Here is a 232,220-nt window from a genome sequence, read left to right as displayed (position 1 = left end):
AAGAAAGTAGCAGGCAGATGAATTCAATCAAATCAATGACAAGATTCAATAGATTATTGTGGTTAAATCAGTGGTTCTGGATTTCTATCTCCCGGCTCTTTGGTGTTTGTTCATTTAAAACCGAAGGGACAGTCAGCGATGATGTAAAGATCACTTTGTTACAGGATGTGAGGATGCGCCTCATGTCCAGGTCTAGTTAAATTGGGTGGTGTCACAAAATTGGGTGGTGTCACAAAATGCAGATGATGCTGTCCTTATGCACCGGGTCTAAAAACACACACAACTTTGAATTTACATGGATCAATCCACATATAGACGAGTAGTTGAGGAAAAGTTTCAGGTGTTTGTCTGCGTCTGAACCGATCTCATCTCTGCCCGGTGACCAACGCCACGGTGTGTAACAGGTACAGTGATTGTAAATGTTGCTCTGACGGAATGTGTTTTTATTGACTTGAACGTTAAATGTTTCTTTTGAGTTAAATGCACGGGTTCATGAAACTAAATCTTAAGATAAGAGAAAGAAAATCCTTCAAAAGGGAAATTTGCTGTGTTGCAGCTGCAATAAGGAGAAATCTAAGAGAAATGGGCGTCAATAAAAAGTAATTAATAAGTAAAAATGCAATATGAATTTGGATCTGGATAATAACTATAATGCAATTCCTGCCAACGCTCTGGTCATCCGCCTCCTGCTGTTCAAACCTGGCATCTGCTGCACCTCCGAGATCTTCACCCTCCAGCTGGCCATATTCGACTTGTTATTCTGCTTTATAATCCTCTCTGAGTACATCCGGTTCTTGTGGCTTCCATCAGTGGAGTCGGCCAACTTCGTGGCTTGGAGTTTGAGTCAAGCCGGAGGGCCGCTCCTGCTCTGCCTCCTGAGTCTGGACAGCTACATCGCGGTCTGCCACCCGCTGGTCTTCCTCCGGCTCAAGGTTCCCAGGCTGAGGCTGTCCATGTGCTTCGTGGTGAACGTGGTCACAGCTCTCTCTTGCCTGCTGATGAAATACTCCAGACCCCTGCGGTGGAAGGTGATCATGGTGCTCCTGTGTTGTGTCATCGCGATCATCTCCACCTGCAGCGTGCTGATTCTCAGGTCCCTCCGCCAGACAGGGCCCGGCGGGAATGAGCTCCACCCTATGAAGAAGCGCGCGTTCAAGATAGTGCTCACCTCCTTTGTGCTGGTCATCGTCCACTACTCCCCCTCGTTCTGTGAATACCTGCTGAGGGCGTGTCTTCCCAGTCTGCTGGGTCCCTACTCAGCCCTCACCAGTGTGACCTACACAGTTCTGTCTCTGAGCAGCGTGGCTCAGCCACTGTGTTATCTGAAGCGAACCAAGAAGTTGCCGTGTCGCCGCGGCTCTGCTGCCGAGAAGAAGACAGTCACCACGGCTTTGAGACACTTGTGAACCACAGAGACATATTCAATATTCACTTTAATTCTTTGCAGCGTTTAGATCATATGCCACCTGCAAACGATGAGTTCTGACTGAGGTCATCAAGTTAGAGACGTCTTACGTTATTTTGAAAGATGCAACATATATTTTTAGGTTCTTTATGAAACTGTCGCAGGAAGAATTAGAAAAAAAGTTTCCCGCCAGATTCGAGATAATTAATGGGAGATGTGGTTTTGTCATGGAGCAAGGGGGCGTTAGCGTTGGCCGAGGTTTGTAGCATTTTCATCAGCGTTTGTTTGTTTGTTAGTTAGTTGGCAGGATTACGTTATATCTATGTAACTGATTTGATTGAATTTGTGTAGATGGGTGGGGCTTTACTTTCCGTTTCATTTATAATTTCTACTAAAAGAACTTGGCATGTTTCTGATTGTTCGGCCTTGGTGGAGGTATGAGATCTTCTTTTTACATTATTAAGAAATGTGCAACAGTCATAATCTACTACATTGCGTTTGTGTTCGTGAATCTGTTTCTGTAATGAGCATGTGCAGGATTGTAAAACATAACTTTTAAAAACAATAAATGCAATAACAAACTTTACATATGTTTCAATGTTTTTAGTTAATAAATCATACAAACATCCCAGTTTGTCGTATCAAATAAGATTTGTAGTCAAATAGAGAACAAGTCAGGCAGTAGCTGAAAAACGATAAAGTTAAATTTAAAGAGAGAAAACTATTGTTAGAAAAGTAAATGAATCATTCCAGTGACTTTTTGGATTTCTATGAACATCAGATGTGTAAATATAAAAAAAGATGACGGTAATTGATTCTGATAAACACTTTGTTCTCTGTGTTGTCCATATGGCTTTAAACACAAAGGTCCCACAGTTCTCATTCTGTGTTCGGGGACCAGACACAGCATCATGACTGAAGAGGCTGTTCAACAGCTGAAAACACATGAAAATACATGAAATGATGTGTTGAACAAAACACATTCAATATGATTTTCATCTCAACAGCCAATTAACTCAATTCAGTGTCAAATAAAAGTGTCTCTGAATCATAATTCATGGTTACACATAATCAAAACATCTAGAAACTGTTTGGAAATACAAACACCAGTTTAGACACGAAATGCAATGTATGATAATTATGAATTCATGTTACCAGCACATATTATATCAATGTTTTGTCCAGTAAAGTTTCATCCTCGCCAAAGTATTCTCAGTTTATTAGGAACACCTCGTAACTCTACTGAGGGTCGTGATGTCTGTGTTGAGACAGATTCTGAGGTGTGGAACAGAGAGTACAGTGTTATTAAACTGCATTAAAATAAGTGTACCTAATAAACTGCCAATTAAGTGTTTATAAAATACCATAACTAACACATAACTCCTGATACTGGGGTGTAGCTCTGCTTTGTCTTGATCCAAATCATCACTCTCTCTCTCTACTGTTTCTGTTTTTCTACATCGACTCATCTAAATTTGAATTATGGAAATCAGAGAGACAGAGAGATCCTGGATTTGACCTGGAATAACAACAACTATCAAATACACCAAACAAAACATACATGAACATGAAATGGTTGTGATCCTGAAGTACGCGCTGCTAAGTGCAGTTTTGTCATTGTAGTCATTGAGCGAAGGAGATTTTCAACGTGTAAACTTTAACGATTATACACTCAAATAATAATCAAACTGAATTCTTGATCCGAACACATGAATTCAGAAACAATATATTTAATTTTACAAATAAATAACACTTTTCTCTCCTGGCTGCGTCGCTCACTCGAAACTAAAAGTTTCACGTACAAGGAAGAAGAAACGCTGACGTCACAGAGTCAACGTGACTCCGCTCGAAGACGTTTAGAAAATTAGGTTTTCAAGTATTCAAGTACCAGCAGTAAATCACTGAGCTGAAACTCACACGGAAAACGGAGAAGGTAAAAGTTTTAAGCTGCTTATTTGACCTTTCGTAGGAATATTACATTAAATTTAACTTACAAGTAACATTCGGCGCTGCCTCGTGTTTACAGGACGTTTAGTCACAACATCAGCGACACTCAGAAGAACGTGAGGTCAAAAAGAATCAGACAACATGGGATTTACACCCATGACTTGGAACTATTGACCTTTGACCTGCACTGATTAATTATATAGTTGATAAACAAAAGCACATTAATCAACTCAAAACTTGAGATTGAATACTTTTCTTTACGTACACAACAGTAAACTAAATAACTTTTGCATTTCTGACTGTTGGTCCAACATAATAAATAAATCTGAAGATGTCAATGATGGGATGTGGGGAAATTTAAATTGCATTTCCACAATTTTTGGACATTTAATAGACTGAAGATCCATTCATTAATCAAAACAGAAAACAATTGTTATTATTTTGTTATTCAAGTCACTTCCTCATAAAGGTGGGAGAAGCTCTGAGGTGCAAACATTAGTTCACAACGAGTAAAAGTCAGTGACTGAATAACTCTTTTGTTAACGTACCACTGAGGACTGTGTAACATCCAGCTGCTCCACTGCACTTTGTAAAGAAACGTGTTTTTCTCCTGTGCGATTGTGAAGCACGAAATATCTGATCAATAGCAAATAATAATTAATAACACATAAGAGTTAAAAACATCATTTTGTGGGTACGTTCATGAGTCTGACAGCATAAAGCTCCCGAAGGGTTTTACTAGGTAGATATTTGTTTTTTTAGAAATATAATCAACACGTCATTATGTACATTTGTGTGCGCTTCAACTTTTGCATAAAAACTATTTGTCACTTCCACATTAAGGAGTTTCAAACCACAACAAACCTGTCGACACGCAGAAGCTCCATTCATCAGCATCAGACACGTTTCAGTAGCATAAGCATGGATTTGACTTTCTGTTCTAAAAACGACATTTCCAAAGTCCTTCCTGATTTGTTTTAATGAGACACGGTGCTGCAGCCAGCGGGTCTCACGTGGAGGACGCCATCTTCCCGTGGACGCGGAACCGGTACAGACACGTGTACTCAACGTGTCCCCAGTTACTGAGCACACGAAGCTCCACAAACCTGTAGACCTCCTCACTGGGCTTCTGGTGCCGGAGCACAGGAGAGAAGAGGAGGAGGGAGAGATGGAGGGAGGGAGAGAGAGAGAGAGAGAGAGAGAGAAGGAGGAAAGATGTTAAATTAAAGGGTGAAAGAGACATCATAGTGGTTTCTGACATTCAAACAGTTTTCATCTATATCATCAGTTTCTGGTCTAAATTTGTTACATAGAACAGGAAGTAGTTAGGTCATGTTTGACTTTATGTAAATATGGTGTCTTTGTCTATTTAAGGTTCTTTCACATCTTCCTTGTTTGGACCAAACTTTTCACTGAAGCTTTAACCTAATTTTCAGGTGTGAAAAGTTCCTCAGACCAAAGGAACCAAATGTGGTCCGACCAGAAGAAGAGGTCTGAGTCCAAATCAAAGATGAGGACGTTTATTTAGCTGGTGGTAATAATATCATGATTTCACAGTGTCAACAAAATTAATAAAGGACACAGCTTCATTTATTTTCTCCATTCAAAAAGACCACAAAACCAACCACATTTTTAAAGACATAATCCTTGGCTCAGACTTCCAGGTGTAAAAGCTTCTCTAGATGTGATAGTGTGAACTCACCAGCAGCTGAAACGTCTGTGTTGACTCTCCTTCCTCATCGTAGGTGAAAGTCCCCAACAGGGTTCCTTCCTCGGTGTCGTCTGTCGCTCCCTGGGAGACAAAGTACAGACTCACTCAGTTCTCCACTTGAGGTTGAGTCACAGAACATCCGCCGGGCCTCGAACAACGAACGACAACAAGCTACTCACGTAGACTTCAAAGTCTTTGGGGGCGGAGTCGATGCGGCCGGTGGGGGAGTTACAGCGCGGGAGGTGGTCCAGTGTCACATGGGTGATCCTCACAGGGTGAGACAGAGAGATGACTAGAATCCCCTGGACGCCGTGAAACGCCCAACACCTCCCCGGGAGCAGCACCGGGTTACCCTGTGGAGGGAGGGAGGGAGGGAGGGAAGTCAAAGTAAGTTCCAGGTGAAAGCAGAAGTTGAAACGTGAACACAGAAGATTCAAAGGAAACAGAGAGGTGAGGTTTGATTGGACCTGAATAACAGTGCGTGGGCTTTCGGACGGATACCACAGGGGGAAACCGAACAGGGTCACACACGCTGAGCGGATTCGATAGGTCTCCGAACACCTGGTGCTGATCACGCTGGCACCTACACACAGACACACAAAGCAGAGACAGGTCGTTAGTATGAATGCTGAATTATCTGTGAAGAAGTATCGTGACCGAGACGTGGAGATGTTCCCGACCTTGAGTTTCCAGGGCGAAGTCGGCCATTTTGTCGGCCATGGGACGTCCAGGGTCAGCGTCGCCTCCTTTGTTCCCAAGTCTGAGGACGTCCTGCTCCTGAGACACAGTCACACACAGAACATCAGAAACATCTAGAGCCCATTAGCAGTCCCGGAGCCTTAGATCTCGATGCAGAGTCTCTCTCCACCCACCTTGATGCGGTCGGTGAGCCACCTCTCCATGGCCTGCTGCAGCTCTGGGGTCAGATGGTCCTGGACGGGGGCAGCGGTGATTGAAGGGGCTGGAGGAGGCGCGAGCTGGATGGAGGACAACTCCTGGGAGAGCTACAAGAAAGAGGCCGTCACATCTTAGTGTCACCACCTCAAGGAAACATGGCAGGAGGTTGGAATTCTGCGCACATCTCTAGTAGCACTGTTACCTTGGAGTTCTCAGCTTCCACAGCTTGGATCCTGAGGCTGAGGCCGGCAGCAGCAGACCGACTGTCCGTCTGATACTCCACCATCTTCCTGCCCAGGCCGGCGACTTCCTGCTTCAGACGCAGCCGAGTGTCCGAGTCCTCAGCGTCGAGACCGGCTTTGATACCCTGCATGTCCCGGTTCAACCGCTCCTTCATCTGAGAGAGGAAGATGTCACACCAAAATGTGAGTGGTTCTTCTCTGACTGATACCACGTCCTTTCATGGTCAAACACAGATGAAGACACAACCTCCTTTGCAGACGTAATAACATCATGCAAAAATCAGTGTGTTCTCCCTCATCACCACTGGATGTCGCTGTGGTACATCTTAATTCTAACCTTGTACACTTTGACCTCACCAGGTGAAGACGTCCCACTGCCCACACAGCAAAGAATAAATGAACTAGACACAGACAGATTGTCTCACCTGGGAGAAAAGCTGCTCCTGCTTCAGCAGCAGCTCTGCCTGCAAACACACAAAATGAAGTTAAGTACCAGAATTTACCCTTTTTCTTTTCCTAGAAATCCACAGAGAATCGATTGAGTCTCTATCTATCTATGTGTTCATTGGTAAAGTTTGAAAAGTGAAAACACATTAACTGATGATCTGCTTCTTACCAAAAGATTCTGCATCTTGGCTTCTACAGCAGCAGAAACAGCAGCTGGATCCTGGAGGAACAAGAAGACACTGAACTTTCATCCCAAATGAACACTTTGTCATAAGGAACTCGAGTTCTTTACAGTTGTTCTCCAGAACTTTGCGCTGCGTTATGATTTTACAGACAGCCACACAAAATGAGTGACATGCAGGTGAGTCCTACCACCACAGGTGCATGAGGCATGGTGCTGGGTTGAGGAGCAGCAGGAGCAGGAGCAGGAAGAGAAGGAGCAGTGGCAGTGATAACAGGTCGACTCTCTGGTTTAGTCGGTGACAGGGTCTTTGTGACACTCATGCGGGAGATGAACGAGGTCAACAAGGGGAAGAGGAACCAAAGACCTGGAGGGAACATGAGGCACCGGGCCTTGAGAACAGTCCTGAGGAACATCAGCCACCTCATTCAATCACACTGGGGTGGGGGTGCAGAGGAGGTCAAAACACATAATGCCACCTGTGCAAAACAACTTCCTGGGGAACTACTACTAATCTATGATGTCTTCAGTTAAAATTATTGTTTGGAATTTCATTCATCGCCCAACAAAATCATTTTAAAAACCCTGGTGAAATGCATATGTCACTTACACAGAAGCAGGAGGAGGAGGAGGAGGAGGAGGAGGAGAAACAGAACACAAGCCTTCCTCACGCGAGGGGTGAACAAAGTGTTTGCTGTGGGGACAAGAAGAAAATGTTGAATTACAGGGATTTTAATAATCTGGAGCTGAGACTTGTGCTACGGCTGTGAACACACAATGAGACAGCTGTACGTATGCAGACACGTGGCAGCGTGACCACCAGTCGACTTATGGAAACCAGTAGAACAATGTGTACATTAACGTGCACATGGAGGAAACACTGAGACAAACCTCCAGCGGTCAGATCCTTGACTTTGGACTGAGCTGCGACGGCCGTCAATGAGGCCGAGTCTGCAAAGAAAGAAACGAGTCAATGAGGTTATTATTCTATCGTCAGGTCAGACACATCAAAAACACATCATCACATGTTCGTACTCACCCATCAGACTAGAGAAGGCACTAATGATCCGGGTCCTGTATCCAGGAGGGGGAGCCCCACTCGTTCTAACGGAGCTGCTGGGGGCCACGAGGGGCCTCTTGTAAATACCCTCTGAGGACGAGTAGCCCGAGCTGTCCACTGCGCTCTGACCCAGCTCCTTGTGGTGGGGCCTCAGGTGTAATCCTGGCCTGGTGGAGCTGTAATGTCCTGCGTACACGCTCTTCTCTGGATGCACAGAGGGGCAGAATACGGGGGTCTGACTCCGGGATGATGACGGGGTCAGGGCAGGCCGAGGGGTCGCTGCAGGGAAGACGTAGGGCTCCGTCCTCATGACCACCGGGGGCTGGATGCTCGAGGGAGAAGGACTCGGGCCTGAGAGACGAGGACCAGGAGAAAGAAAAGCTTTGAATAAATGTGTTTTTATTCAATTGTGCAGCTTGTGGGTCGTTAGTGATTGTGATGCCAGCTATTTAACTGGATCGACTGAAAGAAATATAAAATCTATGTTATAAAACTTATGTTCACTTTATCTTTACGTTTTAACATTAGTCTCATTTTGAAAATGATTCTCATTCACGTTGAACTGGTCACAACCAGTAAAGGTAATTTATACAGCCAGACATAAATGGGACAGGTGGACACATGATATTTCTGGACAGGCCTTTTTTGAAAGACCCAATCCAAATATCATTCAAGCTATTATTACTATCTTTTCTTTATTTTTGACAGGTAATGATCTCGACTTTACTCTGAAGCAGAGGGGAAGTTGTAATTTGGTTTTTACCATCACACTGGTCTGCAGTGGTGGGCGACTCGCGGCTGGGTGAACTGGCATTGCTATTGGCTCTGCTGGAGGTACGAGGGCTGGCCTTGCGGGTGCCTGCCTTCTTCTTGAAAACCCTTGGACAAGAAAACACACAAAAAATAATGATTCAGATGACCTTAACATTACAGTTCGTAAACAAGACCGACTGAACCCAAGCTGGAGACATACACACACACAGACACACACAACGAGTTAATTACTTGACAGGGTTTTCCCGGTAGGATATGTTTGTCACGCTGCTTGAGTCCGACTCCTCGTCTGAGTTGTAGTAGCCGCCAGACAACAGGCGAGAACTCCTACGAGACATGACTGAGAGACACAGAGAGAAACACAAGACGATAATAAATGCACGCTCAACACATTTTCACTAAAGATGGTTTCTGTCATTTCAGGTTGTTGTCACCACACTGATGTATGCACATTTTCTTGTGTCTCCTTGGTTTGGTTTTAATTAAATATCTAATGCTATAAAGCAGAGATCTTCAACAGGGGGTTCGCGACCCCTAGGGGGTCCGCGGAGGTACTGCAGGGGGGTCGCAACATTTTTGGTTGATTAGACAATTTTTTTTTTTTCAACCAATTTTTTCACCACTAATTTAAATGTCTTTAAATAGACATTAACATGAATCCTACATATTGTAGCGAATGGATAAATGGAGGCAGAAGACGTTGTCGTTCAGTCAGCAATGCACACACTTCAGCTCCTATACCATGCATGTCTAAAATAAAAACATGAATATAGGAACCTGTGTATTATTTAAATAGCTTAGTATTGAATGCACAGTAACAGGGTAGCTATGTTTATACATGGCACTAGGCCCAGTTTAATATAAAACACAATTTTTATGCAATATATATAGTAGGGGGTCCCTGCTTCATCTCTCCATCAGATTGGGGGTCCTTGACCTGAAAAACATTGAAGACCTCTGCTATAAAGCAGTGTCAGTATTAGCAGCAGTGCAAAGTGGTACCAGTTAAAAGGAGTAGTAGTAGACGATGCAGTGATATCAGTGATACTAACAGTTTAAGTTTCTGACAGATGCTCTCTCGGTTAATCTGTAATCCAGACTAATCTACAGGAGGCGTCCTGCCGCTCCGGCACTCACTGACACCCACAGAGCAGAAATTAAAGAAACAACTAGAAGCATCTGAAGCTTACAGAATGAAGAGAGAGACATTCAGAGAACAGACGTATCGTAAACACTAGCAGATTGAAATCACACAGATTAATGCAGCGAACCGTAACTGAGCCACTTAAAAGAGAAGAATAATCTGGAGGTAATATCACCGTTACACAGACGAGAGCAGAGACAACCTCATTCTCTAACTTCCTGCTGGCGTCTGTTAGAAAAGAACCAGTTTAACTTTTCAGACATGCTGCCATCACAAAGGTTACGTAACGGGCGTCTTAATCTGAGCGATCCGATTGGTCACTGGTGTGTTCTTAGGGGGCGCGGGTCATTAGCATAAACCACAGCTCAGGAGTTTAACTACTTGTGTTGATGTTTCATGTGCATCTCTGTTTGTTTTAGGTTTTAACTATAGGGAAATCTGTGAAGGCATCATTTATTTTTGAAATAAGTAACAGACTAGAGCTTATAAAGCCTCCAAGATCTGCTTTACCCCGAAAGGTGCTTGTATCTAATCCATGTTCATATAACTACTTCACTGCTGTAAACAAGTTGTACAAGTAACGACTCATTTGAATCCAAGCTCTTGTCTACACAACACACACAACCTTTGTTTAACAAATGATCTCCAATCATGCAAGAAAACAGAAAACGAACTACAAACGCTCAACCAAGAATGCCGTGCCTGTAGGTGGCGATAAAGACGACCTTGTTGATCCATCAAATACCAACGTATAGTGGTCCAACCAATAATGTGTGGTGATGCAAAATTTAGCTGCAAATTTGTAATCAGGATTTGTACAACGTCGTCGTTGTTGTTGTTGTTTCTACACTTTGGAAAGTGCTTATAACAAAAAAAAGCTGTTATAGTGTCGACAACGAGGCTCAACCGCAGAGGAGGTGAGATGAAGACGCAGCAAACTGAAGAGCAGCCACATGTGTTGGCTGACATGACACCTTGAGGGAGCATATATATATCCATCATCAGGAAGTTGTTTTTACATCATAGCAAAGAGTTACGGGACAAATCGATTATGTAATTAACACCAAGATGACAAAATCTATTCTATAAGAAACCTCTGTAAAAGATTCCTCTCTGGGATCCCGTCTCGTAACTTTACAGTAAATCCAGTGCCCTGCTGTGCAACATGAACAAGTTAAATCTTAGAGGAACTAACCTGGTGAAGTTTGAGTTATAGTCTCACTATAGATCAGCCGAGAATAGGTATAAGAGGAGTGAAGCGAATAACTCAAGCTGCTGAAAAGAGCGGCAGCAGAAGACAGAAAGGGGAAGCTGTGGTCGAGTGGCCTCGGCAGATAGAGACAGGAAGTCACTGTGACATCAGATATACACATTCTCTGAAGAGGCAGTAGAGATGTGTGCTCATCATTCTCAATGTCGCTATATTAAACGTCAGCATATTATTCTTTACTTTTGTCTTCTAACCATAATGTTTTTATATATTGATGTTTCAAATTTTTTAATCAAAGGCTGATGACGTAAATTAAATTTTGCACTTTTGCATTTGCATATTCACACTTGCAACCTGAGGAGATTTTCAATACAGCTCATGGTAGAATTTGCTTAAATCACTCTGATAATATACGGAGCCGATGATGCTCGTTGACCACAGATTCAGCTGCTTGAGTTTCATCAGCAAATTGAAATAGCAGGGAATAGAACATATGAAACTAAGAATAACGAGATAATAAACCTCCTGCTGGGGCCAACGCTCGTCCTCTGAAACCACAGGTACATCCGCTAGATCCAAAAAAAGATTCTACACTGACTCATAAATTTCGGTCCCTAAATATCACAAATTCTTGACGTTAAGATTCATGTATTTCCCCCAAAAAACGTGTTTATCTTGTCTAACACAAAACAAGCAGCACCAGGGGTCACAGATATTTCTCCTCTGTCACTGCACACACAGACTTTCTTCCCTTTCACACAGTTACAGTCACATTTCTTACCTCGACGCCATCAACAGGCTTTAGCTCAGAGTCTAGAGAACCGAGCAGTTTGTACTTTAATTCCCTCCAATCCTCCCGTCCACGATAAATGGCATCTGAGAGCCGCCCCCCCCACCTCAGTCGAGCACAGAGCTGTTTCTCCTGCTTCGTTTTCGTTCATCCAAATGCTGTAGAAATACACCACATTCTTCTATAACCATGCCCTGTTCGTTTCTAATCCTACTATCCACTTAATCAACGATTATAATTACATGATAGAATTTAAATTCTTGAGAGATCATCATAATTCTTACAATTTCAGTTTTAGGAGCCTTTGTATTTCCGCTGAAGGCTCAGAAAACCATGTTTTGTTTTGGTTAATGTGCGACTGCATGACTCCCCCTTGTCCCGGAGGGGGGTGTGACCGAGCCATGAATAGGCAAATCTCAACAAGCTGTGAATACTGCCAAACAGATAAGAACAGAGAACCTGTGGGAATCACGTGCACGAAGAGACAACAGCTGTTTATTCAGCGCAGGAAGCTCGGAGCCTATGAAGACTCATCTGAGCCGGGTGACGTTACAGCTTCACTTCCAGTGATTCCAGTGGAAGAATGAGCCAAACTCACCAAACTTCACCATAAAGAGCCGCAGCACAGGAGCAGATCCTACTGAACACCAGCATGATGCCCCTGTGATCCTCATCAACTACACTGGCACAAAGTAGAGTCACTCATACCAAGGACCAACAGTCCCGAATTTAAATTAGATCTGCAACAACTCAAAAGCTTTTTATTCAAACTAGTTTAAATCCCACAGAGTGTTTTTTTGTGTATTCCTGTTGACAAACAAACAGACCAACAAACCAACAAAGAAACAAATGGACAGGGGTGAAAACACAAATACAAGTGAACTTCTTTTGGGCATAAGACAGTAATACAGGATGGACTCACTCTGGGGACTTAAAATCAATTCAGAACAGCAGATACACAACCACACACACACACACACACACAAATGCATATGTGTACAAGCATATGTGAACTAGCTAATAGTGATGATTAGTTCCAGTCCGACTTAATCTTCCAGTTATGCTAGATTGATATTTTGTTCTGTAATTGACTCAAACAATTCATCATATCAAAACAGTAGCTGAGCATCTTTCTGTCAATCAATTAATCAATCAGCTGATTGGCTATTGAGCCCAACAGTGAACGAGCAGTGATCTTAACTGGATCAGAATCTGAGGTTAGCAGAGATCTGGGTGTAGTGGTGATGTTTGCTTGGGGCTGGGCCGGGCGGGGCATGACCACAGACAGTGGCAGGGCACATGACCACAGACAGTGGCAGGGCACAGACAAAGAGAGAACATGACACGGGAGGATGAGAGAAGTAATGAGAGAAAAGAGCTGGAGCAGACAGATTGTGAACAAAGACAAAGGAAAGGTGGAGAAATCCCACAACAAAGATGAAAACCTGACTGGTGGACACAAAGGGATGAAACGACAAAGAGGAGATGAACATGTGTGTGTGGCAAAGAGGAGATGAATGTGTGTGTGTGAAACCGCAGGAGGGAAAAATGTGTAACACGCTGTTGTGCGTTGAAGAGCCAGCGATGGAGTTTGTGGAAAAAGTGCAGGAATGAGAAGCTGTGGTGAAAAGAAGAAGGAAGGAGAGAGGGTAAAGAAAGGAATGCAGAGAATTGGTGTTCATCAAACCACAGCGCACTGGCAACCAGTTTGATTCCGTGGCTAACTTTAGGCCGGAGCCAGTGAAACGTGACGCAGACATACGGAGCAGATGAGTCATCGAGCTTCACCCAAATTACCCCATCGCCTTGAGAGTGGAAGGAAAGACAACCAGTCTGGCTGCAGTCATTTAAACCGAGCAGCTACTTACTGAGGTCTGTTTGTGTTTACATGAACCAGATGTTTGCATTTCATCTTTCTATTCCTCTTTATTTCTTCACCACCATTTACAGTAGTGTGCAGCTGTAAGCCTGAGTTAAGAGTTCCTCAAAACTAATTTTACAACCTTCCCCTTATTGCTTGTAGATGTTTTAAATCTGCATTTACATTACTGTAATATTTGAGTCTTAGTCTTATGGAGTAGCTAATCTCTAAGCTAATTTCTGTTCACATAAGTTCTTGTACCAGCTATGATATTTAGTTATTTATGTAATATGTCATTTTTATAATCTTTACAAGACACAACAAGACTGCACATCAAAGTAACTTCCTCGTATTGCAGCAGCTCCAAATTCTATATGTTTGGTTAATACTTGTGTTCGGTTACTATATATATTCTATTCATAATAAAGTTTATGTTTAATGTAAAATATACATTTATTTGCAAGTGCTTGACTATTTTGTTAATCCCTAATATTGGTATAGTTCTCTGCCCCCCCCCCCCCCCCCCCACAAAAAAAACTTACTCTAAACAGAAATTATAGTCAGTTAACTTAACTGACTATAACTGTTATATATATCTATTCCTCATTTCCTCACACTGTACATGTTCTTCTTGTTTTTACACTGTTTATATTAGTTTTTACTATTTTTTTTACTCTTTCTGCTTTAATATTGCAAATTTCCGCATTGTGGGACTTATAAGGGATTTTATTATCTTAACTTATCTTAAATCTTAATCACTCCCAAGTTGTGTCCGAAGTTACTTTTCATTCCAGGAGAGTAAAACATGATTTAGAAGATGTTTGTTACATTTGTGTTCCAAAGGAAACGTGTAAAATATGAATAATGATTAAGTATGAAAAGTTCTTAGAGAGGATTTGACGCAATACAACATTGAACGATGCTGATTGGTCCGTGAACGCAGCAGCAGCAGGAGCATCATCCCGAAGTGACCGAGAAGAAACAGCAACTGGACCAGAACTCTGCTCTTCAGATGTTTCCAGATGTTTTCAGATCTTTCCAGAAGATAACAAACAGCCCAGAGTCCATTTTGAACCGGGACCTGATCTCAGAGTGTGGAACTCACCTCGTCCTGTCGCTGTGAGTTCACAAACTGTCCCGAATCCTCGACTTCTCCACCGGGAGTCCTTCACTCGAACATGTCCGACCACGTGCCGGAACGGAACCAGCTGGGTCAGGGGTCAGAACCGGTCGCAGCGGGGAGCCGCGGAACCTGACAGCGGGTCCGGGGGACTCGAACACACGGACGGTTGTTGTGACAGCGTCAACGGTTCAACCGCTACTGATGCTGGCAGCAGGAAGACAGACAGTTTCCGGTTGTGGTTTACAAAATAAAAGGCTTCTCACGTCCTAGTTCTCGAGATTAAAAAACCCCACAACGGTAACGTTTAAAGTGGATTTCCGGGTATAGATGTTCAAGATGCTATTATAAACCTTATCTATATGTTAAGGATTCGTATTTTTATTATTATACGTTCCTCTTTTGGGAATTTGTGTGTATTTTAGTCTTTTTTGTATTTTAATCTGAAAAAAACTGTCATCATTGAGTGTAGTACATTTTTTTCCTACTGTTGCTCCATAAATTAATATCATAAATATTATTAAGTATAATTATTGTGGTATATATATATATAAATCACTTTCTAAATTGAAATTACATTTTCAGACTTTAAGGTAAATATGTCTATGTCCATGTTCTTCTATAAATAGGTTGTATTTGTGTTAATTTTGTATCCATGGTTATTAATAACAAAGTCTATAGTCGAACTGTAAAATGTTTATTACATTTATTTATTGTAGGATGTTAAAGTTTTTTTTAAACAATATATAAATATATTTCTAATTTTTTTATTTGCATGTTTATAAAGAGTAATTATCAAGACTAGTAAAATACTTTAAAATCTTCATTTCCTTTTTGTTTCTTTTTTTTCCCCAGTATATTGTTTTTGGTCCACGTCCATAGAAATGATGTTGCACACTCACACTCAAACTGTTTCCGGTCTGTTCCTAAAGGTGCCAGACACAGGATCTGACAGGAATGAAACATACGCGCGCCCCCTGCTGGTGGTGGTATGCAGTGTGGCCTCTGTTTGGCTGCATTTAGAACTTCTGACACACAGCGGAGCCAAATAACTGTTCATGTTCCTCCCTGCATCCATGCAATATTATTCACCTGCTATAAGATGACGCATGTGGCTTCTCTCATAGCTTTATATCACTATATATGTTTTTTTATTTTGCAATGAACTCTACCTGATGTGTTTTATTGTGTGTTTACCTTTGAATCATTAAAGCTAAACAATAGGATGACCTCTGTGTGTATTGTGGGATGTAAAGCAGTTTAAAGGGGCCACATTTATTGCAGCTGTATTACTCTTCATTAGTTCTACAGATACATTAAAGCAATGTGCTGATTAACTGTTTCTCCCCCAAAAATCCACTATTCATAAAACCTTTTAATGTATTTTGATCCACCGGGTTAATAAATGCGATATCACCAGTAGCAGGTGATGCAGACAGTCAAGGTGAAAACCTCGGGGGCAGATTTTTTGGGAAAATCGCTCCTTCCGTTGTATTCGTCACACACCAGAGACTGAAACCGCCCAAAAGCAGAACAAAATGCTTTTAAGGGAAACCCTGGGGGCTTGGGTTCTCTTCGCCGTGTTTCAAAGTAGCTCAAAATAAACCCAATCTGACCTTATCACTGGGCAGACGAGGTCCAAGCCGAGGGAGGGCGGAGGAGGAGGGAGAGCTATTTACTCCACAGGTCGTTTTCAGGGGGTGAGCCGCTCAGAAATGCGGCTGGTATGTCCGGATTGTTCTGTATTTGATAAATAATTTCAGAAGAAGACTATCGGCAGCACAGGCAGGGCCCCTGACCCCCGAGCTGCACCGACACAATATGTGTGTGTCTGTGTGTATTGTGCATGAGCATGCGGTTTTGTGCGTGTGTATTTACGCCTGTTGAACCCATTGTCTCAGGGTCTGTTATCATTATGCAGCAGTTTCCTCCGGCTGGGGCGAGGGGGAGAGACAGAGGGGGGGGGGGGGGGGGGGGGAGAGAGAGACGGGAATACACTCAATTATCAGTTTCTCAACAATGAAGAGTCGACAAGCTCATCACTCCCGAGGACGACTTTCATCACAACACTTTTTATGAGCTCTCATGTCGGGCATGTCCCTCCTCTCCTCAACACAACACACACACACACACACACACACACACAGGCAGTCTCCCACCCTGCTTATCTACCAAGCTGATGCCCCAGACACAACCTCATTACATAAACAAACAGCTGACATCATGGTCGCACACAAACACACACACGCACACACAAACACACATACACATACACACACAGATTGTGTCCCCATGACTTCAGAGGACATTACAGTGACTTACATTCACTTCATCAAGACTTGCTCTAACATTAACCACAGTTCCCAGTTGCCCAACACTAACCATTAAACCTAACTCCAACGATAACCTAAACCTTGACCTCACCTTAAAACATGTCATCCCCTTAACATTTAATGACACACACACACACAAACACACAAACGCACACACACAACTACTCTAAGCTTTTCCCGTTTCTGGTCTGAAGTCACTGGGTTGGAATGTGATCAAAACAGTTAGAGTGTTTGTATGTGACGGAGAGTGTGATGTCCGGGGGGGGGGGGGGGGGGGACTATGGGCGAACACCCACAGTGAGAGATGTGGAGGGTAAGAGATAGTAAAATATCTAATCACACGTACACACACACACTTACAGATAACACACAGACACACACATTGACTGTATGAGTCATCACCAGCGATCTCTTAACGAGGTGTAGGAGGCAGCACATAGTGAATCCACCAGTCACACACTGAATGTACACACTCTACACACTGTACACACTGTACTGCAGCTGTGTAGATTGTATTTACACATGATACAGTTTTATTTACACTGCAAGGCTGACAAGAGCCGGACGTGTTTGTTTTGTTCCTGGATGAACGTGACGGGTCACTGAGCTGACAGGCTGCGTGAATACAGCCTGTTTAAAAAGAGATACTGCAATATCTTGTCTGAGCTGGCAGATTAATTATATAAGCGATTAATATGAGTTAAATCCCATTTATTACAATCCACATTAATGGGTTTGATATGGCTCATTCCCACCGCCACCAGTGTACAATCAGGTGAGGGGGGGAGTTTGTAGGAGGCCAGACATCACGTATAAGCTCTGCTGCTGAAAGCAACAAAGTTCTGGTTTTACGACACATAGACACAACTCTCTCTGTTTTTCCAGGTTGACATCATCTACGTGTGTCTTGTCTCCACTGAGATATTTGAATTCTTCCAGTTAAGTGTCCGTCACATTTTCCGAACATTCTCCCGCTCTATTCTCACACGGGCAGGAAAGGTTTCGTAAAAAATGTCGGGAGCAACTGACAAAAGAATTGCACATTAAATTAAAACACACATATTGTTCGTCTATTGTGGCCAGATGTTATAAAACCCCTCCCGTGTGCAGAGACAGGTGAACCCTGCCACCTGACCTCAGCCCCGGTGTGAGCGTGTCGTGTGCTGCACTGTTTCCCTCCGCTCCATTTATTCTGGGTCACATTCACTAAATATTTCATGGCCCGAGTCTGGTGAAGAGCTCAAATTTAGATGGTTAAAACTGGGACGGGATCCAGAGGCATCTATCAGCCGACCTGTGACCACCATTAGAGAACTGGGAACATGAAACTGAGTCATCCTGGGGATTCCAACCATTTCCAACCATTAGCTTTACCGCTCGGGTCACAGGGTGAGCTGTTATTATCCATCACAGCCCAACCTTCTCTTAATTTAATTATTTAATTGGCTTATTTATTTATTGCTGAGTTTAACCAAGTATTATTCAGAGTGCATCGTTTTAAAAGGGAGGACACGAAGATCCAACAACATGAAGTTGTTTGTGAGGAGTCCACCAGACACAGAACAGCGTTTCCATTCATCTGTTTACAGCACGTGATGAATTCAAGTTCGATATTCAGCATCAGTCTCCATCAACTCCTGAGGGAAATATCTAATAAATGCTCCACTATGTTCCCCAGCTGGTTTTGGACTCTGTGTTCCCCAGGGTGCGGAATAAGAAGCATCTTATTCTGATCTTTTAAATAACTAAACACTGTGTGGGTCGTTAAAGCCATCAGCTAAAAGACACTGAAATCAAAAGACAGGCATTGTTGCTTTAATCATTAGCTCAGAAAGGCACCAGCTTCTTTTCCCGTTTGATAACAATCACCATAAAACTTAGCACTTATCTGAACAAGGTTGCAAAGTGCTTTATGACACACATGGGAACAAAAGAAACACAGAACCAAACAAAAATAATAAAGATAACAAAAGATAAAAGAAAATATTACTCTTTGTCATCCCTCAGATGTTTGTTATTCTTCCAGTTCCCGTATTAGAAACGTCGTCCACTCGCTCGCTGTGAATTCTCTTGCTGTTTTCTCACAAATTAGGTTTTTATAACGTCAAACATCCATTTAAAACCAAAACATACCAAAAATGAAAAAACAAATATACATCACTGGGATACGAGCTAAGTAAAATGCCAATGTTTATGTGTATTTTTACTTTTTATACTGCCAATGTCCCCTTTGCTTATATTTGAGGAGACACAGTTTATAGTTTATACTGGGTCCCAGGTGTCTCTTACCGTAACACCTCTCCCATCAGTCTGTGACTCACCTTGATGACATCACCTTGATGACATCACTGCAGTGAGGTCAGCGTCCTGCCCGGTGCACAGGGGCCGAGCGGATTAGAGCCGTGGTACGCTGCTGTCACACCGGTCTCAGGGCGGCTTAGGCTCGACCTCGCGGGTCCGCTCCGTGTGGCTCAGCAGATTAGAACGTGTGCCACGCCGCCGGTGATGTCATGAAGTTTAGCCCTGCACATGACCTATATGAGGTGTCCTCAGTGCGTCCTCTGCAGGATGCACGGCTTCAGTTCACAACTAATGGAAAACTGTGTGTGTGTCGTTACTCCAGATTTCAACGTTAATACGATGAACACAAATTAAATGATGGAACATTGTTTGCAGTTTCAGAATTGAGGGATTTGAATGAAGTCCTGTTTCTACAAAACACAGATTTTGGTGCCTTATTCTGTTTACAGGTCAAATAATCATCACTGCACATGTGAAGTTAACATTAGACTCAACTCTGGTGACAACTCTCTCTCTACATGGCTCTGGCAGCAGTAGCTTTAGCCCGCTGTTCTCTAGTAGCTATATCAAACTCCAGGGGAGACAATTGATGACGAGTTTGGAGTTTGGAGTATTTTTCCTGTTTTAATCTCTTAAATTGTTGCAGTGGGTTTATGTACAGGCTTTTGCACTCATTCACATTTATATATTTAAGTTCAGTTACTGTAAACGGTTAAATTTCATCTTCCAATTTGCCTTAGGAATCACCTCCAGCATTGTTTAGGCCCCGGTGCCATTTAAAAAGTATTGATTTAACTCCTCTGGTATCTGAAAAATCCCTAACAATGACAGTCCATATTAATAATGCCAATTATACAGCAATAACATAACAGAGACTAATATACATCTGTGATATTTAATGTTATAGTTACATAAAATCAGAGCCTCCATAGACAGTAAGTGACGTTTGAGAAGGTTTATACCCTTGTGTCACATCACATTTTGAGATTATGTTTAAGTTTACTTTCTGACTCAATGTTATTGTGTTGTATGCTCACATATTTCTGTTGTTCAACTTGTAAATCCACTTGGTCCAGTCTGTTTCATAACAACACAACACACACAACTGTAGACTCCAGCTGCTACACATGAGTACACAATGCTAAGCCCCCTGGTGGATCTTAATAGAATTCATTTGATTTGCCTGAGTGACTTTGCTGTGCTCAGGGAAGTTAAAGAAAAGAAATAATAGCACACACTTTCCAGAGTCACTTTTCCAATGAGTCAACGCCTTTAATGACTGTTCCTCAGAAGAATAATGAAGGTGATTAAATAAAACGCTGCGTTCTTCCCTTTCGAGAACAACATGATGCGGAAAGTGCTTGTTATGGACGGAATCTCCATCCTGTTGATTCCATCAGGCACATTCCCAAAACGACACAGGTCGCACTCTGTCATCTTTCCTGCAGGAAAACAGATCTGAAGGTGGAAATGCCCCTCGGCTTTCTCATGAAACTCATTCAGGGGCGTTCCTTGGAAAAATAATAAAAAAAAACAGAAGAAGGCAGCTGCTCCTATGGAACTTATCAGCAAGTCTCTGTATTTGGCCAATCAGGGAAACTCCACCGGCTCTGTGTGATAACCATCACGCAGATGAAGGGTCGCAACACATGAGGTCAGAGGTCGCCTTTGAAGAAATACACAACACACTTATCCTTGAGTCTGTTTCTGAGTGTTTCCCTGGATTTGAATGTTTTTGCGAAAGAGCAAGTTTTAACTCTCTCTTGACTTAACTGGTCCGTGCACTGGTTTGCAGATGGAGTCTGAGATAGAGCTGTGGGCCTCTGTTCAAGGTCAAGTGCTTCTGAAGGATGAGATCACCACGGCCACCCGACTGGATGATGCTTGTTTGTGCTAAAAATATAGAATAAAGATAGAAATACACACATGCTCCTTTGGGGAAGTGATGTGTTTTCTTATCTATAAAGCTTCCTCTCGTTCTTTGTGTGTGTGTGTTTGTGTGTTTGTGTGTTTTGTGTGTGTGTGTGTGTGTGTGTGTGTGTGTGCCTTGAGTTTTAGACCTTTGGAGCATTTTGGTCGGCCCTCACTTTCTCCCACATCTTCAAAGATCTTGTGGAGCTGGTGGTCATTGGTTAGTTTGTGGTTGAGGGGAAAGTTTCGGATCAGAGAGTTAGTTGTGGTGGACGAGGTTGAGGTTTTTGGAACCGCATTATGTCAGTGTTTAAAAATGTGTCAGCATATAAATTTGTTTTTGTGTGAGTCTGTGTGTGTGTGTGTGTGTGTGTGTGTGTGGCACGGGGTAAGTCCCTGTCAGATTTTGTCACTTATTAACCAAAGCCTTCCTGCAGTCTCACCGGCGGGGAATTCTTTATCAGTGACATCACAGGTAGTGGACAGAGAGAGAGAGAGGGAGAGACAGAGGGACGGAGGGACGGTTCCTTAAAAGGACAAACTGTGTTGTTTTGTTGCTTTCAGTCGTTCAACATCATCTCATCACTTCCTCAGATTGTCCCGTGGATGAGTCGACCGGCTCCGGAGAGTCGGTCGCCTCAGGGAGAAGAAGGAACCTCCTCAGAGTTCTATCTTTACCGAGTGAGTGGGAGAAAAGGATGTTTTTCAAGCTTCCCTCACAATCCACTGATAGTTCGGATTTAAGCTTAAATCCTAAATATACACCGCAGCCTTGTCACAGGGAAATCTGTTTGCAGCTGATAATGTTAGAATGGAATATACAAAGAGCAACTGGCCATTTTCTGGGTTACTCGGGTCAAATGAAGCTGCAGAAGAAGAGCTCTGATCAGTGGTGATGGAATCCTGACACCCGGGTGTACGTGCTCATGTCTTCTTCTTCTTCTTCATTCTAACGTCTAGACGCTGACGCTGCACCTTTTCCGGGTGCGATGCTGTGACGCTCATCCAACTTCTTCTTCAGCTTCACGTGGGACAAAGCTCCGTACATCACTTCGGTGCAGAAGAGGTTTAATGAGTCAGTTTGGTTTGACAATAACTTTTTTCGAGTTCTGAGAGACAAGCTTTTATATTTTTCCTGTCTTTAAATTGAGGTGTGAACCCAAAGGCTGTAAATAAATGTTGTCCAAAAATGGCAAAATATCCCACACATGGATTCTGGAAATTTATGCTTTTGATGTAATTTGGAAAAATGAAAGTTAACGTGCACTTTGGCTTTTTGGTTTGGTCCATGTCCCAACTGCTAACACGGAGGAGGCCTTGCTCTCTGTTTATTGTGCAAGTTTGACTTAGTTTTAGTGGTTGTTGTGTATAATTTGGTTCAAATACACATTTAAATAACAAGCCGTATGAGTGAGAACTGTCTCTGTGTTTGTCGACAGTTGTTCTGAAAGTCGTAATAAATCGTATAATTTCTCCGACTGTAAAAAACGTGAATCACCGCAGACGCACCACAACAAGATTGTTAGAGTCTATAAATAGCACGAGGGCTGTGTAGTGTGTAACGATGGAAACGACCACATCAAGAGACGTACACACAGACACATGACAGAGAACAGTGGGTCGTAAATGATTCGACAACACGCAGGGATAATGGGACGTGTTATCTTCTGTGGATTTCATTCATCAGACAATCTGACTAAGAGACAAATTATCCTTTCACAGTAATTACCAATTCCTCAGCCTTGTCTGATGAAACCACAGCTTCTGCCGCCGGCCGCCGGGCAGCGCTGGAGCGGCTGCAGGATTCGGTGCCTTGCTTAACGGCAGCTTCTCTCAGGACAGACTCCGGCTTCCTCTTCTAAGCCTTCCATGAGATGTGAACCATCAACATTCCTGTGACGTGTTCCAACCTCAAACTTTCCAACACTTCTCCTTTGTATGTGTGGGTTTCTCGAGTGTGTGCATGTAAAACCGTGGGTGTGAGTCTGAGCATCTCTCACCTGGCGGGAGCTGCAGACACCACACACCTTCTCCTCCTCTGCTCCTCACCTCCTCACCTCCTCGGGGGAGTCTCCCTCTGAGCTCACGTCTGGAGCTCTGCCCGCAGCCTGTCTGAACCCGATCAGCCCGGCAACACTCTTTGTTTTCTCTTACTGGACTGTGCACGACAGCAGCATCTCCCATTTAATATTCAATAACTTTTAGTTTGTGAGCGTTTAGCCCGGAGGGACAATTTTCCTGTCACCCTAGCTCCTTTGTTTATTTAAGAATAACGGGTGAAGAGTTTGTGAGTAAAGATGGACGATGAGACAACTTGCTCAATGCTCACTTGCAATTGTTTATGGGATGTCTAGTTCCTTCACTATCAAAATACTTATAGTTTTGCCTTTTAAAGTTTGTTTTTGCTCTGAATTAAATGTGTTATGGTCACAATTCATCTCACAACTGTTTGGACTGATTTCACGTTTAAAACTCTTTTTATAAGGATTTTCTTAAATGTCAGTGGAGAAGATGAATGAGAAATGAACCCTGACCCATTAAATCCCAAAGTCTCTTCACTTAATAGAATCCCTGCATCATTTGCTACGTCCCGATAAAGTGATTTTACCGACAACTTGTGAAACAGCTATATTGGGCTAATGCGATTTGTTGTCGACTTATTGATTGAGCACATTGAGTGTGTGTGAGTGTGTTGAAACTCTGGGTCAGAATGTAAAATGTCTGGCTGAGGCCTGAAACCAGGATCCACCCAGAGAGCCTCACGCAGGTCTTATCAATGGAGCCATTGATACATGAAAGGCCAGGACGGGTGGAGCGAGTGTGTGAGAGAGCACGAGTGTCTGAGTGCGTCGGAGTGAGTGTGTGTCTGAGCGTTCGAGGGGGGGGGGAGAGATTTACGAGAACAAATCCGCCAGATGTAGAGTGTGAAGCTGACTTCAGACAATCCGTGTTTACCCAGATCACGACCTGCAGACATTCGACTTCAACTTCCCTCTGCAAGTGTTCATGTTCTCCAAGTATGGGTTTGCATTGACCCACTGGAACAAACAGGAAACTGGCTGTGTGTAGATGCAGCATCACACATGTTGCTGGAGGACGGACACTGAGTTCATCACAGGATGAGAAGAAGTTCCAAACACTCTTGATTGAGCTTTAATTGGAGAATCAAATCTGCAATTAATGAGGAAAAATTACAAATTACACCAATTTATGTGCAATTTCAAGAACTGATGAACCAAACAAAACTAGGTCCCCTACAAGTAAAGTTTCTCTAAAGCACATTTATTTTGTAGGAAATGTAAAAAATGGCTGGAACATTATTTACTGAATGAAAGAAGGGATCCACGCCCTGTTAAAGCCCATGAGAAGAATTGTAACTTGTGAATATGGGCTATACAAGTAAAATTTGAGTGATTGATTGATTGATTGATTGATTGATTGATTGATTGATTGATTGATTGATTGATTGATATTCCTATATATTTATATATATATATATATATATTTCTGCTGTTTTTATAATATATATACAGTTTATATTTTGTTGTACTATCCTCTCCAGCACAAAATCTCTTTAATACTGGATACTGACACAATCACATCATTACATTCCATAACTGTATCTGTATATATGCTCTCCGTATGTGATGTATGTTATTTATGTATACATGTCAGTGATGTGTTAAGTGTACAAGCTACTGGATGATCTGAATTTCCCTCGGGATTAATAAAGTATCCATCTATCTATCTATCTACAATAATTAAAGCTGGTCAACAAACACATTTTGGTTGAGGCCAAGTAAATGTCACTTCCCTTAACATGAAGAGAAAAGGGGAAGTTTTTCAACGATTTCATCAATATGTAATGAAACGGAAATAAGAAAAATGATTTACTTATTTAGGAAGTACTGATTTCCCACTCCGTCCGTCCAGAGAGATGTGGAGTTTAGGTTAATCGGTGACCGAATTACTGAGTCCTGGCTGTGTCCTCCTGTGACCCCCAAGGGAGACGCAAGTTTTACAATTTGATTACATTTCAAAAGTAATATTTCAAAGTAAATATGACAAAAGTAAGTGAACATTGTGACAAAAATATGTTTTACACAATACAAAGGTTGTTCCACCATCTAATCCTTTAATTACCAACAGAAACATGAACGACAAGACAGATCCAATACTCTCTCCTCTCCTCCTCCTCTCCTCCTCCTCTCCTCTCCTCCCCTCCTGGCCCGTCCGTCACCTCCTCATATCTGCCTCATCTGGTTTCCCCTTCATTCGGTGTTTGTCTGTGCTCAGTCTTCCACAGTGAGCTGGTGTTGGAGCAGCTGCCTCTGTTTTGATTTTCACTTGTTGCTCTGTGTTTTCAGCGCTACCTGAACTGTGGCTCACACTCAGTGTTCATCCGGCGAGACACACACACACACACACACACACACACACACACCGACACACGCACACACACGATAAAAGAGTCTGACTCTGCATCAAACAGCAGCGACTTTGTCCACCACAGTAAATGACATCAACTTCTATTAAAGCCTTTATTCACAACATGAGAGGTAAGATGACACTTTAATGACATAATGAAAATTACACTGAGCATTAGGCTGCAGCCACAGAAACATGTGACATCAAAGTTCAATCACATATTTACATAAAATAATCTTTCTTTTGGTCTTTCTTTCTTTCTCATGTCTCCTTGTCTATAACTATGCACTATTACTATGGTCGTTCATTATTATGGCTTATAAAACCATGATTAAACTGGGTGGTATTGGTTTAAATTACGAAATTATTTATGATAATATTAGATAGAAGAAGTAGTGCAAGAGTAAATGTAGTTAAAATTAAAATTAGAGCAGGAACAGTATCCAAAATCAATAAATTCAACAATAACAGTGTACACAATATTAATAATAATACATGAGATAAATACTTGTGACTCAAATAAAAAGTCAAACCACTTCATAGAGCTCATTTACAGCAGAGTGAGTGTTTGGTGATTTGATTGTGTGAACACAGTTTGACTGTTTACACCTTCGAGCCTCAGATTAAAAACTATGAAAAATTACGACATCCTTTTCTAAAAACAGTTTTCACTCTAATTTAAAACGGATTACTTATTACTGTGCTGAAGGATCATGGGATGCGTGGATGGAGTGATGCAGGCAGAAGTCAGGGATCAGGCAAAGTGAAGGATTTCCAGACGTGTCGATATTCATCCCCTGGAGGGAAGAAAAAAACAGAAGGAGATTATCCAGATTGTTGCGTAATCTCGGTGTGTGTGTGTGTGTGTGTCTGTGTGCGTCTGTGTGCGTGTTGAGCAGACAGCACAATTAGTCACTCACTGAGTCGTGCCCTCGGGCTGCGAGCAGACACACACACACACACACACATCAGGCGGGCAGCTGCACAACGTTTCACTGAGGAACACGACCGGTGATGAAAGAGCCCGGTGTCACTTTTTCAACTTTGGTTTAATGGGTTTAATGGGTTTCTTGGATTTTCCCTTTTTCTCTCCCTCCCTCTCTCCTTGTCCCCTTTTTCCTTGTCTCTCATTCCCTTCGTTGTGCCCCTGTCTCCTTCCGTCACCTTTCTCTTTTCACCTTCATTCGTTCTTTTACCTGCTCCCTCTTTCTTTTGTCCTCCTTTAATCTTTCAATATAAACTTTGTTTCCTCGCTCCTTGTCTTTTCTAGCGCTCAATCTCTGTATCCTCCCCTCCCTTGTTCCTGGATCTTCCTCTGTCCTCCTTTCCTTCCTTTATCTCCTTCTGTCTTATTCACTCAGTCCTTCCTCTCACCTTCTCTGATCTTTTCCTTCGTTCTTCCATCTCCAATCCCCAAACCAGTCATGTTTCCTAACCTCTATAATCTAATTTAAGTAGCCAGACCCATGATGTCATTCTTTTTCTCCATCTGTTTTTCCAGCGTCTCTCTATCCCTCTCTTTTTCACTCATTAACTTCTCCGGGGATTAGGTGGTGATGTCAGTGCACTTGATTCTCTCTGTTTCTTCCATTGTCTCAGTGCCGTAAATCCCCTCGATCTGTATCTGTGAGGCTGGAATTGTCTTTTCCATAATGTGAACTACAATAGAAGTGTGTGTGTGTGTGTGTGTGGGTGTGTGTGTGTGTGTTCAACAGTAGTCATTAAACACTCAACAAAAAGGGACCAGTGAGTCAACAAGGGAGATTTTTTAGGTCGACTGTTGGTCATGTGCCAAATGAATAAAAGCAAATTCATCTTTAGCAAAAGTCATAAAGTCAGATTTTCTATTTCTCGACATCTCTCTTATCTCTCTCTCTCTCTCTCTCTCTCTCTCTCTCTCTCTCTCTCTCTCTCTCTCTCACGCACACACACACAAAGTTCAAATGGAGCATCAACTTCTCAGCATTAGTTTTAGCCAACAAATTGATTTTACAGACACATAGGAGGTCACTGTGACCCTTGAACTTTGACCTTTTACAACTAAAATGGGATCATTTCATCTTTCACTCCAAATGAACATCTTGACCAGATTGTGAGAAATTCCCTTCAGGCGTTCTTGAGATATCATGTTCAGAAGAAAGGGATGGATTGATGGATGAACAACCTGAAAATATAATGAAGAGGCAAAAACAACCCAAAATTTCTACCGGATTTAAAAAAAGTAAATGTATTAATTTAAATGTGTGTGTTTGTGGATGTTTGTGTGTACCAATCTGATAATGACACACACTCACCCACACCCACACATCCTATACAGCTTCTTGATCTACGTGGGCTCGTATGAAGATCAGAATTGCCATTATTAACGGATTCAGAAGATTAGCACACACCTGCATGGCAGTACATTAGAGAGCTCTCAGATTGGTGTGTGTGTGTGTGTGTGTGTGTGTGTTTAAATGTGTGTATTAATGCGCATCACACACTAAACCATCTTGAAAGGCAGCGGGATGAAAGGAACTTTGGCCATTTGAACCTTTTTAACTTCCAGCTTCCTGTTGTTACTCTGCTCCCACTGATCACTTCCTTCATGAAGGACAAAGCAGCAGAGGACACTGATACTCTATTCCCTCGGATGGTTCAGGGGTTCATCAGCTGGTGTGAAGTCTCTCCGACGTACAGACCAGTGTAAACAGGAAACAGTGGAAGTGACAGAAACGTGGACGATGAGAGAGAATCCAACGGCGAGCACAGTCAGAAAACATCATATAAATAGTTTTCTTAATTGTAGTGAAATAAATATAAAGTAAGATAAAAACACAGAAGGTCATATTCCATTTTTATAAACTGTGGTTGGTTGTCAACACAGAGCTGCCATAATTACATCATCCCTTGGTATATGTCTAAAGTTGCACGACATGACAGCTCCCCCGGTGGCTGGCTGTGGTACAGGTCATAAACCCCACCTCCTCCATGTTAGTGGATGTGACAAACTAAATGTACATTTTTCCATAGAAATGTTTGATTGAGAATGACTCGTGACTGGTCGAGAGCGTGGGGCTCAATCAGGACGACAGCGTTTGTGTCCAGAATATTTTAGCTTCATTTCTGGACAGGACGTGGAAGTTGAGACGCTTCACTCATATTTAAAATTTGAGATATTCAAATAAATCAAATCGGAAATCGTTTGACTCGTTTTTGTGTAATTCTGCAAACTAACAAACAAACAACCTTCTCTGTAACAAACATGTGCACAAAGAAATGATGTAGAAATGCAAACACACACACTGACACGCCCCCTCCTCTTCTTCAGGATTGACATATATAAGTTTGTATATAGTTTCTGGCAGGTGTACACACACACACACGCATACACAAGAAGCAGCACCCACACGGGAGTATTAATATCAAAGAAAAGTAATGAGCGTGCAGGAAGTCCTGTAGATCAGATATTGTTTGTGGAGGCAGAAACCCGATGCCCTTATTACCTTATCACAAGCTGCAGGAACAGGTTGGCCTGTCGCTGTGTGTGCATGTTGCCTGGTTAGACTTTAAGAGAGAAGGTGCATTCCAGAAATAGTTTGAGCTCACAGTCATTTTCTCCTTCAGTCTCTCTCTCTCTCTCTCTCTCTCTCTCTCTCTCTCTCTTTCCTCTTACATCTATCATTAACCCCCTCACCTGCCTTCCAGTTCTGACCCATTTTTTTTCTCCTCCCCTCTTTCTCTGGGAGTAGTGAGACGTCTGATCCTGTCACGCTGCCCAGAGCGTCAGAACATTTCCGATCTCCTGCATTTAGTTTGTAAAACTCTCCATAAACCCGTGAGATTCCTCTTCATGATATAAGGGGGAAGTTCTCTTGATATTAATAGACAGTAATCTCATAATAATCCCAAAATGAAAAAGGTGTTTGAAGCTGTGATCAACGGATGTGTTGCATGAGACTGAAGTGACTCACCTCAGTCTGGGGTCGAACATCCTGTCATTCCAGACACACCCAGAGTCTGTGAGTGAAGAACTGTAGGTTGAATCCAGATCAGCTTACTGCTCTTCATCATCAAACCAATGTGCAGCTCCAAGGAGGCGTATTGCTTTCACTTAAGTGAACACCAGACAAAATTATTTAAAACATTTAGTTTTTTACTGTTTTTTATTATATTTTATTCATCTGCAGTTTTACAATGGTCTACCAGAGCAGAGAAGAAACGTGTGCAGGTTTCATGGTTTTGATTTAATGTCCAACGATATAAGTCCTCGAGATTAATTTCATCAAGATCCATAAATGATTCTCTGAGAAATCAACTGATATATTGAGAAAACGTCAGATCTCTCACGATGACAAAGAAAATGAAAAAAGAAAAATCCCGGATTCACCTCCGAATGTGATGGTTTCTTCCTCGGGTCATATGCAGAAAAACAAACGTAAACAAATTTTATTTTTACTTTTTATTTGAAGCAAATCTCCGAACCCTATTTGTTCTGGATAATAAAAACACACAGAAATGATTTCCAGTGTAAAACGACCGACGCGTAGACAACATACTTCAGCCGCTTTTCAAAATGCTAGTGTTTACCCAGTCTGAGCTGCTTCCAGGACAAGGACCCTGACTATGTGGGGGTCATACACAGCCAGTGTGGAGCCGACTGTGTGTGAATGGACGAATGTGTCCTGAAGTTCATATTCCTCCTGCGCTGACGCATTTCCTCTTTCTCCACGTCTCCGTACAGACTTTTCTTAGCTGCTCGGTGAAAACCACAACTGTGCAAATTTACACAGAAAAACCACCAGAACTTCCCCACATGGTAAATTTAGGGAAGTGGCTCTCCGTCGAGCGTGTGTGATGTGTGCGTTAGCGTCTGGCGTACGTGCCGTCTGAGCCCCGGCTGTGTGCACACGCACCCTCACACCAGCTTGTGCTTTTTCTGTGACATTGATGAAGCTTTGTTCCCAAATTAAGAGCTCGGGTCCTCGTGGGTTTTTGGTCTGTTTGCCCCCACGCTGGGGAAATAACCTCGACTGGAAAGAGCAGCGGTGAAGCTCACTGGAAGTCGTTCATCTCGGAATAGGAGATGGGAAACACAGGTGCATGGAGGTGTCTCAGTAAATTCAGATTTCTCACTCTGCAGCCGTGAAGCTGCAGGAGAATAAGAAGCAGGCAGAAGTCTGATTGCTACAGGACTCCTCGGGTCGGTCCTCTCTTCCCTTCTAATGCAGAGATCTTCCTCTCTCTCTTTCACCACATCCCTAGAACAACATTGACTCTTGCTTTTTGGTTGAGATGTTCTACAGCACACCGATGTAATCTAAATATGAAGAACTGCAATGCACGTTTGCACAAGCGCTGTCTTTGTTCCATGACCAAATTTAATGTGAGGTTATACATCAAATGTGTGGTTTCAAAACCGGTTTTCTAATGTATAATTATTACCTCCGCGTATTTGCATCAGTTTTCTGGGTTTGTTTGGAGGAGTCTGTAATAATTACCAGGGTAAAAGCCATCAGGAAGCAATTTGAACATTTCAAGATAGAAAATCCAATGATTCATGGATCTAGAAGAAAGGGAACTGATTTCTATGACTGATTGAATTTAAGGGGAACCTCCGGGCCTTGGCCAACGCTTGCTCTCTACTTAGCATCACTATGAGGCTTGAAAAGGAGGAACTGCCGCAGCTGAAATCTGTAAATCTATTAAATATAATATCTTGTTGTATCATGCATCATCCTCGCCATATTCTGGTTCAAGGGAAGTTTCAAACCTGAGCAGGGAATTTGCCCCCGAGGGCGGCAGAGCGGCAGAGGGACACGGTGAATGAGGTGCTTCCCCGTCTCAAGGCCCTCATTTGTTTTTACAACGGAAAATTCTGTCAAAGTTTCACAGCTCGAATTTTTCAAACAACTTAGATCAACACTGCTCGTCACTGAAAAGAAAAGTCTCATTCATTTCTGTATGTTTCTCGTCTTTAAAATGTTTAATTGGTCACTTGAACATCCTCTGCAAGCCACTTTAAATTATTATACATTTATACTCTTATGCCTTGTTTCCAATCAGAAGTGTATTAATTCTCCATAATCTCTATTCCAGTAAATTCAGTCACTTGACATGGAATTGTATAATCAAATATAAAACTTGTTCAATCAATTTAACACATTGCAAATTCAATAAGGTTATTTTGGTAAAAGATCAAATCAATCAAAGTTAAATAATTGTGTGAGAGTATATTGATCAACATTCGTTCACAACCAAAATTTAAAGAAATGATTTGAACCGGATATTCTACCAAAACCTTGTGGTTAAAAAAAAAAAAAAAAAAACATATGAAAGGGACAGAAAACAAAATGTGAACATGAGGCGTTAGGTGAGTTGGCTGACGTCAGATGGTCGTGATGATGATGCTAATCAGAATCTGGGTTTTAGCCAAAACAACTTGGTCAAAGTAGACAAATCCGTCCTTCAGCGGTTTCATGCAGGGCTGAGACACAGCATGAGCCCCCCCCACACATACACCTTCCTTAAGTAGCCACTAAAAAACTATTTTCCACTTAGTAACTAATATATTTATTGAAAAACTGCTCAGTATTTACGGATAAACAAATAAGCAAATCTATTTAGAATATTACGACTTAATTCTCGTAATATTTAAACATTATTTTAATATCGCATGATTCTTATAGTCCTCAATCCTCAACCCCCCACACAGGAAGTCTTTGTTAGTCTGTTTTTAAGTATTTCTGAGTTGCTTTTTGTATTCATGAATCAAGCTGTGCCGTACTCCCCCCCCCCCCCACCCCCCCCCACCCCGCTATAGGCACATGTCAGCAACACAGCGAACATGTTAGGAAAGTGCACGAAGGGGCTTTTTGATGTGTGACACCGAGACCTTATAGAAGACCTATGGAAAAGACTCTGTGGCCTGGATGTGAAAGGATCACAGGGCGATGAACAATGTGAGGATTGAGCGTGGCTGAGAGGGAGGGGGAGGAAGAGGAAGAAAAAAGGGAGTGAGGAAGAGGAGGAGTGTGCGAAGCTTCCAACCCCAGAGGGCAAACCTCACCAAGCTTCAGAAGACTTTTTCTTTCTTGGAAGGTGGAGGAAGGCAAACCTCCAACAGCGATACAAGTGGAAATTCCCACTAATTTGACAAACCACTGCTCAGATCAAAGTGTGTGTGTGTGTGTGTGTGTCAGGACAGTGCTACACCTGTGAACACCTCGAGTGCTTCTGGAGGAAATTAAATGATGACACCATGAACTCAAACACTGTTTATGTTCATGTTAATATTAAAACATGTTGCAGCCGGCTCTAGTTCTGAATTCATAGTCGAACAGTTTCACAGTTTTGTGTTTTAAATTGAGCTTGACTATAAATTCATGGTATGTTTCATCATGTTTTCATGTTTATATTAAACATCTTATTGGATGTGTGTTGTACTATATCATGTCATATTTGACCAAAACACATTCTAGTCGTATGTGACATATTCTCTGTGTTCTACTTTTACAGATTCTTATTTGGCTAATTTTTATTTATTGCATTACAATGCACATATTTTTTTTACAGACTTTTAATTATATACCTTTGCCTATACTTTGTATTTCTATGTATTATTATAGTGTTGGTGTATATTTTGTATCATGGCTGGAGTGACCATGAGGAAAACTTGAAAAATCTGAAATCCCGATTATTGGCATAAGGAATATTGATCCACTAATATCTCTCTCAGCCTTGATGACATTTTGTCAAATTCAAATAGTTGAAAAAAAATGCATTTAACACTTCTCTTGACTGTGATGTTACACACAAAAAATGTACAATTGTGTCGTAGCATGTCCCATCTGCTAACATGGAGGAAGCGAACCAGCCACCAGGGGGCGATCAAGATATTTTGGCGTCAACTTCAGGGAGCCGTCTGTCTAAACCGTTTGTTATTCTTTACTCATTATAAAATTATGTTTCTCTGATTCTTTTTGTCTCAGTAAAAGTTGTTCTGCCCTCGTATAAGGACAGTGAAGCTTCCCCTCATTAACCAGACTGCGGGTCATTAACACCACACTGCGACTCCCCCATGCAAACAGAGCGACAGGAGGAGCAGCACGTTTCCCCTGCAGCTCCTCCTGCTGCTCTGTTTGTCTCAGTGTGTGTAGAGCTGTGACACGATGACTGGCACCGGATCTGTTACGGTAAACTCAGTCGTTATTGATTCGTGACACACGAACACCAACAACAACAGAGTGATGATAGTGGTGTTCTGGTTTGTGAGCCGTAGTTACTCAGCCACTAATGTGTGACAGCTCCTTTAACTCAGTCATGACACATTTTAATAGAGAAACTTAATGTGGTGAAAAGTCAACCACACACAGTTACGCACATAGACACACACACACACACACAGTATTGGTACTGAGCCATAAATAAACAACCATTATATTCTTATTATCATATTTATTTTGTTTTTGTTTTTTTAACATCGTGAAATTAAATTGTTTTCTTTCATTCCCAATAATTGTTTAAATGCCAGAGTTGTTAGAGCTCATAAAAATGAGCGGACATATTTAAAGTGAGATGACTTTCCTGTTGTAAGGGGGTATAGCTCAGTGGTAGAGCATTTGACTGCAGATCAAGAGGTCCCCAGTTCAACTCTGGTTGCCCCCTACAACTCCAAACTTAAAATGATTGTACAGTTGCGATCCATGTATTAAATAATTACTGAATGTCTACATGGGTAATCCCACTATGAAAGTCAATTGACCCTTTAACTTTAGAGGACCTTTCCTTTTTGTGTCTGTCCTGTTTGTCCTCCTTTCAAACTCAACGGCAACTGAAAGGTTTCACTTTCTTGCCTGTGCTGCATGTTGCATGGAACAGAGAAAGAAATGCTGCTGCACAGTGTTCCCCAGGTGTGAAAAACAATAAGATATGATCTACAAGTGACACTGCTAGAAAAACAGGGGGTATAGCTCAGTGGTAGAGCATTTGACTGCAGATCAAGAGGTCCCCAGTTCAAATCTAGGTGCCCCCTTCAATTTAGTATTTCTCAATTCAAAGTGATAGTACTGTTCAACCCCACTTCTGTATGGAGGACCATACATGACTTAAATAAAAAAAAAAAAAAAAATCCAGAAATATATAAATAAAAAAGGAAATAAATAAATTAATACAGAAATAAATAAATATGTTAATACCAAAAGAAATGTCTTAAATATATTTTAACATTTATTTTTTCCCTGATACATTTCCTTTTCATTTGCAGTGTCCTTATGCTAATGAGAAAGGCGGGCCTAACCGCAGTCTCATGCAGGATTGGTCACAGGAGTGTAATGATCCAGCCCTACTACTTCTGCCTCTCAATGCTGACTGGTGTCCAGTAGCTGTTTGCAGCGTTGAGCCAGTTCACACTTAAAATGAACTAGTTCCAGTTCAGATGGTGAGTTAAGGTTATTTTTTATTGGGATGATTTAGGTGTCAGTAGTCCTGACTGTAAGCGTCACGTCTCGTTTTCTACTGAGCACAAGGAGCGAGCCGAGAGGAGAAGGAGGAAACAGAAACTCCAGTTGGTACAAACCACCTGCAGCTTCTGCTCAGATCATGAAGCCGCTGATCTCTGAGCAGATGTGACCAGAGAAACTCTGTGTTTCCACTGTTCTACAAAGTCACTAACTGGCTGTTTCACGGTGAAGAGCTCAAGTCTCAGTTACTGCCTGTGTCTCTGAGAGAGTGTGTGGCACAGCGCAGGGGCTGGAAACCAACTTGTCAGAGTCACACGACAGAAGAAAGTCTCACGGGGACCATAAACTATGTTACTGTGGTCATCCACCTCAGTTCAAACTCAACAATTATGAGCACATTACAAAGAAAAGAATCATTGTTTCCTGTTGTCACTAAGATATAAGTTGAGATCTCCTTATATGTTACAGATAGATTATTTGTTGTAAGGGGGTATAGCTCAGTGGTAGAGCATTTGACTGCAGATCAAGAGGTCCGCAGTTCAAATCTGGGTGCCCCCTATGACTCAGAGGTCCTCAATTCTAGTGATACTAACGTCCACCTTCCCAAGGGCTGTTACCTTCTAAAGTACACTTTTTCAATGCAAGGGTTTGTTTGTCTGTAGGTACAGAGCTGAGTTTGTCTTTATAAAGAGGAGTAATATGATGTTTTTATGAAGAATTCAGCCACTAAAATGGACTGATCACTTTATCATGCCATAAGATGTGACGTATCAGAGACTGGGCTACAGACACAGGGGGTATAGCTCAGTGGTAGAGCATTTGACTGCAGATCAAGAGGTCCCCAGTTCAACTCTGGGTGCCCCCTACAACTCCAAACTTAAAATGATTGTACAGTTACACTCAAGTACTGAATTTCTACAATGGCTAATCCCACTATGAAAGTCAATTTACCCCATAACATTAGAGGACCTTTTGTTTCTGTCCTGTTTGTCCTCCTTTCAAACTCAACGGCAACTGAAAGGTTTTCACTGTCTTGCCTGTGCTGCATGTTGTATGGTACAGAGAAAGAAATGCTGTTGCACAGTGTTCCCCAGGTGTGAAAAACAATAAGATATGATCTATAAGTGGCACTGTTTGAAAAACAGGGGGTATAGCTCAGTGGTAGAGCATTTGACTGCAGATCAAGAGGTCCTCAGTTCAAATCTGGGTGCCCCCTCTATATTGTTTGCTATATATCTCTTACAAAAACTACATTTGCAGATAGACATGAGCATTACAAAAGTTGGTTAACTGACAACAATGAGGTAAATGACTATTTTCCCGTTTGCCACTACTGTTGTGTCAGGACTGTGAAGGAAATCAAATTGTCAGAGGCACACAGCAGTAGAAAGTGTCATTCGCACCATAAACTATGTTACTGTGGTCATCCACCTCAGTTCAAACTCAACAATTATGTGCACATTACAAAGAAAAGAATCATTGTTTCTGGATGGAGGACCATACATGACTTAAGTATAAATACAGGAAAAATAAAGAAATGAAAAAGGAAATTAATTAGTTAATACAGAAATAAATAAATACGTTAATAACAACAGAAATTTCTAAATAAATGTCTCAACGCTGCGAACAGCTACTGGACACCAGTCAGCATTGAGAGGCAGAAGTAGTAGGGCTGGATCCTTTCACTCCTGTGACCAATCCTGCTCGAGACTGACGTTAGGCACACTGTTCTCATTAGCATAAGGACACAGAAATCGTAAAAAATAAATTGCTCAGGGAATAAATAATTGTGCAAATATATGTAAGACATTTATTTAGACATTTCTTTTGTCATTAAGGTATTTATTTATTTCTGTATTAATTAATTAAGTTCCTTTTTTATTTATTTATGTATTTATTTATACATTTATTTATCTATACTTAAGCCAAGTATGGTCCTCCATAGTCTCCAGTCTATAAAAACAATGTCAGAAGTGGGATTTGAACCCACGCCTCCATTTGGAGACCAGAAGTCCCTTTGGCCAGGAAGGAGTCAACCCTTGAGTCTGGCGCCTTAGACCACTCGGCCATCCTGACAGGGCACAAAGCGTTTCTGAAGTTAATTTCATAAGAAGGCAACATTTCACATATTTGCAAAGTTCATACATTTGCCTGGAAGATCATCTGCTCATGAAAATCCAGGTACAAACCCTGATTCATAAAGTTCTCCATGTTGTCCCTAAATCTCACAGGAGAACTTGTCGGGTTCTGTTGTTACTGACACAGTCTGACAATCACTGAACTAGACTGAGTTAGTTGATTGGACTGTTAGTTGTTTGGACCATGTGTTTTCAGGACTTCACTTCTCAACTAAACCTGGAGGTAAAAGATTTGTCAGAAGTGGGATTTGAACCCACGCCTCCATTCGGAGACCAGAAATCCCTTTGACCAGGAAGGAGTCAATCCTTGAGTCTGGCGCCTTAGACCGCTCGGCCATCCTGACATGCTGGAGTGTCATGACCGTGCTGGAAACCAACTTGTCAGAGGCACAGGACAGAAGAAATTGTCACGGGGACCATAAACTATGTTACTGTGGTCATCCACCTCAGTTCAAACTCAACAATTATGTGCACATTACAAAGAAAAGAATCATTGTTTCCTGTTGTCACTAAGATATAAGTTGAGATCTCCTTATATGTTACAGATAGATTATTTGTTGTAAGGGGGTATAGCTCAGTGGTAGAGCATTTGACTGCAGATCAAGAGGTCCCCAGTTCAACTCTGGGTGCCCCCTACAACTCCAAACTTAAAATGATTGTACAGTTGCACTCAAGTACTGAATTTCTAAAATGGCTAATCCCACTATGAAAGTGAATTTACCCTATAACATTAGAGGACCTTTTGTTTCTGTCCTGTTTGTCCTCCTTTCAAACTCAACGGCAACTGAAAGGTTTTCACTGTCTTGCCTGTGCTGCATGTTGTATGGTACAGAGAAAGAAATGCTGTTGCACAGTGTTCCCCAGGTGTGAAAAACAATAAGATATGATCTATAAGTGGCACTGTTTGAAAAACAGGGGGTATAGCTCAGTGGTAGAGCATTTGACTGCAGATCAAGAGGTCCTCAGTTCAAATCTGGGTGCCCCCTCTATATTGTTTGCTATATATCTCTTACAAAAACTACATTTGCAGATAGACATGAGCATTACAAAAGTTGGTTAACTGACAACAATGAGGAAAATGACTATTTTCCCGTTTGCCACTACTGTTGTGTCAGGACTGTGAAGGAAATCAAATTGTCAGAGGCACACAGCAGTAGAAAGTGTCATTTGCACCATAAACTATGTTACTGTGGTCATCCACCTCAGTTCAAACTCAACAATTATGTGCACATTACAAAGAAAAGAATCATTGTTTCTGGATGGAGGACCATACATGACTTAAGTATAAATACAGGAAAAATAAAGAAATGAAAAAGGAAATTAATTAGTTAATACAGAAATAAATAAATACGTTAATAACAACAGAAATTTCTAAATAAATGTCTCAACGCTGCGAACAGCTACTGGACACCAGTCAGCATTGAGAGGCAGAAGTAGTAGGGCTGGATCCTTTCACTCCTGTGACCAATCCTGCTCGAGACTGACGTTAGGCACACTGTTCTCATTAGCATAAGGACACAGAAATCGTAAAAAATAAATTGCTCAGGGAATAAATAATTGTGCAAATATATTTAAGACATTTATTTAGCCATTTCTTTTGTCATTAAGGTATTTATTCATTTCTGTATTAATTAATTAAGATCCTTTTTTATTTATTTATGTATTTATTTATACATTTATTTATTTATACTTAAGCCAAGTATGGTCCTCCATAGTCTCCAGTCTATAAAACCAATGTCAGAATTGGGATTTGAACCCACGCCTCCATTTGGAGACCAGAAGTCCCTTTGGCCAGGAAGGAGTCAACCCTTGAGTCTGGCGCCTTAGACCACTCGGCCATCCTGACAGGGCACAAAGCGATTTCTGAAGTTAATTTCAATAAGAAGGCAACATTTCACATATTTGCAAAGTTCATACATTTGCCTGGAAGATCATCTGCTCATGAAAATCCAGGTACAAACCCTGATTCATAAAGTTCTCCATGTTGTCCCTAAATCTCACAGGAGAACTTGTCGGGTTCTGTTGTTACTGACACAGTCTGACAATCACTGAACTAGACTGAGTTAGTTGATTGGACTGTTAGTTGTTTGGACCATGTGTTTTCAGGACTTCACTTCTCAACTAAACCTGGAGGTAAAAGAATTGTCAGAAGTGGGATTTGAACCCACGCCTCCATTCGGAGACCAGAAATCCCTTTGACCAGGAAGGAGTCAGTCCTTGAGTCTGGCGCCTTAGACCGCTCGGCCATCCTGACATGCTGGAGTGTCATGACCGTGCTGGAAACCAACTTGTCAGAGGCACAGGACAGAAGAAATTGTCACAGGGACCATAAACTATGTTACTGTGGTCATCCACCTCAGTTCAAACTCATCAATTATGAGCACATTACAAAGAAAAGAATCATTGTTTCCTGTTGTCACTAAGATATAAGTTGAGATCTCCTTATATGTTACAGATAGATTATTTGTTGTAAGGGGGTATAGCTCAGTGGTAGAGCATTTGACTGCAGATCAAGAGGTCCCCAGTTCAACTCTGGGTGCCCCCTACAACTCCAAACTTAAAATGATTGTACAGTTGCACTCAAGTACTGAATTTCTACAATGGCTAATCCCACTATGAAAGTCAATTTACCCTATAACATTAGAGGACCTTTTGTTTCTGTCCTGTTTGTCCTCCTTTCAAACTCAACGGCAACTGAAAGGTTTTCACTGTCTTGCCTGTGCTGCATGTTGTATGGTACAGAGAAAGAAATGCTGTTGCACAGTGTTCCCCAGGTGTGAAAAACAATAAGATATGATCTATAAGTGGCACTGTTTGAAAAACAGGGGGTATAGCTCAGTGGTAGAGCATTTGACTGCAGATCAAGAGGTCCTCAGTTCAAATCTGGGTGCCCCCTCTATATTGTTTGCTATATATCTCTTACAAAAACTACATTTGCAGATAGACATGAGCATTACAAAAGTTGCTTAACTGACAACAATGAGGTAAATGACTATTTTCCCGTTTGCCACTACTGTTGTGTCAGGACTGTGAAGGAAATCAAATTGTCAGAGGCACACAGCAGTAGAAAGTGTCATTCGCACCATAAACTATGTTACTGTGGTCATCCACCTCAGTTCAAACTCAACAATTATGTGCACATTACAAAGAAAAGAATCATTGTTTCTGGATGGAGGACCATACATGACTTAAGTATAAATACAGGAAAAATAAAGAAATGAAAAAGGAAATTAATTAGTTAATACAGAAATAAATAAATACGTTAATAACAACAGAAATTTCTAAATAAATGTCTCAACGCTGCGAACAGCTACTGGACACCAGTCAGCATTGAGAGGCAGAAGTAGTAGGGCTGGATCCTTTCACTCCTGTGACCAATCCTGCTCGAGACTGACGTTAGGCACACTGTTCTCATTAGCATAAGGACACAGAAATCGTAAAAAATAAATTGCTCAGGGAATAAATAATTGTGCAAATATATTTAAGACATTTATTTAGCCATTTCTTTTGTCATTAAGGTATTTATTCATTTCTGTATTAATTAATTAAGATCCTCTTTTATTTATTTATGTATTTATTTATACATTTATTTATTTATACTTAAGCCAAGTATGGTCCTCCATAGTCTCCAGTCTATAAAACCAATGTCAGAAGTGGGATTTGAACCCACGCCTCCATTTGGAGACCAGAAGTCCCTTTGGCCAGGAAGGAGTCAACCCTTGAGTCTGGCGCCTTAGACCACTCGGCCATCCTGACAGGGCACAAAGCGATTTCTGAAGTTAATTTCAATAAGAAGGCAACATTTCACATATTTGCAAAGTTCATACATTTGCCTGGAAGATCATCTGCTCATGAAAATCCAGGTACAAACCCTGATTCATAAAGTTCTCCATGTTGTCCCTAAATCTCACAGGAGAACTTGTCGGGTTCTGTTGTTACTGACACAGTCTGACAATCACTGAACTAGACTGAGTTAGTTGATTGGACTGTTAGTTGTTTGGACCATGTGTTTTCAGGACTTCACTTCTCAACTAAACCTGGAGGTAAAAGAATTGTCAGAAGTGGGATTTGAACCCACGCCTCCATTCGGAGACCAGAAATCCCTTTGACCAGGAAGGAGTCAGTCCTTGAGTCTGGCGCCTTAGACCGCTCGGCCATCCTGACATGCTGGAGTGTCATGACCGTGCTGGAAACCAACTTGTCAGAGGCACAGGACAGAAGAAATTGTCACGGGGACCATAAACTATGTTACTGTGGTCATCCACCTCAGTTCAAACTCAACAATTATGAGCACATTACAAAGAAAAGAATCATTGTTTCCTGTTGTCACTAAGATATAAGTTGAGATCTCCTTATATGTTACAGATAGATTATTTGTTGTAAGGGGGTATAGCTCAGTGGTAGAGCATTTGACTGCAGATCAAGAGGTCCCCAGTTCAACTCTGGGTGCCCCCTACAACTCCAAACTTAAAATGATTGTACAGTTGCTCTCAAGTACTGAATTTCTAAAATGGCTAATCCCACTATGAAGGTCAATTTACCCTATAACATTAGAGGACCTTTTGTTTCTGTCCTGTTTGTCCTCCTTTCAAACTCAACGGCAACTGAAAGGTTTTCACTGTCTTGCCTGTGCTGCATGTTGTATGGTACAGAGAAAGAAATGCTGTTGCACAGTGTTCCCCAGGTGTGAAAAACAATAAGATATGATCTATAAGTGGCACTGTTTGAAAAACAGGGGGTATAGCTCAGTGGTAGAGCATTTGACTGCAGATCAAGAGGTCCTCAGTTCAAATCTGGGTGCCCCCTCTATATTGTTTGCTATATATCTCTTACAAAAACTACATTTGCAGATAGACATGAGCATTACAAAAGTTGGTTAACTGACAACAATGAGGTAAATGACTATTTTCCCGTTTGCCACTACTGTTGTGTCAGGACTGTGAAGGAAATCAAATTGTCAGAGGCACACAGCAGTAGAAAGTGTCATTCGCACCATAAACTATGTTACTGTGGTCATCCACCTCAGTTCAAACTCAACAATTATGTGCACATTACAAAGAAAAGAATCATTGTTTCTGGATGGAGGACCATACATGACTTAAGTATAAATACAGGAAAAATAAAGAAATGAAAAAGGAAATTAATTAGTTAATACAGAAATAAATAAATACGTTAATAACAACAGAAATTTCTAAATAAATGTCTCAACGCTGCGAACAGCTACTGGACACCAGTCAGCATTGAGAGGCAGAAGTAGTAGGGCTGGATCCTTTCACTCCTGTGACCAATCCTGCTCGAGACTGACGTTAGGCACACTGTTCTCATTAGCATAAGGACACAGAAATCGTAAAAAATAAATTGCTCAGGGAATAAATAATTGTGCAAATATATTTAAGACATTTATTTAGCCATTTCTTTTGTCATTAAGGTATTTATTCATTTCTGTATTAATTAATTAAGATCCTTTTTTATTTATTTATGTATTTATTTATACATTTATTTATTTATACTTAAGCCAAGTATGGTCCTCCATAGTCTCCAGTCTATAAAACCAATGTCAGAAGTGGGATTTGAACCCACGCCTCCATTTGGAGACCAGAAGTCCCTTTGGCCAGGAAGGAGTCAACCCTTGAGTCTGGCGCCTTAGACCACTCGGCCATCCTGACAGGGCACAAAGCGATTTCTGAAGTTAATTTCAATAAGAAGGCAACATTTCACATATTTGCAAAGTTCATACATTTGCCTGGAAGATCATCTGCTCATGAAAATCCAGGTACAAACCCTGATTCATAAAGTTCTCCATGTTGTCCCTAAATCTCACAGGAGAACTTGTCGGGTTCTGTTGTTACTGACAAAGTCTGACAATCACTGAACTAGACTGAGTTAGTTGATTGGACTGTTAGTTGTTTGGACCATGTGTTTTCAGGACTTCACTTCTCAACTAAACCTGGAGGTAAAAGAATTGTCAGAAGTGGGATTTGAACCCACGCCTCCATTCGGAGACCAGAAATCCCTTTGACCAGGAAGGAGTCAGTCCTTGAGTCTGGCGCCTTAGACCGCTCGGCCATCCTGACATGCTGGAGTGTCATGACCGTGCTGGAAACCAACTTGTCAGAGGCACAGGACAGAAGAAATTGTCACGGGGACCATAAACTATGTTACTGTGGTCATCCACCTCAGTTCAAACTCAACAATTATGAGCACATTACAAAGAAAAGAATCATTGTTTCCTGTTGTCACTAAGATATAAGTTGAGATCTCCTTATATGTTACTGATAGATTATTTGTTGTAAGGGGGTATAGCTCAGTGGTAGAGCATTTGACTGCAGATCAAGAGGTCCCCAGTTCAACTCTGGGTGCCCCCTACAACTCCAAACTTAAAATGATTGTACAGTTGCACTCAAGTACTGAATTTCTAAAATGGCTAATCCCACTATGAAAGTCAATTTACCCTATAACATTAGAGGAGCTTTTGTTTCTGTCCTGTTTGTCCTCCTTTCAAACTCAACGGCAACTGAAAGGTTTTCACTGTCTTGCCTGTGCTGCATGTTGTATGGTACAGAGAAAGAAATGCTGTTGCACAGTGTTCCCCAGGTGTGAAAAACAATAAGATATGATCTATAAGTGGCACTGTTTGAAAAACAGGGGGTATAGCTCAGTGGTAGAGCATTTGACTGCAGATCAAGAGGTCCTCAGTTCAAATCTGGGTGCCCCCTCTATATTGTTTGCTATATATCTCTTACAAAAACTACATTTGCAGATAGACATGAGCATTACAAAAGTTGGTTAACTGACAACAATGAGGTAAATGACTATTCTCCCGTTTGCCACTACTGTTGTGTCAGGACTGTGAAGGAAATCAAATTGTCAGAGGCACACAGCAGTAGAAAGTGTCATTCGCACCATAAACTATGTTACTGTGGTCATCCACCTCAGTTCAAACTCAACAATTATGTGCACATTACAAAGAAAAGAATCATTGTTTCTGGATGGAGGACCATACATGACTTAAGTATAAATACAGGAAAAACAAAGAAATGAAAAAGGAAATTAATTAGTTAATACGGAGGAGCGAAGGAGCATAAGGACACAGAAATCGTAAAAAATAAATAGCTCAGGGAATAAATAATTGTGCAAATATATTTAAGACATTTATTCAGACATTTATGTTGTCATTAAGGTATTTATTTATTTCTGTATTAATTAATTAAGTTCCTTTTTTATTGATTTATGTATTTATTTATACATTTATTTATTTATACTTAAGCCAAGTATGGTCCTCCATAGTCTCCAGTCTATAAAACCAATGTCAGAAGTGGGATTTGAACCCACACCTCCATTTGGACATGCTGGAGTGTCATGACCGTGCTGGAAACCAACTTGTCAGAGGCACAGGACAGAAGAAATTGTCACGGGGACCATAAACTATGTTACTGTGGTCATCCACCTCAGTTCAAACTCAACAATTATGTGCACATTACAAAGAAAAGAATCATTGTTTCCTGTTGTCACTAAGATATAAGTTGAGATCTCCTTATATGTTACAGATAGATTATTTGTTGTAAGGGGGTATAGCTCAGTGGTAGAGCATTTGACTGCAGATCAAGAGGTCCCCAGTTCAACTCTGGGTGCCCCCTACAACTCCAAACTTAAAATGATTGTACATCTGCACTCAAGTACTGAATTTCTACAATGGTTAAACCCGCTATGAAAGTCAATTGACCCTATAACATTAGAGGACCTTTTGTTTCTGTCCTGTTTGTACTCCTTTCAAACTCAACGGCAACTGAAAGGTTTTCACTGTCTTGCCTGTGCGGCATGTTGTATGGTACAGAGAAAGAAATGCTGTTGCACAGTGTTCCCCAGGTGTGAAAAACAATAAGATATGATCTATAAGTGACAGTGTTCGAGAAACAGGTGGTATAGCTCAGTGGTAGAGCATTTGACTGCAGATCAAGAGGTCCCCAGTTCAACTCTGGGTGCCCCCTACAACTCCAAACTTAAAATGATTGTACATCTGCACTCAAGTACTGAATTTCTACAATGGTTAATCCCGCTATGAAAGTCAATTGACCCTATAACATTAGAGGACCTTTTGTTTCTGTCCTGTTTGTACTCCTTTCAAACTCAACGGCAACTGAAAGGTTTTCACTGTCTTGCCTGTGCGGCATGTTGTATGGTACAGAGAAAGAAATGCTGTTGCACAGTGTTCCCCAGGTGTGAAAAACAATAAGATATGATCTATAAGTGACAGTGTTCGAGAAACAGGGGGTATAGCTCAGTGGTAGAGCATTTGACTGCAGATCAAGAGGTCCTCAGTTCAAATCTGGGTGCCCCCTATGACTCAGAGGTCCTCGATTCTAGTGATTCTAACGTCCATCTCACATGGGCCGTTACCTTCTAAAGGACATTTTTTCAATGCAAGGGTTTGTTTGTCTGTAGGTACAGAGATGAGTTTGTCTTTATAAAGAGGAGTAATATGATGTTTTTATGAAGAGTTCAGCCACGAAAATGGACCGATCACTTTATCATGCCATAAGATGTGACGTATCAGAGACTGGGCTACAGACACAGGGGGTATAACTCAGTGGTAGAGCATTTGACTGCAGATCAAGAGGTCCCCAGTTCAAGTCTGGGTGCCCCCTACAACTCCAAACTTGAAATGATTGTACATTTGCACTCAAGTACTGAATTTCTACAATGGTTAATCCCGCTATGAAAGTCAATTGACCCTATAACATAAGAGGACTTTTTGTTTCTGTCCTGTTTGTCCTCCTTTCAAACTCAACGGCAACTGAAAGGTTTTCACTGTCTTGCCTGTGCTGCATGTTGTATGGTACAGAGAAAGAAATGCTGTTGCACAATGTTCCCCAGGTGTGAAAAACAATAAGATATCATCTACAAATGATGGCGTTCGAAAAGCAGGGAGTATAGCTCAGTGGTAGAGCATTTGACTGCAGATCAAGAGGTCCTCAGTTCAAATCTGGATCCCCCCTGTAGTGGTAATGGACTGTTCTGTGGTTCTTGTGTAAGTTAATGTCTTCCTGACTGTGGCTGAGGTGTGATTTTGTGTCGTGTGCTGACAGGCTGGATGTGGAGGAGTATCAGAACACCAGCCTGTGCTCTCACTCATCTCTTCCTGTTTAAATGAGCAGTGGTGGTCAGTGTTTCACGCTGACGGAGCCTGGTGACAGCCGAGTTCCACAGCTGCTCCGCGCTCGCCGCCTCATTGTGCTGTTTGTATATTTAGCTGCTCTCTTCCACTTCCTCCGCTGTTGACGCTGGGAAAGCACAAAACAGCACCGCCGCCATTCCGCCCTCTCAGCGTCCTCCCCCCTCTCTTCCTCCCTCCATCTCCCCTCGTTTGCTCGCCGTCTCTTCAAAGCCTTCTTTGAGAAAGAAACTCGGAGGTGATTCACAGAGCCACAAACAATACCGATGGGCAGCCTTGGTTTTCCGGGTCACTCTTACAGTTTTGATTGACCCCAGTTACAGTACAATATGAGGCTGAAAATGGAATCTGAGCCTGTAATGTCTAAATCGGGACCTGGGAGGGAAACACCAGCAAATATGAGTCATACTCATGAGTTGGCATCATATTTTTACTTGGACTTAAGTATTAATGGTTCCACTGGGATTATTCCTTTGTGTTCTTCAGGGAGCTGTTAAACTCATTTTCCCAAGGATCACATTAACTGTTGGATCTCACAGTGTGTGCAATATACAGGTACACAAAGACTCAAACAAAGACTGTACAATATGTATGTACAGCTACTTTATGATGATCTATTGGTGACCATGTTACATGTAAAGGGGGTATAGCTCAGTGGTAGAGCATTTGACTGCAGATCAAGAGGTCCTCAGTTCAAATCTGGGTGCCCCCTCTATATTGTTTGCTTTACATCAACATTTGCAGATATACATGAACATGTCAATAATGATAAACATGTGGCCATTAACTCTTTTTTCCCATTTCCACTGCTGGTGTGTTATCACTGTGCTGGAAACCAATGTGTCAGAGGCACACAGCAGTAGAAAGTGTCATGGGGACCGGAAATAATGTTACTGTGGTTATCCACGTCCCTTCAAATTTAAAAATGATGTGCTCATTACAAAGAAAACACATGGTTGTTGCCTTTTATAACGAAGATGTAACAATACTGAACTATGCTCATGTGTTTCAGAAGGATAGTGCTTGAACAGGGGATATAGCTCAGTGGTAGAGCATTTGACTGCTGATCAAGAGGTCCCCATTTCAAATCTGGTTGCTCTCTCTCTGTTGTTTGCTTTACATCAACATTTGCAGAGGAACATGAGCATTTCAAGTACTGGTAAACCTGCAAAAACAAGGCAATTCACTCTTTTCCCGTTGCCACTCATATTGTTTTACTGTTGGGACCGAGCCGGAAACCAACGTGTCAGAAGCAGGAATTACAAACACACAATGGAAGAAGGTATCATAGGGACCAGAAATAATGTTAATGTGGTTATCCACCTCAGTTCAAACACAACAATGGCTCATTACAAAGCAAAGAATCATTCTTGCCTGTTGTTACCAAGATTTAAGAAATACTGAGCTATGATCATGTGTTTCAGAAGCTTTTTTATGCGCAGGGGGTATAGCTCAGTGGTAGAGCATTTGACTGCAGATCAAGAGGTCCTCAGTTCAAATCTGGGTGCCCCCTCTATATTGTTTGCTTTACCTCAACTTTTGCAGATATACATTAGCATTTGACGAGTGATACAAGTGGACATACTTTCGGATCTCTTCTGCCAAATGCTCTTCTATTTGGTCCATATTCGTTCTTCTAAATCTTCCATTGTTTCTGCTGGTATTATCGGGCATGAAACCGGAAATGCAGCTCCAGAAAGGATGTAGTTAGCAGACCAATCACAGCCTTGCGGGCTGAGTGAGCTTGCGGAGCTTTGCCGTAAAGTTTAGAAAAATTGGGCGACGCACGTAAGGGACCCGGAAGGGCTCTTGCGCTTACGGGCCTGTGAAAACGCAGAAGCATGCATCAGCCTTGATCCACAGACACAGGGGGTATAGCTCAGTGGTAGAGCATTTGACTGCAGTTCAAGAGGTCCTCAGTTCAAATCTGGGTGCCCCCTCTATATTGTTTGCTTTACATCAACATTTGCAGATATACATGAACATGTCAAATGCTGGTAAACCTGCAAAAACTAGGTAATTTCCCGTTGCCACTCGTGTTGTGTTACTGTTGAGACTGTGCCGGAAATCAACGTGACAGAAGCAGGAATTGCAAACAAACAACAGAAGAAAGTATCATGGGGACCAGAAATAATGTTAATGTGGTTATCCACCTCAGTTCAAATGCAACAATGATGTGTTCATTGTTATTTTAAGGACCTTAAAGGGGCTCAGGGTACATGAACAGCTTCTGTTTAACTTTCTGAAAAACACAGACAACAATGATTCACTTTTAACACCAAACCAGGAGAGATAAACCCTGTACACAAGTACTGTCCACAGTTGGTAATCCCACTATGAAAGTCAATTGACCTTATGCCATTAGAGGACCTTTCCTGTTTGTCCTCATTTCAAACTAAACGGCAACTGAAAGGTTTCTACTTTCTTGCCTGTGCTGCATATTGCATGGTACAGAGAAAGAAAATGCTGTCGCACAATGTTCACGGGAGAGGAAACAATAAGATCTAATCTATCAGTTACAGTGTTAGAAGAACAGGGGGTATAGCTCAGTGGTAGAGCATTTGACTGCAGATCAAGAGGTCCCCAGTCCAAATCTGGGTGCCCCCTCTATATTCTTTGCTTTACAACAGCATCATATCAAATACTGGTAAACCTGCAAAAATGTAGTAATTCCCGTTGTGCTACTGTTGGGATTATGCCGGAAACCAACGTGTCAGAAGCAGGAATTGCAAACACACAAGAGAAGAAAGTATCATGGGGACCAGAAATAATGTTTAAGTGGTTATCCACCTCAGTTCAAAACACAACAATGATGTGCTCATTACAAAAAGAAAACAAACGTGTACCTGTTGTTACCAAGATGTAAGAAATACGCTAATGTGTTACTGAAAGATGGTGCATGAACAGGGGGTATAGCTCAGTGGTAAAGTGTTGGACTGCAGATCAAGAGCTCCTCAGCTCAACTCTGGGTTCCCCCTACAACTAAGAGTTTATCTGAGAGCCAGAAACATCTGAATGGATTTCTGTGAAATTTTCTTAAGATATGTCTTTTTTTCGTTTTCTGTATTGTGAGAACGGACATTTTCCTTTGACCCTTTCACATAATATTGAAATTCCGTGCAGCTTGATTGAGACTGTTGGACCTTGGTGGAGATATGGGCTGTTCAGAGTGTCATTCTAGTCTCATTTATTCTATAAATACGCATTTCATTCGATTCTGTATATTAATCTTATGTTAGTTTTTATTCTTCTGTCTGCTGCTACACTGACGAAAATTGAATGATAGAATTTATTACTATAAGGGGGTATAGCTCAGTGGTAGAGCATTTGACTGCAGATCAAGAGGTCCCCGTCTACTCGGCCAAAACTTTGCATTATTTAAAGTCGTAAATGTGGCCCTTTATTTCCAGTGAGTGTATAAAACAATGGAGTTGTCTTGGAATCCATTGAAATTAGTGGAAACTATGACCAGGTAAAATTTTCACCCTGTTTTTTCATGTATTCTTACAAATAACTGGTTTGACAATAAACATCTTTAATTTTAAGTCTTAAAGAGTGTCATAAGATGATGATGATGATGACATTATTCTTCCTTGAATCAGCTGCAGAATGAAATCCTCTTCTTCCAGCGACCATACAATTCTTCTTGATGAATTGATGACCCTTCACTGTAAAGGTCAACTGTCTCCCAGACACTGTTCAGTGTGTGTCTGCATGCAGCTCTAATCGTCAAAGAATTTCATTAGTCTGGATTTCCGTAACAAAAAAAATGTGTTGCGACTTTTGTTCGTCTGAATTCTATTTCAGATTCCAGAAACGAATGAGACAAATACAAAAAAGGTTCAATCAATCACTTGTGACTGTGACGGCAGCATAGACCGACTTCAAACGTCTTATTGGTCGAAAAAGCAACATCAAATGAAACATTTTAAACTCAAACAATGCAAATTTACAATGTGAGTGGATTTTTATGTTCACGTGTAATTTAAAACAAATAGACAGGATAAAAATGTCCCTACAAACCATTAAAAACGTGCATGTAAAGAAATGCATGTTAAGTTTTATGTCATCATTTTTGAATATTTTTTCATCCTGCACTGTTAACTTTCCTTTTTTGTAAACGTTCCTTCATGAACTGGGGAATTTGTTTTATAGAAATGATAGATTGGTTTAAGATTCAATTTGATAGTGTTATGAGAAATTCTGAAATGAAGTGTTCCAGATGTTTTGCTTGGTTAAAATCAATTGGAAAAACAACTTTTTAGCATTTTTAAAGATTGCTTGTGTCATAAGTCACATGCATTATGACACAGGTCCCCCACATTCTTGTTTATTGATTATATTTATCTCTACATCCCACACATCCACATAACTTCAAGGAAATCGGTCCTGTAGTTTTTAACAAACAGACAAACAGCAATGAAGAGATAACCTCTGTTCACTCATTTATCCTGAGGGATTTATCTCACAGAGAAGATGCATCTAGGACTCAGACAAACAGTTGTGTGGAGGTTGTGTGTCGCTGGGTGTGTGACCCGTGTTTGAACTCTGCCGGCCGAGCGGCGGCTGCTCGCCTCATCCTGCAACAGGCTGCGGTGACACAGGAAGTTGGCAACAGGACAAGGGGGGGGGGGCAGGAGGAAAGTCATTAATTAGGTCGGGATATTTGACAGGAAGTTAATTATCACTCTCACACGGAAGCAGGTTTGTGAAAGGGAAGCAGGGATGAGGGAGGAGAGGAGACATCAGATATCAAACACGTTGGATTAATACGAGTGGAAAGACGCGGCCTTCAGAGGATCTGACAGACAGATGGTCCGAGGTTAACTCACTCAACTCGTCTGTTAACCAACTCTCACCGTCTGATGATTGAATTACTTCAGTCTAGTCAGAGGGAAACGGTTTGTCTGAACTCAGAGTCTGGATCCCAGTAGAATCCTTATCCTTGCTCTATCTTAACGAGTCATTAAATGTGTCTGGACTCACACACACAATCACACACACACACGTTAGACAGACCTGCTGGTTTATTCATCCACCCTTTTCCATTCAGGGGAAACGTTTGGTCACAGATGAATGAAGAGTTTTCGTTTCCCACCAGCGAGACTTCAGAGTGCAGTCACGTTTCATGAATCCTTCCTTTGATTTGTCAGAACAGAAGTTTTCAAGAGGCACACCGATGTGTTGACAAATCAATCAACGTAAAGTTCCTGTTGTACGACAGGACAGACGAGTGTCACACAGGATTCTGTTGTGCGCTCTATAAATAACAATATGAAACCAAACTAACAAATAAACAATAGACCAAACACATGAAGATGCTGTAAAAACATCTTCAATAATTCATTACTGCCTCTTTTGATTCATTCTGTCTCTGGTGAGTGTCTCATGTCTGATGTTTGATGATGTGAAACCGAAGACTCACATGTTTTCTAAGGCTCTTGAGTCTTTAATTTTATTTTTCTATTTACTTTTATTGTATTATTTGTATAGGGTTTATTTGATTCTTGTACTTATCTTTTTTTCAATTTATTTGTCAGCACTTTGGTCAAAGCAAAACTTCAGTAGATCAGTAAATAACATTTCCTCATGAGAAAAATATTAAAATCTAAGAAATATAGTTTGCAGAACATTTAACCATTTTAAGGAAAATTATCATATCATTATAACAGCTGATACTTTTCCATTTCCAGTTATGAATTGGCTCCCGGTGACACCTGTGCAAGCTTCGGACATGTTCTCGATTATCTCACCTGCTCAACACAAACACACAAACACACACACACACACAGCATAGGACTACATCTCCTTCCTCTCTGACATACTGGGAATTCCATCAACACTGTGAACTGAGAGCATGCACCACTGTAAACCTGATACACATCCAAATTGTCACACACACACACACAAACACACATACTGTACATTTACACTGCGGTCATAATTGAGATGAGTCGTCAGTGTCCAGGAACAGTGTATCCCCACAGCCCTACCAATCACCCTGTGCACAGTGCACAAAGGTAAAAGGTCATTATATAACATTACATATATACACGTATGTGTGTGTGTGTGTGTGTGTGTGTGTGTGTGTGTGTGTGTGTGTGTGTGTGTGTGTGTGTGTTTGTTTGTGTGTGTGGTCCAGGAATAGCTGACCTGGGACGCCTGTTTCCTCTGTCTTCCCTCTGCAGGGAGGAAAAATCCAGTGGGACCCCTGACCTCCACAGCGACCCATCCAGCCGTGACCCCAAAATGAAACTCACAGCTTCCTGGAAAACAGAACCTGTCTCCCCTTGAGCTGTGCACAGATCTGTGTCCTGGTCATCGATCTTCTCAGCGCAACACGGACAAACAGGACAAACCTGTATAGAATAGAAGAGATAATAAAACATATTTAAAACGTTTCTCCATAGATTCAATGTTTATCAGGGAGCTGGTTCCACTCTTCTTTGCTAATTTATGAGAAATAATGAACATGTCTGACAGATAGTATGAATAAAATGTTGTAGTAAAGAATAATCTGAGTTCCACATCTTCTTTAAAGTCTAAGATCATTAACTTTTATGGTTCTAGCTGTGGAGCACCCCCCCCCCCCCCCCCCAGGCAGTCCAAACTTTCTGTTCCTCTTTGTTTTATTTGACATCCACGAGCCTTCAATCCACACAATAATCCCAGAGGATTACAACAAATGCAAGGAGAGTTTTTCTGATCAAAAAAAGAACATTAACAAACATTTGCCCCAGATGTCACTCACGACATCATGAACCGAGCAGAAATTGCAGATGACGTAATGCAGAGTTGGTGTTTTTACATTTAGAGGAAGAGAAACAGACCAGATATATTACAGAAGTTCTAAATGTTCCTGTTCATTTTATGATGTAATCTGGATTGAAATGTAAACAAAAATATGGCTTCTGCTTTTTGGTTTTAATCCCTTCACATATGCAGACCAACGTTAACTCTCTACTGGCATGTTTGGACAAATTTGAATCAGTTTTCATGGAACAACATCATCAGATTATGATTTTTGGGGTTTTCATTTACAATGTATCAAGAAAGCCTGCAGAGAATTTGTTAAAATTTGCTCCCAAAGATGAACTGGTTATAATTTGGGGATCAAGGGTCAAAGGTCAAAGGTTGCTGTGTTTGAGCCTGTTTGTTTTTTATTTCACTGCCACCCAACTTGACCTGGACTCTCTGGCTGAAGAGACACTCAGTGGGAACTTCCTGGTTCAATAAATGATTCATAAATTGTAAAACTGAAATAATTAATATTTCACGATCATGTAAATAAGTTGTTTATTTCACCATTTTCTGTGTTTTATTTGTATTCTTTTCACTTGAGATAACAACACTTTAAATAAACATTTAATAGAATAAAAGAAGCCTTTCAACATCACAGTTATCATATAATGCAGATATTGCAGATTGCTGATATCATGTTTCCTAACTTTCCCTTTAAGAGCACCCATGGGCCCCCGGGTCTCCCTGCTCCTAATAAGGAGGTGGTAAGTCCTTCCTTCCAGAGGAGAGGAGCGAGGCCCCTGGGGCAGGGGCGAGGACCACGTTCAAGTTCGGCACCGGAGGACTCCTACTTCCAGTGAAATACTTTCAAAATAAAACCCCATATCTACTGTCAGTCAGTTACATGACTCAAAGAGAAATATTACACAAATATCACTAATAATCAATAGATCCGAGGAGGAATTAATCTTAGTAGAAAAGTTACTTTAACATCTATACTTTTTACTTCTTGTAAATGCTTCTAATTGGAATATGTAATTTGTATGTATTTTCTGTGTTATATGAATTTTCTATGTACTTTGCAATACTCGGTCATGTGCAAGTATTTTTTATTTTTATGATTAGTTATCCTTTAATTTCCTTATTCATTATTTTTGCTGGATGTTTGGTTTGAAATCTTTAAATTCCCACGCGATCCCAAGCAATCCTCTTATTTTGAAAGCCAAATCGTCTTGGTTTCCGGTGTGCACCCGTGTTCCTCTGTGTGACTTGATGGTGAAAACTTGCTTCTCTTTGGAAAAGCTGCTCCGCCGCTTGAGCAGCGACTAGAGGGGATCCGTGCAAGAGGCGAGATCACCCGGATCCAGCGGAGCCGCAGCGCGCAGCCGCAGCGGGAGAGGCAGCACAGCCACGGGGGGGCGGAGGCGAAGTGTGAGACATGCAGGAGGCTGATAACGACGAGAGGGACATTCAGATCCGAGCAGATGCAACGAGCAGCCAAGTGGATCCCGGGATGAGAAGAATCTGAGTCTTTTTGCCGCGGATCTTCCAGAGAATTACGCACGAAGCGCTGCTCCAACTTTTACGCACGGACCTCTGGACTTGTGGGTTTTTTACTCATGCTACATTATTTATTAAGATTTTTACACTGAAGTGCGGTTTTGAAACGGGAGCTCGTCACCTGAACCGTTTAACTGGAGTTTTGACTTTATCGTGGACTCATCTGGCACCGTTACGCGTTCCAGCACACGGGTTTTCTAGAAATCTCACATTTGGAGACATTATTTTTCTTGGGGATCATAACGCGGACTCCTCATCACACTGCACTGGTATAACTGGAACTGCGTCGCTGTAGATTCCCCCAGTCACAACAGCTCGCATTCACGCACCTGTCCAGCAGCTCCCGTGACGTCTCCGCTTGTGAGCTTTTTGGGTATGGACACATTCAGACGTCTCGCCTGCCTGTGACTCACTGTGAGCAAACATTTGTTTTTGCGCTTCAAGGCAGTGGCACATTGCGCTGGGGATATTTTAACTGTGCGCGTCTCGCACGGGCACAAGCGGCCAGCGCGCGGCACCGGGACGAGGATCGGTGCAGCCGGGGGATTGGACGCCGACGTGCTAAATGCCCAGCCGGTCGCTTGCGGCTCCTCAGGCTGGGCGGCGACATGAGGTCCTGGGTCCTGCTGCTGCTGCTGAGCGCGCTGTCAGCGGCACGTCTGAGGCTCGGCAGCGCTGAGGTAAGACCGCGAACCGCCGGTGAGAAGAACCGTGGATTCGCGTGTGTTGACCTGTCAGTGAACAACGGGTTTAAAGGTGGAGCCACCAATGGTGTAGATGTTCTACTAACTCATTTGAAAGAGCACTGAGAGAAATGTCTGGGGAAGATATTGGACATGAGTTATAAACATATTTTCAACAGGAAACTTTTCACAACTTCCCCCATTTGAGAGCCACTGCTGTTAGGGAACCAACCACCAACAGGAATAGTTAGATACCACAAAAACCTTTATCCTCGAGTCTATTTGATTTAATTGGACTGGTTGGGTTCACCTCCACTGATCCATCCCTTAGACTTTATTTTGGGCCCTTTACCAACTAAATCCCCTGGATGGGCTGAATGCTGTTGAAAGACGTTTCTCTCTCTGATCTCTAACCAGCCTGTAAACACTCAGTCGTCCTGAGGAATCTCTGTCAAGATGAAGCGAAGAGAGGGGGGGGGGGGGGTTGTCACTCAGTTACCGTGTGTCACACAGACAGTGTCAGTCATGAGAGGTCGTGATATCTCCTCTGATGCACAGAGAGAATCTGACCTCCACCTGTGCAGGGGATGTTTTCTACACTTCATCTGGACCTTCCTGAGCCTCTGAACCTTCTCCACCCTGTGCTGAGCCTGTTTCTCTCCATGGTTCCTTTTTTCATGTTGCATGGTTGTGATTCTCCCGGAGTGTTGCAAGGAAGAGTCACAGTGTCATAGAGAGAGAGAGAGAGAGAGGGGGGGGGGGGGAGGGAGGGAGAGAGGGTGAGGCAGGGCCTTGGCTTTGGGCCGACAGCAGCAGGAGCTTGAATCTACCCATCAGCCCAGCTGCTGTTTTCACTGTCGCACCAAAGCATCAAGGTCCTTGCTGTCACTCTGCTGATGAAATCATTTCTCTCTCAGTTGTTATTTTAGTGCAGTGACTTTGTCTTATTAAGCTCATTAATTCTGTTTCCCTGCACAGTCATACCAGATGGGTTTTCATATGTCGACGGGGATATTGCTCCTCAAACTCAAAAAGATTGAAAGTGTTCATCCATTAGTTTTTCTCTGTGCCAGTGATTATTACTCAACTTCAATATTATCTCACCGAGGAACTACTGGATGTATTACTGTGAATCTCGGAGGCCGGCCGGGTTTAGGTCAGAGAGGAACCACAATCTGGTGCAGATCCAGGAATGTTTCTATCAATATTATGAGTTTCCGTTTTTCTCCGAGAATTATTCATCGATCTTGACGACTGGGATCTTTTGGGGCCTTGGCGCACATACACTCACCTAGTTCCCCTCAAGTTATTTCTCAGGAGAGGACGTAGAAGAACACTAATAGGTCATGTGCCCTGTCAGGTGACCTCTGTGAAGCCGGTGATAACTTGTTCTGTAGCAATCAACTGCCCTCGTAACTTTTTGATGTGTCACCTCTTCGGTCTCGTAAAGCTTCGGCTGCTAAAGCTGCTTTGTGATGATTTGGAAAACATCTCATTGTTTGTTGAAAAGAAACAAAAATCCGCTGGAGCTTCACCGTACGTTTGAACATCTGCAGGTTCAGACAGTCTGCAGCATCCACTGGTTAGTACGAGCCAGAAACGTGTGTGTTCTTATCTCTGTTGCTTCTTTCATGTTGTGTAGAGGTGGAGAAAGTTGTCATATGTGTGTTTCTTACCCTCACCCCCTGGTGGCTGGCTGCAGTATAGGTCATGGACCCGCCTCCTCCATGTTAGCAGGTGGAACATGGAATCAAATTAATAAACTTTAATGCATTTTTCTCAGACGGTTTATGTCTTGTTAGGTAGTTCGTATCAAACAGATGTTGAAAGTGTTCATGTTTCTGATAAGTTTGGTTTAATTAGTTAATTGATAATACATCTTGATTGACAGCTGAGACTGACGTGTGCAGACTCAGACTTCAAATGACATCACCAGTGCAAGATGGCTGCAGCTTCATCCACGATACTTCAGATACAGTTTTGAACAACAGCAGCAGATCTTGACTTTCAGAAAATTGCAATTCACACAGTCCACAGTTCACATTTCCCTCTGAGCTGCTGCCAGAGAGGCTCAGTGCCTTGCACAAGGGGCATCAGGCGGTCCGGGTGTGAATGTGGCTGTTATTGGACTTGACCGGTCGTCCTGTAGTCTGCAGGATAAATCACGGAAACTATTAGCACCTCCGATGACTTGTGTGCGTGAGGAGATCAGCTGCAGCTTAAGGTCACAAGAAGATCTGACAACTTTTCATATTCAAACCAACACTGACCTGACATGTGACCTGAGAGAGAGACGGCATCAGGTCGATGTGTGAGTCACAGATTCTGAACTGTGCGTGCGTGTGTGTGTGTGTGTGTGTGTGTGTGTGTGTGTGACTCTTTAATCCTCATCTGGTCACAATGTTTAGTCCTGGAACAAATGGAGATGTCTTAGTTCTGCCACAACTGTCTTTGGAAAATACTCTGGAAAAGAAATACACAAATGCATGCAAGCCAGGACACACAAACACACACACACACACACACACAGACACACACACACTCACACACACACATACACACACACACACAAATCATCAGAATTTACAACTGAAAGATCATTTTCTATTCACTGTGCAGCTGCTGTGTCAGTGAGTAATCCAGTCAAAGGGGGTTGCTTATACAATATGCTCTTTAACACACAGATACACACACACACACATACAGGCACTCACACACACACACACACACACACACACGCACACACACACACACATTGAGAGCTGTTACGGTTCATTTTCAAATCCATTAAACAGAAGTGGAGTCAAACACACAACAGCCCTCACTCACCCGCTCAGAACTCAAAATGTTCATCATCTGTCGTCCGCATCACAACTGCTGCTACGACACACACTCACAAGGACACCCCCCCACACACACACACACGCACACACACTGATTGGTGGGTTCTGAACAGGTTGCTGTCAGACGGATGATTTGCTGCTGCCTTGCTTGATCCATTTTACATAAGAACAGCAACTAATCTGCTGGGGATTTCACGGACTTTGTGTGCTGTGTAGCTGTGTGTGTATATGTGTGTGTGTGAGCACATCTGGGTGCCTGGCCGAGGGTAGCTGCGTCATGTGTTAGTGGACATATGTGTTTGTGTTTTAGTGTGTGTGTGTGTGTGTGTTCGTTCAGCGGGGGGGTTATGCCTCTGTGTGCTTGCATGTGTGTCAGATAGAAAAGCGCAGTGGCACATACGAGTATTTGTTTGTAAGCCCCGTGTGCTGCAGCATTGGAGGAGAGTCTTTTCTATAGTTTCTTTACAAAAAGGAATAAAAGTAGTGAATAAAAGTTTAAAGTGTAGATTTGCGGATCAGTTGTATGAGGATCTTTAATGACGGAAAGACGAGTGAAGCTCGACTCCCTCGACTGGGGGATCTGTTGTCGTTACCGTTGTGGTGAACGTCACTCACGTTGAAACGTTGCTCCTTTATTTTGATTGCAGCAAATTCCAAACTGCACTTCCCTCGGGCCCTTGACGACACACATGACAAGACCAGATAAGATGTGTCACTCTCACAAAGGCTGAGGTGATTAGTTTGGATTTAATATAACCTCCAACTGACTGTCAACTTCCCCTCACAGCAGATTCTGATCCATTCGACTAAAAGAAGTAAATTTAGTCTATAAACTTTAGTGAAGTTTCTGTGACAGCACTCGAAGCAAACTCTGACACCTCAGTGTTGTGTGCCCATGGCTGCTCCACAATAAATGCCCCCCCAGTGACGCCCCATTGCTTCCAGTCTGACTTCCTGCACCTGGGGGCTTTTACCTTGAAGCCAAAGTTGGCAGCTAGTCTGTGAACTATTAACTCAGATGTGGTGATCATTGACCTGTTTGGGCTTTTTGTGTAATGGACGATTTGTCGTCACTCTTTATAAACAGTCTGTGATTCTGAGCCACAGGACGGAGAAAAGACAATCGTTCTTCCTCCTTCTCCTCTTTCCCTATCTCCATTTATTCCATCCTCCTCTTCCTCGCTCCTCTTTCCATCCATCATCTCTCCTGCTGTTGGACGGGAGATGTTTATCTCGTTTATCTGTTCTGCTGGTTTGTGTTCCCCCACATCTTTATAATTGTGTGTGTGAGTGTGTGTGAGTCTGTGTGAGTATCAAGTTTATGCGACAGTCCGTTGGCCATCTGCCACGCCTCTGATAAAAAAACACATGTGTTGTGACAGCGTGGTGTGATTGTGAGTCACTCATCACACACTTGTGATTCTGTGTTTTTGTGTGTGTTTACTTTTTATCCCGTTGCCTCGAACTATACCACTGTGTGTGTGTGTGTGTGTGTGTGTGTGTGTGTGTGTGTTTGTGTGCAGTCAGCTGGCCCCATAATTACATTCCATTACACTTCACCTTTCTCCTCAAACATTCCATACAATCTCTTTGCCTTCCAGGCTTCCTCCGAGGCCCCATGTAGTGTGTGTTTTTATGAGTGTGTGTGTGTGTGTGTGTGTGTGCGACCTGCTTGTAGATCATGTCATGTTAGCAGACAGCCTTCTCCTCCCAACAGTTCAGCGACACACACTCACGCAGTGTGCGATATGAGAAACGTTGAGGCCTCAGGCTTCTCACTCACCACAACACCCACAGGCCTGTTTCCCTGTGTGCGAACATGTGTGTGTTACACGACAAACAAGGAACCAAGTGTCGGAGTCATTGTGGTTAATTTAGCTCTTCTGCTCAAACCACTATTATTAGCATGTTGTCCAAACGCTGCTCTTTTTTTAACCAGCGGTTTGTTGTCCGCCTTGTGAGGAACTGTGTGTCCCACTCTCCAGTTTGTGTGTATGTGTGTTGTGTGTTTGCACTCAACACTGGGGCTGTAATGATGGTTTGTTGCAGAGTGAAAACTGCCCCTGCACCTGTGTCTATGTGCATGTGTGTGTCTGTGTGTGGCTGTCTGGACAAACTGGGCGGACAGTTAAGTGGTTAAGCATCCGTATGAGAAGTGGAAAAGATGGGGTGAGTGATTGTGTGTGTGTGTGTGTGTTTTCTTAACTAGGTCAGGCAGTGGCTCGTGAAAGACGTCCAGGTGTCATGAGCCACCGCCCCGAGAGAGAGAGAGAGAGAGAGAGAGAGAGAGAGAGAAATTCTTTTCATCCACATTCATGAATTATAATTTCCCCAAAATGGTTCAAATTCAGTTTTGTGCTCAAAGTGAAAGATAACTGCAGGGGGCCCCCAGATTTGAACCGAGGACCTCTGGAGCTGCAGTCAAACGCTCCACCCCCTGATACTGAGATGAGATACCCAAACAAAGCTGTGATCAAACCTAATGAAACCACATTTAGATCAAATAGAACCAGATTTACATTTGGATCTGCAGCAAATTGCACAGAATCATAAATATCAGTCCCTTAAACATGTCAGATATTTATAGATCAAGTAATGTTTGCTGAGAAATCAAGAAGGTTTGAAAATGATTTGTTTCACAATATAAATGAAATAAAAAGCCAGAATCTAACTCCTGAGTTGGATTAAAGTTATAGTTTTGCTTTAACGAAGGCAGGAAAAGAAAAGACGAAGGCAGGAAGTGAAAATCACGTCGCCAACATTTTCATTTGAAGTCCACACATTTCACTTTATCTTTAAAATGTCTCCCATTAAAACAGAGGCAAACACAGTATAAGGACATTTTCATTCATAAATAAAACATCAAATAATGATTCTGCACTTTCATGAATAAAGCCTCTGACTTACTGAGATTCAGACCTTTTAAATCCTCATGTGTGAGTTGTGCCTTCATCATTAAAGAGGCGACATGTTTACTTATTAGCTTCTATAAACACTTCATATCTTGACTCATACATTTTGCATCAAGCGGGAGGACGAGAGTCTTTTTTACTTTTCTCTTCACACTCCTTAATTTGTTTTGGCATCTTTCTGGCATGTGACTGTATCGAGTCCTGTTGCAACCGCTCCGAGATAAGATCGACTTACGGCCGACCAAAGCAGAATGTGACACACAACACTGAGTACACTGCTTTTGATCTGCACGCAGGAACCGCAGGAGTCTCCTCGAGGAACAGCCGGGACTGAATCCCAAATGAGTTCCTGCCGTGGCATTCATTAAGAGTTCGTTAAGTATCACGGAACCTTATCTTTGCCCCGACTGAAAATACACAACTTGCATAAGTCGGTTGAACAAGAGCACATTGTGGTTGTGTGTTTATATAACGTGCAGATGTTTTCCACTTTAAGGATAAAGTTGACAAAAGGTGGAATCTAACACAAAAAGTTTTTGTTGATGCTTAGTGACGGAACAGAAATGGACGAGATACAGAGAGAAAGTGTGTGTGACAGAGAGAGAGAGAGAAACGGGGTGAGAGAGAGAGAGAGAGAGAGAGAGAAACGGGGTGAGAGAGAGAGAGAGAGAGAGAGAGAGAGACGGGGTGAGAGGGGCGAGTTTCCTGTCTTGCGTTTGAGGGTAAACAGACGAGGTGAGAGTGACAACAGCAGCAACACACACTGTCACAAGCATCATTTCCTCTGCAGGAGGAAACCAAAGTGGAGCAGGAGTTGAGATGGAGGTCTAAGATGTCTCCCCCCCCTCTCTCTCTCTTTCTCTCTCTCTCTCTCTCTCTCAGTTCATTTCAATCCTCTTAATGTCTCGGATCCAGTATTAAAATAAATAAGAAAGTTAGAAAAAACACACTTTGAAAAATCATCAGAGGAAGAATCCCCCTTCCAGCCTCTGTGGGAAACATCAGGGACTGGACTCTCTGAAGGATGGAGGTTTTTTTTGTTTATTTTGTGTATTTTATTATTGTGTATATTCCCTTTTCATCAGTGGCTTCATCTGAATTCAAAAAACCTGCAACATGTCATTCAAGTTACAAGTCGACAGGAATCACTTGATTGCTTCATTTCCCAGGTGATGACTGTGGTGCAGGAGAACTATGAGACATGGAGGGCTTCTCCCTCACCGGGTATCTTATCTAGTGTCGGGGGGGAGTTGAGGCTGGACAGGTCTTGTTGCCTCATTATGATTATTCGGTGAAAGGCATGTTGATGATCAGCTTTTGGGACGTGGCTGCTTATTCACCAGGTTCAATGTGTCGTTGGTGTTTGTAAAGAAACGTGATATTAACTCTGTGTCTGTCTCCACAGGGCGATCCTCTCCCTCCGTCGCTGGTCGACCTGGTGAGGAATTCTCCCATCGCCTCTGTGGACCAGCTGAAAGTGCTGCTGCTGCAGGAGGCCAATGCAATAGGTACTACACGCACACACACACACACACTCACACAGATACACACATGCACAGACACACTAATTACACAGACGTGGAGGAGGTGAATCCGTGTGAGGCCTGAAGACATAGGAATGCAGTAAGTGAGTATCATGCCAAGCACCATGTTAAAGCAATATTTACCCGAGACAGCAGCAAGACTGATGAACCAGCTCGATGTGTGTGTGTGTGTGTGTGTGTGTGTTTGTGCGAGAGAGAGAGAGAGAGAGAGAGGCTGTGACCTTGGTGAGCGTCAGACAAACTGAGACAGAGAGAAACTTCACAGCACAAGGTCACTGCATTGTTCTCCTGCTCTGGATTCCTCTCTCAGTCCTGAAATATAGATGTGTCTGTGTGACAGACACACACACACAAACACACACACACACACACACATAAACAACACACACGCCCTACATCTCCGACCCCAAACAGAGTCCAAACAAACTTGTGCACACAGTCAGAGGCATGCCCACGCAGCTGATTAAAAGATTCATTATAAACGAATCCCTCTGAGGAACCAAGTCACACATACATATATTAATGGGTTGTCGTTTGATCATTCCTTTAATGCATAAATAACACGGTGACATAACAGCCACCGTGGAGAGGAACCAACAGAGGGAGGGAGGCACGAGGAAATGACTTCTAACTGGGATCATCTTGAAACCGAAGCCTGAAGTTTCCCTTTTAAAAATCTCGTGCTTTCCTTCCCCTTCTGTCGTGGTTTCCACATCTGTTACTCCTCCTTTTTAGCATTGACTGTATGTTAACGTAGAAAGTGAAGCCGAAACCTGCATTCTCTCCAATGACCAGCAGAGGTCACAGCTAGTACTTGGCCAATGGGCGCAGGTCGCAGGTGTAAGTGGGCGTGTAGTGACATCAAGCTCCACCCCCCCTCTACCCCGAATATGGTTACTTCTGGTTTCAAAACAACGCGATGGCGCAGAACCAAATACCAAACTGCTTTTTCAAAACACTAATATTGGATGGATTGTTATTTGTTAAAGATATTCATGGAGCCCGGGGGGGGGGGGGGGGGGGGGTCTACTCTGCTTAGATTTATGACGTTAGCATCCGTATCCGCTGTGTTTTGTTGTAATTAGCAACAGCGAGCATGACAACATGCTAAATTAAGCTTCCGAACACTAAGAATACAGTGAAACCTGCTCAGCGTCGGTGTGTTAGCACGCAGACTTTAGCCGTGCAAATAAAAACATGACCTTATAATCCACGAGCACGGATCTGAAAAAGAAGCTGATTCCGAGAACAATAACAAACTGTTCTCCTTTCTGCAGCGGGCAGTTAATTAGAGCTAACAGGCAACCAAATACCACCTACACACACACACACACACACACACACACTCTCCAGAACGCAAATGCACACACACATGCACACACAGTGACCAAAGGCAATCCACACCGGGGTTATAATTAGCACCGGGGGGGCAACAGTATGAAATGACGGCATGTTCAAACACACACACATTTACAGAACCACACAGGAGTTATATTTAACAACTCATATCTCTCCTCAACAGTATTCTTGACGGCAGCGAGACAAATTGTGGCAGAAAATAGCCTAATTGTTTTAGCAGGGCCAGAAAAGAAAATGTCTTCCTGTTCGCGGTGAACAATGAGCTCGGCTGAAAGCTGCTGGAGAGGCCTCACACGGCTGAAAGACTTCTAACGCCACTCGTGATGTGAAAGTGCTTTACACGCAGACGTTGGAAAATCCTAAATTGATTTGATCAACTCACTAATTGTGTTTTTGTTCTCATTCTCCTCCCCCCCCCCCCCCCCCCCCGCCCTCGTCTGTTTCTGCAGAAGAGGAAGAGGATGAGCACGACCTTCTCACAAACCACACCCACGGCAGATACACCAGAAGTCTTGGTAGGTCTCCACATCTATTTGTGTCCCTTCCTGTTTATATGTCTTTTTGAATCCATCTCTCATCACTCTCGTGTCCGTCCGGCTGGTTTTAACTCTGATGTCCCCCCCCCCCCTCTGACCCTTCACAGTGGAGGCGCAGCAGGCACAGATGGCGGTCTGTAAAATTCGGACGGAGGTGATGGAGGTGACCCGGTCCATGCTCGACCGCCGCAACGCCGACTTCATCCTGTGGCCGCCGTGCGTGGAGGTGCAGAGATGTTCGGGCTGCTGCAACACGAGGCACCTGCAGTGCACCCCCACCGTCACCTCCAGCAGATACCTGAAGGTGTGTGGAGGCGTCACAAGTTAGAAGGCAGAATCAGACTCGTGATATAACTTTGAGAAAAGGAAAATTTATCTTATTATTAGCTTGTTGGGCAACAACCAATCAGAGGTCTTTGCTGCATGTTTTCATGATATTTTTACATCGCACATGCAGCTATAAGTTCAGACTGGTTTTCTGGAGCTTTGTGTCTTCAGTTAGATTTCCCTCTCGTGTCTGGACTCACACTAATGGTTCATCCTGGTGAATGTTTATTTCTCTAATTCTGTCTTTCTCTCCTCCAGGTGCTAAAGATCCAGGTCATCAGGAGTAAAGCTCACTACACCAACGCCATGATATCAGTGGAGGACCACGTCAGCTGCAGATGCCTACCGGCCACATCTTCCTCATCCTCTTCATCCTCCTCGTCCCTTCCCGTCACTAACCCTCCCGTTCAGAGCAACCCCGACCCCCCTCCGCCTCCACCACAGCAGCCTGCCCCCTCCTCCCACCTCCCCCTGCCCCTTCCACGATCTGTCCACCCTGCTCCGCCCAAGAGTCACTCCTCCAAGGCCGACCTCCATCGCCACGATGACCTGAAGCACAACCAGCAGCGCTACCGTTCCGAGGAGCGCGAGCCGGCGGCCAGGCAGTGGCAGCAAGGCAGCTACACCCAGCTGGTGCACTGGACACAGCCCAGGGTGCACCAGGGGCCCGCGCACCAGCCCATCGCCGGGGTGCTGGGATCCGTGAGCAGCTGGCCGTCGGAGGCGAGGGCGGAGCACAGCGTCATGGGAAGTACGCAGCAGCTCGGGGGCGGGAGCGGGTCTGAGGGGAGCAGGGAGGAGGGCAGCGTGGCCTCGAACACTGAGGGGCGTCATCCGGATCACGCCCAGAGGCAGGAGCAGGTACTGCAGCATCAGCAGAGACAACAGTATCATCATCAGCCACATTATCCACAGCCGTACAGCCAGGGAGGAGCCGAGGAGCTGAGGACGCAACATCGACTCAACGCTCCTCAGTCCGACAGCGCCTCCCCCCCCGTCAGCCCGACACTCCCACCCGCATCAGAGCAAACCCCCACCCTTCCGCTAACCACCAATCAGAGAGACTCAGTGACCAGCCAAATAATTACACAGGTCACAAAACAGACTGAGACTGAAGCAGTCAGTCAAAAAGAAGGGAGCGGGAAGGAGGAGAGTGGCTCGGCCAACAGCGGGTTCCCGGCCACTGCTGAGCCGGCCAATCAGGGGAGGGAGACAGCCTCTAAGCCGACCATAGAGGACGGTCGTTTAACAGAGGAGGAGAGGAGGCTCAGACTTCTAGAGATGGTACAGAGCGAACCGAATAAACAGACTCATCTTCATCCTCATCCTCCTCAGCAAAGACCAAAGACGACCACGTTTCTAACAGGTGCTGCTCAGCTGTGTGTGTGTGTCAGTGTGGATGATCATAGGATCCTGATTACATCCTGATCATATCCTGATTACATCCTCATTGGGTTGCACATTTCAACAACCAGGCGATTTAGAGTCCTTTACGTGAAAGGTATCAGATGTAAAAACAAAAGAAAACAATACAAAAAAATATAGGCATTTAATAAGAATTTAAAAGATTTAAATAAGGAATGAAAATAGATAAATAAAATAACAAGTATTTATCTGATTTAATAAAAGCCCGTGGCAAACAGGAAAGTCTTCAGCATCGATGTGAAAAGATTCTCCGGCAGCTGCTTCAACTAAAGAAAGTAAACTGTGCTTCTCGATGTTTAGTCTCGACACAGATGATGGTGTGGTTGAAAACCTTATGAATAGAGATGGTTGAATACAAATTTCCCTTCACGATATTGATTCTAACACCTGGGGTCTGATACCAGTGCATTTAAACAAATTCAACAACTCACTATTCAATAATTTTAACAGCTGCTAAGCCCGTATGGAAGAGATGATAGATACTGATGTTGAGTGGCTCAGATCAAACCCTGTGAAAACAAAATTAGATTAACATAGAACTTGTAGTTTCTCAGTCATATCTGAAAAAGGAACATAAATAAATAAATCTAATTTAAGATACTTTACTGAGAATCATCAAGAAGTACTTCCTTTAAATCAAAACTGAACTGAAGTCGTTCATATGATACACGTCACACGTTTATATATGTGGGACATGTGGTTAATACAATACCAAAAATACAGAATGAGCACAGGTCACACACATACTTAATGGGGCACACGCCTCTGACTTCAGTTGAAATGAACCAAAATACATTTCTTGCAAACCAACAAATTAACGACCTGGATGCAAATTATCACCTTATTGGCCCACGTAATGCTTTCTTTTGAATAAACCTCTTATTACATATATGATTTATTAGTATAGTTGTAATTCAAATGTCAACAATAAAAACCGGGCCTTTGTGTATTCAGTACAACTATTCCAGACACACCTCTTGGCGCGGTTCACCAATGCTGCTCCGGGCCAAAAACAATAGTTTGGAAAAATCTGGAAGACGTGGGACACAACGCTACACGCCGGAGAACTTGTTTGTACAATCGCTGCCCTTGTTAGTCGTCGTCGAGGACAGATTCACGGGAGGGTTGACAAATGTTATGACTGTCGTATTCCAGTGGTCATGCGTGTGTTTTAATAAGAGCGGTTCACATGTGAGAGAATCGGTGTGAGAGTTTCCCAGGTGCCGGAAGCAGCTCCTTGTAACCGTAGGACCGTAAACACCACGTCCACGTGCGTCCTGCTATTCTTCCTCACCCCCCTGAGAGCTGCACGCTCAGACAGCTGCACTTCCCAGCGCTCCGTGTTCCTCTCTCCGACCTGCAGGCTTTGTTGTGCAGGCTCCAAGGTCATCAGGTGCCCTTCAGAGAGCAGCCAGAGCCACGACGGGAGCTCCACGCCCGCTCTCTGTTCTCCACTGCTGCTCTGTGACGCTGTCGACACCGAGATGAGAAATAACTGGCTCCTGCTCCTGGTTTAAATTTGTGTTATTACTCGAAAAGGGGTCACAGGATCTAATGTTCAGAAAACGGCCCACTGCTGCAGCTCCTCTGTTCAGCCTCTGTCTCAAAGACTTGGATTGAGCTCCTGTCTCTTTAAGGCCCCCCCACCCCTCCTGATAAAGCCCAGGCTGCTGTGATTGGTCAACCGAATACATATAATAATTATAATGATAATAATAATAATAATAATAATAATACACTCAATTTGAAAAAATAAATAATATAAATATAAGTGCAATGAATCAAATCAACAAAAGAACAAGATTATGCTATAAAAGTAAAATCTATAAAAAATCCCACAAATACACAAAAACCTACAAATCACAATAAAGGAAATACTCAGTATTCAGTACTCAGTATTCAGTACTCAGTATTCAGTACTCAGTATTCAGTACTCAGTATTCAGTACTCAGTATTTAGTCTGTATTTTGTTATTTAGATACCAAGGCCGAAGGACACTCACATCAACATTGACCTGTTTTCTCATACAGCTCCAGCCAATCAAACTACTTGGTTGTGAAATAACTGTTTACTGGTTTGTTTGTTGTTCACCCTCGTATTTACCTTATTGTCTCTTTTTGTCTTGTCTCTCCCAGTCGTGTCTACTGTGGCCCCCGTGTCCCCCGCTGTGCGTCAGGCCCCGTTCCGCCCGGCTTCCCCTCGCCGCAGGAGGAAACACCGCAAACGCATCAGCAAAGCCGCGCTCAGAGCCATGATCATGTAGAGCTGCAGGTGAGAGGAGGATCTGTTTTGTTTTGATGCTGAGGAGCGACGTAAAATCTTTAAAGGGTATTTCTGATGCAAGGAGTCGGCTGCAGGGAGGTTGTTCTGTAGCTGGGCTTGAAACCTGATCTTGATATGTGACTATATCCAATTAATGAGCATGATAAAAATCCCCAATTACCTCTGAATCATGATACAGTGGATATTCACCAAAGCAATACCATGATAAATAAACGGAATAATCCGAATAATGAGATTTAGATGTTTCTTCTTGTTATCAAATGCTGTTTAACAAAAGTATAAAAGTGGAAAATTAATTTAGAAAATGACAAAACACTTATTTTTCTTACAGGAAAGCTGATCTAAAGCTTTTGACCCGACACGTTGCTCCAAGCAGAGAGATGAAGAATGTGGGATTCTTGAATGTGCCACCGGTCGACTCTGTGGACAGAGGTGCTGCTTTTCGATTGGACGGCTCCGGACTAAGTTACCTTTCCTGCTCCAGAGCTGCCGCAGAGCGTCCGGCTTCGTGGATCTGAGAAGAAAAAACAATTTAAAAGTGCAATCTTATGAACTCGATGGACTGGAGGTTATACGTCACACTGAACACTGGATCTATACAACATCCCGTTAACGTGGATTCGACGGAAGTTTGTCAGATGCCCAAAGCTAAACTGGTGCACCCTTGCAGTCGGCAGCCATTGATTGGCTCCTCTGACTTCCAGCTCGACCACTGATTGGTGGAGCCGACGATGACTCGGACTAAGACGTCACCGTTTGGGGCTTAATGTGCAACAGGGGCTGAGAGTGGAGACGTGGAGAACTGGATTTCTACACTGGGACAATAACTGGAAACGCAGCTGAGGCCTCGACGCCAAAACATTACTGTTATCTTTCAATGTCTAACTGTATCTAACACTGGAGTAGCCGCTCACTGATCGTTACACTGACCTTAGAGAAGTACTGCGCCGTGTACTGTAGCTTCATGTACTGGAAAATATCAATAACCTGCTCTTTTTGTACTACTGCCGGATCCAAACGGAATAACAAATGCCTGCCTAGATAACATGTTATGAATATCCACGTTAAAGCAAGTCTTAAAGATCTGGCTGTTAGAGATCGCTGTTATAGCCAACACTGTATAAATGCTTTAGAAAAAAACGATATCCGGGGGGGGGGGGGGGGGGACAGAGAAAAACTTTATTTCTTAACTTATTTAAAAAAAAGTGTAATTATTGTTGCAGACATGTTTCAGATTATAATTATTGGTTGTACAACTGTTACTGTTATGAATGTTATTTTTAATATAAAAATAAAAATGCTCAACAAATATACAGTTCATATAACGTTTCACCTTTTTTTATATATCTTTGCTCAGGAGGTTATGTTGTCACCCCTGTTCCTGTTGGTTTCCTGTGATTCCTCATGTGAATCTGCAGGATCTGAGGGGGAGGGGCCAGATTTGAACGTTCGACCAATCACGTTTGAGCAGTCTCAGGTTTTAAATTCATCTGTATCAATATAAAGATAGAATTACTCTTTGTGTTTCGTGTGGAGAAACGTTTGACTATTGTGATAAAACAAATTAGTCGGACTATAGATTGAGTATGTTGAACAGAAGAACTGAAATATTGGTCGTTGCCCCAAGAGGCGAATTCATTGTCAGAGGACGGACGATTGGCTGAACTAATGAGGGATGTTCTCTGGCCCATTACATTTTGGTGCTTGGATCAAGGGCACAGATGTAGTTATGTTTTTAATATTCCATTTGTTTATGTTTTTCACCGATATATCAGAGAATAATTCAAAGATCTAAATGAAAGCATGAAGCTTCTTTAGGGGACTGATATTTATGAGTTTGTGAAAGTCAGGTGAATTCAATTTAACTGCTTTCATGAGGGGGAACGTGGTTTTGACTGGATCTACCCTCCTCAGTATCAGAGGTAGAGCGTTTGACTGCAGATCAAGACGTCCCCCGTTCAAACCTGGGCTATCACTGGAGTCAACTCTAAATTAAAGCTCTGCCTGGGACCTTTAAAACCCAGTGAGTGAAGAAAACCAATGAATATTCCCCATGAAATAAAATCATGGCACTTGATGATTCAATTATATTCATTAGGGGGCTGAAATCTATTAATGTGTGAAATTTGGTTCAGCTTGATTTAATTTGATGGAGCTGTTGAGCCTTTGGAGAGTTATGTATTCTCCTGAGGGCCATCCTAGTATTTGCATGTTATTTATGTTAAATTAATATATACATATGAGTACAAGTGCATACATTGTGTGTGTGTGTGTGTATATGTGCACTACAGTCGACCCATCTGCTAGTCTTTGCCCTATGGCTCCCGGTCCTGCAGCTCTGTCACGCGAAGCAAGCGAGGGGTCAGCAGAAACGTCCAGTTGGTATAGCAACTTGCCGACGGACACGTCAACAGACAAGTATCGAATGGTGAAAGAGAGATGGGGGAGCAGGGGGCGGGGGGAGTGGTGTCAGTCTCAGGAATGGTCGGAAGATGAACGACAGAGTGGGTGAGAGAGAGAGAGAGAAAGAGGGAGAGAGGGAGAAGGTCTGGTCAGGGGTGACGTGAGTTCAAACATCGGGGGAAAGTGAGAAGCAGGAAAAAGGCAACAGGGACAGAATCAAATGAATGAGCCAGAAAAAAATACATGAGGGAGAAAATGTAGAATCAGCAAAGAGAGAAAGAAGAACACTTGTCAAACAGAGAGAGAGAGACAGAGAGAGAGAGAGAGAGAGAGAGAGAGAGAGTCAGTCTAAATGTCATTCTGTTGAGCGACGGGGTTTCCCCTGCAGACCTGACGTGGTCAGCACATTCTCCTCCTCGAGAACGATGAGTCAGCGTTACCAGGGTTCGAGGTACATAAACACAAACACACACACACACAGACACACACACATCTAATAAGACTGTGGGAATATGGCAGAACATGACTGTCTAAAAATTATGACTTTTTTGCAGAATAAATTCAAGATAGGCAGTTTGAAGGGGACAGTTTTAAATTCTGTTATAGTATTACTATTATAACTATTGAAAGTGGAAAGTGATGCCGAAGAACCCTTCAAGCTTTCTGAACTAAATAAATAAACTACCACGCAGGTCAATCACAGCAGAGGATGACGTTGTGAGTCACGATGAAATATGAGAAAAATCTTTATTGTGAAATGAAAACACCAAGAAGCCACACGCTGCTCGAAAGTGGCAGCTATTAATAAGAAGGAGGAAGAAATAATAGAAAAACGATGATTTATATCCGATGCTGTTGTTTTTTTTTAAAGCGATGTGTGTTTGTTCCTCAAACTACATGAGGAAGTGGTGGCACGGTGGTGGAGTGGTTAGCCCTGTTGCTTACCTGTAAGAAGGTTCTGGGTTCGAACCTGCAGGCCTTTCTGTGTGAAGAGTGAACCACACTTCTTCTGGATCCTTCAAAGGACAAATGGTAGAGAAACAAATGGATCAAACAAGGAAACTGGATTCAGACGTTAGTGATTTGGATCAACAGAAGACGATTTGGGATAAAATAAGTAATTGTGTTTTCCTCCTCCCGTCCTGAGATGCTCAACTATCTCTCCCCTCTCCTCCTCCTCCTATCCTCCCCCCCCGCTCCTCCCCTCGGTCATGAACCCACGGTCTGGTCCAGCAGCCAGCAGGCATCTAGGTGTGAGGTTGTGTGGTGCAGCTAACCAATGAGGGTGAGCCAAAGTTCAGCCGGGTCACAGGGGCCAGACAGACTCCGTGCACATGCATGAGGCACACACACACACACACACACACACACACACACACACACTCGTGGCCTCCTGCCAGAACCTGTAGTGTCCCGCTGACGAGTGTGCGTGACTTTGCCCGTGTGTTGTGAAACAAATGGAGAGTGTGTGTCCTGGCACCGTGTCCCCGTGTGAGTGGCTTAATGAGCTGCGAGCTGGCGGCCAATCACGGCCACCGGCAACCTCCGAGGTCACACCGAGGCGCCGTGTGACAACAGCGCGGTCGGCCCGCCCACGTTTGACGCACACCTGACAAGATGCACACACACACTTGAGGTGGGGTCACGGCGGTTGGGGCACAGCTGGAGCAGATAAACACTAGCACAGATGTTTACATGCATATATGCAGACGAGTTACGGACACACACACACACACACAGAGACACACCTTCCTGACTCACCCATGTGTGTGTGTGTGTGTGTGTGTGTGTGTGTGTGTTTGTGCTGAGGTGTGTGTGAAATCTTATCCCTTTCACCTGAGGGGAGACATGACACGACTCCCCAAGAATGACTCACGGGAGCCGACTGGAGATGATCATGGGCTCACTAGACACAAACACACACAGACACACACACACACAAGTCTCATCTTAATTGCTCCATTTGATTTAAATATCTCAAAATCAGCAGAACAACAAGGTTATCAAAAAATTAAAAATAAAACAAGACTAGACTGGTTCCCAGTGGAGCTCATGCTTCCACCACGGTGCAACATTCCACTTAGATTCAACCAAACTGCACCGAATCACACTCATAGATATCACTCTGCTAAATATGCCTGATTCATCAAAACCATTAATAAATCATGGAACATTACATCAAAACGGTTTCCCACATATTTGAATACCAACACAACACAAGGGATTATCTAGAACGATAGCTGTGAGCCGCTTTTGAACCTACTTCATTCTTAATAATTTTTGGTAACTTGAAAAAGATGCGCCATGGACCTATATGGGCCAAAACCTTCTTGAGAAGTTAAAGCTCAGAGTGTAAAATGATAATATAACTTTCTCCTCTGCTCACTGTCGAACTGAGATCTTATGATTTTGCTCGACAGACGACTCAGAGGCTCCGACAGTTTTATAGAAACAACTTCACAGACCAGAAAAAAATCTATAACCTTCTTCTTGTGATTGAAAAAAGTCAGATTTAATCAATTCGACCGACAAACTCTCAGAAAACTCTTTATCCTGGGGGGGGGGCTGAGGCTCAGTCTGACTCTTATTGTGACAGACTATGTCAATATTATCCGTCTGTCCCATTGGGGAAGTGAATCTGCCTTCTTCCATTTGTTTGACTCTCTGGAGGAAACCCAGCGGACCACCCCACCCCACCGACAACACACACACACACACACACAGACACACACACAGTCTCCCTCCACCACAATAGTGGTGTCCTGTGCTGAGCGTGTGTTTGTATGGGCTGGGCTGCTGGTTTGGTCTCCCTCTTGTTTGCTGTGGGGGTGTTGTGGCTCCATGTGCAGCCTTGTCTCGTCCTCCCACACTTTGTCCTCAGTCCACCCTCTGTCTCAGGACACACACACACACACATGACCGGCCCAAGTGCACATCACGCCGAAAACACTCGTTTGCAAATTCTGCTCACGAACACCGAAACGACAAGACGCCACATTCTGGGTTGGCTTCAGAGGATTGGACACCAGGGAGTCTCCTGATTGAATGTGTGAACGACCCCCTGACTTCAGCTATGACAACTCACTTCAACACAAAACTTGTTGTTTTTCGTCTTTCGGGGGAGAAGTGAAAGTCCGGCTCCAGATCTTGTGAAAGAAGGTCTGAAGCCAAGTTGCTGAGTGCAAGTAAAGTCACACGTATTTGTAAGAAAACTGAAAGTCAGCTGCAAATCCCTCAGTTCTCCGAATGTCCAGGATTAAATCAACACGGCAGCGGTTTGACACGTCGCTGAGGCCCAGGAATGAGATGAGCGGCCATCGAGGGCTGGACCCATGTTCTCTGTTGTGTGAGGCTGGGGTTCTCACTGAGGTCAAGTTCAATTTAAGGCTGAAGTCGTTCATTTTATGATTAAAGGTCTAATGCCACTTCCACACGACTACGTTTTCCTTGGTTAACTTTGCTAAGGATACGCCTGGCGTCCACACTACTATGAGTTCTAGAGCCGCTACAATAGATTTGTGTAAAAAACTCTGTCGGTGCCGTTTTACTTTGAAAACAACGGTTCAGTCTGGACCGGGAGAAGCTGAGATGTTTCGAAAACGATGGCGGAGACTCGCTTGCTGATTGGATCTTTTCAGTCCTGATGTAGCCTTCGTTTAATTCGTCAGGCCTCGGATCACGTGACCTCCTTCCAGAATGAAACCAACCGGTATCAGGCTCGTCTCCCAGAGTTCACGTCCTCAACCTCCTTTTGTTGCACCTCAGAAAACAAGGAAGTAGCTCATCCTGGGGGGGGGGGGGGGCGGGATTCATTACCGGTCAAAATTGGATGAATAATTAACCCAATTCCAGGGTCAGAGGTCACAAGTAAGTGAGGGAGGCCGAAGTACACAAATATCAAATTGTCTAATCTCTAATCTCACGTTCAGTCTTAACAACTCTCAATGACGTCACTAAACAAAACTGTCCGAGCTCTAAATGATCAGTTCCCAAAGATTAAACAACAATAAGCACTAAAGCGCACATGTGAAATACTTCAGTGCCTCACCACAGCTTTGTGGTCACATCATTCGATTTCCTGTTACTATCTGAAGGGAGCTGACGTCCTAATTACTGGTCTGTTAGTGTGTGGGCGAGAGAAAGATGCTTTTCTCCTGCTTTATCAACCTCACAAAAACATTTTTAATTTATTGATGATGTTCTCCTACACTTGACATCTATTGCACTTCTGTCCGTCCTGGCAGAGGGATCCCTCACATGTCTCTCTCTGAGGTTTCTACGTATTTTTACCCTGTTAAAAGTTTTTTTTTGTAGTTTTTCCTGACTCTTGCTGAGGGTGAAGGACAGAGGATGTCACACCATGTTTAAAGCCCTATGAGACGAATTGTGATTTGTGAATATGGGCTATACAAATAAAATTTGATTGAATTTGATTGATTGAAAGTGCAAGTCACCGAACTAATCTTCTCTTCCACTCATCTTCTTCACGAGGCTTCTTGACCAATATGTTTTTTTGCCCAGTGGGAAATGAACTCCTCTTCCCAGTGAGCTCCCTCTCAGGAGGTCAGAACAGGCAGGTTGGCCGAGCCCTCACGCTCGCCTCTGTAAAATACTTGAAGAGAGTTTATTTGCTCAGGGACCCGAAGTCAGTTGTTCATTAACCGCGAACTTTCAGCAAGGAGCCCGCGGACACCTCGCAGTGTTCCAGGATCAGCTCTATTTGTCCCCGGGCTCTTGGTTACGGTCACTGGGTATTAGCTCATTTCCAGATACAGGTTTACAGAAGTGAAACAAGAAGTTCATGTTTGTCCGTCTCTCCTCCTCGTCCTGTTTTATTTCACACAGAGGCGTTAAGATCCATCTCCCCCCCGCCGCCCCCCCTCGCCCCCCTCATGTATTCTTGCATTCATTCTCATCACTCTCTTCTCATCTTGTTCTTCGTATGGAAACAGAAGGAGAGCGACTTAAAAAGAGGAAAAAGTATTTCTTTCCAACCAGAACAAGGAAAGTCTCTTGGTTTTTTCTTTGGGGTGTGGGGGGGGGGAATGTGTGGTGTAATCCAGTATCCGTGTTGCAACATTTTGTATAAACTCACATCCTCAAAAACACACTCACACACTATTAGAAATGTGATGTGACTTAATAAACGCCAATAACCTTAAATCACGATGATATCATGGCCACCTGTTTCTCTTAGTGTGCATTTTTTAAAAGCGGAAATGTGAATATTGACTTTATTTCTGTGAGGGGTGTGCGGACTCTGTGTGTCTGTGTATGTGTGTGTGTGTGTGTGTGTGCATGAATGGGTGAATGACTTTAAGTGTTAAAGTAATTTAAGGGACCATTACACTAGAAAAACACAGTGCATTAACAAGAGTGTGTTTTCTGCTTTGCACAGCACTTGGTTAAAGGCTCGTTCCCGTTTCAACACAACCTTGTGTTTTAGTTGTGAGGTTGTGAGTCTGCTGCGGAGGAGCGAGACCCATCGCCTCCACCACATCGACACACATCAGGTCGAGTTCACCGACTGTTCTTCTCCCTGCTGCAGAGTCAACGCAGCCTCCTGATCGTTGCAGTAAAGTGTTTCCTGCAGCTTTTCAAACAACTGCTGCTTCAGCTCGAGCTGCTGTTCATATCGCCTCTAATAAGCCCCACCCCCCCCAAAAGCCACTTCCTCATAGGCACTGATAAGGACGGAGCTTACACCAACTTCAACGTCTTACATCATGTGAGTAAATGTGGTTAAACCCGAATGAGAGTGGATCCGTGCAGCCAGGATCCAACAAGCTTCACAGAATCCGATGCAGAGCAATAAAAAACAATATCAAACCAACGTTTCGTGAATATCACCTTCACCAGTGGTCAGATTCTGGCTTTCCCTTTGTTCTATTCTGGTTTCCATATCTTATCTCTCTTCCTTGTTTACTCGCTCAGCTCCTCGTCACTCACTCTTTGGCGTGTCAACAGGCCGACCTCACACTCGGCACTCTCACTCGGTAACAACCCTGATCTCTGTCTCACTCTCTAATCCGCTGTTGTCCTCACTGGCCCACTGCTTATTATCATGGAGCTCAGCTGCCCTGTCATAACCTCTCCCTATAGCACGTGTGTGTCTGTGTGTGTGTGGCGTCTCAGTGTGTGTGTGTGTGTGTGTGTGTTTTCTTTCATTAAAACATTCCGAGCTGATTCATGTAGTTAGTTACACACTGAGTCACACACATGTACAAACCTCTGAGGAGAGATTGCAGCGTTGAATGAGTTTGTATATAATGTGTGTGTATACATGTTGTGTGTGCCCTGAGGTTGTGATGACTTGCACTTGCATCAGAGTCAAACTGTATTTGAAAGAATGTGTGTGCGTGTATATTGTTGTGTGTGTTATGTTATGTGCTCACTTGTGTGTGTAGTGCATCTTTTCTCCCTTTGTACTTCTTTGAATGTTTGTGAGCTGCAATTGGTATTTGTGTGTATATGTGTGTCTCTGATGGTGTGTGTGTTTGTGTGTGTGTGTATCTGCATGTTACTACATATCATTAGCATGAAGTCAGTGCAGTGGAAACTCTGACAGTGGAGGTGTGCCGCAGCCTCGGAGGCTTTAGCTTATGTAAGAAACCAGGTGTATCTGCTTATTAACACACACACACACACACACACACACACACACACACACACACACACATTTATGGCTACAGAACTAAAATTGCCAACTAACATCACAGTGAGACAATTTTATTTCTTGTAAAAACGTGTAGATAGATTATGTCAATTTGCATTTTTGTTATGACAGTGTTATTAAATTGTCTTGATTCTTCCTTCTTGCTCGAGGAAACATGGGGCTGTGAAATGTGAGAAATCCTGGTAAATGCACACAGACCAGACTTGTGCTCTGTTCTGTCCAGAGGAGAAGAACATTTACATTTTCTGAATATCTCCGTTTGTCCAGAAGGACGAATTCAAACGGATCTTCAGCCTTTTGTCCCGTCACCACTGGACCCAGTGCTTCTGTCTCCCAGATGTTATCTCTCTGTTTCGTTCCTTTGTTGACAGCTGAAAACCACAAGAACAGACTTTTCTCAAAGTCACAAGTCAACACTCAACATCCTCTCTTTCTTTCTTTTGACTCCCTCGCCCCCCCCCCCCCCCCCCCCCCCTCTGTCTGTTGCTCTGGATGTTGACAATGGCATTTTCTGTGAGCAAGTGACTAAGACTGAAAGAATGTGAGTCTGTGTATGTGTGTGTGTGTGTGTGTGTGTGTCCCTCCGTGCTGTCACAGGCTGTCAGGACCAGAGAGATGAGTCCCATGAAATGACAGCAGGACAGTATTTCAGTCTCCCATTGTGGTCGAGTCGGGGTCAACGAGTTGGTGTGACTGTCAAAAAGGAACGAGAGAGAGAGAGAGAGAGACAGAGGGAGAGAGAGAGAGAGAGGGAGAGACAGAGGGAGAGAGAGAGAGAGAGGGAGAGAGGGAATACAGAGCGAAGCTACTCTGAATGTTAAAGTGTGTGAGAGTAACTCTACTGCAGAGATATTCAAAAGAGTCCGGATATTTTATTCCCAGGATAAATTTAGTTTTAAATTCTAATTCAAAAACGTCTGATTTCCCCAACTAATGACTTTTTAAATTTCCACTTGTGTTTGGATGGTGGAGAAAATAAATCCTAGAAAGCATCTAAGCTTTAATAACTGATGTTTTGGTGTTTGACTACAGACAATTGAATATACTCCTTGGCAAACAATTCCCTTTTTATGAATCCAGTATCAGAACGATTTGTAGTTGATGTTCTGTCCATTTTTGTTGAATTTTTGTGGAAATCAAAATAACTAATCATTGAGCTGAAAATGCATTAGTATTGTAGAGTGGCACAGTGGATGATTAATAACTCAGGTACATTATACTGGAGCTTTGTGTTATCACTCAAAGGTGAGAAAAAACCAACAACCCTTTAAGACAGCAGCCACTCTCTTAGCTTGCTAAAAGGCACTTGGCAGTTGAGCTCAGCCTCTTGTCTAAGTTCTTCTGTGTATTGAGACTCAGTGTCTTCTGTCTCTGCATCTGTTCCTGGATTGACTCACAATTGTTTAGATCGGGCCTGTGTGGCTTGGTGACTCCTAGTTACTCTCAACTCTGAAGACAGCTCTGTATGAGGTGACCGGCTGCGGCTCTGAGCTTGTTATCACCTGAGAGTAACAAATATCTAATTGTGTGTATGTGTCCAGTGCGATTGCAAATAGTGGAGATGTTTGCATGTGGATCTGGGAACACACGTGTGTTTTCAACTCCTGAGACAGGAAGTGCTACCTTAGTAACACGCCGAAAACACAGGAAGTACAAACTGCGTGCCTCGAATTCCAGCGTTAACATCTCTGATGGAGAGAGGGAGAGAGGGAGAGAGTGAGAGAGAGAGAGAGAGAGAGAGAGAACAATGAGCAGTTTCACCAAAAAAGACATAAATGTTCAAACTGGAGCGCTGGCGTCACACAGATGGTTGCACACAAACACACACACACACACACACACACACACACACACACACACACACACACACACACACATACACACACAAAAGGTCAGTTATGAAGCTGTGGAAAGAAAAGACAATTAGGGAGGATGTGGACGAATACACATGTTTCTCCAGAAAACAGTTGCAGCAGGAATCTCACCGGCACTTAAAGCAGAGACATAAATCCTCAAACTTTCCTCTGGAACACTTCCTGACAGATTGTGTCTCAAAAGAAAAGAAGTTAAAAAAGAAAATTCACTTTGTCCTCCGACTGTAATAGAAGCAACTTGTCATCTGTTGACAGACTGCAGCAAGTGGTCCACTTGAGTGAGGACAGCAACTCGTCCTCCATCTGTCCCTGGTGGATTTGCTGTGGTGCAGGAGTACCATGCTGTTTTGTGATGAGCGACATAAATACTTTTACACAATACTACATGTAATACTATACGGCAACTAAATTTAAAATGGCGGGCTTCCTATGGTGTTTTTCATAATACTCCTCGAGGCTATTTTCTATGATTGGTCACGATACACCTTTGTCCCGATTTTGGTAAAAATGGGTTATGTGGAAACCTAGGGTTGGGCTCCAGGTGGCACTGTTGAGCAATTTTGCCACGCCCATTTCCAAATACTCCAGAACACGTCAATTTTCACCACTTTCTAATTTACTGCAAACTTTAAAAGATTTTTGAGCATGTTTAAGGCCTCAAAAAGCCAATTCATTTGACAAAAAAATATGTAAAAAATTAATCATTACAATTTCAATAGTGACTTTTATCACCTGGGATTGTTTAAGTTATTGTTAGTTTTGCAGGATTATACGAAAACATAATTTATTGGAGGGATGGGTCATGAATCAAGGAAGAAGGTTTTACATTTTGAAGCTGATTCGATTAAATGGGCAAATCCAAGGTTTGTCTTTTCACTTTGTTTACTGCAACAAGTCTTAGCTGAGGTTTGTGCAAATCTAGTGGATTACACTTTTTTAATGGACGTACTTGTAAAGTTTTAAAAGGTTAATGCTAGCCACACCCTCAGAATATTTAAAAGAAACTTATATTCTCATCAGTCGTCTTCAAACTAAATACATCTTCTATCATCCACATAGTCAGTGCGACCACAGAGCACCAGAGCCAACATGGAGGACAGTTTGTGGACTTGTACCCAGAGTCAAAGCCGGCGTCTCTGTGAGCTGCGTAACTTTTTCCTCTCAAGCTCAATCTGCCGTGACGCCTCATGATTGGATTTCTCATCCCCCCCCCCCATTAACACCACAAGCTCCTCAACACATTCCTGTGAGCATTGGGCCGACTTCATCTCACCACTCACATACACACAAAATGAGCTCGTTCCCTCAAGCGGTGGAGATAACGATTTAAGTGCCGGCTGTAAAAGTAAGCGCTCCCGGGAATCATTCATCGCCTGGCACATGAATGTACAGTGGAGTGAGACCTGGTGCATGGATGAAGTTGAGATGAGTGCATGTGTTTCCAGGGAGAATCTGACTCTCTGTACGTCTTTGCTGCATTAACACCTGTATTTTTAGCCTCTGGTTATAATCAGATTGGTGGAGGATGGATTTTAAGGGCAGGTCTGACAGTCCTTCACCAAATCCGCTCTGCTTCTCTTGCTGTTCCTTCCTCCTTTTCCTTTATTCAAACTTCCCTCCTCCTCCTTCTCCTCCTCTCTCTCTGCCATGTGGCCTCGCTTCACCTCTCTCACCCTTGGTCCTCAGCGCCTCCCTTCATCACTCTCTCGTTCTCCCCTCCTCTCGGCCCAGCTCGTCAGTGATGTTATCATGTTGGCATAGATTATGCTCAGGCCAAACGCTGGCTGGATTTACTCCTCTGCCGCTGCCCTCCATTCTCCATTCTTATCCTTCCTCTCTAACTCCTGAGCCCCCCGCCCTCCCTTCCTTCCTCTGCATCCCTCTATTCTCTCCTCTTCCAATAACTCTCTCGTTCTCGTTTCTTCAGCACTTCCAATCTTACATCAGCTTCCTTCGCTCTTCTCTCCCTTGTTAAGCTCCTCTCTACCTGTTCAGTCACTTCCTCCTCTCTAATGACTCCAGCCTTGACCTCATCGGCCTTTTCTCCTCCTTCATCCATCACTTTCTGCATAGTGTGGCCAAAAGTATGTGGACACTTAAACACATTACATGTTATTTGACGCTTTCATCCAAAGCGACTTACAATTATTGGGGCCATTTTTTAGGGGTTCAGTATCTTGCCCAAGGACACTTCGGCATGCAGATGGGGAAGAATGGGATTGGAACCGCCAGCCTTCTTGCTGGAACACATATAAGATGATTGTTAAACATTTAATTCCAAAATCATGGGCACCAATTAGCTGAGACATAAGACATTTGTGGGTTTAAAAATGTGATATCATTGTATATTTGAGGACTAGACAATATTAATATTAATATATCATTATCATACATCATCTTATACAACACAAAGGCAACCAGCTGCTTTGAGAAATTTTTCATTCACTTACACGCTTCAGGACTACGAGTGTTTCTGGAGGATACCAGTAGGGGGCAGACCACAGAACTCAGACTAAATATTATCGAACCCTCAGGTCAGGAGACTTTGACTGAGACCAATCTTTCTGGAACCTCCAGATTGGTCCACGGTCAACATAAACAAAGATCGACTTTTGGCTTAATGGACAAAACACATCATCTGCACCTGGGACCATTTTCCATGACATAATGGTCTCTGACTTGTTTCCATTAAGTCTTGCAGGTAACACGTCCACTTGTAAAATGGTACTGATCTCTCTGCTGCAATGACACATCATACAAATGTGGATCATTCTGTACCTGGTCACACAGCTTGTCTTCAATACTCCGGCTGACAGTGCGTCCACTGGCTACAGCCCCGACCTGCATGTGAGTATTGCATCTTGTGTACAAGTCACAAGATGCAATACTCGTAAGTACATTCCGACCCCTTGTCTCTCCTCTTTACCTACTTCTAAAACTTTAACCTTTTGTTCCGTCCAATCCCTGCGGTGTGCACTTTAAAAGTCTTTTAAAAGTTTTCTCCACTCGGCCTCCTCTCTGCACCATCATCCCTCGCTCGCCCTGTCCTCCCTCACCCCTCCCTCCTCCCTCCTTCCTCACACTCCATGTCCCTCTCTGTTCTGACAGTGTGATCCATGGGGGCATTATCTTTCCATTATCTGTCCATCCCATAATCGTTTCCCTCACCTCGCCCGGCGTCTCTGGGGAATATTAATCAGCTCAGAGACAACTCTAATCACTGCTCTGGTGCTATAACGGGAGCTGCAGTCCATCAGGCGGTAACCACACACACACTCGCTCGCACAAAGACACACACACACAGGAGCAGTTTCCAATTAGTCTTTCACTCTCTCTCTCTATGACTCAGTGCGTTGTGCTCGCATTAATCATGAAATAAAAAGCTTAGCACGTACAGATGTGGCCTTTATACAAACTGATACACACAAGCACGGGCAATTTGTCAGGTATACACTCCCAACTTCACACAAAATATACATTACAACAATCCGTACATCACGTAACCCTGGTGTGTGGTGTGTAAATCAGGTGGAGAAGCAGTTGATGACCTTTGAGATGCGTTTTCCAAACAGCTGTCATCTCTTAAGCTTTTCATACGGTCTCAAGAGGTTTGAGAGAGCAAACAATTTAAGTTACGCTAAGTGGTGAGCACTACTTTAAGAGATGGATGAAAACCGCTCTTACATTAAACTCCCCCTGTAGAGGCTTTAACCAGGACATGTATCTATGGACATGTCCAGTTAGGTATAAGTTACACAGGCAGTGATGTTGTCTTCTGAACAATAATCTGAACATCCTTTCTATCTATAAGATAAACACACCCAGCATCTTTTCCATTTTTCTGCATCCGAGTGGAGGGTGTTTCCCATCTTGTAAAATCCTTACGCGTTAAATTGGTAATTTCAGGCTTCATAAATAAACCTGACCTGACTTGACTTGATAACACAGCGAGTCAGAGGATGTTCAGTCTCCGAGCGGTTCCAGGGACATCACAGCGTGTTTTATTGCTCTTTTATTGCTTTTATCCCAGTGGGTTTTTTTGTTAACTGTGCCAAGATCTCAGTCTCATTGAGAACATTTGGGGAGGTGGTGCTGTCTTGGCTCTGGAGAGTAAAGACTGTGCAGCCAATGTGACGGCTAATTTATAGCAACTGCACAATTTATGCATTAGAGCAGCAAGGATCACCCCATAAAAAGTTTAAATATATGACGTTATGGAGGTTGGAGGTGGGAGGAAAGAGAAAAGTGTCAGAGGACATGTATCTTTTGGTCAAGCTGGTTGGAGATGGATGTAATGTAAGGTGGAAGGAGGAAAGTAGAGGGGGGGGATAGTTCATTAGCTCTGTGTCAGAGGGGATAAAGGTGCAGCTGAGGCCAAATGTAAGTTAACAACTGAACTTCATCTTCTATTAATTAATTATTTCGAAGGCAAAATGAGAGTCGAGAAAAGGTTAGCTCAGAAATACTAATTAGGACAACTGCATCAAGATAGTTTTCTTTATGTTATGGCATTACATTCTAATATTCAATGTAATTTTGGGGGGTATTAAGATCTTCTTTCTATCCATCCATTCATTTCCCTTGCTGATCTAAGATCAGGTTGTGGAGCTTCAGGCTAGTCAGGAAGTTCCAGACATCCCTCACCGGGCTGTGCTTTCCAGGGATCCCAAGGCCGTTCCAGACCAGATAGGATATGCAGTGACTTGTGAGTCAGCTTCAGGTTCTCCTCCCAGTTGGGTGCGTGCCGGCTACACCTCCAATGGAAGTTCTCCCAGCATGCATCCTGCTAAGATGCCTGAACCACCTGAACTGGCTCCTTGCGGTGAAGGAGCAGCGATTCGACTTCCTCCTTCTTTCCGACACTTCACCACAACAGTCCAGTAAAACGCCCACAGTACTGCTAACGACAAACCGACCTGCTCGTCCATCTCCACCTGACAGGTGAACTGAACCCCAGAGCTCTTTCAACTCCTACTTTCATTCTGCAGAGTGGATGCCTCAATGTGTACGTACATGCTGTATCACACTGAATCAAGCAGCCAATTCCATCCCATAAATCCTTCTGCAGCACATAACTGAAGCACAACTGAATCCAAATGGCAGAAGGACAAACGGGGCAAAACATGAAAGAATAAAATGTCCCCCCCCTCCCACCTTACAACAGACCTCTTTTCTTCGCAGAATGAGGTTGATTATGAATGGCTGCCCCGGGGAGGATGAGAGTAGAGGAGGAGGAGAGCAGAGAAGAGGAGGAGAGAATGGAGGGATGAAAAGAGGGAGATCAGAGGCTGAGGAATGTTCGCCATGGGGGTGCACGGGGACTAAACACACATCAGGCCATGAACGTCCACATGCATGAGCCTGCACATTATATACCTGGGTGCAGACATGAAAAAGGAGTGATGCAATTAATACGGAATAATGTGCATGTAACTACACAAACTGGCAAATGCACAAAGACACACAACATCCACATTGCTACACAAGTCATGTCACGATGTCGAAGGCAGAGATGTCTTGAAAATCCCCAAATTCTGAGAGAGGTGGAAGACAAGTCAGGGAGGGTGTAGCGTATCGTGAGGCTGGATTTTATGGAAAGATAAGAGATGAGGGGTTGCAAGAGGAAGTCTGGTGTGTGTGTGTTTGTGTGTGTGTGTGTGTCTGTTTGTGTGTGAGCGAGCGCAGATAGGCAATAAATCCCAAGGGGGACTGCAGCAGACACAGCTGTTTCACACCCGTCCAGATGTCAGAGGAGAAGGAGAGACGGAGCAGCATAGAGGGGGAGAGGGACATGCACAGACCCATACTGTACACATCAAAGTACAGTAACACACACACACACACACAGACACACACCTACACACTACAGATGGCGCTTGGACTCATTGAGAGCAGCAGAAAACACTTTGAACTCTGTGAACCGGCTCCTCTTCTGCACCGCCGTTAAAGTGTTGGAGCCGCGGACCCACAGGAGCTGCTCTGATGGAGCTCTGGGTTCTCGGCCTCGCTCTGGCTTCCATCCAGTTCCACACAGTGATCTGAAGAATATTGAATAATAAATGCTGAAATTGTGATGTCGAAAGAATCAATAATGACTCCATCCGCGTTTAACTGACCATTTTAGAGCTCACATTGTGGATTGTGCTTTGGTTTCCCCCGTAGCTTTCCTCAGGTAGAGAAAATGGCCATACAGCGGAAAATCGGGTTGATGTGTAGATAAGGCTCCGGATGTAGAGTGGGTCAGCCACTAATCGGAGAAGTCTGAGGTTCGATTCCTGACACTTCCAGTGATTTGAGCTGGTCTCGGTTTCCAGTCGATCACAAATGTAAAGAGTGATCGACCCCCACAGGCTAAAAGACAAGTTAAAAGAAAAGGCGAAAGTTTGAATAAACAAACTGCGACTCCCATCCGACATGTTTTTGGTGATTGAACGTTTCTGCAGCTTCAATGTTAGTCCTCTGTAACTCAGCTCATCTCCAGTGAGGTGCAGCCCTTTCATCCCCGCTGGGTCATTTGTGAAGCTCAACTGCAGCCGAGGAGAAAGCAGCAAAGCGTGTGTTTGGATCGGGAGCCAGATCGATCTGCCCGCGGGCGGCCTCTCAGGGGGGGGTGTCAGCCGCGCCACATTTCATCTGGCTGCAGCTGAAGAGAGTCAGACCACGGGCGCAGGTCGGACTGACCTCAGTTCAGTCAGCGGCAGCCGCTCCCTTCCCTGTTTCATGTTTCACGCTTCACCTCAAGTTGCTCAAAAGGGTTTTTCCTCACATTTAAATAATAGGTCGATAAAGCTGTCTGAAAGAAATCCATTGCTTTTTATCTGAGTCCAAAATACATGTTGGGAGATGTGTGGCAGGTATCAGGATGAGGTGTGATTATACTTTTTGGCATTCTGGGTAAAGATCTTTATAACCCAGAGTAAGACGATTCCACAATATGAATAAATCAGTTCCTTTGGAGGATGTTCTGGTTTGAACTTTCTGTGTGTGCCGGGCCTTCGTCTGTTTAAACTGGTAAAAAGATGTGATGGTTGTGGCTTGAGAGTGAAAGACGATCGTTCTCCCATCAAGTGGCCGATAGGGGACGAATGCGCTTTGGCTCACATCCCCCCCCCCCCCCGACCGACACACACACACACACACACACACACACACACACTGAGAGCATCACTGAGGAAGGACTGTATCTGTTTCCCTCTTCAGGATGTTGTGAAAGTGAAAGTGGAGCCGTTTGCTGTCTTTCATACGGGTGTACACACACACACACACACACACGCACAGACACACACACACACACACACACACCAGCATGTCGAGCCTGCATCTGTCACCTCTTTAAGTGGAAATCTAAAAGTGGTGCAAGCGCAGCTGTATGAAGACGCTTGAGGCAAAAGACAAAACACAAAGGACTCATGAAGGTCATGGTGGAGTGTGAGAACTGACACTTTCGTCTTTTCTGGTGCCGACAGCCACCGAGCGACCGCAGGATCACGTGTGAGGCCACATCAGGCGCTAGAGAAAACCTTTCTGAAGCCAGCCACAGCCACTGGTTTTTATTGATTGTATATATTGATTACAAATCTTATGACTTATTATTTACCACTAGTTGTGTCCATGAATAAAAATGTATCAATCAATTAATCTATTCAATTTCTTTCTACAGTACTTAACATAAGAGCAGTATGTAAACGTCAAGGGGCACCTCACCACTATATGTACCTCCACCAGCTTCACTCCATCCGGCGCTCTGATTGGCTGTAGTTGTCGCAGATACAGCTAGATAATTAGCCCTCATTGGAAGAGTTCGCACATAGCAATTAATAGTTTTGTCAGCTACTGTAAAATTGGGCTTAAAATCTTGATTCAATGAACTAGACTTACTTCTCCGGCTTATTGCTCCAGCAGATCACGCTGTTCGCCGATGATACGACTATTTACATGAACAAATATTCTGACGTCTACCTCGATAAAGGGAATAGGTTCAAAATACAGGTGTTCAGGTCTCCAATTGGACAATAGCTAAATGCAAAAACACAAGTATCTATATGTTTTAATTCTTGGTATTGGTTTCCTGTTAAGAGGTTATTATCTATAAACTGCTGTAGGTTGGGTCTGTATCAGATGAATGAACCCTATTATAGGATTAGTCTGGTGTGTGACAGTTTCCACACCAAAGAGCTACATCCCCTCCTGATAGAAGACACTGGATTCAGCTGTGTCACTGTGAGACAAACCACAGAAACCAATTCAAACACACCACGGCCGCCCCAAACAACACTGGAGGTGTGAGTCCTTCAGTAGTTCCTCCACACAAGGCCCATCAAGGGCAGCAGTTCTTTGTTTGTGCAAAAAAACCCTAATTACAGTTTGGACCGTGATGAAAAAGCTTCCGCTCCTGACATCAAACACAAAGTCAGTGAAGTACAAAGGCTTTCATTTGTTCCTTTTGTTTCGGATGCCAGCGCAGCACAAGCACCAGAGCAGCGCGGAGGAAGTGACGGGAAGATAACGGGATTCAGAACGAGTCGGCAGAGAAAGGGAATTGGACGAAGACAATAGGGGGAGACAAAAAATGGTCCAGCGACAGAAGAAGACAGACAAGAATGAAGGAGAAATGGAAACATGATAAGAATGATGGATATATATAGAGAGAGAGGGGGGGAAATGTCATTACGAGATGAGAGAGATCAGAAAAAAATGAATCTCAAAGTTAATTTACAAACTTTCGAGAACCACGCGCTTCCAGTTTCCACTTCTCCAGAAAGTCGATGTGCGTAAATCTGAGGGACTTTTCCTGATTGTGTTTCCTTTCTCTGTCACTTCAGGTTAACAATGGTCTATTCTGTGTTTCACTGGAGACGTGACACACCCACACACATGTCGGCCCATTGTTCCCAGTCTGTCTGTGTGTGTTTGTGTGTGTGTGTGTGTTGGATATTTTTCGGTTATTCTGATGACAGTGATGTGATGTGATGATTATAACAGCTTGTTGTTGTGCACGTATGTGTGTGACGGAGATATTTGGCTTGTGGACGTGTGTTCCTGTTTGTCAGTTGTCCGTTTACACTTCAGATCCTGTGAAGGTGAGGATGTGTGCGTGTGTGTGTGTGTGTTTATGTGTATACTGTATGTGTTTCTTTCGTCTGTTTTGTCTCCACAAACATTTAAAGGGTGAAATAAAGGTTGACAAACTTTTGTCTCTTTGCTGAACTTTAGCCGATATCCTCCTTCCTATACCTCGTCCATTTACGACAAATATAAAAGCAGATGAATACATTTTTACAAGCCATAAATATCCTCCTTACCAATAACACATTCATTTGATTATTTTCTGTTCACAAACGTCCCAAGTATCTGGAGAACCGTTCTACACTCGTCATGTTTATTCTTCACAGGTACAATATTAAGAAAAGCTTGCCTTAAGATGAACAGCTGAGCAGGAAAAGGGTTGAAATTAGGTCTGAAGATTCTGTCGACTACTCAACAGACTCGGAAAATGCCGACATGTATGAAAACATCAGAGCAGTCACAGGGAATCATTCAAACTTGTTTAATAACCACACCCGATGAACAATAACAAAGGAAATTAAGTTTGCTTTGATGAAAATGGTTAAATGCGGATGGAGTACAAAATCTTCACTTCACATATACCAGGCAGGATGAACACAGTGTTTTCTAACTTCACTTTCTGACTGTTGATGCAAACTGATGAACAAAACCTAATTTGCTCTTGGAACATATTACATCACAGAGTTTATGCACAAGATAATAAAATGCTATTTTTTTCGTACCACTAAATAGAAAAGTCTTCCTGTGCTTCTACTGGATTTTAGACTAAAGTTAATCTTTGATCTTTCTAAAAAAAAATCTCTCACGCACTCGTCACATCAAAACACACACAGAATAAACCATTCTCTGGGTTTATAGTAATCCAGCAACACACATTATTACTGTAAATCTCCTGTTTTATCATTGTCAACATCAAATGTCTCTTTCTTTAGTTTTTCTGACCTCCTCCTCTTCTTGACCTCTCACTTTGTTCCCTCCTCTTGATTCCTCCACCCACCTGTATCAGGTCCTCACAAACTTTTGGAGATTTAAGATCTATGCAGCGACAAACACACACACACACAAACACACACACACACACACACACGCACACAGTATCCTCACACCAACGTCTCAGGCCAAGTTCTTGACAACAGACTCCCAGAAGTCTCTGCCTCCTCCACAGCTTCATAATTGACCTTCTGTGTGCGTCTGGCCATCTGTGTGACTCCACTCGTCCTGTTTGAACATTTTCACTGTGACTCCAGCTCAACTTACTTTTCTTTGCCCTCTCGCCCTCGCCCTCTCTCTCTCTCTCTCTCTCTCTCTCTCTCCCCCCCTCTCTCTTTCTCTTTCTCTCGCCCTCTCTCTCTCTCTCTCTCTCTCTCTCTCCCTCCCTCTCTCCTTCTTCTCTCTCTGCCCATCCCTTCAAACCCCACTGGCCTAAACGGAGATGACAGTATATCGATCAGTTTCTCCTCCTCCTCCTCCTCCTCCTCCTCCTCCTCCTCCTCCTCCTCCTGCTCTCCTGTGAGATGGAGAATGTACTGCAGTATCCTGCAGGTTTAGCCGGTCGTGCTCCTGCTCTGACTGCAATACGGCATCAATCATATCGATGTTTCCTTTTCATTTTGGTGTAAAATAAGGCTCCGAGCCAATAAACTGAAGGGATTAAAACTTTAAAAATATTAATATTTGGTTATTTTACTACAAATTCAACATTATAAGCAGTAATGAAGAATACAAGTGTTATTTACCAGGTGTTGTTATATTCCAACTGGATTCACCAACTACTGGAAACAGAAATGAAGCAGCACAGAGGGCGATTTTATTTTCTTAATTTATTTATAATGATGGTGACGATGATGATGATGATGATGATGATGATGATGATGATGATGATGATGATGATGATGATGATGACCTTGACCATCAGGACTGTGGTGGTGAAACGTGCTATGTCTCTGCAGAACAGAGACTGACCCCTGGTAACGAGCAGATCAACAGCGCCGCTCGGTGGTGACCATGCGTTAGGATTTAAACACAGGATTCACACTCTCTCATTAAAGATTGTTAATAAATCATGAGTATATGTCCACCAGTCGGTGATAAGTGATCTCATATTCACGGCTCGATCCTGAATGACTCAGCATCTCAGTCTCGACCTCTTATGTGAGGCTGTGATCACACGAATTGATGAATCCAGGACTAATATGTGAATTCTATTGACTTTCTCTTTTAATAAATTCCTTGAAACTGAGTTCAGGACAATTATGTTTATCATTCTTTGATTGTTCATTGATCAGGTGATCATGCATTCAAATGTTCCATTTCCCTACATAAGGTTAAAGGTTCAGTGTGTGAGATTTATGTGATGGGGATCGATTTGCAAAAATTGAATACAAAATAATATACTGTATAATAAAATAATCTAAATTGTATAAATATTTTGTTTCTAACCTGGAATAAACGATTTAAGTACTTTATATTAAAGTACTTTGTGTGTGTTTACTTAGTTACTTACACTTTGTATGTATCTGCACTTTACTAAAGTCATCGTGGTACATGTTCATTTTGTATTTGTATATTTTTCAAAAGTAATCGTTGACTGAACTGAATTAGTCTGATCCAATCAGAGCACGCAGGTAACATTAGATCCCGCCTCCTGCATCATCATCATCTTCATCATCACTGGTGAAGAAACAACAGAATCACAGGCACGTGATGACGTGGTAGGTCTCTGCATTAGAGAATAGGATACACTCTGCAAGTAGTTTAAGAGTATTCAAAAGCAAGTACTTAATATGTTTGTTTACTTCCACCACCATGTCTTTTTGTTTTCTATCTTCAAGTAAAATAAAATATTTATTCTCCTCTTATAATATGGAGAACTATTTATTACTTCAAGCTGTTAAACAGCGCCTCCTTGTGGTATCACATGGAAATATCAGGATACAGTGACAGAGCGAAGTCAAGGTTATGACTGAGCTCTAATATCCCCAGGTTGTCAAATGTTCAATACCCTCCCATGTTCTGAAGTCTGTCTGGAGTGTGTGTGTGTGTGTGTGTGTGTGTGTGTGTGTGTACATGACAGATCTCTACATGATCATAAATGAGGATGAGGAGGATGAATGTCTGGCGACTGGAATAGAATGAGATGAAGATGGATTGAACTCATCACTGAAGACCAGGAGCAGAGAGACGGATCCATCTCTCAGCAGTGCGTGTGTGTGTGTGTGTGTGTGGTGTGTGTCTGTGTGTGTTTGTGTGTGGTCATACTGTACACGTCCAAATGTAGACCCCAGAAACAGATGTAAACACAAACAGTGTCACATCATTGTATTTATCTTCATCTGTCTCGATGTCAGAGGTTCTTCATCACTGTCTCTCAGCAGCAGAGGAACACAACAACACTGAGCTGCTCACATGTGACCTGTGAAGACTCAGCATTTTAAAAACGTATTAACTGAACCATGCACGTCAACCCGAAGCAATTAACAGCAACAATTAGACCACGTGCTGCCCGGTGACTCTGCAGTACCTCACAGAGACCAACGAGGGGCAGCACTTCACAGCACAACTGATTTATGAGGAGCTCGATGCAGAAACCAGAGGGGGTTGATTTATGTCAAATTATGTATTGTTATTTGTCAAATAGAAAAAGATAAAAATCTGTCAATCAATCAATCAATCAATCTCTCTCTTCATCTATCTTAAAGTGAACAATTATCCTTAAATGCCCAATTTGGTGCACCTTGATTGAATCTGATGACTGTTGAGATTTGCTTTTTAGATGCATTGAACAGCACAACCTGGATTATTTGCAGCATGAGCAGATCTTGAATGAAGGAAAGAGGGACAATTGACCAGCAGATTTCAAATGCGACTCATTAAACTGCCACCTCCGTCTCCATGTCACTAACTCACATCCTCCAACGTTTTCCCAGGGTCACGTCTGCAGCCTCTCTGCAGTCCCCCCCCACCCCCCAACCCCAGCCTCCAGTCACATGATCCCTCACACCTACGCTCACCTGTTCCCCTGAACCAGCTCCCTGGTGCTCACACCGCTGCCACTTGTGTCTCATATTCATATCTTTCACTCACTCTCTGTCAGACTGTCTATCATGCATTACCTTTACACCTGCAGACACCCAAACTTACTTTTGGGGGATATTTGCCCTTTTCTCTGACTCCTTCCACCTCTTCCTCTGGTCTTTCACTCTCCTGTCTCTATAACTCCTAATCCTTTGCACTTTGCCCCTTTGCCCCTTTGCCCCTTTGCCCTTTGCCTGTTCCCTCTTAAGCAAATATGAACCATGTCATTCCATCGTTTGCTTCTCTGAGTCATGTCTTCAGCTGTTTACTGAGCTGTGACCACACAGTTTTGTGAAACCGGCTTTAAATCCAGTCCCAAGCTCAGATAACATCATCAGGGTTATTTTCCTCAGACTTTAGCGAGCGGCTCCAGAACAACAGAGGACTATAAAGATTTGTTTTGATGAAATGTAAAAACCTAAAAGCACGTTTTCAACATAGTTTATTCTGTAAAATAAAAGCTTTCTCATCTGTTCCTATCAGCAAAACGCAGATGGAAGTACAAGCCTGTGAAAGTCTGATATCCTCAGATGTTATCGGTCGGCAGAAATATCAGTGGAGCTCAGTTGGTACGTGTCCAACAAATGTTTAACCCACCTTCTATGAAAAGGTCTAAAAAAAAAGAAAACATTTTCAAAAGCTACATAACTCAAACTAATGGTGGGTTTACCTTATCAGGGAACTTTAAATTGATATCCTGCTCACAGCAAAAGCTCCTCCAAAAGCAATTTGGATCGTAGAATAATGTCATTTAAAAGAAAAGCAATCTCCCGACAGAACTGCAGTTAAGTGAGAAGCAGCCACAGCAGCAGCGGTAACTCAGCACCACGTGATTCAGCTCGTTCTATTCCGAGTGGCTACCTGCTGTAAATGGAAAACTTTAGATTCCAGTAAGTGAAGATTTAAAACACTGGGGGTTGCCAAATGGAGAGAGAAAACAAGAGAGAGTGAAAGAGGAGAAGGTGAGAGGAAGGTCGGGGGTTTGGAGGAGGAGGACATTTACCACATGATGGTAAATTCAGGTCGAGGCCCTCACATCTGTTTGTTTCACTCCGGGAGGTGAACAAGCGCAGATTCAACTATTTCAGTCTCTCTGACACGACCCAGTGTTACATCCCAGCAGAGATGTTCTCCCACTGCCCCCCCTCCCCCCCTCTCTCCTTACCTCACCTGTGGTGGTTGAGGAGAAGATTCACGACACTTTAGGGTATCACAAAAAAAAAAAAAAAAGAAGCTGATGCCAGTTACTGTGGAAACTGGAGGAGGGTATTTTTAGCCGCGCCGGCAGCTCCGCTCTGTGGATGGATATCAGTCTGTGCTCCTCTGCGTTTGGTCCACAGTGAAATATCTCAACAGCTACACAACGGATCACTGTGGAGTGTTGTATTCATGGTGGTCATGAGGATGAATACTTTAGTAGCCCCTGACATTTGCTGTAGCGCCACCATGAGGTTTACTTTTGTGGCTTTGAAAGATAAATTGGACACTGTAACCCCCCCCCCCCCCTCCCCCGTGCTGTGATGTCTGTCATACAGTGAACCCACCTGTCACCTTCCCATCACCATTGTGGTGAAGCAGAAGCAGCTGCAGCTCGTCATGTGGTCCACGGGCTGCACCATGTGATGTTAGCCATCCTTACGAGCTGCAGGCGAGTTCTCAACCCACTGAGAACGTGCTGGCAATGGAAACCATCCACATAACCCTAACCCTCCACTGGCTCGAATCCCATCCTCCTCACTGGTGATCCTCTTCTATCCTGAGTTCTGAAAATAACTTTATAACTATTTTTCCCAGAGACACATTCTGAGTTTTCAGTGTCCCACACTGTCAGTCCTGAGCCCAGGTTGGTAGCTTGTCAGTTGTCAGTCAGTTACCAGCAGCCATTGTGTCAACTTGGAGGTTCTGGGTCCAAATGTGCTGTATTAGCATAACAGCTAATATTCCGATATTGAGATTGTGTTCAAGGTTATACGTGTTAAAGGTTCAGGTTGTATAATCTAGTGACATCTAGTGGTGAAGTCGCATGTTGCCCTTTTAAACATGAAAGAGAAACTGTGGTAACCTTCAATTGTCATAAAAACTCAAAAGACGTTTAGTTTGTCCATTTTGGGCATTTTGTAAAAAACATGGCTGCCTCCATAGAGAGGACCTGAACCAGATCTAAATATAAAGAATTTAAATATAAAGGCTCATTCTAGGTTAAAAACAATTCGTACAGTTTTGATGATTAAACACTATTAATATTTTATATTTACTTTCTGCCACTAGATCCTTCACCTAAATCATCATGGACCTTCTAAAGAAAAGTTTCCCTTGTCATTGTAGCCAAAAGTTTGCTAATGAGGAAATGTTGGGTCACGCTGGGTGAATTTTATTCTGAAGAGTTCATGATGGAGCTGCTCTCTATAAAAAGTGCCCTGAGAAAACTGCTTCTATGATTTGATGCTATTTAAATAAATCTGAATGGAGAGATATGCAACATTTTAAAATGTCTCGACTCTTTACAGACTTCTGCTGATACATTAAATAAACTGATAATAAGCGGATTCTACTCAGATTAAAGTTATAATATACACTCTAATTAAAAATGTCCAATTAAACTTCATGTACCCTGTGTTTCATCTGTTCACGGTACGTGGCTGGTTCACAGGCTGACATGACTTTGGTCCTAATTCACCATGAGCTTAATTAGATGTGCAACAGGCCGTCGTGGCAGCAAAGAGGAACGTGGATAATTAGATTCTGGGCAGAGGTGGACGAGCGAACCAGCTCCTCAGATGGAGTTCAACCTCTGTCCCCGAGAGGCTGAGGATGAGTGACAGAGAGAAACAGAACCTGAAGGGGACCGAATGGGAAACTGACTCACTGGGTCTGACTGACGGGTAAATACAGACCTGGCCTATTCTTGAAACTCTCATAACACATCGCTAAAGCAAACAATGGGACCTCTACTTATTCTGGTACTGAGACCAGAGCAGGTTTTCACTATGTGTCCGTGTTCAGGGACCAGGGAAACCGAAGCGCTCTGCAAATTGATGAAGTGATGATCAACGCTTTGTGAAGTTCCCTCACCACTGACGAGTAGTAACTTCACAAAGCATTAAACTACAGCAGGTCCTTCACTGATCTGGGTCCTCTGGAAACACTTCTGGGGTTTGCACGTGTATGTGCATGTGTTGAGCTCTCGGCCACCGTGCGATCAGTTTTAAGATTCCCTGGATCAAAGCATCAGAACAAAAGGAAAAGGTGATGGTGCTCACGAGGCATCACAGACTTCTGCACCACAAAGAACCACAGCGCTCACTTCACTTCAATGTCAACCCAGTGTCACCGTGCTTGTCAATCACCGGAACTCTCATCTGCTCTTTAACTGTGAAAAAGCCAAATCGATCTTATTGGAGTCAAATGTAAATAAAGCGATCACAGAGACAAACAGGTTTATCAAGGACATGTCCCCTAAATACCTGTAACTGCCCCTGTACTGATGTGATTTAGACTTGGATAAATCAAAGTGTGTGTGTGTGTGTCTGTGTGTGTGTGTGTGTGTGTGTGTGTTACTAAAGTGTCCTAACCCTTTATCAGGGATTAAGTTTTGTGTCTCTGATCCTTTAAGCCCTCAAACATCAATATAATCTCTTATTTAGTTATTGCACAGATCATCTCTGTGAGAGTGAATATCAGAACGCTGGTGAGGATCCACATCCGTGTGCTGAGCTTCACAGGAGCAGGTAATCAACAAAAAACCATTAACACCTGAGAAATACACAATTTACACCCACATGTGTCCAGGGAGCACATCTGTATTTTAGGATACTGTTAAAAAAAACAACACTGTTTTTTGGACAATGGCGTGAAATAACTTGCATTTCTCCCAAAACTGGCAATTAAATATAATTTCTCATTATGAAGAAGCAGATAAAGATGTGAATTCAAAATTCAAAACGTATTTCCATAAAGATGCTTCCTCCTCAAGAAAGGAACAAAACAAGCACATGAATACTGAATAGAATAAAAGTACGAGTGAGTTCCAGTCACCTCTGGAGCGATAAGCAACTTTTAAAGATTCATAACTTCCACAGTGTCTGGGAGAAGGTGTCGAACGGGAATATGAGGGGAATAATTTTGCATTAGAGATGAGGAGAAAAAACTGTCCTGCCAGCCAAGTTAATATCTGAATGTCCCGAGGCGAGTGTGAATGAAAAGTGGACACGTGTTCCCAAAACCCTCAGGATTAGATGGTTGCATGGATTGATAATCTGGGATTGTTCTGTTTTGGGAAATTCAAATATTGCTTTCTTAATTCTGCAGTCTTGAGAAGTTGAACAGAGTGAAGAATGTGTGACCGTCTGTCCAGAGATCAGTTTTCAGTGACATAACAAATCCTGCAGATCTTCACATTTAAGAGCGAGCAACCAGCAAATATGAATATTTCCATTCCTGGCCTCTGTCTTAACTCTCTTCCTCTTTCTTCTCCTCTTTCTCATCTCTCCACCCACCTCTCCTCTCCCCCACTTCTCTTCTCCCAGTCCAACAGGTGGAGGTATGGACGCCCACACAGAGTCCAGTTCTGTTCGAGGTTTCTTCAGATTTTCTCTCCACCGTGGCCGAGTATTCGTCCATTGTGGAATTTGTTGAGTTTCTCTATAACATAAAACTAATTAATAATCGGCTTCACACTCGTCATGTGTGTTGTTAAGGGACAGAGGAAGTGCAGTGTTGAATTTAATGCGATTTGGATTTGGCATAATTTCTATTTCATAACTTAGAATAAACTTGAATACACAGAATTGACATACACTGAATGTGACGAGCTTTTTATTAACAAGAGAAAAGTTTCAGTATAAGAGTAGCTTCAAGCTGAGTCAGAAAACCTCCGACCTGTTTGAAGTAATATTCATTTTTAACATATTCAATTTTCTGTACTCTGAGATATTTTCCTCAGGCTGAGCTGAGGTTGATTTTGAATCTACAACAAGTTGCTCAGCTTCTCCAGAGTGAGAACAAATCTAACGAAGATGCTTTTAAATAAGTAGAAATGTGAAATGAGTAGGACGTTAACTCTCAGTAAGTGTCAAACTGTTTCTCTGCCTCCGGGGAATGAACCTCAGCTCCTCTCTCTCACGCCTCGGTGTTGTAAACAGAGAGGTCAGAGGTCAAGGTCACATGCAGCTCCCATGGGAACTGATTGACAGGTCTCTTGTGATTGACCTGCTGAGCGCAGCTCTCCTTGATCATCAGCTGGACGTCCTCGTCGTCCAGGATGCGGATCAGGTCGCCCTCGGGGTCTCGGTAGTTCAGGGCGATGTCGTCCTCCTTGAAGACGTTTCTGAGGGAGACGCAGAGAAGAGACGTCAGAAAAGTTTAAAACCCAGTTTGAAAGTATGACATCACAGCTGAGATTTAAACCTGATCAATCAAACCAGGACTAAAGCTTTTCTCAGAGACACAGTCCACGCAGCAGCCATCAGGGGAGGAGTCTCAGCTGTCAATCACGATGTTTCATAATGTTTTATATCAACAAATAATGAATTAAAACTTTGTGGTTTGGTCAATGTCCCATCCACTAACATGGAGGAGGTGGTTATGAGCTATACAGCAGAAGCGACCAGAGGGCAACTGAGACGCCTTGGCTTCCCTTTCTGGGAGCTGTCAGGTCGTCCATCTTTAAATACAGTGACTGTTTGACATGGACATTAAAATAAAGTGATGCACCGGAGTTCCAGTGAAGTTACTGCTGCCACTGGAGCTCCTCGTCTTTCTATTACAGTTTTATGTCGGATCACAGTAAAAGTTAAAGTAAATCGTCCAGCACCACCTTCTCTAACGTGACTGGAACTTCCTGGAGGCCCAACATGATAAAGTATTAAATCTGATGAAGGACAAGCACAGGATTATTTAAAAACGTCCTGCCCCGAGCAATGAAAGGACACGGGAAGGACACAGAGATCTGAGTTAGTTCTGCATGATAAACTGTAAACGACTATATATGATCAGAAACAGAATCGCCATGTTAAAGTTTTTTAAATGTGATAATATATGGTGATGATGATAGGATAGAAAATAAGTAATAATCAAAAGATGACCTTTATCAATTAGGTTTTATTCTACAGTCCAGTTCAGCAGCATCTGTAGTTGCTTCTCTCTTTCCTCACTGATTCTTCTCCTCTTCCTCTTTCTTGTTTCACGAACACAACCATCCCTCTCCTCGTCTTCTCCTCCTCATCTTCCTCCCCTTCCCTTTATCAGCACCAAGCCATTTTAAAACTGAGGACCAGGGTCTCATCCATCCTGCTCCGGGGCACAACGCGCCCGAACGCAAGAAAAACAATAACGAGCAGATAAGCGGTGGAAATGAGCTGATTATGAACGGGGGGGACTAATCATCACAGTGCTCACCTATCTAAATTACCAGATAATGAGAGATCGAGGGAGCGGCGGAGCCAAAGAGAGAAAGACGGAGAGGAGCAGATACGACGGCGTAATGACCATGGGCATCCGGTGATGGCGGCACGGTGGGGAAGAGGGGGGGGGGGGGTTTGAGGGAAGTCGGAGGTCCCACAGGAACCAATTTGATGAGAGGCGATGATTGGCAAACGTTAATTTGCGATTTTGCACTGCACAACAGCCCCCGAGGGGGGGGGGGGGGGGGGGACTTAACGTCTACTCATCCGTGATCTATCTGGAATTTCACACTCAAAAACTACTCAGGCAGTGAAATACACAAAGGTCGCCCGAGATCATCGGAGCATCTCTCGCTCAGCTGTGAGAACACAAACGCTCAATTCATATCTTCAGCATCTTTTAAAAGGCCAAGTTGAAATGGGTATAAGGAGGTCAAAGGTCACCACGCAGCAATTAATCACTTTTTCATTGATGAGCGACAGAAGCAAGAAACTGAGGCTTTTCATTCCCATCGTGATGATGACAGTATAATGTCCTCTGCTGACCTCACTGCAGCCTGTCCTCCGCTACATCCTTGTTGGATCCCATTAGCACATCATTTAGAAGGTGTGAGGTTGGATCCCATCATTTCCCCCGAAAACAACTGAACAAGCGTCCAGAGGAATTATTAACACGTTGTTTCTCCTCATCACTGTTTCCCCACGTGAGTATAAATGTGATGAAGAGACACGAAACTCGATATTTGTCATTGCTTCGTATGAGTCGAAGGAAATAAGTGAAAGGAAGTGAAGCCTGTGCTGTGAGGGGACGCACCTCATGCGGGACAGCAGCTCCTTGTGTGACGGCTGGATGGTGAGGTCCTCCTGGACACACACGTCTCTGCACAAACACAAATACACAATCTTAAAGGTTCAGTTTTAAACACCGAGGGTTGGAAGTTTTTTTTCAAAGGCTCATGAAGTATTCAGCCCTACAGGTGGAATCACCAGAGATGTTACACAAAACAAAACGATCCATTGATCTGTTCCCAAGAGCTTAACTGAGAAAAGGTGTTTTATCAGGAGGTTCATTTTAGGGAAGTTAGTATTGATTTAGTCTTTTGACCATAATATGACATTTTCAGCTGCTGGGATGACTTTTGCTCGAGGTAAACTTTTATCTGTGAGTAAAAACCCTCAGATTTGAACAAAGTAAAACTGGTTTGTGCTAAGAGTAAAAAACTAAATACAGATTTCTACAGGTTACATTCTAAACCTTTTAGCATTGGGATGAAACTACAGCCGATCATATCCAGGCAATCTGTGGCTGGACTGATTGAGGTTAAACTTAATATTCAACACAATGAGTTCTGACTTCAAGTCCGGTGGCTGGAAATATGCCGATCTAAGCAATATTCCCCGAATCTAAGACTAAAGACCAACTCAGTGTGATGTCAGACATGTTCAATTTCAACACTACCAAACTTTATTTTGCAAAATTCTTTTTTTTTGTCTTCTTGTCTCACCCTTAAACCAAGTTTAGTGGAAACCAGCTCAGCAGTATTTTAGCTAAATCCTGCTGACAAATAAAGAAACGCCTGACAGGGGTGAAAACATACCCTGACACAAACACACACGCACACGCACACGCAGACGCACATGCACACACACACACACGCACACACACACACACACTCCTGAGCAGACCTGGTGGCGACTCCAGAGGGGGTGAGCAGGAAGCAGCGCAGGCAGCTGTAGGTGTGAGCTCCACCTTCACCTTCCGATTCACTCTCTGGGAGGGGCTTTATGATCTTCACGAAGGATTCTGGGAAAATGCCCGTCTGATTGTTCACTGTGCCCTGAAGAAAGGAAAAGAGAGAAGAGGAGATGGAGAGAGTGAACAGTAGAACGGATAGAACACTGACGACGAGACGAGTGGATGATTTGAAGCAGAGAAACATGAGGATGGAGCTTCGTCTGGAGAATCGTTTTCCTCGACTAATGAACCTATTATTCAGGACGTGCTGCTGCTGCTGTTCCAACTCTCAACCCCACCGCTCAGTGTTTAATACCCTCCAGGTGTCCATTCACCTCAAGTCTGCTCAGACACGTGCAGAGAACATCTCATGGAGCACATCTCCGGCAGTTTACTGTACAAGGAAGCTTCCACCTTATCAGGGTGAACGTGTGAGATATGAGGTCCGGTCCCATCGGTCCTGACACGTGGAATTCTCTGCAGGCTTCTTCTTCAAGCATTTCAATGATCTCATGCTGCAACTCAAAGCTCGTGAAGACTATTACACGGGTTACGATAAACCAGGATATTTGTAGAGGAGCTTCCTGGAGCACTTCACAGTTAAGGGACTTGGGCATTCTGCCAAAAGGAGTCAGAGTGTTTGGTTTAATATGAAGTTTAAGCGCTTTGAGGGTAGATAATAATAAATGCTATAAAAACTTAGTTAATCCACCATTTACTATGACCATGCCATGAAAACAAAGGTACTTTATTTGTTTAATAGGAGAGCATCGTAGAGACCACTGTATAGATAAGGGGAATGGCCATTTTTAAATATAAGTTAAAGGAGCTGTACACTAACTGAAATATATTTTCAAAATAAAAGCCAAGCGAACCATAGGAATATTCAGACTAATCGATACCTACCCAGTTCAGTCAAAAACGATATTAAAGATACCTATTATATGTTTTAATACATTTCATATAGGCTTCTTTCCTCTCCACTCAACAGTTATTCTTATTTCTGGAAGTTGGAAACATTTTGGTGATTTCTTGGTGATGTGGTTTTGGAATAACTTGACACCAGATGCAGATGAAGTCGGTTTCTCATCAGTAACTTTTTCAGCTTCTACTGCTCAGAGAGTTTTTCTAGTTCTCTCTCTTGAAACATCCTGAACCTGATGAGATCTCTCTCCTTTGGTGAGTTTAAAACATTTTACCTTGATGCACCAGTCTGCCCAGTTGGATTTGTCACGCTCTCCACCCACAGCCTCTTCGTCTACTGACTAAATCAAATGCAACTTTCCACGAGTCGTAAGTGTTGCATTAACCTCGCCCACCCTAAAATACTGAAAACCCCCACAAGGGTGGAGGCAAAGACGCCGAAAATGACCAACGAGTGTTTTGCAGTGTTGCATAAGAACAAACAGATTATCATTCTCCTCCGTGGTGATTTCTAGGATCTGTATTGAGAGAAGCCAGGAGCAGGATAAGTGCCTCCTCCTCCTCCACTCGCTCCCTCGCTCCCTCGCTCCCACCACAGCTTCCACCTCGTCTCTCTCTCTCTCTCTCTCTCTCTGTCTCCCACTCATCCACTCCCGGCTTCTCATCACTCCATCTCAACACCTCACACATTTTCATTAAACACGTTTCCTGACCTTCATCTTTGCGTACGATGTGACAGAGCAGGTTTTCCACGACAAATGTGTCCCTGCATCGCGTTTCCACGTTGGGCAGCTAATTAAAAATGTCCCACATCCCATTTTTGGACGGCAGCGTCTTCCACGTGAGACATGCAGTGTGGAATCAGGTCATTTTGTTCATTAAGTAATTGTTCCTGCGCAGGAAAGTGGAGCAGGGCACCTCCGCCACACCAGTGACTGCTCTGGTCTGTTGCTATGTGGAGATGACACAAATTCTTATCTCTCTTTCAAAGTGTCATTAAAATGTAATATGCAAGAGCCGGGCTGCAGGAAATTAACCACCAGAGCCTCACTGGGGCTGTGGTGGGATCATGTGTTCGAGTTCATCCCTCAGACACCAAATAGAGTTGAGGTCAAGTCTCTGTTCAGGCCGGTCGAGTACCTCTACTTCAAACTAGAAGGAATCCTTCTCTTATGACCCAACAAGTACAAATAAAGGAGCAGATATCATCCAAAAAGTCGTTTACAACTAAATTAATGGGTAAACGCAGGTTTTTTCAAATGCTTGTAAACACACCATTCAAATGGACGTTCGACTTCATTCCCAATAGAAGGACTTTGCCCTTTATTCTTCTTCTCTCTCCCCTGTAAGTCATGTTCGATGTCCAGAAACAACAGAAACTGAGTTGTCTCACGTCAAGTTTTGCACGATACAAAGAAAAGGTTTCGCTGTTGTGCATTAATCCAAAGAGGAAAAAAACAACATGTACACATTCAGGTCATTATCGAGTTCCCCTGGTCGTCATGTTTGCATCACCGCCAATGGGAGCTGGAGTTATTTGACCTCAGAGTAAATGCTGATTGGGTTTTATTCTCATTGGAGACAAGATCCAGATGTTGTTGTTTTTGTGGACCAATGGAAAAGGGTCTTTACACAAACAAAGAACCATTCACACTCACATCTACGTTCCAATTAGAGTCTCCAATTAACCCAACCTGCAGGTCTTTGGACTGGGGGGGGGGGGAGCTGGAGAGAAAACCCACAGGAGAATAGAACTCCACACAGAAGGGGCCGAACCAGGACTCGAACCCAGAGCCCGATGAGGGGGACCATGCAAACCGCTGCACAACGTCTCGGTTCATACACAAAAGTGTGAACACATCTTTATCTGCAAACATCTTCCAGTTGTGTGTTCACTACATGCTGTGACACATTCAGTTCTGAGCTGCAGCTTCTTGCAGACGAGGGAGACGACAAGATCACAGCCACACGAATGCAGAATCAAAGTTTGCTTTTCATTTTGTTCCTTCCATCTCATCCCCTCGTCTTTCTCCCTCTCCCATTTCCCCCCCTCTCTTCATCCCTAACATTTTCTCCATTCCTTGTCTTTGCCTCCGTCGCTTTCCTCTTTCCTCCTCCACTCTTTCATCTCTTTCCTTCCCTCCACCATCCTGAACAAGATTCCTCCCTCTCTTTCCATTTTTACTCTCGTGCCTCCTCTCCCCCGCCACCTCTTCAATATCTCTCCCATCCCTCCCTCTCCCTCTCCATCCATCTTTCACCGAGATCCACTCTCCCACTCTTTCTCTCCTCCCTCCCTCCCTCCCTCCCTCCCTCTCCCACTCTCGCTCCCTCTCTCTCCGTTCTTACCTCCAGCCAGTCGGCGTTGACTCGTCGCAGCAGGAAGATCACCTCTCCCCTCTTCAGGTTCAACTCCGACTTGTCGTTGCCGCGAAAGTCAAACATCGCCTGGAAGACAGACAAACACACACACACACACACACACAGACACACAAACAAGCATAAAAGTCAGTGAGAGGAGAGAGAGAAGAGAGCAGAGCGACGGACACACTCAACCCAGAGAGAGAAGAGACGGTGAGAGCAGACAGGTAAGACTTTACACACTTACTTTACTGGTGGAGAATAACGTGATGAACAGTAAGTGAAGAACGTGTGTGTGTTTGTGTGTGTGTGTGTGTGTGTGTTTGTGTGTGAGAGAGAGCGAGAAAGTAAGAAGTGGGGAAAGAAGGGATCTGTGTGTTCATATATTACACTATTTTATATTATTGTTGTATCCAGGTGTGTGATGAATCATGTGTGTGAGGTGGAGCTGCAACTATTGATGACTTTCATAATCTGAGGATTGATTTGAGATATTTTGAAACTTCTGAAAAAGTGACAAGTGACAAAGTCCGAGGTCCAGTTCTTCGTTTTCCCAATTCCTTTCACGTGACAGTGAGAAAAGGAAAACGATTCCTGACATGTGTGTGAAGCTGAAACCTGTGAAGGTTTCTCATTGGTTGATTGATTGATGATTTAAACATCTGCAAATATGAACTGCGTCTTTAGTTTCTGTGTGTAAATACATGTGTACAACTGGCAGTACGATGAATGTGGTACTATGTGTGTGTACATCTAAGAGTGTGTGTGTTTGTGAGGCAGGGGGAGAGAAGGGGAGGGAGAGAGAGAGAGAGAGAGAGAGAGAGAGAGAGAGAGAGAGAGGGGGAGAGGGTACAAAAGTATGAGCCATTTTCTGAAGTGATGAAGAGGAGATGCCCTCCTCCAAAGCAAATGTGTGTGTGGGTGTGTGTGTGTGTATGTGTGAGATGCTCAACAGTCCTGGTTATCATTAGTGAGTCTGGAATAAAAAAAAGATTTTAAATTAGCATTCATGTCAATAGGGTCGTTATCGATGCAGTAAACCAAATCGTGTTCTCCTGCAGAAACAGAAAAGTGGGAGCGCTCACAAGAGACGGTAAAAATTGGAAGAGCGTTGGAGCTGTGGAGAGGAAACGGGAGCCCAAAAAAAGAGAACAGAACGAGGAGCGGTTAAAGCAGTGGGAGGGAGGTGAAGATGAGGGGGAGGAGGAGGAGGAGAGAAGGAAAGTAAAAGTTGAGCAGAGGTGCAGAGAGAGTCTGTGGGATACAGAAATCCTCCCAGGACAGAGAGTGAGTGAGGGAGTGAGAAGGAACCTCTGCTTTCCTCTGTAAGAAGAGTTAAACTAAAGCATCACTCAATTTAAAATAGAGATTATAATGCTGGTGACCCCCTGATTTTTGTCTGCAGCGCCACCATGAGGTTGATTTTAGTCTGCACGTACCTCCACTAAGGCCCAACAGCCAACTTGACTTCAACCAAGCTGCACATGAACATGTTCTAAATTAGGAATTACACATTTAACAAGCATGTTCAAGCACGGACGTGTCTGTAGGTGAAAGACGGACTGCATGAACAAGTGTGTGTGTGTGTGTGTTTGAGTGAATGTGTGTGTGGGTGTTTGTGGGTGTGTGTGTGTGTGTGTGCGTGTGTGAAGAAGAAAATGAGACAGAGGCAAGTGGCAGATTAATGAAGCTGGGGAGTGAGGGAGTCGGCTGGATTAACAATCCACTGAGATTACCCTGACCCCGACGACACACACACACACACACGCACACGCACACGCACGCACACACACACACACACAGGGTTTGAATTCATGGCTGCTATTGTTAATGCATCCTTGCAGAAGATGTTTTATAATCACGCTGACTTGCCGCTGGCTGTAATTTATAGATGATGTGAAAATGTGTTACCGGGGCGATAAGATACTATCTCCCAACAAAAACACCAAATATGAAGTGACAGAGCAATCCCTCCTTTCTCTTAACCTCCCTCCATCGCTCCCCCCATCGCTCCCTCTCTCGCTCCATCTCCTCACCATCATCATCCTACCTCCTTAAATCCCGTCCTTGTCTTTTTAAATTTGTCTCTGAAGCATCTGTTTCTATTTTTACAATTTACTGTTTTTTTTTTTAACACTTCAGCCTGTTAATAAAACCATAAACTGAATTTGTTATTTAAAAAGCAGCATAAAAAGCAATCACTTCATTTAATCCAATTTCTCTCAGCCTCTGCTCTCGAAAAAGGTGAAAAGCTGATAAACAGACAAAAACCCTTTTTAAAACCAGGATGAGCCATTTTGTGTGTCGAGCTGTTTTCACACATGGAGTCACGATCGGACATTTTCCCCAGTTTCCCTTTCACGTATGAAGAAGCAGCTGGAGATTTCCCGGGTCAGACTCTTCATCAACACCTGCATCAGCCCTCATCACCACAGATCTCGTATCTCAGAATCCTTCCACGTCTTTATCAGCTCTTGTTCATCCGGAGATATTTGTTTTCTTCCACTTTCAAGTCAACGATCACCGATAGTCAACGATCTGGACATTTGACTTTGGATCTGGCAGGAAAGTGTCCAGAACAGCTGACTCTGACATTTACGTTACCACATATAGCCTCTCTGGAAAAGTTCAGTTAAGTATCCAGACTTCATAACTCAAGATACCAGATACACAGCAACATCACCACGACCCTATGAACCAAAGACCAAGAGGCTTGATTCTACGATTCACTATTTTCTACACGCAGCAGTAGGAATAGACCAGAATGCACTGCAGCCTCAGATAGCTTCTTCCTTTTGGCAGCAGTGAATCCAGTGATGTGTGTTGATGAGCCCTGGGTGCCCGATGAGGAGCAGGTCTCTAAATGTAGCCGTCCAACCCCTGGGTTCACGCAGCCACAGGAGCAATCATCTGGTACAATTAGACTCCTGCCGACCCCGCCTTAATGAGCTTGTTAAACCTGCAGCTCATTAGTCAACAGGGAGGAGGAGATGAGAGGTGAGGGGTTTCTCTCTCTCTCTCTCTCTCTCTCTCTCTCTCTCTCTCTCTCGATAGAGGTGTCATATTCATATTTTAAGTAGCTGGCCCAGTTCCTCTGAAGCCCGGAGAGCAGGATCACAATCCACAGATGGATCTGAGAATGAGCTGCAGAGGTTGTGAACCTCGGTGTGGGTCACTCCTGCTTCTCAGCCAACACGCTGCACAACAACAGGATGGATTTGGGCTTTGGCAAAACAAATTTCTAATTAAAACTTTCCCCGAGTATTTGTAGCTCACCATTATTTACTGTACTTTGCATTTGATAAAGATTCCGGCCGCCTGACAGTGTCAAAAATTAACTCTCATTCTGAAAATAACTGGCTGTCAAGTCGCTGGATGCTCCACTTTTTTTTATAGAGCTAAATGTGTCCGTCTCCTGCTCGGTGATTGACAGGTGGCAGTGGGTTTAATGGGTTCAGCTGGAAACACCTGCTGCTGCTGCTGGAAACTCTGAACCATGTGATGAGCTGCGACTCTGAGAGAAAGAAGCTACACAACAGCGTACAGGTGCAGAGTTGGGTGATTTGTATTTGTGTATTTCACTGTGACTCTGCTTTTACGTTAAAGTTCTACAGAGTGAATCTCGTACACTCATGAAACCTGCTGACGAATCAGCTTCATTGATTTAAACGTACGATATGTAAATTTGGCCAGTAGGTGTCTCACAACCGTCATCATAGCAAAATACATTTGACATTTTTGTCTTCAACACTTAAGCTTCTATGTATGCCCCGATTTGAAGTTATAGTAATATAACAATGTAACTTCGGCCACTAGGGGGCTCTCAATCAAAACAATAACGATATGTCTAGCTTGCTGTTATGCAGCAAACGAAAATGATGAATCACGATCCATTAGAAGTGACCAATACAAACAGTAGAAGGTGAAAACAGCCGATTGGCTAACTGGAATTAAAAGGCGACATTTCTCTGGGTCTGATCATTGTTGGAAACATTTTCATTAATGTAAGTATACACAATATCTTTACATTTTTAAATTCAATGATTAAGCTCTAATCTTAAACATATCCACGGACATAAACTGTTAATAATCAGTGCCATGACTCACCTCCCGTATTAACTTTTCTTTATCTGTGGTTATTTCACCTCAATGAACCTTCTGCTGCATAATGTCACCTCTTTACACACGTTCAGGTGGACAATTGGATTCTGAGGTCGTTTCTCTTCCCATTGAGAAGGACGGATGCTACTTTACCTTCATTTAATCTTCTTTTCTTTATCTTGAAAAGGTCTTTATCTAAAATAGGATCTAAACTCTACTTTAATGGCTCTCGCTACAAAAGAGAAGGAGCTGAGTCTCAGTCGACTTCCACCCTTCTGCATTTTAATTTGGACTCTTCTCTCTTCTTCAAGCTGGTTCTGTGAGAGATGAGTTCATCCCCCCGTCCCAACGCGACACCTGGACTTTGTTGTTTGGCCTGGCTCAAGTTAAACCCTTTGAAAACAAGTTCATACAGAGAATTTATGCCAGTAAACGTCATATATTGATGATCAGAACTGAAAAACAACACCAATAAATAAATCTAAGAATACACATAACAAGTATTTCCTTCAAACTGCTTGAAGCTTAAGACTTTCATAATGTACACGTCAACATATTACTTGCAGTATGAATTATCACCCAATTGCTGAGATCTGACTTCGGTCTGGGTAACTCGACAACAACGTTATTATTCTTCTATGCTCCAAAAACAGGACTTGCCAGTGGCAGTCCAGTGGCCCGGCTGTTTAGGAGAAGAAGAAGAAGAAGTGATTTCTTGGAAAAGTGCAGTTTTATCTGGTGAAACCAAAGTTCTTTAAAGACATATGGGATCAGTGCATAGATTCAGGCACACGCGGAATGCTTGACCTGGAATCTTCTTCTGTTTCAGAGGCGTTTCTGATGCTAGTATCGTTATCACAGTGTTTCCCATTAACCATATATAGACTGTAGTGGTCTACCATAATCAAATGTCATGCCACAGTCTCATAAGGAACCAAAACACCTCTTAAAATACCATAAGACATCTCTAACTGGCTGTTGCGCCACCACATGCTTGTGCTGTGGTCCATAACGTTGTTACTGTCCCTGCAGACAGTCAGACCTGCAGCTGTGATATCCAATGCAGTTCTCTCTCTCTTCAGTCTTGGGACCTGTCACTCTGAATCTGATATGCGTGAGAGTTCTCCGTGCATGTGCACATTCAGCCCACGCTACCGCCATAGATTGAATTCATTCCTGAAGAAGCTCCGGTATCTGAGCATCTCCGGGTTGTTCCTGCCTCTTTGTCTTTCCTGCCCCACTTTACAAATCAGACAAACTACCCCTCAGGCGTGTGCATCGTTGAAAGCTTCTGTTAACCAACAGCACCCTCTCCCATTGACCTTGTTGGAAACTGATAGCGCCAAAGTCAACAATTACTCATCGCAGGCTGCGGGGTTGAGCCTGAGCTGATACTAAGTGGAGTGGAATGAAGTGTTGCACAGAGTAAACACCACCAGCTCGTCTGTGGCAAACACCGGAGCCCTCCTCCGATCCATCAGGCTCAGGCCGGCCACTGATCAGCGGGTGGACGGAGCTTTACAGCCACTTCCCTGCACAGCGGGTCACACACACACACACACACACACACACACACATACACACAAACACACACAAACACAAACACACAAGCACTCGTTTTTCCCTCTAAGAAGGAGAGAGGGACCTAAAATAAATGTTGAGTAGGCTGGTAGGTCTGGTAGAGGAGAGCGCAGCGATGTTTTACATCTGTGTGGGAGGGGGGGGGGGGGGGGGCAGAGGGAAAGGACGCAGTGAAATGGAGTTGCTGCTACGAGTTTGGCAAAAAGACCAGTGAAGTGTGCAGTGAGGGATTCAGTGTGTTTGTGTGCAGCCAACTGCAGGTTTGTGGAGAGAGCAAGGTTAGGAGAAGTTTTGTAAAGGGGCTAAAGCATACAGGAGCTTCAGAAACACACAGTCACGCACACACACAGACACACAAACACACACCACCTGCAGATAGCAACTCATATTACAGCTTGTTCTGGCTTTAAACACAACCAACGCTAAAACTAGACAAATGTGCCTCACACACAAACATTTGAATTCCTGTCAATTGCATAACCAATTATTTTACTAATATCAACCATTCACTCATAGAAATCCACTTGATTTAACTGCTTTAAAAAAATGGAATACTTCAAATAAGATTCTATTGCATCAGTTAAAGGTTGAAATACTCTGCATACAAGTACTGCTGCACTGGCAGGTTTATTTCACTTGTGTAAACGATACGACACAAGCACATGTTTGAGGCCGGTGTCATTAGTGTGCAGAAACTCTACCTGTCCGTTCAGAGCCGGGATGATTGACACACAGTGCACATAACGACATGGAGCTTTTAAATCTTTCAGGAAGCATCCGCCCCTTTTTAAAACCAAAGTTAAAATGAACTGTGCAACAAAGAAACATCAAAATGGAACGTAAACACTCAACACATCAAACTGCAGAATCCAATGAAACAGTGGCATCAACATCATTACTCCCACACACACACACACATTATTACACACACTGTAAGTGTAACTGTAATGATTTGGTTTTAAAAATAGGCCTTTGTGGAGTGTGTGCATGCTCTTGTTGTTCTATCTCTGTGAGGACCCCTGTGAGTCGCAGGCCTGGGGGCGGGGGGGGGACATTGTGTCAACAAGAGTACAAACCATCGCACTAAGAATAATAAGGCTTCTTTAACTTTAACTTTCAGGTCATTAAAACTTTGACCCCTCGACCTCACTCAGCTCCTGAAACACAACGGCTACACACTGACGCACAACTTTCTGCAACGCCTGCAGGATATAAACTGTCCCCCCCCCCCCCCCCCCCCCCCTATATAATGACGTTCGAGTGCAGAGTGTGAACAGAATAAAAATGAGAGGATGTGAAGAAGAGGCGCAGGAGGAGGAGGAGGAGGAAGAGGAGGAGGAGGAGGAGAGATGGATGAGAGATGGTCACAACCTTGAAAAGAGAAAGAGGGAGGGGAGAGGAAAAAGGAAAGAAAAGGAAACTTTAAGGTCGTTTGAAAAAAAAGGGGGATGAAGGGGGAGAGAAGGTAAAGCGAGGGGGGGAGGGGGGGGGCTAATAAGAAAGGAGAGAAGGATGCAGGAATTAAAAGAGGAAGTGAAGCGAGGCCGGACAACTTCTGATGAGGTCAACGGAGTCACAGGAAAGAAGGAGGAGAAGAAGTTCGGCACAACACGTTTTAACTCCGTCCTTATTGATTTGTCACATCAGGCGATAGAAAGTAACGCAGTGATTTGGACGTGTGTGTGTGTGTGTGTGTGTGTGTGTGTGTGTGTGTGTGATGTGGTGCATTGTGCGTGGATGTTAGACTGAGGAGTTGTTGCTCTGTGGGTGGCCATGGAGCGCGTTACCAAAGCAACAACAACAAGAAAGAGCGATGAAGCTGAGATACCTCGGCCCTCGGCGAGGAGAAGAGCTCCATCTTCGGTTTCACTGTTTTTCTACAAGAAGAACCAGAGAAGACACGAGTCAGTGACATGTGAACGTGGTCTGCAGGGGTAACTAATAAAGGAGTGCATTATCTCTTAAATAATAATCATTATAATAATAACAAACTCGATCTGAAGAGCACATTTCATAGAGGAAATGCAGCTCAAAGACAAGAAAGACACAAACACATTGATGTAAGAGAACAGATTTTAGTAACTTAAGAAGTTCTTAACCGAACACTCTCCTGCTGTGTTCCTCACGTGTGAGAGACAAACTGATCACAGTGCAAACGGATGTGTTGTGATACAGTTGTGTGTTTTGTATGCACACCATCGCCATCCATCACAACCATCTCCCGGCGACTCTGATATTAAAAAGGTTGCAGTGATTCAATAATTCATCATTAAAAAAGAGAAACTCAATAATCGCCTCCTTCGCTAATTAGAAGGAGAGAAAACAGGTGAGGCGGTGGACTGGTGGCAGAATAATTGGACTATAGGCAGAAAGTTATGGACATCTGACTGGAAGGTTGCTGGTTCGATTCCTCGCGGTGACAATACAACATACCTGCGAGGACAACACCCAGATCTGTTCCAAAGTCCAAAGAGCACTTTCCCTAACCCCACTGTCTAAGTGCCCCTGAGCAAGGCACCTTTCCTCCCCCAACATCTACTCCCCGGGCGCTGTGCATGGCTGCCCACTGCTCTGTGTGTCCTGTGACAAAACACAGGTGGTTTCCAGGGCGAGGAGGGAATCGAACGTGGTGCAACACAGAGAAAAGAGGAACCATCTTAGTTCCTCGTGTTGTCCGTCTAAACGAAGGCAGGTCAGGTGTACGAGCAGAGGAAGTAACCAGAGTGTGGCTTTGCATCATTTCCTGTTGAGCGAGTCCCCCCTTCACCACATCGCCTGTAACCTGACCACAGGGCCATGAGCCAATCAGAAGGCAGGAACGGTCGTCATAAAAGAGGAAGTAGAGAATAGCAAAAGGCCAAATGGAGCACAGTTCTAAATTCATGTATCATTCCTCTGTTGCTTCCTCGTGATTTAAACTCTTTTATGATGTGACGTGTGAGGAGGAGACAGTCGAGTCTCTTTGTCAGATATGAATATTAGAAAGAACCAGGGGTCTCACAGGGACGCCCAAGGGTTTCACTAAAGATCCACGAGGATCTGGTGGTTTTAACCTCTAAACAGATCAGGAGTGATTTGATGATTGGTTCTAAGGGAGTTCATCACGACCCGGTTTCATCTTGTCAGCAGGGTGTTCTGTGTGGGGGGGGGGGCTTACATTCTGCGGGTGGGTGGACGCAGGCGTCTCAGGGCCTGAGGCAGATGTTTGCTGTCCTGGTCCGTCTGGTAGAAAAACATCCGGAGAGCGTCCGACAGCAGGAACCATGTCGGCAGACCCAGCAGCCCCTGGGACAAGAGGAGAGGGGGGGGGGGGGGGGGGGATGAAAAGGACGATTAGATGAAGGATTAGGATGAAGGGAAGGAGTGTGAGAAAAAGGTGGAGATGAAGTAGAGATGGAGAAAGAGCGTGGAAGGAGTGGATGAGAAGAGAGGGAGAGAAAGACACGACGCAAGAGTGATTTACAAGTGCAAGGAGAGAGAAGGCGAGGGAGCGTGGCAAAGTAGAAACCACGTAGGTTGAGGGGAGAAGAAGTGAGTGAGTGAGAGAGAGAGAGAGAGAGAGAGAGAGAGAGAGCCTGATTTGTGTTTTTAACGCTGCAACATGTCAAAAGTCGCACAACTCCAGTCAGTCAGCCGCGCTGTGGGCACAGGGGCAGAGCAAAGAGGAGCAGCTACGCCTCCGCGTTGAGCTGCAGCTGCAGAACCGCGGCTGAAACATCCGAGTCAGCGCTCATCCACCTACGGCAGCGTTCAGCCCACCGAGTCGTAGGCCACCGCGCCGCTCGCTGCAGAGGAGGCCGGCTCCTCCTTCCTCTCTGCGCTACATGAACACTCGCAGGAGGAGTCAATACCTTCATGTACGTGTTGAGCTCCGGGATTCTGCTCTCTGCGATCTCCTGCTTCACGCCCATGAAGACTTTACCTGAACAGAAGGATGTAAAGAGAGAATTTAAAAAACACACGAGTCACAATCAAGGCTGAGATCACACACCTCACATGAACAGATGTTTTTTTAGTGTCGAGGTTCAGTGGAAGAACGAGAAACGCCCGGGGGGGGGGGGGGGGGGGGGGAGCACATGGCTGCACATACAGTACATGTACATTCCTCAAGTTGATTGACAGGTTCAAGCTCAGCAATGTGGCAACAAAGACAGTGAGAACACTGAAAACCTTAAAACTCCACAGGTCACCTTCAAATCCAAATTCAAAGATTGTTGCTTGTCCAAAGTTACTGTTTTTTATTTATTCAGCTTTTGTCATTTTCCAGAGTTTAAAACCTTTTCAGTCTGGGTTCTAGTTTGTAAAGTGAAATCTGTCAAAACCCAGTTCAGTCTTTCCGACCGATGTAATTTTAAAAATTTACACCATGAACTGTAACAAGATGGAGGACAGTAGTGAAGCCTTGATCGCCCCCTGGTGGCTGGCTGCAGCGTAGGTCATACATCCCACTTCCTCCATGTTAGTGGATGGGACATGGACCAAACTAAAACTCAAAAATGGTTTCTGTGTGTGTTCTTATCCCACTGGTGTTTGTTCAAGAGCTTACTTGGTTTTTATGTCACGATTGACAGATGAGACTGACTCGCGATGTTATCAGCTGCAAAGTGCACAAGATGATCATTTCTGTATAAGGGCGAGGAAGAGGAGGATGTGTCTCTATGTGAAACTATATTTTGGCTGATGAGTCGTAAAGACTTGTGTATTTTTTATCAGACTTCCATGAAAGCTTAGTATGTTTCTTGTACTAATCTGGCATTAGTTCCCTGGTGTTACAATCCATCACAGCACCATCTGGAGTTATTGGCATTTTATTAAAGTTAAAAACATCTTTTCCTGAAACGTGCCGACCTCCAGGTCCAGTCTAAAATTAAGAAGCAACAAAATCCAACCGCTCTGAATCAGCTCCCGTCCCACAATAGATCCGACTCCATCCAGAGCTGCTGTTAAATCAGATTTAGTCTTAATGACCCCCCCAACAATATGCAGCCCTCGCTCTCCTCCCCTCAGTTTCTCTCATCTCACTGACTCTTCAGCTCGATAACTCACTCAACCACTCGGAGACAGACATTCACCCAATCACTTCCCATCATCCCCCCCCCCCCCCCGAGCCTGGATGGACAAACGTCCCTTTGACCTTGGATCCATCACACGGCCGTTTCTATTTCTGTTTTCTATTGTAGGACGTGTGAAATAGATATTCTCTCTATTAGATGTTTCTCATTAATCAAAAAATATACTTTTCCATTCTTCTTTGTTTCTGCCCCCCCCCCCCCGACACGTCAGTCTTTCCCCTCTAACGTCCTGATGAGATCTGGCAGCGCAATTAAACCCATCAGATCTCATTTTATCCAGGAAAATCCTCAGCGGCAGATGCTAAATCAGAGTTTGTGTCAAAATAGAAGTTTCCCAATATAGCGAGAGACGATGAGGGACACACAATGAAATCCAATGAGGACTTTCCTGTTAATTTCACAATAAAAGACACGTGTCTCTATACATAACATGTGACTTAAGAGTAAGATCAATCTCTGTAATAAAATAAACTATTTATACACTATACTTGTAACAGTTGTGCAAATAACAGAGTTTCAATAAGTTGAATTTCAGATTTTTTAAGAAAACATAAATGATATTTAAGATTTATTTCAAGTACAACTTATATAAAGGGACATTGGAGTCAGAATTATCTTTATTTATCTTTATTATTACACGTCCCAATTATTAAATATAAAGTGATGTAGCTCAATGGACATTCAAAACTATGCACGCTGCAAAATGTCTGATTGATGATGATGAAATGATTAATATTTGAAATACATGATATTGGAGAAACTTAAATTGGAGGATTTTTAGTAAATACATATTGGTATTCTGTTATATTACCTTTAAATAAAGGTTATTTCCTCTATTGATGCGGACAAGCAGCCGCATTCTTGAACAGGCATTTCACATTTCATCTTGACCTTCACTTCAAATGCATTTTTTGCAAATTCTGCAACTCGCTCTCTACATGTCAAACCCTCCGCCGAGCGCCGGCTGAAGCACCTGCCAAGAATGTGACTCATTCGAAACCTTCACCCTGACGCAGAGCAGATGGAGCTGAGATGGAGGCAGAGACGTGCAGGACGGGTCGGGAGCAGAGAGACGAGGTCAGGGAACAGCAGGAGCCTTGTTTGATCGGATCCTCAGTTCACCACAGGTGCAGCGAGAGGATATCTTCTGGGTCCCGACGTGCTGAGATGAATAAGGTCCTAACTCCCATGTAGTTAAAGTAAATGATAAAAGAAATTCCTTGTTCTTGATCTGAGCCAAAACTAAAAGAGTTCCTTCTTGGCCTGGGATCGATCCTTCTCCCAGAGTTTCACGGAAATCGGATTATTACTTCTTTGTGAGATCTTGCACAATCGCACAAACCAACCAACAAACGGACAAAGAAATAGTCAGACTTCAGGGAACCAGCAGGTTTACAGATGCTAACACACACACACACACACACAGACACACACACACACACCTCATCACTCCCAAATCAATGGGCCCAGCCTCCCGTTCAAAGCCTTCAGGCCCTTTATTGGAGCAGAGGCTGGTTTCCAGGCTCTGATAATCCAAACTGACGGCGGCTCCTCGACAGACGGACTCAGGGGGAAACACGGAGCTGTGGAATCAAACCAGAGCCGCTGAGCAGACGAGCACGAACAGGGCCAACCCCTGAACATCGGCAAAGTGACAATCTCGTACATCTGAAGTGACTTGATCCTAATTCTAATGGAAATCAAGACTGAGGAAGAACTCAAACTAAAACTGAGACAATGTAAGAATCCACTTCACAGATGAACTGTCGCACAATGACTGGATTGATCGTCTGAAGGGAACTAACGGCTGGATGCTGGTTGGATGTTTGCAGCCCCCGTCTGTCTAGAGTTTTAAATGGGACCCTTCAGTTTCTGACTGGTTGTCGCACTGGTTCTAATTTAAAGCTCCTGTTTGCTAGTGGCTGTTGACGCGTCCTCCCACCTCTTAATCTTCTTTAACAGCAGCTCACTTGTCCGGGACAAAGACTTTTATTCCCTGGACCGTCGCTCGTTAAAAGTCCAGACGTGTGTTTCTTCATTCTGTCACTTTCTGATTCACCATTTTCTCCTCATGCAGCTCATCTCCTTGTCATCCTGCTACTTTATGCTGCATCGCTGTTCCCAGTAAAACATATTTCAGCTTTTGAACCAGTTTATTGTTCTGGATTTACAAATCATGGTTTTCTCTTTAGTATAAAAAGGCACAGCCTGCTTTAAATTCCCTTATGGGTCAATATGTAGAGATCCTTCAGCTCGACATAAATCAAAAGTTATGCTCGTGAACCGGAGGGGGAACAAAGGAGTCACTAAAGTTAGCTCCATGCTGTTTGCATCATGTTGGACGGACGCTCTAGAGGTAGAGCTACTCAAACTTCTTCTTCAGGCGGATTTGACCTTAAAAAGTAGAACATAAAACCTCCATCGTGGCCCAACAGTTTCCCCTGAGTCCAATTAACATCTTGCAGTGTTCAAATGTTGAAAGTTGAAAGATGATGATTGTGAAATCGAATTGAAGTTGCAGAAGAAGGTTTGGCAACAACGACAAGAGGAGAGATGAACGTTCACTGAGGTTAACGGAGGGAAGTTTGCACATTTGTTGAGATGTGAACACTCACTCATCAAACTTATTAAAGTTCAATTTGATTAATATTTCGTTGCACCTTCAGATGGATGATATCTCAGCCTTTAGATCTCAAGCTTCACATTATGATGCAGAAACATGAGCCTGAAACAAGCCGTCACTTTCCCCCTGTGGCTTGAACAGAGCTGGATTCATGAAGGAGTGGGTCTGGAATGAAATTGGATGAAATTGTAATCGGATCTGTGAAGAGCTGCGACAGTAATTAAACTTATTTCAACTACAACTGATGTGTTTTGGGATTATGAAGAACATCCATCACATCTAACTCCTGTGAAACTCAAACACAGAAGAGGAGGGCGGAGGATTTATGATCAACTCTATGTCCAACACAGTGGATCTGTTTCAGGGTTTCAGTTCTTCTGCCAGCGTGAAAACAGCTGTCACCACCCCCCCCAGTCGGTTCCTCTCCGTGTGCACGAAGCAGAGAGGAGGCAGTTTGCATTCGAGGGTGAAGGTTCAAAACCGATTGGGCAGAAACGCTGCAGAAAAGAACAGTTTTCACTCTGCAGTGGATCAGCAGCTGATTCTCCAGGAGATCACTGTGACACCACAGAGGAGTCGCCCACTCACATCTACAGTCTGTAAACTAAATCACAACACTTTCAATCAAGGATCTAAATGACCAATTCAATGGAGCTATTATCATTATTATTATTATTATTATTAATTTAACAATAAAAACAGCTTTATTGGAACTTCCTGGACTTGTGAGCCCGTTGAGTCACTTTCATCAGACTCAGATCAAACCACAGAGTTCAGGCCAGAAATGGCTCAAAGTTGTGCAAGTGTGTGAGTCGGTGGACGAGTGTTGCTTCATGACGGCCGGGGACAAATCAAATAAGAAGAGGAAGTGTGCTGGCTTGCTCCTGATTGGTCGAAACAGAGCTATTGCCATCCCATCACCTAGGTGATAAGATACAATACAAACTCAGAATCCAAACAGAGCCACATCTGACATTTTAAAGCCAGAGACTATAAATAAAGCTGGGTGACTCATCTCCACTGCCTACTACTGTGCAATATGAAGCAGAAATATCCCAGATGCAGGCGCCACCACCGAGCACCGGAGGCCATCGGGGGACAGAGCTATACTGCAGCCGGCCACCAGGAGGCGATAGAGGCACATTGGCTTCACTTTCAGGGAGGTGTCATGTCGTCCATCTTTATTTAACCATGAAAACACTCTGCTCATGGTAGATTACAATCAGAGTCGCCGATTTTCACTTGTGTCAAGACTTTTAGAGCAAATATTTATCTCAGTTCATCTTAATGAACTTAACTCTGAAGCCTCGGGCTCATGTCATGTTTTCAGGAGAATAATAAACATTTGAAATCGGAGACTGTGACTTCACACAGACATTTCCTGTCAGATCAGAAAGGACAGAATCCAGAATCACACATCATGATGAAGAACTTCTCTTTGAACCGTGTGTTCACGGATGAAAAACATGTTCAGTATTTGAACAATGTGAAACCTGACACCGGGTTGAATATTATGACGTGTGTTTGTGTGTGTGCCTGTGGGAGTGTGTGTGTGTGTGTGTGTGTGTGTGCAGTTGTCAGCTGGACACACACTCACCTGGGAGAGACGGCAGGACGCAGGTGTTGGCAGTAGGTTTCTCTGGGTCTTCAGGAGAGTACCTGGCCTCCAGCACCTGGTGCAGGTTGAAGAACTCTCGGTACCTCCTGTAGATCAGATACTTGCTTCCTCCCTTCGTCTTCACCTCGATCACGAATCTCTGAAAGACGACAAAGAGGCGGAAATGAGAATAACACCCGTCCCCAAAAGCTCCGGGTAGAAGTTTGTGTTTGATTCCCGACTCACAAAGTAGTCGATGAAGCCTTTCTTCTCCTCGATATCAGCGATGGTGGCGCTGATGGGGACGTTGTCGGGCAACTGGTCGAAGTCACTGAGGAACACAAACAGGCAATGGTTTTTATTTGTTTTACACTTGTTCATAAAATACAAACTTTAATCAGTTAAAATACTTTTAGAAGGATTCACACCACTGGCTCTGTTTGTGTCTAAATGTCCAGATAAAGTTTTGTTTAGTTCTAAGTGTTTATTCTAGAGGAGCTGCTGTAACACACACATTTCTCCCATAGGGATCAATAAAGTATTATTATAGGATTAATTTATCTTAACTTGACCATTTACTAAGTCCTCAGCAGGAAATCTGGGTGAAACCGGAGCTTCGAACTTCAACATTAAGAAAGTTGAGCTATGCTGTTTTTTTTTATCATTTAGGAAACAAGGTTAAATCTTTTATCTCCTGAAAACTCACTCACATCCTTGTTTCCTCTCACCTCGACCATTGTCTTTCCTTTTATACTGGTCTTCCTCAGAAGTGTCCTTGCCCTGGCTGCCTGGTGGTTTCAGGATTTATTTTAAAACTCTTTTATTTACTTTTAAAGCCGGACGGGCGCCTGCCTCTGTCTCAGACCTGTTATCTCACAGCCAGGACGCAGCCTGAGATCCATTCTGAATTCTAAAGACTGAAAACCAGAGGAGATGAAGAGATTAAACGAGCAGAAGTTTATCTTTAACTTCTTAAGATTAAAAAATACATATCATGACTTTTGTTATTTGTATCTTTATTATTATTTATTCTTATTAAGTCTGAGTGTCTGTGGCTTTCATATTGTTTGTGCTAAAGCACTTTTTGACTTTTTGGCACACGGTGCTCTAAAAATAAAGTTATTATTATTATTTAATAAATGAATGTAGGCTGTAAATTGTGTTTATCTGTTCATTTGTTGGACAGACAACATTTATAAATGAGAAGCAGCAAAAACAACCATCATCCTTTGATTGAAAGCAGATTCCCTAAAGTTTTACAAAAGAGTTCAGAAGTTAAAGTGCTCGTTCACCAGTGAACCAGTGAAACCAGTGCATCCCACTCACCTCTCGTCCCGGAGCTGCTGCGGCAGAGGCATCCTAGAACCTGCAGCTGTGACTGCTCACACACTGTGGAGATCGGGCTGTGTGCGCGGACACACGCGACTGTTTCAGGCTGAACACTGAGACCTGAAAAGCTGCAGAACAGGAGCAACACAACGGAAACGAGCAGCAGGAAGAGAGAGCTCCAAAATAAGAGCAGAGGAAGCAGATAGGGCACGTGACCCCTGAGGCTGAGAGGATACAATGAAGATATAAGAAATTATAGATGATAGTAGGGTTAATAAAAGATAAGATAATCCGTTATTACTCCCACAAAGGGGAAATGTGCAGAGTTACAGCAGCAAGAGTCCTAATAGGAAATCAAAAAGTAACAATAAGTAAAATGCAATACTTAAGGGACAGGAATATAAAAAATATTACAAATATGAAGGGACTTAATCTAATATGAATCATTGATATTGCAGTGACAAAAATACAAACACTTTGTTCCCATCATGTGTCTGCAGAGTTGATTTTAAATTAATTTTAAATATATGGAGGACTTGACAGCTCATGAAGTGTTATGATCGCCCCCTGGTGGCTGGCTGCAGGTTTGGTCATAAACCCAACTGTACAATATTTGAGAAAATGGACCAAAGTAAAAAGTAAAAGCACACATTAGATTAATACTTCTTAAAGATATTTCTGTCATAGTCATTCTCTTTGTAGCTGGGGGGGGGGGTGCATAGTGATTTTGTTATTAAGATTTGTTTTATTTGTTGTCTGTGGATCAGTCACGATGGGAATCATCTACTCATGAATCAAATAAGACACAGACATTATGTTTTAATTCAATTTTAATCAAAACTTCTTTCAAGTTTTAACTAAACCTTACAAAACTTGGATTAAGCCCAAATTTCGCAAAATGATTAAATCTGAGTTGCATGACTCAAACGTCTTGTTCCACCTGTTCTACCTTCTCCCAGGTGAGAGTTCACTCTCTGCCGTCACACAAAGCATCAGCTGCAAGTTGCATAATTTTACTGATTCATATCTTATAATGAATTCACATTGATTCTTATGAACAAGCTCTTCACTGGGAAAACCTATTGTTGTGATTATCCACTGAGGATTGAGAGAAACTTTCTCCTCCACCTGATTGGTCAATGTCAACTCTTTCCTCTCTCACTTCTCATCCCACTGAGAGAGGAAAGTACACATTCTCCACATACAAAGCATTACTACACAAACACACACACACAAACAAACACACCTCAGTCTTGACCCTGCATCCTTCGGCAGTAGTCAATATGTTCTACAGATTTCAACTTGGGGCAAAAGAAAAGAAAGAAAAGAGCAATTACATTTTTGAAACACCTTAAATTCAGCACGTTGGACGTCTTCAAATCCAGAGACACAACCCACAGAGCTGAGCCCGGAGTCGAGTGTTTTATAACACAGACATATTTGACATGTAGGAAAGAAAAAACCTAGAGGCCAAATCAGATTAGATTGTTATCCATCCACGAATGAAGATAGAAATCAGAGGCACAGTGAGGAGCATGTGACTTCACTGGTGGACGGGTGTGGTTGAGACAGAGACACACTTCCTCCTGTAAATCATCTAATGCAACAAGGAGCACTTACTTAAAATAATGATATTAAATCAAAAGTTAAATGAGCTAAACAACATCACAAAATGAAAAATACTCTGATAGGGCAAAGGAGTAAGGGCGGATTGTGCTGCCTTAGCTGCATGACACAACCAGAGGAACACAAACACACACACACGCAATAAACATATGATTAATTTATCTAATGTTGTTTGATAGTTTTCTCTGTTGCCTCTGTTGATTCTGACACTTTAGTTTGTTGTTTCTTGAAACTTTCATGTCAACAAAGTACCTTTAATTTAATTTAACTCAATTTCAGAGACAGAAATATATAGTAAATTTATTATTTGTTGGTTTGATGCAGGACTTGGTTTTTAATCTTAAAACAGTAGATTTAAAAAGTAGTTGGATGTTTGAGTGATTGTGAAGATGGAGAAAGTTTCCTCAGCTTCAACCGTCACAACCAGCTCCAGCAAGTTGAAGAGTGAAGCTGAACTGAGATCAGTTAAAAAGACTCAGAAGTTATTAAAAAAACAGAATTTATCTCCAATATTCAGCAGGAAACTTCTCAAGACTTTGGTGGATTAGTTACAGCAGCAGCTCTTCTAGTTCAGGAAGCAGAGGATCATGGGTAATATCCATGTTGCATTACTGTAAAACTACTTCATCACAAAGCCCTAAAGAATAAATCCCCACCTGTGACTGCAGAGGGCGCTGCTGATCAGTAAAAGATACATAGAGCTCCTTTAAACTGAAGATAAACTTGTCAGTTCTGTGTTTATATTTTCTAATCTCTCTCGTATCTCTCTCTGAACAGCAGCAGGTTCATTTGTTCTTTATGTCAACACGTCACATTCACTGTTCAGGCTCGACTCACCACTCCAAAGACAACACCCCCCCTCAGCTCTCACGCTACACGTCTTCCTTTTGTCTGCTTGGTGATAACAGGCCTGGAGGAGACGTCTCCACCCAGACTGACAGGGGTGAATGTCACGAGGATTTAACGAGCGGAGAAAAGAGACGTGGAGAGAGAATATGTGTGTCTGTTGTGTAACGACTGTGAAATGTGTGTCAGTGTGACTGTGCAAGAAGGTGTGCAATAGAGCACGAAGCTGCAAAGAAGAGGCTGTGTGTGTGTGTGTTTGTGTGTGTGTGTGTGTGTGTGGACATATCGACCCCATGTCTATTTCCATGCAGCCTGAGATGGATCCTCTGTAACAAACCAGCACCAGCCACCGAATTCAGAAACATTTTTCTTTATTTATCTTCGAGCAGCTGCTGGAGTCTGTTGCATTTCAGCAAGAGTGTGCAAAAGAGAGAATCTGTGGATTGTGACTCTGTATATGAATTTAAGATGGCGTGCATGTGTGTGTGTGTGTTTGTGTGTGTGTTTGTTTGCAGTTTATAACATGTCAGCCTTGTGATATAACTTAGATAACAGCAGTAACTCTTTATATCCGCTCCTACAGTTACATCGTGAGCTACTCTCACTCTTTCGTTGTCACTCTCTTCCTCCCTCCCTCACAATTTTCATTTAAATCAATGTTTATCTAATATATGTTTAATCATCAACTCTCGACAATAACCATCAGTTTAAATGTGTATTTGACTTTGAACTGTGTCATTAATTTTTTCATTTGAGAGTTTATGGCTTTTTTTGATCATTTCAGAGTTTTTATAGCTGTGAACCACGACATTAAAAGATCAAATAAGGGCGAGCGACAACACGTTTTCTGATTCTCTCTCATCCTCCGTCGTCTCACCTTTATTCATCCTCCTCTCTCTAACGTGAATCACATTGTGACTCCTTCATTAGCCCCGCTAACGGCCTCGGCCCGACTCCCTCTCCTCCTTGACAAACTCCCGACTTGACGCTCCTCAATTATTTCAGCATTTCATTGAAATAATCACATCATATGTATTTCTCTGCATCTCTCCATCTTCTCCCCGCCTCCCTCTCCTCCCTCCATCATTGTTATACAGAAGCTGGAGAGTGCTGATTAGGAGAAATTGAACAGAGGAGAAAGAGCTCAGGAGGCTGAGAGAACAGAGGGTCAGCTCAGGGCAGGAAGAGGCAGAGAAGAGCAATCTGTTTTGTTTTTATTCCTCCGCACCGACGACAGAGGCCAGAGGCTTAATGCCTTCTGCTCGTCCGTGTGTCTGTACGTACTTTTAAATGTATGTTCTGTCCGTCCTGATATCTTTAACCTGATATCTCACAAACGCCTTCAGGGAACATTTCAAATTGGTACAAACGATCACCTGCACTGAAAGATGAGGGAGAAGTCGGTGGTCCAGGTCCCTTTGGCCTCATGAAACCTGTTTTTGGTTTTGTGAACTCAGCATCTCAGGAAAACCTTGAGGGAATTTCTTAAAATTTGGTGCAAACGTTCATTTGGACCCACAGATAAACTGATTAGATTCAGGTGATCAAAGGTCAAGGTCAAGGTCATGTTAGCCTCACAACACAAGATTTGGGAATTTCAAATTCTTCATGTTTTGGGGCTACCAATCCGAAGGTCCCAATTAATTAAGATACCTAGAAGTTGTGGGAATGGAAACTCCCCCTATATTGGAAATTCTTTTTCTGAAGTCTAATGACAGGTCTAGTTATATAGTTCTATGTCAACAAATACAAGATAAGCAAACATTTCTTTTAGCATTTTAATATGAAGACTTGTTACAAGAGACAAAAGCAGTGAGGCAAGATTTTTCATTGCTGAACAGTTTCTAGACCAGTGTATTAAATTATATTGTGTGGTTAAGTTCTACGACTCCATTAAATAATAATCGTCCACGATTTCAAAAACATTTGACATTAAATTAAAGTTTTACGGTTGAAAGCATAAAAAACAGAAACTGCCAATATCAACTCAAAGGTGCTGAACAGTATCCAGAGCTGTTAAAGTCAAGAGTGGGTTTTAATAAATAAAATATGTCTCATGTCCTTTACTTCAACTGGCTGCAGCTTTGTAACGGCTCCTATCGCTCATACATGCACCGATCATAGTTTCATTCATCTCTCTGACTGGAAGCAAGATGATTCACGACACCACCTCAGTAGAGATAAGAGTCAGACAGAGACACAGGCTGTCAGAGCTCTCACAGGATGGAGATCGATGGGTGATAAGACCCATGCAGAGAGGAAGGAGCAATTTGTCGATGGAGTTAAGATTTAAGTGAAGCTGGAGGAGGAGGAGTCGTGAGGGGGGGAATCAGCAAAGGGATTAGATGAAGGAAGAGGTTGTTTGAGGTGAAAGACGGAGCGAGGAGGACGTACGGCCTCAGAATCAGCGTCCTGCTCTCCTGCTGTCTCCTGCTGTCCAAGATGGAAGGGGCGGGTCGTGCTCTGGTACATGTCTGAAAACAGCTCCTCAAGTTGTTTGACCCTCTGACACGACCCTCAGGATCATTTCAGAAAGCTATGAGACAGATAAACTGATATTAACTGATGTCGACATATTCATCCAGATCTCCTCTTTTCTGTCTGTCTAAACCGTATTTCTTCATATTTATAAATTCCGTTCACTTTTAGCTCAGTTTTGGTCTCTACCACACAGAGCAGCTGCCTTCTCAGAGCAGCTGCCTCCCGGAATGTTCCACCTTGTTCTCCAGGTTGTTCCGAACTTTGTCCGATCGAAGCCAAACTTAAAGGGAGGAACATTGGTTACTTTTCAATTTTACACTACATAGAATCAAAAGTATTTGTTTCTTACATTTACAAGTCTAAATATTCAGTTCCTCTCCTTCATGCACAGGCTTGTGTTTACATGTTTATGTAGATGCTGCATGTGTAAATTCAGATATTATATCCATAATCTGAACTGCTTCAACACACAGAGACAAACAACCACTCACTCTCACATTCTCACCTCAGGCCAATATTTAAATATAAATATTAAGAATTTAAAGCAAATTAAATCGATAAATAAACCGGACAAGCACCAGCACCAACCTGTCAGCCTCAATGGTTCTTCCTCCTTATCTGGAACCAGGCTTCTCTAAACTTATTTTAAAGAGACAGCTGTGGCAGAGGGAAGACACAGGCTCCATAACGGAGAGATTACCGAATAAATCAGAGCAGATAAGAGCAAGAAGGACGGATGTGCAGAAAAATAAATAAAGAAGAAGAAGAGGGTCGTGCAGAGAAGAGAGAGAGAGAGAGAAGGCCTGGGTGGAGATAAGAGGGCAGTTAGATAGAGCCGTGTTATTAACAGGCCTGTGGGTGAATTGTTACCGCTGCAGAGAAAGAAAGAAAGAAACAAGATGGAGAGAATACTGAGAGGAGGGGAAGAGGTCTATACAAGTCTTATTGTGACATCCTGACCAACATGCTCGTCTTACCTCCATCATCCACCAATCCATCCAGCCATCCATCCACCAATCCGTCCATCCATCATCCATCCATCCATCCATCCATGCTGCAGCCTAGTAAAATACCTTTTTAGTTTTATAAACATTTAAACCAGAGTGATTCAATATTTGTAGCCGTGTGATTCTGGAGGAAAACTGAGAGTGTTCTGTGAAAAGCTGATTCACATTCACACAAAATTAAATTTAAATATAGAGGCACTATTATTAAAGAAAATGGTGTAAAACTAAATATCACAGTTACTGACCCATTCAGCATCACCTGGAGAGTCCCTTGTTATCTGTCCCGGAGTTGTTGTGTTGTCTTCTCTTACACACAAACAAACGCTCAGGGGTGAAAACTCTGCAGAGTTAAATATATATTGCTGTTGATCCTTATTTCTGACATTCTCCTCATGCTGCTGTATTTTTTTGTGTTTTCTTCTCTGCAGTGTTTTTGTTACACAACATGTTGGGAGCAGGTGTTGCTCTAATGGCTTTTTGCATTTTACTGTTTACTGTAACTTGTTGTTACTGTTGGCCGCTCTTAAGAAACAAGCTAGTGCCAGATGCCGAGTGAGATTACCTGAGTTAATAAAATATACTTTATTAATAATACACTTGCTGTGGCATGACTCACAGCTCACTGTGTTATTATCAGAGTTACGATCTCTAACGATTTCCTTCTGATCTGAAACCGTGTTGACACACGCATCAAAATATGAAACTCTTGCCTCCTTCAGGGGAAGTTGACTGAGAGTTCACGACTGAAAAAAATCTTTACGATGCAAATTCTGAGCTCGTTTTTTAAAGCAAATGAAAAGACAAAGACTCAGAGTCTCAGTGGAGCTAGAACAGAACCTCACAGTGGTCATGTGTATGAGCTGCACCATGGAAGAGGCTCAGGGAAGTCAAACCACTGTTGTTCTGTCTCCACCAAACCAAAGTATAAAAACCTGAGACTTAAAGACATTAGTTTGAGACATTACATTTAATCATTAGATTTTATCTCATCAGGGGAAAAGTTTTAACAGCTCAGCACAAGTAAATTTTCTCTAACTGCCTTTCGCCTCCGGTAAAAGGTGGAGAGAAAGTTGGGAACTATAGCGAAGAAGCTGTGACTCGGGACAGAGAGCAGGTCGAATCGGAAGGTCGGTGGTTCAATCCCCAGCTCCTTCCGACTGCGTGTGAAAGTGTGTGATTGACAGAGATATGTGTGAGTGGTGCAGTGTGACTGTGTCAATGTGACCTGTGGTGAAAAGAAAGGGATGACTCTCACTCGTCCTTTACTAAGGGAGGTGGAGTATTTTTAAGGGATTAACACAGTGCAGCCTGGAGGGGAACCATCGAAACTACGCCACAGTTCTGCCAGACTCTTATCCTGTGAACGGCACATTCACACACATGCACACTCACAAATACAACACACACACTGGGCTCAGGTCCTTTTAAGACACAAACACGTTCGTCGACAACTGGACACTTGATTCCAGAAGCTGCTGGAAACACCACAAGCCACAAGAGAGACTCCAGCTCAGCTGTGACACCTACTGACCCCCGCAGGCTGCCTCTGTGAACTGCAGCTAAGGGCACATTCAGTTTTCAGCCTTAAGGGGAAATTCATGTCACATTTTAGCAACAGCTTCATATTCATAATGCAAAGCTTGGTTTTCCACTGTGATATCAAAGGTTTCACCGGAAAGGTTAAAGGTTAAATGCCTTACAGCTGCAGAACTCACACAGAGAAAACACTAACATACATGTGAGGAGTTACTGGAGGTGGAAATGCAGATTTTTGCCATATTAATAATTAAAAGACATAATAATTTTGTACTTTTTTCACCAATGTTTGCAGATTGTGTGAATGTCTGGTTTCTATATAATTAGGCACGTACTTGAGCTTGTAATGTAAAGTGCCTTTAGATATTGTATGTTGTTGGTATGTTTTTTAAATTGTTCTGTGTCTTAATACACACTATGTTGTACAGCAGGGGTATTTGTATGTTTTTCCATCACAGTGCCAACACCTTGTGTGTTCATGTCTAAATAACACAACCAGAAGTTTAGAGAGAGAGATTTCACATTAAAGAAGTAAATCATTGTGCTTGTGTGTTGTCACAACTTGCAAAATAAAGTGAATCAGTTAAACGACTTCTCACAGATCCCTCCACCTCCTGTGATCCCGACTCTTTGGAATATTTTCATCCTGTCATTTCTTACCCTCTCTCTCCGTCTCTCCGTCTCTCTCTCTCTCTCCAGCTGACAAGATGACGATGACAGATCTGTTGAAAGCTGAGGAGATCAAGAGAGCTCTTCAAGCCTTTGAAGGTCTGTAACCGTCGAGAAGTGAAACCGACAATCACAGCGAACGCACACACGTTGTTCAATCCACACAAACACACACCATCCTGCTCTGAATGTGTAGGACTGTGCAGCTGGATTTGATTTCACTCTTTGTATCATTGCTCCTTTTGCCTTTTGAAGGAGAAACGTTTGATCCAAGAAAGTTCTTTGAAATGGTCGGGATGAGGGCCATGTCGGCCGAGAACGTCAAGAAGGTCTTCCGGGTCCTGGACGTGGACGGCAGCGGCTTCATCGAAGAGGAAGAGCTCAAGTGAGGGATTCACAAAGACCCAGAAATACACAAACACACACACACACACCACAACACGGCTACAGTTAGATAACCAGTAGTTTGTGTGGAGTCTGTACTCTGTCATGTTTACACTGAACACCGTGAGGGATGGTTCTCTGCAGGTACGTCCTGAAGGGCTTTTCCAAGGAGGGCAGAGATCTGACCGACGCAGAGACAAGTGAATTCCTCAAAGCAGCGGACAAGGACGGAGACGGCAAGATCGGCATCGACGGTGAGAGAAAGATGCTTATGAAACATTTTATTACTAAAGAAAAGGTAGAAGCCGGAGAGGGCAACATTCTGACTTGTATTTCTGCAGCAAAGCAGAATCCAACTTAGGATTTAAGCCGAATCCAAACAATGCAATTTCAACCGTGTAAATAAGTAATATTGTTTTGTACAAAATACACAATCTGAAAACCCCCACACCTGTTCAGAGAAGTTAACTTACTTCATTTGGTCAGAAAGTTGCCTGGGAACAAAAGTAGCATCTTTGAAAACTTTGCAAACAGTTGGTCAAAGAGAAATAAACTGAGCATCTGTTAGACGCAAATTAATAAATATTGACTGATCCAGTGGATATCCAGAGCAGATGGGCCGTGTCATAGGGACTGAGGAAAAATGAAGTAGAGAGGGTTTTGCAAGAAGTGCAACAGTGTGGCTCATAACAGTGTATTGTAATAATTTTTGGGCACGAGACCATTTTAAGAGACATCTTGACTTGTCAAAAAGCACCTGATCCCGGCTGCATTCCATTCAGGTGCTTCCAGGTTATTGTTTAAACCAAGGACTGTAGATTAAGATTAACAAGACGTCTCCACTTCCTCCCACGAGCCAGGAATCTTGTTTTTATATCATCAAATAACTGATTAAAACAAAACTTTCGGGAAAAATTTAAGTTTGAACATTTATCAGTGAGTTAAAAAATACCTTGTTGCTACTTTGGCTTTTAAGCTTGGTCCATGTCCCATTTACTAACATGGAGGAGGCGTTGGCTTCACTTTTGGGGAGTGGTCTTATCTTCCCCTCTTTACAGTCTTTTGTGCATTATGCTATAATTTACACCTGAGCTATTTCAGGTGTAAGTCAAAAGGCCTTTTTTCTACCTATTGAGATCATTAACAATATAGAAATAAATCATATTTCCATCATTTGCCTTTCAGCTGTCGATTCTGTCTCATAACTTTTGTACATTTTAACTTTTCTCTTCCAGAGTTTGAGATCTTGGTGCATGAGTAGGGGACAGCTGAACAGCCCCTCCCTCCCTCCCTCCTCCTCCTCCTCCTCCTCCTCCTCCTCTTCATTCCTGCATTCATATTTTGTAACGGCCAACCCCCCCCCCCCCCTCCTAACTCCTGTCACCTCCCTTTGTACCCCGAGCACGGAGTCACACGGGAGCTGCTCTCTTCCACACCTGAGCGGAACCCGGCCGACAGGGAGTCGCCATGAGGAGAAACACACAGGCATCATAGGAGTCATCTTTTATATATATATATATTTATCATATCCACTCGCTCATGCTGTTTGGATTTTCAGAATCGTTCTTGATGATTTCATGAGGATAGTTTGTGGTCTGAAAACCAGTGGTGCTAGTGCTGTAGATGGTGTCGATGTTATAAAGACTTCTTCCTCTGTGTATTTCAGGTTGTGCATCTTGTCTGATTGGTTTTACTTCTAGATGTTCACATAACAGTGCACTTTCCTCCCACTCCTCCTCCTCCTCCTCCTCCTCATCCACCTTCCCTCACCTCACCTCATCTCCGCTTTCCCTTCCTCCTCCTCCCTTCCTCCTCCTCCCTTCTTTCACCTCCTCCGCCTCTCTCCCTGCCTCCGATCAGATGATGTAGTTAAGTAAATATGAAATATAAGATGAGCTGTGAAGGATAAAAAAAGAAGAAGATCTGAGTAAGAAATGATAATAAATAAAGGTTGAGTAATAACTGTGTCTTTACTTTGTGTTGCTCACAGTGGACACACAACATTCAACTCACTAAAATACACTGAACAACGCAAAACGAGTCAGTCACACAAGTAGAAATACTGCGTTAGCATCAAATATCAACTTCAGTAAAATAGATAAACATGTGTTAATATCAGCTGGAGGCTGTAGCTTCATATTTATCAGTCAGATCTGAGAACAGCAGAGTCTCAGGGCCACGTTTAAGAGAAAGATTTCAAGATTAATGTTGTAATATTGCGAGAATAAAGAAGTAAGAACAATAACATGATTTAATGTTAATATAGACGCTATTTAACGAGAGATTCGTAATATTATGAAAGTAGAGTCATAATCAAAATAAGTTGGAACATTACACAGATATAAAGAAAAAAATTGTAATTTTATGAAAATAAAATCATGATTTAATGAAAAAAATGTCGTAATTAACAGAATTTAGTTTTAGTTTATAAAGGAAAAGAAGTCACAATATAATGAGAATAAAATGTATATTCGAATAGTTTTTCTTTTGAAGTGGTCTTAATATTATTAATAATAATAAGTGTATTTCCTCCAAAAAATTACGAAATGAAACAAGCACCAATCAACATAAAACTTTATGATTTTGATATTTCACCATTAAGATTTACTACAGTCACAAAACCTCATCTTGTCTAATACCGGACCAGAACCTCAGCTCTTCTGACTCCGCCCGCTTCACGTCTCAGATGAGACGACTTTACAAAGAAACAACACAAAATGCACGTCCTGCCTCCACAACCCGATCCGGCAGCGTCAGTAACACACCCCACCGGGTCAGGTGATCCGAGGAGAAGATCTGTCATTGGTCGTCGTGGGGCGAAGCTTCACTGTGGCGAACGGGTTTGTGCCTCTGAAACGAGAGGATGACGGACGATGTGACACAAGACCTCATGTGCTCAGCTGCTCTCTGACGACACACAGAAAGAACACACACACACATACACACACACACACACACAGACACACACACACACACACACACACACACACACACACACAAACACACACACACACACACTACAGGCTGGATAACTAACACCAGTCAGAGGTGGATATTCACAATATATGTTTTAAGGCTTATTGATTTAAACTTTTGTGCATCTTTAAAGACTGAAACTGAAAATCAATCATTTAAGAATCTGTCTACTGAATTTTTGATAAACTGTGAAATGTGTGAAAAAGAGAATAACTTAATAAAATCGAATATAATATTGCTTCAACCACCAAGTGCAACAAAGGAACCTTATAGCCTATATGACACTTGTTTTATCCATCATCATTTTTATGATGTGTGAAATTTCCCGAAGTGTGTTCAGGTTTTTGTTCACGCTGTAAAGACACATGAATGGATACTTGATGGTTTTTCGGATACAGAATTGATTCTGCAATATTTAATACAAATGTATTCACTAAGTCCAGGAAAATAAAAACTAGGTTGTTGTTTTTTAGGGAATCGAGTCGTACACGTTGATATTTACCTGGGAAACAGAGGGTTGTCAGGTCCCTGGGGTGATAAGGCCTGAAACAAGAGAGGACTGTCAATGTGAAGAACCCAAACAATAAACCAGGATTTCTGTATCAGGGTTATTTAATATACAACAGGAAAATATAAACCATTTCTTCTCAGTGTTCATCCTCTGGTACCTGGACATCAGATTCACTCCTCCTCTCGGGGAGCGGGGAGATCGGCTGAAAATCCACAGAGCTCCTCCTCAGGTTCTGACTCGGCTGAGGAGGCGGCTGTTCGTTGTAGCTCTTCGTCTGACCCAGCCTCTTCTCCGTCGCTGGCTCCGCCCTCTTCTCGGGGAGGGGAGAGATCGGCCGGAAGTCCACGGAAGCCCGGCGGTTGGGCGTGGCCGGGGGCGGGACATCGCCGTAGCTCTGGCTCTCCGAATGCTCCGGGTAGGTGTCGGTGGGATCCAGCAGATTGTTCATACTGTGGCTTCTCAGGGAACCGCCACTGAGGGAACACACAGGATTCACATGAGACAGGGAACAGATGGGAGTTGTTTCCGACAAATAGAATACCCTGAATAAAATGTATGTGATTCTCACCTTGTTTCTAAAGTGTTGGAGAAATCTTCGATGGGCGCCACATAGGCAGCAGGAAACCAGCCCTGACTGGAGGAGACGGCACAGAGTGAAATCAACCAGTACACCATTTCCTGCTCTAAATAATCAAACTGGTGTTTTATTCTACGTTTCTCTTGTCAAATAAAAAACCTGCAAACAACACTAGACATTTATTTCATAGTTGCAAGTAGTAAACAGTTAGTTTTACAGCCTTACTAACAAAATGACACTTAGATCCATGAGTTGTGTAGAGAAGCTGATCGATACCAACGACTCCACTGTTACAAAACACCCTTTAGCCTATTCTCTACTTTACAAGACCATTAACCTGTCACCAGGTCAATAATGAATACGTTTATTTATCTCTCACGTCAATAATAAGGACTAAAAAGTGAAAGTTGTTCCTCAGGGACTGTCACAGCAGTCTGATACGATAACTTGCGGTTGCTGTGCCCAGAGATCATTCAATGCCAATGTAAGAATCTCCTTTCTGTTTTCCTCCACCCACCGCAGGCTGCTGTCGGTGCGTCCGTACAACCAGCCGTTGCGCGGCTCCTGCACCAGGACGGTGACGGTCTCCCCTCTGTTGAAGGGCAGGAGCTTCGGGTTGGACGAGGACGGGTGAGACACCAGGGCTCTCATGGATCTGCCTCCCCCGAGACCCAGGGACTCACCCACCGAGCTGGAGCGGGAGCGGCTGGGCAGAGGTGACGGTGCTGGAGGTGGAGGAGGAGGAACAGGGAAAGAGATGTTTGTCCTGACTTTCATTTTTGATGTGACAATGTAGAGGTACTGTGATTAGTAGTGAATTCCTCCCACCTCTAGAGGGCACTCTGCCCAGCGCCTGTTGCTCCCTCCTGGCCCACGACATGTCCTCATCTCTGGCCACAGTCTGCAGCAGGGAGCTCACTGAACCTCGGAGCTGGAGACGCATCACAACCAAGTAAACCAACTTGAGAAAAATGTTATTAGAACCACAGACTGTGAATAGTGATGGACGACACTTCTCAACTTCCTCCCGGTATCTAGAAATGAAGCCAAGATACGGGTTCCGCCATCTTGTGCTTTTGATGTCACATAGTTAATTAAAGCCAAACTTACCAGAAACATGAACAATTGAAAGAAGTGACAAGAACTACCTTAATTGACAGAAACATCTTATTTGACATGTATTTCAACCTTTTTTAGTTTGGTGCATGTCCCATTCAATAACATGGAGGAGACTGGGTTTGTGACCTATACTGTAGCCAGCCACTAGGAGGTGATCCATCACCGAGTCTATCTTTTTTAAAGTCTATAATAGTAAAAAGACGACTTCTTACAAGCTAATTCTAAACAAAGACATGTCACTGATATCATCTGATAATAAACATTTTAACTAAAGGCCTGTTCTCCCTTGTGCAGATGATAAAAACTGCTCTTGCTCCTATATGACAATGTGCTGAACCTTAATATGAGATATAACTGAACATTAAATGTCCCTGTGGAAAAGAAGAATTGACTAAAGCAGGTGAAGTGCTGGTACCTGTGCCTCTTGTTCTAAGTGTGTGGGCGTGCGAGGTCTGGACCCTCTGGTCTCGTTCACTTTCTCCTTCCAGCCGTCGGCCTTTTGCTGAAGAGATCCACCGGTCTGCAAACAGTCGAGAGAGGAGAGCGACTCATCAGGTCTCAGCCTCATGAGACAGAAACTCTTCAGGAGATAAGACGATGGACACTGAGACAGTTTCAGATAATCAACCTATTAACATGATATCGCACAGATCGTATGGCAGTGATCTGTGCTGTCTTATAGATATATAATCACAGAATCCACTATATACCTGTAAAAGGAAGTCAATGGAAATATGAATATTCACATCATATGTTAGAGCAGCTGCTGAGGTCAAATCTCCTTTTTCATGAGAACATATTTAATGAGGAGACATTGTAGTGCATTTTTTCAAATTCTTTCTTATAATTTTGAGTTAACATTTGTTTACTGTTTGATTAAATCCGTTTCTCAGATATGTAAATGTGTGAGAATTGCATCTGGACTTTCTGGAGTTTGCCTTTCACATTTGAAGAATGCATTTCAATCAGAGCCACTGTGTTCAGCCAAGGGCAGAACATCAGGTATAAACTCAGCTGCAGAGATTCATGGGTTCTGTTCGACACCTGCGTCGGCACAAATCACCAAAAACTCTCAAATCTCGTTGACTTTACAACTGGATATCTTCGTCTGTGTCATCTACATGTGTGACTCCTCCTTTCATCATGAGATGAACATTCATTTGCTCATTTGGACATTCTCCGGAGTTTTTACTACAGGGGCTGGAAGGAGAGACTGGAGATTTTTGCAGCAGCTTCCTCTGATATTTGCTTTTCACCAACAGCCCCTCTGGACACTTTCAGATCATTCAGATTCTTGAAGCAGCTGATTAGCCTGAACTTAGCTGCATCTGATCAGCACAGGAAACCGTTTTAGGAGGAGACAGCCTCGTGAGAACACAAACCCAGAGTTAGCTCTGTGCTGCTGGTGTCCCTGTGTGAGTCAGGCCACAGCAGGAGGCCGGCTGCTGCTCTGCGTGGACCATGTGGTGGTTGTGTGGTGTGTGTTCATGAACCTTGTTTATGAGGAAGAGAAGTGACTGAGTGAGGCCACAGTGCTTCTCTGCCAGGAAGCGATACCTCCTCTCCTCCTCCTTGAGGATCTCCTGCTGGCTCTGCCTCAGGTACAGCATGTACTCGCTGTTCTCCTAAAACACACACAAACACACAACTATGAAGCACAAATGAACTGGACTGCTGCTGGACTGTGTGTGTGTGTGTGTGTGTGTGTGTGTGTGTGTGTGTGTGTGTACCAGAGAGTCCCTGAAAGCTCCTCGTCTGAGCTGTTTCTCCAGCGCCTCGGCCTGATTCCTCACCTCCAGCTCGTAAACTCTGCGACTCCCCTGCAGCACAGGACACAGATCCATTCAACACAGGCTCACCTGGTGAACATAAGCTTTTCCTGAACCTGTGGACACTTTGTTTGTCCACAAACAGTTTTTGGTTAAACTTGTGGACTTGTGTTCCTGCATGGTTTGAGGAAGAACCTGAATTCTCTGCAATTTAAAGGTAGTTTTCAGGAGTGGTCATAATACAATTTCAAGAAATCTTAATTCAACATTTGCATTTATATCGTGGACACAATCCGCAGACGAGCCAAACCATCATGATCCAATCAGTAACTCCACCTTTAATCTCTGTTAATGTTGATGAAGGATGTAAAATACATCAGCTGCCTCATTGTTGACATGAAGGATAATTTAAAAACATCTTCCTTTCCCTCTAAACTTACGTCGATGTACTCCTCGTCCAGCTTCACGTTCTTCTCCATGGCTTGAAGCACCTCAACCTGGAACCATCGGAACTGTAGCAAGGAGAGAAACAGTGGTGCTGGGATGTAACTGAGATGATATGGAAACTTGACATTATGGGCTGGACTGTTAAATTTAAATCGATCTATATGCAAATGTTGCCGGGTCCTCAGTTGCTAATTGGCATCGCTACAGCCACTGCAACCAAGCACCAGGGTCTGAACGGCTCAATGGATTTTAATCAGGAGGTGAATTAACCCTGTCAGGGGTCATCTCAGGGTCATAGGCTAACAAGTGCAATTCCCAGTGTGCAGATCTGTTCTTTAATTAATTGGGTTACAGTTTTTTCCATGTGTATAAAGATGAACAATGTATTTCAGCTTCCTCCTACAAAGTTTCACATGGTTTTTGTAGCATCGAATAACAAATTGATTCCAAACCTAATGGGAAAACATGTGTGTGTCCGTTCATGCAATTCATATTAATTATTATAATTGCATTTATTGAAATAACATAATTAACAGAAGACTTTCACTGACCACACCCTCCATCTCTGCAGTGAGTCTCCTTTGTGTGTCTGAAATCTGGATCAGGACGTCCCCTGTTTGAGACAAAACCAGGTCAACAGACACACACATCAAATTCCCTCAGTTTAAAATAACAGTTATGGGAATATTGCTTGGATAATATTTGTTCTATTCAGTTTTTAATGGGATTATTTCACCTGAAAATGTTGTTGCATGTACAAAAAAATGGTAAAACTCTCATTTTGTTTAATTTGTGTCCATTACAAATAGCAGTTTGATAAACAACTTTAACACAACTCAACTCAAGCCAACTCTTGTGTTAATGGTTTGAAAGTGCGACTGGTGCTACTGGTCTGGTCTATGGTGATGGACTCTGGTTGAACTAATGAATTGGGTGCAGCTGAAAGACGGTCCCCATCTATAATTCAGGGGCCGTCACTCTATAGGGCCCCAGGTCACGCTGTGGCTCCCTGACCTTCTCAGTTAGCCGACCGAGCAGAACCTCTCGCACTAATGCATGAGCCCACACACACCCAAAAGGAGGGAGCTAGCACATTGCTAATTACTGCTAACAATGCTTTGGCACCTATCCAGGGTGGGAGTGAAAGTGAAGCTTGTGGAAAAACACACACAGACACACACATACACACACACACACGGACACACACACAGAAACGGGACGTATTGTGGTGAGAAAACAAATAACTAAAAAGCTGAAACCTAATTTTAAGGGATAATTTGTGAAGGTTCCACAGAATCAAATATATCTTCATATTTGTCTCAAAGAACAGCAGCAGAGCAGATTACTGACATGGAACAAGATATTGAAAAAACTCAAGACAACACAATAAATATTCTGTTTCCGTCTCCGGACTGCGTCATGAGAAACAACCAAAGGTGAGGATTTGCTAAAAACGTTAGTTTCAGCTAAATCCAACGTCATCATCATCAGTATCATCTGACATCAGCTGCCTCACCAAAGAGACGTTTGGTCCATGTGATCAATAGTTAAGTACGATCTATGAAGACACACACACACTTACCAAGAGAGCGAGATGAGAGCGTGTGCAGAGCCTGGTCACCCATCTTAGCCACAGCGCTGAAGTAGGCCTCGCTGCAGACAGCTAAGGCTGCAGGACACAAGCAAATACACAAAAATATACACAACTTACAGCTTTTAACCAGTTAAACTTCTCCACCCTAAGACCATCAGTTCTATTTTCTATCCTTTCATTCACACAAGCCTCGGCGTGTTGACACGTGAGAGGTGGTTTATAGATGGGTGTAGTTTTACCACGCTGCCGTGACGTCCTGCTCTGGTTTTATCAGGCAGAGATGCATTAATGATACATGTTAACCCCCCCCCCACACACACACACACACACACACACACACACACACAAAGACACAAACACACACAGAGAAGCACAAAAGGATAAGTGAGCTCGGACAAATACGTGGGGATGAACATCTTGTTTTAAAGAAAGAAGTTGTTTTCATTGCTGAAGTATGATATTATAATATTCATCGATACAAAACAATTTAATATATAGCGATATAATGCAAAAAACACATAATTGATATATTTGTTAAATCATTCTCTGCTCGTTAAGAAGAGTTTAAAAACACAACCTTCACTCTGAAGAAAAAAATCTGTCTTTAAACTTTAAACTTAAAAGAAATAACAATGTGATAATCATAGATATCTTCTGATGGGAACATTGTAATCTGGATATAATTCTTTGCCATATCATCCAGCTCTCCTAAATATATCACTTTTCACCTCAGACATGTCCAGTGACTTAAGGAAAATAATAACGTGTTCTCGTTCAAGAACTAAAACCACTGCAGTAGAAATAAGGTGAAGTGCTCATAATGAGTCACAGACACTGAGGATCATGTGACAGACGGGTCATGACCTTCTTGTCAGAGTTCCCTTGTCTCCTGTCACAACCTGTGTCTCAGCGATTTCAGTTAAATCCTCTTCCACCGCTCTGATTCCACTGACATCACCATGGAAAGTATTTTTACAGTAAATTGTCCGGATAATATTTTCTTATTCTGGTACGTACCACATAAACACAACAACACGTTGCTGATTATATCATTAGAAAATATAGAATACATCTTCTGTTACCAACGTGCAGGATCAAAAGTCAAAAAAGGCCTTTTCTAACACATTATATTAGTGTGTGTAAATGACAATATATGTAATAGAATGTCTGATACACACGTGCACATTCAGACACAAACAAACACACACACACTGTAATTGAACCACACAGCCGGTCACTCAGGACGCTCACTCACCTTGAAAAGCTTTGACGTAGCTGTTTCCTAGAGCAACGAGCTTCTGGAGTCCCGGATTGAAGTGCTCCATCAGGTTCTGCAAACACACACACACACACACACACACACACACACACACACACAGACACACACAGACATAAATGCACATGAACAGACCAACATGCCGATGAAGAATAATGTTTAACAGCCCATGTGACTTATACATGAAACTAGATAGTGAACATTAATACAAACTCACCGAATAGACAGTTAGAGTGGATCTGTGCAGCTGGTCACTACCGGCTCCTGACATCCTGCAGATATAATATAAACTTCTCTCAAAGATAAAAGTCTTGAAACCCGAACGTCAGAGACAGAAGGAATCTTCTGTGAAGAGTCTGAATCCCATTCAAGCCTCCTCAGGTGTGGTTTCTGGTCCTGGGTGCATCAGCGTCTTCGGGCAGGAAATCGAACAGCGGTGCCGTCCTCCCTCTCTCTCGCTCCCAGTTTTCATTTGTGGATGTTCCCCTCGAGCCCCCTGTCAGCAGCAGCTCTCATGGAAAGAGTGAACGGGTGAGGAAGGGGAAGAGGAGAGCGAGCGGGTGCCATCGATATGACCCGGGCCAGGTGAATTATTGATTGAGGAGGAGGACGGCTGCCCCACTGGCTGGGATGTACACTCACACCTCACATGGTAACTTTGGTGAAACACACTGCTGCACCACAACCGAGAGATTATTAAATGATCATGTGGTTAGTTTCACAAAAATGTCTTCTTCAGGAAGTTTCACACCGACAAGTTCAAGTGTTCGAAAAGACTTAGAATATAAAAATGTAAATAAGAGAAGAAACAATGAAAGTAACCGTCATAATGAATCCAGATGAAAGCTGTGATGAAGACAAACAGGTGATGAAAGAATTCACATCTGCACTAAAGTGTGAGGAAGATGCTTCTGATGATTCCTATTGGACAGAACACAGAACCGGACCGTTGGTATTCTGCTGACTGAGCCAGTATCTCAGGCCTAGGAACATTTATTTTAGGTGATTAAAACACAAACTAAAAAGTGAGGAAAACATTATTTCAATCCTCCATTTTCCATTTGGTTCATCAAACGGGTTTGTGAGTTATCATTTATTGTCATGGTAATGACTTATGCAATCATTTATTGAATAATACATGAGGCATGAATTCAAAGGAGAAAAGGAAAGACTGTATTTCAAATATGGACAAAAAAAAACAAGAAATGAATTAGAACAAGTTATAATCAATATACTGTACACATTTGCATTTCAGTGAAGGGGAATTATCAGACAATATAAAAGTTGTTACAGCACTTTGTTTACAGTGAGGTAAATTATTGCTATTGTCACATAAAGCAATCATCACATGTAAATGACTCAGGTTTTTAATTAAATATAAAAAATATTACAAAACCTATTTTTGTGTTTACAAAATGTAATTTTACAAAATATGTAAAGAAACCATTTGAGTCCTTGTCACTTTAACGGTTGACATCTTGCATGTTCCAGTGTGATGAGCAGTGAGGCTTCTCTAACCTGCAGGAGTCAACGTGTCCTTCAAGTAGGCGGCGTCATCGAAAATGACCTCATCACTCCCAGCGTCCAGGCTCCGCTGCTCTATGCAGCGACTCACAGTCTCCAGCACGGTGTTCAGACGCCGATCCAGAGCTGCGAGGTGGGGCTCTGCCAGCAGGGGGGCCACACGGTGCAGGGGATCCTGGGAAAGAGACGCCCGCATGACATCACTGAGACGATACTGAGGCTGAGACAGGAGACGCAGGCGAAGCCACGTGCTCTGACGGATCCTGGAGAAAAAATGAAAACAAGAGGTGTTTGAGAATAAAGGAGAGGATGGACCTTTTTGCACAGTTGTACATATCTGGATTAACCTGTGCTGAAAGTCAAAATCTTTTATTTTGACTTTATGTAGCCAGAGAAGAAACTCTTTTCTCATTGTACCTGCAGCACTGTTCAAGTGGAGCGAGGATGGACGGCTCATCTTTTGAGTGACGCCCAAATCTGCAGTGACAACACAGTGGAAATCAGTTTAATTCAATTGTTGAAATTGAATTGAAACTTGGTGGTCGTTTGCCTCTGCCAACCAGTGCAGTCCATACTGTGACCTTTGACCTTTGGACACTGACATCTAATCAGTTTGAGTGCAACTGACCACTGGACCAAACTTAAAGGAGTTCCTGACAGACAGACTTGGGAAAACTTGTTTTGTGAGGCCACGCTGACGTTTGACCACCAAAATAAAATCCGTCAATCCCTGAGTTTTACTGATGTTCTGTAACAGAGTTGAAGAAATTCCCTCATAACACAAAGATATGTCTCCAGCACTGAGGCATACAAACGAAGTGTGTTACCGTGAACTCGGATCATGAGAACAATGAGAGGAACACTTGCGCTCGGCCGTTGTCGAGGTGCAGCAGAACAGTGTTGTTGCCAAACTTCTCAAAAGTCTCATAGTGGTGTCGGTCCATGTTGCCTGGGGGAGGAAAAAGGAAAACTTCTGTTAATATTGTCAACAACTACAATGTGAACGCACATTCCTGCTATTGACATCACATTAAACCACAATAATTACACAACTGTATGTTTATCACCTCTACACACCATGAGCCTCAACATCTAAATCCATCAATCAACAGTTGAATGAATGTTAACTCTGATAAACTTCCTGAAGAAACGAGCTTTTTGAAAAGTTTGACTAAAGTTATCTGAGGTTATTTGGTTAATTATATTTTTTTTAAACCTTTCAGTAGATTGAGTCCATTTTATTTAGATGAGGGAACTTCTGCTACTTCAGACAAAGTGTGAGAAACTGTCATAATGACTTTGTGCAACAGTTTAATTGAAAAATCTAAAGTTGTACAAATGAGTACAACAAACCAAATTTACAAACAGACATTACACAGTATCTGCAAATGACCTGAGGAATCACAGGGTACATTTTCCCCAGCATCATAAACCAGGATGTAAAACTCCCACAAACAAGAACCTGTGAACAATATTTGACTCACAACTCAAATTTGATTTTCTCAAGCGAGGACATAAAGAAATCCATGTGCTGAGGAAGCTTGGAAAAACTCATTCGCCGTGTGCGAGAACATTTTATGCAACTTTAATAAAATCAAGTGTCTTTTTCATTTGTTTGCAGATCCCATGGGATGTGTAACTATTTTTATTAACACTTCAGAGCAGACTCACTATCCTCACTCTTCTCAAACTACACAACACTGGATTTAAACTGGTCAGAAGGGGAATCTTAGTTATAATGTGAGCGTCCGAGAGCCCCGAGTCTCCCGGCTCTCGCCCTTCATCCAGATAGAGGGGGCAGCGGTGGACCGGTAACTGAGGGGCGGTGGACACAGACGCCTCCGGGACTCGAACGTTATCTCGGGTGTGAGTCGTGCTCCCGACGTGAGCCGTGACACAAACAAGGGGCAGGGAGCATGGCTGTGGAGAGTCTGTGCCCTGCAGGGCTCCCAGCTGTGGGTCCCACGATGCCCCTCTGAGCTCCAGGCCACAGAGATACACAGCATCCACAGGGGGGGGATCCGGGTACCTGCCGTCACTCAGAACCTGCAGGGACAAGAAAACCATCAATCTCCATCCTGTAGTTAAAGTTAACATGTGTTCATCCACTGGGCTCCAGTCACTTGAGTCTTGATTTACCTGATAATGCAGTTCTACATCACTTAAATATCTGAGATTTACTCGAGCCGCCTTCCTCATCAGTGCCACCAGGAATCCTCTGGCATTGCTGAAAGCAGCGAGTCGGTATGCCCCCGGTGGATCTGAGGTGTTGGTGCGCTCCACGTAAGCGTTGAGCAGCTCCGCCCTCCTCTCCAGGCGAGACAGGGCGGCGAGGGAAGCGGAGGTCGGCTGCTGAGAGTGTGACAGGAGTGAGGACACGGTGTCAACAAGCTCCTCCCACTCCGCCCGGAGGAAGACACTCAGGGAGCCGTGGGAACCAGCTCCTGCCTCTCTAGCTCTGCTGTCCCTCCTGTTTGTGAGGGAACTCTTCAGAGCCAGCAGTCTGTCTCTGGCGTGGCTGCTGGTGAAGGTGTCAGGTGAACTCCTCGCTGCTCCCAGGGGATTCTGGGAGGCCTGCAGCAGAACGTTCAAGTTGAGGCTGTTGATCTTGATCATCTCGGCTGCCACATCCGCTTTGAAGCCCAGCACGGCCGGGTCGTTGATGTCCGCTGCATCCTGAAGACCCTGCTCCAGGATCTGCAGCAATCCGGTCAGATCTGAGGCTAAGAAACAAAACCAGAGTCAATACACGTGATTTACACAGAGGACTGTGTGATGTCCTGCCTCCTGCTTTCTCTATCCAGGTGCCACCCCCCCTGCTGAATGTTCTGGAGATTGTCTGCCCTAATGTTCTCCAGTTCATTCTCTGATCAATTAGCTCATCAAACTATTCAGGATACGTGACAATAAGAAAGTGTTGTAGTTACCAAACTCCCCGGGGTTCCTGATGATGTCTGAGAGGACGTGGGGTCCTCTGCCCCACAGGGGGGACAGTCTGCTCAGGCAGGCCTTGGCCGTGTTTTCCACCAGCTCCAAATCTGCAGAGTCGAGCGCATGGCCGCCGTGCACCAGGCTGCCTGAGAATGAAAAGGACAACAGGGTTAAGGCAAACAGGAAGTGAACCAGAGGGACAGGCTCAGATGTTCATGCTGCCTCACCTGCGATATACTGCAGAGCTTTAGTCGGGACTGGACAGAGACGGCTGATGGAGTCGTGAGCTTCCACCAGAGCCAGGAGGTCGCCCTGGTCCCTAGAGACAAACCACAAGTATAAACTCTTTAACCATGAGTAGATATCCACCATTTGAACAACTAACACATTAATCCAAATTGTTTTCAAGCTTGCAAATATAGAAATATGTAAAGAGACAACAGTTCCACTCTACATTAACTAGCAGTAGACGTTATTTGAGCCGGTTTCCTCACCAGTTGTAGATTCTGCCCTGGCCCAAGTATTTACTGGTCTGTCTCTGCAGCAGGACGGAGTGGAAGACGGCACAGCGGAGGAGGAGCTCCATGTGGTCGGCCGTCCCCCCCGACGGGGATCGAGTCTGTGTGATGGAGACAACCTGATGCAGCGAGCGGCTCAGCTCCTCCTTCAGATCCCAGGGGGAGTCACAGACCAGAGGCAGGCAGCTCATTCGCACTGCTGCTGCTCAATGATACAAAAAGCAATTATCCATGGTTTCTGAGCTTGAAAGGAAAACTTAACCCATTCAAAGCAGAGATGGAAATAGAACCGTTTACCTGGTATGTGGTGAGATGCACATTCTTGAGTTACAAACCACAAGCGGACGCCCGGGGGAGTGGGGCCTGGCTCTTCTGTGAAACAATGAGGTAATCAGAGAAGCAGACAGATGCAGATACACACTAAAGACTGGACTTCATGCTCATGAATGATACAAACACAATATAGAGCGACTCCTACCTTTGAGAGAGGAGATGAACTGACTGAGGCGAGCCACGACTTCATCATCCCATCGCTCCAGCAGATGACAGTCGCTGAAAACTAACCAGTGGCCGTGGTGGACTGCTCTGTCCAGCGCTGAGAGGAGGACTTCTCTCTCACACAGAGCCCCTAATGAAATGACTCTTACCTGAAAACAAAACATTTTAAATGAATATTAAAGAAGCTCTGCATTTATGTAAACTGCTATTAGGTTAAAACTAAATCAGTCTATCTGTCAGAGCCACCATCACAGAACTGACCTAAATATACCTGTCTCAATTCATCACTTTATACAATAATATTGTCTTTTGCACACTCAGTCTACAAATATTCTTACACTCATAGTATATCATATTATCTATTGTATCGCCAAATACTTATATTTATACCCGTACTATATATCATATATTATATCATACTCTTTATATATTCTTTGTATAGATAAGTCTATATACACATATTTATACATGTGTACATGTTGTTATTATTGTTGCTATTATTATTATTATTATATAAACTGTTGCTGCTATTATTACTATATACTGCTATTATTATATTGGTATAATTACTTTCATATATAAATATATATTATATACTATATATACTGTACTATTTTTTATATATATACTGTAACAATAACATTACCATCATATCATCAGTACTTACCATCATCTGCCACTGCACCTTATCTACCCATTTATCTTGTGTTTCTGTTTTTATTGTTTCTACCACAATGTTTTATATTTTATATTTTATTTTATTGTATTCAAATGTACCGGCTGCTATGACGACTTAATTTCCCTTCGGGGATGAATAAAGTAATCTATCTATCTATCTATCTAAATAAAATGGTGTGTTACCTCCGGTTTAACCCCTGCTTCTCCTACACAGTCTGCCAGAGTGTTTATCAAGTGAAGAGGCCGAGTACTCGTCCTGTTGTCTCCTCCTGGACTCGGCAGGGTAAGAGTGATGGCTCCTTCGTGTCTGAGCAGGTACCGTGAGAGAGACCCTGGGTTCCCGGTGTGGGGGGCCTCAGACCTCACTGTCTGAACCGGCAGGCAGAGCTGCGAGGCACAGATCATGTCAGCCAGTCCCTCCAGGCGGTTCGGGTTCAAGGTTTTCCAGAGGAGGGCCCGCTGAATCAGGGACAGATGGGAGTGTGAGTGACAGGGGACAGCGCCCCCCACAGTGGAGGCTGGGAAGCGCAGGTACTCCTGCCACTGAGTGGGGTGAGTGCAGAGAGAGGAGAGCAGCACTGTGAAGGCCGGGACCCTCTCCAGGCTGAGGAGCTCTGGGTGTATCTGAGGGGGGGTCCAGCTGGGCAGAGGGGTGGTGGACTGCGACGGGGGACAGGGTGGAAGATCGATGTCTTGGAGGCCCCTGAGGAAGGCCCCCCTCTCGCCCTCAGAGCAGAGCTGGTTGTGCTGCAGCAGAGCGACAGACACCAGCAGCTTCAGAACAGAGAAATGACTCTTGAAGAGAAGAGGCCTGTACTGGAGCAGCAGCTGGGAAACCATCTTGTTTGTGATCTCTGGCTTTATGCCTGTTGGCACTTTTCCGATGGCAAACGACACTACCGGCCTGTCCTTCTCTACGAAGACGTCTTGCATAACTGTGATGAATCCACGCAGGGAGAAGAAGTAGGTGGGGGAAAGACGGGTCACCTCCTGCAGCGCCTGGTAGAGGGCGACAGCCAGCCTCACCATCTGTCGGGGGGGAGCCACCAGAGCCTCGTGGTGCTCCAGCTCCTCGCTCAGCTGCTGGATCTCCGCCCGCAGGTTTTTCATCGCCTCTTGAAAAACGGCTGCAATGGGGAGAAAATCAGGAGCAGGCGGCATTGAGGCGTTCGACTGCAGGATGTGGTTCATCAGAGCATCCTGAGAGGAGATGAGGACAAGTCAACAGCAGCTACGAGCATATATCTAATCAGATTTTGCATAAAACATGGCAGTTCGATTAAAATAATCCTTAAATCACTCTCAGTGCCCAGATGTACATGAACAGTCAGACTACAGCTCCTGGTAATCAGTCAGATGAATCTGCACAGTGCACAGGGCCTTTAGTATCTGTTTGGTGTAGTCACCTCTTCTCTGACTAGTCTCTCCTGCAGCAGCTGCTTGTCATTCTGCAGCCGTCGGTGTTGAATCAGCAGCTCTTCACACTCAGATCGCAGCAGCAGCGTCAGCATCAGCTCCTCCATCTCCTCCGAGCCCAGAGAGAGGTCGACCACGTGGACTCGAGCCAAGATGGATGGATGGATCTCTGAGGAACGAGAGCAGGGATAAACACTCGCTGCTTGGAAGTTAAGAGAGATCATATCCTAAATGTCCAGTGTCGAGATCATTACTGTTTAAGCCAGGATCAAGCTCTTTATGCAAACAGCCCTTATAAAGAATCCTGTCTTAACACGATATTATATCGTCTGTGAAAAGTTGGTTCATCTTCCCATCGATGACAAATCCAGAGCGAGCTAAGAAAACAGAGTTTCCAAATGATGACTTAATGTTGCTCATTTTGATTCCATTAATACTTAATGGAGGAAGAAGCTGGAAATAATTGAGATTTTGATTTGAAGTCATATCAAACCAGCCCTACTTAACAGAAAAATAAAATGGAATCAAACTTTTTAAAAGTCAAATTCACAAACAGCTAAGGATAGAAATTAAAAACCACGAAACCACAACTGCAAGAACTCCCTAAAATCTTCATTCATTCCCTTTAGACCTATCCTTTACTCCTGTTAAAAGACTTTAACAGAGAATACCTGTACATATTGACTCTACAAATCGTTCTTACCAGTGCTGAGCATTCGGACTGGAACATGAGTGCTAAGAAAGAGGCGGAAATCAGGGTGGGGAGGTTGAGCCTGCTGCTTTATCCCTGGAGGGCAGCAACCAGCAGGGGGCGCCAATCTGTCAAGGAGCTGAGAACTGGGGTTTGCTTGTTCAACTCGAGTTACCAGGACTCTCAAACCTGCAGAAACAAAATGGTTGGATAGACTTAAGGGTGAAAACAGACACTGAATATATTGGATTATTCTCTTTAGTGTAGAAATTCACCCTGCTCAGCAGCCTGGTCCAGTTTCCCCAGCAGCTCTGGGTCATCGGCACAAATCACCATCCCACACTCAGTCTCAGGATCCATATCGTCACCTGAAGAGCAGACACTTGTGATGTTAAGTTTTTTGTACACAGTTTACAAGTCATCCTGTTCTTTAGAAGAAACAGACAGACTTCAGGTGGCTGAAACCAAAATCCCCAGCTCAGAAGTTGTCTCAGGACCCACCTGTGATGAACCAGCTCTGGGAGCTTCTCTCTTGATGTTGCTGGATGTCTACCAGTAGAGGCCAGCGCTGAGACTGGGTATTTCTGTAGCCCCACAGCAACAGCTGGACCACAAGTCTGGAAGATACAGTGTTCTGGATCTGCAGGTCGCTCAGACCTAACGCTCGACCCAGAGGAAACTGGGGCCTCTCAAAAACAGGGATGGGAAAACCCGGAGGTGGAGAAGGAGGTGCAGGGTGTGACTGTGGAAACAGAGAGGTTCTAGGGTCCTCTGGGTTCAGGTTGATGCTTCCTGTCTCACACAGCTTCCTCCACTTGGTTAGTAGCTCCATGCGCACATCAGGAGGAAAGGGGCCTAAATAAGCCACGACAGCAGCCAGGACCAGGGCGTCTCCCGCTAAGTTGTGTTTTTGTAACTCTGCCTCCTGAAGGGAAAATAGAGACAAATTGTAATGAAATAAATAAAATATCCAATGTTAAAGTTACATGTACTATACAGTTGGAAAATGGTGTTACCTCAGCAGCAGCTCTCCAGTCTCGGACATGTTCCTCTAACTGCTCAGCAGTTGCAGTAAATTCTCTGTCCATCTTCTCAGCTTCATGCAGCTTCGGGAGAAGCCCTTTTTGGAGCTTTTGTATCAACTGAAGCTGACGCTTCAAATCCGCCAGATGATGGTGAGCCTCCTCTTTGTGCCGCTTGGCCTGGTGCAGCTGAGCTCGCACTTCTCTGTCCTGCTCCTCCAGCTGACGCCTGACCAGCAGCTGGTGTCGCAGAGAGTAGTATCCATATAAAGCCTGGACCCATCGACACAGGGACTCGCAGGCTTTGCTCACATCTCGAACAGACTCTGGCACAAACTCAGGACTGGTGATTATCTGGCGGAGCTGCCACAGCTGTCCTTGTGTCAGCGTGAACCGGTCAAAGAATTCCAGCTCCTGGTGAAAGGAGATACAATATAATAACCCAAACATTTAGCAAGAATTCAATACGACAATACCAAAGCTTACACAACACAAACTGTGAACAATGACTGAACTAAGTGGCTGGTACGTGTGTGTGTGTGTGTGTGTGTGTCTTGTTATTTTACAGTGTTGTGTTTAATTTGCTGACAGTTGCTAACTCTGAGGTAACATAACAAAATCTGTTCCAAAATTACATTAACTTTTTTACTCACTTGAAAAAAGTTGGGTCGTCTAAGAAGTAGTCGAGCGCTCTCCCATCCGGGTGGATGATTGAACAGCAGACAAATGGCATCCATGACTATAACCACTCCAACGGGGGGGTCTCTGTAGTGACGCACCTCCTCCAGGTCGGAGAAATCCAGGCAATCCAGAATGTTCTTGCATGACAGGAACACAGGCATCAACTGGAAGAAGAAGAAAAGATTCAGTGACTCTTCTTCTAAATGTCTAAATGCTAATGATCTGCTATTTACACGGGATTGGATGCCAATAAAACAGATGATCTATCTACCTGGTTCTGAGCTTCATTAAACCGTTCCTCCACGTCCAGCTGCTTGATCTTCACCTCCGCACATTTGGTCTGAACTTCCTCAAACAGGATTGTCTGCTCATCGACAGCTTTCTTGAGATCTGTCTCGCGCTGCAGGAACAAGAGTAGGGCAACTAAGCTTTAATGGTTAAATGAAACAGATTTCTTATAAATATGAAAATTAAAATACTAACTGAGGTTTACATGAAGCTTGGGGACTTTACCATAATGTTTAACCTAAAAAGGAAAAGCCCCAAAAATATGACAAATATCCTTGATGAAGTTCAGAACAGGAAAACAGAGTATTGATCCCACTGAAGCTGCTGGTGCTGAAGTGCTGTACGATTACCTGCTGGGTCTCAGCAACCTTTTTCCTCCGAATCTCTAAGAGCAGTTTGTTCCGCAGAGTTGTTGCGTTCAAAACATCCACATGAGACAAAACAAAGGCAACTCTGAAAAGAAAGAAATGTGTTATAGACCAATATGTGTTTAGGTTTGACTTGTGTAAAGAAAATACGATTCAGACCTTCGACTCAAATACCAGAGAAGGACTGATCACCTGTTGGCTTGTCCCTGCCTCTGTTTGAGCAGATGTTTGCAGAGGAAACCGTAGTGGGAGATGAACTCCATGTAGGTCATAGGGTTGAAAGGCTGAGCTTTGAGAAGGACAGACGCATACCGACGTGCAGATTGATGGACTCCTGCCATAGCCACTGACAGGCCGGTCAGTGAGCCGTCTATCTCCACTGAATCAAAGATAAAATAGAGAAATCATGTCAGGGTGTAGTGTAGAAATATTATTGTCAGTAAAAAAAGGTTAAATTGAAGTGAGAATAGACTGGTTTATGTGAAGTTACTCACTTTTGTGGGGACTGGTTTTGAGAAATTGAGCAGCAACTCCAGCTAGAGACTGGATGCACCACGGCTGGTACAACTCAACGCAGCAGCTCAGACTCAGGCTCTTGGTCATTTGTTTCTGGAACGTAAAAACAAAGTCCTACATTTAGGACTGCACTTTGTGTACAACACTGAATACACAACAAGGACTAAAAAAAAAAAGATAGCTAGATAGAGAGTGACCTAGAAAATAATAATAAATAATTCAAAGAAAATACTCACATTGGTAACGTGGGTTCCATCGCTGGTGGAGGACATCATAAGGAACACATGCACATTTTTGTGTACTTTGCTCAAGTACCTTAAATAAAAAATAAAAAATTATAAATATATGATTTACAAAGTACACTCATTACATTTTCCAGAAATTTGGACTAGGTACCTAAACCTTTTACCTATAAGCTCATTCTAGTGAGTGATTTTACATTACCATTAATATACCAACAATATAAGTACTCTCACATCACAAGTACATGAGGACACTAAAGACTGACTGAATGTCCCTCAAGGTCTAATTCTTCAATAAGACAGAATTAAAATATCTCTTGAGTATTTCCTCTTACTTCTCAAGCAGCCAACTGTCCATGAGGTATTGTCTCGACCTCGTCACGTCCATCACACTGGAAACCAGGTTCCTCAGCTCCTCCTCCGTGTAGAGCGCTGGGAAGGTTCTGCGCTCCATTGCCGCCAACAGTTCATCTCTCACAGACTGACTGATATCCTCATGGACCAGTATGATGACATGAACTCCATCCACTCTCGACTGATTCCCAGCCTCTTTGAGGATTTCGTGCAACTTGCTCTCGTTACCTGCATGTAGCTCCATCAGCGGGTAGCCGGTCAGGTCGGCCGCCAGACGTACAGCGGTTTTACGTCCTGTTCCCTTGTCTGAGCCAATCAGTACTCCGTGACCTTTAGGCATGAGCAAAGCTCGGAGTATGTGTAACACTTGACTCACTCTCTGTCTGTGCAACATGTATCTTGATGTTATATAGTTATTATCAACGTCAGGTCCTTTGTCGTCTTGATTTCGGTCCAGGAGAGCCGGCAGCTTTTGCAGAACTGCATCAAGGTCTTGCTGCTTGTAACAAAAGCTCCCTTTAGAGCTGTGTTGTGGATCCATTGAACTCCAGGTCTCTGAGAGCTCTGGACCATATACAAGCCCAGCCACTGTTTCCTCCATGTGCTGAAGGATCTGGAGCTGCGGAGGGTGAGTTGTTAGGTTTCCCCCTTCTGAAGAATTGTTTTCAGGCAAAAGGAAAGGCTCAGGCAGTGTATCGTCTTCCTTCAGGTCTGACTGGGCAGCTGGTTCTGGCTCTGCTGACAGACTTAATGTATCTGGACTCTGATGAACTTCTCTACAGGTGCCTGCTATGTCCAATCTAACGCCAAACTCTGCTGCTGCAACCTTTGCTATAAGTGACACAAGATTTTTGCTCTCGTCCTCGGAGCATCTATCATGGAAAGTACGCATGCACTCATGCATCCAGAGATGTGCTACTTGAAAAACCGATGCTTCTGTTTCTGGCAGGTCGGGAGGAAACCCAGGGAGAGCAACGACCTTATCCTGCGTTGTCTGTATGTTTTGGATGCTTGGCTGCCACAGGTACATCCCCTGAAACACCTTCTGCAGGTCATGATGGGAGAACATGAAGAAGGGCCTCTGTTCACTCGGCTGGAATTGCTCACATACAGCGTGATATAGAGTTTTAGTCGCCGTGATTACACAACGTGCCATGTCCTCACGACTCAGGTGAAGTGGAGTTCCTTTGAGCCAAGCTTGTAGACTTGGAGAATGGACAGACAGTATGATGTCTGTAGAGGGGCTTGGGAGGACAAAGATGGAGAATAGGCGTGACAGCCGGGAGGATAACCCATTACAGAGGTAGTGGCCCGATCCAGAGGCACAACAGGTAGCCATGTAACTGATGAGTCCAGAACACAATGGCTTGAAGTGGTAGGTATCTAAGGTTAGAATCTGTCCCTTTGAAATGCTCTGTCGTAGAGATTCTAGAGCAGACGATGTCTTCCCAAAGACATCTATCAACAAGAAGCACAAATATTACGGTTCTAAAAACTCACATTCAAATTTAAGCATTTTCGCTCATCTGAGGTGAATGATCGTACTCACCACAGGGGACTTCGTGTAAATCATCCACAAACAGAAGAAGTCTCTGCTCTTTGGTCGCAGATCCCACAGGATCTTGACAGTACCTCGGGCAGCTGATGTTTCTCAGTATAGTGCGCAGGTCTCTTGAGCTCAGGGACGGACTGGCTGTCAGGCTGATGTGTGGCTTGTCAAAACTCAGCAAAGATTGACACAGGCTGGTTTTTCCAGAGCTGGGCTCCCCTGCGAGCAGCACTGGCTGATTTGCCTCCAGCATGACGCTCAGTAGAAAGGTGTATTTCCCAAACTATGTTCCAACAATTAAGACAGTTGTAAGTTATCAAATGTAGTGATCACCATATTTATGGAATTGTCACTAGATGAACCGTTTAAGACAAACCTTGGGAGTGATGGAGTTTGTCAAAAGTGTTTTCTTGGGGCACATTTTACCGTCAAGGTTAAAAAAGTGTTCAAACACATTCTCGTCGTCAGGAACCAAGATGTTGTACCGACAGGAAAACAGCACCTGGCGAACTATCAAGTCGAAGTGTGGCCAGTGACTGAAACAAAAACCAACACATGTGAATGCCACTGGTTACTTATTATACAGACGTTCTGGTTATACATATATTTTAACAACAACAATTAAAAGATATCCTACCGAGGATAAAGATGTCCGCCAAATCCCCAAATATAAGCCAACAGAAAGAGGTTTCTGGTGAGTTGACTTTGTGCATTGATGTCTGATGTACCGGTAGAATCTGAAGAGACAATTTTTAGTTTTAAAATGATAAAAACCACTACATTACTTTCACAAGGTTATAAGACAATGAACAATAGGTATACCTGCTTTGTCTTCAAGATCTGCCTCAGCTTTTTCTACTTGGATCCTTAGATTTTGTAGGAGGGCAGTTAGGATCCGACCAAATGACGAAATTTCTTGCAGTCCATAGGCCGAGCTGTTGAGAGATGGTTCTTCACTTTGGACTGCAGAGGTTGACACCATCTGCCCAAGAGTGCTGGAGAAAAGATCTTCAGCTAGACGATTCCACATTTTCAAGGTTCCTTGATCCAGTTTGTATTCAGATTGGAGAAGATCCATTTGTTTCTTCCACACAGCCTTCCACAAATCACTTCCTGTAAAATGAATGAAGCTACAGCGGGTCACTGCAGAGGGGGATGCATCACTGAGGTCTGTGATCTCCATGAGAAGCTTTAGGGAGGATTGGGTTGACACCAGTTTCTCCCCAGATGAGAGGAGGAGGAACGGGTCCTCGGGGTTGCACAGAGTTGTTAAGTAATCTAACCAGCCAGGCTGCCCAACAGGCTCTCCGTCCATAACCAGCCATTTGGCCCTTGGTGTATGATCACGTCTCCTCTTATTGTTGAACAGTTTAGAACGTGTATGCTCCCACCGTCCTGAATCTCTCACCACTTTTGCAATAGCTCCGTCTTGCCATCCTCTCTTTTCACAGAATCTACCAAATAGCTCCTCATGGGACATGGCATTAGGAAATAAAACCACAGTATCAACTGAGTTCCAGATCTGTGGATCTGCCTGTGGGGCCTCTTCTCCTGTCACACTGTCATTTACCAACATATTCTCCATTGCCTTGGTAGCCAGACTATCAAGTGCTCCAGCCAGAGCAGAGTGACAGGTGGTTTTTCCACTGCCTGAAGGGCCTATGAGCAAAATTGCCTGAGACGATTTCATAGTCTGGTAGAGTGTGAGAGCGTTGCAGATGGTCTCTTTGTCAGGATGCAGCTGCTTCCAATGCAATTCTTCTGTAATTGCTTCTTTCAGTTTAATGTTTTTTTCTTCTTCAAAATATTGTTGGAAAAGAGGAAACTCCAATGCTGTGGGGAAAGCATCCTTGAAAATGGTGTAAAACCGCAAGGCTTTTTTGTGTTCGTAAAGAGCAGGTAGCAAGACCGAAATGATGCCTTCTACAAGGGCTCTTTCTTCCATCAAGCTCTGTATGATTAACAAACGAGAACGGTGCAACGTTGGATCAGGATCTCTGTCAGACACATTTTCAGGAGACACAGGGTCAGTGTTTTCTGCAGCTGCTCTTCTAGCTTCATCTGACATTTGTTGTTGTCTTACACTTTGATTTAAATGTATCTCAGACGCAGAGATGATCTTTTTCAGGACAACAAGAAAGCAGCTCTGGTTGTCGGTGTTGAAATCCGTCAGACAGCGACAATCCTGAGCCAGATTGATGAGAGACACCAGACGCTGACTCAAAGGCATGGCATTTGAGAAGCCAATGGAAGTCAGCGTAACTTCTGCAATGATCCTGTAACTGGGATGGGTCAACGCCACTGGTCTCATTGCAAATCGCAGACTCTCTGGAAGCTCGAATGTGACGCGCGTTGAAGAGATGACAACACATCCGTAGTTAAGGTTTGCAGAGATTTCTTTCCCTGCGAGTATCATCCGACACTCCGGATCAGTTTTTGTACATCCTACGACCTCATCGGCAGTCCGGTCCTCTCGCTCATTGTGTACTCTTTGATTCCCATTTTCTGTAAACCCATTGAAAGACTGGTGAATGTCTAATAAATGCTGTCCCAGGGACGATAGGACCCCTTGTGCTAGTAAATCCAAAGAGTCAAACAGAAGCCACGCTCCAGTCTGGAGGGCACCGAACAGCATCTGCTGGACAACATCAAGCCTCATGCTTGGATAACACTGCACAGTGACAACCTGCCGCCCCAGTGCTTTTCCTAACTGGAGCACAGTATTTTTCTTTCCAGACATGCAGGGTCCGCTCACAAACCCACATCTGTAGCTTGTCAGAGCAAGGAGAATCCCCAGTATTGCCCGATCTGTAGAAGGAGTTTGCACCATCACCAAGTCTTCTGGACCAAAGTACTCACAGCCATATTGGAGGCGATGGCCCAAAACATCAACGTAACACACCGGATCATCTGTGCATTTCAAACTCTGATCTTCTGAGTTTATATGATACTTCATCGCGGTAAGCCACTCGTAAGATGACTCAGGGTCCGACCGCAACTCCATGAGATGAGCCAGTTGCTGTGCATGATTCATTGTAAGATGCACTAAAGAGCCCAGACACACCATCATGTATCTAGAAACCAGAGATTCCCGTTCTGCCCCTGTGCCTCTGTCTCTTATAAAACGACAAAGGCCTTTCAGTTTTGCCGAGTTGTAGGCCTTTATATGTCTCAGCTTCACCGGGCTTGATTCTCTGAGAGCTTTGAGAACAAAACTGGACCACACTGCCTCCTCAGCCACCAGCATACACTGGAGAGGGAACTCAGTAAGCAGATCCAGCACACATTGAATATTTTGTCTGCCATGCTCAAATTGAAGCAAGCTTTTCTCGTCACATGCCAGGTATGTACAGGATTGTTGAAGCTGGTATTGAGCAACATTACATTGTTTTACAAGCTGCATCATGGTCAATTCTAATTGTTTCTCAAGTTGACAAAACCAGTCCAAGGCATTAGGGTTTGATTTTAAAGGAGACAGGAAGCTGATGTGCTCCTGGAGGCTGGAGAAAACCCCCAGCACCTTCATCAGTCTGTGGCTTCCAGATGAAACCCCGTCAGGCTTTCCATCTCTTGTATCACATGGAATTTCACTTTGCAGTTCAAGCGAGTGGATCCCTCTAAAGCATTTGCGTACATAGGGTAGCAGCTTGGAAGGAACTGGGTGAAAGGAGAGTAGTTGTGTTACTTCCACGTCGCTCAAGAACCAGAGTCTTGGAAACTTCTCACGGAAGGCATCCAGGTAACCCCCCATCTGGTTGGATATGGATTCCATTGTAGAAAGACCACCAATGAGTATCCGGTGAAGACTTTTACCATGAAACTTCCCATTTGTGTTTGTGGAATGTACGAATCTCAACACCTCAGGGAATCCTGTTGTACCGCGCATGATTTCCTTGAATGTCTCATCAACCGGTTTGAACTTCTCCAGCTGTGAAGAAACACAGAAATCCCACGTCATGACATATAAACTCTTGGCATTGCAAACGTTTGACTGGTGAGGACACATACCAGATCCACTCGTTGAACCCTCAAGAACGTTTCATTCAACATCAGGAAGGTCCATATTTGCTGGAATCTTTCAAATAAATCAAGCAGGTTCTCTATTGATATTGAGAGAAACAGCAAAGAAATATATTCAATTCTTACAGTTCAAACTATGTCTGCAGTTGGGGACAAGAAGAGAAAATCTGTCCTATTCTGAAAGTCATATTCACCGAGATCTTGCAGAGATTGCACCCACTCTTCCAGCTGCTGCCTGAAGTCAAGACTGTGCGAAGACTTCAACATGATGGACAGAGCCAACAAATCATTCTCTATCTCAGCAAAGTGTATTTCAAGACCTGAGTGGGAAGAAAACAGAGAAAGTTGTGAGCAGAATGGTTATTTTTAAACCAATTTTCCGCAAACAACAGAGCAAAACATGACACTTTCATTCAGCACCTGTACCAAATGGAATAATGGCACTTGGGACGGTTTCCTCCTGTTTGCCAGATCTGGGCCTCAAGCAAACCAGAGCGATGCTGTGTGCAAGCCAATAATGAACCAAATAAACCCTAACTAGCCAAAATCTTTCAAAACAAGAAGGCAAGCAGTGCCACATTTATGAGAGAAGTGGTCCTGCTAAAATCCAATAAGCTTGTTTAGAAGGACATCTCTGTTAATTCCTAGTTTGCTATTCAGAGGCTCACCAATAATGGTGAATCTTATTTCTTCACAGGAGCATCGACCGGCAGTTTGGGGCCTGGACACAATGCCCTCCGTGGGATTCTCTGCTTCTGTTAATCCATGTTGTGGCCGACAAATCTGCAAACCACAGTGGGTGAATCTGTCCAGCTGAAAGAGCTTTGCTTTCCATCCCAGCTGAAGCTTTTTGAACGTTTCTTCCATGTCACATTCTGCTTGCGCATCCCTGCATATCTGAGAAAGTCAAAATTTGTGGAGTTTCAATAAATCATTATTCTGGCACAAAATATTGTCAGAATGGAACATTTCTCCTAGTCTTACCTTGCTAATGACCTCCTGGTGATCTTGAAGCTTTTCAGAGATGAGATCAGCAACAGTGACCTTCTTCTCCTGGACATACAGTCTGCCCATGCCTGTCAGAAGGAAGGTGATTTCATCATTTTAGATCGTTCACAAATTATTCTTATGTTATTACAATCTGAACTCAGTCCGACCTTCAGAAATAGCTCTCCAGTGTTTATGTTTCAAAGTGGGGCTCTGCAGCTGGGCCACAACTGAAAGCTGATGGCTCAAGTTTTCCAGATTTCCTAAAGTCTCCTGCAGCACTGCATCATGGGTAGGAATGATGCTTGTTAGAGACAGAGCCTGCTCCTTCCACTTGGCAATCTTCTCCTTGCCTTGAGACACCACAACCTGATGGAACATTTTTAATTGAATGTGTTTTAATTCGCACAATACATGTATTTATTATGATATATGGTGTGATTTCCAATATTCTACCTATTATGTCCTCCAAATAAATGAAAGAAGCCAACTTATCAATAAGCAGAATGAGTTTTGACAGGTTACCTCACTGACACTGAGCTGTTTCCATTCTTCTGTCCATGCTGTGTACGCAGCTACCAGCTCCCACAAGTCTTTACAGGCTGTGATCTTCTGAATATCCAGGGTCAAAGAGGTCAAGTCCACGGTCGGTTCTGAAAGGAGCAAACAGAACGTTATATTCTGATAGAATTATCATTATAATCTATAAATTATCTATATCCATGATTTATACCGTGTAGGTTTTGACCGATCCTGTTAAGTTCCTCCAGCTTTTCATTCAGATTGTGCACGTGAGTCCACATGTTCTTCAGTTTGGAGGCCGTCTCTTTGACGCTCTGTGCTGGGTCGAGGGAGGGTCCACATGTAGCTTTAGAGACCGTACGTTTAAGGTCAGAGACCAAAAATGGGACCATCGTGTCCAATGCATGTGCCACCGTGGGAAGACGATTCCACACAATCCTCACTGCCTCCTTCAAGACGGGCGTTAAGCAGTCCCACAGGCCCAGCATCTAAATATAGAGCACAAACAGAATCAGTGCTGGAGAAGAAGAAATCCCTCGGACGTGGTTATTAATGAAATGATTCTACGCCTGCAGACCTTTTCTTCCAGAGTGCGCTCCTGCTCAGTCATCTGTCTGAAGGTCCTGCTGACGGTGTCCTGGAGCGAGTGGATGTAAACCAACTGCTTCTGTGTGTCTGACTGCATTCTCCACGACTCCGTCACCTGCAGAGAGACGTTTTCATCACTTATTCATTTATTTCAACAGTTTATCATACAATTAATTCATCTCTTAAGTTGTGAGTCCAAAACAATTTAACTTTAGCCTCATCGATTATAGGTATAGAATGTTTTGATTTGATTTTAAGGTTGGAAACGTTACGCATGTTTACACCTCTTAGATTTGGAGAAGAAAGAGAAAATTCTTGTGTCTTCTGAATGGATAATGAACGATTTGATGAAATACAACCAACAAACTCTCATCATCACCAGATTTCACTGGAGTCCTTACTCATGCCACTTACAAAAGTATACACAAGTGTTCCTTCCCCAGTGTGCCCTCAAACAAAAGCACTAAAGACCTGAATAGAATATGCATCACCCGATCATTCTTGGAAGAAGGAAATATAAATTCAAAACACATTTGCTCTGATGAGGCAGAGCCCTTGGGATGAATAATTCAGTCATAGTGAACGTGTGAGCCAGAGTCTCAGGCGGATTATAATTCCCCATCACCTTCCCATGTTGAGGTAAAGATAACTACTTGGGGTGTTTTTCTTTGTGGTAACTATTGTGTGTTTTGATGTTTTATTTCTCATGCAAGTAGCTCCAGTTCAAAGAGTTTCTGTACCATGAGAGAATATTTGGAGAAGTCATCCAGGTGTATTGGTTCCGTCTTGAGTTGGGCTGTGGTCTTCTCCAGGTCTGAGACCAGGTTCTCTGACCGCAGCTTTATCTGCTCAACCAGCTGCCGGAGCACCTTCTGCTCAATGAGCCTCAGCTGGCGCCCTGAGATAAAAACAAACGCAACGAGCACATCATTATCATTAAGATCAGGAAGTTAGTTTTATTTTAACCATGAAAAGACGACAGAGGCGATTTCCTGGTTCCTCGAATAGGAATCGTGTCTGCAGAGGAGATATAATAACTTTAATCAAACGCATTCATACCTAGAGTTTCCTTCAGGTGGGCGCAGTGGATTATGAACACTTGGTTGGAGGTAGAGATCGATGAGGGGACCAGGTTGATTTGTTGAGTCCAGCTGCGGATCTTTAGAATAAGCTCCTCGTACTGCAGAGCAGGCTGACCCTTCATGGATTCCAAAAAGGCTCGACTGCATTGACGAATGAACGAATGACTGTCCGCCAGAAACGTGCTGCTCTCACACAGCTGCAGGATTTCTAATTCAGCTTCCTAAGAATCAATAAATAAATAAATATATGAGATGATGTGCATCTTTCTTCACAATCACCGGGTTTGGAAAGTGAGACTCACCTTCATGATCTTCATCGTCTCTCTCTCAACGTCTTCTGAAAGGTCACTGATCCTGATCTGCCACTCCAGCTGGGCCTTGGAGAGCGGCTGGAAGCAGCCATGCACCGCGTTGCCCTGCACCATGGACAGCACCAGACCGGGAGCTGGCTGATCTCTGAGCAGATGCAAGCAGCAAAACTTTCTACGACGTCGCCTTCCTCCACTCATCTGATTGTCTCCTGGAAATTAAAACACACGGATACATCACTTTTAAAATTGTTGATCAACATGTATTACGTATGTGCATCCGTAGAAACAGGAACGACAACATTTGGATTTGGATTGATGAACATTTTCATATTTAAGTCAACAAACTGTCAAATTATCTGATGTCAGATATCTGAAGAATTCTGTGAAAGACCAGGATCATCTCCCGTGATAAGGATCATACCTGTGATAGAGGGAGGTTCAATGCAACCGAGGTCAGAAGTTGAATCCTGATCACTATCTGAACTATCGTCATCGGTGTCCAGCCTGCTGCTGATTTCCAAGAAGAATCCACAAGTGTCGCACATCTACCGGAGAAGAAAGGTTTCACGGTCCAGACACTGGTCAAAGTTACAACACTGCTTCAATACCATGCAAACCATAATCCTACATGATTGATGCATTACTGAAAATTGGGTTTTTATTGGTTTCAGAGCAACATGATTTCACATGAAAGGAAACGGCTTAGAAAGATCCTGAACCAAGATGATCACTATACGCAAACGAATACTATTAACAAATTTTGTCGCATTACACACACAAACCATCGAACACATATGTAAACTTTTAGAGTTAATGGTTTTGTTGGGTTTTGTGGTTTGCTATTGTAATTTTCACCTAAGGGCTACTGTACATTTCTGTTAATGGGGACCAACTGTAATGTCAATTTCCAGTACCTAATTAAAACTACCCAGTACCCACAACTGTAGGTAAAGCTTTAATTTCAATGTTGGAAATGTGTAAGTTACCTGAATAATGGAGTCGCCAACGGTCAGCAGTGCTTCACTCACTGCTTCTTGGAACAGACGTAGCGGGGGGGCCACAGTCAGCTGACTGCTCGCATCGAAACACAGCTCCGTGTAGAAGAGACTAACCAGTGGAGATTTATTTCTCTAACAAACAAAGAAAAAACACATTAACAGCTTTGTTTAGTGAAATACTAATGAAATTATTTTTAATTTCACTCTGCTTCACATATGCATGTCTCTTCTGGTTAAAGCTTAAGAGCAGGCTTTACCTGAACATACTGTGAATTACAGATGTGCCTTACAGACATAAATAAGGGGGCTAATATGTTTTGAATCAGCATTATTTATTTTCTAGCAGAACAGGTGTTCATATCGAGGAACACTGGAAAATAGTTCTTAGATGAATGCTTGTGTAACCTTCAGAAAACTGCTGAGAAACAATGCGACATCTTGACGGATGACTGAGACGAGACTCTGCACAATCATCCGATCCACGAGGGAACCAAAGATCCCCAGTTTCTGCAGAGCCGCTTCCGACCGAGCCAACTCCTTCTCCAGGTCCTGCTTGTGAGCCAGGTGGAGGTGAATGGGTTCGTAGCATTGATTTGGCTTTTTAGCATATTTCATGTGTAGCTGCAGCTCCTGGTGCGACTTATAGCAGTTCTCCTTCACCTGGGGACAGAAGAGTATTACAAGAGATGATTCCAGGGAAATAAAGTCTTCGATCTCAGTTAGAATAAAAAATATGAGTTCTTTCCAGCACTCTCAATTGTGGGAGTTGTCATATTTTAGTATTTTATCAGGAACAAACAATGAAGTACCGCGTTCAGGATGGCTGTGCGATGTTGTGATAACGTCTCCAGAACATGCAGACCCTCTCGATTCCTGGTCATCAGGACGTTCTTGAAGTCCATCAATGTGAAGGTTTGAGATTCGTCGTGGGGCAGCCAGTGGGTCTGGTTCAGATCTTCAGTCAGGCTGAGATAGAGACAGGGTGAAGGTTGAGAACCATTCACTTAACGTCTGATAGTTCTGTAAATATTACAGACACGAATTCTGAAGAAAATTTGACCGGGACATTTTCCAAAAGAGCAAAGTGACCACATTGAAGCTAGTGTCAGCCCTTATTCCCAAAAGCTCCCGAGTTCTGATGACATCTTTGTTTGTATCTTCTATGTTACTAACATCATCACGGCAACTTCCTCCAACAGAACTTTCCAGACATTTTACTACAGAGGCAACTGACTTGGACATTTCCATTCCCACAAACTACCCCTCCAGAAGATTCCCAGAAGATGTCCAGAGGTCAGAGTCGATGTCCAGAGGTCAGAGTCTGTCGGAGAGCAGCACCTCAGAGACCTGTGACTTGCTTCCAACTTACCTGGCGAACAGATGAAGAGAACTTCTGAACTGAGGTACAGCCACAAGCAGCTGGTCCTCCAGGGCCTCACACCTGCGCTGAAAGACGATCCTGCGCACATTTCTATTCCACCTGGAGAAAAAATAAATCAGCACGGGCCAAATGAGAAGCAGACAAAGACGTCAGTAGCAAGACGGACATGAATGACAGCCTGTGTGGAGTTACCAAGTGAAAGTCTTCTGCAGCCGGAAGTCCCTGAAAAATGGGATTTCCTGCAAAGACGTCCACAACACGGACTCTAGGTTCCATTCGGCCAGACTGACCACTCCACTGTAACCAGTCTCTGTCACATGCAGCACAGAGAGGGGGGAGAAGACGTAATGCTCTGAGCCGGCTTCATCGAACTGGACCACTTCCAGGTCATAGGGTCTGAAGACAAAGAGCATTCATCAATGTTTATTCATACTGTAATGCATTTCATAAATTAGTAAATGAAGGGATCATTAGAGGTATGGAATTACAGGAGGGTGAATATTCAGTTGTACCTGTGAGAGTCTTCATCTGCTTCTTTCAGGTAATAAATCTTCAATTCTGCCTGGTGTCCTTTCTGAGATAAGATTTTAAAGACATCTTGTCCCGTCAGTGGATGTTTATTAGGTTTGGTCGCTTTTCCACCTTTTACAGCCTTTTGGTTCTTCTCCTTACGAGCTGTAACTTTTAATAATTCATCTTTCTCCGTGACACTGAGACATTAAAAGCAGAGTAAACAACAGAGAAGGTCATTTTCGTTTCTAGAAGATGTTTCAACAACATAAGAAGGATAAAGAGGAAAGAATGTGTATTTGCAGCAGACACAGCGCAGCCTGTTACACTCAACCGCCATACTATTTCATCATGCTCTTTATTACAAAATTAATACAGGACTGTATAATTTATAAATCAGCACATTGTTTTTTTAATGTACCTCAGTGAGAACAACCCAGCAGGATATCTTAGTTGTGAGGTATCAGTCAGGGACGGCATCAACTGAGGCACTTTCCATTTTGTGTCCTCTGTGGGTCTCCTGGGTCCGACCTGGGCGATGTGATGAGGAGGCCCCCCCGCTGATGTAGCTCTGTCAGGAGGGGGACTGGGGAGGAGGGCGGATCGGCTGAACAGGGGCCGACTCACAAACACCGGGGGGAGAGAGGAGGTCTTGGTGCACAGGGGAGGGAGAGTCACTAGCGGAGGGGGGGTCTTCTTCTTAGGCGTTCTTGAACGTGTGACGTCTCTACCACCGGTCTGAAAGGGGATTTGACGGGATCCCCCCTCTGAGGAGCCAACCCAGATGATGCTCATCTTTCCATCAGGACCATCAGTAGGCTGAAGACCACCAGTCAGCTGAAGACCACCAGTCAGCTGAAGACCACCAGTCAGCTGAAGACCACCAGTCAGCTGAAGACCATCAGTCAGCTGAAGACCACCAGTCAGCTGAAGACCATCAGCAGGGTCCCCCGCCCCATGCTTTGTGTCACCATCCAACATTAGAACAGGAAAAATAAATAAATCAAGCAAATTGATTTTTACATTGGTCGTTCAGTTTAGTTTAATTTGGGTCACTTCACACTAACATAGATCAAAGACTAATTTCTACTGGTTCATTGTCCTTGGATGTAAAACCTACGGAATCTTCAAAGGAGATGCCGTTCCAACAGTAGGTGGATGTTGATGAATGTTGCCTCCCGCAAATAAACCGAACAAAGAAATAAATGAGAAGGAATGATGCCAAACTCAAAGAACAGGTCGGGCCTTTGAAGTTCAGTGTGTAAGATGTAGGTGAAGAGGATCGATTAGCAGAAACTGCTTATAAAATAATCCTAGCGATATTTTCACGAGTGTGCTTCATCTAAACTGTACAAATTGTAGTTTTTATTTAACCTAGGATGGGTCCTTTATATTTAAATACTTTATATAAACATCTGGAGCAGGTCCTCTCTACAGAGACCACCATGCCCTGGAAAAGGGTGTCATGTGATTTAAAACGTTAACATAAAAGAGACTTAGATAAAACACAACAACCAAATTAGGAGGGACTGTCTTTTACTGATTAAGATATTTTATAGCAATAGAGAAAAATGTATTTCCTGTAGATTTTTTCTTTCGCATTAAAAGGCAGCTGCTGAGGTGCACAACTGAAGACATGTCCAGAACATCTGCTGGTGGTTAACATCTGCTAACATCTGCTGCTGGTTAACATCTGCTAACATCTGCTGGTGGTTAACATCTGCTAACATCTGCTGCTGGTTAACATCTGCTAACATCTGCTGCTGGTTAACATCTGCTAACAACTGCCTGGTGGTTAACATCTGCTAACATCTGCTGCTGGTTAACATCTGCTGCTGGTTAACATCTGCTAACATCTGCTGGTGGTTGGCAACTTAATTAGGGCAGAAGACTTTGAGAAGGCACAGGGGCTATTCTCCATCCTGTCCTATGCTCTAAAATGATGTTCTGAATATACAGTCATCAACATACTATGACTAATTGAAACGTTTGCCTATTATTTTGATATGGAAGCTTTTCAAAATTGTAAAAAGCTGAATTATTCTCAGAAATGAAGACATATTAAGACATTTCCCGATCTAACCATATGAATAAGATATCAAACAAGTCAAATGTCGTCTATAGATCGTCTCTGATTAACAATAAAACGCAGAAATCCATCTTTTGTTTTCACTCAAGCTCCACTTCTATGTTCCCTGCGTTAAACTTCACGTGCTTTCTCCTCCATCACATCACAACACGCTGCTTCTTTAGCTTTCAAGTTTCAAGTTAACTTTGAAATCACTGAATATTAACCCGTGACGTCACAAGCAAAGACGTTAAACTTGACGTAGTTTCTCCACCTGTTGTGAAATCTGCGCAGACACAGAGAGCGTTCGGACAGCGGAGGACGAGTCTACGGTTAAATACACACGTTAAACACGTTAATAAAACCAAAGAAGAAGAGGAAATAAACTCACGTGACTTTTCTTACCTGACTCCGAAGAAGTTGTGAGCGCAGCCACGGCGACGGCGCGTTGCCACGGTCACGCGCACTAACTTCGGATCTGAAGGTCAAACTGAAGTTTTCTTCACTTCCTGCTCGGATTCTGTCTGTGGCTCAGAAGTCTACGAATAACACGACGCGTTTCATATTCAGCCTGTTCAATAATCCTATCTTAGTTCCATGGTGTAAAGATAGTGATACAGATCCTCCAGCAATTTACAGGATTATATGTTAAATACAAATCTGAGCATTTCACTCACAACTGCTGCTTTTTCCCTGTTTCTATCCAAAGAAACACATTTATAATCTAATGCAAGATGCGATGTTACACGTGGGACATTTTAATCTTATGCGCTAGTTTTATTATTAACTGTAACATAGGTAGATGTCTGTGGCCCGTGTATGGAATTAAGATTCAATAGATTCAATAAAACAAACACAGCAGAACATAACAAAACCCATGACCCCCCTTCACCATATAAAATACAGAATAAAAGTTAATACAGTAAAAACTGGTGCAGTTGGAGGAGGATGTGTCCGCTGCTTAAAATACAATAAATACAATAAGATTCAATAAGGTTCATTGGGAGTTATTCATTTGTAAAGTGCTGATGCAGGATTGAGGAGTTTTTAAGATGGGGTTCAAGGTGCATGGAGTCCTGTGGTATTTTGCATGATAAAGAAGAAAGCAGGTTGATAAGACAAATATTTATATATTATACTTTAGTTTTTATATTCGATATTTTATGCTTGTGTGGTTTTCTTTCTAGATATTTTGGAGCATGGTGCCTGTGACCCAAAGACTGAATTGCCATAGACTGCTGTGTGTAATTGTTGACATGACAAATAAAGTCTTGGGAGTCATGAACTAAATCAAATCTGCATATATGCCAATTATTAACTAATTACATGGAAAAGACAGCAACTCTGTTTGACCTTTGAGTGTGGAAACTGGTGGACACATCAATTTAGAGACATGTAAGTGGAATGCAGCCTTCATCACAGTGAGTATGTGATGAAGAGGCTTTGCTGCTGTTGCATGTCTAAACTTCTGCAGTGAAGAAGCTCATGGAAAAGGTTTGTATATCCCGACTCTCTTCTGACACCTGCATGGAGAAGTTTAAAGTAACAGTGTGAACATACTCATCAGGAAGTCCAGTACGACCATGTCCATGAAGTCCAGCAGCCTCGAGCCTTTGTCGTAGGGTGGAGTCGATTTCACTCTGGAGCAGTAGTCGGATTCTGTCTCCCACCTGAAAACAGACGGGTTTCCATTCACCTTCAATGATCATACGCCTCGGTGTGTGTCTACTGCTCGTGTGTGAGAAAATATGTTTTTCATATTTCCATCACTTTTTGACGTGGTAATATAAATGAAGGAGTCATTGATGAAGACCGATTTAACTGAGAACAAGCAAGAAGGGGAAAACAAGAAACTGGTGCAAGAATAAAATGCTAAGATTAAGAGAAAAATCATTTTAATCATAAATGGATGAAATTTATGATTTACGACACAGTGGAACATGAATTTATTTATATATAAACCTGAAGATAACAGACTTGTTTAAACCCTTTTCATACATAACAGACACTTCTAACCACGGCTCTGATGTTTTCATTTCCAGTTAAACTACTGAGGAACATAATCAATTTCTATGTTTTCTTTATGAACAGCAACTGTGCCAGTATCTCAAAATCTATGAGGCATTGATCAGTGATGATTTATTCATATCAGCTGTATCTGTAACCTCCAGTGAAAAAACAGGTCCAGAAACCTCTTTATTGTTCTGGAGCCTTGTGAATAATATTGGAGGTAAGCTGAGGTGATGTTGATACAGAACATAGAACCACTAACTTTGCCAGCTTGCTGCGGCTGTAGGAGCGCCTCCAGGGGGATCTCCAGCTCCTCCTGGTGGCCAGGGACAGGTCAGGGAGCAGCACGGCCAGGGAGGCCTCCAGGGCCCTGGGGCGGCCGCACACAGCATGCTCTGTGGAACAGTAGTACGAGCACTGGCCATAGAAGCACACACTGCCCACTAGGGGGAGCCAGAAGAGCATAGGAGGAGGAGAGGAGGAGAGGCAGAGGGGGAGAGAGGAAGAAACAGGAGAGGGGGGAAGAGGAGGGAAGGAGGAAAGGATGAGGGGAGGAGAGGAGGAGAGAGGAAGAAACAGGAGAGGGGGGAAGAGGAGGGGAGGAGGAGAGGAGGAGGGGATGAGAGGAGGAGAGGAGGAGAGTGGGAGAGGAGGAGGAGAGGAGAGGAGTAGAGGAGGATATGAAGAGAGGAGGAGAGAGGGAGGAGAGGAGGAGCGGCGGAAAGGAGGAGAGGAGGAGAGGGGGAAAGGAGAGGAGAGGAGGAGGAGAGAGGAAGACAAAGGAGAGGAGGGAAGAGGCGAGGAGAGGAGAGGTGAGGAGGAGGAGAGGAGGAGAGGAGGAGAGAGGAAGAAACAGGAGAGGGGGGAAGAGGAGAGGAGGAGGAGAGGAGGAGGGGAGGAGAGGAGGAGAGAGGAAGAAACAGGAGAGGGGGGAAGAGGAGGGGAGGAGGGGAGGAGGAGAGGAGGAGAGAGGAAGAAACAGGAGAGGGGGGAAGAGGAGGGGAGGAGGAGAGGAGGAGGGGAGGAGAGGAGGAGAGGAGGAGAGGAGGAGAGAGGGAGGAGAGGAGGAGAGGAGGAGAGAGGAAGAAACAGGAGAGGGGGTAAGAGGAGATGAGGAGGAGAGGAGGAGGGGAGGAGAGGAGGAGAGGAGGAGGAAAGAGGGAGGAGAGGAGGAGAGGAGGAGAGGAGGAGGAGAGAGGAAGAAACAGGAGAGGAGGGAAGAGGAGAGGAGGAGGAGAGGAGGAGGAGAGGAGAGAGAAATTGGGATAAAATAAATTGTGGGTGATTGTTACATTGAGAATTAGAAAATGGATGGTGTGTGTGTATGTGTGTGTGTGGTTGTGTGTGTGTGTGTGTGTGTGTGTGTGTGTGTGTTGTGTTGTGTGTTACCAGGGGAGGTGAAGAAGGTCCGGGCCAGCTTGCGGTCGGTGGTGATGTCCTTTATCTCTTTAACCACGTCCAGCAGCCGCCCGACCACAGGAGGGACTCGCCTGTAACCCAGAATCCTGCAGGGGGGGGGGGGGGGGGGGGGACACAACACAACAAAAGTTATGAGACGAGGATAAAGACCAGAGAAGATGAACCTTCATATGTTCTTGTCATCGCCTCCATCTTCCTCCTCCATCTCGTGCTTCTTGAATGAACCCATTTTCCCGGACTCACCTGTCGAGGTGAAAAGCAGCGATCTCTGCATTGTGCCTCTCGAGGTCCGAGAAGTAGAAGAGGTTGAGGTTGGTTTCATCATCTCGCTCCTGCCTGCCGGCGAGAGGCCGAGTCAAACAGAAGGGTTACCTGCACATCTCTGACACCCCCCCCCCCAGTCGAGTGGTTTTCATTCTGCACCAATCTCCTCACACACATTTCAGCTTGTGAATTGACACTTTCCTTCCTAGTTTTTACTTGTAAACACATTTCCCAGTTTGTGTTGAAGCTCAAAAATCTCCCTGTTTGCCTCAATCTTCAGTTTCAGGTCTCAATCCACTTCAGAGAATTTGACACTGATTTCCTTTCTCACCTCATGGGTTTGAACAGAGCTTGTCCGTAGTTGGGAAATGACATCACCAGCTTCAGCTGCGTCCCTCCAGACTTCTGCACTGCACAACAGGACTGAGAGGGTTACCATAGCTACAGGGCTCACAGCGCATGCACACAGACACACACACACGTTATGATATGACAGCACACATGCACACACACACACACACATCCACACACACACACGCACACACACATCAAGTGGAAGCTGAAGAGACCTTTCAGTTTGTGCGTCACAGTGAAGACAGTGCACAGCTCGGTCAGATTCCACTGAGTCTATGTTTGTCTCTTTTTCTATATTCTCCAGACACTTTGGATTCACTCAGAGTTACAGATGTTACAGATTTTACAGATGTTACAGATGTTACAGATGTTACAGATGTTTCTCAGCCTCACTCCTGAATGTGACTCAGTAAAATGCGTAGAGAAGGATTTATCTTTAATGTGCTTACATCTATTTATTAATGTGACTTCTTTAAAATCCATTTTCACAGACTTGCTTCAATCTGATGTTTTTATTGATTTCTTTTCATCTTTTGTTTGATGTGTTCATTTATTTTTATTGTCAAATTATTGCTTTTATGTGTTACTGTTATTTCACGTGACAAAGCTTTATATATATTTTCATTTAGTTTGAACACTTCCTTGTTTCCTTGTCATGTTGCCTCCTGCTGATTGTTATTTCTCTTCTGTTTACTTTTCTTGCTTTGCTGTCAAAGCTCTTTGCAAGCTCTGATTTTAGTGCTAAACAAATAAAATGTATTATATTCTTATTATATATTGTTTGCCAAAGACTTTGATGCATTCTCTTGCCTTCTTTCTATTTCTCTTTTCTGAGATTAATCCACAAATTGTTGACAAACAATTCAATTTTGTGCACTATCCCCAAAATGTTAAAAATGTTCTCAACAACTTATCGTTGTGACTCTTTTGAGTTTATTCTGATAAAAATTGTCTGATTGAATTGAAACGGAATCGGAATCAAATGTACGGAGACAGGAGTGCCGTCTGTTTATTTGAATTTATTTTATTTCCGAGCTGTGATGTTGAAATCTGGAAACGAGGAGCGACGACAGACCGTGAGGCTTTGTGTCTTCAAACCAATCAAAAGTTTGTCAAGGTCGAGTGAAGATTGAATCGCGTCGGCCTCACGACTCCAACTAAAAACTCTCCCTGCTCATATTCACGCTCAGACTTCGGCTTTTGAAAGAGGAAATTAGAAATTCCTCAGCTATGCACGTTGACGTGGAGAGAAAACAGGATTTACAGGATGTTTCTGTTTCTTTTTAAGAAGTAAATATAAATATTTGAAGGTACCAATCTAAAGGTTAATGTATTTCTTCTACCAACATTACAACATCTGTGGGGGAGGTTATGTTTCCACCTCTGTCTGTTTGTTGGTTTGTTTGCAAGATCACAGGAATGGTTGAAGGTTGGAGGAGGCGGGGTTTATGACCGAGTTGGCTTCAGTTTAGAGAGCCATTATTTCGTCCATCTTTATATATATATGTAAATTTATATACAGCCTATGGTCAGTTCCCAGAGCACATGGCCGTAGCTGATGTTCGATACCTAGGTCCACTGGTTAATCGACTTTTAAATCAATTTACCATTTTCAAGCCAGTTCATTATTCTAACCAATTAACCTTAAATTGTCCATTTGACCATCATCTCCATCACCAACCAAGATGCTCGTCCTTCTGAGGGTCGATGCCGACACTGGAATGAAGTTTCCCCGTAGAGAAACGTGCACGGAGATGTTCAAGTATTCCTGTCCATCCTCTGCTGAGTCTCCTCACAGCTTCACAGCAGCTTTCATGTGAGGAGAACTTCAAAGTGAGTGTGCATATTAAAGTCTCACCTTAAACCTGACGAGTCCAAACCATCACAATCACTCTCCTCCTGCCCTCGCCCTCCCTGAAGCCCCGCCCACCCTCCCTCCCCCCCCACGGGCTCAGTTGTGGGAGCAACATTACTTCCTGTAAGATCTGCTCCTTTTCAAGTCGCCCTCCGTCTCTGATCGTCTACTTCAAAAGAAGCCTGCCTGTGTGGGCCTGACACCTCGGCTGTCACTCAACAGGTGGGACCCAGGCTCCGTGCCCTGCTCTGACCAAACTGACCGAACTGATGGAGCTGATGGAGCTGACCAAACTGATGGAGCTCAACAATCACAACGTGGACTGAGGGGAAATGACGGTGGGAGGCCGCGGTGTCAGACCTGCACTGACGATGTGGTGCGTGGCGAGCTGCTGCGTCAGAGCCGCCATGTTGGGGTCACGATGAGGATAGAGCTGCCAGCGGGAGATGCCCAGGTGGAAGCGCAGCCAGGGGGGGTGGCTGTCACTGCTGCTGTTCCACCGGACCTCCTCGTAGCTCTGCTGACTGGCACTGGCCCTGGAGAGAGAGCGAGAGAGAGAGAGAGAGAGGGCGAGGGAGAGAGAGAGACAGAGGGAGAGGGAGAGAGGGAGAGGGAGAGGGGGAGAGAGGAAGAGAGGGAGAGAGAGAGAAAGAGAGAGAGACGGAGAGAGAGATAGGGAGAGGGAGAGGGAGAGGGAGAGGGGGAGAGAGGGAGAGAGAGGGATAGAGAGAGAGAGAGGGATAGAGAGAGAGAGGGAGAGGGAGAGAGAGAGTGAGAGTGAGAGGGAGAGGGAGAAGGAGAGGGGGAGGGAGAGAGAGAGGGAGAGGGAGAGAGAGAGACAGATGGAGAGGGAGAGGGAGAGGGAGAGAGAGAGAGATAGGGAGATAATTGAAACTCTGGTCAGAACTAGCAGTAACGACCTTCAGTCATGTGCCTTTGAATCTAATCAATTCATCTTTCAATCTCAGTGGAAGTTTGTAAGAACCTCAAAGGAATTCCCTGAAGGCGTTCATGAGATGTCATGTTCACAAGAATGTGACGGACAGATTGATGGACAGATTGACGGACAGACGTACCGATGAAACATCCTTTCTCATCGCTTCACTGACGCTGACACATAATACATCTACTTCAAAGATGAACATTCTGATGGGATACTCTTCTAGCCATTTTTCATAATATTTTATACAACAAATAATAATTGAATTGCGATTATTATTTTATTTCATTTCTTTAAGGTTTAATTAATTTGTCTAAATCCAATCAATCAATCTCTCTGTAAATGTGCCAGTTTGTTTCAATCCAAACGGACACTGAAGAAGTTCCTCTGTGACCAGGATCAGTGGTTTCTAGAGATCCCACGTCTCTAAAATGAATTTCACCATAAAGAAGCCATGAAAAGCTTTTCCTGAAGACGCCTCACTTCTCTTGTGACGAACAGTAGCTCTGTACTTACATGCAGAGACACTACAGAAACATAAAGCAGCAGTCATGTTGAGTATGAAGCTTAAAGGACAGAGTGCGTTTCTGAAGAACTCTCAGATAAACCAAGAGCAGTGTTTAAATGTCCTTTGTGTGTTAGTGTTCCAGTGACGAGTTTGAAGGGATAAACTCTACTGGATGGAACCCGGTACCACAAAGATACTGGAATAAGTAACACAATGTATGTTTGGATAATAAAAGCGTGAGAGACGATGCACACAAAGTTCTTTTTCACGACACTGACCACATCTGTGAGCTCTCCTCTGCGGCCTTGACCTTTGGTCTCACTCTCAGCAGCCAGTCGTCCTCGGGGACAGCCGGCCCGGGCGTGGCGTACAGGGGGTGGTCAAACAGCGCCTCCAGTTTGGACGTCCCAGACTCCAAAGGTTCATGGTGACCCCGGCTGCCAGCCACTTCAACTGGAGCAGGAGCCGTTCCCCCACGACCTTTGACCTCCTCACTGGCATCTCCATCGGAGGAGCCTCTTTGGGTGGTGTCAGCTGGTGGGTCAGCGAGATCACTGATCCCTGTGGGGGTGTAGCTGCTGCGTGCCAGGCTCCTCAGGATGTTGGGTGACGGCGGGGAGTCATGCGGCGGTTGGTGAATGGAAAGAGAGGAGAGCACCAGGAGGAGGTGGAGGAGAACCGTGATGAAGGCCAAGGACAGACAGATTGTCCGAGAGCGGCGGCGCAAACACCACATCATCCTGCTGAGAGGAGAGGTCAGGGGAGGTGGGCGCATGAAGGGAAGAGGAGAGGGGAAGATAAAAAGTTTGAGTAACAACATCTGGAGAGAGCCCGTGGCCTTGATGATGAAAGGAAACATTCAGGAAGCTCTCAGCACTTATTTAAAAGTCCAGTCGCTCTCGTTCTCCCGTGGATTTCGATTTACTGAAGTTCACAGACAAAGTCTAAAGAGAAAAGCACCAGAAAAAAAGTAAACTCACAACTCGTCTTCCTTCCTTTTCAAAGTGCTCCCTTCACTCGACGGGTTATTCTGCTTCCCAGTGGAATAAAACTCTGCCCAGTGTCCCCACAGCCTTCACCCGGGTGTTTGAACCGCTCTGTGGGTCGGCCACCGAGCTCAGGGCTGGAGAGCAGCCAGGTCACAGTGATCTGGACACGGATCAATATGTTTCCTCTGCTAAGGTCGCTCTCCTTCTGCCAACTCATCTGAAGGTTGAGGGTTAGAATCTCCAGGGAGGGGGGGGGCATTTGGTGTTGAAAGAACGGAAGAGGAATCTCAATGCTTCTCTGGGGAGAATTAGGAGAACCTCAAAGAACTCTGGGGATGAGGAGGCTTTCACAGCTGGATTTAGAGAGGAGGTCACTGGAGGAACCGTTAGAAAGATAAAAAAGCCTCATTGAGGAAACCTACCTGGTCCTGAGGGATCTTCTCGTGGAGTTTGGTTTACTGGCACCATACAGACCGAAGTAACCTCAGGGTTCAGGCTGTTTGAAGCTCATCAGATCCGAATGTTCTCTCATCTGGTGGAAGGAAGGACCCAAAACAAACCCATTCAATTTGGATCCGGGATTTTTTTCTGCCAAATCTAAAATGTCTCTATACACCTACATAAAAGAACAGGGATTTCATTTTGAGGGACAAGATGATAATTGCATTATACTACACTCTACAATACAAATAATAATGATACTAATCTGTATTATGTTGTTGGAGTGTACTCCTCTTGGACGACTCTTCCTGGACCTCAGCTGGATGATATCGTCTGTGGCCCTTCAGTGTGTTACCTCAGCCAGTGTGGTTGTGTTTTCACCCTTTAGTGTTTTGTTTGCTTTTCTGCACGATCATGAAAAAACTACAAAAAACAAATATCCTGGTACCTTAAGTGGAAGAATGGGACATAGAGTGAAAAAGAACTGTTTACTCGAAGAGGCAGGTCCAAGATTTATTTTACCTTCTTTAAAAATGCAAGACAAATGGAGATTTAGGACATTTTCCCACAGAATGATTAAATTATAATATTTAAAATCTGTGAGTGTGAACAATCTAATGGCGCTGGATTGAGTGTGAGGAGCTGGTTGGTGTAGTTCTCTACTCAGTGCTATTCATTCTATTTGGCATTAAATCTGCAGCGTGTGTGAAGCCGTGAGAAAACAAACCACTACCACCACCTGTTGCTGATGTCAGGCTCCATCTCCTGCGGCCTGAACCACAGCCGGTGAGTTGTGAGTCGTGTGTGAGAGGATCTGATGAAGCCGGCTTTTAATAACCAGGCGCTGGGCGAGACACATGTTTCATATTCTGAGTGTGAGTTCGCACTGAGACTTTGAGTCAGGCCTCCCGCCGCCTCCCGCAGGACACACACACATCCTGTGAAGTGCGGCTCTTCAAAGTCTGTGTGTGCGTTTTATACGTGTTGTGTAAAGCTGCTCACTCAGGTCTATTCAGGAGAGACGTCTGAGAGAGGTTAACAAAAACACGTGTGTTGAGCCTGTGGGACTGTTAATGTGACGCAAAGACAATCAGCTTTCATGAAGAAAATGAAATGTCCCACATATGATCTGATGAGATGAAACAGATTTACTGTGAGCCCCCCCCCCCCCCGGGGTCAGGTGCTCAGGTTCATTCTTTATTTATCAGCATTTATAAAACATGCACGTTGCAGGTGGAGCAGAAGAAACATGGTTTTTCGTGGACATTATGAAATCCACAGTGGGGCTGAGTGTTGCTAGAGGGTTAACAGGATTAAATCACTGCATGAGGGAGCTGTGATTATCATCTGTGGGGATTAGTCTCTATCGACAATGACTCAAGAGAGTGAACAAGTGGAGGAGGGTTCAGAGCTCAGTGGATCTGAGGAGGGGTCTTTCCCTAAGACGTTTAAATCAAGGACCAGGGTTGCGACGCTTGTTACCGACATTTAAAAGCGTAACAATAAAACGTTGCCACGACTATCTCTTTCAAAGACTAGAATCCTGGGATATGTTGGCCTGAGAAGGATCCAGATAGTAAAAACAATATCTATTATAAAAACATTAAATAAAGGCATAATAGCCCGAGATAAAACAAGATATTTCTGAGATTTCACTTTATAGATCACAGGGTTATGAATTATTCCTGACTCGTGGTTCAATGTTGTTTTACTTGGTGCAATGAGGGATTTCCACCACGATGATTTACTTTATGCCGACGATGCAGCTTTGACTTGTTTAATTAAAAAGGATAGAGAGCTTGATGTTATTGGCCTTTATGTTTATTTGACCGTGGACGCAGCCTGGCTCGGCCTTGCAGCCGGAGGAACTGGTTCATATTTAAAACGGTCTTCGAGGAGGTCATTCTGTTTCTCGAGTTTCTGAATGTTTTCTTGAGGATCTCTTCAGTCGTCAGTGAGATTGAATCAGACTAACAAACTCTCAGCTCCATGTCTTCTGGGCCTTTTCCTCCTTTTATAAGCGTCCCGGTTTTTGTCTCATGCACTCGTTCTGTCTCTGCCCCTCACTGATGCATTATAAACAAACCGTCTTAGACTTCCTCCAAACACAATGTTCTTCTTTCATCTCCTCCGCCTCTGTCTTCTCGCTCTATTTTCCCCAGCACACTCATGCTTCCTCTTTCTCCTCAGTCTGCAGCGCACGCTCATCAATATTGAATAGTGTTTCTCATTTCTCAATTAAACAAAGACTGGCGTTGTCCTCCGCTGTCCTCTGTCGTCCTCCGTCTCTGACTGGTGGCCGCCCGATACGCCCCCTGTCTCGCCCGACCTCCCTCTGACTCCCTGTGTCCTTCAGCGACGGATGAAATCTGTGAATCTTCAGCCTCTGAACTTTGAGACGTCTCCCTCTTCTTAACCAGCCATCGAATCCAGAGAGCTGTCAGTCACCTTTTCCAACCCCCTGCAGGTTCTTTCATTTTCTTTTACCTCCTGTACACACACACACACACACACACACACACACACACTCACACACACACACACACACTCACACTCACACACTCACACACTCCACCCGTCATCACAGGAGGTGAGGAGGTTGCTAAGATACAGACTCACATGGTGAGAGCACACAGTCGAGTTTCAACTTCAATTAATCACCACAGCCAAAGCGCCTGTAGAAACATGAGCCTGGTCATTTTACTGATTCAACTGTTTTATTATCATTTCTGTGTCTTTATCCATTTTAAAAATGTACCATGCTTACATTGCCTTTAAAGTTTAATGAGGTATATTATTTTATTTACTTGTATTTATTTGTTGGTATTGAGAAAAGTCAGTATTAAGAGTATCTGGTATCACTGGTCAATTCTGTACTGAGTAGGTAACACCGTTTTTTTTGTGGCCAAAGCCGATTTCCACTTCTGATACCGATATATGAACAAGAAATGTAATTGTAGATAACCATACATTTAAAAAAAACTCAAATGCAGACAAATATATGAAACTTGAATTAAGAAAGTATTTATATTTTTTAATAAAAATGTAAACTCTTCCCTACTTTGTTTAATCTGTATTCAACGTTTTGAAGAAGTACAAGTGCAGTGTCTGTTTGGAATGGGCTGTTTGCTTGGTTTGTGAATCCCAGCCCTGCAGCTACAGAGCACTGGTCACATCTTTATTCCAAGTTTTCTTTTTATTCCAACTCGTCCAAATCACATAAAATTCAACATGACAAGTGTGAAGTCGATGGATTTCTGGATTTGGAGAAAGATTCCAACTCCTACCTCAGAGATTTCTTCAACACGAACACCAGGCACGACCTTCTCAGCTGCCACAGCTGCAAAGCCTGCGTTTAATTCAATTCAGTTCAATTTGTATATTATCACATTATCTCGAGGCACTTTGCATAAGTTCAAGACCTTAAAAGAAGAAACTTTGAGAACCAGACTTAGTGTGGGTGTATATCAGCCTCCAAAAGTTCATGTTGGCTGCCTCCTCATCATGAATCAAAGCCCAGTAGAAGCTCCCAGCTCAGCCACTATCACCCTGTGGCAGACCCCAGCACCGGGGCCCTGGATCCCAGCCTCGTGAGTCCCCTTGACGCTCTGCACTGATCCCCCCCCCCCCCCCATCCACAGCATCATCATCTCCATCACGTAACCCCCCCCCCCCCCCCCCCTTGTCTGTGTCTGCAGCTGGAACCAGTGGAACAGGAGCCCGACTCGACAGCGGGATAACGAGGCTCCTTCCTGTGCACGGGGGGGGGGGGGGGGTCAGCAGCGTCTTTAGTGCCTCTGCGGCTCTTTGTATGAATTTTTAACAGCGCCGAGGAGGCCCAGCGAGAGGAGGGAGATATATATAAAGAGCGTCTGGGGTGAATAATGAATGAGATGCATCACAGGGTGGAACCATGTTTACTGACACTAAACCCACTGGACTAATCAGAGAGGAGCTGCGATCACTGCAGAATGAGCCGACTGCGTTTACGTGAAATCGTCCAACCGGGGGAATCTGGGGGAAAAGCTTCAGTGGATCACATTTGCAGGAGGACAAGGAAATCTGGATGCACGGGTCAAATTCAATTCAAACATTAAAAGAGAGGATGTAAAATGGCGGGATGGAGAAATGCCAAAGATGAACATGGAAGTGACAGATCGAGTCCTAGTAAAGAGATCTCAAATGGGTCATTACCATAGAGTCTGTATGGTGTGGTATATTCCTCCATGTTAGTAGATGGGACATGGACCGAAGTAAAAAGTCAAGAGCATGTTTCATAAATGATTCTCAAAGGTTTCTGTTATTTCGGGTGGTTCTCATCACCCTGATGCTCAAGTGTTTGTTATTATGGGAAATTTTGGTTTGAATAAGTTATTTGATTGGGGGGGGGGGAAGGATTGACAGCTGAGACTGACAAGCAATCCCCAAAAAATATAACGAATTGACTAATTGAAAACAAATTGTTTTTATAAACGTTTCCTTTTCACTTCAGGCCAACTTCTTTAAAACAAAACAGACAAGAATTCATATTGTTCAGCAGCTTTGGATTGGAGGCTTGATCTCTGTTATTAAATGTAAGATTCACCACAGTCAGAATATGTATGTGTATGATTTCTAATCTCAATTATTAATCTGGGCCTTAACCATCAGGTGAAAGCCACATTCAGTTCCCTGCATGAATTAGACACAGAGCCAGAGAGCAGACTGACCTGATCTGGGGTCAGTGTGTTTGTGGATTCAAATGTTCAGGTTGAAGTGGCCAGATTTAGCTCATCTGTCAACAATGGTGCCCCCCCCCCCCCCCTTACCCTCACCACTGGTTCCAAATGCCCTCTACACTTCCATCGTGCAAAAGAAACACTGCAGTTATAAAACATTATCGTTCTTTCTCTTATGAAGTGTCCCTTTTTCTTTCTTCTAGCCACTTCAATCTACAAACTGATTTAATTAAACGGTGAACATAAGGATTCTGTGCACGTTTTCTTAAAGTGTGTCTACTCTACTATAAGTTTTACAGCTGATGTTCCTTCATGCTGCCTCCTTTGCACATCCTGCATCATATTCACATAAACTGAGTTTTACTCTTCATGTCCAGTAGATCAGTCGAACTCTGGTGCAACAAGGACTGAGTGGAAATGACATTGAACCTCAAGTAAAGCCGATGAGTCTATACTTTTGTTTTATCTTTAATTAAATCAATGTTAAGCTAAAACTGGCAAAAGACGTTTAATTTACGTGAAGATAAAACTCCTGCATGGAAAGAAGTTGCTTCTTACCTGTTGTAAATGTGGGTTGAAGCTGATTCTATCTCTTTCCATATACAAACTGATATTCACTGATGCCGAGCAGCACTCTAAGTGATTTATATGAACTCGCTCAGTGACACCACAGAACAGTTTGGATCCGGGTGTCAATCACACACTCAAAATCTGACACTTTGAGCAACTTCCTTTCCAAAATATGTCAACTGCCTTTAGAGGGAAGTTATATTTTAACTGTGTAATTCATCATCTCTTCAACACGACTTCCTCCAGGTTCTCAGGGAAAACCTGTCTCGGGCAAGTTTCCATCATTCTTTGTGACAAGTCCCTGAAACTCCATCGTTTACCTTTTTTCTTTTGGGGGTATTTTTGGAACCATCCTCCTCTGTGGATTTCTTAGTTTTATAAAGTATTATAAAAAGCAGTTGCTGGTATATGACTCCTCCGTGTGACGCACGTACTCTTACACTTTTTTCCAAACCCAGCCAACTACTTTAAACTAATGTGTTATTTGACTCTTGGCAATGGAGGAGCAGTCACTAACGATTCTGTAACTGCATTAGCTGTTATGAAAAACAAATGATTTTGCCTTTTGCAAATTCTAATTTGGTCTCTACTTACAAGAAATCTCCTCCACAGCTATTATCTCCTCACCACAGGCGTCGTAAAAATTACAATTTGCTTCTGATAAATCTGCACAAGAAGAACCCGCCAGAAATGAAATAAAAATGTTGCGAAGAACACAGGTGACAATCCAAGTTCCTATTTCATCACATTTCAGACTTTTATTGTACAATCAGGTCAGTTCACACATAATGGTCCGTTGTGCTGGATCATTATCACACTGGCATCCCCATGAAAACAATCACATTGCTCGTATCACTCGGCGCGGTGATATTGTTCGGGATTATTACAAACAGCTTTACAGGGAGAACAGGTGGACCGGGTCTGGTGTGGTTCGGCTCGGAGCCGTTCAGTTGTAAGAAGATGCCTCTGGTCTTTAAAAAGAAGTTTGTCAAGTCGCATCAAACTATGTACACATAAAAAATATTAAGAATTTTATTAAAAGACTTGCACGGCTTGAGAGAGAGAGAGCGAGAGAAAGAGAGAGAGAGAGAGAGAGAGAGAGAGGGACGAGTGCAAACGGACAGTTTACTGTTGCTCAAAACTGCTGAGGGAGGTGAACATGAAGTGTTACTTCAAAAAACTGTGTGTGTCCAGCACACACCAACATATAAACGCACACACACGCTCCCTGAAGAGGAATGAGGATAAAGGACTTTGGAGACCCTGGCTGTATTGTTTGTAAAAGTTGAACTTGCCCACACACACACACACACACACACACACACACACAAATGTTTAAAACCACGGAAAGAAAAAGAAAGAAAAGTGACAGACAAGGCAGGAAGCTGTGTTAATGCCAAAGTGACGGCTGCTCTCAGACATTCCCTTTCAAGTATCAAGTATTGTCCCTGCCAACAAACTGGGCGAGATCTTGAAGTGATGGTTTATTATCTGCCAGAGTGGCTGGTAGTGTGGACAAACTGCCCTGCCACAACACAAATGTTAACCAGCATCTGGTTGGTAGCTGGTGTTTATTCCTAGCCCAGTAAGCCACGGCACAGGGGGGGGGGGGGGCCGAGAGAGGAGGTGCTACGAGCACTTCCACACGCACACGGCCAGGCTCCCTCCGAAGAACATGTAGAGCAAGCTCTTCACCTCGTGGGTGACCTCGAAGCCGAAGCCTTCCCCGATCACCACGTGCCACGAGCTGCCGAACTTCTTGTCCAATGACTCCTTGATCATCTTCGCTGCACTCTGGAGAAGACGCACAACAGATGAAGTTGTGGTGAATCAAGCCAGAGAGTTAAGAGCGTGTCTTGATATCCTTCAGAGCTAGTTACCATAGGAAAGTCATGACAATGCTGCCAGATAAGCATCAAACACACAACACACACTCACCTCATTGTTGGTGGCGAACTTTTCACAGGCTGTAACACAAAGCTCCATGGTCTCCACCCTCATTTCTTCTGGCATGTCCGTGTGCTGAGAACCACACATTTTGTAAGGGTCTACATTTAGTTTGAAATATATAGTCCCTTTAGGAATCTCTATATTCTATCACATGCACTATGGGCCAACGAGCATTCAACTAATCTGCTGACTTAAGATGTTTATAACTTTCCCTCTGGGACCAAAAATTCAAGGTTAAAGCTAAATGGGTTTTTTTGAATGCGGCAAACACGGGTTCAACTCATCTTTCTTTAATTTTTTCTCCATTTGCAAGTTTTGTTAAATTGCAGTGAGTCGAGCACCTCTGGGCCACTGTACAATATCTGAAGCTTGATGGATGGAAGTAGAGAATGTCTGCATGTTGGTTTGTGTGTTTGATGACTGAAGAGTCTACACACAAGGTACTAGTTTGTGTCTCTGGGTAATTTTAGACAAATGCACCCTTAGAGCCATCCTATTGCCACAAATAATGATTACACGGTGGTCGAGAGAGCTCAATGCACTGCAAGTTAAGACAACCTCTTGCACCACACATGCAAACACAAACCAAGCTGCCAGAACGACACCGGAAAGCACACGTGTCATCAAATTGATGCTTCTGTTTTCTAAATTAATTCTTAATTAGCTGTGGTGTGTTTGTAGAGTCTGATGTGCAGCCCTGAAGCCTGACGCCTGGGGAGAGGAACCTAAACAATGGAAGTGTCCTGTGTGTGTCTGCAGAACGAGCTGCTCCCATGTTGTGTCCCGTGTCCCAGTCCTACCCGGATGAGAGGGAAGCTGTGCAGTCTCTTGTAGTCCTCTTCCTTCTTCCCCTCGGCCGTCGCAGCCATCCCGACCCCTGCAAACACACAGTCCACACGTTAAAAACACACAAGTTAACACACACACGTGAACCAGCTGTTTTAGGGGGACTTATTTCCTGAGGACACATCTGCAGCTGAGGCTAAGTTAGCTGACAACACTTAGCCGTTACTAAGTAACGGCTAGCTGCGGTGAGATGCTAACACACGCGACTCACCTCAGATTCCCTCAGAAGACAAACACGTCTTAATTTAACCACAGACAGACAACAGACAGATCCCGGTGAGCCCCTAACCCGCGTTAAACTCAACCGGGCTCCACCACGTTAGTAACCGTCACTAGCTTCACAGGTTCAGGGAGCTAGCTAAACCAGCTAGCTCGAGAGCAAACAGACACCGGTCGGTGGTTTCTTCAACATTCCAAACACGTGTTAACCCGTGAGTCCACCGACGAGCTGCTACCAGAGGTTCGTCGGTGCTGGTGAGAGCTGGATACGGACGCGGAGGTACTTACGACAGTCAGGGCAAGATCAGATGTGGCAGCGGTAGTTCGTCCAGGCACTTCCGGTGTCAACAGAAACGGCTGCTAGGTGAAGGCAGCTGCCCTGGTGCCACACGTTTAAAGTTCCCCCTGTCATTTCATTACACACAACTTCATTATGAACTTATTTGTTTGGTTTTCTTTGTGTGTTTGGATAAATTGTGTTGTTACCGACATCTGGTGAAAGTTTCATTTCAATAGCACCTTTAGAAATATATATAGATATACTTATTTTACCAGCTGTATACATAAATACATATATATCTATATATACATATCTGATAGAGATGAAAGGCAAGACAAATGAGTTGAGGAGCCATCACCATCAAGATCCATCATACATAGTATACATGTAATTGAACATCATATTTAAACTAGAATGCCACATTACTCTACAAATAATATCATGGTGTGTAGATATTGTCTGAAATCTTATTTTATTACATTTGTTCTGTTATTGTGTATTTACTTGTTGTCTACTTCCTCTTATCTCATCATATAACACATTATATTATATTTTATTATATTGCATTACATTGCATATTGCATTCTGACACTGTTCACTGTTTTGCATCTTGCATTTCACTTTTTATATCTTTTATCTATTATATGTTTTTATTTAGATATGTTTATTTCTAAATAAATGTTACTTTGTATAAATATTAGAAAAAGGGAGTAAATAAGAAGTAAATAGTGAGTAAATATATATTGTTTCTTTTTATTGCTTTTCTTATGTGTGTTGTATTTGTTGTGTTTTTATGTTTTTATGTTTCTATGTTCATTGTATGCACCAATAACCAGAGCAAAAATTCCTTGTATTACTTGGCAATAAAAACTTTCTGATTCTGATTCTGATTCTGATTCTGATTCTGATTCTGATTCTGATTCTGATTCTGATCTCCTCTCCTATTATTGCAGGGTGGAGAAAAATGTCATAATTATAATGATAGCATGTTATGTTTTATGAACTTATGGTTTCTTATATTTGTATTTGTCTGTTTCGTTCTATCATTTTTCTATCCTAGCTATTTATACTGAAATAACGCGACTGTGGAACAGACTGAGTTTCCATCCTCTCACTGTCTCTGTCCCACATTCAGCTGGTAGCATATGGGTGGAATCCCCAGGTGGAGAGTCCTGACCCAGAATCGTCTACACACACACAGACACACAAATAAAACCCACAAAGCTGTGAAAGTGAGTCCCAGATTGTGTGGCGGTTGCGTAAACCTGGGTTGTGCTTTTAGAGCCTGAAACACCAGCTCATGAACATCTGGATTCATTTGGTGTCTGAAACAACGACTGGTCTCGGGATTAGAGAGGATTGTCAATCAATCCCTGGAGAGGCAGACAGATCACAGACAGATAACAGACAGACCACAGACAGATCACAGACAGATCACATGATTAGTTTTCACTCCTTTATTCCGTCTGTCGCTCCTCGTCTCGATCACAGGTTCAGATCTGTTTCCTCTTCTCAGCAGTGTTGGTTTGGTTCAGATTAACTTTTACTATTAACGACTATAGAGCCTCTGAACGGCCATGGAGACACTTTTGTGTTACTTTACCACACAATACACTTATCTTGCCTTGTCCAAAAGCAGTTAACTGTAAATCTATAATAACTGCTTATAAAGTCCCATTTATAGGCAGTAGGCTATAGAAAGTTTCATTAAAGTGATCTACCTTTAATTTAATCATCATAGTTTATTGTGATTCTAGATACTAACCCTGACCCTTATATTATTGGTTTATAATTCTTCCACTTTTAAGAAAGAATAAAATCTATTTTAATCATCCCTCGTCTAAAATATAAATGATGTCCATGATGAGGAGGAGAACAGAGGATTTCAAAATAAAGGAACGGAATAACTCCTGGATTAAATGTGTGCTACCTTTTAATGTTTAATCATGTATTTTACAAGGGTTGGTTTGTATGATTGCACATAATGATAACTTCACGATCAGGTTACTGAACTGTGCACATGCATAGTTCAAGTATGTGTTATATTTCTCTTTGCTCAACAATGTGCAGTTGTTGTTTTTTTTGTATTCAAACACTTCATCATATAAATGAGCCGGAGCCCCTGCATGCCACTGTGTGCACTCGCCTTGGATCAAGTGTGAAACATCTCAGAAATACACTGAGAGCAGAGAGAGAGAGAGAGAGGGAACATTAAATACCCGGGTGAGACGCTGGCAGAGGAAAGTGCCAGAGGGCCGGAAAGCATCTGAAATAAAAGTGTCAAAACACGAGGGGAGAAGGAGAAGGAGTTGTTTTTCACACGAGGTGGAGTGAATACGATTCCAACAGGTGAAGAGAGAGGGATAAAAGAGAGGTGGAGGAGGTGGTGGTATAAATACCTGCAGGAAAGTTTTCACCGTGAGGGGAAAAGATGTTGTATAACCACATTGTGTTTAAATGATGAGATGTGTTCAATAAAAACATCAACAAGCTGCCTCACTTGATGATGAAGAAAGTGGGGGAATAATGGAAGACAGGTTCTGAGGCAGCTCGAGGTGAATGATGTGGAGGATGTGTTCCGATCGCTCGAGTGGAGAAGAGCTATCGGCAATGGAACGATGCACTGCAGAGAGAATTCAATTAAACTGGAGTCACGAGGAGGGTTGAGACTCCAGCGTCTCTGCAGAAGACCATGTGGGACAAAATGGAGAAAGACAATGAATGGGGGGGGGGGGGGGGGTGTTGCTGTAAATTCAACAAGTGAGTTGTCGTGTTGGTGCCGACGTGCGACAGAGAGCAGGGTCAGACCAGGATTTTCCATAACGTCTAGAGAGAGGTAATTACTGTGTATCTATAATTCAGCAGCAGAGGAAGCAGATTGTGGGGGGGGGGGGGGGGGGGGGGGGCATGTGACTCTGCTAACAAGCTGTGACAGAGATCAACTGAGACGGAGCAGAGACTCATCATCATTAAAAAGCTCAGAGGGAAGAAATCTCTGAAAGATCGACACACTGACTTTATAATTAGCTCCTACCAGGAGTTATGTCTTCATTACAAGTGTTTGTGTGTTTACTGGTTTTGGATTGTTACACAGAAACCACTGCACAGATGTGGTGTGTGTCTGGAGCGGATCTGGATCAGGTGCTGGATCCAGTGGATCTTGATAACAAAATAATTTGGCAAGTTTAGAGAGTTCATTTCTAGTGTGTGCAATTTGGTGCCTAAAATCAAGAGATGTAAACGTATTTATAAATATAATTACAATACAAATATATTCATTATTTGTTTGTATATATACTATATATAATAAATGTTATGAAAGACAAAGCAGGTTTTGGTATTGCTCATTAGCAGCAGCAGTGAAAATGGTGGTTTAGCTTTTACGAGCAGTTCCAGGGATTTAAAAAAACGATCAGGAGTTGAGTCATGGTCCTTTGATCATAACTGTGACGTGTGGCGGCCGGAGGGACAGAGAGGAAGCTGACCTAAAGTGAGACCAGTAAAAGGATATGTTACCAGTGGGAGACTACACATCAGATCCCAGTTCAGCCGAGGCCCAACGCCAGGAGATGTCGTGTGTGGGAAGATCAGTGGCCACGAATCAGAGCTTTGTTTAAATCTATGAGTAAACTATCATGTCTACATGAAGAGGCGTGTTTCTCTGATGATGAATCACCTCATTGTCATGCATATTAACACACACACACACACACACACACACACACACACACACACACACACACACACACACACACACACAGGCAAACAGAAAATACGCAGCTGATCTAGTCTCATTTCAGCGAAACAAGATTTGTGTGTGTGTGTGTGTGTGTGTGTGTTTGTGTTTGTGTTTGTGTATGTGTGTGTGTGTGTGTGTGTGTGTGTCTTAGGGTCATAAAGGGCAGTAGCTTGAGGACCAACACAAATTAACTGAGGTGTGTAAATATCTGTTACAATAAACTGTTCACAAACAACTTATACATACACACACACAGACACACACACACACAATTATGGGCGACCTAGGGGTGAAAGCACATTATGGCGACTTGCTTTTTTTCTTATTGAGACCATTTAAAGAGATAAAGGGGATCCCACACACACACACACACACACACACACACACACACACACACACACACATTAATTGAGCTACGAGTCTGGAAATGTTGTCATAACCATTTTTTATTATTTTATTCCATCTATTTCACAATATCATAGATGATCCATGAAGATGCAAATAAGGACGAGTGCAACACTGTCACAGCCTTGAACGACCAAAAGCATGAGAGAGAGAGAGAAAGTGACAGAGAGAGAGAGAGAGAGAGAGAGAGAAGGAGGAGAAAAAAGACGACAAAGAAGAAGAATAAAACATTTAAACTTTTCGGGCATCAGAGCCCAGGCAGGCACTTTACAACTCAGTGTGTAGTGTTGTAATCGTACAGGCTGACGTCTGGAGGTACAACTGACAGGATTTTGAGATTCAAACCCTCAACCCTCTCGAATTCCTATGAGGACCATTTTGAATTTGCATTGAACCAAAGCGAACGGAAGATTAGGACTAATCTCAGAAATGGGAGATTTCAGCATCACAGCATAGATAAATATATATTTTGCTCTACACCAGATAAATACATCCTGGTGTGTTTGCTTCCAGCCTTTGGTCTCCACCATGTTTTATTTAATTCTATACTGCATTACTGTCAGGAATAAGATATATTATATTGTTATTATTAAGCAATAAATCAACCTGATGATTTCCATTGCAACTTTCCATCCCACGTTATGTAAAAGAGCCATTACATCGTTTTGAAATGTTAAAATGTCTCAGTCACTAACATTTCAACAGCTTCAGGATTAAGAAGGAGATGATGTGGGAATCAAATGCGTCACATGTTCTGTTTAGAATCTATTTATTCATTTGGTTTGTGTGTTTTTCAGTTTGTCCGCTCTGAGGTTAAATAAACACAAACACTTCATGCTGATCTGTTACACCGAGCTGGATGTACAGTACAAAATGGTCATCATAGAGTAAATCATGTGTTCTGTGAGGATGTGATTTACTTACAGACATCTGTGTACTTCAGAGAGCGTGGGGGGGGGGGGGGGGGGGGGGGCAGTTCAGGGACACCGACATTTCTACTTTGTTTCTGAGGTGACAGCAGGTTTGACCCTGGTCATGCACATTAACTCACATTCCATCTGGATTACATTCAAGGAAACATCACAAAGTCAGAGAAGCTGCTCTGAGGTCAGGCTTCATCCACACTGGTACGTTCTCCTTTTAAAACCATCTCCATCCACTTGTGTGTTTGTCACTCTGTTACACTGGACTCACACATCTGCGTTGGACACTTCAACCATAACCATAATTTACTTTGAAGGGGCTGATGGCATCTTTCATCTGTTGCATTGTGGGTCCGTTGTGTTGCTCTTGCTGCAGAGCTCAACCTATCATGTAGGTTCCAGCCAATGAAATCGTGTTCAAGCCAACACTCAAGAGCAGCTGCTAGCCAATCAAACAGATCGATAGATGGACACTTGTTGATCCCGAGGGAAATTTAGGAAATTGGTGCTGGGAGGGTTTCGGGAGTTGAACTGCAAACCTTCTGCCACAGAGCAACACAACCTCCACAAACGTCAATATGAAAGCAGAGGCAGGGTCAGCAGCTGTTGAACCTGGTGTGTGTTCATCTGGTTGTGGATTTTATTTCCCATGAGCTGCTCTTTATCACTGTATTGATAACTAGTTGTGTGTTTTGTCGTCGTAATGATGATCGTTATGCCATCAAAAATAGGTCACGCCCACCGCAACGCATTAACACAACGCTTACATGTGAGCCGAGCATAAGAATCCCAGTCCACACATCTGGAAAAGCACATCACATGACCATTAGAGTAAACTGGCCCTGCTCCGTTTAGACCAGTTCATGTTACAACACAGTCCTGGTTTCAGGGGATTGAAAACTCCAGAGTGGAAGTGAATTGTTTTTTTAAAAGTAGAACTTTGTGTGGATGGAGCCTCGGTGTGTGATCGGTGTGTGAGTTACACATCCAGTGTTCATTTCAGACGTCAATCAAAAGCTGCGACCTGACACTGCAGCAGTGTGAGTTGTGTGTTTGTGTGTGAGGCGACAGCAGACTGGCACAGAGCAACAATCAGCAGAGATACATTACACAATATACTGTACATTTATAAGACCACCGGTTCACCAAGTCATGGTACTCAATATAGAAAACTTAGAAGAACACAGACGTTATTCGACGGGATCATATAGAGTCACAACAAAAAGAACAAAACTCCTTTTTTCACTGTTCACCATGATAGCAGGACTTTGCGCTAACTGGACACAACAATACAAAGATAAAGCTTTGTGTCTGTAAAATGAAGAGAAGGATTGGATATGTCATCATGAGAGGTTCGTCCATATCGGCCTCCAAACCCAACGCTCTGCCTGGATCACCCCGTGAAGTTAACTGGCCCAACACTCTATCACCCACAGTAGACATCGGTACATTTAACCAGTAGCAATTAATAATCGCTTATGGAAATATTCCATTTTGTCCGGTTCATGCCAGAAAGTTGATCCACCCATGCAGCCTTCGCTAACTCATTGTATCTCACTGCAGAAGTTAACACACGAGCGTGGACACCAACACAGAAAACAAAACAGATACACCACCACCTCTGAACGACCACGGAGGTCTATAACATTCAATCCACCTCAAAGGTTTCCTCCCCCAAACAAATAAATATACTGTAAAGTCCAATATGACGTGTCTTGAAACGCCGGAATCCACTGGTAACACGACCTGTAGCCCGACCGCCCCTGGCCGAGTGCTCTCCGCCCGCCCTCACTGTTTGGGGCTGGAGGGGTTGGACCTCTGGGCGGCGTGGCAGGGGTCCAGGGACTCCTTGGTCGCCCCGCCGTACACATCCACGTCCAGGTCGGTCCAGGGGGCGATGTTGCCGAGCGCGGGGGAGCTGCACTCGGCCAGGGCAGCCACCTCTATGGGCTTCAGCACCCGGTCCCACAGGTTGAACTGGGAAAGCTCCCCGACCAGGGCCTGGGAGGCGTCGAATCGCCCGCCCAGCGTGTCCTTCAGGAGGAGAGGGAGGTTGACAAAGAGTTAGAATGGTGGGACGTGGAAAGGTTAGCATGATCAACCAAGAGTCCCCCCCACTGACCAGTGACACAGGAAGTACTGGGGCCATGTTTACTGTTTGTGTTTTGTATGTCAGCCGTTCGTGGAGACCAGTACCTCTTGAAATTGAAAGTTATTGTGAGTCCTTCTTAAAACATGTTCCAATAATGTACTTTTCTGGATGTATACATGTCGTATATTGAAGTTATTATATAAAGTCTAATCATGAGAACTACAGGACTTTGCTGTGAAGTAAATACTGTGGTTGTTTTTTTCTGGTCCAGTGAGAGTGAAACTGCAGCTAAAGCTTTATCCATAAAAAGAAATATCATGTTTTGATGATTCCTCTTTTTCAAAACATTTTTTTTTTTTTTTTTTTTAAAGTCCATTCAAAGCATCTTTGTGAAGGGAAAGTACCGGGATCAGCATCCATCCACCAGACAGATTAATAAAGCACTCTCCCTCTCTCCCCCCCCCCCCACCTCTCCCTCTCTTTAGAAAATGTCCATTAAATCAAGTGTTGTTGCATCACTGCAGCTTCGGGCCCACGGCTCTGATCAGAACCTTTATGCGCTGACGATGAGAAGCTGCACGGCCTCTGTGTCGCTCTCGTGACACAGAGGAGGACGGATAATGTCAGATTTCATAAAGGTTATTTAACGTGGCTGCCTCACTAATGAAGGAAAGAGGGGGGGGGGGGCTTCAGGTTTCTGTCTGTTCATGTGTGAAAAGCTGCCGGTGCAGCCCTCAAAGACTTTATTCATCCATCGGTTTATTCATCCATCCATTTGATGATTCATCCATTTGATGATTCATCGATTGAACCTTTCATCCATCCATTCATCCATCCATTCATCTATCTGTACATTCATCCATCCGCTGATTCATCCACCAAATTGAATATCCATCCATCCATTCATTTACAGGTCCATCATCCATCATCCATCCATCTTTCTATTCTTGCATCCATCAATCAATCTGATGATTCATCCACCAAATTATTATTCAGGTCCATCCATATATCTGTTCATCCACCAATCGGTCCAATGTCCATACATCAGAAGTTCTTCCCTCCGTCCGTCTCACCTGCTCCTGTCCCAGTATGAGGACCCCTCCTGGTTTGATGGGGTGCCAGGCAGCCAGCCCCTCCCCCCTGCCCTTCAGCTTGCCGCCCTGATAGGCCTTCCACACTCCGTCCCTCAGGGTCCAGCTGACACAGATGTGCTGCCACTCGTCCTGCGGTAGGGACAGGGGCAGCTGCGCCACCTAGGGGTGAGAGAGAACAGTGGCAGTGGTTACACCCTCCCCTGACAGGTGTGTGTCAGCAGAACTCAGTCCGGCCCCAACCTGCCTCCCATCGCTGCTGCAGACCAGCTCTCCGCTCTGCCAGGGGGCCTATTAGCCTTAAGCTCTATAAAAAGAAAACAGTAACACACAACATAAAACGACAGCTGGCTGGAGCTGCCCTGTGTGCCGCGCCCCTCGGTAACATATGTTTGCTGAGGACCCACAACAAACGTAACAAAATAAAAAGACGACACAGGCTCTTCTGGCACCATCTTATTCTGGAAGAAAAATATTATATTCAAATGAAATGTCCCCATTTGCTGTTGAATTCAGTCTCCGGTAAATCACTGTTATTAAAATTCAGTTTTTGAATTATTCAATGCGTTGCTCAAGAGCACCATCCGTTTTAATGGTTGGTAAAGCACAGAGGGAAATCAACACACGTATCCAAAAACTGTAAACAATGTGCAGTGAGTCTTGGGCCGACTCCCCAAAGTACAGCCCCTTCCCCCCCCGAGGCTCATTCATCCCCTGGATAACCCACGGGGTCCGAGATCGGAATCATAAACTAATAACGATTTCCATTTCGTTCTATTTCTGCCTGACTAATTAGAAGGAAGCCTGCAGGGTGCAATATGCTCAATCTTTTTCCACCAGAAGAAGTCATTAATTTCCCTCGCACAACACAAAACACACAACACAATAAACAACGTTGCACATACCTTGTCGTTGATGAGCAGCTCCACGGGATTGTGGACGCCCTGCAGCAGCACCAGCTCGTTGGGCTGCCCCGGCACCGAGTAGGAGAAGGGCGTCCCGATGCCTCCTTCTTTGGCCTTCAACCACACGCAGGCCGTGAAGGCGTACATCTCACTGATCTCCTTCCTCACCAGGCCGTACATGTAGTTGGTGCGCATGGGGAAGGAGAGGACGAAGCCATCGGGGAACGACGGCTCTGTCAGCGCTGACGGAGGAGAGAGAGAGAGAGACAGTCAGGGAGGGAGGGAGGGAGGTGCAGAGACGAGGCTGAGAAGAAGTGTTGTCGCTGTGTTAATGGCCCATTCACACAAGGACACACTGTCATTAGTGCTTGTCCCCGCCGGTTGGTACACAAACGCCCCCACAGCGCCTGTTACAGGTAATGAGGGGCTCTTCTGACTCGAGGCCACAGAGAAGAGGCTGCAGCTGGAGGATGAGGAGACAGCCGGAGAGGTCGGGGGAGTGACGGAGATAAAAAAGAGAAGTGATTTCTCTTTTTATCCGTCTCTCTCCTCTTCTCCCATCGTTAGCTCTCCGAACCAATGTGACCTTTCCCGACTGCATCACAAACATGTATTAATATATATTTATTATGAGGATGTGCATGTTCCTCGGGGGAGGGGGCAGTAATTGATTTTGGGAGCTTTTACTTCCATTTCATTCATATTTCCCCTTCCTGGCCTCATTTGACATTTCACAGCCGTCAGTCGTGAATCACCTCGTTTGAATCTACAGCCTCTCCTCTGCAGCGGTGACACCATCTGCCCACCGAGCTCATTAACGTGTCAGCTCTCCTGTGAGTCAGCTCAGGGACACTGTGGTCTGACATCCTCTCTAAACAGGTCATCCATACATCCACCCCCCACACTCACTGTGTTCCAGCTCGGTGACGCGGTGGTTGACCGTGTCCAGCCCCTGGTTGATCTTCTCGTGCTGCCCATGCGTCTCCTTCCTCATGGCCTGCCGCTCCTTCTCCAACATCTTTATCTTCCGCTCCAGCTCCCCCTCCAGGTCCTCCACCCTCCAGGTGCCCTTTCCACGCCCGGGGGACACTTTGGGAGAGGGGGGTTTGAGGGCAGGGGATGCGGGGGAGGCTGGGGAGGCGGGACGGCGGCCGGCTGGGGCGGCGGCTGCAGGTGGGGAGGGAGCACTACCGGCGGGTGGAGCAGGGGCCTTGACGGTGTTACCACCCGGGCTGCCCCCGCTGCTGCTGCTGCTGCTGCCAGTGTTACTGCTGCTGCTTGCACCCAGGGACGAGTCGGTGAGGTTCAGTGCAGCCGGGCCTATCTCCGCCTGCGAGGGAGGGACGAGGGGAAACACAGGTTAGGGAGGTATTTAAAATATTAAAGATAAAAAACTCCAGAACAAAGATGTAAAGAGAAATGATAAAAGAAAACACTATCAACAGGGTTTAGTGGAGATAGCTTATAGAAGAGAATAGCAGTTTTCTGACTGGACGTAGACTCCGGGTACAGAAAGTGAAGCCAATGAGGAAGACCCTGAATCCTGCATCTTCTTCAATACAGCATGATTTTAATTTTATAAATTATTGTTGATTGATAGTTGAGGTACAGATTAGCACTTGTAGTGTCAACGTATAATTCACAGATAGGACATGAAAATGTATTTCTCTATGTAGCATCAATGTTTTTTAAAGGGTTGACAGTCGTGACACCTTCCTGCTGCGCTCAGAAGCTGAACATGCTCAGCACTGCTCTGCTTTTCATTCATGTTCTCATAGTTTTCATTCTGGATCATCCTCAGCCTTTGTGATGAGTTGTGTCTGTGAAGCTTCCACTGGATTTGGATTTTTCTCAATCTCCCATGTGTGCTCTTTTTGGAAGATCTGAGATTCCTTTTTACAGTTTGTCCCTAATGAAGATCTAAAGATGAAATGCTCTGCTAATAATTAATTTCCTTCCATTGGACTTCAGATTCTGCCTGTGGCATTAAATACACAAACATCTCAGACTCTGTCTTCTTTATAAAGTGTGTGTAATGTTTTGATATATCAATGATTACATACTGATCAGTGAGCTTTAGGATCGCTGCTGGAGAGATTGTGATTATTCTGATTGATTCTATGTTATTGTTACAGTGAACATCTGGTCCTGGACCTTTTGTTCCCACTCAGCTGCACATGGAGGACGTTAGGACATTTAACATAAAGGAACAAGTAGAATCATATCAGCATAAAGAGAAGCATGTTACTGTTCAGTAGGGTCGTGATGGAAATGATTCTGAGGGAAGAGGAGAAAAAGCAAAGCGAGGGGGGGAGGGGGGGTTGTATTCATAAAAAGTATAAGAGACCAACAGCGACAGTACGAGAATTAATCGTTGAAGATGGAAAATTGCTGCAATTTGAGCCTCAGACGCTATGAGGGCGATAAATAATAAAAAGGCAGGAGCTGAGGCAGGTTTATTAAAATAAATATATATATAGAATATGACCTGTGATTAAAGTCTGAGTGATTCTGCAGGAAATAATGCAAGTCAATGCAAATTCTTCCTGCAGAGCAAAGGAGACAACTGCTAGAAAAATTACACCCCGTGTGTGTGTCTGTGTGTATGTGTGTGTGTCTGTGTGTGTGTGCACGCCTGCATCATTTTGTGTTTGGATTTGATTTTGCAATCACAACTAAAGCAGTTTCTTCCCTTTGGTTTGCAGAGAAACATGAAAAATGTCCCCTGAGGGGTTGTTGCCTCATTTCATTGTGTCTACTTGTGTTATATTTCATGCACGGACTCAAATGAACAGAGTCCACCCTCACTCATGCACCCTGACACACACAACACTCGCACTTCTGCACAAGACACAACTACCAGGGACTGACAGTGTTCTTTGTCCTGCAACATGGGACGTCTGCGAGTCAGCATCCAACTATAAATACCATGACAGTCAGCAGGACGAACACAACGCTCTCTAACTTCACTCTGCACCAGGGACTGTTTACAAAAAGCGATAGGGCGATATATAATATCAACAGAGCTGCTGAGGCAGGACGAGATGTGGACGTCCAGATATAAATTCACACTGACAGAGACAACCTTGTACCTGACTGTGCACAGGGAAGCAGTGATGCGGCAGTGTGTGTTTGTGTGTGTGTGTGTGTGTAGCATCTATACATCTCACTCTCAACATACACACACACACACACACACACCTGACTCTCCTCCATCAACAGCACCACCCTCCTCCTTCCTGTCCAGCCAGCTTCATCTCTTATTTATCCTCCCTCTCCTGCAGCTGGATGCAGAGATGGGAGGGGAGAGGCGGCTGACACCAGTCGGGAGGGGGGTGGCTGGGGGGGTGAGGGCCATGGGGGGGGGAGCGTGTGCATAATAAAAAGTGATGAGGAGTGACTTGTGAGTGAAGATAAAAGCTGGAGGAGAGGAAGATCATGTGAAGCCTTCACCTCTGACAGCAGCAGAGGGATGTGATCTTTACTAAACTTAACGTTTGAGGCTGATTTTAGTTAAGTAATAGAAAATATCTGAAAAGTATCATTTCACTTTCACCCAGAGGTCTTAAACTGGGCTTCATACTGGGAGAAGTGGGTGTTCAGGTCTAAATTAGTCCCTGCAGAACAATGGCTGAGTCATAATTCTGGTATGAGTCCCCATCTCCTGCTGTCAGACAAATGTGGAGCCGCAGGGACCACGACTCCGCCCTGGACTCACCTCCAGCTTCTCTATGCGGTCCTTCAGGTCCATGATGGCCCGGGCCAGCTCCTCCACGGCCCGCGCCGTCTGCAGCTGCGCCGCGGTGGAGGAGCTCACCTCGTCCCCGGCCATGACGCGCCGGTTCCCGCTCCACACCCCGATGCTCCGCTCCGGGACGGTCCGGTCGTCCTCCAGGCCGCTCTCGCACTCGCTCAGCTTGCCCGTCAGCTCCCGGATGGTCCTCTGGTCCATGAGGATCTGGTCGTTCTGCTGCAGGACCATCTGCCGGAGCTCCTCCGCGGTGGTGCGGAGGTAGGTCCAGTCCTCGTCCCCGGCTCCGTACAGCGGCTCGTCCGCCTGCGGCTCCTCCCGCCGCAGGTCCTTCGTGTTGCACTCGCCCGCCGGCACAGGGGTGCAGATCAGGCGGCTGAAGCTGAACTGCTTCGCGGAGCCTCCTCCCGTCTCCTCGCCGAGGTGGAGCTTGTTCAGAGTGGGACCCTCCAGTCCGAGCCCGCCGAGCCCGTTGCCTCCTCCGTAGGACTCGGCTCCGTGCAGCGCGCCCAGCGGCCCGGCGTGAGCCACCGAGCCGGGCTCCAGCGGCTGGAGCAGCGCCTCCGACGTCAGCGTGCTGTTGTCGCCGAGCGGCGCGGACTGTTTCCGGGGATAAACACTGGCGACGATGCAGATGACGGCGCCGAGGAAGGCCAGGCTGCCCGCTCCCACCAGCACCACCACGAACTTCATGCTGGGTGCGGAGATCTCAGATAAACACCCCGGGATCCTGGAGGAGGAGGACGGAGAGAAGGCTGCATCACACCACCATCACACTCACCATCATCACACTCACCATCACCATCATCACCATCATCACCATCATCATCATCATCATCATCATCATCTACACTCATGTGAGATCAAATGAGGAACTTACACGTTGAGGATGTTCTCCAGATGTTCTGCTGTTCGCTCCGTGTAGCTCCGGTGTATAGAGGGCTCCGCGATGTCTGGTCCAGAGCTGCTTCCTCTCTCTCTCTCTCTCTCTCTCTCTCTCTCTCTCTCTCTCTCTCTCTCTCTCTCTCTCTCTCTCTCTCTCTCTCTCTGTTGCTAAGCTGCTCTCCTCCGCACGCGTTACCATGGGGACCGCGGGAGAGGAGGAGCGAGCTGATGGATCAATGTATGTGCGTGTGTGCGTGTGCGTGTGCGTGTGCGTGTGCGTGTGCGTGTGCGTGTGTGTGTGCGTGTGTGTGTGTTTGTGTTTGTCTATCTTTAGTTATAAGGGCCACTTTTGGTTCAATACCGTGAGGACATTGTGACGTTGTGGGGACATTTTCCCTGGTCCTCATAAAGCCTGTGTGGGGTTGTGAGACCTGCAGACTTCAGGGTCAGAAAAACATTCAAAACAACCATAACCATGGAATTCATGATTTAGAAAATGTAAAACTCAAACATAAGAAGAGGGTAGCTGCCTCATTTCATTGTTCTACTTGTGTTAATATGTCATGCACAGACACACAACTGAATCGACAGAGTTACTGGGGACTGAAATCGTTAAGTGTGTGTATCTGCATGTAGTATCCACAGAGTTTACAGTATCGCATTTGAAGGGCAAAGAAGAAGTTCACAGGCAATTTATGGTGAGGAGGAGGAGGAGGAGGAGGAGGAGGAGGAGGAGGAGGAGGAGGAGGAGGCTCTGTATAACAGAAGACGACGGAGAAGGAGAAACAGAAAAGCTCTGGGGCCTCGACACTGAGGTTTCTGGTCTTAGTAGGCGGAGATGGAGAATGTGTGTTTTTTCCCAGGAGGCCGTGCAAACTGCAGCTCACCAACAGCAGCCTCCGATCCGACCCCCGACACTCTCCTCCTCTGTGGCCTCGTTCAGCAAACAAACACTCCAAAGTTTCAAGCGCAGGATAAATCACTTTAAGACTCTCTCACCGTTGCTTCATTTATGCAGAGAAGTGCAGCTCAGGAGGAATCTGTGAAAACTAACAACCAACAAAGTTATACCTGAGGAGGACACGAGGCCTCGTTCAAAGTTTAATCTGTCCAATAAAAGGCCTCTTCTCTCAGGGGATCATCAAAGTCCTTTAGATTCATCCTGCAGGCACCGAAAAAACACTGTTACAGCATTTCATGGCAATCCATCAAACGGCCGCTGAGATATTTCAGTTCTCTGGTGCAGATCAGGAGTGAATGTAAAGTGCAGCTCGTCGTGGTGCTGAGTTTCTGCTCAGTCGGTGGAGCATCAGCTCTCCTCCATGATGCATTAATCCCCGTTTTACTTCTGTCTCTCCTCCGTGATGTTCCAGAGACTTCTTCTTCCCCTCAGACGTAAACTGAAGCTTGTGAAACAAGATTTGAGTTTGAAATATCTAGAGGGAACATACTCGCATAAAAACTAGATAGTTCCAGCTTTTACGTTATTCCATCTCCTGTTTTTATCCACATGGTGTTTATGTCAGTGTTTAATGTGAATGTAGAATAACTTCAAACCTCTGAATCACATTAGTTAAAGAATCCAGGAAAATATGTTTTCTATAAACTGGAGAATGGAAATACAGTTCTTAGTTTATCCTTTTCATGCAAGGGCTTTAATGTGGAATAAAAGCCATTTGAATCTCTGAATAGTTAAATAATTAACTGAGGGTGTGTTTGTACAAATATAATTCTGATGGTTTGGTTTGAAATGTAGCGTAGATGTTTAATATTTAAAATTTAAGCGATAATTCAGTTCATGTGATGTCATCTTTTCAATCCTTTTATCCTCTATTGTTTTGTATTTCTATTTATTGGCCTTTGTTGTTTTTATTTATCCTACTCTCTGCATTTGTAATGAACACTTATACCTTATGCTGTCCTGTATTGGTTTAATTTATTAACTGGTTTTTATCATTGTGTGAATACAACCAGAGGCTCCAGCCCGTCTCCAGTCAGTGACCAGTCGCCCAGATTGTGGATTAATCTGCAGAGGTGGTGGACACACACACACACACTCACACACACACACACACACACACACAGAGACACACTTGCAGATGTAGGCCACTCGTATCAAACCACTGTTCAGTTCCATCTGGCTCATAAGCCTGGTGGTGTCGTGCCTGAGAGGAAACAGACGATCACAGCGAGGAGAAACCACTGGATCACATCCCTCCTCTTCTGCTCCTCACATCCTTCACGAGTCTGAGCAGCAAACAGATAAATAAAATCTGTCTCTATGTATGTGGCTTCTCATCACAACATCAAAACACTGAGAGATGAAAGCCCAGACGACCTTAACATCACCCCGGCCCTCACACACTGCTCTGAGTGCATCAAAGCAGCTCAGCAGCGCCACCTTGTGGCACCAGGCTTATGGACTGATGGTGGTAGGAGACTTGTTCAGTGAAAAGGCCTGACGTGCAAACACGTTCGACTCCATCTACACGTCGGCAGTGACTGTGACTACCTCTATGAGAATCATGCATTATGTATGTCTGCTCAGTTTTGCATCATAGCCGAGGAGGTGAGGATTTAACTTCTTGTTGGATATCATCAAAAACTACACAACAGCTTTGCACATCACTTAATAGAGAGGAGAGAACTGGTCAAAGAGGAATTCATTACATTCTGGTGTTGATCTGGGGAAAAGGGACGGATCCAGTTTTTAAAACCACCTTGTAACATCGTGAGATAGGCCAAGTTCTCATGAAATGATTAATGGATCTTGATAGAAATAATCTGTCATATTGAGGGAACTGATCTTTAGAGTGTGTATAATTTGGTGCGACTTGATTGAACTGAAGGAGACTGTTGGGCCTTGGCTTCGGCACAGACTAATTTCTATTGAGATAAACTTGTTTCTTCGTTTTGATTAGATAATATCCATCCATCTATCCATTCATCCATCCATCCATCCATCCATCTGAGCAATTAAGTCACAGAACGAATGGACTCCTCTCTGTGTGATGTGTCAGTCAGGGTCCCTCACTCTTCTGCAGGGAGGGGAGTGAGCTCATTCCAGGCACAAAAGAAAGGCAGACATTTTGAACACTGGAACCTTAAAAGCTTTACAGGATAGTGTTGCTGTTTTTCTTTCAGGGACGAAGCTGTAGAACATTTTTTTCACCTTCACTTGAGTGATTTTAATGGCTGTAGATGTTCATTCAAGGGTTTGCTTCTATGTGTAATCAGTAGCCTCCTGTACGTCCTATATTCAAGTCGTTCTTAGGGGAAACCAAATGAAAAAGCAAATAGAAGCAAGCTGTTTTTTTTTAAAGGAGCTTTTAATTAAAAGCCTTGTACAAGAAACACAGAAAGCAACATCGGTAACAGTTAACATGACACTGAATACATAATCTGTACAATAAGGGTTTGCAAAACATGCTTCAGAAGTTCAGATACATTTCAATGTCATAGTTATCCTCCACCTCCTCGTCATTACCATCAATACAATGTACATTATTCATATTAGCATAAAACCAGACAGAACCGCAGTCTTCACACATTAAAATCAGTCGGGGGTTCGTCTTCTGCACAAACCCATGATGGACTTTTTTTTTATTTTTTAAATGGCATTCAAATAAACTGCATCACATTAACACCATTATGCATATTTAAAAAAACAAACTATTAAAGTACAGTACAAAGGGAAAAACAGCTTAAAAAGCACAATTTAAATTCATTAAGCATATTTATCCATACATTTAAACAAGGATCCTTCCTTTTTTCCTCAATTAGTGCCAAATTACTCCAGCACTTAAAATTACATCATACATATATATATATAAATGCAACAAAATTCAAAAAGGGGAAAAAAAGCTTTAAAAATTCAAATAACAAAATCAACAGCCCTATTTGGTTGAATGAGAGGCCACTAAGTTGAGTTGTGCTTCCCCGTATGAGAAAGTAGCTTAGCAGCCTAATACCTTACACATCTACCAACTGCAAGAGTCACTTCTATCCACCACTTAAAGATATTAAAGATAAAGTAGATGAAATAAATCTATCCCAAACTGCGAAGTATCCATTCAGCGAAGAAGATGATCCTTGAATTCATAGTGTTTCTGGAAAATTAAAAACGATTCAATCCGTTCAGGCTTCACGTCCAAACCGGACTGAAGTTAAGAACTGTCCTTCCTTAAAGTATCTTCATGTGAATTTGAGATATTGACCTTTTCACAACAGTGTCTATTTCTTCATATTATGTATTTGTACTTTTGGAATAAATCCTTCCATATGTAACCTATCAGAGTATTGAAACAGTATCGACGCCGACTAGACCCATCCAGTATGTGACAGGAGAGGAGGCGACGTCTCCCTCGTCAGTGTTTGTAGACTTGTAGAGAAGATGATAACAAGAGCAGTCGAGTTATTACAGTTAACGATGAGGTGATTCTTAAAGTTACCACGTTAAAGTTATGGTTTGAGAGTGTTTTTGTATTAGATCACGCTCTCTGAGAGGAGCCGGGTAAGACGAGGCAAACGTCACCTGGAGTGTAACTGGGGTTGAGTGGAGCAGCTATAAGGCAGAACATGCGGAAGATTGTTTTTAAAAACTGTAACACACAGGTTCACTCGAGTGAAGTCGGGGAAGGTCGAGAAAGAGCAGAAAGGACCAGAGAGAGCTTTTAGAGTCTGTGTTCAAAGGGTCGAGAACTTCAGATCCTCTTGAGGGACATTCGAAAGGCTTGAAAAAAACCTGCAGAGATTGAGCTTGTCAGAGTTTCAAGGTGAAGGACGTGTGGGCGGCTGGGTAATGGACGATTTCATTTTTTAACAATACACCTGACATTCTATTGGTCGGGGAAATTGGACAAAAAAAATCCAAGCTCAGAAGATAAAATTGAAGATCATAGGAAAAATCAAAGAGCAGCAAACATTTCACTAGTGCCCAAAAGATGTGTGAGCGAGAGGAGAAGAGCTGAAGCTGTGGTTCGGAAAAAAGATCTGAGTACAAGTGAACAGTTTGAGCACAAGCGGGGGCTATTCGAGTGCAAGCGCATGGTTTTGACTGAGAGCATCACAACATGAAATCAATACGTCCTGCCCTCAAACTGAAAGAACACAGTATTGATAAAGAATCAAACCTTCTGACATGAAAATTATTGGCTGACCATTGAGGTACAGGACATCGTTTCCAACTGCCCCTGACAGACGCACACAAAGTTGTGTGTTTCAAGGACTGTTTTGCTATTTCTACCCTTCATGAAAAAAAAAATGTGACTGATCCAAGAGCAGCAGGGGAACCTCAGCTCCCATCAGAGGCAGCTCAGGAGTCGGGCAGTTCGTTGACTAACCAGAAGGTTGGTGGTTCCATCCCGGGCTCCACCATTCCAAGTGTCTGTACTGTCAAAGACTCTGAGTGGCCATGAAGACGACAAATAAAGCACTTTACTGACAGACAGACCCACAACAGCCAAACAAACTAGATCTTTGCTCTACTTGCCATTTTGAAGGTAAACAGGCAAACCTGTCAAGTTTCTGAACAAGCCAAAAGACACAAGACTTCAAACACTAACCACGTCGCTCACAGCTTCAACAAAGGACACATTTTTAGCTGCTCTCGATGGAAGCATCAGTCTAAACTGTGTTCAGCTCACGGACCCTCTAGACCTCGACATGGGGAGAAGTAAAACGTTGAAAGGAGAATATCTCGTGACTAACCCTAAGCCAGTTTAGAGTCTTGGTGGACGTAACAGAAAAAGGTGGTGGGGTTGTGAGAAAACAAGGCAAGCAAGGAGAGACAGTAAGGACAGCAATAACTTAAAGACTACAGCTTTAGTATTTTGCTTTGCAGCTTTTAAGGTTGTGCGTGCATATCAATACTAACGCCTTCTGTACGTATATGCATGTGCGTTCAAGAGAGCAAGAGGGAAAGGCCTTGAAAAATTGATGAACTACATAGACCAGGTCATTTTGTTTTGATGCAGTCAAGTGCATTGCGTTTACCTCGCTGTATTGATGCAATATATGAGTCCAACTGTGTTAAGTGCAAAGACACAACACCTCACTTATCATTAACAAGCTGGACTTCAGATGAGAACAGGGGGGACGGGAATTGGCGTAACACCTGATGGCCGTCTGGATCAGCCTCCGCCGCAGAGCGTGGATCGGAAAATAGATTTGTTTCTTTCAAACGCACAAACAGGTTGTTTGATAAAGGCTCAAGCAACACAACAGATTGACAACACTTCCCATGTGTGTTACTCCAGAGAAGCTAAACTCATTATGTCTGGAACAAGAGAAAGAAAACAAACAATCTTTTCTCTCCGTCTGCCTCCGAGACTCAGTAATGTGCAATTGATCAAAATATGGCAATTTAAGTGACAACAAGGGCGTATTAGCTGCCCCATTTCAAATTCATATAGTCTCCTTTTAATAAAAATATGCTTTTTCCCACTATTCAATGGCTGGGTGGTGTAAAGTTACATTACATTTCATTAATCGATACACAAATATGGACAAACCTTTAAGAAAAGGTAGGAGGGGCTGAAGTGGCAACACTGGCATGATATTTACTTATCAATGGCAAACGACTTCATAACATCTGCTCTCCTATGGCTTGGCTTGGGGGGGGTCGTCGGACGGGACCGCAGGGGGAGGGGAGGAGGCGTTTTCGGGGCTGGCAGAGGGGGAGGCAGGGCAGGAGGCCGGGGAGGGGAACTCTTTTATTGTGACGGTGACAAGGTTGGTGGTGACATCAGTGACCACAACATCCTTGCAGCTTGGCGCCATTTCGGGGTACCAGTCAGGGTCTCCCTCGGCAGGCACCCTCTTGGGTTCGGTGGGGGCAGAGCTCAGGTCCCCGGCTGGGACGGACTGGGGAGTGGCGGGCGCTGGGCGTTTAGCCTGGCATTGGCGAGGATTATTCCTGGATCCCTCTGAGGGCTCCACGCGGTCCAGGGCATCATCCTCCTCCTCCTCCTCCTCCTCGTCTTCCAAGGAAGACGAGGGTGAGGAGGGGAGGAAGGGCGACGTTGACAACACTGGGTTTGCATCCGAGGATGGGGCGGGAGCGGCTGGCAGGGCGCTCTGCCCCTTCTGGGTGTCTGTGTGAGGTTTACTGGGCTTGGGACCCTCGCTGGAAGGTGAGGCTCCAGTGGGAGGCTGGGAGGTGGTGGGAGATTTTCCGTCAGAGCCGCTGGAGCTGGAAGGAGATGGAGGTGACTTGTACTGAGAGGAGGTGGTGTGGTCGGCCCCGGCTGCTGTGCTGGAGCATGACCCTGGCTTGGAAGGGAAAGCCGCAGGGCCTCCACACTGCAGCCCAAATGGCTTCCCGTACATCGGGAACCCCAGCATCTTCAGAGGAGGCTGGAAAGGTCTATATGGGGCCTCTCCCTTTTTCCCAATGATACGATTGCGTGAAGGGATGTTCTGGCGTCCTGTTGAAACATTCCTACTGCCAGCAGCTGTGCCACCCCTGCCTGGCTTGTCAATGACCTTCAGGTTGAGGATGATCCGACCTCTCTTGACCTCTCGAGGTTTGACCCTACGGTTGAGGATGCGGACGGTCTCGGAGAACGGAGAGACGTGCATGCGGGAGGGGAAACCTCCAGGGTTAGAGAGAGAAGGCCCTGTGGGGTCCGGGCGGGGCAGAGGACGCCTGGACATCCTGTGGCAACGGTGAATGTCCTTCTTCAGCTTGTGGGTGGTCGCGAGGGAGTTGAGTTTGGGAGAGGGTGCGACGGTTGAGGAAGAGGACGAAGATGGCAAAAGACGAGCTGTGGCAGAAGAGGAGGAAGGTGCTCGGATGGAGGTGGAGCGTGATGTGGTCTGACGAGCGGTGGAGGCTTGGCTGCTCGGCTCCTTTTTATGACCACGTGCCTGAAAGAAACAATCAATGTAAGAAACCGTGTTTGCAGGAGTGAGTTTTTGACCTTCACAGAAAAAGAAGGTGCTAATTTGAAAAATTGGATGGCAAATTACTCAACCTGCTTCCTATAGTTAGTCTAGGAATCACGCTTTTTGTGATTTGTTAGATAAAAACATGGTAATTCATGATCTCTGGGATTAAACTATGTCCAGGTGCAGATACATGAAAATGCTGCTTGAGTACCTCAGCTAAAAACATGTCCAACCCAATTTAATAAGGATTTAATTTGAATGTGGTGTTTTGACCTTAAAATAGATCGAATCAGTTCAGCAACATGTCGATTAAACCCCAAAACAGTGAACTGCAGCTCGGCAGCAGCTGAAAACTTAAGTATCGTTTCCTGAAGGAACCTTTCAAATCTAAATCCACCTACGACACCACTTCTCTCCCACTCACATAAGTGTCTCTAACTCTATTTGAATAGTAAGAACATGTAGTTTAGGTCCATGCAGATTTAAAAGAATCCAAATCTACCTTCATGACTAAGTTTTTGGGTTTCGGTCCTCTCTTCTTCGGGCCGTTCATTTCCCTGTCCCGTTCCCTGAAGAATAGAAACGACAGTTAAACCAACACACAAGCAACAACAAGCTAAAAACAGAGTGAGACGTCTGGATGAGCAAACACATGAAACGGATCAAATGAGAAGGTTGGTGAAGGTTGTGGGCGTGTTGAAAGTAGAGCTGTGAGACACACAGGCTGCCTGAAGACGGCCGCTCTCTGTCGTCTTGTGATTTAGTTTCCACTTGATGTCTCATTTCAGTTTTGTCAGTTTCACGGTATCCGTTTTAGCTTCAGTCTTAACATCGACTCTCACATGCAGCGCAAGTGGCCTGGCAGTGGAAATAAAGGATTTCAGAATGTGAAGACACTGACAGAGCAAGTAGAAACACCACGAGACACAGGAGGTAACAAAAACTGTACAAGAAGAAGAACTAACAACTTCAATAAACAAAATAGACCAGAGGTTAAGAGCCAAAATCCTACGTTTTGCATTCTGAGATATTTTTATTCTTCCAGTTTTGCGTCCGTCACCTGTCAGAGCCGCCATCAACCCTCCCACCGGCTCACTGTGAATTTTCTGGACATTTTTGCAGCTGTATTTTTAGATGGACTCACTCTGGTGTTTTCTGGATATTTTACTGAAGGGGCTAGCAGGAAAAGTTCCAGGAAATGTCGGGAGAAACTGACATTTATGCCAGAAACCAGAAAGGACTCCAGGAAAATGCCCGGACATGACGGCGTGTCTGAAAGCAGCTACTGTGTGTGTTCTGTCATTGTGTACTCACTTTTGCTCAAAGCCCATTATCAGCCTGTCATCCAGAATGTTCTCCTCTGGCTCCCAAGTGCTGTGCCTGAACAAGGACAGAGCAACATCCACTTAGACCTCATCTCAGGTTTATTATGAAGACATTTTAAAAGCACGCCAACACAGAGAAATGCCTCGTTTTCCACAGACCGAGGGTCGTGTGATATTTACATTAAATTCATCACTTACTTCATTGCCCATCCTTTCCATTTCACCAGGTATTCAAGGCTCCCCTGCAAAAAAAAAAGGGAGAGAGAAGGTGGATAAGCGAAAGCAGCTATTATATGACAATAAAGAGAGATTTCCAAATAAAATACTTTCAATCTGGAATCCATTTGCAGCTGTGACTTTATTTTTCTCTGATTTTTGTTATTTACACAGAATCAGATCCCGCAGGATGCTTTTCAAGCAGAACATCATAATCACATGAATTTAACCTTGTTTCCGTCCTGGTCAGGTTCAATTCTCGTCTGGCAAATATCATATTGGCTCTTAATTATATTTCAGTTAGGGACCATCACGTTTAGTTGGGGGATGCCTTACAGCTGAGATCATCCCCTCCCATTTAAAATCCCATTCACTGGATGAAGTCATGATTATCTCAAACTTTTTTCCACACTGAGGGAACTCGAGCTGCACGGTAACCATTAAATATCTGCATTGCCAAAAAGGACGAGTCAATCTCAATAAATCAAACAATATCGGGCCTTTAAATGGAAGTTCTGTTTACGTGCAAGCGAATCGATTATAATATGTTAATTCTTGACACTATTTAATACTCAGACTTTGTATAGTTTTGTGGAGCATGTTGTTGTATTTTCACATCTTGTAAAGTACATTATGTGCCGGAAAACTTTCTTCTGTAACAGGCAGAAAAAGGGCCGGTAACTGGAGGCCTGACGGTCTGGACCAGTCTCTCAAGATGGCATCCGACCTTTATTTATAGGGTCTTTTCCCGTATACGAGCCACAACAGGCAAATAAAAACAACCTCATCAGCTGTGGCTGGTGGAACAACACCAACAAACAAACCGTCTAGAGTCTAAAAACAATGAACATAGGAACTAATAGAAGGATTTGAGGGCCTGTGTTGCCTGAAGCTCGTTTTATTTTTAAGATAATTGAATGATTTGCATCGTTAATTAATGTCTCGTGAAATAGGAACAGTGTTTATAAGATTCATCCTCTTTCTGCGCCTTTTCATTTAAGATTTTGTGTTTGCATTTAAATAGTTTTGTTTTGTTCGATGATGGAAAAAAACGTTATAATATATATATATATATATACATTTATCCACACACATAATAGCTGTGTGGAGCATGTTCTTATATCTTTTATCTATGTGATACAGCTGGAAAGTTCCTGCTGTGACACAGGAATTTCCCAGTTCAGGCTCAACGAAGCACATCTGCATCCCAACAAGCAGAGGCACAACTGGGAAGTCCAGTGACTGGAGGCCTGGCTGTGTGCACCAGTCTCTTAAGATGGCATCCAGCCCTCCTTTAAGGGGTCTTCTCATGGTACACAAGCCACAACAGGCTGATAAAACCCGGCCAGCTGTGGTCGGTGAACCTCGGTCTCCTCCACGGGACCCGGGGCTAATGTGTCAGTGGACCGTGAATCAGAGGCTGCAGGAGCGGGCAGCCCCTTCCACATGAGTCGGGTCCGAGGTGAAGACAGTGACCGTGTAGCGTTAGCTCCCGTTAGCTCGGAGCAGCAGAGAAGTCGGGCGCCTCCATTTCCCTCCTGCCTCCGCTCCTGGCCTCTTCTTTGTGTCGCTGGTTTATTGCCCTGCTTCCACTCGCCCGCGCTAGTTAGCCTCGAGCTAGCTGTGACTAACCAAAGGCACCTGGCAGCACCGAGGCCTCTGCTGGAGCTCCATGTTCACGAGTGGACCCGAGCCGAGCCGTGCCGTGTTGACCGAGGGCCAACATCTGCAGGCCGGCCGAAAGACGCGGGACGGCGGCGGCGTGTCTCACCTTGCGGACGCGGCGCTTCAGGATGGCTTCCGCGGCGAAAATCCGATCCCCCGTCGCCTTCGCCGTCTCCATCTTTCTCTGCCCGGAGTGAGCTGCCTGTCTGCGGGCGAACAGCTCCACTGACTGCCCGGGCGAAGTGAGAGAGGGGCGGCACACACACACACACCGACACACACACACACACCGACACACTGTGTAACACACACTCTGTGACACACACACTCTCTACTACGACTGCTGCAACATGTCACGTGGCCGGGGTCAGCCCCTCTGGTCGTCCTGGCAACGGAGAAGACACTCACGAGGATGCGAAGAAGCGCGCGCTGCTGTCACGTGTCTGTGATGATGAAAGGAGGCGCCGCCATGATGACTTCTCCTTAAACACATGGAAACACACCGAGCATCAGTGTGGGGACAGACCTTAACTTAACTTAACTCATCTTAACTTAATTTAACTTAACTTATCTCAACTTATCTCATCTTGACTTGACTTGATTTAACTTATCTTTATTCAACTTAACTCATCTTAACTTAACTTAACTTAACTTAACTTAACTTAACTTAACTTAACTTATCTCAATTTATCTCATCTTGACTTGACTTGACTTGACTTAACTTATCTTTACTTAACTTATATTTACTTATCTTATCTTAACTTAACTTAACTTATATATCTTATGTTTACTTATCTTAACTTATCTTATCTCTACTTAACTTAACTTATTTTATCATAACTTATCTTAACTTATCTTATCTCTACTTAACTTAATTTATCTTAACTTATCTTATCTCTACTTAACTTAACTTATCTTGACTTAACATTATCTTAACATAACTTAACTTATCATAGCTTATCTTAACTTATCTCATCTTATCTTGACTTATCTTATCGTATCGTATCTTAACTTAACTTATCTCGTCTCATCTTAACTTAACTTAACTTATCTTAACTTAACATATTTCATCTTAACAATTCATCTCATCTTATCTTATCTTAACTTAACCTAACCTAACCTTTCTCATCTCATATCATCTTATCTTATCTTATTTTATCTTATCTTACCTTATGTTCAGACCAGTGTGATCCACAGACAGCTGCAACGTGTCAGGGCCGTAGCCATGCTGTTGAAAACACTGAGGGGCACAAGTAGGCCCCCCCACCAAATGGGTTTTGTCCATGGTCTAGACGAAACCTAGACATAACCTGCGGTGTGGCTCCCCACTCATCCCATCCCACTCAGAGCATAAGTTACAAAAAGAGATGAGCAGTTTATCAGCTTCAGAGAGGAGCAAAGTCAACAAACAAGAATTCTCTATAGGCCCTTAACTACCCTGCAACAACAATGACGCAAATGAAATTAGGCAAACATATAACCTGGCTCCTACGAACAAGGGGAAATTATACATAAAACAAGAAGCTTCTCCCTCCTGCTCACTGCTACTAAAGGTGGTGAGGGGATTTGGATACGAATTAATGTGATTAAAACACGACAATAAACAGGGTCACAGTAAATCCTAAATCCAATGATTCATAATCCAGCTTCTAATTCCAGAAATCTCTGTCTGGGGCTTTTGCATCTTGTAAGCCCTTCATCTGATATAACACTTGTTCGTCGGCTGAGAGAGCTCGACTCATACGGACATGAAAACAACTTCATCAATATGACGACACATGCGCTACAAAATATCACAACAACAGAAACAGAATGTTTCCAGGGGACCCAAAAAGTGATGAACCTGGCTATAAAACAAGACAGGGTAAGAAAGATAAAACTTTAGTGATCCTCACACCGGGGAAATTCAGTTGTTACAGCAGCAGGCAGGTCAGACTGAGGTAGAAAAGAGAATGACAAATATAAACTATGCAATAGCATAAAAATAAGGGGGAAAAAATGCTGAGTACATTCTATTCATGTTTCACTGTATAGCAATGTGCTAAAGTAACGGCAGTAGCGCGGAATGATGAAACCTTTTGAACATAAATATAGGGACATATTGTGATGCACAGATGACAACAAAAAGTTATTTAAAATTAGAAATAGTGCAAAAAGTGTAGTATAGTAGAGTGGCATGTGAAAAAAGTGGGAGTGAAAGGATGTTTACTTTTGGTCTCTGTGATGAAAGTTAAATATAATTATAAGAATTTTAATGAAACTCTTGTTTTCATGAAATTGAACAGGCACCTTAACTTAATTTGTGATTATTGTCTTTTATGCCGTTGTTTGTATTGTATGTTTTGTAAGAGTGTTGATTAGTAGTGTTGATAAGTTAAATACAATAATAATAAATAAAACAAACTCTTGTTTATGGGCAGAGAATGACAAATACTCTCTTAGCAGGAGATTTTTTACAAAACAGATAAATAAAGTGTTATACATCCTGTGGATAAACATTACATAATGCTTTTTGCTAATATTTCTATTGATTAAATATTATACATTTATGATTATTAATAGAGTTTTGACGCTCAGCTCCAACTCACAATGAACACAACTAAAACTCTCCATGTGCTGGTGGGATCTGGCCCCGCCCCCCACGTTGCTCCGGGCTGCGATTGGCGGAGCGGCCCTTCCATCCCGCTCGGTGTCACTTCCGGTTGCAGTGACGCGGTTGTTGATTCTGCTGTCAGGAGTCAGTGACGAGCCGAGGAGCCCGCGAGCAGGTGAGACGAAACACGCACTTTCACAGCTTTAACCCGCATCCCCCCGCAGCCCCCCGCAGCGTTCAGATCCTAAACCCCGCTCCAGAGGCTCCTCTGATCCGAGGTCTGATTCAACATGAAGGACAGGAGCCACTGGGACCAGCAGCGGGACTGCGTGTCGCCTCCTTAGCTCCCCATCGTGTCACACTGATCTGGGATTACTGGGACACTCCGGAGCGGAATGAGAGGAGCCACTTGTTCGTGTGTTTTAAAAGGAACTGGTTTCGTTTGTTAGTCAGTTTCCATTAGAACTAAAAGCTCCTGTAGAGTGGGCACAAGAAGTGGAGATTTGCTAGTTTCTGCTAATGTGTTGTGGTGTTAGCCCCATTTCATTAGAAGCCATTAGCATCAATCAGCCAATCAAATTATCACATTAGTACTGACCATTTTCATACATCAGCATTTGCCTCATTGGGCTCAAAGGGATAGTTCACCCAAAAATGACAATTCACTCACCATCTGCTCACCACCACCATTTTTTATATTCTATTTCATTCAAATTTTGTTTTTCCTTTGGTTGTAATAACTTGAGCATTACTAGAAGAGAGCCTGGGACTCAAGCATTTCATTGCCAGCGACTGCTTAATGTCATTGTTGTGCATTTGATAATAAGCACTTGAAACTTGAAACTGTGCCGAGGGGAGGGAGGGAGGGAGGGAGGGAGCGGGGGAAGTGAGTCCACTCATCACTTCTGGAGTCTCTGGGGTAAACAGCCAATTGAAGTAATGGTGAGCACAACAGAAAGTGAAACAAACATGTCTCCATGCTGCTCCTGCGGTGTCATCAACGTGTCCGTCAGCATCTTCTGTTCTTATCCCTCAACAAGAGTGAAACTACTGACCCCCCCCCCCCCACCTAGTAACAGGGGATAGAACCTCAGAGAGAGAGAGAGACACATGTGAGGGATCCCTCTCCCAGGTGCTGCGTGTTACTGAACATGTCAACAAACATTAATTAGAAGAAGTTTGTAAATGTGTCACATGTTTAAAGTGTTTGCACTTAAGGAAATGTGAGATAGAGAGGAAGGGAGCAGCAGCAACGAATGAAACAGAGGAGCTGTTGTCAGTGATGGTAGAACATGTGAGTAGGAGGATAGTGTGTCAGGCAGTCTGTTGTAATCATAGTCCAGGATCAAGCTGCCACCACCACCAGGATCCACCAGGAGCACAACACAGGAACCAGCCTCTGATAGTGCAGAACCGTTATTCCACTCATCGAACCACACGTTATGGTCTGTCAGCATCCAGAGGAGGAAATGTAAAGGGTTGTTACACCTGTCGTCGTTGTTCCTGTGACATCATTTCCTCCTGCGGTTAGAATAAATCATTCATTGATGCTGACAACAAACCCTCAGCCTGCTGTGGAGCAGACATGTGACGAGAGCTGCTCTTATTCTACATGTGCTTCTAGTCTTGATGACCACTCAAACCTCTTTACAGTTCTACATTCACCCATTCACACACACATTCATACAGTGCATCTATTCGCAGCACTTTGTTATTCTATTCGGGGTCATTCAGGGTTCAGCATCTTGCCCAAGGACACCTCGGCATGCGGATGGGGAAGACTGGCCATCGAACTGCCGACCTTCAGGTTGGAGGACGACCACTCTACCCCTCAGCCACATTATACGTTTCAGAAAGAATATTCAACATTCTAGATTTTCATTTAATGCTTCTTCTGTTGACTTTAAAAAAGTTCTACATTTAACTTGTTGAAACCTGCCCGTAACCCTGTTGTTTACAAAATGGTGGTCACAATGTTTTGGTTGTACTTTTCCCATCGGTCTTGATAGTCCCGCCCCCGGACGATAGCGGTTGAGAGACAGTTCTTTTTAGCGTTTGTAACACTGAGAACTGATTGGAGATCAGGCATCGACTCGGAACCGACTCACGGTGGAACAGGGGTAACAACAGAGCTCTCTGTTTTCCATCAGGTGACGATGCAGTTCCTTGGCCGCCTGCTGGACACAGTCTCCTCTGTGTCGACCCTCTTCACCAACCCCTACCGGGTCAGGGAGGTGCCGCTGTCCGACTACGGTGGAGCAGGCAAAGTCTTGCTGAAAGAGGAGGGGCGTATCCTCTTGTACAAAAACAGCCACTGTCAGTCATGGGACTGCCTGCTCATGTGCCCGGAGACGCCATTGATGGTTCTGAGGTCAGTATTGATCACATGACAGAGAGGGAGAGTGGAGATCTTATCACAGACTGGTGATGTGTCACGTGTTGTGTAATACAGTCAATCAACTATAGGTTTAGATAGGAGGTATCTGTTAGGATGTCTGTGATTTTAATAGCACCTGCAGATTTGTTTCCCACCACGGACTGTGCATGATGCGTCTCCACTTCCACTTTTACAAAAATGATGCCAAAATTCACTTTTAATGTAATTTGGAACAAAAGTCAGGGCAGGATTAATCACGAGTCAGTCTCATCTGTCAATCATGACATTTCACCCTGTTTTTAAAGCATCAATTAACAAATTAAAACCAAACTAATCCGAAAAGCAAACACTTAGACAAACTTCAGTCAGAGCCTTTATCTTGAATGAAGCCGGTGTTGAGTCATTCAGCCACAGATATGAAAGCAATGAAGACTATTGTAAATCCTCAGGGTGGAGTTCTCCTCTACAAACGTTATGATTCCCCTCAGCTTTATTGGTCATAAAGGGTTTACACTTATAGCATGCTCAAACATGTGTGCTAATCATCATAGAGCCGTTAAAGCTACTTCTTAAACTTGAGCCTCTTGTGCCTCAGTGTCACAAAATTAAAAGTGAAATTCACAAATGTTTATTACTAGGGGGAAACAAAAGAAGATGGATTTGACAGCATCTTTTCATTAAGAAAGAGTTCAATGAATAAAAAAGATTTTCTATAACAAATGTCCACATCAAACAGACGATTGATGAGGCCCCCTGAGGCTCTGGGCTGTTCAGTCATCTTTTCTTGTGGAGGAAAATACAGTTTTATCCAAAAGGCAAATTAGATTTTATATGGATTCTTTGAAGCAAAAAATAAATCAGTCCAAGCCCCGCAGGAAACATTAAAAATGAGCCTTTCTTCAAATGTTAATGCACTCTCGCTTTTATTTCACAAACTTTCACGAGAGACACAAACTGTTTTAAGAAACTGGAACTGAGAAGAAAGAAGCTTCTACAAACAAGTCAATGATCTGTAAACCTCAACTTGTTCCACGAACTCCAAACTGAATCTATTGCAATAACCCACATTATCCCCCGATTTGAACATGACTGATATGTTGTGGGTAGAAAGATGCTGTGCTGTGTATTAACATTTACAATTTGGAGAAAGTTTCACTTTTAACTGTTTGCTGCAAAGATTCCCTTTTACACTTAAATAAATAAACCCAAAATACAATTTTCCAGGTTCGGACTAACTTTTAAATACGACTGTGCTGATCTATAATATCCGTACTTCCCTTAACGTTAACTTTAACATCGCATCCACTGTCCTGTCCGAACCAGGCTGTTTCAGGTGGGGTCGGAGGAGGACGCCATGAACTGGTTTGCGCAGTATGCTCTCAAGCTTCGGCCCTTCTACGAGACCCTTCCCCTGAAGGCTGAGGCCACGCAGCCCATCGTGGACTGCATCCGCAGCCACCCGGACTGGAGCTCTGCCCACATCGCTGTGGAGACGGCCCTTAGAGAGTGTCTCAAACACAACTATGTCCAGAGGTAACATAAGAAGTTTGTAGGTTTTGTGTGAATGCCTGTTGAAAACAAACTTGGGTAGAGTTATCCTGACGCTCTGAAGTCAACCCGTCCTCTTTCTGTTTCCAGTCAGATCAACTCCCGGAACGCCTCCGGTCAGACGCCGCTGCATCTGGCTTGTGAGCGTGGAGACCTGGTGTGCGTGAAGGAGCTGCTGGACGAGAGCCAAGCTCGAACCGACATCAGAGACCGCAACGGAGAGACGCCCATGCACTTTGCCGCCAAGCAGGATTCTCCTGCCGTCATCCAGGTGAGCACAAGAGAAGTCCCCCCCCCCCCCCATGTTTAAAGGTTAGTCAGTGAGTGCATCATGAAGTCAGGTCAGAGGGAAAACATCAGTCCATCGTCTGTCCTTAAAAAGTGACCTAGACTCAGGGTCTGGAAAGGGAAGCTCATGCAGAAGTCCCTGGAACCTGTATTCTGTCTAGTGACCAGCACAGTTCAGCTCTATTGGTTCTTGGAGTCAATCAAACCATGTTGTCGTCCATCCTCTCACCAACAGCTCCTGTGCTCTCGTCTGTGCTCGGGCGTGAACGAGCTGAACAGCAACGGGGAAACGCCGCTGCACGTGGCCTGTCGCATGGGCCGCATGGAGGCCGTCAAAGCTCTGTTGGATGGAGGAGCCAAGTGTGGTGTCGTGGGCGGCACTGGGTATCCCATCCACAGCGCCATGAAGTACAGCGAGAAGGGGTGAGGACCATGAACCACTGTACTTTTCGTACAGAACATCTTTACTAATGTTGGGGAAGTTGTTGAAAAGCGTCATGATGGTGTTTTAAAGGAAATGAGGAGCATTTAAGAAATAAATATTATAAAACCGGGATTCTTGAGTGTTTTTTAGAGACGATGAGTTATGTTCTTAATACTTAATAGTAAATGTGAGTTTGTCTGTCAGCTGTGTGCAGGAGATCCTAAAAGCCGACCCAGGCCAGCTCCAGGCTGAAGACTCTGTGTACGGAGGGACGCCGCTGCACTGGGCCAAAACTGCTGAGGTATTTAAATATCACTTCATGGGTTTTGTGATTAGAAATCCATTAGAGGAGTCGTTTAAATGACATACTTGCATTCTGGGGATAGAGTTCATCTGCAGTGGTGTGAGCATGTTAAAGCTTTGATGACCCTGTAAGCTGCAGCTCTGTGTCAGTGATGGTCTCCTGTTAATGGTGTTTCTCTGATTGATCAAATTAACTCAGGTTTTTGGATGTTAAAAGATGTTTGGGGGGGTTTCTGTGTCAGATGTGTCGTGTCCTGCTGGAGCATGGCTGTGCAGTGAACTACCTCAGCAAGACCGGAGAGAGCGCCCTCCACATTTTGACCAAGAGGGGGCGCTTTGAGGCGTCCATGGTGTTGCTCACCCACGGGGCAAATGCCAACCTGAAGGGGCAGGATGGGAACACAGCCCTTCACCTGGCTATGAAGGTTTGTACCCAGGATACATCTTTAGTCTTATCTTCCAGGTGAAATCCACAGACTGTACTGAAGAGTTGAATGACTTCCTCTGGCTTTAGATGGACCACATGGAGCTGATCAAAGCTCTGATGGTGTTCGGGGCCGATGTGGAGATCCACAACGACCTGGGAGAAACCCCCGGACTGATCGCTGCACGCACCAGCAAAGGTAAACAAGGCAGGAGGGAAGAGGACAAGGGCTTTGAGCTGAGAGGGAGACGGATAAAAGATTCTGTGAGAAAGAAAGAGAACAGAAAGGAAGTCTGAGATTTGACAGGGAAATGCTTGTGATGAAACTTACTGTGTCTCGTCTAACTGCCTGGGTTTGATTTCATGTGGTTTTTATTTGGAAGCACATGTTGAAAACACAATCTCGGCATGAAGATGATTGTATGTGATGAATAACCTTAATCTTTACAGGTCCAATACACACATTTTTCTGCCTTGTAGTGTAATGAATATTGTTGATTCTCACGTGCAGAATTATTATCGCATGCTACAGGACAAGAAACAGTCTTAAGATGTAAAAACACAAAGATTGAACTTAATTGTTCAATGTAATTACAATAATGATTAACTGTATAAGCATAATTGACATTGACTGTTTATTTTGAGATTATTGCAGGAGCTCATTTGTTGTTTACACATTGATATGATTGTGTATGAATCCTCCACCTGACACTCGGAAGCAGAAATGGTGAAGAATAGAATTTGCTGTTATTGATTTTAAATGCATGATGATGATGTTTGCTCATGCTCTCTCTCTCTCTCTCTCTCTCTCTCTCTGTCTCTCGTCTCTCTCTTCTCTCTTTCTGCTTTTTTGTGGGGTTTGCATGATTTAACATATTCACTTGCTTGCGTGTGTGTCTGTGTGTTTGTGTTAACGCGATAGGTCCTAATAGAAAGATACTGCTGGACATGCTGTGTAGTGTAGGGGTCCAGCGTTGCCACCCTCCCTCCCCTGGCAGCCCTCCCCCCGTCACCTTCAAGGCCAAGTCTCAAACTATAGGTAAAACCACCTGTTCCTCACATTTACCTCACGGCTCCTCTGGTTCAGGATTTCTACAATTTAATTGTCTCTCTTTGAGTCAGGGAGGAGCTGTATGTACTGTGAAACATTTGTACATTTTCAGTCATTCTTTTTATATTCATTGTATACTTTACAGTTGAGCTGATTGTTCTCATCGAACGGATAACTCTGCCAAGGCTCAACAGTCCCCTCAAAAAGATCCAGGAGTTATCTGGGAAATAGGTCAAATGGATCAGAGTCTGAGAGGAAGTTAGGCTTATATTAAAATGATAAGAATTCTAATATAGTTTAACTATTTCTTACATTCTTTCTAACTTGACCCAATTTGCTTCACTCAAAAATAAAGCAACTTTTATTATACGAACTCTAAAATAGTATTTAACTGAATAGATATTCGTAGGTAAACTCCCTTGTGGCTTGTAGAAAACCCAGTGCCCCCTTTAGTCTTTCATGATTTACCAATCAATTACCGAACCATTGTATTGTCATCACCACCAATAGCTGTTGTGATTGGCTGACAGGGTTTGAGGACATCATGCATGTGGGGGCAACGATCAGTGCGATGAGCAGAGGCCCGTCTGAAGTGGACGGACGCAGAATGGTGAAAAAGAAGTGAGTACATTCTACATTTTATCCTAGGGTAGACTTTTCTCGGATTTATATTTTATAATTTCCGATCTGGGCGTAAACTGAGGTTGAATCCATATTTGACCATGTGAGATGTTGAGGATTGTAGTTTTTATTAAGTTGATTATGTTGCAGCTCTCTGGTGTAAAGAAGTAATTTGGTTCTCCTCTCCTCTGCTGCAGGCTGGACAGTCTGCTGTGTCTGGACGGTGGAGGTATCAAGGGTCTTGTGTTGATCCAGATGTTGATCGCTCTGGAGAAAGAGGCCGGTCGATCAACCAGAGAGCTCTTTGACTGGGTCGCTGGCACAAGCACCGGGGGCATCCTGGCCCTCGCTATAGTCCACGGTTTGTGTTTGTCCCTTTCCACTCCACATTGTTTGTATAAAAATGCATCAAAACAATAATGGCGGTTCTTTCACATGTAGGTAAGTCTATGGATTACCTGCGCTGCCTGTACTTTCGGATGAAGGAGCAGGTCTTTAAGGGGTCACGACCTTATGAATCTGCACCGCTGGAGGACTTCCTGAAAAAAGAGTTTGGGGAGAACACAAAGATGACAGACGTCCAATACCCGAGGTAACTGTCATTGTATTGTAACTTACAGTGGCAGCCAAAAAGTTATCAAATGCTCCAGTGTTAGCTAAATGATTGTGTAAAATACCACTACTGCACCACAGGAAGATATGCAAAAAATAAAACCAACACTCGTAAAAACTTTCCTTAAAGATTCAGTGTTCAGCCAATTAGTTCCCATAAAGAAGGCTGTGTCTCTTTCTTGTGGGAATCTGTGTTTCTTCTTAGTTTCTGCTGCTTGGAGAAATTCAATCCACCATCTTGAAATGCAATTTTTGGTTTTACTGTGCCTTTGAAGGCTTCAGCTGATTTTGGGTGAAACCGACTCTGCTCTGAAACCGCAGACTGTAAATAAAGATGCTTCCTGCCACTGTTCAAAGATGAAGCCAAAATATCCTGGATAAACGTGCTGCCATCTTGTGATTGTGAAGTGATTTGGAGCCAGAGCTTGAGCAGTAGTGATCTCTCAACCAATCGTGAGACCGTCTCTGCTGTCAATCATGATGATTTGCACGTTTTTTCTAGCGTCAAATAAAACCAAACTGAACAGACAAATAAACATTTAAAATATATCAGTGTACTTAGAGCTACATAAAACGACAGAACCCATCTTCTGAGAAAAATTATGACTTTATAGTGTGGTCCATGTCCCTTCCACTAACATGGAGGAGGTGGGGTTTATGATCAATACTGCAGCAACGCTTTACATAGAGTCCACATCTGAAACCACTGAAGAAAGTGAACATTTTTTCCTCTTTTCTCTTCCCTCACTTGTTGGTGCACAGGGTGATGGTGACCAGTGTCCTGGCAGACAGACATCCAGGCGAGCTGCACATCTTCAGGAACTACAACCCTCCCTCCGTCCACAGAGAGGCCCCATACACCACCACTGCCACATTCCAACCAATCACCATCCCACAAGGTAATCCAGAACTACCGCTTGTGTGCGTTGGCTTTAGACTAGTGCAGAATAATGGAGTGCATTAAAACTACCACTGGATGGCATCAAATCTTACCTTTAGTGACTTTGAATCTCAATAGTAAAAACAAAGTCTCAGTTTAGTTAACTTTAGAAATTGTGTGAATGCAAATCCCTCCGTGTGAGTTTGTGTGTCCGAGAACAAGTGCACCTGTTACCGTGTGTGTTGTTGCAGGATGGGAGGATGAGGATGTGTTGATAGTAGGATACACAGAGGAGCCGCCCAGAAAGCGTAGGAAGGTGACGGATGAAGGTGTGTGGGTGTGAATGAGAGACGACGAGCAGCTGCAAGGAAAAGCTTCACAATGATTTTAACCTGTCAAAAAGTTGTATTAACTTGTGTATTTAAATATGTTAATGTGTGAAAATACGTAGAAATATACGTTTCAGCTCTTTGTCCTTCTCACCATCGATCAATGTGTTTGTTTTAAAAATTAAGCATTTAGTTATTAACCATCTTTGTCTGAAGTTTGGAGTCTATAAATGCCTTTTCGTCTCATTCTCATATTCTTGTCTTTACATCAGAACAACTGGTGTGGCGAGCTGCCCGCTCCAGCGGTGCTGCTCCCACCTACTTCCGACCGATGGGCCGCTTTCTGGATGGAGGGCTGCTGGCCAACAACCCGACACTGGACGCCATGTCAGAAATCCATCAGTGCAACAAAGCCTTTAAAGCAGAGGTAGGCACATTGACAGCAGCTTCATATTTGTATAGCTCCCTTCCATTAATTGCTCATTCAATCGCTAACCCACATGGATTTGTTAAGTATTACTTTTCTCATTGTGTCATTCATCTATCTGTTCCCTCACTTTCTAACTCATCGTCACACTCCTGCCTCTCAGGGCCACATGGAGGAAATCAAGAAGTTGGGTATAGTCGTCTCCCTTGGGACAGGTAGGCCTCTTCATTGTGTCTCATCACAACTAATTATGTATTTCATAATGCTCCGTCCGAACTAAATTCAAAATTCAAAATCACTTTCTTAATCCGAAAGTGTCAACAACCACTTCGTGTTGGCAGGAGTATGAATGGCAAGTCTATCTCATACTATAGCCCGTATTCCTCCTGACCAGTCAATATAAAGGTACTAAGTTTGACTGGGGGGTGCAGGCATCGTTGTTGTTCCTTCTTTATGTAAACATGCAACAGCTGTAGTTGCACAGAAATCGTTATAGTGAATGAATACTTGCATCATAAACGTGCTCCTGTGTGTCTGCAGGTAAACCCCCTCAGGTGGTGGTGAGCTCTGTGGACGTGTTCCGACCCTCCAATCCTCTGGAGCTGGCCAAGAGCTTTGTAGGAGCCAAGGAGCTGGGCAAGATGCTGGTGGACTGTGTGAGTTGAGCTACGGCCGCTGCTTCAGTCTCCAACTCTTTGTTTTCTAGTTAAACAAAAAGCCTGTTGGCCTCTTAACCATTGATTTCTAATGTCCCATGAGTCAGAATTGTGTTTGTCATGTTTTTGTAGCCTTTTAATTGTCTTTCTCTTTCTCTCTTTGACTGAACAGTGCACAGACTCTGATGGTTGTGCCGTGGACAGAGCCAGAGCCTGGTGTGAGATGATCGACACCATCTATCACAGGTTTGCTGAAAATTAATTTGCTGTGCGTTGGTTCCTTTTAACACCGACTCTGCTCTCTGCCCTCGTTCGTTTATCCCAGCAAAACATCTTTATCACACCACCTTCTCTGGCGCACCTTTCATTCTCTCTTATACACTGATGCTTCCTATATAGTGTTTTAAATAATAAAGACGTGTAACAGACCGAAGGTTTCTGGTTGACAAAGAGTAAATATTTAGCTGCTATAGCTGATATTGACCAATATTCTGATATTGATCGGATTGAGACAAAAGGCTGAATAAGACACTGCCATGTAAACAGCATTTTCAGATGATCTCAACCTTACTCATAATCGGAATAAGCAAAAATCCAGACATTTGAAGTATTGCGATCCTCATGTAGACATGTTTACTTCTTAATTGCTTTATAACATCCTATTGGGGTTTTCTACTAAATATCAATCTGTCAAAATAATATCTGATTAAACTCAGTAGATGAAATATTGGAGTTCATGTAAACGTAGTAATTGTCAGATGAAGTGGTTTGAACAGAAGAGCTGTCAAATGTGGGTGTGTCAGTCCTCTGGAAGCGTGTTAATACAATAATCTCATCAAATCTATCTGGGATTCAGAAATCCACTTCTCTGCTTTGAGTCCTGGATTGAATATGAGTTACATCTCATTACATTATATATGTGAACCATTTATATGGACGTTAGTATACAGAGATATGCATAACTCCTATTATCCTCAGTGTTTGGCTCATTCGCAGTTTCATATTAATGTCTGTGAACCCGAAAGTAACTCTTTACAAACCCCTGTGTTAACTTGTGCAGGTTGAGTCCCCAGCTGTCACAGGAGGTGATGCTGGACGAGGTGAGTGACGCGGTCCTGGTGGACATGCTGTGGGAAACACAGATGTATCTATATGAGAAGAGAGATGTCCTCCGATCCCTGGCCAATCTGCTCCTGGATAAATGACCGCATGAGAAAAAAAAAGGCAGGGAGATGGAGGCTGAGAAGACGGGACCACGAGGGCAGAAGAGATGGTGCATATCGGGAGAGGATGAGAGTAACTGGTCTAGGCACAAAGCCATTGGTGTGATACAAATACTGAAATCTAATGGAGGAAACAACTGACTTCACGTTGCGTAATAAACAGCAAGTTATGTAGCATCTTGTGACCTTATCACTGAGTTTATCGTTATAGTGGTTTATCCTGTTTTCTGTTTGTACACGAAGCAGTGAAGGGCAGACAGTAGAGTTTGAGTTCCGGGAGAATGTGAATACAGGCTCAACGTGTGAGGAAGTGGTATCAACCAAATCAGACAGGAAGTAACACATGTCCGCTAACTGGTTTTATGATCTTCACAGTGTTTGGCCTCAAAGAGAGTCTGAGCAGGTTCTAATCCATTTCTGATTGGTTGTGTTTAAACTAAAACACTTGTCACATTCTTCCTTCACAAACTCCCTGAGGTGATATGGTGTTTGTAATGAAGCACTTAGATGATGTGGGCTATATTAAAAAGTGCTGCCTTATGTGTCTGGGACCCAAATTGAAACCATTGCATATGTCCACAATTCCTTTTCATGCCTTTATAATTTATTTATACTCACTTTGAACAGGGTATTTAACTTCACACGACATATTTTAAACATTTAACTACTGTAATGGGACTGGAGACTAGACTTGAAAGACAAAGAATGAGACAACTCAATGCAACCTGCAGAACTTTAACCTTGAAGGAACAAATTAATTCCTATGTTTTTTTTGTATGTGGATTAAATACTGAAGTGTATACTAGTATGATAATAAAAATATATTAATATTTACAGATGATGTATTCATGACTGATTTGTTTCTTTAATCCATGTGGTTTGTAGTTTAATTCATTCTGCCCCTGTATGTTTGATTCATTTATCACTGTGGCCATTAAAAAAGTAAAAGAAGAAAACTGACTAGACTTTATTTAAAGGTACAATCTGTTGTCTATTTATTTGTTTGTTTATTTGAATGCAAACAAGTATTGTTCAACTATTAATTCTGGTGCTGTCAAAAATATTTGGTAAGAATGAAGCAAGAAGAGATGACAGCAAATATTTAATTATATATACACACAAACATATAAATCAAAAATATAGTGTAAATGAAATGTAGAAGTATAGACACATTTAGCTTAAGAGTCACCACAAATAATTAAAAAGACAAAAACTGTTAGCATGTTAGCTTCAGTGAATAGCATAAGGCTTCACCAGAGAAAAATCCTTTAATGTCAGATTTTTTAACCGCTAGCTTTCTGTAACTTAAAAGCTTATACCCAAATGAGAATTGTTTTAAAACAGAAGAGGAAATTCCTTAAAACAAATTCATTATTTAGGAAGCAAGTAGTTAAGCTAAGCTAGCTTTAGCCTGGGGGTTGCTAGCATGACTTCACAAAAGTCCCATCTTAGCATGAAAAGATTTTAGCTAGCGTAGCAACATCCAGCTTGTAAATGTGGTAAGAAGAGCTACTCGACTTGCATTATTTTTTCTGTGCCTTTGACTACAGTGACATTTAGCGACGACCATTAGCCAACAGGGTTAGAGTTAGCAGTCGCTGAAAACAGGCGCCATCATGTCACTTCCTGTAGGGTGAGTATTTTTCACTTTTTCAAAGAACCATACGTTAGCTTCCTGTAGCGCAAGATCTGAAGTAAATATGAACAACAGTTTATTATAAAAGTTCTAAATCCAATTTTAGAGAAAGAAGTAATATAACTATTATTAGCCATCGGCCTAGAGATTAGCATTTTTGGCTAGGAGATTCCTGATCTGGTAAACCAGCCTGTATTGTTAACCTTCGCCAACCCGTTTATAAGGTTTTATTAATTTCTAAGATGTGTGTAACATATCTCAATGGAGAAAGCACGGCCGTGGTAAGTGAGGCTGATATTTAATCCTAAGTATAACTGTTTAACTGAATGCTGTCATTAGCATTGGCTAATGGGAGATACACTTAAATTTAAGCTAGTGTTACATTTACAGCGTTTATTCATTGATGTTTTTAATGATGTTTATATTTATATTCAGAAAATGTGAAGGTTTGGAATGTTATTGTTTTGTTTTTTGGGGGAAAAATGTACTGATGTAAGTGAAAAAAAAAAAAAATGTACACTTCGTACCTGTCGTCGATGTTAGATCATTAATACCATAATGGGACTAATGCTGTTTGAGGGGGCCCCTGGGAATTTTTGCTTCAGGCCCCTAAAGACTTTAGAATCACCACCGTGTGTCGGAAACGTGGGTATTTTGTTTCATGCAGGATAATCAATAGCGGAACAGAACATTGTGTTGTAACCTGATGTGCAAACACAGGAAGCTCCACAGCGAACTGATGCCCATAAACGTACATTAAGTGCAATGCAGAGATAATGACAAGAAGAATTTTCATGCTCCATACGTCACTTTGTCCAAGCTAATGCTGATATTTTCCTAAATATTTGTTGATTGTTGATCCTCGTCTTTATCGCCACCTACTGGCCCAGCATGCTTGTTTGAGTGTTTGTAGTGTTGTTGTTCTCGTCATGACAGAGATATTATCAGAGATATTTAATGGAGGGGGAAATATCAGATAGAAAAATAGGCCTTTGTTTATAGCGACTTTATTTAATTTTAGAGGTCATCTAACAGGCCAGTTTGCCTGAAAGTGGAAATAGAAATGCATTTGTCGACTGTGTTTACTCAGGTGTTGTTTTTGGTGTAAAGCTGACAACATCATAGGGGCTTTACTCTTCTTCTTGGGGCTGATGTGTCTGGATCTGTGAGTAGAGAGCATCTCTGTTGTTGGGGAATCGGATGATGCTATAGAGAATATCATCCTCCTCTACTGGTTGAGCCGAGATGTTCTCGTACAAATGATCTGGGCTTATCTGATGAAGAGATAAGAGGAACATTTTTATTTAATATTTCTGTGTACTCAAAATCCTCTAAATGAACTTAAAAATATATATATATATATATATCATGAAAATGCATCATGAAAAATAAATCATGATTTATGTACAGTATTGTTAAATATAACATTCATGGAACATATGGGACAATGCATCTCTGTTTCATTAGAACAAAGGTTTAAGCTGCTGTTTGGACTCAGTTGAACTCTCTGAATAGATGAGGACGTTTGTCTAATGGAAGAAACTTTTAAAATTCTCTGCTTTACCTCCTCCAAGTTGACAGAGGTTTCAGTTCTAGGAGACTGGATGGAAGTCTTCTTTCTTCTAGAGAGTGAAATAAATTTGTGAAGCCAGATTAGTGTGAAAGAGAATGTGAAAGTCATTGTTTTGAAGCAGAGCACAGTGATGCTCACCTGATCCACAAGAAGATGGAGGTGGGTATTACAACCAGGAGAAGAACAACGCTTCTTATGGCTGTTTGAGTCCATTTTCTTCTTCTGTGGACAGTGAGCATCTTTTGATGAGAGCTCTTTTGGAGCATTTTAACTTTGCACGAGTAGTTTCCTGCATGTTCGCTGCTGACGGGGTCTAGAACCAGGTACTTGCTTTGTGTTTTTGTCAGATTCAGAGGTTGATTGTTCAAGTACCAAATGTAGTTCATGTTGTCCGTCAGAGGACAACTGGTTCTGCAGGTCAGCGTGACTCTCTGCCCCTCGGTCACCTCCTCAGAAGGACTAAACTCACTCTCAGATCTGAAAGATGAGATTGGTCAGTTGATAAAGACGTTCCTGAACAAGTGTCTTCTAAAACAACCCAAATAAGCAAGAAGGGTAATCAGTTGCCTTATTATTATAAATAGTAACTCTCTATAGAAAGTATGCAGGTATTTAATCTAAATACTGAACCTACCTGTGACGACCAAAGTCACCCCAGGAACAGCAGACCATTTCCCTCCATCACTTCCTATTTTGAATATGTATTTTGCTGAGTCACTCATGTTCAGTTTATTGATTGTCAGGATGTGGCGGTTCATCAGTCCATGCAACTTAATACGATGTGTATTCCTTATCAGCTCTTCAACAGGCGCCATATCACTTATCCTATACTTAAACCACAATCTAGACTTCGACTGCTGGTAGAAAGGATCTGAGTATTCACTGGAGATGTTCACTGAGGAACCTTGCAGAGCACAGATCCTCCTGTTGACATAATTCACTGTGAAGCAGTTTGGATCCTGAATACCTGAAACAGATATTTTAAACAAATCATCAAACAGTTTATTTTTTCTCCCTTTTACAGGGTCTTGACTCAAATCTTATATGAATTATAACAGATTACAAAAGGTTCCATACTCACAAACTTCATCTGAGAACAAGTGCTCCACAGCACAGGAGTAAGAGTCAAGAGAGGAGATGAGAACTTGTTGTGGTTCCTGCTCCAATCGTCTGTTTTTGTACCATGTGATGGTTTGAGCTTCAGTCTGTGGACAGCTGGTGTTACAGGCCAGTTTGGAATACAAGGTGATTTCAGTCTTTTGAACATGAACATGTATTTCTGTTTGGAGAGAAAAAAAAAACTGCTTCTCACCACTTCATCTCTGCCACGTTAATCGAGATGGGCTAACAACTTGAGTCAGCAAATATGGATAATCACTGCCACGTAATAATGAGTGAAAATCCATCCATGCTTTCTTTAGTGAATTTGTACACACACGTACACACACACACGTTTCCATGCTTTATCAATTCATGCCTAACCTTAACCCAACCAGAACTCATATCTCATGGTCCCTAACCAGGACCTCAGTATGACCGGGCTTCAACGTGTAAGGTAACTAACAATCTCTGGTGAAACACTGTAGATCTTTTAAATTGTGAAAACATTATTTAAAGGATTTATACGTATGGGGTTGGGAGTGTGTTTGTGTGTAATTATTTGGGAAACTTCACCTCTGGGATATGTGATGGAGCACGGCTCATCTTCTGGTCTCTGCTGATTTGAGCACATTCTGCCTTTAGCATAGGTAACAGTGAAGCAGGCTGTTGTGAGAGAAGCTGGACAAAAGAAAATCAACATTCTGTGGTGAACAGTTTTTCACAAGCTTTACAATTCAAGGTAGCAGGATACGGAGCCACATGTTGTCACTCACCCACTGAGACTTCAGGGGCTCTGAGATGCTTGTATCCTTTGACAGCACAGGAGTATGTGACTGATTCCTCGCTGCTGATTAGCTCCTGGTACCAAGGAGACAAGTCCTCATAGAGAAACTCTGTGTTCTTGTACCAGATATAGACCACAGGTCTTTCAGTCAGAGGACAACTGCTGCTGCACATCAGTGACACTGTCTTTTCTCCTGTGGCAGGAAACACCTTCACCTGCAGGTCTGAGAGGATGTTGAATAAAACAAGAATTAGTGCACTGGTGTTTTTTTTGCAGTATTAAATTAATAATAAAGAACTGAATCACTGTACTTGCAAAAAGGAGCTGAATTTCCCCCCCCTCGCATTTAGTTTGTTTGTCATTAACGTCACTACAACAGTAAGTGTTTTCATCACTCTCTCTCAGATCATTGATCGTCATAGTGAAGTCGCTCTCTTCAGAAATGTTCACATGTTTTCCGTCTACAAAGATCTGATCTAGAACTTCCTTGTTGCCCTCCCATCGAACAGTGAACCATTTCATACTTGATGTGGGACGTTGAGCTGAGCAGTGTAGATCCACTGATGAACCTTTTGAGGCACAGATGCTGTTTGCTCCAACCCCTTTAACAGAAAAGCATTTTTATAGTTCTTAACTTCTAGAAAATACATTTTATATTAATTGTTTGTGTAAATACTGATTTGCTGTAATAAATGTGAAGAGCAGAATCTGAGAAAACATTTTGAGTGTCATCTTTTTTTCTTCAAATCAATCTACAATTGACTAATATGCTGATAAATATTTTTTATTTCTTCCGGTGCAGTTACGATTCACAGTTAGTGTTGTATAAATAAACAATCATTCTTACCTGAGATGTACAGGAACAAACCCATGAACACACATTCTGCTCCTGTAGACAACATGGCCAGTGTTGTCTTCAGCTTCTCAACAGAAAGTATGACTTTAAATGAAAGCTCATCAAAAATAATAATTTTAAATGGTAAAATTCTATCCTGAGCAAATAAAAGACTGAAGTCAGAATGGTCTGCTTGTCTGTGTGAGAAAGTTTATCAGATCTCAACTTGGAAAAAATGGTTTCCTCATAAAAAGAGTTCTATGCATTTCCTGTTGTATGTTACTCGCCTGCCAACGTTCTAGATTGTGTAACTGTGGCTTCTAGATACTGACTGTAACGTCAGTAAAGCTTTTCCTTGCAGCAATGTTTTCACAACTTAAACACCATGTACATGACGTCACAACCACAAACTCACAAGTTTAGTTTGTGAGCAGCAATAGTCTCTTAATAATGATGGAAGTGTATTGGATGTAACCTAGAGTTCCATCTCCCATTGCCTTTTAACAAGTTTCTTAGCTGTTGCTAACATGAAACTAATTAGAAACTATAATGTTGCTCTGACAGTCCATACCTCCACCAAGGCTAATAAGTATTATGTAATATGTCAAAGCAGCGTGTCCAGTTAATTATCCAGATGTTGGCGGCCACCAGATTGTAGTTTGTTCCACCACATTTTCATAATCAACCAAACCCTTTTTATGCTTCTCTTATTATTATAACATGGCATCTCTAGATTGGTGTTTTGCCACATTGATGCATTGTATAGTTTTGGTCTTGCAATTTGCAGCACTATTTGCCATGTGCTTGCATTATCAGCCCTAAAGTTTTTACCATCCACACAGTCAGTCAGACCTCAGTTTCAGCTGCAGTTTGTGCTTGTTTGCTGTCACTTGGAATTAACCATATACGCATTGAGTTAAGTTTGTGGGAAACTTCCTGTGTGTATTCTTCCTTTGGCCACGTACCACCCCTCCACAAAATGTCATGGTGTCAGTTCAGCTGTTTTTGTGTAATCCAACTGATTTACGAACTCAAACACTGATGATTTATGGCGCTTATTCATTGACATTTCGATTGTTGTTTCTATTTATATTTTGATAATTTGAAGGTTTAAGGTTCTTTGTTTTTTGAACACTTAACTTAATTTGAAATTAAAATGTTTTTTACACTTCCTTTTTTTTGTTGCTGTAAGAATTATAACATAATGTTGGACAGCTCTGTTTGAGGAACAAGCCGAGAATGTTTTGCTCAATGACATTCTCCTCTGTGTTTGAGCCTCTCATCTAAATGCAAACTGCATTTTAACTCACTAATACAGACATTAACACAAACGCCTTCCAATAGTGCAGATTTTTGCCGAACCTGGTTTCTGTTTATCCGTGTTCGAAAACAAAACAAAGCATTATGGAAACGATGATTTCACAATTTACTTCACACGTGCCGACTGTTGCTTTGTATAATGAGCTTACACCAGAAACAACAACAACAATGGCAGCTGTTTACCAGTTTCAGTAGTTTTGTTAGCAGTTCTTGCTCCAGTTACAAGTGTGCAGCTAAATGTAGCAGGACAGCTCCACATTTTAAACATTGACCGAAGCTTGACTTGACCAATTTGACTTGGAACACATTATTCTTCTCTGGTGTTTGGTGGATTGTGGAACATAGACTATTTCCTCACCTACTGGCCCAGCAAGCTCGTTTGAGTGTTTGTTATCTGCAGTAGTTTAGACAAGGCCTTTGTCTGTAGTGATGTGCTAATTTTAGAGTTCCACTAACAGGCCAGTTTGCCTGAAAGAGGAAATAGAAATGCATTTGTACACTTGTGGTCAATCATGTTGCAACCTTAAAAAACGAATTTGAAAAAAACATTTATTAAAATATATATTATTAGTTCTAATTTTCATCACAAGACTCTTTAATTACATTCAGCATAGCAGGTAACATGTTAAGTTACTGCCATTACAATCAAAGTAGCCTATTAATACAAACATATCAAATAATGAATATGGTCTGAGGCAGCTTTTAATTCTGAGATGTCACAAAGTCTGAATCACTTGTAATAACAGATTTTTACTCAGGTGTTGTTTTGGGTGTAAAGCTGACAACATCATAGGGGCTTTACTCTTCTTCTTGGGGCTGATGTGTCTGAATCTGTGAGTAGAGAGCATCTCTGTTGTTGGGGAGTTGAATGCTGCTATAGTGACTATCATCCCCCTCTACTGGTTGAGCCGAGATGTCGTCGTACACATGATCTCGGTTTATCTGAAGAAGAGACAAGAGAAACATCTTTATTTACTATTTCTTTGTATTTAAAATTCTCTTAATAAAATTAACAGATTCCAAACCGAGGTCAAATGAATGGGAGGGTTCACTATAGCTGCATTTGCCTGGAATAACTCTTGATGTATATTAAATTAAAAACTGAATTGTACTGAGAAAATTAAACATGATTTATGTAGAGTATTGTTAAATATAACATTCATGGAACATATGGGACAATGCATCTCTGTTTCATTAGAACAATGGTTGAAGCTGCTGTTTGGACTCAGTTGAACTCTCTGAATAGTTGAGGACGTTTGTCTAATGGAAGAAACTGTTAAAATTCTTTGCTTTACCTCCTCCAAGTTGACAGAGGTTTCAGTTCTAGGAGACTGGATGGAAGTCTTCTTTCTTCTAGAGAGTGAAATGAATAGGTGAAGCCAGGTTGGTGTGAAAGAGAAGGTGAAAGTCATCGTTTTGAAGCAGAGCACAGTGATGCTCACCTGATCCAGAAGAAGACGATGATGGGTATTACAATCAGGAGAAGAACAATAATTCCTATGGCTGCTTGAGTCGTTTTTCTTCTTCTGTGGACAGTGAGCATCTTTTGATGAGAGCTCTTTTGGAGCATTTTAACTTTGCAGGAGTAGTTTCCTTCATGTTCACTGCTGACGGGGTCTAGAACCAGGTACTTGCTTTGTGTTTTTGTCAGATTCAGAGGTTGATTGTTCAAGTACCAAATGTAGTTCATGTTGTCTGTCAGAGGACAACTGGTTCTGCAGGTCAGCGTGACTCTCTGCCCCTCGGTCACCTCCTCAGAAGGACTAAACTTCACTCTCAGATCTGAAAGATGAGATTGGTCAGTTGATAAAGACGTTCCTGAACAAGTGTCTTCTAAAACAACCCAAATAAGCAAGAAGGGTAAATGTTATTAGTTTGTTGAATTAGTTGCCTTATTATTATCAATAGAAACTCTCTATAGAAAGTAATCAGGTATTTAATCTAAATACTGAACCTACCTGTGACGACCAAAGTCACCCCAGGAGCAGCCGCCCATTTCCCTCCATCACTTCCTATTCTGAATATGTATTCTGCTGAGTCATTCTTCTTTAGTTTATTGATTGTCAGGATGTGGCGGTTCATCACTTCATGAAACTTAATACGATCTGTATTCGTTATCAGCTCTTCACCAGCCGCCAAATCACTTCGCCAATCCTTATACCACAATAAAGAATTCGCTTGCTGGTTCTTTGGATAAGAGTATTCACTGGAGATGTTCACTGAGGAACCTTGCAGAGCACAGATCCTCCTGTTGACATAATTCACTGTGATGCAGTTTAGATCCTGAATACCTGAAACAGAGATTTTAAACAAAATCATTACATTACATGTCATTTAGCTGACGCTTTTGTCCAAAGCGACTCAAATCTTTAGTACACTCAACATTTTATGAGGGGCCATTTAGGGGTTCAGTGTCTTGCCAAGGACACTTTGGCATGCATATGGGGAAGATTGGGAAATGACCTGGCCACCTTCTTGTTGGAGAACAGCAACTCTACCCTGTTGGCCACACCGCTCCAAATCATCAACAGTTTATCTTTATCCATTTTACAGGCTCCATTTTATAACTCAAAGCTTTTATGAATTATAACAGAGCAATAACATAATAATATATAAATATACTTACAGACCTCATCTGAGAACAAGTTCTCTACAGCACAGGAGTAAGAGGTAAGAGAGGAGATGGGAACTGGTTGTAGTGCCTCCTCCAATTGTCTGTTTTTGTACCATGTGATGTTTTGAGCTTCAGTCTGTGGACAGCTGGTGTTACAGGCCAGTTTGACAAACGCACTTTCTTTAGTCTTTTGAACATGAACTTGTATTTCTGTTGAGAGAGAATAAAACAACAAACTGCTTCTCACCACTTCATCTCTGCCACGTTAATCGAGATGTGCTAATAACTTGAGTGACCAAATAGTTACTGGATAATCCCTGCCACATAATGATGAGTGAAAATCCATCCATGCTTTCTTTAGTTAATTTGTACACATACACACACACACGTTTCCATTCTTGACCACTTCATGCCTAACCTTAACCCAACCAGAACTCATATCTCATGGTCCCTAACCAGGACCTCAGTATGACGGGCTTCAACGTGTAAGGTAACTAACGATCTCTGGTGAAACACTGTAGATCTTTTAAATTGTGAAAACATTATTTAAAGGATTGAGACGTATGGGGTTGGGAGTGTGTTTGTGTGTAGTTATTTGTGAAACTTCACCTCTGGGATATGTGATGGAGCACGGCTCATCTTCTGGTCTCTGCTGATTTGAGCACATTCTGCCTTCAGCATAGGTCACAGTGAAGCAGGCTGATGTGAGAGAAGCTGGACCAAAGAAAATCAACATTCTGTGGTGAACAGCTTTTCACAAGCTTAAGAATTCAAGGCAGCAGGATACGGAGCCACATGTTGTCACTCACCCACTGAGACTTCAGGGGCTCTGAGATGCTTGTAGCCTTTGACAGCACAGGAGTATGTGACTGATTCCTCGCTGCTGATTAGCTCCTGGTACCAAGGAGACAAGTCCTCATAGAGAAACTCTGTGTTCTTGTACCAGATATAGACCACGGGTCTTTCAGTCAGAGGACAACTGCTGCTGCACATCAGTGACACTGTCTTTTCTCCTGTGGCAGGAAACACCTTCACCTGCAGGTCTGAGAGGATGTTGAATAAAACAAGAATTAATGCACTGATGTTAATTTTTTAGTAATAAATTAATAATAAATAACTTTTCCACTGTACCTGCAACATCGAGTTGAATTTCTTTCCCCTGGCATTTTGTGTGTTTGTCATTAACGTCACTACAACAGTAAGTGTTTTTATCACTCTCTCTCAGATCATTGATTGTCATCGTGAAGT

At 43.4% G+C, this 232,220-nt stretch overlaps 11 protein-coding genes and 30 non-coding genes across 43 annotated transcripts in view; 25 read left to right on the top strand and 16 right to left on the bottom strand.

Moving 5' to 3' along the window:
• Nucleotides 1–1,993: 1,993 nt before the first annotated feature.
• On the bottom strand, nucleotides 1,994–11,082 carry LOC133954320 (uncharacterized). Its single transcript, XM_062388687.1, has 16 exons — nucleotides 11,004–11,082; nucleotides 8,896–9,004; nucleotides 8,654–8,769; nucleotides 7,870–8,241; nucleotides 7,722–7,781; nucleotides 7,441–7,524; nucleotides 7,022–7,197; nucleotides 6,819–6,869; nucleotides 6,628–6,666; nucleotides 6,163–6,357; nucleotides 5,936–6,067; nucleotides 5,744–5,840; nucleotides 5,531–5,646; nucleotides 5,243–5,416; nucleotides 5,055–5,144; nucleotides 1,994–4,481 (listed from the first exon to the last, which is right to left on the bottom strand). Exons 2-16 carry the CDS (start codon nucleotides 9,000–9,002, stop codon nucleotides 4,362–4,364), a joined length of 1,929 nt encoding a protein of 642 aa, XP_062244671.1. The 5' UTR covers nucleotides 9,003–9,004; nucleotides 11,004–11,082; the 3' UTR covers nucleotides 1,994–4,361.
• A 23,254-nt stretch (nucleotides 11,083–34,336) lies between these two features.
• Nucleotides 34,337–34,408, top strand: trnac-gca (transfer RNA cysteine (anticodon GCA)). Its single transcript has one exon. It is a non-coding gene; the product is annotated as a tRNA-Cys (tRNA).
• A 295-nt stretch (nucleotides 34,409–34,703) lies between these two features.
• On the top strand, nucleotides 34,704–34,775 carry trnac-gca (transfer RNA cysteine (anticodon GCA)). Its single transcript has one exon. It is a non-coding gene; the product is annotated as a tRNA-Cys (tRNA).
• Nucleotides 34,776–35,688: 913 nt separating this feature from the next.
• On the top strand, nucleotides 35,689–35,760 carry trnac-gca (transfer RNA cysteine (anticodon GCA)). The gene has a single exon. It is a non-coding gene; the product is annotated as a tRNA-Cys (tRNA).
• Nucleotides 35,761–35,995: 235 nt separating this feature from the next.
• On the top strand, nucleotides 35,996–36,067 carry trnac-gca (transfer RNA cysteine (anticodon GCA)). The gene has a single exon. It is a non-coding gene; the product is annotated as a tRNA-Cys (tRNA).
• Nucleotides 36,068–36,346: 279 nt separating this feature from the next.
• Nucleotides 36,347–36,418, top strand: trnac-gca (transfer RNA cysteine (anticodon GCA)). The gene has a single exon. It is a non-coding gene; the product is annotated as a tRNA-Cys (tRNA).
• Nucleotides 36,419–37,167: 749 nt separating this feature from the next.
• trnal-caa (transfer RNA leucine (anticodon CAA)) lies at nucleotides 37,168–37,278 on the bottom strand. The gene is made up of 2 exons: nucleotides 37,241–37,278; nucleotides 37,168–37,213 (listed from the first exon to the last, which is right to left on the bottom strand). It is a non-coding gene; the product is annotated as a tRNA-Leu (tRNA).
• A 295-nt stretch (nucleotides 37,279–37,573) lies between these two features.
• trnal-caa (transfer RNA leucine (anticodon CAA)) lies at nucleotides 37,574–37,684 on the bottom strand. Its single transcript has 2 exons — nucleotides 37,647–37,684; nucleotides 37,574–37,619 (listed from the first exon to the last, which is right to left on the bottom strand). It is a non-coding gene; the product is annotated as a tRNA-Leu (tRNA).
• Nucleotides 37,685–37,903: 219 nt separating this feature from the next.
• trnac-gca (transfer RNA cysteine (anticodon GCA)) lies at nucleotides 37,904–37,975 on the top strand. Its single transcript has one exon. It is a non-coding gene; the product is annotated as a tRNA-Cys (tRNA).
• Nucleotides 37,976–38,254: 279 nt separating this feature from the next.
• On the top strand, nucleotides 38,255–38,326 carry trnac-gca (transfer RNA cysteine (anticodon GCA)). The gene has a single exon. It is a non-coding gene; the product is annotated as a tRNA-Cys (tRNA).
• Nucleotides 38,327–39,075: 749 nt separating this feature from the next.
• trnal-caa (transfer RNA leucine (anticodon CAA)) lies at nucleotides 39,076–39,186 on the bottom strand. The gene is made up of 2 exons: nucleotides 39,149–39,186; nucleotides 39,076–39,121 (listed from the first exon to the last, which is right to left on the bottom strand). It is a non-coding gene; the product is annotated as a tRNA-Leu (tRNA).
• Nucleotides 39,187–39,483: 297 nt separating this feature from the next.
• Nucleotides 39,484–39,594, bottom strand: trnal-caa (transfer RNA leucine (anticodon CAA)). Its single transcript has 2 exons — nucleotides 39,557–39,594; nucleotides 39,484–39,529 (listed from the first exon to the last, which is right to left on the bottom strand). It is a non-coding gene; the product is annotated as a tRNA-Leu (tRNA).
• A 219-nt stretch (nucleotides 39,595–39,813) lies between these two features.
• trnac-gca (transfer RNA cysteine (anticodon GCA)) lies at nucleotides 39,814–39,885 on the top strand. The gene has a single exon. It is a non-coding gene; the product is annotated as a tRNA-Cys (tRNA).
• Nucleotides 39,886–40,164: 279 nt separating this feature from the next.
• Nucleotides 40,165–40,236, top strand: trnac-gca (transfer RNA cysteine (anticodon GCA)). Its single transcript has one exon. It is a non-coding gene; the product is annotated as a tRNA-Cys (tRNA).
• Nucleotides 40,237–40,985: 749 nt separating this feature from the next.
• trnal-caa (transfer RNA leucine (anticodon CAA)) lies at nucleotides 40,986–41,096 on the bottom strand. Its single transcript has 2 exons — nucleotides 41,059–41,096; nucleotides 40,986–41,031 (listed from the first exon to the last, which is right to left on the bottom strand). It is a non-coding gene; the product is annotated as a tRNA-Leu (tRNA).
• A 297-nt stretch (nucleotides 41,097–41,393) lies between these two features.
• Nucleotides 41,394–41,504, bottom strand: trnal-caa (transfer RNA leucine (anticodon CAA)). The gene is made up of 2 exons: nucleotides 41,467–41,504; nucleotides 41,394–41,439 (listed from the first exon to the last, which is right to left on the bottom strand). It is a non-coding gene; the product is annotated as a tRNA-Leu (tRNA).
• Nucleotides 41,505–41,723: 219 nt separating this feature from the next.
• trnac-gca (transfer RNA cysteine (anticodon GCA)) lies at nucleotides 41,724–41,795 on the top strand. The gene has a single exon. It is a non-coding gene; the product is annotated as a tRNA-Cys (tRNA).
• A 279-nt stretch (nucleotides 41,796–42,074) lies between these two features.
• On the top strand, nucleotides 42,075–42,146 carry trnac-gca (transfer RNA cysteine (anticodon GCA)). Its single transcript has one exon. It is a non-coding gene; the product is annotated as a tRNA-Cys (tRNA).
• Nucleotides 42,147–42,895: 749 nt separating this feature from the next.
• On the bottom strand, nucleotides 42,896–43,006 carry trnal-caa (transfer RNA leucine (anticodon CAA)). The gene is made up of 2 exons: nucleotides 42,969–43,006; nucleotides 42,896–42,941 (listed from the first exon to the last, which is right to left on the bottom strand). It is a non-coding gene; the product is annotated as a tRNA-Leu (tRNA).
• A 297-nt stretch (nucleotides 43,007–43,303) lies between these two features.
• trnal-caa (transfer RNA leucine (anticodon CAA)) lies at nucleotides 43,304–43,414 on the bottom strand. The gene is made up of 2 exons: nucleotides 43,377–43,414; nucleotides 43,304–43,349 (listed from the first exon to the last, which is right to left on the bottom strand). It is a non-coding gene; the product is annotated as a tRNA-Leu (tRNA).
• A 219-nt stretch (nucleotides 43,415–43,633) lies between these two features.
• Nucleotides 43,634–43,705, top strand: trnac-gca (transfer RNA cysteine (anticodon GCA)). The gene has a single exon. It is a non-coding gene; the product is annotated as a tRNA-Cys (tRNA).
• Nucleotides 43,706–43,984: 279 nt separating this feature from the next.
• Nucleotides 43,985–44,056, top strand: trnac-gca (transfer RNA cysteine (anticodon GCA)). The gene has a single exon. It is a non-coding gene; the product is annotated as a tRNA-Cys (tRNA).
• An 849-nt stretch (nucleotides 44,057–44,905) lies between these two features.
• Nucleotides 44,906–44,977, top strand: trnac-gca (transfer RNA cysteine (anticodon GCA)). The gene has a single exon. It is a non-coding gene; the product is annotated as a tRNA-Cys (tRNA).
• A 279-nt stretch (nucleotides 44,978–45,256) lies between these two features.
• Nucleotides 45,257–45,328, top strand: trnac-gca (transfer RNA cysteine (anticodon GCA)). Its single transcript has one exon. It is a non-coding gene; the product is annotated as a tRNA-Cys (tRNA).
• A 279-nt stretch (nucleotides 45,329–45,607) lies between these two features.
• On the top strand, nucleotides 45,608–45,679 carry trnac-gca (transfer RNA cysteine (anticodon GCA)). The gene has a single exon. It is a non-coding gene; the product is annotated as a tRNA-Cys (tRNA).
• A 234-nt stretch (nucleotides 45,680–45,913) lies between these two features.
• On the top strand, nucleotides 45,914–45,985 carry trnac-gca (transfer RNA cysteine (anticodon GCA)). The gene has a single exon. It is a non-coding gene; the product is annotated as a tRNA-Cys (tRNA).
• A 279-nt stretch (nucleotides 45,986–46,264) lies between these two features.
• On the top strand, nucleotides 46,265–46,336 carry trnac-gca (transfer RNA cysteine (anticodon GCA)). Its single transcript has one exon. It is a non-coding gene; the product is annotated as a tRNA-Cys (tRNA).
• An 816-nt stretch (nucleotides 46,337–47,152) lies between these two features.
• Nucleotides 47,153–47,224, top strand: trnac-gca (transfer RNA cysteine (anticodon GCA)). Its single transcript has one exon. It is a non-coding gene; the product is annotated as a tRNA-Cys (tRNA).
• Nucleotides 47,225–47,953: 729 nt separating this feature from the next.
• trnac-gca (transfer RNA cysteine (anticodon GCA)) lies at nucleotides 47,954–48,025 on the top strand. Its single transcript has one exon. It is a non-coding gene; the product is annotated as a tRNA-Cys (tRNA).
• A 355-nt stretch (nucleotides 48,026–48,380) lies between these two features.
• Nucleotides 48,381–48,452, top strand: trnac-gca (transfer RNA cysteine (anticodon GCA)). Its single transcript has one exon. It is a non-coding gene; the product is annotated as a tRNA-Cys (tRNA).
• A 595-nt stretch (nucleotides 48,453–49,047) lies between these two features.
• trnac-gca (transfer RNA cysteine (anticodon GCA)) lies at nucleotides 49,048–49,119 on the top strand. The gene has a single exon. It is a non-coding gene; the product is annotated as a tRNA-Cys (tRNA).
• Nucleotides 49,120–54,581: 5,462 nt separating this feature from the next.
• Nucleotides 54,582–70,038, top strand: pdgfba (platelet-derived growth factor beta polypeptide a). Its single transcript, XM_062388523.1, has 7 exons — nucleotides 54,582–55,493; nucleotides 62,657–62,759; nucleotides 64,604–64,669; nucleotides 64,798–64,994; nucleotides 65,276–66,383; nucleotides 68,578–68,713; nucleotides 69,057–70,038. The coding sequence occupies exons 1-6, from the start codon at nucleotides 55,422–55,424 to the stop codon at nucleotides 68,703–68,705; spliced, it is 1,674 nt and encodes a 557-aa protein (XP_062244507.1). The 5' UTR covers nucleotides 54,582–55,421; the 3' UTR covers nucleotides 68,706–68,713; nucleotides 69,057–70,038.
• Nucleotides 70,039–97,616: 27,578 nt separating this feature from the next.
• Nucleotides 97,617–120,676, bottom strand: ncf4 (neutrophil cytosolic factor 4). Its single transcript, XM_062387436.1, has 10 exons — nucleotides 120,540–120,676; nucleotides 119,460–119,544; nucleotides 119,214–119,373; nucleotides 113,773–113,843; nucleotides 113,079–113,206; nucleotides 111,750–111,798; nucleotides 104,228–104,326; nucleotides 100,906–101,057; nucleotides 100,034–100,099; nucleotides 97,617–98,144 (listed from the first exon to the last, which is right to left on the bottom strand). The coding sequence occupies exons 1-10, from the start codon at nucleotides 120,569–120,571 to the stop codon at nucleotides 97,937–97,939; spliced, it is 1,050 nt and encodes a 349-aa protein (XP_062243420.1). The 5' UTR covers nucleotides 120,572–120,676; the 3' UTR covers nucleotides 97,617–97,936.
• LOC133953509 (parvalbumin alpha-like) lies at nucleotides 104,325–131,053 on the top strand. Its single transcript, XM_062387437.1, has 5 exons — nucleotides 104,325–104,466; nucleotides 128,738–128,806; nucleotides 128,963–129,092; nucleotides 129,236–129,345; nucleotides 130,327–131,053. The coding sequence occupies exons 2-5, from the start codon at nucleotides 128,746–128,748 to the stop codon at nucleotides 130,350–130,352; spliced, it is 327 nt and encodes a 108-aa protein (XP_062243421.1). The 5' UTR covers nucleotides 104,325–104,466; nucleotides 128,738–128,745; the 3' UTR covers nucleotides 130,353–131,053.
• Nucleotides 131,043–140,071, bottom strand: baiap2l2b (BAR/IMD domain containing adaptor protein 2 like 2b). Its single transcript, XM_062387438.1, has 14 exons — nucleotides 139,578–140,071; nucleotides 139,340–139,415; nucleotides 138,073–138,159; nucleotides 137,042–137,103; nucleotides 136,484–136,555; nucleotides 136,005–136,094; nucleotides 135,768–135,899; nucleotides 134,690–134,794; nucleotides 133,984–134,086; nucleotides 133,673–133,880; nucleotides 133,147–133,212; nucleotides 132,736–133,051; nucleotides 132,570–132,610; nucleotides 131,043–131,941 (listed from the first exon to the last, which is right to left on the bottom strand). Exons 1-14 carry the CDS (start codon nucleotides 139,629–139,631, stop codon nucleotides 131,866–131,868), a joined length of 1,488 nt encoding a protein of 495 aa, XP_062243422.1. The 5' UTR covers nucleotides 139,632–140,071; the 3' UTR covers nucleotides 131,043–131,865.
• Nucleotides 140,072–140,510: 439 nt separating this feature from the next.
• On the bottom strand, nucleotides 140,511–173,554 carry LOC133953635 (extracellular serine/threonine protein kinase FAM20C-like). 2 transcript variants are annotated; one of them, XM_062387658.1, is made up of 11 exons: nucleotides 173,434–173,554; nucleotides 172,732–173,196; nucleotides 171,366–171,541; nucleotides 169,128–169,206; nucleotides 168,776–168,868; nucleotides 168,503–168,618; nucleotides 167,376–167,556; nucleotides 166,664–166,773; nucleotides 141,752–141,833; nucleotides 141,302–141,361; nucleotides 140,511–141,147 (listed from the first exon to the last, which is right to left on the bottom strand). In XM_062387658.1, the coding sequence occupies exons 2-11, from the start codon at nucleotides 173,190–173,192 to the stop codon at nucleotides 140,874–140,876; spliced, it is 1,632 nt and encodes a 543-aa protein (XP_062243642.1). In that variant the 5' UTR covers nucleotides 173,193–173,196; nucleotides 173,434–173,554; the 3' UTR covers nucleotides 140,511–140,873. The 2 variants fall into 2 exon arrangements, with proteins under 2 accessions (XP_062243642.1, XP_062243643.1); XM_062387659.1 differs by having other exon boundaries at nucleotides 172,732–173,193; nucleotides 173,434–173,538.
• LOC133953636 (dynein heavy chain domain-containing protein 1) lies at nucleotides 142,179–165,997 on the bottom strand. Its single transcript, XM_062387661.1, has 43 exons — nucleotides 163,457–165,997; nucleotides 163,038–163,235; nucleotides 162,718–162,921; nucleotides 162,514–162,624; nucleotides 161,954–162,110; nucleotides 161,550–161,804; nucleotides 161,133–161,276; nucleotides 160,568–160,691; nucleotides 160,138–160,355; nucleotides 159,813–160,056; nucleotides 159,494–159,651; nucleotides 158,743–158,868; nucleotides 158,377–158,653; nucleotides 158,169–158,296; nucleotides 157,814–158,012; nucleotides 157,641–157,732; nucleotides 157,325–157,553; nucleotides 156,851–156,976; nucleotides 156,645–156,736; nucleotides 153,459–156,564; nucleotides 153,274–153,373; nucleotides 153,013–153,172; nucleotides 152,637–152,919; nucleotides 151,069–152,545; nucleotides 150,728–150,806; nucleotides 150,470–150,584; nucleotides 150,168–150,354; nucleotides 149,958–150,060; nucleotides 149,591–149,719; nucleotides 149,292–149,483; nucleotides 148,633–149,052; nucleotides 148,118–148,541; nucleotides 147,892–147,984; nucleotides 147,629–147,805; nucleotides 146,916–147,094; nucleotides 145,693–146,709; nucleotides 144,812–144,980; nucleotides 144,631–144,705; nucleotides 144,310–144,535; nucleotides 144,043–144,134; nucleotides 143,812–143,961; nucleotides 143,024–143,607; nucleotides 142,179–142,930 (listed from the first exon to the last, which is right to left on the bottom strand). The coding sequence occupies exons 1-43, from the start codon at nucleotides 164,014–164,016 to the stop codon at nucleotides 142,541–142,543; spliced, it is 13,569 nt and encodes a 4,522-aa protein (XP_062243645.1). The 5' UTR covers nucleotides 164,017–165,997; the 3' UTR covers nucleotides 142,179–142,540.
• Nucleotides 173,555–179,909: 6,355 nt separating the features above from the next.
• On the bottom strand, nucleotides 179,910–182,561 carry LOC133954518 (dynein axonemal light chain 4). Of its 2 annotated transcripts, none has more exons than XM_062388977.1 (4): nucleotides 182,475–182,561; nucleotides 181,922–181,998; nucleotides 181,110–181,193; nucleotides 179,910–180,965 (listed from the first exon to the last, which is right to left on the bottom strand). In XM_062388977.1, the coding sequence occupies exons 2-4, from the start codon at nucleotides 181,988–181,990 to the stop codon at nucleotides 180,801–180,803; spliced, it is 318 nt and encodes a 105-aa protein (XP_062244961.1). In that variant the 5' UTR covers nucleotides 181,991–181,998; nucleotides 182,475–182,561; the 3' UTR covers nucleotides 179,910–180,800. The 2 variants fall into 2 exon arrangements, with proteins under 2 accessions (XP_062244961.1, XP_062244962.1); XM_062388978.1 differs by lacking the exon at nucleotides 182,475–182,561 and adding an exon at nucleotides 182,179–182,440.
• Nucleotides 182,562–187,577: 5,016 nt separating this feature from the next.
• cbx6a (chromobox homolog 6a) lies at nucleotides 187,578–207,727 on the bottom strand. The gene is made up of 11 exons (XM_062387402.1): nucleotides 207,460–207,727; nucleotides 205,671–205,714; nucleotides 205,462–205,527; nucleotides 204,650–204,716; nucleotides 202,861–204,126; nucleotides 196,253–196,356; nucleotides 195,340–196,102; nucleotides 192,531–192,951; nucleotides 191,622–191,863; nucleotides 190,699–190,878; nucleotides 187,578–189,567 (listed from the first exon to the last, which is right to left on the bottom strand). Exons 1-11 carry the CDS (start codon nucleotides 207,529–207,531, stop codon nucleotides 189,322–189,324), a joined length of 3,471 nt encoding a protein of 1,156 aa, XP_062243386.1. The 5' UTR covers nucleotides 207,532–207,727; the 3' UTR covers nucleotides 187,578–189,321.
• Nucleotides 207,728–209,995: 2,268 nt separating this feature from the next.
• Nucleotides 209,996–221,945, top strand: pla2g6 (phospholipase A2, group VI (cytosolic, calcium-independent)). The gene is made up of 18 exons (XM_062388500.1): nucleotides 209,996–210,121; nucleotides 212,097–212,317; nucleotides 213,647–213,856; nucleotides 213,962–214,142; nucleotides 214,395–214,582; nucleotides 214,788–214,884; nucleotides 215,129–215,311; nucleotides 215,401–215,509; nucleotides 216,233–216,349; nucleotides 216,892–216,982; nucleotides 217,180–217,343; nucleotides 217,424–217,574; nucleotides 218,357–218,493; nucleotides 219,076–219,230; nucleotides 219,394–219,445; nucleotides 219,771–219,886; nucleotides 220,059–220,132; nucleotides 220,947–221,945. The coding sequence occupies exons 2-18, from the start codon at nucleotides 212,103–212,105 to the stop codon at nucleotides 221,089–221,091; spliced, it is 2,385 nt and encodes a 794-aa protein (XP_062244484.1). The 5' UTR covers nucleotides 209,996–210,121; nucleotides 212,097–212,102; the 3' UTR covers nucleotides 221,092–221,945.
• A 6,986-nt stretch (nucleotides 221,946–228,931) lies between these two features.
• The window catches only part of LOC133953478 (uncharacterized), a 3,763-nt gene continuing 474 nt past the window's right edge, over nucleotides 228,932–232,220 (bottom strand). The window contains exons 2-9 of the mRNA XM_062387401.1: nucleotides 232,104–232,220; nucleotides 231,782–232,015; nucleotides 231,582–231,686; nucleotides 230,985–231,182; nucleotides 230,317–230,649; nucleotides 229,801–230,140; nucleotides 229,654–229,711; nucleotides 228,932–229,300 (exon numbers count right to left, since the gene is read on the bottom strand). The exon at nucleotides 232,104–232,220 is cut by the window's right edge and continues 174 nt beyond it. Coding sequence (XP_062243385.1) covers nucleotides 229,157–229,300; nucleotides 229,654–229,711; nucleotides 229,801–230,140; nucleotides 230,317–230,649; nucleotides 230,985–231,182; nucleotides 231,582–231,686; nucleotides 231,782–232,015; nucleotides 232,104–232,220 — 1,529 coding nt within the window. The 3' untranslated portion in view covers nucleotides 228,932–229,156. The remainder of the gene's footprint in view (nucleotides 229,301–229,653; nucleotides 229,712–229,800; nucleotides 230,141–230,316; nucleotides 230,650–230,984; nucleotides 231,183–231,581; nucleotides 231,687–231,781; nucleotides 232,016–232,103) is intronic.

The sequence above is a fragment of the Platichthys flesus genome, chromosome 5 (genome assembly GCF_949316205.1).
Source record: "Platichthys flesus chromosome 5, fPlaFle2.1, whole genome shotgun sequence".
Classification (NCBI taxonomy): domain Eukaryota; kingdom Metazoa; phylum Chordata; class Actinopteri; order Pleuronectiformes; family Pleuronectidae; genus Platichthys; species Platichthys flesus.
This window is presented reverse-complemented; position numbering and strand designations above follow the sequence as displayed.

Excerpts from the sequence above, each read along its gene's own strand:
- LOC133954320 (XM_062388687.1), bottom strand. The coding sequence starts at position 9,002 with ATGTCTCGTAGGAGTTCTCGCCTGTTGTCTGGCGGCTACTACAACTCA. Across the intron at positions 7,525-7,721 it reads CAAGGATCTGACCGCTGGAG|CAAACACTTTGTTCACCCCT; the intron begins GTTTGTCTCAGT and ends TTGTCCCCACAG. Across the intron at positions 5,417-5,530 it reads GCCCACGCACTGTTATTCAG|GGTAACCCGGTGCTGCTCCC; the intron begins GTCCAATCAAAC and ends CTCCCTCCACAG.
- pdgfba (XM_062388523.1), top strand. The coding sequence starts at position 55,422 with ATGAGGTCCTGGGTCCTGCTGCTGCTGCTGAGCGCGCTGTCAGCGGCA. Across the intron at positions 55,494-62,656 it reads TGAGGCTCGGCAGCGCTGAG|GGCGATCCTCTCCCTCCGTC; the intron begins GTAAGACCGCGA and ends CTGTCTCCACAG. Across the intron at positions 66,384-68,577 it reads GACGACCACGTTTCTAACAG|TCGTGTCTACTGTGGCCCCC; the intron begins GTGCTGCTCAGC and ends TGTCTCTCCCAG.
- ncf4 (XM_062387436.1), bottom strand. The coding sequence starts at position 120,571 with ATGCCTCTGCCGCAGCAGCTCCGGGACGAGAG. Across the intron at positions 113,844-119,213 it reads CGTCCTGCCGTCTCTCCCAG|GTAAAGTCTTCATGGGCGTG; the intron begins GTGAGTGTGTGT and ends CCTTCTGTTCAG. Across the intron at positions 101,058-104,227 it reads TCAACGCCGACTGGCTGGAG|GGCACAGTGAACAATCAGAC; the intron begins GTAAGAACGGAG and ends TCCTTTCTTCAG.
- LOC133953509 (XM_062387437.1), top strand. The coding sequence starts at position 128,746 with ATGACGATGACAGATCTGTTGAAAGCTGAGGAGATCAAGAGAGCTCTT. Across the intron at positions 128,807-128,962 it reads AGCTCTTCAAGCCTTTGAAG|GAGAAACGTTTGATCCAAGA; the intron begins GTCTGTAACCGT and ends TGCCTTTTGAAG. Across the intron at positions 129,346-130,326 it reads CGGCAAGATCGGCATCGACG|AGTTTGAGATCTTGGTGCAT; the intron begins GTGAGAGAAAGA and ends TTTCTCTTCCAG.
- baiap2l2b (XM_062387438.1), bottom strand. The coding sequence starts at position 139,631 with ATGTCAGGAGCCGGTAGTGACCAGCTGCACAGATCCACTCTAACTGTC. Across the intron at positions 137,104-138,072 it reads GCTCTCATCTCGCTCTCTTG|GGGACGTCCTGATCCAGATT; the intron begins GTAAGTGTGTGT and ends TGTCTCAAACAG. Across the intron at positions 133,881-133,983 it reads GGGCAGAGTGCCCTCTAGAG|CACCGTCACCTCTGCCCAGC; the intron begins GTGGGAGGAATT and ends CTCCACCTCCAG.
- LOC133953636 (XM_062387661.1), bottom strand. The coding sequence starts at position 164,016 with ATGTTGGATGGTGACACAAAGCATGGGGCGGGGGACCCTGCTGATGGT. Across the intron at positions 163,236-163,456 it reads GCTGGGTTGTTCTCACTGAG|TGTCACGGAGAAAGATGAAT; the intron begins GTACATTAAAAA and ends TTAATGTCTCAG. Across the intron at positions 152,920-153,012 it reads CAAACTCCATCACTCCCAAG|TTTGGGAAATACACCTTTCT; the intron begins GTTTGTCTTAAA and ends GTTGGAACATAG.
- LOC133953635 (XM_062387658.1), bottom strand. The coding sequence starts at position 173,192 with ATGATGTGGTGTTTGCGCCGCCGCTCTCGGACAATCTGTCTGTCCTTG. Across the intron at positions 171,542-172,731 it reads GAGGAGAGCTCACAGATGTG|GGCCAGTGCCAGTCAGCAGA; the intron begins GTCAGTGTCGTG and ends CTCTCTCTCCAG. Across the intron at positions 166,774-167,375 it reads AGCCGCAGCAAGCTGGCAAA|GTGGGAGACAGAATCCGACT; the intron begins GTTAGTGGTTCT and ends GTCTGTTTTCAG.
- LOC133954518 (XM_062388977.1), bottom strand. The coding sequence starts at position 181,990 with ATGGCTGCGACGGCCGAGGGGAAGAAGGAAGAGGACTACAAGAGACTG. Across the intron at positions 181,194-181,921 it reads ACAGCTTCCCTCTCATCCGG|CACACGGACATGCCAGAAGA; the intron begins GTAGGACTGGGA and ends TGTGGTTCTCAG. Across the intron at positions 180,966-181,109 it reads AGTTCGCCACCAACAATGAG|AGTGCAGCGAAGATGATCAA; the intron begins GTGAGTGTGTGT and ends CGTCTTCTCCAG.
- cbx6a (XM_062387402.1), bottom strand. The coding sequence starts at position 207,531 with ATGGAGACGGCGAAGGCGACGGGGGATCGGATTTTCGCCGCGGAAGCC. Across the intron at positions 204,127-204,649 it reads CCAAAAACTTAGTCATGAAG|GCACGTGGTCATAAAAAGGA; the intron begins GTAGATTTGGAT and ends TGTTTCTTTCAG. Across the intron at positions 191,864-192,530 it reads CGTCACCGAGCTGGAACACA|CGCTGACAGAGCCGTCGTTC; the intron begins GTGAGTGTGGGG and ends CTCCTCCGTCAG.
- pla2g6 (XM_062388500.1), top strand. The coding sequence starts at position 212,103 with ATGCAGTTCCTTGGCCGCCTGCTGGACACAGTCTCCTCTGTGTCGACC. Across the intron at positions 216,983-217,179 it reads CGCAGAATGGTGAAAAAGAA|GCTGGACAGTCTGCTGTGTC; the intron begins GTGAGTACATTC and ends CCTCTGCTGCAG. Across the intron at positions 217,575-218,356 it reads ACAGACGTCCAATACCCGAG|GGTGATGGTGACCAGTGTCC; the intron begins GTAACTGTCATT and ends GTTGGTGCACAG.